At 38.1% G+C, this 288,358-nt stretch overlaps 1 protein-coding gene and 1 pseudogene across 1 annotated transcript; both read left to right on the top strand.

Annotated features, from left to right (window-relative positions):
• The first annotated feature begins 30,626 nt into the window (after positions 1 to 30,626).
• LOC145713778 (RNA-binding protein EWS pseudogene) lies at positions 30,627 to 32,546 on the top strand (annotated as a pseudogene).
• A 67,347-nt stretch (positions 32,547 to 99,893) lies between these two features.
• AR (androgen receptor) lies at positions 99,894 to 286,898 on the top strand. The gene is made up of 8 exons (XM_081793453.1): positions 99,894 to 102,901; positions 210,537 to 210,688; positions 249,290 to 249,406; positions 268,217 to 268,504; positions 274,354 to 274,498; positions 278,500 to 278,630; positions 279,411 to 279,568; positions 280,253 to 286,898. The coding sequence occupies exons 1-8, from the start codon at positions 101,328 to 101,330 to the stop codon at positions 280,406 to 280,408; spliced, it is 2,721 nt and encodes a 906-aa protein (XP_081649579.1). The 5' UTR covers positions 99,894 to 101,327; the 3' UTR covers positions 280,409 to 286,898.
• The last annotated feature ends 1,460 nt before the right edge of the window (positions 286,899 to 288,358 follow it).

The raw sequence follows: 288,358 nt of genomic DNA, 5'->3' as shown, positions 1-288,358 counted from the left end.
TGTAAAATGTACATATATATGTATATGATATTGATCATTTTTATTCTGAAATTATAACAATAGGGAAAAAATAATTTCAAGCTAATTATAAATTCTTATTTTAACATGACTTTTGAGTTTATGTCTTTTCTTTTTCTTATTTTGCCATTAGGAAAATACAGGATAAAGACATTTTCATTTGTCATACAAGCTCACTAACTACAGTCTTTCTTTTCTTACAGTTAATTCTTATAAGAGTTTGCAATTCTAATTTGCAAATATATGACATTGAAAATAGCATAAGAATTATCAAGGATATTAATATAGCTGTAGCTCAGTCATGTCTCACTATTTTAGTAAAAATTTTACTGTCTTGATCATACTTATATAATTTAGTTATGAGACAAAGTTCATGCCTGCATGAGTAAACCACAACCATTCGTTGGCAAGTTCTTTATCTTATATCATCCCTCTTTCCTCTTATTCTCACCAAGTTCTACCTAAAAATGAAAATGCAAAGTCTGTTTGGAAAAACACACACAGTTGGTGGGAATACAAACTGGTGCAATCACTCTGGAAAACAGTATGGAGGTAACTCAAAAAATTAAAAATAGAACTACCATACAATTCAGTAATTGCACTGCTAGTATTTATCCAAAGGATGTAGAAATACTGATTTGAAGGGGCACACGCACTCCATTGTTTATAGCAGTGCTATCAACAATAGCCAAATTATGGAAAGAGCCCAAATGTCCATCATTGGATGAATGGATAAAAGACATGTAATATATATGTACAATGGAATAATACGGGGTGGTCAAAAACAATGAAATCTTGTCATTTGGAACAACATGGATGAAACTAGAGTGTATTATGCCAAGTGGAATAAGTCAGGCAGAGAAAGACAAATATCATATGATTTTACTCATGTGGAATTTAAGAAACACAACAGATGAAAATAGGGGAAGGGAAAGAAAAATAAGATAAAAAGAGGGAGGTTGGCAAACCATAAGAATTGCTTAAATACAGAGAACAAACTGAGCATTGCTGAAGAGGAGGTGGGGGAGGATGAGCTATATGGGTGATGGGCATTAAGAAGGGCATTTGTTGGCATGAGCACTGCGTGTTATGTCAATAATTGGACTCTTGAAACCAATACTACACTGTATGTTAACTAACTTGAATTTAAATAAATAAATAGATGGATAGATAAATAAATAAATAAAATCTGGTATCAAGGAACTCACATTAAAAGGATAGTTACAAAGAACATTAATTCTTGATTTTCAGAAAAATCATATAAAACAGGAATACAAGCTACCATTAACAAGAAACTACAAACTGATAAGTTTATTGTCAGTAGAAACAATAAACAATAGATTCAGACTCACAGAGATGTTGGATACAGACTTATTGGAAATAAAATAAAAAGTAAGTAGATTTAATATGTTTTTAAAAAAATAGAAATATAATGATAGAAAACTATTAAAAATGAGCAGGTATTATTAAAAGAAAAAATAGAACTTTTTTAATGTTTATTTATGAGAAAGAGAGAATGCATGAGCATAGGAGGGGCAAAGAGAGAGCAGGAGAGAGGATCCCAAGCAGGTCCCACACTGTCAGCACAGAGCCCAATGTGGGGCTCAACCCCATGAACTGTGAGATCATGATCTGAGCCAAAATCCAGAGTCAGATTCTCAACAAACTGAGCCCCAAGAAAAAGAGAACTTCTAAGAAAAAAAAGCTAAAATAAGAAATCAATAGACAAAAATGAAAAGAGAATTAGTAAACTGAAAGTTACATGTGAATTATCGAAAATGCATCACAGGGAGACTAAGAGGTAAAATATAAGAAAGAGAAGTTAAAAAGCATGGTGGATAGAATAAGAGGTGCAACATATATCTAATCATTAGTCCAGGGAAAAAAGAGACAATAATTAAAATGATAAAAAGACAGTATCTGCAGAGATCATAAATGGGAATATTCTAAAAGTTTTGAAAGACATCAATACACAGATTTGGAAAACACCCTCCACACCACGAAAAAATCCCTAAAAAATAATAAACAGTCACACATAGACACAGTGTAGTGAAAATGAAAAGCCTTAAGTATAAAGAGAAAATATGGAAAACCTCCTAAGAAAAGGCAGATTACCTAAAGAGTAATTAGAATTAGACTAATAACAGTCTTCATAGGTCCAACAAAAGAAGCAAGAGGAGACATCAGGAGAAAATTGTCAAATTAACACTGTATATATTTTAAAAAAATATCCTTCAAGATGAACGACAAATAAAAGGCTTCAATAAAAGAACATATAAAAGATACTCAGAAGTAAGGAGATGATCAGAGAATGAGGTTTGAATGCATGAAGATATAGTGAGCAAAAAGAGAATGAAGAGGGACAAATATAATCATTTGGTAAGTTTAAACAAACAATAATTGTACAAAGCATTATGATATTTAATTTGGTAATAAAATCAATAAAATAGAAATAAATTTCTGGACATGAAAGGCAAATGAATCAGGAAAGAGTGACTAAAGTTGAAATATTCCAAGTAGGGGGTTATTCTCTTATTAGAATTAAGTTTATTTTTACTCAAATATGTTTGTTCAAATTTCTAAGGCAACCACTAAAATAATAGAAATGGATTTAATGATTTCCAAACACATAGAGAATAAAGCAATATGGGGAAGGGGCTATCGCAGATAAAGGTATTAATAGAAATAAAACAAGAGATAAAAGAACAAGGCACAAACAAAATAAGATGGAAGAAAAGAATTAAAAATGTAACTCTTCATAGTAAATGTACATCTAATAAGCATTCTAGTTAAAATACAACAATTTTAAGATTTTATATTTTTAAAGTCCATCTATATGATGTTTACGAAAGAAACACATAAAACATAGGGACACAAAGATTTAAGGTCAAAGTATGGGGAAAAATATATACCAGAAAAACACTATTAAAAATAAAGATAACTGTTCTGACATAAGATAAATTACACACACACACACACACATACACACATATAAATTTTTTGTTTTTTAAAAGTTTATTTAACATACAGTATAATATTTTGTTAACATACAGTATAATATTAGTTTCAGGTGTACAATTTAGTGATTCAATTAACGGGTCCATATGACACCTGGTGCTCATCACAAGAGGGCTCCTTAAAAGGGTCATAACATGTTAGAAAAAGATGAAATTTACTAAATTAAGAATTCTAGGGGCATCTTAGGTGGCTCACTTGGTTAAGCATCCACTTCTTGATTTTGGCTCAGGTCACGAACTCACTGTTCTTGAGATCAAACCCTGCATCAGGCTCTGTGCTGTCTCTCTCTACCCCTATCCTACTCAAGCACATGCTCTCTCTTTAAAAAAAAATAAATATACTTTTGAAAAAAAGAATTCTGAAGTTTTATATATGTATGAACATAGCTTCACAATATACAATACAATACTGAAACACAAAGTAAATTTAAAAATCTACCAGCACCTATTTTCCAATAATTAAAAGGTAAAAGTAACAAAAAATGAGTAAGGGTACAGGAGTTTTGATCAACATAATTAACTGGCTTGACCTACTGGACATTTTTAGAACACTGAGTCCAAGAATTGCAGAACATATATTCTTTTTAGGCGTATATGTAATATTTACAAAAGTTGAACACATACTAGACCATAAACATGTTTTAATATATATCAAATTAGTATCATGCAGGCCACATTTTCTGATAATTAATTAAATTGGTAATTAAAATAAAAATCAGTAATAAAAGGATAACTTAAAATAACCTAATTTACATTTGAAAATGTAAAAACACACTTCTAATTAAATAAAGTTATTTAAGAAATTAAATGGAAATTATAAATGTTTAATTGAACAATAATGAAAATAAAACTAATCAAAATATGTGTAATGCAGCTGAAGCTGGATTTGGGTTGAAATTTATAGCCTTAAAAATTTCTCTTAGGGAGGTTCCGGAAGATGGCGGCGTAGGAGGACGCGGGGCTCACAGCGCGTCCGGCCGATCACTTAGATTCCACCTACACCTGCCTAAAGAACCCAGAAAACCGCCAGAGGATTAGCAGAAGGGAGTCTCAGGAGTCAAGCGCAGACTAGAGGCCCACGGAAGAGGGTAGGAAGGGCGGCGAGGCGGTGCGCGCTCCACGGACTGGCGGGAGGGAGCTGGGGCGGAGGGGCGGCTCGCCGGCCAAGCAGAGCCCCCGAGTCTGGCTGGCAAAAGCGGAGGGGCCGGACAGACTGTGTTCCGACAGCAAGCGCGACTTAGCGTCTGGGAGGTCATAAGTTAACAGCTCTGCTCGGAAAGCGGGAAGGCTGGAGGACAAAGGGAGGGAGAGCTGCTGAGCCCCCGGACGGCAGAGCTCAGCTTGGCGGGGAACAAAGGCGCCAGCGCCATCTCCCCCGCCCATCCCCCAGCCAAAATCCCAAAGGGAACCGGTTCCTGCCAGGGAACTTGCTCGCTCCGCGCAAACACCCAACTCTGTGCTTCTGCGGAGCCAAACCTCCGGCAGCGGATCTGACTCCCTCCCGCTGCCACAGGGCTCCTCCTGAAGTGGATCAACTAAGGAGAAGCGAGCTAAGCCTGCCCCTCCAGCCCCCGTGCACCTTGCCTACCCACCCCAGCTAATACGCCAGATCCCCAGCAACACAAGCCTGGCAGTGTGCAAGTAGCCCAGACGGGACACGCCACCCCACAGTGAATCCCGCCCCTAGGAGAGGGGAAGAGAAGGCACACACCAGTCTGACTGTGGCCCCAGCAGTGGGCTGGGGGCAGACATCGGGTCGGACTGCGGCCCCGCCCACTAACTCCAGTTATACACCACAGCACAGGGGAAGTGCACTGCAGGTCCTCACCATGCCAGGGACTCTCCAAAATGACCAAACGGAAGAATTCCCCTCAGAAGAATCTCCAGGAAATAACAACAGCTAATGAACTGATCAAAAAGGATTTAAATAATATAACAGAAAGTGAATTTAGAATAATAGTCATAAAATTAATCGCTGGGCTTGAAAACAGTATACAGGACAGCAGAGAATCTCTTGCCACAAAGATCGAGGGACTAAGGAACAGTCACGAGGAGTTGAAAAACGCTTTAAACGAAATGCGAAACAAAATGGAAACCACAATGGCTCGGCTTGAAGAGGCAGAGGAGAGAATAGGTGAACTAGAAGATAAAGTTATGGAAAAAGAGGAAGCTGAAAGAAAGAGAGATAAAAAAATCCAGGAGTATGAGGGGAAAATTAGAGAACTAAGTGATACACTAAAAAAAAATAATATACGCATAATTGGTATCCCAGAGGAGGAAGAGAGAGGGAAAGGTGCTGAAGGGGTACTTGAACAAATTATAGCTGAGAACTTCCCTGAACTGGGGAAGGAAAAAGGCACTGAAATCCAAGAGGCACAGAGAACTCCCTTCAGATGTAACTTGAATCGATCTTCTGCACGACATATCATAGTGAAACTGGCAAAATACAAGGATAAAGAGAAAATTCTGAAAGCAGCAAGGGATAAACGTGCCCTCACATATAAAGGGAGACCTATAAGACTCGTGACTGATCTCTCCTTTGAAACTTGGCAGGCCAGAAAGGCTTGGCACGATATCTACAGTGTGCTAAACAGAAAAAATATGCAGCCGAGAATCCTTTATCCAGCAAGTCTGTCATTTAGAATAGAAGGAGAGATAAAGGTCTTCCCAAACAAACAAAAACTGAAGGAATTTGTCACCACGAAACCAGCCCTACAAGAGATCCTAAGGGGGATCCTGTGAGACAAAGTACCAGAGACATCACTACAAGCATAAAACATACAGACATCACAATGACTCTAAACCCATATCTTTCTATAATAACACTGAATGTAAATGGATTAAATGCGCCAACTAAAAGACATAGGGTATCAGAATGGATAAAAAAACAAGACCCATCTATTTGCTGTCTACAAGAGACTCATTTTAGATCTGAGGACACCTTTAGATTGAGAGTGAGGGGATGGAGAACTATTTATCATGCTCCTGGAAGCCAAAAGAAAGCTGGAGTAGCCATACTTATATCAGACAAACTAGACTTTAAATTAAAGGCTGTAACAAGAGATGAAGAAGGGCATTATATAATAATCACAGGGTCTATCCACCAGGAAGAGCTAACTATTATAAATGTCTATGCGCCAAATACCCGAGCCCCCAGATATATAAAACAATTACTCATAAATATAAGCAACCTTATTGATAAGAATGTGGTCATTGCAGGGGACTTTAACACCCCACTTACAGAAATGGATAGATCATCTAGACACACAGTCAATAAAGAAACAAGGGCCCTGAATGATACATTGGATCAGATGGACTTGACAGATATATTTAGAACTCTACATCCCAAAGCAACAGAATATACTTTCTTCTCGAGTGCACATGGAACATTCTCCAAGATAGATCATATACTGGGTCACAAAACAGCCCTTCATAAGTTTACAAGAATTGAAATTATACCATGCATACTTTCAGACCACAATGCTATGAAGCTTGAAATCAACCACAGGAAAAAGTCTGGAAAACCTCCAAAAGCATGGAGGTTAAAGAACACCCTACTAACGAATGAGTGGGTCAACCAGGCAATTAGAGAAGAAATTAAAACATATATGGAAACAAACGAAAATGAAAATACAACAATCCAAACGCTTTGGGATGCAGCGAAGGCAGTCCTGAGAGGAAAATACATTGCAATCCAGGCCTATCTCAAGAAACAAGAAAAATCCCAAATACAAAACCTAACAGCACACCTAAAGGAAATAGAAGCAGAACAGCAAAGGCAGCCTAAACCCAGCAGAAGAAGAGAAATAATAAAGATCAGAGCAGAAATAAACAATATAGAATCTAAAAAAACTGTAGAGCAGATCAACGAAACCAAGAGTTGGTTTTTTGAAAAAATAAACAAAATTGACAAACCTCTAGCCAGGCTTCTCAAAAAGAAAAGGGAGATGACCCAAATAGATAAAATCATGAGTGAAAATGGAATGATTACAACCAATCCCTCAGAGATACAAACAATTATCAGGGAATACTATGAAAAATTATATGCCAGCAAATTGGACAACCTGGAAGAAATGGACAAATTTCTAAACACCCACACTCTTCCAAAACTCAATCAGGAGGAAATAGAAAGCTTGAACAGACCCATAACCAGCGAAGAAATTGAATCGGTTATCAAAAATCTCCCAACAAATAAGAGTCCAGGACCAGATGGCTTCCCAGGGGAGTTCTACCAGACATTTAAAGCAGAGATAATACCTATCCTTCTCAAGCTATTCCAAGAAATAGAAAGGGAAGGAAAACTTCCAGACTCATTCTATGAAGCCAGTATTACTTTGATTCCTAAACCAGACAGAGACCCAGTAAAAAAAGAGAACTACAGGCCAATATCCCTGATGAATATGGATGCAAAAATTCTTAATAAGATACTAGCAAATCGAATTCAACAGCATATAAAAAGAATTATTCACCATGATCAAGTGGGATTCATTCCTGGGATGCAGGGCTGGTTCAACATTCGCAAATCGATCAACGTGATACATCACATTAACAAAAAAAAAGAGAAGAACCATATGATCCTGTCAATCGATGCAGAAAAGGCCTTTGACAAAATCCAGCACCCTTTCTTAATAAAAACCCTTGAGAAAGTCGGGATAGAAGGAACATACTTAAAGATCATAAAGGCCATTTATGAAAAGCCCACAGCTAACATCATCCTCAACGGGGAAAAACTGAGAGCTTTTTCCCTGAGATCAGGAACACGACAGGGATGCCCACTGTCACCGCTGTTGTTTAACATAGTGCTGGAAGTTCTAGCATCAGCAATCAGACAACAAAAGGAAATCAAAGGCATCAAAATTGGCAAAGATGAAGTCAAGCTTTCGCTTTTTGCAGATGACATGATATTATACATGGAAAATCCGATAGACTCCACCAAAAGTCTGCTAGAACTGATACATGAATTCAGCAAAGTTGCAGGATACAAAATCAATGTGCAGAAATCAGTTGCATTCTTATACACTAACAATGAAGCAACAGAAAGACAAATAAAGAAACTGATCCCATTCACAATTGCACCAAGAAGCATAAAATACCTAGGAATAAATCGAACCAAAGATGTAAAAGATCTGTATGCTGAAAACTATAGAAAGCTTATGCAGGTAATTGAAGAAGATATAAAGAGATGGAAAGACATTCCCTGCTCATGGATTGGAAGAATAAATATTGTCAAAATGTCAATACTACCCAAAGCTATCTACACATTCAATGCAATCCCAATCAAAATTGCACCAGCATTCTTCTTGAAACTAGAACAAGCAATCCTAAAATTCATATGGAACCACAAAAGGCCCCGAATAGCCAAAGTAATTTTGAAGAAGAAGACCAAAGCAGGAGGCATCACAATCCCAGACTTTAGCCTCTACTACAAAGCTGTCATCATCAAGACAGCATGGTATTGGCATAAAAACAGACACATAGACCAATGGAATAGAATAGAAACCCCAGAACTAGACCCACAAACGTATGGCCAACTCATCTTTGACAAAGCAGGAAAGAACATCCAATGGAAAAAAGACAGTCTCTTTAACAAATGGTGCTGGGAGAACTGGACAGCAACATGCAGAAGGTTGAAACTAGACCACTTTCTCACACCATTCACAAAAATAAACTCAAAATGGATAAAGGACCTGAATGTGAGACAGGAAACCATCAAAACCTTAGAGGAGAAAGCAGGAAAAGACCTCTCTGACCTCAGCCGTAGCAATCTCTTACTCGGCACATCCCCAAAGGCAAGGGAATTAAAAGCAAAAGTGAATTACTGGGACCTTATGAAGATAAAAAGCTTCTGCACAGCAAAGGAAACAACCAACAAAACTAAAAGGCAACCAACGGAATGGGAAAAGATATTTGCAAATGACACATCGGACAAAGGGCTAGTATCCAAAATCTATAAAGAGCTCATCAAACTCCACACCCGAAAAACAAATAACCCAGTGAAGAAATGGGCAGAAAACATGAATAGACACTTCTCTAAAGAAGACATCCGGATGGCCAACAGGCACATGAAAAGATGTTCAACGTCGCTCCTTATCAGGGAAATACAAATCAAAACCACACTCAGATACCACCTCACGCCAGTCAGAGTGGCCAAAATGAAGAAATCAGGAGACTATAGATGCTGGAGAGGATGTGGAGAAACAGGAACCCTCTTGCACTGTTGGTGGGAATGCAAATTGGTGCAGCCGCTCTGGAAAGCAGTGTGGAGGTTCCTCAGAAAATTAAAAATAGACCTACCCTATGACCCAGCAATAGCACTGCTAGGAATTTACCCAAGGGATACAGGAGTACTGATGCATAGGGGCACCTGTACCCCAATGTTTATAGCGGCACTCTCAACAATAGCCAAATTATGGAAAGAGCCTACATGTCCATCAACTGATGAATGGATAAAGAAATTGTGGTTTATATACACAATGGAATACTACGTGGCAATGAGAAAAAATGAAATATGGCCTTTTGTAGCAACATGGATGGAACTGGAGAGTGTGATGCTAAGTGAAATAAGCCATACAGAGAAAGACAGATACCATATGGTTTCACTCTTATGTGGATCCTGAGAAACATAACAGAAACCCATGGGGGAGGGGAAGGAAAAAAAAAAAAAAAAAAGAGGTTAGAGTGGGAGAGAGCCAAAGCATAAGAGACTGTTAAAAACTGAGAACAAACTGAGGGTTGATGGGGGGTGGGAGGGAGGGCAGGGTGGGTGATGGGTATTGAGGAGGGCACCTTTTGGGATGAGCACTGGGTGTTGTATGGAAACCAATTTGACAGTAAATTTCATATATTAAAAAAAAAAAAAATTTCTCTTAGAAATGAGTACAGGCTGAAAACTAGTGATTTTGTCATTAGATTTAAAATGTTAAATATAAAAAAATAAGTTGGAAAGGGGATAAATAATAAATATAAGAACATTAATGAAATAGGAAACAAAAGTACAGAAGAGTTGGTCAACCAAATCAGTTTTTTTGTTAATACAACTATTAAAATTTATAAGCCTCTGTGAATATATACATGACAGAGAGGGTAGAAATAAATAATTTTGGTAATCAAAAGGAAGCCATAACCATAGAGACAGAGGAGACTAAATCAATAAAAGAATATTATGAATAACTTTATGCTAAAAAATGAAAAACTTAAATATAGTGGACAAATCTTAGAAAAATATAAAGATCAAAACAGACTAAATTAAAATTTTGAATTCTTCTATGACACACAAATGGAATGAGCAGTTAAAGTGTTTTCCCACTAAGAAAATATCAGGTTCAAATAATTCTACAGGCAAATTTTATCAATCATTTAAAGAATAGATCATGCCAATTTTACACAAACAGAAATCATAATAAAGACATCATATTCTGCAATGCCTTTCATAAGTCTAATATAACTATTATACAAAAATACAGCAAAGACCCCAAATAGCCATCGCAATTTTGAAAAAGATAAACAAAGCTGGAGTCATCACATTTCTGTACTTCAAGTTATATTACAAAGCGATCAAGAATGTATGGTACTGGCACAAAAACAAACACATAGATCAATGGAACACAAGTGAGAACCCCAGAAATGGACCCACAAATGTATGGCCAACTAATCTGCAACAAAGCAAAAGAGACTATCCAATGGAAAGAAGACAGTCTCTTCAACAAATGGTGTTGGAGAACCTGGACAGAAACATGCAAATGAATGCAACTGGACCATTTTCTGACACCATAGAAAAAATAAATTCAAAATGGATAAAAGATCTAAATATGAGACAAGAAACCATCAAAATCCTAGAGAAAAACACACAGAGTAGCTTCTTTGACATCAGACTTAGCAATTTTTTACTAGATACGTTTTCTGAGGTAAGGGAAACAAAAGCAAAAATAAACTATTGGGACTTCATCAAAATAAAAAGCTTCTGCACAGTGAAGGAAACAATCAACAAAACTAAAAGGCAACCTATGTAATGAAAGAAAATATTTGCAAATGACACATTGTATAAAGCGTTAATATCCAAAATTTGTAAGAACTTTTAAAACTCAACAACCTAAAGAAGAATGATCCAATTAAAAACATGGGAGAAGACACGAACAGACATTTTTCCAAAGCAGACACATGTAAAAATGCTCAACATCACTCACTATCAGGGAAATACAAATCAAAACCACAATGAGATACCACCTCACACTTGTCAGAATGATTAAAATTAACAACTCAGGAAACAACAGATGTTGGTGAGGATGTGGAGAGAGGGAACCCTTTTGCACTCTTGCTAGGGATGCAAACTGGTGCAGCCACTGTGGAAAACAGTATGGAGGTTCCTCAAAAAGTTAAAAATAGAACTACCCTATGACCCAGGAATTACAAGTAGGTGTTTACCCAATGGATACAAAAATATTTATTTGCAGGGATACATGTACCCTGATTTTACAGCAGCATTATCAACAATAGCCAAATTATGGAAAGGGCCCAAATGTCCATCAACTGATGAATGGACAAAAATGTGGTGTATATATATATATATATATATATATATATATATATACACATTACTATGTGTGCATATATATATATATATATTACTCAGCCATTATAAAGAATGAAATATATATATACTTAAATATATTATATACTTATATATACTTATATACATATACATATATATGTATGAGTGTGTGTATATATATATATATATATATATATATATATATATATATATATTACTCAGCTATTATAAAGAATGAAATCTTGGGGTGCCTGGGTGTCTCAGTCAGTTAGGTGTCCTATTTCGGCTCAGGTCATGGTCTCGCAGTTCATGGGTTTGGGCCCCACATCCGGCTCTGTGCTGACAATTCAGACCCTGGAGCCTACTTCGGATTCTGTGATTCCCTCTTTCTCTTCCCCTCCCCTGCTAATGCTCTGCCTCTCTCTGTCTCTCAAAAATAAATAAATGTTAAAAAAAATTTTTAAAAAGAATGAAATCTTGCCATTTGCAATGACATGAGACTATTACGCTAAGTAAAATAAATCAGTCAGAGAAAGAAAAATACCATATGATTTCACTCATATGTGGAATTTAGGAAACAAAACAGATGAATATATGGGGAAAAAAGAGGCAAATGAGGGAACACACTCTTAACTATAAAGAACAAACTAAGGGTTACTTGAGGGGAGGTCGGTGGGGGGGATGGGTTAAATGAATGATAGGTTAAGGAGGACACTTGTAATGATGATCACTGGATGTTGTATGTAAGTGATAAATCACTAAATTCTACACCTGAAACTAATATTATACTGTGTGTTAACTAACTGATATTTAAATTAAAACTAGATATTAAAACAAGAAACAAAAATAAAAGAAATCCCAGAGATACAGCAATCTTTTTAAAAGGAAAATCACAGTCATTTTCAATTATAAACTAACTTAAAAAAACAAACAAAATCTAACAATTCATTAACAGTAAATCATATTGGAGTTATTCTAGAAATGCAAGTGGTTTCAGCATTTAGAAAATTACTCTACTTGACCATATTATCAGTTTAAGAGAGAAAACCATATGAGTACCTCACTATGTAGAAGATATACTTGGTGAAATTTAATATATTTCTGGTTGAAAACTCTTAGCAATAAAGGAGAAGTGGGGAAGTTCCTCAACCTGATAGAAAATATCTAGAAAAAAATCTACATCAATTATCATATCAACAATGAAACACTAAAATTTAAAATTAGTAACAAGACAATGCTAACTACCATTACCACTTCTTTTTTGTACTGAAAGTCATTGCCAGAACAACAGGACAAAAATAAATAAATAATACTAATAAGAATTGAAAAATATGGGAAAAAAAACTTGTACTATTTGCAGACTATATAACTGTTCACACAAAAAATCCAAGGAAACCCAATTATCAAAGTTGAGGAGAGAACTCTCCTAGGGTTCCTGATGCAATTCCAATTGCACTTAGAAAAATAGGCAATGAACAAGGAAGTGTTGTTTAAAATATATATATATATATATATATATATATATATATATATATATATATAATTTAATAAATGGCATAGAGATTGGAAGGGAAAAAAATAAAACTGTCCCTACTTGTGGATGATCTAATTTTTTATGTAGAAAATCCCAAGGAATTTTACAAAAATCCTCTGAGAACTAATAAGTGAATTTAGTAAAGTTGCATGATATATGATCAATATGCAAAAGTCAGTCACATTTCTGGTTACTGATACTGAACATAGGGAAACTGAAATTATAAACATAAAACCATTTATAACCATTCCAAAGCAAATGAAAGTGTTAAGTTTATACTTAACAAAACATGTACAGGATATATATTCTTAAAACTACAAAGCACTGATAAAAGAAATCAAAGAAGATCTAAATAAATGGAGAAATATACCCTATTCATGGATTTGAAGACTTGCCATAGTAAAGATGTCAGTTCTCTACCCAAAAAGGCTTATAGGTTTCATGAAATTCTCATGAAAATTCCAGCAAGGATATTTGGAAACATAGACAAGTTCATTCTAAAATTTACATGGCAAGACAAAAGACCTAGAATGGGTAAAACAATGTTGAAAAGAAGAATAAATGTTGGGATCACTTTAACTCACATTAAGACATATAATGTAGCGATAGTAATCGTTAGAGTACGGTATTGGTGGGTGCATAAGACACATAGATCAGTGGAATAGAATATAGAATATAGAAATAGACTCACACAAGTATGACAAACTAAAAAAAGATGCAAAAATCATTACACAAATGGTCCTGGAGCAATTGAACATCCATAGATATAATAAAAGAATCTGAACCTAAGTCTAAAAACATACATAAATATCTCAAAGAAATCATAGGTGTAAATGTAAAAAACAAAGATATAAAACTTTTAGGAAAAAAAATAGGTGAAAATCTTCAGGATTTAGGGCTATGCAAAAAGTTCTTAGTCTTGACACCAACAGCAGGATTCATAAAAGGAAAACCTGATAAAATGGACCTCATCAAAATCACAAAATTTTGATCTGTGAAATTCCTTTTGAGGATGATGAAAACAAGCTAGAAACTAGGAGAAAATATTTGCAAACCACATATTCAATAAAGAACTAGTAGGGGCGCCTGGGTGGCTCAGTCGGTTGGGCATCCGACTTCGGCTCAGGTCATGATCTCACGGTTCGTGAGTTCGAGCCCCGCGTGGGGCTCTGTGCTGACAGCTCAGAGCCTGGAGCCTGTTTCAGATTCTGTGTCTCCCTCTCTCTCTCTGCCCCTTCCCTGATCATGCTGTGTCTCTCTCTGTCTCAAAAATAAATAAACATTAAAAAATTAAAAAAAAAAGAACTAGTAGCTATAATATATAAAGACGTCTCAAAACTCAACAGTGAAAATAAAATACAAAACACTAAAACAATCATATTAGAAAATGGGCAAAAGGCAATCAATTTACTAAAAGGAATACACGAGTGGCAAATAATCAAAATGTTTCATGCCACTAGCCATTAACAAATGCAAATTAAACTCATGAGTCATCACTATACACCTATCAAAATGGCAAAATAAAAACCCATTGACAATACAAACTTCTGGTGACAATAAGGAGAAACTGGATCAAACATATATAGTTTGTGGGAATATAAAATGCTACAGTTACTCTGGAAAACAGTTTAGCAGTTTATCATAAAATAAACATTCACTTACTATATAATCTACCAATTGTACTCCTGAGTCTTTATTCCATAGAAATGAAAACTTATGTTCACATAAACATATAGATGAATGTTCATAACAACCTTATTTGTAGAGCCAAAAATTAAAAAAACAAAAACTATATATGTGCTTCAACAAGTGAATGGTTAAACAAACTGTGGTACATCCATACAGTTGAATACTCCTTGACAATAAAAACTAGTAATACATGCAATGATTTGCATGAATCTCCAGAGAATTATGCTGACTGAAAAAAGCCAATCTCAAAAGGTCACACATGATGATTACACTTATATAACATTCCTAAAATGATAAAATTATGAAAATGGAGAACTGATTGGTGATTTCCAGACATTAGGAACAGGATGGGGATGGGGGCTAGAAAGAGGAAGGTGGGTATAGTTATAAAAGGGCTACAGGAGGGATACTTGTGGTGATAGAACTATTCTGTATCTTGACTGTATTAATGCCAATATCCTGGTTGTGATAGTGTACTATAGTTTTGCAAAATGTTAACATTGGGGAACTGAGTAAATGGAATATGAGATCTCTATTATTTCTTAAAACTTAATGTTAACCTACAGTTATCTTAAAGTAAGAAATTTAATTAAAAATATAGAGTAACAACAAAAATTTAGTTACATAAAGAAAAAAATCTAACAAAAATATAAAAGACCATTATTTTAAAAATGTTCTTTATTTTATTTTAATTTTGTTAAAGTACATTGCAACTTTATTAAAAAGCATTGCAGAAAATGTCAATATTAACCATATTCATCATGACAGGTGGTCATTGCTATTAAAGTTGAAGTCAAAATTCTCATAAAGTATGTCAAATCTACACAATCTACCTATAGATTAAATGTAATTCTTATAAAACTCCACCCAGCTATTTATAGAAGTTCACAGCTGATTACAAAACTTCACATAGAGAAATAACTAACTGAGAATAACCAAGATACGCTGACAAAGTATAAACTGGAGATATTAAGACATGTTAATAGGTGATGGAAATAATCCAGTATGAAATAGCATGAAAAGGAAAGAGATTACTGCAAATGGGATTTCTTAAGAAGTTTAAAGTAGATGAAATACAGAGTGCATGTGGAGAGGTTAATTTCTATCCAATATAGTTTCAGAAGGAAAGGCAAAGTGTGTGGGTAGAAGGGCAGGCAGGTTAGTCAGTTTGGTGGTGGGATGAAGAGAGGTGAGATATGATATGAGGATGAGGTCGTTGGATGTTTGAGAACAAAGTTCTGATCACATTTGTGTGTGTGCCCTCAGTACTCAGGAATCACTATAAGAGCAGAGGCAAAGCATGATCCATCTTGGAAGCAATTTAGTATAATAGTATGAAACTTACTGGTTGTGTGACCTTCAGGAAGTCATTTACCTCTCTAGGCCTCAGTTTCTTCACTTTAAAAATGGCAATAAAATGTATGTCTCCTCACAGACTGTTTTACAGGTTACAGGAGACTATGTATGTTGTGGTGCTTAAAGTGGTGCCTGGCACATAGAAAGCACTCAATTATTAGTAACTATTTGGCACAGAGCTGGTCTTTAGAGAACAACTGAATAAATTAGATACCCTCAAGATCTCCAGCTAGAACTGCCCTTAAAGCAAGACAGGCTTGAGCTACAAGGCCCTGACTGCCAGTAAAACTGTCCACAAAAGGTGAATGAGCCTGAAGCTCACTTTCTCCTACTCTGGGGCAGTGGGTTTTGATTCCAACAGTTCCGAGAATATTGCTGAGCATGCTCAATCACAGGGTCCAGAAAACTGAAGAATTCAGGTCATGTCTCAAGCTCAGAAGGAAGTGTTAATACAAGGATGATATAAAGAAGATTGAGTCAGTTTTGTGAAGACATTATCTGAGACTTGACTAATGTCAGACAGCACTTGATCTCTCAGATACTTAGATGCATACCCTTTTGACACTCTATTCAATAGGCCAACCAGAAGATACTTCTAATCAGAAGCTCTTTTGAGAGTGACAACTACCCAACTTGGATTGACTGTAATTATTGTCACTTGATGGATGAATTGCCCTATGATTATATAGAGGGAAAGACAGGTGTATATAGAGGGAAAGACAGGTATTACCCTGGTTTAAGGGCAGAGGAGGGAGAGAAATAGATGTGTGAAAGGGAAGTAAGATTCAGATGAATGAGAAGAGAAATTTCAATGTCTGCAAAAAGTCACTCAACTCTCAGCCCCTTCAACAAGAAAGTCAATGCACTGGGCTCTGCTGATAACTGAGTACCTGGTTTGTAACTGAACTAGGTGAGTAAAGCCTATTACAGCTCAGACCAGAAATTTGGCCTGCTGAATGAACCTCAACTTTCTCTTGTTCTACATGTCACTGGTCAAATGGAAGGATTATACCATAAGTGGATACAAGGGGGAAAGAAGTAGAATAGGAACTCTGCTGTTCTTCAGCATGATGTGTAAGGTTCTCAATGTGATATAGTCCATGGGAAAGGAAAAAAAAAGAAAAAGTGGATAGGAAGATGAGATGGCTCTAAGGCAATCCAAAAGTGTGAGGGCTTACTATATACCAGGTATTTTGCCTACTTTACCTCATTTAGTCTACAATGACCATATAATGTAGGCATTATTAACCTTATTTTATAACTGAGGAAGTTGAGATTCAAAAAAGGGAAGGATCTAACCAAGATCACAGAAGAAATGACAAAGGTGGGATATGTTTCTCAGAATACCCATTGATATTTCAATAAATAAGTTACTCTGCTTTCTTGGGCATCAATTCTCTCCTCTAAAATGTATAGCATATAATGTTTTATAGGTAAAGTATGGTAATATGCCATTTCCTGGACCTATAAAAACAACCCTGGGAGATTAGTACTATTAACATACCCTTTTTACACTTAAGGAAACCAAGGATAATACAGGCTAAATAACCAATCAGTATAGCTCCTCTATAAAGCTAGTCACTGGCAGAGCCAGTGGATAGATTTTCTTGCCCATTTAAATTTAATAAGTTTTTCACAAATCCTTTAACTCTAACAATCTATGAATCTATGAGCTGTATGATTTTGAGCAAATTTCTTCCCTTTCCTGGGCCTATTTTCCCATCTGAAAGGGATAAATTGGATTAGTTTCTAAAAGGTTTGTGTACTCTGCCTTAGATTTTAAGGTCCAACCATAAATAGCTCAGGTCAAATGGAAATTATGTTCAAAATCTAGATTACCGAAGTGAGGGAGTTGAAGTATATTTTACTTGTATAAATATGGTGATATTTTTAGCCACAAGTGTCATTTAGGGCCTTAGATTCTTGGGAAGAACAAATCCCTGAATTTGAACTCTTAGATAAGTTAGTTTCAGAAAATTCTCTATTTCCTTGTAGGTCATACTGATATTACTGGTAGCACATGAGGCCATGGAAGAGGTACAGGACCAGGAGTCAGGAGGCTTTAGATGAATCAATTCCTGTCACTGTGAAATAGGTGGTTGTGTACCCGGGTATTGAGCATGCTGTCATTGAAAAAGATGGTTTTTAATGTTTTCCTAGCAAAAATGTTTCATGACTCGAAAGACTGTTGGTCCATATTCATTGAGATTTGGAGACTGGAACCAAAACTAGAATCTGATGAGAATGTCATTGATTCCACAGAATTAGGATCCTAGACACTTCCTTCTTGAGAGAAGACTGTAACTTGTATGAAACACATGGGAGACATTAAAGAGATTCTGCTCTGAATTCTTTAGACCAAGAAGAGAGTGAACACATTTGAAGGAATGACTCACTTACATTTTTATTAAAAATACCCAGAAAGACAGAAATTCAAACTATTGTAACTATTCTGGGACAATGCAGCTGCTCAGGACTTTGTGCTTATCTGTCTGAGCCAGGAGTGTTTGTTCCAGCAAGGAAGGACGCTGATACATATAAAAGCCACAGGAGATGCACTGCCATTCTTTCTGGCAAACTGTGTTGCCAAGATCAATTCCATTCCATGAGAAATTGTGTAAAGTTCAACAGGACATTATTCCATAGACCTGTCAGCATCTGAAACTACTAACAACAATTAGGATTTTTCTCTAGTCACCTAACGATCATTTAGTTACAAAGGACTAGATTTATGTTTTCTTTCTTCCATTTAGCTACCCTTCTGTTTCTTTTTCTTTTCATCACCACTGCTTCTCCTAACTTTCTCATCTCCTTTTCTTTACTTTTGTACTTTAATTTTCTTTATTATTTGTCTTTTGAAAAGTTTTTATTTAAATTCCATTTAGTTAACATACAGTATATTAGTTTCAGGTGTACAATATAGCGACTCAACACTTCCATACAACACCTGGTGCTCATCACAACAAGTGTACTCCTTAATTCCCATTACCCATTCACCCATTCCCCAACCCACCTCTTCTCTGGTAACCATCTGTTTGCTCTCTATAGTTCAGAGTCAAGTTTTTGCTTTGTCTCTTTCTTTTTTCCTTTGCTCATTTGTTTTGTTTCTTAAATTCCACATATGAGTGAAATCATATGGTATTTTTCTTTCTCTGACTGGCTTTTTCACTTAACATAATAGTCTCTAGCTCCATCCACATCATTGCAAATGTCAATATTCCTTTTTTCTATGGCTGAGTAATATTCCATTGTATTTGTATACCACATCTTTATTCATGCCTTCTTCTTCTCTTCTGTTTCCTCTCTTTCTTTCATATTTTCCTCTCTTTCTTTCATATCCTCTCTTCTCTTTATTCTATTTTCTCTTACTCCATTTTATCTTCATTTGTTCTCTTATTTCTTACCTAATTACCAGTGACGCCAAGAAAGAAACTTGCCTATGGCCATTTTCCTCTTTCCAAGAGATTGAAACTCCAACCAAACATATGTAAAAAAAAATCCACATGACAAAAAAAAGGCCCAAGAAGCCATCCCAGGTATTCCCCACCAAATTCCAGTCATTGCACACCTACTAGCCATCTCCTTACTTCCCCATGTATTTCCTTATTCTCTCATTGCTTGATATCTACTCACTACATGGTTGCTGTTATTATCAAAAACTATAATTGGGAGCTAGCTGTGTTTAACCTCTATACCAGATTAATACTCAGGTCCCTTCCACAAGGTAATTTATAGGCCATGACAGATAACACTTGATACAAATAGTTGACAGGACACAAAATGCTAAAATGTCAGAGCAGACCATGAATTATACATCTCTCAAGTTATGGTATTGGAAATTAGGACAATATCTTGCAACAATCAGAGGCCAGATCAGGTGGGGCCTGGTAGACTTTAATATATACTTAGGATGATGTTTTAACTGCAATGGGCAGCCCCTTATCTCTCACATGACCTTCAGAAAGGGGCTGGGTCTCATTTGTTTCTGTAATATTAACATCAAGTACAGGCCTCTCTCTAGTGAATAAGTATTGATTGACTTCCAGATTAGGTCACAATCCTACATTATACCTCTAGAAACTTCTCTGTTCAAATGTAAAATGGAGTTGATAACAAGTACCCCCTCATATAGTTAATGTGAGAATTAAATGAGATAATCTATATAAAGTATGGCCCACAATGTCTATAATATGTATTATCTAGCCCTTTACAGAAAAAATTTACCCACCCCTGGCCTAAAATAGTGCCTACAACATGGTGGGCCCCCAATAAATGTTTTATGTTTGACATATAAAAAAGTGTTATATATAAGGAACATAGTAATATTGTAATAACATTGTATGGTAAAAAAGAAAGTACTATGTTGTCTAGCTATTATTACTATTAGCACATATATCCCCAGAGATGGTAGCTCAACTGTAGTTTTTCTAAATAATCCAAAGATTATACACAGTATGGATGAGTGAGTGTCAGGCCTGTCTTGACTCTGGCCCTACTCCAAAATAAGGTTTCTCAGCCTCAGCACTATTGATATTTTTGGCCATATAATTCTTTGTTGTGTGTGAGAGGGTAGGAGGTGAGAAGTTTGCCTTGAGTATTGTAGGATGTTTAGTAGCATCTTTGCTCTCTATTCACTAGACAGTAGTAACACTCCCTCCCCACGTATGACAACTGAAAGTATATTCAGGCATTGATAGATATAGCCTGGCATGGCAAAATTTTCCCATTAAGAACTACTGATCTAAAGGGATTCCAAAATACAAGGCAATGTGTTAGCGAATTTGAACTCACAGGAGACACAGGGTAGCTGATATCTTCATTTAGGTCCTGGTTGCTTAATTCTGGATGAGGAGGAGGGGGAAAGGGAGATAGAGAGTTTTTAGTTTGAATCGAAATTGGAATTCAGACAGATGTAGCATATCTGGTGAACTAGTGGACAGTCCTGACAGAAAATTATGTGTAAGAGGGTCAAGAGTCAAGATGAAGTTCTCCTCAAATCAGACATTCTGAAGGAAGAAAGTGACAGGTTTGAAGAGCTTATGAAAGAGCTCTTTTGCTACAAACTGAATGATTAAGAGCTCAGTAGTGATAATTGGGGGCATCTCTGATAAAGTAGAGTGAAAGTGAAGGAAAAGTGCTTTCTTCTTTGACATAGGCCTCCGGATAGTTTTGGCATAATGAGGGCACCAGTGGTGTTGTACGTGGAGGGGAGGGGGCTGTAGGACTAGGTATAACAGAGGTAGTGAAGAGGAAGAGTCGATATAAATACATGTGAAATATGTGAGAGCCCTGGAAATATTTAAAGAATATGTGGGGTCAAGAATCAGTTAGGGGTGCCTGGGTGGCTAAGTCGGTTAAGCTCTGACTTCAGCTCAGGTCATGATCTCACATTCATGAGTTCAAGCCCTGTGTCAGGGCTCTGTGCTGACAGCTCTGAGCCTGGAGCTTGCTTCAGATTCTGTGTCTCCCTCACTCTCTGCCCCTCCCCCGCTTGCACGCATGCGCTCTTTCTCTCTCTCTCTGAAAAAATAAACATTTTTTTAAAAGAATCAGTTAAATCTATAATCCTATATTTAATTCCACATGTGCCCATATTTAATTCCACAAGTTTGTGAGGCCTAAAGAAATCCAGGACCTTGGCAGATATTGATCAGTACACATTTGTTTAATGGATTAACAAGTGGATGGGTCTCCAGATGACGAGCATCAGAACACATCAATATGAATACTTTAACGACAGGAGATCTTGCTTCCAATTCCCCTATTTAGCCTTGTGTAAATTATTTCCCTTCACTTGACTTCAGTTTCCTCATTCTAGGTTGGACTAGATAACCTTTAAGATTTCTTCTAGCTATGACATTTCTAGGCACCAATGATTTTACACACCATTGTGGGTCAGTAAAAACCATTCATTTCTCTTCTAGAACTTTCTCACTAAACCAAAGATGCTATAGTATAGAAGCATAGACAGATCCTTAGGACTCATCTAGCCCCTTGTCCACAGTCTGGAGGCAGATGAGTTTCTATAACATAACCTCACTTTTCTCTAAGCTACTTTTACAGGCAAAATAACTGCAGGTCTTCCATTTTACACATACGATCTAATTGAGCACTCTTTTCCTGCTGCTTAAAGACTTTCTCATCTTCCTTTAACCTCAGCCACAAACTCTGTATAGGATTAAAGATATTTTCCAAAGTCTTTTATAAGCTCTCTCTTCTTCAGGTCAAATACTTCAACACTTAGTCTCCCTAAAGTTCCATTTCCCAGCCTGTCAGTCATATTCATTCTTCCCTGCATGCTTTTAAGTACTGGCCTGGGAATCAGAAAATCAAGGGCTAAATTCTGGCTCTTCTACTAATTTTCTGTGCTATCATGGACAGGTTATTTAAACTTTTGGCCACAATTACCTCAACTGCAATGTGAGGCTAATAATTTCTATGCTGCATATGGATTGCAAGAGAGCTTTACCTATCTAAAGGAAATAAAATAGTGAAGCAATATTTAAATCATAACTTTGAAAGCATAATAAAGATGCAAAGAATATGTCATTTCTAAGAACTGACCATAAAAATTCCAACAACAATACAATTAATCTGAAATTTAGAAACAAACTGTGGTACGTCCATATAATGGAATGCTTTCCAAATGTTAATGAAAATTAAATGCATTTTGTTAAGTGAAAAACACTACTCCTTGGAATATTCCTTTGTAGGACATTCTGAAAAATGTAAAATTATAGAAATGGAAAATAGATCAGTGGTTATCAGAGGTCAGGAGTAGAAGGAGAGGTTGACTTCATAGGTGCAACACAAGAGGATTTTTAGAGTGATGGAAGTGTTCTGTATGGAATTGTGATAGTAGACACCCAGCTTTATGTAACTTCCAAAACCCATAGAATTGATATTTCTAATCGAGACAAGATGATGGCATAAACTTGTCTCTCCATTCCTCTTCCCACTGAGTACAGATATAAATCCTGGAAATAAGAGAAAAAAAATGTTAAAAGGTAGAAAGAGGAAGGAAAACTGATTAGAGACCTTAATATTGGAGGAAAATATATCAACAAAATATCTTACTATTTCCCACACAGTGGAAGGTCTAGCATTTCTTTACTCCAAATCTAGTAATAGAAAGTGGTTCAGGTAGGTATATCCCTCCCCCATGTTGAAGGAATTCTTGCCTAATATACTAGGCAAAAGAAATAAATTGGAAGCCCAGCTAACAATAAGGACGTATTCTCCCTGCGAGCAATGAAGGAGTATTTTTTCTACCTGCTAGGTCTGAGATATTCCTTTCCTTCCCAAAGACACATGAAGACTCTTCCTTCACACAAAGAGCACCCAGAGACTGTGGGCACCATCAGAGGTGATCTCATCACAAGTGCTAAGTCAGGAAGTGCTCTCCTTTTCTATAGGTCCTGAATTCCCCTCCTCCACCTACAGACACAAAACCAGGGGCAAAATCACAGGGTATAATGGCACAAAAATCAATCTCATCCAGGGAAATTCTCTTGTCTACCCCTATCTGACTCCTCTCACGTACCCAGAGATATGAGTGCTAGTGTGTGTGGGGGGGGGGGATGTCATCTGCAAGAGATATCATACCAAAAATAGTGGCTCTAACTCAGAAAAGCTCTCTGTTATCCAAAGGCAGGAGGTAGCTGTACAGTAAGTTTCTAGCCTAGAAAGTATGCTTTCTTCCCAAAGGAAGGAGACTCTTTCTCACACTTAGAAGCATAAGTGTGTGGAAACACTTTCTACCTTATAAAACAGCATCATTGGGGACCAGTAGAAGCCCCACAACTATGAGATTAACCAAGCAGACTAGAATATAAATATAAATATAAATATAAATATAAATATAAATATAAATAAAGTTTCAGAAAATTACAATGTCATTGGACCATAGCCCACAAAAGTAGGCCAGGATTTGTATTCTATACTATATTATACTCTACTATACTATACTATACTTGATTGCCTACTAAAATAAAAGATATATATAGGACCCAGAGTGTCCTAATATAATAAACAAATGTCCCAGATGCCAGAAAAAAATTACCCATTATAAAAAGAAGCAGGGGGGCACCTGGGTGGCTCAGTCGGTTAAGCGTCCGACTTCAGCTCAGGTCACGATCTTGCGGTCCGTGAGTTAGAGCCCCGCGTCGGGTTCTGGGCTGATGGCTCAGAGCCTGGAGCCTGCTTCTGATTCTGTGTATCCCTCTCTCTCTGCCCCTCCCCTGTTCATGTTCTGTCTCTCTCTGTCTCAAAAATAAATAAACGTTAAAAAAAATTTTTAAAAGAAGCAGAAAAATTACAATTTGAATGGCAAAGATAATCAACTGACACTAACACTGAGAGGATCAGATGTTGCAATGACTTGACAAGGATTTTAAATCAGGCATCATAAAACACTTCAGCAAGCAATTACAAATTATCTTGAAACAAATTAAAAAATAGAAAACATCAACAAGTAGATAGAAGTTCAAAAATATCCAGTTGTAAATTACAGAACTAAAATATACAGTAACTGAAAATTTTTATAAAGTCATTGCATGTACTCAATAGTGTAGTGGACACAAGAGAGAATAGAATCAATGAACTTGAGGACAGAACAATAGAATGTATAAAATCTGAACTACAGAGAAAATAATAGACTAAAAATATAATAAACAGATCTTCAATAATCAGTGGGAGAATAACAAAATATCCAGCATTCATATAATCAGAGTCTTGAAAGGAAAGGAGAAAGAGGGGGGCTGAAAGAGAATTTGGAGAAACAATTGCTGAAAAATACCCAAATTTAAAGAATATACCTACAGATTCAAGCAACTAAGCAAACTCAAAACAGGATAAACTCAAAGATACTAATGCCTAGATGTATCATAATTAAACTTCTGAAAAGGAAAGACAAAAAAAAGTAGTGAAAGGAACCAAAAAGAAAGGACAACACCTGTAAAAGAACATTATTGAATGACAGTAGCTTTCTTATTAGAAATTATGAAAGTCAAAAGAAGGTAGCACAAATACTGAAAGAAAAGAACTGACAACTGTGAATTCTGTAACCAGGAAAACTTTGCTTCAGAAATGAAGAAGAAATAAAGACGTCCTCAGATAAAGGAAAACTAAAAGAATTTGAAATTATTTTAGCAAACCTCTAAAGAAATGTTAAAATAATTTTTTAAACAGACAAACAAAAAATAAATTATAAAAGGAGAAATCTTGAAACCAAAAGAAGTAAAAAAGAACAATGGGAAGAGCAAAACTATGGGGAAGTACAAGAAACTATACTTCCCATTATAATTTTCTAAATCACTTGTTATTAAAACAAAAAAATCATAACATCATCTTAGAATCAAAATAATTATTTTAAAAATGGGTATGGTAAAATGACCTTGAGGGAAGTAAGGTTTCCACATTTTACTCAAAGTGGTGACAACTTGACTCTAGCAAACTGTGCTAAGTCATATATATTTTAATACCCAGAATAATCATTAACAAAACTATAAAAAGCAAAACACTAAAAATATTATAAATAAATGACTGGAATCTTAAAAAATGTTGAAGTAACTCATAAGAGAGTAAGAAAAGAAAAAGAGAAAACAAAGAAAAAACTGGGAGACTGAAGCCTAACATAACAATGATAACCTTAAATGTAAAAATCGTCTAAATAAACCTAGTAAAAGAGATTCGTAGTGGATTAAAAGCATGATTCAACGATATTCTGTTCATTCATGATCAGGGATAAATAAATCAAAACTACAATGAAATATCACTTCATACCTGTCAGAATAGCTAAAATCAATAACACTAGAAACAACAGATGTTGGTGAGGATTCAGAGAAAGGGGAACCCTCCTTCACTGTAGGTGGGAATAGAAACTGATACAGCCACTCCAGAAAACAGTATGGAAATTCCTTAAAAAGTTAAAAATAGAACTACCCTACAATCCAGAAATTGCACTACTAGGTATTTATTTAAAGGATACAAAAATACTAATTCAAAGGGATACATGCACCCCAATGTTTATAGCAGCATTCTCTACAATAGCCACATTACAGAAAAAGTCCAAATGTCCATCAACTGATGAATGGGTAAAGAAGATGTGGTATATATATATATATATATATATATATATATATATATATATACATATATACACAATGGAATGTTACTAAGCCATAAAACAGAATGAAAAGAAGAAAACAGAATGAAATCTTGCCATTTGCAATGACATGGATGCAGCTAGAGAGTATTATTCTAAGTGAAATAAATCAATCAGTGAAAGGCAAATACCATATGATTTCACTCACATGTGGAATTTAAGAACCAAAACAAATAGTCATGGGGGAAAAAAGGAGGCAAACCAAAAAACAGACACTTAACTATAGAGAACAAACTGATGGTTACCAGAGAGGAGGTGGGGAGGAGGGATAGGTTAAATAGGTAAGAGGTATTAAGAAGTGTACTTGTAATAAGCACTGGGTGTTGTATGTAAGTGTTCATTAAATTGTACAACTGAAACTGATATTATACTGGAGTTGACTAACTTGAATTTAAATAAAATGTTTAAAATCTTATTTTAAGTTTTTATTTATTTATTCTGAGAGAGAAAGAGAGCATGAGCAGGGTAGAGACACGGGGGGCGGGGGGAGGAGAGAGAATCCCAGTGCAGAGAGAGGGGAGAGAACAGCCAGTGCCAAGCCCAATGCAGGGCTCAAACTCATGAACCATGAGATCACGACTTGAGCAGAAATCATGACTGAGCCACGCAGGCGCCCCTTAAATAAAATCTTTTAAAAAATAAAAGAAGCTCACTCCAAATTCAACAAAATAGATATGCCATGAATGTCTAACAGCGCAATCCATAATGGAAAAATAACTTATGGATTACATCAAAAATTTTAAACTTTTGTTCTGTGAAAGCCCATGGAAAGTCGATAAAAAGATATGCTACAAGGATACATAAAAAATTGCAAACTACATATCCATAAAAGGACTAGTATATTGATTATATAGTCAACACTCAAAATTCAACAGTACAAAACAAAAACAAAAACCTTAAACAATCCAATTAGAAAATAGGAAAAAGACAGAAGCAGTCATATTACTGAAGAGGACATACAAATGGCACATAAGAAGAGGAAAAGATGTTCAACATCATTAGCCAGAAGGGAAAATTAAATTAAAACCACAATGGAATATCACTATACACTTTCTCAGAATAGTTAAAATAAAAAAGTTGTGACATCAAATGCTGATGAGGATGAAGATAAACTAGATGATTCATGCATTTCTGATGGGAATGTAAAATGTTTCAACCAAAATAGTTTAGAACTTTCTTATGAAACAAAACATCACTCTCCCAATGTGCATAGACCTTGCACTTGTACGGTGGGTTTGTGGTATCCCTGCTTGAGCAGATGTTTAGATCCCAAATCATAATTCTCAATGTCTGAGTAGTAGTTTATTGTGATGCTTTAGACCATGAGTTCAGCTAAAAATGAAGCTAGAAGATGAGTTTCCCATACACCTAGATGTCTATCCATGGCAAGAGGACACCCCAAGCCACCTAGTTATTTAAAGTGATGGTGGAGAAAACCAAGTCTTCATGATGAAGAAATGTAATATAAGATCTTCAGTTGGATACTGAAATAGAAAAGGGACATTAATAGAAAAACTAGAGAAACCTTTTAAATTTCTAATTAAGTTAGCAGTATTGGACCACTGTGAATTCTTTAGTTTTGGTTATTTACTGCAGTAATAAAAGGTTTTTTTTTTAATGTTTATTTATTTTTGACAGAGAGAGAGAGAGACAGAGCATGAGCGGGGAAGGGGCAGAGAGACAGAGGGAGACACAGAATCTGAAACAGGCTCCAGGCTCTGAGCTGTCAGCACAGAGCCCGATGCGGGGCTCGAACTCACAGATGGCGAGATCATGACCTGAGCTGGAGTCGGACACTCAGTCGACTGAGCCACCCAGGTGCCCCTAAAAGGTTTTAACATTAGGAAAAGCTAAGAGAAACACATACATGTGAACATCTTTGTAACTCTTCTATAAATTTAAATTTATTTCAAAACATAATGTTTTTAAAAGTTAACTTGGGGAGCTTGGGAAGATGGCAGAGTAGGAAGACCTTGAGCTTACCCCACTCCACGTTACAACTAGATATCATCCACATCCAAGTCAATAAAGATCTTCAGATCTGGAGAATGATCTGAAGACAGGAAGAACAAACTGCAAAACTAAAAAAAAAAAGAGAAGCTTCATCTGAAATGTTGGGAAGGTCAGAAAGGTGGAGGGAAGCTGCCCCCAGGAGGGAGGGGTTTGTGCAAGCAAAGAAGGCAGAGAAACAGGCCCTCCCACTAGGGAGCTCACACCTGCAAGACTAATCCCCCATAACATTTGGCTTTAAAAAACAAAAGGGCTGAATTCCTTGAGTTTGTAAAATCAGTGGGACTTGGAGCCTGGAGCTTTAAAAGTCAGCTGACTCAGCACTGGGCAAGCCTGGAGGGTGAATGATAGCTGGGTCACCACCCTTAAAGAGACAGCAGCCTGCTTGGAGAGGCAACATAAAAACAGCAGTTTGCACAAAGCCAGGGGGAAACAGGAGACAAATTTGTTCATACTGATTTTGGACCATGTTGGGAGACTTTTCCAAAAACAAGGGAGACAAAAGGTGTCATTTTCCTTCCCTGCCTCCAGCATTAATACAGAAACATCTGCAGGAGGTGGTGCTGCACAGACACTTGCTACCTAACCTGCTAGCAGTGTGCTATGCCTACAACTTCTCCTGAGGACTTTTCCACTCCAAGCCTGCTTGCCTTAGCTCTGGGCTCAGAGCAAATTTTGTTAAAGGTATTCATGTACTGTGCCCAGCCACAGGATGCACAGCTGCTGCAATTCAGCACACCCAACCACCATACATAGCCCAGCTGTACACCCCCAGCCACCTTCATGCACCTGGCCCAGCTATGCCCTGTCATCATTGTGCACCATGCCCAGCCTCAAACCCCAAGCCACCCAGGCACACAGCCCCCAACCACCACAGCCCTTTGGGTGATCCATCATAGGAATAGTGGCCCAGCACAAATTTTGCTAACATAGTCGCCTGCCTCACAAAATCCCCTGGTGTGCACACAACCTTAGAGTTGGCCTGCCTTGGTCCCACTAACACCACAGGTAACTAACACAGCCCACAAAAAGCACAGAGTCAGTTGTAGACAATTGCACTGAAAGGAAAAGTGACTCAGAAACAACAGCAGGACATTAGCAACACACATAGGATATATGCTACTGAAAAGCCAGGTTTTGGTGAATAGGGGACACTGCACTGCAGGGCACTCCAGGATCTTTTCTTCATAAAGTCACTACTTTCAAGAGCAAAAGACATAGATGACTTTCTTAACACAGAGAAACAGACACAGAAAGCCAGACAAAAATAAGAGACAGAGAAATTTACCCCAAATGAAAGAACAGGACAAGGCCATAGCCAGAGATCTAAGTGAAACATATATAAGTAACATGCCCAATGAAGAATTTAAAGCAACAATCATAAGGAAACTCACTAGACTTGAGAAAAAAGTGGAACACATGAAAGAGACCCTTAACACAGAGATAAGGAATAATGTAGCTTAGATAAAAGGCTCAAAAAACAGTGAAAAACACATTTGATGGAATGAACAGCAGGATGGAAGGAGCAGAGAAATGAATTAGTGAACTAGACACAGAGTAATGGAAAGTGATCAAGGTGAACAAAAGAGAGAAAAAAAGAATTATGCAAAATAAGAATGGACTTGGGGAACTCAGTGACTCACTCAGATGTAACAATATATGTATTATAGGAGTCCCAGAAGAAGAAGAGAGAAAAAGGAACTGAAAATTTAGTTTAAGAAATAATATCTGAAAACTTGCCTAACCTGGGGAAGGAAACAGACATCCAGATCCAGGAGGCACAGAGAACTCCCATCAAAATCAACAAAAGCAAATCTACACCAAGACATTTTAATTAAGGTGTCAAAATATAATGATAAAGAAAAAAAATTAAAGCATAAATACAAAAGAAGACAGTAACTTAGAAGGGAAATCTATAAGGGTAGCAGGAGATTTTTCAACAGAAACTTGCCAAGCCAGAAGGGAATGCCATGATATATTCAGAGTGCTAAATGGGAAAAAACTACAGCCGAGAATACTCTATCTAGAAAGTCTGTCATTCAGAATAGGAGAGACAAAGAATTTTCCAGAGAAATAAAACCTAAAGGAGTTCTTGACCACTAAACCAGCCCAGCAAAAAATAATAAAGAGGATACTTTGAGTTGAAAGGAGACACCAAAAGTGACAGTATGAAGTTAGATAACACAAAAACAATAAAAATGAATGTTTCTGTAAAATAAGTCAAGGAACTCACAAAATAAAAGAATGGAAAATATGACACCATAGGAAAAGCTAGAAGGAGAAGGATGTAGAGAGAACAAGAAGGAAGAACAGAAAATGACATCCACGGATTATAGTACCTACAGCCAAGCTGCAGCCCAGCAGGGCTACGGTGCTTAAACTGCCCAGCTCACCCAATATATATACTGACTGCTGAAACATATGGGCAGTAAAGTTATGGAACCTATGGACAGCTCGCTGATGTCATCTATACCCAGGCTCAGACTACTGTGACATATGCCAGACCACATATGCAACTTCTTATGGACAGTGTCCCACTGGTTATATTACTCCAACTGCCCCCCCAGGCATAGTCAGCCTGTCCAGGGTTATGGCACTGGTGTTTAGGATAACACCTCTGTTATGGTCACTACCACCCAGACCTTCTATGCAGCTCAGTCTGCATATGGCACTCAGCCTACTTACCCAGCCTATGAGCAGCAGCCAGAAACCACACTTGCAGGATTGTAGCAAACCTGCTAAAACTAGTCAACCTCAATATAGCACAACCATCCCAGCCTAGGATATGAACAGAGAAGCTACAGTTATCCCAGGTACCTGGGAGCTACCCAGGCAGCCAGTCATGGCACCACCATCTTATCCTCCTACCAGATATTCCTCTACACAGCCAACTAGTTATGAGAATAGCAGTTACTCTCAGCAGAACACGTATGGGCTGCAAGCAGATATGGACAGCAGGGTAGCTATGGTCAACAAAGCAGCTGTGGGCATCAGTCAGCCACTAGTTAACTACTGCTAAACTGGACCCTACAGTCAGTCTTAAAGTCAATATAGCCAACAGACCATCAGCTAAGGGCAGCAGAGTTCATTTCAATAGTACCACCCCAGTAGCATGGGTGTTTATAGGCAGGAGCCTGGAGAGTTTTCTGGACCAGGAGAGAACCAGACCATCAGTGGCCCTGATAGCTAGGGCAGGGTAAGAGAGTGATTTGATTATGGAGGCATGAGCAGAGGCAGACAGAGAAGAGAACATGGTGGAATGAATGTGCTGGACAGCAAGATGTCTTCAAAAAGCCTATGGACCCATGGAGGAAGGACAAGACCTTGATCTAGGCCCACTAGTAGATACAGATGTAGACTCTGATAATAGTGCAATTTTTCTGCAAGTTTTAAATGACAATGTGACTCTAGATGATCTGGCAAACTTATTTAAGTAGGTGTGGAGTTGTTAAGATGAATAAGGAAACCAGACAACCCATGATCCATATCTACTTGGACAAGGAAACAGGAAAGCCCAAAGCAATGCTACAGTATCCTACAAAGACCCACCAACTAGTGAGGAAATGTAAGGTTTCTCTTGCTCAGCAGAAACCTCCCATGAACAGCATGCAGGGTGGCATGCCTCTCTTGAGGGTAGAGGGACGCTGCTGCCACTCTGGGGAGGTCCGCAGGGCCCAGAAGGTCCTGAGGGCCCCATGGATAGCATGGGAGGCTGTGGAAGAAACAGAGGTGGCTTTCCTCCAAGAAGGCCCCAGGATTCTCAGACCCATCCAGAGGAGGAAACGTCCAGCACCATGCTGGAGACTGGCAGTTTTCCAATCTGGGTGTAAAAACCAGAACATTACCTGGAGAACAGGATTCAACCAATGTAAGGTCCTAAAGACTGAAGGCTTCCTTCTACCATCCTTTCCACTTCCAGGTAGCAACCATGGCACAGGCAGCCCTGGTGGCATGACTGGGAGGAATATGTGGCTTCATTGACCATGGTGGTCCAGGTGGAATGTTCAGAGGTGGCCAAGATGGCCAGGACATGGACTGAAGTGGGTTTGGTGCAGGAACATGAGGTGGCCCTGGTGGACCCATGGACCTTTGCTGGAACAGATGTGAAGAAGAAGAGGTGGGCATGGAGAACCTGGAAAAATGGAAAAAGGCAAGCAATATCAGAAACACAGAAACAGACCCTACAGAGACCCTGCAGAGCTGCATTGACTGTAAGACTTATTTTTTTAAACAGAAAATGTTTTAAATTTATGATGGCCACAACATTATGATTATTCCTTGTCTATACTTTAGTATTTTTCACCATTTGTGAAGAAACATTAAAGTAAGTTAAATAATAGTATGCAAAGTTTCCCCCCCTTCTTTTAAAGATAGTTGTTTAAGACTAAACAATGGGAACCCCCTGTGAGCATGCTCAGTATCATTGTGGAGAACCAAGAGGGCATCTAACTGTAACAATGTTAATGGTTGTCGTGTTTTTTTTTTACATAAAATTCCAAACGTTCATTAAAAAAAAATATGATAACATACACCTAAAACATGCAGAGAAGAAGAATAAATAATAGGTTCAAACTTAAATGACCATTAATGTAGACTGCTATGTGCAGAAGAAGCTATATACAAATCTAATGGTGCCCAGAAACCAAAGCCACTAATAAATATGCAAAGAATAAACAGAAAGAAATCCAAATATATCACTAAAGAAAACCAGGAAACAAAAACAAAGAATCCAAGAAAATCTTCAGCAGCAATTACAACACAAACAACAAAATGTAAATAAGCACATATCTATCAATACTTTAAATGTAAATGAACTAAAAGCTCCAATCAAAAGACATAGGGTGATAGATTACATGCAAAAACAAGAGCCATCTATATAGTACCTATAAGATACTCATTTTAGACCTAAAGACACTTGCAAATTGCAAGCGAGGGGATGGACAAATATCTATCATGCAAATAGATGTCAAAAGAAAGCCAGAGTAGCAATATTTATATCAGACAAAAAGATAATTTAAAACAAACAGTGTAACAAAAGACAAAGAAAAATATTATATGATAATAAGGGGGATAATCCAACAAGAAATATAACAATTATAAACATTTTTGCCCCAGTATAGGAGAATCCAAATACATAAAACATCTCATAATAAACATAATGGAACTGACTGATAATAATACAATAATGGGCTGGTCATCTAAACAAAATTAATAAGAAAACAATGGCTTTGAATTAAATAATGGAACAGATGGACATAAGAGATATATTACGAACATCACATTCTAAAACAGCAAAATTCACATACTTTTCAAACTTCTCAATTCTCCATAATTGATCACATATTAATCCATAAAGCAAGTCTTAATGAATTCAAGAAAATCAAAGTCATACCATGCATCTTTTCTGACCAAAGTGCTATGAAACTAGAAGTCAATCACAAGAAAAGATCTGGAAAGACCACAAATACGTGGAGGCTAAATAACATGCTATTAAACATTGAAATAACATACTACTAAACAAATGAAAACGAAAATATGAAAATACCATGGTCGAAGACCTTTGGGATGCATCAAAAGTGGTTCTAAGAGGGGAGTGTATAGCAATAAAGGCCTACATCAAGAAGCAAGAAAAATACCAAATAAATAACCTAACCTTACACCTAAAGAAGGTCGTAAAAAAACAACAAACAAAATGTAAAACAAGCAGAAGGAAATAGTAAATATTACAGCAGAAATAAATGATACCAAAAATAAATACAATAGAACACATCAATGAAACCAGGAGTGAGTTCTTTGAAAGTAAAATTGATAAACCTCTAGCTAGACATATCAAGAAAAGAAGAGAGAGGAATCAAATAAATAAAATCACAATGACAAAAGAGAAATAACAACTAAACCTACAGAAATACAAACAATTGTAAGTGAATATTATGAAAAACAATATGCCAACAAATTGTACAAACAGAAGAAATGTACCAATTCCTAGAAACATATCAACTACCAAAACTGAAACAGGAATAAATAGAAAATTTCAACAAACAATAACCAGCAAATAAATTGAATCAATAATCAAAAAAAAGTCCCAAAAGATAAAAGTCCAGGAACAGATGGCTTCACAGGGAAATTCAACCAAACATTTAGATAAGAGTTAATAGTTATTCTTCTCAAACTATTCCAAAAAAAAAGCAAAAAGGAAGAAAAACTTCCAAATTCATTCTAGCAGGCCACTATTTTTCTGATACCAAAACCGGATAAATACACTAGTAAAAAAGAGAACTACATGACAATACCTATGATTAACTTAGATCAATAATCCTTAATATATACTATCAAACTGAATCCAAAAATATGTTACAAAAGTCATTCACCACAATCAAATGGGATTTATTCCTGGGTTGCAAGTGTGGTTCCATATTCAAAAATCAATCAGTGTGAAACATCAAATCAACAAGAGAAAGGATAAGAACCATGCGATCATTTTAACAGATGCAAAAAAAGCATTTGACAAAGTACAACATCCATTCGTATGAAAACCCTCAACAAAGTAGATTCAGAGAGAAATTACCTCAACATAATAAAGGACATATATGAAAAACCCACAGTGAACATCAAACTCAATGGGGAAAAACTGAGAGCTGTACCCCTAAGGTCAGGAACAAGACAAGTATGTCCAATCTCATCACTTTTATTCAACACAGTACTGGACAACAGAATGAAATAAACACAGACAACAAAATGAAATAAAAAGCATCCAAATTGGTAAGGAAGAAGTAAAACTCTCACTATTTGCATATGACCTGATACTATATGTAGAAAACGTGAAAGACTGCAACAAAAAAACATTTTTGAACTGCTAAAGAAATTGGATAAATTCACTGTATAGAAAATTAATGTGCAGAAGTCTGTTGCATTTCTATACACTAATAATGAAAGAACACAAACAGAATTTAAGAAAACAATCCCATTTACACTATTCACAACAGTAAATTCAAATGGACTAAAGATCTAAATATGAGTCCTGGAACCATAAAAACCCTAGAGAAGAACCTAGGTAGTAACCTTCTTGACATCAGCAGTATAAACTTCTTTCTAGATATGCCTCCTGAGACAAGGGGAAGAATAGCAAAACAAAACAAAACAAAACAAAACAAAAAAAAACAAAAAAAAAAACTATTGGGACTTCATCAAAATAAAAAGCTTCTGCACAGTGATGGAAACAATTAACAAAACTAAAAGGTATCCTATGGAATGGGAGAAGATATGTGTAAATGGCATACCTGAAAAAGGGTTAGTATCCAAAATATAGAAAGAACTTATAAAACTCCTCACGCAAAAACTAAAAAATCCAGTTAAAGAATGGGCAGAAGACATGAATAGACATTTTTGCAAAGAAGATACACAGATAACCAACAGACACATGAAAAGATTCTCAACATCACTGATCATCAGGGAAATACAAATCAAACCTATAATATCATTTCACACCTTCCAGAATGAATAAAATTAACAAGAAACAACAGGTTTTGGTGAGCATGTGGAGAAAAGTGAACCCTCTTACACTGTTGGTGGAATGCAAACTGATACAGCCACTCTGGAAAATAGTGTGGATGTTGCCCAAAAAGTTAAATATAGTACTAACCTATGATCCAGCATTTGCACTAGTAGGTACTACCAAAAGAATACAAAAACACTAATTTGAAGGGATACATGCACATTGATGTTTATAGCACCATTATCTACAAAAGCCAAATTATGGAAATAGCCCAAATGTACATCAATTGATGAATGGATAAAGAAGTGGCATAGATATAGGTAGATATAGATATAGATATAGATATTATGAGTAATAGTATATATTACTCATGCTACATTTTCTTTATTCATTCATCAATCCATGGACACTTGAGCTGTTTCCATAATTTGGCTTCTGTATATGCATGTATATGTATATGCATATATACAATGAAATATTATTCAGCCATAAAAAGGAATGAAATTTTGAAATTTGCAAGGGCATGAATGGAGTTAGAGAGTATAATGCTAAGTAAAATAAATCAGTCAATTACCATATGAATCCACTCATTTGTGGAATTTAAGAAATGAGCAAAGGGAAAAAGAGAGAAAGAAAACAAGTAACAGACTCTTAATTATAGAGAACAAAGAAAAGGTTCATGAGAGGGCAGGTGGGTAGGGGTATTGGTCAAATAGGTGATGAGGATTAAGGAGTGCATGTGTCATGATGACCACCAGGTGATAGGGATTTATTGAATCACTATACTGAAACTAATAAAATTGAAACTAATAAAACTGCATTTTAACCAGCTGTAATTTAAATTAAAAATTTAAAAAACAAGTAGAAAAGGAGGGAATGGATGAAATAGATAATGGGTAATAAGAGTACACTTATCTTGATGAGCACTGAGTAATGTATAGAATTGCTGAATAATTATACTGTACACCTGAAAACAATATAAAACTGTATGATAATTTCCTTCAATGAAAAATAGTCCTAGGATTCTAAAAAAAATAGCAAAAGTATGAAATGACCCCATGTCCATCTATTGATGAATTGATAAAAAAGATGTGGTATATAAGCACAATGGAATGTGACATTCTAGATGGGGTCTTGTAACAGGAAAGAACATTGCATAAAATCTAAGGAAATATGAATAAACTATGGACTTTAGTCAAAAACAATGTATCAGTATTTGTTCATTAATTGTAACAAATGTACCTTCCTAATGTAAGATGTTAATACTAACAGACTATAATAGGAACAAGATATATAGTAACTCTTTATACTATCTTAACAATTTTTCAGTAAATCTAAAACAGTTTTAAAAATAAAGTCCAGGGGAATCAGGGGGTATATGGGAAATCTCGGTACCTTCTTCTCAATCTTGCTGTGAAACTAAAATGCTCTTTAAAAAGTCTATTAATTAAAAAAAAATAAAGTCTATTAAAAATTAAGTTAACCTAAACCCACAAATGAGTCCTCCTCATTGAAACATATATGATGTGCCCAGATTTTCTAAAGGACAGTAAGGTACAGTGCCTATCCTAAAGGAACTTACAATAAAATGAAATAGAAACATGATCCATATAATATAAGCAGATTATGAAAAATTCTAGGTGTCCCCATATTTGAGAGATAATACGAGAGAACTGTGAGACACAGAATTCAATAATGCCTATACTTCTCGGAACCAGAATGAGACTAGCATCTTGGACAAGGGGAAGATAAAACTAATTAACTGATACCTATTAATACAAAACGAGGTAAAGAAAAGAAAGCTAACAAAAATGTGTCTTTGGAAGAGCAAAACTCAAGTTGTAAGTTATTTTTTTTTTTTGCAAAGGGACTATAGCGTATCTCTAGAAAGTCTATTAGTACCTTTTGTCTTAGTCATCTTAATTGCCAAAGAAATACTTGTTATTTTTTAAATTATTTTATTATATTTTATTTTTATTACAGTGTAGTTAACATACAGTGTTATATTAGTTTCAGGCATACAATATAGTGATTCAACAACTTCATACATCACCTGGTGCTTATCACACCAAGTGCACTCAACCCCATCACCTATTGCAACCATCCCCATACTCCCTCACCTCTGGTAACCATCAGTTTGTCTCTATGGTTAAGAGTCTGCTTCTTGGTTTCTCTCTCTCTCTCTCTCTCTCTCTCTCTCTCTTTTTTGCTCATTTACTTTGATTCTTAAACTCCACATGTGAGTGAAATTATACAGTATTTGTCTTTCTCTGACTGATAGATTTTCTTTAGCATTATACTTCCTAGCTTCATTCATGCCATTGCAAATGGTAATTTTTCATTCTTCTTTATGACTGAATAATAATTACACACACACACACACGTGTGTGTGTGTATATATATGTGTGTGTGTGTGTGTGTGTGTGTGTAAAATTATACACACACACACATATACGTACTACTTCTTCCTTATTCGTTCATCAATCGATGGACACTTGGGCTGCTTTCACAATTTGGCTATGGTAAATAATGCTTCAATAAACATAGGGGTATGTGTATCCCTCTTAATTAGTGTTTTTGTATTTTCTGGGTAAATTCCCAGTAGTGCGATTACTGGATTGTAGGGTAGTTCCATTTTTAACTTTGTAAGGAGCCTCCATACTGTTTTCCAGAGTGGCTGCACCAGTTTTTATTCCAGCCAACAGTTCCCCTTTCTCCATTGCTTGCCAACACGTGTTCCTGTGTTGTTGAATTTACCCATCTGACAAGTGTCAGCTTATATCTCATTGTATTTTCATTTGTATTTCCAAGATGAAGAGTGATTTTGAGTATCTTTTCATGTGTCTGTTGGCCATCTGTATGTCTTCTTTGGAAAAATGTCTATTCATGTCCTCTGCCCATTTTTAATTGGATTATTCATTTTTGGGGGGAATTGAGTTTTATAAATTCTTTGTATATTTTGGAAACTAACCCTTTGTCAGAGGTCATTTGCAAATATCCTTTCCTATTCTGTAGGTAGCCTTTTAGTTTTGTTGTTTCCTTAACTGTGCAGAAGCTTTTTATTTTGATGAAGTCCCAATAGTTTATTTTTGCTTTTTCCCCTTGCCTCAGGAGACATATCTAGAAGGAAGTTGCTACTGTCAACGTCAAAGAGGTTATTGCCTGTGTTGTCCTCTATGACTTTTAAGATTTCAGGTCTCACATTTAGGTCTTTAATCCATTTTGAATTTATTTTTGTGTATGGTGTAATAAAGTGTTCCAATTTTATTCTTCTGCATGTAAATTACCAGTTTTCCCAACACCATTTTTTGAAGAGACTCTCCTTTTCCCATTGAGTATTCATTTCTGCTTTGTAGAATATTAATTGACCATATAATTGTGGGGGTATTTCTGAGCTTTCTATTTTGTTCCATTGATCATTATTTGTATTTTAGTGCTAGTACCATACTGTTTTTATTACTATAGTTTTGTGATATAGCTTAAAGTCTGGAATTGTGATATCTCCAGTTTTGATTTTCTTTTGCAAAATTATTTTGGCTATTCAGAGCATTTTGGGGTTCAAAAAAATGTTAGGATTTTTTGTTCTAGTTATTTGAAAAATCCTCTTGGTATTTTGATAGGAATTACATTAAATTGATTGATTTAGGAAGCATAGACATTATAACAATATTTGTTTTTCCAATCCATGAACATGGAATGCCTTTCATTTCTTTGTGTCATCTTCAATTTCTTTCATCAATGTTTCATAGCTTTCAGAATACAGATCTTTTACCTGTTTGATTAGGTATATTCCCAGGTATCTTATTTTGGGTATAGTTATAAATGGGATTGTTTTCTTAATTACTCTTCGTGCTTCTTCATTATTAGTGTATAGAAATGCAACAGACTTCTGCACATTGATTTTGTACCCTGTGACTTTAGAGAATTCCTTTATTCTAGCAGTTTTTTTTTGGTGGAGTATTTCAGGGTTCTTTTATATACTATCATGTCATCTGCAAACAGTGAGAGTTTTTACTCCTTCCTTACTGATTTGGATGCTTTTTTATTTCTTTTTGTTATCTAATTGCTGTGGCTAGGACTTCCAGTATTAGGTTGACTAAAAGTGGTGACATTGGACATCTTTGTCTTGTTACTCACCTTACAGGGACAGCTCTCAGTTTTCTCCCACTGAGCATGATGTTCACTGTGGATTTTTCATATATGTCCTTTATTATGTTGAGATATGTTGACTCTAAACCTACTTTGTTGAGGGCTTTCACTATGAATGGATATTGTACTTTATCAAATGCTTTTTTGCATATATTGAAATGATCATGTGGTTTTATCCTTTATTCTATTAATGTGATGTATAACATTGATTTTCAAATATTGAACCACACTTACAACACAGGAATGAATTCCACTTGATCTTGGTGAATGATTCCTTTAATGTTTCGTTGGATTTGGTTTGCTGGTATTTTATTGAGGATTTTTTGCATCTCTATTCTTCAAGGGTATTGGCCTGTAGTTCTCTCATTTTAGTGGTCTTTAGCACGTGTTGATACAGGGTAATGCTAGCCTCATAGAATGAATTTAGAAATTTTCCTTTCTTTTCTATATTTTGGAATAGTTTCAGAAGAATAGGCATTAACTCATGTTTAAATGTTGCCCTTGAAGCCATCTGTTCCTGGACTTTGTTTGTTGGGAGTGTTTTGATTACTGATGCAATTTCTTTGCTGGCTATTGATTTGTTCAAATTTTCTATTTCTTCCGCTTTCAGTTTTGGTCATTTATATGTTTTTAGGAATTGATCAATTTCTTCTTGGTTGTGCAATTTGTTGGCATATCGTTTTCCATAAAATTCTCTTAGAATTATTTGCACCTCGGAGTCAGGTGTCGAAGATGGCGGCATAGGAGGACGCTGGGCTCACCGCGCATACGGCTGATCACTTAGATTCCACCTACACCTTCCTAAATAACCCAGAAAACCACCAGAGGATTAGCAGAACGGAGTCTCTGGAGCCAAGCACAGACGAGAGGCCCACAGAAGAGGGTAGGAAGGGCGGCGAGGCGGTGCGTGCTCCACGGACTGGTGGGAGTGAGCCGGGGCGGAGGGGTAGCGTGCCGGCCAAGCAGAGCCCCCGAGTCTGGCTGGCAAAAGCGGAGGGGCCAGACGGAGTGTGTTCCAACAGCAAGCGCGACTTAGCGTCTGGGAAGTCATCAGTTAACAGCCCGGCTCAGAAAGCGGGAAGGCTGGAGGACGAAGGGAGGGAGAGCTGCTGAGCCCCCAGATGACAGAGCTCAGTTTGGTGGGGAACAAAGGCGCTCCCCAGCGCCATCTCCCTCTCCCATCCCCCAGTGAAAATCCCAAAGGGAACCAGTTCCTGCCAGGGAACTGGCTCGCTCCTTGCAAACACCCAACTCTGTGCTTCTGCGGAGCCAAACCTCTGGCAGCGGATCTCACTCCGCGGAGCTCACTCCCTCCCGCTGCCACAGGGCCCCTCCTGAAGTGGATCACCTAAGGAGAAGTGAGCTAAGCCTGCCCCACCTGCCCCCATGCACCTTGCCTACCCACCCCAGCTAATACACCGGATCCCCAGCACCACAAGCCTGGCAGTGTGCAAGTAGCCCAGACGGGCCACGCCACCCCACAGTGAATCCCGCCGCTAGGAGAGGGGAAGAGAAGGCACACACCAGTCTGTGGCCCTAGCAGTGGGCTGGGGGCAGACATCAGGTCTGACTGCGGCCCCGCCCACCAACTCCAGTTATACACCACAGCACAGGGGAAGTGCCCTGCAGGTCCTCACCACGCCAGGGACTATCCAAAATGACCAAACGGAAGAATTCCCCTCAGAAGAATCTCCAGGAAATAACAACAGCTAATGAACTGATCAAAAAGGATTTAAATAATATAACAGAAAGTGAATTTAGAATAATAGTCATAAAATTAATCGCTGGGCTTGAAAACAGTATAGGGGACAGCAGACAATCTCTTGCTACAGAGATCAAGGGACTAAGGAACAGTCACGAGGAGCTGAAAAACGCTTTAAACGAAATGCAAAACAAAATGGAAACGACGATGGCTCGGCTTGAAGAGGCAGAGGAGAGAATAGGTGAACTAGAAGATAAAGTTATGGAAAGAGAGGAAGCTGAGAAAAAGAGAGATAAAAAAATCCAGGAGTATGAGGGGAAAATTAGAGAACTAAGAGATACACTAAAAAGAAATAATATATGCATAATTGGTATCCCAGAGGAGGAAGAGAGAGGGAAATGTGCTGAAGGAGTACTTGAAGAAATAATAGCTAAGAACTTCCCTGAACTGGGGAAGGAAAAAGGCATTGAAATCCAAGAGGCACAGAGAACTCCCTTCAGACATAACTTGAATTGATCTTCTGCACGACATATCATAGTCAAACTGGCAAAATACAAGGATAAAGAGAAAATTCTGAAAGCAGCAAGGGATAAACGTGCCCTCACATATAAAGGGAGACCTATAAGACTCGTGACTGGTCTCTCTTTTGAAACTTGGCAGGCCAGAAAGGATTGGCACGAGATCTTCAGTGTGCTAAACAGAAAAAATATACAGCTGAGAATCCTTAATCCAACAAGTCTGTCATTTACAATAGAAGGAGAGATAAAGGTCTTCCCAAACAAACAAAAACTGAAGGAATTCGTCACCACGAAACCAGCCCTACAAGAGATCCTAAGGGGGATCCTGTGAGACAAAGTACCAGAGACATCGCTACAAGCATAAAACATACAGACATCACAATGACTCTAAACCGGTATCTTTCTATAATAACACTGAATGTAAATGGATTAAATGCGCCAACCAAAAGACATAGGCTATCAGAATGGATATAAAAACAAGACTCATCTATTTGCTGTCTACAAGAGACTCATTTTAGATCTGAGGACACCTTTAGATTGAGAGTGAGGGGATGGAGAACTATTTATCATGCTCCTGGAAGCCAAAAGAAAGCTGGAGTAGCCATACTTATATCAGACAAACTAGACTTTAAATTAAAGGCTGTAACAAGAGATGAAGAAGGGCATTATATAATAATTACAGGGTCTATCCATCAGGAAGAGCTAACAATTATAAATGTCTATGTGCCGAATACCGGAGCCCCCAAATATATAAAACAATTACTCATAAACATAAGCAAACTTATTGATAAGAATGTGGTAATTGCAGGGGACTTTAACACTCCACTTACAGAAATGGATAGATCATCTAGACACATGGTCAATAAAGAAACAAGGGCCCTGAATGATACATTGGATCAGATGGACTTGACAGATATATTTAGAACTCTGCATCCCAAAGCAACACAACATACTTTCTTCTCAAGTGCACATGGAACATTCTCCAAGATAGATCATATACTGGGTCACAAAACAGCCCTTCATAAGTATACAAGAATTGAAATTATACCATGCATACTTTCAGACCATAATGCTATGAAGCTTGAAATCAACCACAGGAAAAAGTCTGGAAAACCTCCAAAAGCATGGAGGTTAAAGAACACCCTACTAACGAATGAGTGGGTCAACCAGGCAATTAGAGAAGAAATTAAAAAATATATGGAAACAAACGAAAATGAAAATACAACAATCCAGATGCTTTGGGATGCAGCGAAGGCAGTCCTGAGAGGAAAATACATCGCAATCCAGGCCTATCTCAAGAAACAAGAAAAATCCCAAATACAAAATCTAACAGCACACCTAAAGGAAATAGAAGCAGAACAGCAAAGGCAGCCTAAACCCAGCAGAAGAGAAATAATAAAGATCAGAGCACAAATAAACAATATAGAATCTAAAAAAACGGTAGAGCAGATCAACGAAACCAAGAGTTGGTTTTTTGAAAAAATAAACAAAATTGACAAATCTCTAGCCAGGCTTCTCAAAAAGAAAAGGGAGATGACCCAAACAGATAAAATCATGAATGAAAATGGAATTATTACAACCAATCCCTCAGAGATACAATTATCAGGGAATACTATGAAAAACTATATGCCAACAAATTGGACAACCTGGAAGAAATGGACAAATTCCTAAACACCCACACCCTTCCAAAACTCAATCAGAAGGAAATAGAAAGCTTGAACAGACCCATAACCAGCGAAGAAATTGAATCGTTATCAAAAATCTCCCAACAAATAAGAGTCCAGGACCAGATGGCTTCCCAGGGGAGTTCTACCAGACGTTTAAAGGAGAGATGATACCTTTCCTTCTCAAGCTATTCCAAGAAATAGAAAGGGAAGGAAAACTTCCAGACTCATTCTATGAAGTCAGTATTACTTTGATTCCTAAACCAGACAAAGACCCAGTAAAAAAAGAGAACCACAGGCCAATATCCCTGATGAATATGGATGCAAAAATTCTCAATAAGATACTAGCAAATCGAATTCAACGGCATATAAAAAGAATGATTCACCATGATCAAGTGGGATTCATTCCTGGGATGCAGGGGCTGGTTCAATATTTGCAAATCAATCAACGTGATACATCACATTAACAAAAAAAAGAGAAGAACCATATGATCCTGTCAATCGATGCAGAAAAGGCCTTTGACAAAATCCAGCACCCTTTCTTAATAAAAACCCTTGAGAAAGTCGGGATAGAAGGAACATACTTAAAGATCATAAAAGCCATTTATGAAAAGCCCACAGCTAACATCATCCTCAATGGGGAAAAAGTGAGAGCTTTTTCCCTGAGATCAGGAACACGACAGGGATGCCCACTCTCACCGCTGTTGTTTAATATAGTGTTGGAAGTTCTAGCATCAGCAATCAGACAACAAAAGGAAATCAAAGGCATCAAAATTGGCAAAGATGAAGTTAAGCTTTCACTTTTTGCAGATGACATGATATTATACATGGAAAACCCGATAGACTCCACCAAAAGTCTGCTAGAAATGATACATGAATTCAGCAAAGTTGCAGGATACAAAATCAATGTACAGAAATCAGTTGCATTCTTATACGCTAATAATGAAGCAACAGAAAGACAAATAAAGAAACTGATCCCATTCACAATTGCACCAAGAAGCGTAAAATACCTAGGAATAAATCTAACCAAAGATGTAAAAGATCTGTATGCTGAAAACTATAGAAAGCTTATGAAGGTAATTGAAGAAGATATAAAGAAATGGAAAGACATTCCCTGCTCATGGATTGGAAGAATAAATATTGTCAAAATGTCAATACTACCCAAAGCTATCTACACATTCAATGCAATCCCAATCAAAATTGCACCAGCATTCTTCTTGAAACTAGAACAAGCAATCCTAAAATTCATATGGAACCACAAAAGGCCCCGAATAGCCAAAGTAATTTTGAAGAAGAAGACCAAAGCAGGAGGCATCACAATCCCAGATTTTAGCCTCTACTACAAAGCTGTCATCATCAAGACAGCATGGTATTGGCACAAAAACAGACACATAGACCAATGGAATAGAAGAGAAACCCCAGAACTAGACCCACAAACGTATGGCCAACTCATCTTTGACAAAGCAGGAAAGAACATCCAATTGAAAAAAGACAGTCTCTTTAACAAATGGTGCTGGGAGAACTAGACAGCAACATGCAGAAGGTTGAAACTAGACCACTTTCTCACACCATTAACAAAAATAAATTCAAAATGGATAAAGGACCTGAATGTGAGACAGGAAACCATCCAAACCCTAGAGAAGAAAGCAGGAAAAGACCTCTCTGACCTCAGCCGTAGCAATCTCCTACTCGACACATCCCCAAAGGCAAGGGAATTAAAAGCAAAAATGAATTACTGGGACCTTATGAGGATAAAAAGCTTCTGCACAGCAAAGGAAACAACCAACAAAACTAAAAAGCAACCAACGGAATGGGAAAAGATATTTGCAAATGACATCTCGGACAAAGGACTAGTATCCAAAATCTATAGAGCTCGCCAAACTCCACACCCGAAAAACAAATAACCCAGTGAAGAAATGGGCAGAAAACATGAATAGACACTTCTCTAAAGAAGACATCCGGATGGCCAACAGGCACATGAAAAGATGTTCAACGTCGCTCCTTATCAGGGAAATGCAAATCAAAACCACACTCAGATATCACCTCACGCCAGTCAGAGTGGCCAAAATGAACAAATCAGGAGACTATAGATGCTGGAGAGGATGTGGAGAAACGGGAACCCTATTGCACTGTTGGTGGGAATGCAAATTGTTGCAGCCGCTCTGGAAAGCAGTGTGGAGGTTCCTCAGAAAATTAAAAATAGACCTACCCTATGACCCAGCAATAGCACTGCTAGGAATTTACCCAAGGGATACAGGAGTACTGATGCATAGGGGCACTTGTACTCCAATGTTTATAGCAACACTCTCAACAATAGCCAAATTATGGAAAGAGCCTAAATGCCCATTAACTGATGAATGGATAAAGAAATTGTGGTTTATATACACAATGGAATACTACGTGGCAATGAGAAAGAATGAACTATGGCCTTTTGTAGCAACGTGGATGGAACTGGAGAGTGTGATGCTAAGTGAAATAAGCCATACAGAGAAAGACAGATACCATATGGTTTCACTCTTATGTGGATCCTGAGAAACTTAAGAGAAACCCATGGGGGAGGGGAAGGAAAAAAAAAAAGAGGTTAGAGTGGGAGAGAGCCAAAGCATAAGAGACTGTTAAAAACTGAGAACAAAGTGAGGGTTGATGGGGGGTGGGAGGGAGGGGAGGGTGGGTGATGGGTATTGAGGAGGACACCTTTTGGGATGAGCACTGGGTGTTGTATGGAAACCAATTTGACAATAAACTTCATATATTGAAAAAAAAATAAAAAAAAATAAATACGGCTTCATTAAGATAAACTAAAAAAAAAAAAAGAATTATTTGCACCTCTGTGGCATTGGTTATTTCCCCTCTTTCTCTGGTGATTTTGTTTGAGTCATTCTTGTTATGGGTTTGGCTAGAGGTTTATCAATTTTATTGATCTTTTCAAAGAACCATCTCCTGGTTTCATTAATATGTTCTACCGTTTTGTTTTTTTTTTGTATTTTTTTAGTTTCTATACCACTTATTTTTGCTCTGTTCTTTACAATTTCCTGCCTTCTGTTGGTTTTGTGTTTTGTTGGTCTTTTTCTAGCTCCTTGTGGTGTAAGATTAGGTTGTTTATTTGAGATTTTTCTTGCTTCCCATTGTAGGCCTGTATTGCTATGAAATTCCCTTTTAGAACCACTTTTTCTGCATCCCACAGGTTTGGGACCATTGTGTTTTCATTTTCATTTGTTTACATGTGCTTTTTGATTTATTTGATTTCTTGGCTGATCCATTCATTCTTTAGTAGCATGTTATTTAACTTCACCATATTTGTGGTTCCAGATTTTTTCTTGTGGTTGATTTCCAATTTCATAGTGGTGTGGGCAGAAAAGATGCATGGTATGACTTCAATCTTTCTTAATTTGTTGAGGCTTATTTTGTGGCCTAATATGTGATCTATTCTGGAGAATGTTCCATGTGTACTTGAAAAGAATGTGTATTCTGTTGGTTTAGGATGAAATGTTCTGAATATATCTGTCAAGTCCATCTGGTACAGAGTGTTATTAAAAGCCACTCTTTCCTTGTTGATTGTCTAAGTTTGGATTATTTGTCTATCTATTTAAATGGGATGTTAAAACCCCTTACTAGTATTGAATTACTATTGATTAGTTGCTTTATGTTCTTACTAATTTTTTTTTTAATTTGGGTGCTCCTATTTTGGTTTCATATATGTTTAAAATTGTTATATCTTCTTGTTGAATTTTCCAATTATTTATTTTGTAATTATTATTTTTTTTTAATTTTAGAGAAGGGGAAGAGAGAGGAAGAAGGAGAGAAAGACAATACAAGCATGCTCCATGCTCAGCATGGAATGTAATGAGGGGCTTGATCCCAGGATCATGACGTGAGCCAAAATCGAGTTGGATGCTCAGTTGACTGAGCCACCCAGGTGCCCCTGCATTTTCCTTTTTATTATTATATAGTTTTATTCTTTGTCTCTTTTTACAGTATTTGTTTTAAAGTCTATTTTGTCTCATGTAAGTATTGCTACTGTGGCCTCCTTATGAAATCCATTTGCATAAATGTTTCTCCATCACCTCACTTTCAGCCTACAGGTTTCTTTAGCTCTTTTTTTTTAATGTTAATTCATTTTTGAGAGAGAGACAGACAGAATGTGAGCAGAAGAGGAGCAGAGAGAGAGGGAGACACAGAAACTGAAGCAGGCTCCAGGCTCTGAGCTGTCAGCACAGAACCCGATGTGGGACTCAAACTCATGAACCATGAGATCATGACCTGAGCCAAAGTCAGATACTGAACCAACAGAGTCACCCAGGTGCTCCTAGGTTTCTTCAGTTCTGAAATGAGTGTCCTGGAGGCAGCATTTAGGTGAGACTTTTTTTTAATGTATTCTGTCATACTTTGTCTTTTGATTGGAGCATTTAGTCCATTTACATTCAAGGTAATTATTTATAAATATGTATTTATTGTCATTTTGTTACTTGCTTTGTGGTTACATTTTGTAGTTTTTCTCTGTTCCTTTCTTTTCTCTGTCTCTCTCTTCCTTGGTTTGCTGGTTTTCTTTAGTGATATACTTGTGTTTCTTACTTCCTTGGCATATCTCTTTCTGGTTTTTCATTTGTGGTTACCATTAAGTTTACAGATAATGTAGCAGTCTGTATTAAGCTGACGGTCGCTTAATTATGAACCCATTCTTTATTCCTGTTCCCTCCTCTTTGAATATGCTTGGTATCCTCTTTCACATCCTTTGCCTCTCTTGATTGATTTTTACAGATATACTTACTGCTTTTTGCTTTTGTGCTTCCAAAGTTTGTACTCTTAGTTATGGTTTTCCAGTCACAGAGTCCCCCTTATATTTTGTAGGGCTGGCTTAGTTGTCATGAATTCTTCTAACTTTTGTTTGTCTGGGAAACACTATCTCCCCTTCTATTCTGAATTGCAGTCTTGTTGGATAAAGTATTCTCAGGTGCAAATTTGTCCCTTTCAGCACTTTGAATACATCATCAAACTCCCTTGTGGCTTGCAAAGTTTCTGCTGAAAACTAAGCTCATAGCCTTATGGATTTTCCTTTGTATATAACTGTCTTCTTTTCTCTTACAATGTATAAAATTATTTCTTTATCACTATATTTTTTGCCATGTTAATTACTATGTGTCTTGGTGTGGACCTCCTTGTGTCCTTGAGTAAAATTTGTTGAGGGATCTCTATGCTTCCTAGATCTGGATCTCTGTTTCCTTCCCCATATTTGGGAAGTTTTCAGCTATTATTTCTTCAAATACATGTTCTGCTCCCATCTCTCTTTCTTATCATTCTAGGATCCCTATAATGAAAATGTTAATTATGCTTGATGGAGTCACAGAGTTCTGTAAGTCTACTCTCTTTTTGCATTATTTGTTTGCCTCTCACTTGTTCAGCTTGGTTCTTTTCCATTACTCTATCCTCCAGGTCACTAATATATTCTACTACTTCTTGTAGCCTACTATTTATTCCATCTATGTTATTTTTAATCTCATTTATTGAGTTCTTCATGTCTTCTATATTATTTTTTTTTATTTCCTCGTCAAAGGTATCACTGATATCATCCATCCTTTTCTGAAGATCAGTGAGTATCTTTATGATAATTTCTTTTTAAATTTTGTAGTAGGCATACTACTTATTTCTCTTTTGTTTAGATCTCCTTTTGTGATTTTGTCCTGTTCTTTCATTTGGGACATATTTCTCTGCCTCCTCACTTTGTCTACCTCCTTTGTCTGTTCTGTAGGAAAGTTAGCTATGTCCTCTGCTTTTGAAGCAGTGGCTTTATGAAGAAGTTCTATAGTGTCCTGCAGTGCAGTGTCCCCTATTCTCCAGAACTTGGCACTTTAAGGAAGTCTCTTAAGTGTGCTGCTTATGTCCTGTTATTGTGTCTGAGTTTCTTTTCCTTTCAGTCCTGAAGTCTGCACTGACTCTTTGCCTGTTGTGGGCTGTGCTTATTCTCAGTGATGTTTGTGAGAAACGGGCAAGCTGGATCTACAGCAGAAGGGCTCAGGATCAGGGAGTAGTGTTAGCAAAATTTTCACTGAGCCTCTAGTTCCAGGCCTGATCTCCCACAGCCCAGTGGCCACTAGAGGCAAGGTGCACGGCAGTGATGGTGGCAGCCAGGGACATTCAGCATCTATGCAGGCAGTGGCTGGTCAGGGTTTAAGCATGGCATTAGCAAAACTGGCACTGAGTTCATGGCCAGCAGGTTGGGGTGGGTGAGTCCTCAGAACTCCTGGGCAAGGCACCCTGCTAATGGGTTACGTAGCAAGTGTCTGCACAGAGGTGCCTCCTGCAGGTGGCTCTGTGTTTATGCTAAGGTGTGGAGTAGGAACAACTCCTTTGTTCCCAGAGAAGTCCCAGAACATGCCCTGAAACCAGTATAAAAGATCTCTCTCCCTTTTTACAGACTTTTGTTTCTATGTTGACTTTCTTTGGGGTGTTGTTTCTTTAAGGAGGGAGACCTAGCTATCACCCACTCTCTTGGCTCACCTAGTGCTGTGTCAGCTGACCTTTAAAGCTCCAGGCTCTGAGTTCCACTGGTTATAAAAACTCAAGGTATTCAGCCCCTCTGGTTTTCAAGGCCAGGTGTTATGGGGATTCATTTTTCCGATGTGGGCTCCCTAGTGCTTTCTCCTCTTCATGGTTGCAGTTCCCTTCCTCTTGAAGGCAGCTACTGACCTCAGTTTTTGCCCTTTCTAATCTGTCCCATGTGGCTTATTCTCTACATTTAGTTGTAGAGTTTGTTCTACCAGTCTTTGGATTATTCTCTGGTTTATATATTTGGATGAAAGCGGTATCTAGTTTTAAACCTGAGAGGAGGTGAGTTTAGGGTTCTCCTACTCTGCCATCTTCCCAAACTTCTCCAGAGACACATCTAAAGTAATACTCTTTAAATGGGATATTTTTGAAGGAAGGGAAGAAAAAATATACTTAAAGTGGTGAATAACAATTGGCAACCACAAATTAAGGTTTACAAAGTCATCAGCATATGTTTGGAATTCAATTGCCAAGATTTTCAGAAGAGGTGACCCTGAGAGAGTATGGTCTTGTATAAGCCAAGTATCAAGATGGAGAAGCAGCTGGCCAGAGCAGCTAGCCAAGCACCCTGGATTCTGGTTCTCTGTTCTAGCTAGAAGATTCAGTTGCCCTCTCCAACATCCAGGATAAACTGTAACAACCAAGTAAGAGAACTCCCAGTATGCCAAACCAAGCTACTTTGATTAATTATCAGGCTTGATCCTAAAGAAACTTTGGTCAAATTCACAACCCCCCTCATTCAAACTGACAATCAAATGAAGAAGAGAGAGTTACATTGTCAAAATGATACATGGTTTGCTTCAGAATTTACAGAGTGGATATGGTAACTTATGTTAAGGCTATATACAGAAACCAGACAATTTTAAAAAAACAAAACAAAAACAAGTTTAAGATTTAGAAATAAGTAAATATAATTTTTAAAAAGTTTCATATGGAGTTATCAACTGAATGCATCTTATTATCCTAAAGATCTAAAGAATTTTTAAAATAGATATAGTTCATGATACATTATTAAATACTTTATGACATAGCAATGATAATCTTATCATTCTAACAACATAAAAGGATATTTTCACCAAGAAAAAGCATAAACATAAAGCCATGATCTTATGAACACTCCCAAGCAAAATTTACCTTTTGTGTCTATACCTATTTTATACACTTGTAATCTTAATGTATATGTAATTTTGTTTAACTTAAAAAAATAATGCCATATTGGAAACATTTGTCCATAGTGTTACAGTTTTCTTAATTGAAATGGTAATTGTTGCATATTATTCCTTTGAGTTAGTATGTCAAATGGTATTTATGTTGGATATTTAGGTTATTTCTGATATTTTTATTAGTAGTAGTAAATAAGTAACCAAAAAATGAAGAAGTTCCTTTTCTGATTAAGATGGAGAATTACACTCCAATTTGTCTTTCCCACTGAATGCAACTAAAATTCCTGTACAGAAGGCAAGAAGGAAGTATCCAAGAACTCTATAGAGTAAATGGTAGCTGGTAAATTGTAAAAGGAAACAAAAACTAAAGTTCAAGCAATACACCAATTAATTTCCTAGATTTTTCCTTATATACCCTCTATCCTAAACTCAAGGGCATCATGAAGTCCAGAACTGAACAATAAGTACAGACAAAAAGAACTCCAAGAAAAGGCTTCATTTTTTTTTTTTTTTTTGGCCCAAGGACCAGAAATAACACTTATAAAGTGAAAGAAATCCCCTGTTTTTTTGTTTTTTTTTTTCTTTCTATCTCCAACCTTCAGGCAAGCTCCAACTTGCAAGGTGCAAAGTCATGGTTGGGGTAACAGTATTGATAGGCAGACGGGAAACTAAAATTCTTAAGGAGAAGACTCCTTTACTTTGAGCAAAATAATTGCAGTCAAAAGAATGTGGGAGGAAATTCTATTGCCTTTTCTCCGATTGCTTAGCTTGGAGGCAGACCCATTCATAGGAAGTGTGTGGCCTAGTGAGGACACTAAAAAGTTCTGACTTTTTAGCCAAAGGACCAGGAAAGGGTCTCTGGGATCCAGAGAGTGTTAAATTGATCACAAAGAAGAGAAAACTCATGAAATAGTCAACATAAAGATGTTTATGAATTTGTGGGCTTACTCCCAAGCTGCACATGTGAAGATTTGACCCTAAAAAGGCTGCAGAACTGAACTATACAGTAGACTACTACCTGGATCACAGACTGGCCTCTGGGCCAGTACATCCATGGACTATAGACACATGGGAGAGATCTGAATAGTATTTTAAAGGCTTTGAAAATTGAATTGATATTCAAGCCACAATCCACAGAAGGTAGATTAGAACTTGAGAACTGAAGACTTCCAATACAAGCAAAATATTAGAAACATTCTCAATAGACTCAGAACAAGACCCGGAGTCTCATACACAATATTTAAAATGCCCGGTCTATAAGAAAAATCACTCAACATACAAAAAACTAAGAACTTAACTCTCAAGGGAAAAAATTATCAAAATATGGCAATCCTGAGATGACTTGGATGTCACAGTGATCAAAAAAACACATAAAATAGCTAGTATAAACAAGAAGTAAAGAAAACACTGAAAATTAATGGAAAGATAGAAATGTCTTAGCAGAGAAATAGAGGCTATAAAAAGGAATGAAATGAAAGTTTTAGAACTGAAAAATACAATAACTAAAATAAAATATTCACTAAAAACATTCCATATCAGATTGGAGATCACAGGAAGGTGTTAGTAAACCTGAAAACAGGGTAATATAAATTATCCACTCTGAAGAAGAGTAAATGAGTAGACATTCAGGTATTATGGGACAATACCAAAAGGTCTAATAGTCGTGTTATCAGAGTGCCAGAAAGAAAAAGTATGTTAGGGGGGAAAATTGTGTGAAATAATAATGGCTGAAAACTCCCAAATTGGTGAAAGACATAAACTTACAGATTCAAGGAACTCAGCCAAATATCAAATTGATAAAGTCAAATAAATCCACATCTAGACACAGCGTACTGCTTGACACATCAAACTGTTAAAAACTGGGGCGCTTGTGTGGCTCAGTTGGTTAAGCATTCAACTTTGCTTCAGGTCATGATCTTGTGGTTTGTGAGTTTGTGCCCCACACAAAGCTCTCTGCTGTCTTCACAGAGCCTGCTTCAGACCCTCTGTCCTCTCTCTCTGCCCCTTCCCTGCTCTCCTGCACGTGCGCTCTCTCTCCCTCTCTCTTTCTCTCTCTCTCAAAAATAAACATTAAAAAAACGCTAAAAGTCAAAGGTAACAACAAAAACAACAGCAATGAAAATCCTGAAATCAGTTACAGAAAACCAATGCAGTTGATATGGGGAAACAGTCAAATGATTGGAAATTTCTCATCAGAAATCATGGGAACAAGAAGACATCTTTAAAGTACTGAGACAACCGTCAACCTGAATTTTATATACAGTAAAAATAACTTTTAGGAATGAAATTGAAATAATGACATTTTCAGATGAATGAAAAATAAAAGCAGCACCAACAGACCTGCTCTGAAAGGAATGATAAAGGGGACCTCTTTAGATGGAAATAAAATGATTTCGGGGAGTAACTTGAAATATCAGAGATGAAGAAACAGCAATAAAAAGATAAATATCTGTGTAAACGTAATAGACAATTTTTTTCTCTTTTTAATTTCTTTAAAGTAGGCATGATGGGGGGCGCCTGGGTGGCTCAGTCGGTTGAGCAGCCAACTTCGGCTCAGGTCATGATCTCGCAAGTTCGAGCCCCGCATCAGGCTCTGTGCTGAAAGCTCTGAGGCTAGAGCCTGTTTCAGATTCTGTGTCTCCTTCTCTCTGACCCTCCGCCATCCGTGCTCTGTCTCAAAAATAAATAAATGTTAAAAAAAATTTTTTTAAGTAGGCATGATGGTTGAAGGCAAAAATGATAACACTAACTAGTGGAGTTTTCAATGTATGCAGATGTAATGTATATGATAACTAACACGTAAAATGGAAGGATAAAAGGGCCTGTATGATGATAAGATTTCTACATTACACTCAAAGTGTTAAAACATTAATTCTAAATAGACTGGAAAAATTAAATATATCTATTGTCCTTCCATGTGTAAACAACTATCAAGTATAACACATCCATACAATGGAATACCACTCAGCAGTAAAAATAATGAGCTGTTGATACACACAACTTAGATGAGTCTCAAAGGCATCATATTGAGTGGAAGAAGACAATTTCAAATTGTTACACATTGTATTACCCGTTTATATAACATTTTTGAGATAACAAAATTATAGAGATGGGGAAAAGATTAGTTTTTTCAAGGAGTTAGAGATAATGGGGTGAGAAGAGACCTGGGTGTAAGTATAAAGGAGCAATACAAAGGAGATCTTTGTAGTAATGGAAAAGTTCTGTATTGTGATTGCAGTGGTGATTACACAAATCTACACATGCAATAAAATGACACAGAACTATATAATACATTTTCCCAATGTCAAATTCTTGGTTTTGATATCGATACTCTAATTATGTAAGATGTAACCATTTAAGGAAATCAGATGAAGGGTTCAGTCTTCCTTTGAAGAAACATGCCTCAGAAAATGAGACTCTCTCATTGTTTCATCACTCTGAGGTAATAACTTAATGGTACAGCATACATTTTTCTAGATCAGGCCACAGGAATTTTTTTCTGTAAAGAATCAAGTAGTGAATATTTTAGGTTTTGTGGGCATGAAAGCTGTCAGAGACAATTTATAAACAAATGGTCATGGTCCTGTTCGAATAAAAGTTTATTTACAAAAACAAGAGGTAGGTCTGAATTTGGCCCATGGGCTGTCATTTGATGAACTGCTCTAGATTAAATACAAGATATAACATATAACATATCTAATATAATAATATACACGATTAATATATGTAACTATATAATCTATTTTATGCACTTCATATATATATATATATATATATATATATGCCTATTCACATATTATTGTTGATTATACATATGTATGATCATACAACTTAATGTTTTACAATTTACTTTTTGAACCTAATACGTCCTGGACATCTTTCCTTGTTCAACAGATATAGATTGGTCTTATTCCATTTTAGTGACTACAGAGTATTCCATTGTGTGGAAATATATATTCAATCAACTTGATAGTAATAGATATGAGAATTCAAATTGTTCACAAATATAATGAATGCTACATTAAACATCTTTATGTATATGTATATATACATGCATACAAGCATATATATATATATATATATATATATATATATACACACATATGTTTTTGAACTTGTGCAAATTTTTCTTGAGATTAATTTCTTTTACCTCACAGATAATTTTTGTTTTTTTATTTTAGCGAGAGAGAGAATGAGGGACAGGGGCAGAGGGAGAGAGAGAATCTTAAGCAGGCTCCACGCTCAGTGTGGAGCCCAATCCAGGGCTCGATTCTACAACTCTGGGATCATGACCTGAGCCAAAATCAAGAGTCGGACACTCAACTGACTGAGCCATGCAGGCACCCTTAAATCACAGATTTTTAAAGTAATAAAATACTTTTAAAATATTATGGGTTTTTTTTTTTGTCTTAATTGCACTTTTCTGTTTTTGATTTTCAGGCTGGCTGCCTTATTTGCCTTATTTATACATTCATAGGGCTCTTCTGTTTACAATGTACCTGTAAAAGGTATTATTTGAACTTTATAGAAATACTATTAGCTAAATAAAATAAAATATTAATTATTATTCCATTTTGGAGTTGAAGAAAATGATACACAGAGAAGTTAATTGGCTTGTCCAAGATTGCACAGCAAGTGAGTGTCTAAATGGAGCTTACAAGCAAAATCTCTTTATATTAAATTTTTAAAGTTTATTTATTTTTAAGAGAGAGAGAGAGAGAGAACACAAATGGAGGAGGGACAGAGAGAGAAAGGGAAACACAGAATCCAAAGCAGGCTCCAGGCTTTGAGCTGACAGTGCAGAGCCGGATGCGGGGCCAAAACCCACAAACTGTGAGACCATGACCCGAGCTAAAGTCAGACACTTAACCAACTGAGCCACCCAGACACCCCAAAACCTCTTTATTTTATGTCTGGGTCACTTTTCTCTCACATGGACAGGCCCTCATTTTGGTTTTAGCATGTTTGCAACTTATATGACAAACAAGATTAACACCCTTAAAGATAAATGGACAAGGGACAGAAACAGGAACTTGACAGAATAATTGGAAATAGCCATTAAATATAGGAAAAGAGGCTCAGCTCATATATTTAATTTCAAATTAAAACAGCAATTATATTACCTATTAAATACATAGATTGAAGAATGTGTGTGGAATCCAGTTCTTCCATTGACTGACAATTGGAATATAGACAATATGCTAGTCTCTATTAGAATTTAAAATGTGCATACATTTGACCCCAAAATTGTATAAGGGTTTATCCTACAGATATATCTGGATAATTGCAGAAAGATACACACACACACACACACACACACACACACACACACACGGAGAGAGGAAGGACAAAAAGTAATCTCCAGTTGCAGAGTTATTTGAAGTCATGAAAACTTGGAAACAACCTAAATATAAATCAACAAGGGACTGATTAAGTGGAATACTATGCCATTGTTAAAAGCCAATCTTTTATACTCAAATGAAAATGTATTCAGGATCCATTAAATGAACAAAGGAAATAACAACATATGATAATGGTGTAATCCCATTCTTGTAAAAATGAAATGCTCTCTGGGCAAATATATAGACTATATGTATTTACATATGTTAGGACCAAAACATGTCTGAAGAAAATATTCCAATCTTTTAACAGTGATTATATGCAGGAAATGCTTTTTCACATATTTGCAACAAAATTTTTGGATCCCTGTGCTTCAGAATCCAAACTTTTTATGAAGACTATACAAAGACAGACTAGACTTTAGTGATCCCTCACAAACACTGGGAACACACATCTCCAGTGACTGGATACAGCCAGTGGAAAATCAAACATAGCTCCCCCCAAGTTAAGGAGGAGAAGAATGTTTATATAATTAGAAAAGCAAATCAACTACCTTCCCCCTCCCTCCTATGAAGGCACTTTAAATAACACATTCTGGGAAATGTCATAAACAACCAGATTTTACATGATACAATCAATAAAAATATCAATCACCATTTGGATAACACTTGGTATACCCATACATTATTGCATTCAGTTTTCCAAGAACTCTGTCAAGAAAACAGGACAGCTATTTTTATCCACTTTTTTCATATGAGGAAACTGAAACTCTAAGTGGGCATGTCACTTGCCCCAGTGCCACACAGCTGGTTAAGTAACAAAATCAGAACTAGAATTCAAGATTCTGGACATCAAACCCCGTGTTTGCTTTGCTATTTACCTCGGAGTCAGTGAAATCACCAAGTCATTAGTGGTTGTGGCTTTCTTCAGAGAATGAAGGGAGGTCCATGAGAAGAGTTAGAAGGAAAGACGAATAAGCCCATTGGCTTATAGTTTTTAAACAATCACCTTTATCTTCCCTCCAAGTCTGCAATTCCAGTTCAGAACTATGTAGGAGCAGACATTGGGTTAAGAGGCAGGAAAATTTAGTTCTACTCACACTACTCTCTGAGTGACCTAGGGTAAGTCTCTTTCCATAGCTTCCTATACAATTGGAGTTTTTCTGGTTCAGATATTCAGATTATAATTCCATCCAATCTATATATTGGGGAGTGGACTAAATTTCTCTGAGTTCTGTTCCAAGTCTAATAATCTGTACTTCTATAAAAACTTCTGCCAAATATTAATAACTAACAGTTATTGCATGCTCACCATATGCCAGTCATTGTACTCAACAGGTTACATGTATTATTTAATCTCATTCTCACAAAAAAGTAGATGCTATTCTGATCCTCATTTGACTCATGAGGAGAGTGAGACACAGAGATCAAATGACTTCCTCAAGTTTACACAGTTATGAAGTGGCAGAGACAAGTTATAAACCCAGGCAGTTTGACTCAAGATCCCATGGTTTGAATCACTGCGCTCACTAGAAGGGGTCATCTCTTCCATTCCAGTCATTTTCCAGAGAAGTTATAGGAGATATCTTGCTCAGACAGGACAGTCTGGCTCCATTAAATAACTTGTATCTTTTTTTTTAATTTCTGAAGGGCCTTTTCTGGGTCATTGTTTTGAAATCAAAATCAGTTCATTCATTTTACATGAAATTAATGTCTCTATAAACTTCCTTAAGATAAATCCCTCATAAAGAAACTTCTCTGGAAGCACAGATGTAATTTCAAGAAATTAAGATAGGAGCTAAATTTTGTGCCCCAACCCAACTGTTAGCAAAAATGGGTAAGTGTGAAAAGAACGACTGTAGAAGTCACACAAATCCTGGTTCACATCCTAATTCTTCCATTTACTTAAATGGTGAGATGTTAAAGAAGTTATATTAACATCTCTAAACCTCAATTTCCTAATCTGAAAAATGGCAATGTAAAATGATAATGCTTATCTCACAGGGCTACTGAATATTGAAAAAGACAATGCATATGAAGTGTATGACATAATATCTAGCACATATTAAGAACTCAAGAGGAGCACCAGGGTGGCTCAGTCAGTTGAGCATCTGACTTCCGCTCAGGTCATGATCTCCTACTTCCTGAGCTGGAGCCCTGCATCAGGCTCCTTGCCATCATTGCAGAGCCTGCTTCGGATCCTCTGTTACCTTCTCTCTCTGCCCCTCCCCTGCTCATGCTCTCTCTCAAAAAAATACATAAATGAAAGAACTCAAGAAACAGAACTTTTCATCTCTTTTCCTTATGAATTTGCTTCTCCATCACAGTTCTCTTTCCTCAGTGAGTGGCCTCACCATTCACCCAGTTACTCAAAGCAAAAAACTTGAATATCATCCTTACTTTCTTCCTTTCTCTCTTTATTCTATCACTGAGTAATACACACACATATACATACACACACTGAATTACTTAGTTCTTAAGTTCTTTATGCAATTTCTACCTATTGAATATCTTTCAGATCTATACATGTCTTTTCATTCCCATTAAAAGGACTTTAGTCCCAGACATCATCATCACTCACCTGGATCTTGACACCACCTCCAAACTGGTATTGCTACTTGTAGTTTTCTTCCACTTTAATCTATTTTTTATTTCATATAGCAGAAGTGATTTTTCCAATATCCCAAGTTTATCATATCATTCATTTATTTAAAATGTGTCAATGGCTTTCCATTTTCCTTATGGCAAAGACTAGTCTCTTTTAAACCATCTTTCAAGGACCAAATATCACAAATTCCTACTGTTTTTTCAGATTTGTCAATTTTGATGTCCTTCCTTTGAGACACTTTCCCTGATCCAGGTCTTAGTCTGATTGTCAATTCCTCATGAAGCGTTTCTTGAATCTCCAAACACGGTTGCCTCTTCTCCTTTGTTATATGTTATTAGCTACCAAGGCCACCAGTAGTCCTTCTTTGCTGCACTTTGTGCACTTATAATAACAACAAACAGTTTTATAGGACTTGCTATGTGCCAGGAACTCTTCTAAGCACTTTATATTGTTGTCCAATGTAATTCTCATACAATCCTATGTAGTGGGTGCTATTTTTATTCCCACTATTCAGATGAAGAAACTGAAACACAGGGAAATTAAATTATACAAGGCCATACATCTAGTATGTAGTGGAGCTGGAGATTTGAACCCAGGCAGTCTGCCCCAGAATCCATGCTTTTAAAGCACTATACTATGATGCCTCTCACTTTTAATAAATTAATCAATAGCTTATAATTATGTAATTACACTAGAATACAAGTTACAGGCCTGGGTGACTTACTACTATGTCTTCCAATGCCCAGGATGGTGCCAGAAATCATAGTTAATATTCAATAACTGATCAGATAAATAAGTCAATATTTATTGAATGAATATTAAAGGAATAAATAGTACCTGTTATTATCATTCTTAAATTTTCTCAAACACCATTTGCTCTATAAAATTATCTCTGATTTCATACTTCACCCTGGACAGTGCTCCCAAATTTATTATGTATAATGAGTTTTGCCTGAAAGCACAGGGAGTCTTTGAGGACAGAACATATTTAATTCATTCTTAGATCTCTAATATTCTTATCAAGAATGCCTAACATATAGTAGGTGATTCATTAATATTAACACATAGGAAGAAGAAAGGAATATAGGCAGTTAAGTAAGTGATAGATGACAGTTAAATAGATAATAGATAAATATTATATCACCAAATGAGAATCCAAACAAATTTAAATCTAATAGGATGAAATTTAATAAGAATAACTGTATGGTTTTGTAGAGGATTCCAAACAACTAATTGCATGAGATGGCTGAGAGATGATACTTTGCAGCAGTACGTATTAAAAGACTTAGTGGTTTTAGTCAATAATGGTAAACTCCTTGTTAATCAACAATGTGCTGCTGCCAGAAAACTTACATGACATTGGGTCATTTCAACAGAAATGGAGCATCCAGAAAGAAAGCTACATCTTCTGTGTTAATCTACCCATACTAGCATTACATGCTTAGTTCTGGGTCCCACTCTCTAAGAAGAAAATTGCATGATTGGGAGGGTGGTCTTGGCTATAGTTCTTCATAAAGATAGAATTATTTTTGGAAAGCAAATAATCACTCCCTAATTTGTTACTTTTACAAGTTAATATTCTCATATCTATTTTTAAATACAATAATACCACTCCTCCATAAAGTTGCTATGATGTTTAAATGAGATAATACTTGTAAAGCACATTTCCCATTGCCTGGATGTATAACTCTAAAGTTGTTAACCACTACTCTGTGTAATACAGACAAATCATAGTATTCAATTATCACACCACTTCAATTATTGCACATCTGTGAAATGCATCTTACTATTGTCATTTTACCAGTGATAAAACTGAGGATGAAAAAGCATAAGGGCTCTCTGGTGACAGTAAGTGATGGCTCTAGGATTTAAACCCAATTCCAAAGTCCCTGGCTTTTCCACTAAAAGACACTGTCCCCCTGGAAGATATAAAAATAATCATTTAGAAATCCATTAGGAAGAGGGGGAGAAGGAACACATGCATCTATACTTCATCCTTCAAATAAAATCACAGCACTTTTAAGAATCACTGCCTTTCATGAATGAACAAAATATCTGTTGAAGAGCTAGGGAGTTTCTTGTCTTCTAAGCATATGGGAAGACTATTTTTTGGTCTCCAGCCATAGTTACTCACAGAGCACATTTTCAATAGTTGGACTGCTCTAGGCCTTTGCTCCAAGAATCTCTCTCTCTCTCTCTCTTTCATTTTCCCCTCACTTGACCTGCTGTTTCTCAACAGGTTTTGGAAATGTAAGTCAGTCTTGAGGAATTCTTGGGCTAAAGGATCTTTCCCATTGATGAATTTAGATGTTATTCAAATCATTGCTAGTCCACACTTTTTAACATATAATGAATTTCTATGGACTTAATGTTAAGTCTATAAATACTAGAGACTTAATTTTTTCTATTATTTTAGCTACTTAACAAATATAAATAATATCTAATACATATAGTACCTATTATGTTCCATGAACCATTCTATGGACTTCACACATATTGCTTCATTTATTTCTTATAACAACTCTATGAAACAAGCACTATTGTTATCCTTCTTTTGAAGATAAGAAAGCTTAGGCACAAGATTGGTTATATAACTTGTGTAAGGTCACACAGTTAAACAATGAAAGTGTTAGGATGAGAGCATTTGTTGTCTGGCTTTAGTGACTGTGCTGTTGTCTAAATACTGCTTTATAAACTTCCCCAACTATGTGTCAGTAACTAAAATAGTTTGAGTATTCAATAAACTCTGAAAAAAATATTGCGAACCCACTATGTGCTTCAAACAGTACTAATCACTACATCAAGAATAAAAGAAGCATTAGACATCATCTTTGCCTTCAAAGATCATGCAGCATATTAGTGGAGAAAAGACTGACACGTAAAAAAACACATATAAAGACAGAGTATTACTAGAGTATTAGAAATTAGGTTAATCCTGACTGAAAATAGTCTATCTTAATGTCTCGGTAGACCTTTAAATATGCCAGAAATTCAAATATTTTATCATTTAAACAATATCTCCCAAATTACACATTGACTCTTTCCCCCACACCCAAAGTGGCACAGAATTTTGTTGAGACACAAATATGCTCAAATATGACAATAATCCTATTCTAATTAATTTTAGAATAAGTTCACAAGTCACTTCTGGGGTTGACCTAGGTGAACCTTTCATCAGGAAACATAAAGAGTGGTATCGCTAATTTTGCCTCAATGGGCACCAGGAAATTCCAAGGACTTTTTAAAAATGATTTTTTTCCTTTTACTTCCATTTGGCATTCTGTGTAACTCACATACGCCATGGCCTGCAATAGCTGAAGGATCATGACACACCAAGAAATACCAGGTATGGGTGTGCAAACTTTACCATAAATTACATCTTGTAGCTGTTGGGAAATTTTGTTAGAAGAGAACTCTGTTACAATGTGAAATTATCTATAAAACTATACATTTAGGATATTTTCTCTTTGAAATGTTTAAAACTCAAAGACATAGATGGTATTTAGAAATATTGATTATTTTCCTAACATATTTTGGATTTTATTAACTATTTCAGGGGTTAGAAACCTTGAGTCACTGCCTGTTTTTGTACATAAAGTTTCATTGGAACACAACCATATCCATTTTTTTACATATTGTCTCTGGCTGCTTTTGCACTACATTGGCAGAATTGAGTAGTTGAAACAGAGACTAAGTATCCACAAAGCATAAAATATTTATTATTAAGCCCTTGACTATTTAAAGTTTTATTATAAATCTAGCAGTAAAAGGGATTCAAGGTAGAAGAGGTATTAAAACCTAACAAATACACACACACACACACCCACACACACACATACATATAGTGGCAGCTCATTTTTACCCAAAGAAATATATTAGATTAAATTCTACAATATCAGAACTGGTAAACCTTTAGAAATTGTCCATAGATATTAAATTGTATTTTTTAATGTTTATTTAGTTTTTTTATTATTTTTTTAATTTTATTTTTTTATTTTTTAAAATTTACATCCAAATTAGTTAGCATATAGTGAAACAATGATTTCAGGAGTAGATTCCTTAGTGCCCCTTACCCATTTAGCCCATCCCTCCTCCCACAACCCCTCCAGCCACCCTCAGTTTGTTCTCCATATTTATGAGTCTCTTCTGTTTTGTCCCCCTCCCTGTTTTTATATTATTTTTGTTTCCCTTCCCTTATGTTCATCTCTTTTGTCTCTTAAAGTCCTCATATGAGTGAAGTCATATGATCATTGTCTGTCTCTAACTGACTAATTTTACTTAGCATAATACCCTCCAGTTCCATCCACGTAGTTGCAAATGGCAAGACTTCATTCATTTTGATTGCCAAGTAATACTCCATTGTGTGTGTGTGTGTGTGTGTGTGTGTATAACATTTTCTTTTTTTTTTTTTTTTTACTGTTATAAAACTTGTTTAATTCTCTTAACAATCTATTTTCCATTTTACAGAGGAGAAAACTGAAGGCCAGGAAGGCACAGAGTTTATCTCAAGCCCTAGCAAGTCAAAGGGGAAAACTAGAATTTGAACCGAAGCAAACTAAACCCAGAGCCTCTGCTCTCAATCATGGTGCTAAGAAATTACATTTATAATATTTACATGCTTAAATAACATTATGTTAACCAGACCTACCAAGTATATTGAATCAATTTTCTATTGTTGGAAATTCACTTATTTTTCGCAGTTTTTACTATTATTCAACATATTGCACTGATTATTCTTGATCATACATCTTTGAGCACTCATTCAAAAATTTTAAGGCAAAATTTCTCAAAATGAAATTGCTGAGTTACATGGCTTTCTATTGATACATTTTCAAATTGCCTTCCAATATACTCTGTCAACAGTTTATAAGAGTGCCCTTTACTCCTTTGAAACTATGGGATTTTTTTTTTAACTTTTGCCAATCAGGCAAAAAATGGGAACTCCATGTCTTAAACATTCTTTGATTATTGGGGCAGAGTATTTCCACAGGTTCATTGGCCATTTACCTTTCTTTTTTTTTTTTTTTTTTTTATTTTTTAATATATGAAATTTACTGTCAAATTGGTTTCCATACAACACCCAGTGCTCATCCCAAAAGGTGCCCTCCTCAATACCCATCACCCACCCTGCCCTCCCTCCCACCCCCCATCAACCCTCAGTTTGTTCTCCGTTTTTAACAGTCTCTAATGCTTTGGCTCTCTCCCACTCTAACCTCTTTTTTTTTTTTTTTTTCCTTCCCCTCCCCCATGGGTTTCTGTTATGTTTCTCAGGATCCACATAAGAGTGAAACCATCTGGTATCTGTCTTTCTCTGTATGGCTTATTTCACTTAGCATCACACTCTCCAGTTCCATCCATGTTGCTACAAAAGGCCATATTTCATTTTTTCTCATTGCCACGTAGTATTCCATTGTGTATATAAACCACAATTTCTTTATCCATTCATCAGTTGATGGACATTTAGGCTCTTTCCATAATTTGGCTATTGTTGAGAGTGCCACTATAAACATTGGAGTACAAGTGCCCCTATGCATCAGTACTCCTGTATCCCTTGGGTAAATTCCTAGCAGTGCTATTGCTGGGTCATAGGGTAGGTCTATTTTTAATTTTCTGAGGAACCTCCACACTGCTTTCCAGAGCGGCTGCACCAATTTGCATTCCCACCAACAGTGCAAGAGGGTTCCTGTTTCTCCACATCCTCTCCAGCATCTATAGTCTCCTGATTTCTTCATTTTGGCCACTCTGACTGGCGTGAGGTGGTATCTGAGTGTGGTTTTGATTTGTATTTCCCTGATAAGGAGCGACGTTGAACATCTTTTCATGTGCCTGTTGGCCATCCGGATGTCTTCTTTAGAGAAGTGTCTATTCATGTTTTCTGCCCATTTCTTCACTGGGTTATTTGTTTTTCGGGTGTGGAGTTTGATGAGCTCTTTATAGATTTTGGATACTAGCCCTTTGTCCAATGTGTCATTTGCAAATATCTTTTCCCATTCCGTTGGTTGCCTTTTAGTTTTGTTGGTTGTTTCCTTTGCTGGGCAGAAGCTTTTTATCTTCATAAGGTCCCAGTAATTCACTTTTGCTTTTAATTCCCTTGCCTTTGGGGATGTGCCGAGTAAGAGATTGCTACGGCTGAGGTCAGAGAGGTCTTTTCCTGCTTTCTCCTCTAAGGTTTTGATGGTTTCCTGTCTCACATTCAGGTCCTTTATCCATTTTGAGTTTATTTTTGTGAATGGTGTGAGAAAGTGGTCTAGTTTCAACCTTCTGCATGTTGCTGTCCAGTTCTCCCAGCACCATTTGTTAAAGAGACTGTCTTTTTTCCATTGGATGTTCTTTCCTGCTTTGTCAAAGATGAGTTGGCCATACGTTTGTGGGTCTAGTTCTGGGGTTTCGATTCTATTCCATTGGTCTATGTGTCTGTTTTTATGCCAATACCATGCTGTCTTGATGATGACAGCTTTGTAGTAGAGGCTAAAGTCTGGGATTGTGATGCCTCCTGCTTTGGTCTTCTTCTTCAAAATTACTTTGGCTATTCGGGGCCTTTTGTGGTTCCATATGAATTTTAGGATTGCTTGTTCTAGTTTCGAGAAGAATGCTGGTGCAATTTTGATAGGGATTGCATTGAATGTGTAGATAGCTTTGGGTAGTATTGACATTTTGACAATATTTCTTCTTCCAATCCATGAGCAGGGAATGTCTTTCCATTTCTTTATATCTTCTTCAATTACCTGCATAAGCTTTCTATAGTTTTCAGCATACAGATCTTTTACATCTTTGGTTAGATTTATTCCTAGGTATTTTATGCTACTTGGTGCAATTGTGAATGGGATCAGTTTCTTCATTTGTCTTTCTGTTGCTTCATTGTTAGTGTATAAGAATGCAACTGATTTCTGCACATTGATTTTGTATCCTGCGACTTTGCTGAATTCATGTATCAGTTCTAGCAGACTTTTGGTGGAGTCTATCGGATTTTCCATGTATAATATCATGTCATCTGCAAAAAGCGAAAGCTTGACTTCATCTTTGCCAATTTTGATGCCTTTGATTTCCTTTTGTTGTCTGATTGCTGATGCTAGAACTTCCAGCACTATGTTAAACAACAGCGGTGACAGTGGGCATCCCTGTCGTGTTCCTGATCTCAGGGAAAAAGCTCTCAGTTTTTCCCCGTTGAGGATGATGTTAGCTGTGGGCTTTTCATAAATGGCCTTTATGATCTTTAAGTATGTTCCTTCTATCCCGACTTTCTCAAGGGTTTTTATTAAGAAAGGGTGCTGGATTTTGTCAAAGGCCTTTTCTGCATCGATTGACAGGATCATATGGTTCTTCTCTTTTTTTTTTGTTAATGTGATGTATCACGTTGATCGATTTGCGAATGTTGAACCAGCCCTGCATCCCAGGAATGAATCCCACTTGATCATGGTGAATAATTCTTTTTATATGCTGTTGAATTCGATTAGCTAGTATCTTATTAAGAATTTTTGCATCCATATTCATCAGGGATATTGGCCTGTAGTTATCTTTTTTTACTGGGTCTCTGTCTGGTTTAGGAATCAAAGTAATACTGGCTTCATAGAATGAGTCTGGAAGTTTTCCTTCCCTTTCTATTTCTTGGAATAGCTTGAGAAGGATAGGTATTATCTCTGCTTTAAATGTCTGGTAGAACTCCCCTGGGAAGCCATCTGGTCCTGGACTCTTATTTGTTGGGAGATTTTTGATAACCGATTCAATTTCTTCGCTGGTTATGGGTCTGTTCAAGCTTTCTATTTCCTCCTGATTGAGTTTTGGAAGAGTGTGGGTGTTTAGAAATTTGTCCATTTCTTCCAGGTTGTCCAATTTGCTGGCATATAATTTTTCATAGTATTCCCTGATAATTGTTTGTATCTCTGAGGGATTGGTTGTAATCATTCCATTTTCACTCATGATTTTATCTATTTGTCTCCTCTCCCTTTTCTTTTTGAGAAGCCTGGCTAGAGGTTTGTCAATTTTGTTTATTTTTTCAAAAAACCAACTCTTGGTTTCGTTGATCTGCTCTACAGTTTTTTTAGATTCTATATTGTTTATTTCTGCTCTGATCTTTATTATTTCTCTTCTTCTGCTGGGTTTAGGCTGCCTTTGCTGTTCTGCTTCTATTTCCTTTAGGTGTGCTGTTAGGTTTTGTATTTGGGATTTTTCTTGTTTCTTGAGATAGGCCTGGATTGCAATGTATTTTCCTCTCAGGACTGCCTTCGCTGCATCCCAAAGCGTTTGGATTGTTGTATTTTCATTTTCGTTTGTTTCCATATATGTTTTAATTTCTTCTCTAATTGCCTGGTTGACCCACTCATTCGTTAGTAGGGTGTTCTTTAACCTCCATGCTTTTGGAGGTTTTCCAGACTTTTTCCTGTGGTTGATTTCAAGCTTCATAGCATTGTGGTCTGAAAGTATGCATGGTATAATTTCAATTCTTGTAAACTTATGAAGGGCTGTTTTGTGACCCAGTATATGATCTATCTTGGAGAATGTTCCATGTGCACTCGAGAAGAAAGTATATTCTGTTGCTTTGGGATGCAGAGTTCTAAATAGATCTGTCAAGTCCATCTGATCCAATGTATCATTCAGGGCCCTTGTTTCTTTATTGACTGTGTGTCTAGATGATCTATCCATTTCTGTAAGTGGGGTGTTAAAGTCCCCTGCAATGACCACATTCTTATCAATAAGGTTGCTTATGTTTATGAGTAATTGTTTTATATATCTGGGGGCTCGGGTATTTGGCACATAGACATTTATAATAGTTAGCTCTTCCTGGTGGATAGACCCTGTGATTATTATATAATGCCCTTCTTCATCTCTTGTTACAGCCTTTAATTTAAAGTCTAGTTTGTCTGATATAAGTATGGCTACTCCAGCTTTCTTTTGGCTTCCAGGAGCATGATAGATAGTTCTCCATCCCCTCACTCTCAATCTAAAGGTGTCCTCAGATCTAAAATGAGTCTCTTGTAGACAGCAAATAGATGGGTCTTGTTTTTTTATCCATTCTGATACCCTATGTCTTTTAGTTGGCGCATTTAATCCATTTACATTCAGTGTTATTATAGAAAGATATGGGTTTAGAGTCATTGTGATGTCTGTATGTTTTATGCTTGTAGTGATGTCTCTGGTACTTTGTCTCACAGGATCCCCCTTAGGATCTCTTGTAGGGCTGGTTTCGTGGTGACAAATTCCTTCAGTTTTTGTTTGTTTGGGAAGACCTTTATCTCTCCTTCTATTCTAAATGACAGACTTGCTGGATAAAGGATTCTCGGCTGCATATTTTTTCTGTTTAGCACACTGTAGATATCGTGCCAAGCCTTTCTGGCCTGCCAAGTTTCAAAGGAGAGATCAGTCACGAGTCTTATAGGTCTCCCTTTATATGTGAGGGCACGTTTATCCCTTGCTGCTTTCAGAATTTTCTCTTTATCCTTGTATTTTGCCAGTTTCACTATGATATGTCGTGCAGAAGATCGATTCAAGTTACGTCTGAAGGGAGTTCTCTGTGCCTCTTGGATTTCAATGCCTTTTTCCTTCCCCAGTTCAGGGAAGTTCTCAGCTATAATTTGTTCAAGTACCCCTTCAGCACCCTTCCCTCTCTCTTCCTCCTCTGGGATACCAATTATGCGTATATTATTTTTTTTTAGTGTATCACTTAGTTCTCTAATTTTCCCCTCATACTCCTGGATTTTTTTATCTCTCTTTCTTTCAGCTTCCTCTTTCTCCATAACTTTATCTTCTAGTTCACCTATTCTCTCCTCTGCCTCTTCAAGCCGAGCCATCGTGGATTCCATTTTGTTTTGCAATTCGTTTAAAGCGTTTTTCAACTCCTCGTGACTGTTCCTTAGTCCCTCGATCTTTGTGGCAAGAGATTCTCTGCTGTCCTGTATACTGTTTTCAAGCCCAGCGATTAATTTTATGACTATTATTCTAAATTCACTTTCTGTTATATTATTTAAATCCTTTTTGATCAGTTCATTAGCTGTTGTTATTTCCTGGAGATTCTTCTGAGGGGAATTCTTCCGTTTGGTCATTTTGGAGAGTCCCTGGCGTGGTGAGGACCTGCAGGGCACTTCCCCTGTGCTGTGGTGTATAACTGGAGTTAGTGGGCGGGGCCGCAGTCCGACCCGATGTCTGCCCCCAGCCCACTGCTGGGGCCACAGTCAGACTGGTGTGTGCCTTCTCTTCCCCTCTCCTAGGGGCGGGATTCACTGTGCGGTGGCGTGTCCCGTCTGGGCTACTTGCACACTGCCAGGCTTGTGTTGCTGGGGATCTGGCGTATTAGCTGGGGTGGGTAGGCAAGGTGCACGGGGGCTGGAGGGGCAGGCTTAGCTCGCTTCTCCTTAGGTGATCCACTTCAGGAGGAGCCCTGTGGCAGCGGGAGGGAGTCAGATCCGCTGCCGGAGGTTTGGCTCCGCAGAAGCACAGAGTTGGGTGTTTGCGCGGAGGGAGCAAGTTCCCTGGCAGGAACTGGTTCCCTTTGGGATTTTGGCTGGGGGATGGGCGGGGGAGATGGCGCTGGCGCCTTTGTTCCCCGCCAAGCTGAGCTCTGCCGTCCGGGGGCTCAGCAGCTCTCCCTCCCTTTGTCCTCCAGCCTTCCCGCTTTCCGAGCAGAGCTGTTCACTTATGACCTCCCAGACGCTAAGTCGCGCTTGCTGTCGGAACACAGTCTGTCCGGCCCCTCCGCTTTTGCCAGCCAGACTCGGGGGCTCTGCTTGGCCGGCGAGCCGCCCCTCCGCCCCGGCTCCCTCCCGCCAGTCCGTGGAGCGCGCACAGCCTCGCCGCCCTTCCTACCCTCTTCCGTGGGCCTCTAGTCTGTGCTTGACTCCGGAGACTCCCTTCTGCTAATCCTCTGGCGGTTTTCTGGGTTCTTTAGGCAGGTGTAGGTGGAATCTAAGTGATCGGCCGGACGCGCTGTGAGCCCCGCGTCCTCCTACGCCGTCATCTTCCGGAACCCCTCTAACATTTTCTTTAGAGCAGCCACTCTGGAAAACAGTATGGAGGTTCCTCAAAAACTAAAAATAATACTACCCTATGACCCAGAAATTGCACTACTAGGCATTTATCCAGGGGATACAGGTGTGCTGTTTTGAAGGGACACATGCACCCCCATGTTTATAGCAACACTATCAACAATAGCCAAAGTATGGAAAGAGGCCAAATGTCCATCGATGGTTAAATTGTATTTTTTAAGTTTATTTATTTATATTTTAGAGAGGGAGAGAGAGAGAGAGAGAGACAGAGAGACAGAGAGAGAGCGGGCACAGGCAAGGGAGGGTCAGAGAGAGAGAGGGCAACATAGAATCTGAAACAAGCTCCAGACTCCTAGCTGTCAGCATACAGCCCAACACGGGGCTCAAACCAATGAACCATGAGATCATGACCTGAGCTGAAGTTGGACACTTAACCAACTGAGCCACCCACATGCTCCAAATTGTATTGTTTTTAATATTATTGTACACTTACTAGGAAAAATGTCTCAAATACTTTTAACACAGATATTTATTTTTTTTTCAATATATGAAGTTTATTGTCAAATTGGTTTCCATACAACACCCAGTGCTCATCCCAAAAGGTGTCCTCCTCAATACCCATCACCCACCCTCCACTCCCTCCCACCCCACATCAACCCTCAGTTTGTTCTCAGTTTTTAACAGTCTCTTATGCTTTGGCTCTCATCCACTCTAACCTGTTTTTTTGTTTTCCTTCCCCTCCCCCATGGGTTTCTGTTAAGTTTGTCAGGATCCACATAAGAGTGAAACCATATGGTATTGGTCTTTCTCTGTATGGCTTATTTCACTTAGCATAACAGTCTCCAGTTCCATCCACGTTGCTACAAAAGGCCATATTTCATTCTTTCTCATTGGCACGTAGTACTCCATTGTGTATATAAACCACAATTCCTTTATCCATTCATCAGTTGATGGACATTTAGGCTCTTTCCATAATTTGGCTATTGTTGAGAGTGCTGCTATAAACATTGGGGTACAAGTGCCCCTAGGCATCAATACGCCTGTATCCCTTGGATAAATTCCTAGCAGTGCTATTGCTGGGTCATAGGCTAGGTCTATTTTTAATTTTTTGAGGAACCTCCACACTGTTTTCCAGAGCCGCTGCACCAATTTGCATTCCCACCAAGAGTGCAATAGGGTTCCCGTTTCTCCACAACCTCTCCAGCATCTATAGTCTCCTGATTTGTTCATTTTGGCCACTCAGACTGGCGTGAGATGATATTTGAGTGTGGTTTTGATTTGTATTTCCCTGATAAGGAGCGACGTTGAACACCTTTTCATGTGCCTGTTGGCCATCTGGATGTCTTCTTTAGAGAAGTGTCTATTCATGTTTTCTGCCCATTTCTACTCTGGATTATTTGTTTTTCGAGTGTGGAGTTGGGTGAGCTCTTTAAGGATTTTGGATACTAGCCCTTTATCTAATATGTCATTAGCAAATATCTTTTCCCATTCCGTTGGTAGCCTTTTAGTTTTGTTGGTTGTTTCCTTTGCTGGGCAGAAGCTTTTTATCTTCATAAGGTCCCAGTAGTTCATTTTTGCTTTTAATTCCCTTGCCTTTGGGGATGTGTCCAGGAAGAAATTGCTACAGCTGAGGTAAGAGAAGTCTTTTCTTGCTTTTTCCTCTTGGGTTTTGATGGTTTCCTGTCTCACATTCAGGTCCTTTATACATTTTGAGTTTATTTTTGTGAATGGTGTGAGAAAGTGGTCTAGTTTCAACCTTCTGCATGTTGCTGTCCAGTTCTCCCAGCACCATTTGTTAAAGAGACTGTCTTTTTTCCATTCGATATTCTTTCCTGCTTTGTCAAAGATGAGTTGGCCATACGTTTGTGGGTCTAGTTCTGGGGTTTCTATTCTATTCCATTGGTCTATGTGTCTGTTTTTGTGCCAATACCATGCTGTCTTGATGGTTTCAGCTTTGTAGTAGAGGCTAAAGTCTGGGATTGTGATGCCTCCTGCTTTGGTCTTCTTCTTCAAAATTACTTTGGCTATGCAGGGTCTTTTGTGGTTCCATATGAATTTTAGGATTGCTTGTTCTAGTTCCAAGAAGAATGCTGGTGCAATTTTGATTGGGATTGCATTAAATGTGTAGATAGCTTTGGGTAGTATTGACATTTTGACAATATTTATTCTTCCAATCCATAAGCACGGAATGTCTTTCCATTTCTTTATATCTTCTTCAATTTCCTTCATAAGCTTTCTATAGTTTTCAGCATACAGATCTTTTACATCTTTGGTTAGATTTTTCCCTAGGCATTTTATGCTTCTTGGTGCAATTGTGAATGGGATCAGTTTCTTTGTCTTTCTGTTGCTTCATTATTAGTGTATAAGAATGCAACTGATTTCTGTAGATTGATTTTGTATCCTGCAACTTTGCTCAATTCATGTATCAGTTCTAGCAGACTTTTGGTGGAGTCTATCAGATTTTCCATGTATAATATCATGTCATCTGCAAAAAGTGAAAGCTTAACTTCATCTTTCCCAATTTGGATGCCTTTGATTTCCTTTTGTTGTCTGATTGCTGATGCTAGAACTTCCAACAATATATAAACAATAGCGGTGAGAGTGGACACCCCTGTCGTGTTCCTGATCTCAGGGAAAAAGCTCTCAGTTTTTCCCCATTGAGGATGATGTTAGCTGTGGGCTTTTCATAAATGGCTTTTATGATCTTTAAGTATGTTCCTTCTATCCCGACTTTCTCAAGGGTTTTTATTAAGAAGGATTGCTGAATTTTGCCAAAGGCCATTTCTGCATCGATTGACAGGATCATATGGTTCTTATCTTTTCTTTTATTAATGTGATGTATCACATTGATTGATTTGCGAATGTTGAAAGTATGCATGGTATGATGTCAATTCTTGTATACTTATGAAGGGCTGTTTTGTGACCCAGTATGTGATCTATCTTGGAGAATGTTCCATGTGCACTCGAGAAGAAAGTATATTCTGTTGCTTTGGGATGCAGAGTTCTGAATATATCTGTCAAGTCCATCTGATCCAATGTATCATTCAGGGCCCTTGTTTCTTTATTGACCGTGTGTCTAGACGATCTATCCATTTCTGTAAGTGGAGTGTTAAAATCCCCTGCAATCACCACATTCTTATCAATAAGGTTGCTTATGTTTGTGAGTAATTGTTTTATATATTTCGGTGCTCCCGTATTTGGCGCATGGGCATTTATAATTGTTAGCTCTTCCTGATGGATAGACCCTATGATTATTATATAATTTGAATATTATATATGATTATTATATAATGCCCTTCTTCATCTCTTGTTACAGCCTTTAATTTAAAGTCTAGTTTGTCTGATAGAAGTATGGCTACTCCAGCTTACTTTTGACTTCCAGTGGCATGATAAATAGTTCTCCATCCCCTCACTCTCAATCTGAAGGTGTCCTCAGGTCTAAAATGAGTCTCTTGTAGACAGCAAATAGATGGGACTTCTTTTTTTATCCATTCTGATACCCTATGTCTTTTGGTTGGCGCATTTAGTCCATTTACATTCAGTGTCATTCTAGAAAGATATTGGTTTTGGGGCGCCTGGGTGGCTCAGTCGGTTGGGCGTCCGACTTTGGCTCAGGTCATGATCTCACGATCCGTGAGTTCGAGCCCCGCGTCGGGCTCTGTGCTGACAGCTCAGAGCCTGGAGCCTGCTTCAGATTCTGTGTCTCCCTCTCTCTCTGACTCTCCCCCGTTCATGCTCTGTCTCTCTCTGTCTCAAAAATAAATAAACATTAAAAAAAATTAAAAAAAAAAACAGAAAGATATCGGTTTAGAGTCATTGTGATGTCAGTAGGTTTCATGCTTGTAGCAATGTCTGTGGTACTTTGTCTCACAGGATCCCTCTTAGGATCTCTTGTAGGGCTGGTTTAGTGGTGACGAATTCCTTCAGTTTTTGTTTGTTTGGGAAGACCTTTATCTCTCCTTCTATTCTAAATGACAGACTTGCTGGATAAAGGATTCTCGGCTGCATATTTTTTCTGTTCATCACATTGAAGATCTCCTGCCATTCCTTTCTGGCCTGCCAAGTTTCAGTAGAGAGATAGGTCACGAGTCTTATAGGTCTCCCTTTATATGTTAGCACACGTTTATCTCTAGCTGCTTTCAGAATTTTCTCTTTATCCTTGTATTTTGCCAGTTTCACTATGATATGTTGTGCAGAAGATTGATTCAAGTTATGTCTGAAGGGAGTTCTCCATGCCTCTTGGATTTCAATGCCTTTTTCCTTCTCCAGATCCGGGAAGTTCTCAGCTATTATTTCTTCAAGTACCCCTTCAGCACCTTTCCCTCTTTCTTCCTCCTCTGGGATACCAATTATGCGTATATTATTTCTTTTTAGTGGATCACTTAGTTCTCTCATTTTCCCCTCATACTCCTGGATTTTTTTATTTCTTTTTCTCAGCTTCTTTTTCCATAATTTTATCTTCTAGTTCACGTATTCTCTCCTCTGCCTCTTCAATCCAAGCCGTGGTTGTCTCCATTTTATTTTGCAGCTCGTTGATAGCATTTTTTAGCTCCTCCTGGCTGTTCCTGAGTCCCTTGATCTCTGTAGCAATAGGTACTCTGCTGTCCTTTATACTGTTTTCAAGCCCAGCGATTAATTTTATGACTATTATTCTAAATTCACTTTCTTTTATATTGTTTAAATCCTTTTTGATCATTTCGTTAGCTGTTGTTATTCCTGGATGTTTTTCTGAGGGGAATTCTTCCGTTTTTGTCATTTTGGATAGTCCCTGGAGTGGTGGGGGACTGCGGGGCACTTCCCCTGTCCTGTCTTGAATAACTTGTTTTGGTGGGCGGGGCCGCAGTCAGACCTGATGTCTGCCCCCAGTCCACCGCTGGGGCCACAGTCAGACTGGTGTGTGCCTTCTCTTCCCCTCTCCTAGGGGCGGGATTCACTGTGGGGTGTCTTGGCCCATCTGGGCTACTTGCACACTGCCAGGCTTGTGGTGCTGGGGATCTGGCGTATTAGCTGGGGTGGATCGGCAAGGTGCACAGGGGCAGGAGGGGTAGGCTCAGCTCACTTTTCCTTTGGAGATCCGCTTCGGGAGGGGCCCTGCAGCACTGGGAGGGAGTCAGACCCACCGGAGGGATGGATCCGCAGAAGCACAGCATTGGGTGTTTGGGCATTGCAAGCAAGTCCCCTGGCAGGAACTGGTTCCCTTTGGGATTTTGGCTGGGGCGTGGGCGAGGGAGATGGCACTGGCGAGTGCCTTTCTTCCCCACCAAGCTGAGCTCTGTCATCCGGGCCTCAACAACACTCCCTCCTGTTGTCCTTCAGCCCTCCAGTTCTCTGAGCAGAGCTGTTAGCTTATAACCTTCTAGATGTCAAGAACTGCTTGCTGTCAGAACACACTCCGTCAGGCCCCTCCACTTTTGCAAGCCACACTGGGGGGCTCTGCTTGTCAGGTGGGCCGCCTCTCTGCCCAAGCTCCCTCCCGCTAGTCCATGTAGTGCGCACTGCCTAGCCACCCTTCCTACCCTCTTCCGTGGGCCTCTGGTCTGTGCTTGTCTCCGGAGACTCCGTTCCGCTAGTCTTCTGGCAGTTCTCTGGGTTATTTAGGCAGGTGTAGGTGGAATCTAAGTGATCAGCAGTACGTGCGGTGAGCCCAGGGTCCTCCTAGGCCTCCATCTTCCCAGGATCCTTAACACAGTTATTTAAATCAGTCTGGGATTTCCTGATCCTAGGTAGTGTCCACACATACACCTTTACAGAATTATTCATGTACATGAATTTTATGACCTGCTTCCTTCTTTTAATAGCAGTGCACAAATTTACAGGATGTAAGTGCTTAGAGGTACATAGAGATTCTGTAGTTCAACCGCACGCCACCGCCACTTCAATGTTACAAAAGGGATAGTGAGGCTCAGAGTAGGGAAAGGACTTGCCCAACAGTAATAGACTAAACTGAACTCCATGTTTCTACTGCTGTTGCCTCAACTGTTTTGTTTTACATTCTTGTATACTGACAAATTCTTTGCATTTGGATGTCAATGGAATTCCTTGCTTAACCATTCTATTACTTTTGTAACATACAAAAGTGCTAACATCTGCAGAGAATGGCAAAAGGTGACATTTTTCCCAAGAACTATGAGAGGAAACCAGGGCCTCTCTGGGACCCATCATGTTCACAATTAAATGTCCACTTTTCACTTGATGCCAAGAAACTATAGATCTTACTACCCAACGTGGCTTTGTGTCTCCTTGCGGACTCTGTAGCCAGGAACAGGTGGTTCCCAGGCAGCTGCTTCTGCCAGGCCTGAGTAAAACAGACAAGAGAAAAGCCTGAAGAAAATATGAATCATGGGATTGTAGAAACTACTCTTGCTTCATGTTTTCCCCTAAAGTGAGAGATCCAGACAGTAAGACAGAAAAAAAAACTGGGCACTCTGACATATTTGCCTTGGGAATTTGAACAAGTATGAGCCTTTACTTTGTACTTTATTCAATCTGAAATGCTCTCTCTCTCTCTCCCGTCTCTGTCACATGCACACACACATCCATGCATGTGCACACACACACATACACACACACACAGACACACACACACACACACACAATCTGTGTTTTCTTGAAGTCTTTGCCTTTGTTGATATTAGACCTGTTCTTCCCACAACCCCCACTTGATCCAGTCTCCTTATGGGTAAATTTGAACATTCTTCAATGTCATAATGTTAGCTTACATGCCCCTGCTTATGAAACCTTCCAAGACTCCTGCAAGTGGAAGTAAGCTCTACTTCTTGAGAAGCCTCATAGTTCTTTCTTGTATAATTCTTTAGCCTTTGCCCCTTTATTTACAAAATAGTATCTTGTACAACCAGGTATAAATATTTATTGAAAATTTTATGATAGTATTTTATCTTACAACAACTGATATGGTAGATAGAACAAGGATAAACATTCCCATTTGACAGATAGTAAAGTTGAGGTTTTGAGAGGTAAAATGTCACATGTTCACTATGGGACAAAAACCAGACTGAAACCTGGTCATCTGTTTTTCCCTTTTATTTTTAAGGTTTATTTATTTTGAGAAAGAGAGAGGGAGAGAGAGTATCCCAAGCAGGCTCTGCACTGTCAGCATAGAACCTGACACAGGGCTTGATCTCATTAACCATGATATCATGACCTGAGCCAAAATCAAGTTTGATGCTTAACCAGCTGAGCCACTTAGGTGCCCCTGTTTTTCTCCTTTTTACTCTATTTGGAAGATGAACAGAAATAAGGTTTCTCTCTTCAACATAACCTTTGTCAAGATTATCCCAAAGCCCTGAACATACACCAGATCTTGTTATTTTTAAAAATATTTATTTTTAGAGACAGAGAGTGTGAGCAGGGTAGAAGCAGAGAGAGAGGGAGAGAGAGAGAATCTCTAGCAGGCTCCATGCTATCAGTGAGGAGCCTGTTCCAGGGCTTAATTCTGTGAACCATGAGATCATGACCTGAGCCAAAATCAAGATGGACATTTAACGGACTGAGCCACCCAGGCGACTGATAGATCTCCTTAAATGTTGGAGATATAGCTTGGAACTCAAGCATAAAACCATGGGTGTAGACTCAGGAACTTTTCAAGCCAGGTTGTGTTTTCTCAGAATTATTTTTTACAGTTATATCAGGATTTCATGGCCAGAAAAGACTCTCAAGGTTATCTAGGACAAGTCTGTAAATAGAAAAATTGTAAATTAAAAGTGATTAAAAAATGCAAGTTGTGCAAGTGCTGGCTGACTCTCCTCCCCTTTTCTTCTATATGGACTAAAGCCTAGATATAAACTCTAATGGGAAAAAATGACTTCACACTTCCACAAGAGTCAATTGTGGAAAAAAAAACAAAAACAGTCAATTGTGTCTTGCCCCTAGCCTCTCAGTTTGCTACTTTGTTACCCTAGGGAACAAGCCAAGCAGTACTAGTTTAATTGTCAAGTTTAGAATGAACATTCTCTGATGAAGAACTATGAACCTTCAAGAAGCTTTGTGGTCAGGAACTAAACACTATGCAATTGGCTTCACAGGACCCTGTTTCTTCTGGGGCCTGTTTGGAGTCAGAGCTTCATACTTCACAAAAACTAACTTTTGAAGCTGTCAGGAAAGAGCCAGGACAGCTGTGAAAAGAGTGAGTTGGATTTTGTTCTGCCTCCTGCACCACTCCAAAGCTTTGCCAACACGAGTTTTCTATAACTGTTCCCACCAATTAAAGTACAAAGGGGAAAGAGCCATGTGTGCTTTTCACAGGCCTGGAAGAGTCTGGAAGCTTGGCACTTAGGTACTTCTCCTTGTTTCAACAAGTACCCTGAATAGATTCAAAATGAGAATGGCTAGAGGTTAAATATGAGGCACCAGAGTACTTTTTGATTGTTTGTTTTGTTTGTTTGTTTGTTTGTTTGTTTTAAATGATCTTCATTTCTGGACATAAGTTCCATAAGTTATGCCTAAATGGAAATTACCAACACCTGTTCTCTCTGAAGCATACACTCAGGGAGAGGAGTTTCAGATTTGCAATATCCTCATACATGTCTTTAAAATTTCGTAATGCCACCTCCTATATTTCCAATGCTAGATGGGCTCAGAATTGGTAGTGTATGTTTCAGAAATACAGACATGCATAGGGTCAGGGAGGATGTGAAACTGTCAGGGTTGGCTATGTAATTTGCAATTTAAAATTGTTAAAATATTTTGAGAGGGATGGAAAATCATTAAACCAAACCTCCAGTTCTGTCTAGTTATGGGGCTCTGTGAGACTGCATAGATTGTATGCTCATGAAGCCATGTCTGTTCCCTGTTTACACAGAGACCAGAACACACTAGTGATTCTCAAATTCAAACTGTCCTTTGTTAGAAAACTGATAAATTTAATGGTTATTAAACTATAATCCCGTATGTGATGATCACATTGTGGAATGCTGTAGAAAGAGAAAATAGAAGTCTCCTAATAATGCTAAAGAACCAGAGACTTTACTAGTTTACATGATAACTTCCTAGAGACAGAGGAATTGACTAGATGGACTTTTATCAATATGTTAAAAGGATACTATTTCTGTGACTCTCACCGGCCTTCCCTAAAAAAGTCCAGGATCTCTCTTAACGAAAATTAACAACCCATATTTGGCTTCTTGCCACTTCACATTTATTCACTGGACCAGTGCATGACTGCTGCTTACATCCCACACAGTTGGGACAGAGCCTTCACTGGTTAATATTTATAAAAATATATACTTTGAAGATGAAATCCTTGGTAGGTAGAGAAAACACTGGACTTGGATAGAATAGGTAGTTGTGGGGTCTGGGTCTTTTCTCAGAACTGCCACTACCACATAATGTGATCTTTGACACATCTGTGGTAGCTGAGTGGCTGTACTTTCCTTTTGGTAAAATAGCAAAAGCCAAATAAAGAGGCCATAAAATCTGGTGGGATTTTGCCCAGATCCAATACTGAATGCACTAGGAGAGAAGTATTGGCTGTTTCATCTCTGGCCCTCATACACACACCTTACTCTGAAGATGGTGCTTAGCAGGGGAGCATTTCATATTATTAGGAAAAGCATGCTCAGCAATACCTTGTCTGTGGGCTGGCATTTAGACTTTGTCTGTACACAGAAACCGGTTTGACTGAAATCTGGAATAAATAAACAAACACAGGTGGAAAATAATAATCACAGTAGTTTCACATATACACTTTGTTTCTAGGGCTGAATAACTAATTTAACTAATTTTCTAGAATTGTATATTCTGTTTTTTTTTTTTTCTGGTGCTGTGGAGGCCTCAACTGGAAATGGGAGTTGTGGACAAATAAGTTCATTCTGAGCTTATTTTCCCCAGGGCTTCTGAGGGGACTTTGCCCTCTCCCCTAAAAGGGAGTTGGAAGGGGTATATGCTTTTAATTACACATAAGGTATAACTGTGGACTACTTAGAATGTCCCTTTTTGCAGTAGCATTATGACAATGAGGAGCTGCAGCAGTGTAAGCCAGCTAGGGTTTGGCCTGGGGCTCTAGCCTTAGCCCAAGCCTGGGACTGGGAACATTTCCAGTCAATCCTTTGGCTGGTTCCACCTCCCTGACCTGCCTCCTGAGTGGACTGTGTGCCAGGCTAAACCACACCACCTCAACACTTTTGTCAGAGAGCAAAGGTGAGGGAGGATGTTTCTTCAACTCCTGGCCTTTAGCTGTGTCTGATTGTCTGCATACTGTTGAAATTTAGCTTTCACCCTTACCTTAACCAAAACCAGTTGACTCTCTTAAAATAATCTGATTTCAGAAGCCCCTCAGGCATGGCTTAAAGTTCTATGTTGACTTTGGCCCTTGGCTCTGGGGCATAGGAAACCTGAATTGATTTTACAGTCATGAGAACCTAGGTAGGCTACCAAAAGCTTCTAACTGGCCAACTCAGTTCAGTTCAACACGCACTTACAGAGCCAATAACTCTGTGCCAGGCCAGCACTAAAAAATAGGGAAATAAAGTGGACTGAAGTCCGTGCCCTTCAGGAGTTCACAGCCTGTTTACAAAGCCAGAGGAGTAAACACATGATTTCAATATAATGTGATTAATGATAGGCAAAGGATGAGAACTTGATGTCTTGAAAGCATTGCGGAGAAGCACCCAAGCCACCCTAGGGGCATTTAGGGAAAACTTCCTGGAGGAGAAGTCAACAGGTAGTGTTCAAAAGAGTTAGTTGGGGGAAAACAATGAAAAATTAGTGCCAAAGAATGAAAAAGAGCAAATGGAAAGGAGTGTCTAACAGCACTCCCTGTTCAGGGAACTATGAAGAGTCAGGACAATTAATATTTTAAGCACAAGGATTGTGATGGTGATAAATGAGAGTGGAGAGGGACATAGATAGAGTAGTAGTCATTGGAGTCTTAGATGTCACATTAAGGAGGTTATCTTTCTCAGGATCCACATAAAAGTGAAAACATATGGTATCTGTCTTTCTCTGTATGACTTATTTCACTCAGCATAACACTCTCCAGTTCTATCCACGTTGCTACAAAGGGCCATATTTCATTCTTTCTCATTGCACTGTAGTATTCCATTGTATATATAAACCACAATTTCTTTATCCATTCGTCAGTTGATGGACATTTAGGATCCTTCCATAATTTGGCTATTGTTGAAAGTGCTGCTAGAAACTTTGGGGTACAAGTGCCCCTATGCATCAGCACTCTTGAATCCCTTGGGTAAATTCTTAGCAGTGCTATTGCTGGGTCATAGGGTAGATCTATTTTTAATTTTTTGAGGAACCTCCACACTGTTTTCCAGAGTGGCTGCACCAGTTTGCATTCCCACCAACAGAGCAAGAGGATTCCTGTTTCTCCACATCCTCTCCAGCATCTATAGTCTCCTGATTTGTTCACTTTAGCCACTCTGACTGGCATGAGGTGGTATATCAGTGTGGTTTTGATTTGTATTTCCCTGATGAGGAGTGACGTTGAGCATCTTTTCTTGTGCCTATTGGCCATCTGGATGCCTTCTTTAGAGAAGTGTCTATTCATGGTTTCTGCCCATTTCTTCACTGGATTATTTGTTTTTTGGGTGTGGAGTTTGGTGAGTTCTTTATAGATTTAAGATACTAGCCCTTTGTCTGATATGTCATTTGTAAATATCTTTTCCCATTCCATTGGTTGCCTTTTAGTTTTGTTGATTGTTCCCTTTGCAGTGCAGAAGCTTTTTACTGAGGGTTGATGGGGGGTGGGAGGGAGGGGAAAGTGGGTGATGGGCACTGAGGAGGGCACCTGTTGGGATGGGCACTGGGTGTTATATAGAGACCAATTTGACAGTAAATTTCATACTTAAAAAAAAAAAACAATAGCCAAATTATGGAAAGAGCCTAAATGTCCATCAACTGACGAATGGATAAAGAAGTTGTGGTTTACATATACAATGGAATACTTGGCAATGAGAAAGAATGAAATCTGGCCATTTGTAGCAATGTGGATGGAACTGGAGAGTGTTATGCTAATTGAAATAAGTCAAGCAGAGAAATACAGATACCATATGTTTTCACTCTTATGTGGATCCTGAGAAACTCAACAGAAGACCAGGGTGGGAGAAGAAGGGAGGGGGAAGTTACAGAGAGGGCAAACCATAAGAGACTCTTAAATACTGAGAATAAACTAACGGTTGATGGGGGTGGGGGTGAGGAGAAAGTGGGTGATGGGCATTGAGGAGGACATCTGTTGGGATGAGCACTGGGTGTTGTATGGAAACCAATTTGACAATAAATTTCATATATATATATATATATATATATATTTAAAAAGTAGTTTATCTTATATCCTAAAGCCAATGAGGAGCCAGTTAGGAGTTTTAAGCAGAGATTTATCAGTTTGAAAGATCACTTGGAGTGCAGTAAATATATAAATGAATAAACAAATCTATGTCACACCTTTTTAAAAATGTGTAATATTTTTCCAGAAGCCTACAAAATAAAACAAGAATTCATTGGTTTTATTCTATTTAAGCTGCTCTAACCTAAATTTATATTCTAAACTCACTATATTCTCTAACCACATAAAAATTATAATTCCCCACTCATTTAAAGCTCATGCTATTCCTTATTCCTAATTAGTCCCTTTCTCCTTCCCTTCTTTGGTGAATTCATAACAATTATTTGAGAACAAGGTCAATTATCATTTTTTCTGAGAAGCCTTCCCTTACCCCTAATTACTCTATTCTTCCTGTCTTCTCATAGCACACTGTTCATGCCTTATAGCTTTTATCACACAGTGTTGTAACATTTTTGATTTCCAGAGTATTCCACATTTGTCATCAGCTGCTTGAAACAAAGAAGACATCTTATTTATTTCTACATTACCAACACTTCACATAGTCAGCACTCAACAAATGTTGTTTGAAATAATCTAAGAATCAACTGATTTAAGTAGGTTAAAAAAGAGACCATTCTAGTCATTTTGGCTCTGGAAGAGTTTAATTGTGGAGTGTAGTAGAAAGAGCACAAATCAGACTGAAGAGTTGGGTGTGAGATAGGACTTGAGACTCTAGCTCATGTCCTGTCATTGATTTACTGCAGTCAGTACTGCAGTACCTCTGTGCATTACTGTCTCAAGCAATATATTAGCCCAACTGATCTCCTAAAAGGTTACCAATCTCTTTCTCATCCCAGATCCAATTTGTTAGGATTATATTATTCATATTTCCCACATTCATATCTCCTCAAGGTGTATAGATGATATGGCAAGGGGATGATAAAGTACTTGGGTCTAGAAGAAAAAAATGCCAAGTCCCTGTGATAGAATATGGGACAAGTTCTTTAAGAGACATTTAACAGACAGAATGCCTCATTCAGAATTGAAATATCTCTCCATCTCTCTCTCTCTCTCTCTCTCTCTCTCTCTCTCTCATTCTTATTTATTTATTTATTTATTTAATGTTTTATTTAATGTTTTATTTTTCAGAGAGACAGCGCGAGCAGGGGAGCAGCGGAAAGAGAGTGGGACAGAGGATCCAAAGCGGGCTCTGTGCTGACAGCAGTGAGCCCTGACAGCAGTGAGCCCTGACAGCAGTGAGCCCAATTCAGGGTTAGAAATCAGAGATCATGGCCTGAGCCAAAGTAGGCCACTCAACCACTTGAACCACCCAGGAACCCCTCTGTCATATTTAAAGAATGGGGAATAGTGGCATTTAAAGTTGCATTGCCCTGACTCTGTCTAGTCCTAGTAGGCAATTAGAGCCCGTACAAATATTTCACAAAGTGAGCCTCTCAAGTTAAATTCCGTGGAGTATATACTCATTCATTTTAGCCTTTTTAAATTTTTTTAACTTTTATTTATTTTTGAGAGACAGAGAGAGAGAGAGCAAGAGCAGAGGAAGGGGAGAGAGAGAGAGAGAGAGAGAGAGAGAGAGAGAGAGAATCTGAAGCAGGCTCCAGGCTGTGAGCTATCAGCACAGAGCCCAATGTAGGGCTGGAACCCACCAACTGTGAGATCATGACCTGAGCCTAAGACGGACGCTCAATCGACTGAACCACCCAGGCGCCCCTCATTGCACTTTTATATCCCAAGAGATCTGCTGTCACATATTAAATTGGTGGTGGGTATTAAGGAGGACCCTTGTTGTGATGAGCACTGGGTGTTGTATGTAAGTGATGAATCAGTAGATTCTATATCTTAAAGTGACGTTACACTATATGTTAACTAACTGGAATTTAAATAAAAACTTAGGGGGAAAAAGATGTTTTCCTGGATTTTGCTGTAAAACCAAAGCCGCAATAGCACAAGCCAGGTAAGAAAAATAAAGTAATTAAACATATTAACAGGATGCTTTCCTTTTGCTGGGCAGCAAAGGGGAAAAACTTTACAACATCTACAAAATGATGGCTAATAGAATGTGTCAGTCAGTGAGTATTTAATTTCCATTTTTTTAATATAATATGAAAATAAAACCCATGTTCTTTTCTGACACCGTTATCACTATTTCCAAAGTTATATACCTTGGCTCATTTGTTCTTCCAAGGTTGAATGATGTTGGGTTGGTTGAACCCAGAGAAGAGAAATAAGTGTCAGGGTTCCAGGACAGTGTGTGAAAATAAATAATAATGACATTTAAAATGATAGCATTTGCATAGTGTTTTATTTATTCATTCATTTTATTTTAGAGAGAGAGTGTGTGTGAGTGGGATAGAGGGGCAGGGAGAGAGGGGGAGAGAGAGAGAGAAAGAGAAAGAGAGAGAGAGAGAATCCTAAAAGAAGCTCCAAACTCAGTGTGGAACCCAGTGCAGGGTTCTATCCCAAGACCCTGGGATCATGACCTCAGCCAATATCAAGAGTTTGACACTCAAATGGGCCACACAGGCACCCCTACATAGTGCTGTATTTTTATAGTCCTCTTTTGCAAAAACCATCTTAACTGATTCTTGTAGTAACCATGGTCTAGTGAGTCTCAGGGCCTTCACTTGTGCTTTTCTCTTTGTTTGGAAATTTCTTCCCACTTATCTTTGCCTAGTTCTACTAATGCTTTAGATCTCCACTCACTGATCACTTTAATCAAGGTACACTTCCCTGACTTCAGTACCCATGTCAAGTCTCTCTGTTACATACTCATGGCATGGATACCTTTCTTTCTCTTATCATAATTGTAAGTTTACATGTGTTGGCATGACTATTTAATTATGATATGTTTATAATATAAAGTTATTGCTGAAAAATGACTGCCAAGATAGAGGCTATATTTCTCAGCCCTCCTAATATGTCGGGGAAAGGTGACATATGACCAGTTCTTACACAGAAGCAATGTGTGTCATTTCTGGGCCACCACATTTAAAAGGCAGGTGTTCCTTCTTTGTCTTTATACTTCTCCTGCCTGGAATCAGAGGCTTCGGAGGCTCTAGGACAGTGGTTCCCAAACTTGACTGCATGTTAGAAACTCCTAGGAACTTAAAAAAAATTCTGATACCTTTGCTGCATAACAGGTCAATTAAATCTCTTTGTAGACATCCAGGCATCAGTTTTTTTTTAAAGCTTCTTAGAATATTCTAATGGATAGGCAAAGATAAAGACCATTGCCTAGGGATGACTTTTGGATCTCTGAAATACTATGGAGAAATGCTGTCTGTTGAGCAGAAATATCTGTATTGGGCTCTCACACAAACAAGAAATAAACTTATATTAAGCCACAGAAATTTGGGAGGTTTATTATATCAGCCATTTTACCCTAATATATTACCCATTCTATTTTCAACACCTAGGCGAGACTCGGGCACATATTAAGTATATAATTACTATTTATTAAAGAAAGTTATTATCTTCCCCATCCTTACAGAGGAAGTTCAAAGTGGTTAAATAATTTACCCAAGTCTGCACAGATAGAAAGCAGCAGTCTTAATTTGAGCGCAGGTCTCCTAGATTACAAAATGGTTAGTCTTCCCACTGTAATATTACGATGCCCCCTTCTGCAGATGAAAAAACCATAGGATTTCAGAAACACCAACACTCACTTTAATATTCCTCATAGGTGACGATTACTTGGTTGTTATGGCCTCAGGATCCTGGCTATTGGGGGTTATTGGCACCTGATTAGTGACAAATGAAGGAACAGAAATCCACTGGCAGGAGTTGGTAGAAGTTAATGCTCCTTTCCTGGGTCTTAGGTTGCCAGTTTCAGGACCAAGTCCAATACCTGAAATTTTTGTCAAACTTTTCATGAGACCAGAAAACTAACAGTTGTAATATATTGTCATATTGTAGAAATACAAAGACCTTAGCCATGGACCAAGTCAAGATCTGACTAAATGGTCTTGTTGATTCCAGTTTTCCTGTATCTTCCAATTTTTTCTAACCTTTCTAAAGATGACCTGTAACATATCACTCCATGGTTCAAAAAACATAACAGCTTCCTGTCCTTCCCCATATCAGTTCCACATAATTCTTTCCAAAACACTACAAGACCCTCTATAATCTGTTCTTATCATATCCAGCCAATTTTTTTCTCTCAGACTTCCTTTACACATTTTTTTTTTCTTTAGCCAGGGTATCCTCTTCACACTCTGTACCCCATCCATACCATCTTCAGCTTTCCTTCAAACGTTTCTTTATATTGAATCTGTTCTTCACCCTACTCTGCTCATGTTTCACAACTTCATGAAATCTTTTTATATTACTCTGATCCATCTAGTATTTTTCTAGTTGTTATGTTTTGTGTGTTGATTTCATGTCCCTAGAGGAGTTTGTCAGCAACTTGGTTGGCCGGCTCCCAGACCAAACCATCTTCATTTGTGTGATTATGATTACTGATTATTTTCTTTGCAGAGATAGTTGGAAAAACACTCCTGAACACATGATCTCATTTGACAGTCACCCTCACCCTAGGAAATAAATATTGATTCCCTATTTTACAAAATATTTATTATCTGCTAGCAGGTACCATACAAGGAAGGCATTTCTCACCTCTTTTTGCATATGAGAAAACTGAAAGTTTTGAGATGTATAGGGACTTATTCAAACTCACACAGCTGAAAAAATGACTAATCTAGAGCTCCAACTCAGGCTTATAATTCTACATCCAAGTTTCTTTCTATTACATGTTATATCATCCTAGAGTAAGCATTCAATATTTCTTAACTGAAACAAAATGAATTTTATTTGTATATATTTAGGAGAATTCTTGGTATGTTATTGGAACATTAGCAGTATTATCAAGAAACATTTATTGGACATCAATTATTTCCTGGGTAAGTAGGATGTATACATCAAAATAACATTAGACATGTTCTGTTAAATGCAAAGTTAATGGAAGAAGTATCCAAGGCCTTCTGAGGAAGACAAGAGCACTGTGACTTGGGGTGGACCCAACTTTGAAGGAAAGGTAAGCTTCGAGTTGAGCATTGGAATATAAGTAAGCTTTTGATAAAGAGAGAAGGGAGAGGAAGAAGGGAAATTCAAGGAGAGGAAATAATGTGAGCAAAGGCTTACCAGGATGTTTCAGGACCAGGTTGGACATCACTGTTTTATTAAAAACAGTAAGAAATAAACTTTTGAGCAAAATGTGGTAAGTGAAAACCCAGTTGATTTTGAAGATTGAATGAAAGTGATAAAAAGTATGACAGTAGGAGACCAAAGCCCCAAAGTGAGTTACTGGAAGCTACAGAACTTTTCAAACTGTAAATTACAATGCACACAGAAACAAAAGTATTATTGTCGTTTTTATTATTGTTACTCTGCTGCACAGTAAATGGCTTTATTTAATCATTACTGAGTTTCCTCATTAGATGGTGGCCATTTCTATAAACCAATAAAGGACATAAACTTTGCCAAGAAAGACAGGGAAGATAATATACAAATGGGAAGCTTTCTTTCTTGCATTGTATTGAACTCATTCAAAGTTCATAAGGATGAGTCAACAAGTGAATGGCTTCAGGCTCTGTTAGTCCTTCTCACACCACGTGAGCTTCTTAGAGGAAAAGAGTTATGGGGAAAGTGATTTTTTATTAAGAAAAAAATAAGTGCAGTTTGACTGTACCAGCAACACTAATTATCATATCTCACTTTTCCCAGGACTTTTATCTCTTTAGTGACTTATGTGGACTCCTTCCTTTCACTCTGACTCCGGGAAATGAAGAGAATTGGTATTACACTTTGAAGGCTGTGGAGCCAAGATGACTGGTTTCAAATCTCAGTTCTGTCACTTCCTAGCTGTGAGAATGTGTACTTCTCTGAGTCTCAGAGAGAAAGGATAACTCTTACATTTCAGAATTCTCATGAGGATTAAATAAAATTTGTATATGTGGGACCCTATGTATTCCTCATATATCACTTCTTGTTTGGTTTCCTGGCATTATTTAGAGCATAGGTTTAAGAGTCAGAAAATATATGGACCCAAGTGAAGTAAACTTACTCAACAAAATGCAATTGAGTTTCTCTTAAGTGTCAGGCTCGGTGCTAGGGCCCAGGGACAGAGCACTGAACAAAGCAAACAAGAACTTGGGGTGCCTGGGTGGCTCAGTTGGCTAAGCATCCGACTTCAGCTCAGGTCATGATCTCACAGGTTGCGAGTTCGAGCCCCGCGTGGGGCTCTGTGCTGACAGCTCGGAGCCCGGAGCCTGCTTCTGATTCTGTGTCTCCGCTCTCTCTGCCCCTCCCCTGTTCATGCTCTGTCTCTCTCTGTCTCTCAATAATAAATAAACGTTAAAAGTTTTTTTAAAAAAAGCAAACAATAACTTTATTCTTGTAGACTGTACAGGCCAAGGCTTTTCTGACATATGATAGCTGTGTGCCTGTAATACTTAATACCACTGAGCCTCAGTTTCTCAATGGAATGATAGTCGCTGCCCAAAAATACCTTATTAGGCAGTTGCAAGAATCAGATTATGTAATGCACATAGAAGCATTCTTGTGAACTGCAAATTACTTTACCAATGAAATTATTAGTAGCCGTGTTCTTATCTGATTGCAAGTGGGGTTAAAATAATGAGCTGTAAATACCAAAGAGCATATTATCACAGAATTCTGGTCAGGAGCCTTGCCAGACTAGAGTGAATATAAGAATATTGTCAACATCAAGGTCCAACTGCTGGAGGTATCAAGGCACTTTGTACAGCCAGGGACATCTGGCTATCTATACTGAGAGAGAAAGCCTTTATCTTTCGACTTCTAGACTTCTAGTCATTCCGTCTTGTACTCAACTTTCCACTTCCCTTACAGGAAGCCCATATTCCCATTGCCTTTTTAACTTTTTCCCTTCTTCCTCCTCTAAGTAAATCTGCTCTAAGAAAATGATCTCGTCAACTCATTCATATTAATGTGTCAATGATTGAAAAAACTTCATGAATGACCACTCCCAAGGAAAGGGGCATTGAATTGGGGGCTTTGTCTTAAGACAAAGAAATAGAGCACTAATGATAGAATTCTGGGGAGTATTAATAAAGCTCCGGTTACTCTGAAATTATACCAAGTGGATGAAGACTGGTCCAACTATAGGAGATCTGACAATAATAGAACCATAAAATGTCAGAGCTAAAAGACTTCTCAAAGTATGTACACTAGAAAATTATTCATCTACTCTTCTAGAAAAGAAGGGTATGAATTGATGGTCAATATCCCTGGACATTTTTTGCAGTAGCCTCAAAGCACAGATCTTTTATGAAACATTGTTAGGGTTGGGAAAGAGCACAGACCTGTTGGTACATGCAGGGAAACTCATCTCCAAATCTCACTCGTATAATATACATTCTTTGCCTCTGTAGAACAAACCTATTTATTTCATTGTCTTCACAGAAACCCCCTTTGAAGAGAACTGTCCTTCAATTTTTTCAGAGGAATCCCCTTATTAACATGGTTACTGAGAACTACTATATTCCTACAATGTTATCTTTTCCTGGCAATAATCCATTAGCCAAAGAATGGGCATGTGACCCAACCTTGTACCATCAGATTCCTTATCTGGTCTTTTGAATTAAGAGATTCCAGCCTATTCTGTCTTCTAACTTGAACTGTATAGATGTTATCAGTGGCCATTTTCTGACTTAGAATGGAGAAAGTGGTCTGTAAAAAAAGAGAAGCAGGAGACATTCCAAAGAAGCAGAGACAACAGAGGGAGGGACAGAGAGTCCTGATGGCATTGAGTAACTTGTTGTATTTTTTTCTGAGGCTGAGCAGAATTCTGGTTCTGTGAGACATCCCTATAAGCTTAATTATAAATAGCTGTGTAGGTTAAATAATTCAATTTCTCTTTTTGGTGGAGTGAGCTCGACTGGATTCCATTACTTGAAACCATAACTCCTTCCTACCTAGTAAAAGCCCCATACTTATCAAAACCAAAGACAATTCATTAGTGACCTTTTATATTCGCACAATCCTATCATTGTAGGAGTATTTTTTGCTTTTATTTATATTATTACTTGATCACATATGATTTTTTTAATGACAGAATTTGTAGGCCATGCACTATTAACGTGGTTAAGAGACCTATAGAAACTGAGGCACAGGGGCATCTGGGTGGCTCAGTCAGTTAAGCATCCGACTTTGGCTCAGGTCATGATCTCACAGTCCCTGGGTTCAAGCCCTGTGTTGGGCTCTGTGCTGACAGCTCAGAGACTAGAGCCTGCTTCAGATTCTGTGTCTCCCTCTCTCTGTTCCTTCCCTGCTCATGTTCTGTCTCTCTCAAGAATAAATACAAACATTAAAAAATTTAAAAATAAGAAACAGGAATAAAACAAGGCAAAGACTTATCAAGGGTAAATATCAGAGCTAGAAAAAAAGATCATGGTGTTATGATTTTGGATTATTCATAAACTTTGTTGTCTCAGCCCAAGATGGGTCCCTTAGCTTTATACTAGTGATTGTCAATGATAGAGATGGCAGGTTTAAAAAGCAAAAATACTTCCTCTAATCACTTGAGTGGCAACACCTATAAACTTAAAGCCACTGTTATAGCATTTGACTATAGTGATTCTGAGTCCAAGGTGGTTGATATGTTCCCTTCATGAAGTATGGCATATAATCATTAAGAAAGCACAGTTTCTAGTGTCAGAAGATGATTGAATCTTGCTTCTATAATTTCAAACTGTGTGGTCTTGAGCAAGTAATTTAATCTCTCTGAGCTTCAGTTTTCTCATTTGTAAAATGAAGATATAAATACCTTCTTAGCTGAACTGAGAGTTGTTTTTAGGGTTAGATGAGAAAAAAGGCTTTGAAAACTCTAAAGTTATAAACATGTTCTAATTGTTCTGATTTCTTAACAAAAGAATGGACTTTGTTTTTTTTCTAATGTGCTGTTTTTGAGGGTATGCCTAGAACATAGATGCTGAAAAAAAGTCAAATTACTCATTGAGAGTTTCTGGCACTTTGGCAATGAGAAAAAGAACATTCAGATGATATGCAAGTATCATCTAGTAGTCAGGATAGCATAAATTACAGAGCCGGGTTTCAGGGGTTCCAAATCTGACTCTATCACTTACTATTTCTATATTCTTGGACAAGTTGCTGTATTTCTCTGAATTTCTCTTTCCTCATCTGTAAAATATGAGTATAATAGTATTTTTCTCATAAGATTTTTGTGAAGATTAAATAAGTTAATTTGCATAACGCTGTTAGAAGAATGGCTGAGCACAGAGTAAGCACTCTTCGTATTAAATAAGTTGGCTTACATGTGGCTCTTAAAAGGATGGCAAGTACATAATAAGTTTGTAACAAATACCAGCTGTTATTATAGTCCGTTGCATAGATTCTGGTGATAAGACAATCAGAACCTAGTTATTTCTATGTGAGGCCTTTTCGTTTCAATCTGATGATACAATACAAATGCTCTTGCAATACTGTATTACTTTTGTGTTCATGTCCCTGTCCTGGTTTGCTGTGACAGGAGCTGCTTCTAACAGCTTTGCAACAAGTTTTCTGGGCACTGCCATGACACATGTAATTGCAGTTTGGCCAGAACTGGAAGGCAGGTGACTAAGGAACGGTAATGTTAGATAGGAGACAAAGGGGTTATTGGTGCTAAGCTAGTATTTGATCATTGTGTTTGAGTCTGCTTTAATCTCAGGTTTAAGCTGATTCAGGAAGAAAAACAACCAGAATCAGTATCCTTTACAGTTCTCTGAGAATGTAATCAGTTTTCATCTGTTTGAAAATACTGTTTGCTTTTCTCTATGGCTTTGATCATAATAATTCACAATTCCAGTATACATAAACTTGAATCATTTACTTAAATAAAGTAACATATTTTCAACTGACAAATACCAGAACATTATTTGTGATTCATTAGGTAAAGTATAAGAATTTCTACTGATAACTCCAGTTTCTAAGGTATGACAGTGATGCCTCATCCTTCCATTAATGCAAGAAATTAAAGAAATTTTTGACGTTTACGGATTGATTCATGATATTCTAAGGAGTTAGCTGCCGTGGGTCAGGGTGGAACCTAAGGTGTGGGGGCATTTTCTCAGAGACTTGTGATATACTTCTTTGAGGGGAAGTCATGTAGAGGAAGGCAGTAGTAAGGGAGTGTATGTCTCCATCTATAACATATCCTCGGCTCTACCCCTTTGTGACTTCACTGTCACCCAAGCCCAAAAGCAGCTGTCAGGAAATAACTCTAGAGAATTTATCCCAATTTTCAGACAGAGCTAGTCCAAACTTAACCAAAGTTTTCAGTTAGCTACACATAATCTGTGTCTCTTGTTGAGAGGGACTAATCACTGAAAATTCTGGTATGGGGCACCTGGGTGGCTCAGTAGGTTAAGCGTCTGACTTCAACTCAGGTCATGATCTCAGCCTGTGAGTTCGAGCCCTGTGTCAGGCTCTGTGCTGATAGCTCAGAGCCTGGAGCCTGCTTTGGATTCTGTGTCTCCCTCTTTCTCTGCCCCTCCCCTGCTCATGCTCTGTCTCTCTCTGTCTCAAATATAAATAAAAACATTAAAAAATGAAAAAAAAAGAAAATTCTGGTATGGAAAAAAGAACCCTAACAAAGGAGAATGCTGGACCCATATCTCTTTGCATCTTAATAGCTGAATGACCTTGGGCAAGTCACATCAAGTTCAGAGGGCAGGTTCCTCTTCTGTGTAACAGAGCTAATCATGCACACTCTGCTTAATTCCAAAAGTTGCTATGAAAACTGACTGAGGTATTATATGCAAATATTCCTTTTGAACCACATTGTCCTATGCAAAGGTCACTGCTGTCACAGCCTGAAGCTGTAAAGACATCACAGAGATAGGGTGAAGGCATCCCCCCTTTTGGTTAATCCAAAGAAATACACGGATATGATGACAGTTGTTCAGTGGTTCGCTTCTTCTAGATTTGAACTCTACAGGGAGGCTCTGCCTCTATGGATGATAACAGTGATCTCAAGTACGTCTTTTGGCCTAACTCTGATTTCCCCAGAACACTGCATTCTTAAAGGTCCATAAGTGACATATGTACTCTGATGGTCATTTTCCCTTTTGGAAGCTCTTAATTCCCTCCTCAGTATGTAGTAAAGCTGAAACAAATATGAGCCAAGATTCCATGTACATTGCCATCTACAAATGTGTTTTTCAGCAAAAAATGCTGCCAAGGACATTTCTACAGTAGGATGGGATAGGGCCTTTCCACTGGGGAAACATAAGATGTGGGTGGGGACAGAAAGGGGTCTTGCTGAAATGAATTCCAACCATTGACCTCTGCTTCATATATTTTGAAACCTTTTAAATGTGGAGTTTAAACTTTGAATTCCAAATGTTATCCCTGGCACCTGAATTTGGGGTCAAATATCCTTAGGCATTTTGAAAAGTAAATAGCACTATACAAATGATACCAGTAATTAACTGTTACCTACCATCTGAGAGGCAATATCACATTCTGTTTTGTATCAAACAGAGCAAGCTTCAAGTTCTAGTTCTATGTCAATATTGCCATTTTTAAAATGGAAATACTGACAAACAAGAATACATTTTCCTTGAGAACCGTTGTAAGCATTACAAATAATATACATTTTGGAACATAATGGACAAATTTTTATCATAGTCCTTATTACACACTTTCTTTGCATTTTTTGCTTTGTGATTTTCACAAAAAATTGTCAAGAAGGAAATTATTATTGGGGCACCTGGTTGGCTCAATTGGTTAAGCGTCCGACTTTGGCTCAAGTCATGACCTCACCATTGGTGGGTTCGAGTCCTGTGTTGGGCTCTGTGCTGACAGCTCAGAGCCTGCATCCTGCTTCAGGTTCTGTGTCTCCCCCTCTCTCTAGCCTTCCCCCCGCTCACACGCTGTCTCTCTCTCTTTCTCAAAAATAAATATCAGAACTGGATATATTCTTGTATCCAGAATATATAAATAACTAAAAACTCCAAATGAAATACAAGCAGTTCAATTTTGAAAATCGGCAAAATATTGAGCAGAGTCCTCATCAAAGAAAAGATACAAATGGCAAAAAAAGCACATAAAAAATTCTCTACATCATTATTCATTGGATAAATGTAAACTAAATGAGAAACACCTACAAATTGAATTAAAAGTACTGACTATGCCAAGTATTGGCGAGGATATGGAGGAACTGGTGGTAAGAATGTAAAATGGTACATCACTTTGGAAGACAGGCAGTTTCTTAAAAGGTTAACTATACACCTACTCTGTGACCCACTCAATCCACTATTAAATACATAGTCAAGAGAAATGAAAGCATATGTCAATACAAAGACATCTATAAATGTTCATAGCAACTTTCTCTGTAATAGCCAAAAATTATAAAAAGCCCAAATGCCATCAACAAGTAAAGGGATGAACAAAGTGTGCTACATTTGTACAATGAAATACTACTTAGCAATAAAGTATAAAAATTACTGATATATATATAAGAGCTTGGATGGCTATCAAGAGTATTATGCTGAATGAAAGATTTCAGGCCAAAAAAAAAAAAAAAAGATGATTCTATTGACATGAATTTTGAAAAATAAAGACTAATTTATAGTGACAAAGAACAGATCATTGGTTGCCAGAAGAGGAGTGTGAGGAAGGGTAGAGAGAGAAAGTAAAAAAGGACACAACAGAAACTTTTGGGATGATGCATATTTTCATTATCTTGATTAGGTGATGGTTCCATGAGTGTATGCATATGCCCCAAATTATGAATTTGTAAAACTTTAAATATGTGTATTTTACTGTATGTCATTAATGTCTTAATTATGCTGTTTTTAAAATCCCTCTGGAATATAAACTTCAGAAATAGACCTACATAAATATAATCAACTGATTATTGACAAGGGAGCAATGTCAGTATAATGGAGCAAAGATAGGTTTTTCAACAAATAGTGCTGGAACAACTGGATATCCACATGCAAAAAAAAAATCTAGATAAACCTTACACCTTCACAAAAACTGACTCAAATGGATGACAGGACTAAATGTAATATACAAAACTGGAGAATAAACTGAGGGTTACTGGAGGGGTTGTGGGAGGAGGGATGGGCTAAATGGGTAAGGGGCACTAAGGAATCTACTCCTGAAATCATTGTTACACTATATGCTAACTAATTTGGATGTAAATTTTTAAAAAATAAAAAATAAAACAAGTTAAAAAAAAACTACCCTACAGGATAACATAGGAGAAAGCATAGATAACATTGGGTGTGGTGATGACTTTTTAAATACGACACCAAAGGCAAAGTCCATGAAAAAAGGAATTGATAAACTGTACGTCACTAAAATTAAAAACGTCTGCTCTGTGAAATACGATGAATGTTAAGAGAATGAGAAAACAAGTACAGACTGGGACAATACATTTGCAATAAAGGACTGTAATCCAAAATATAAAAGAACCCTTAAAACTCAACAATTTACCATATTAAAAAAATGGGCCAAAGACTTTAACGGACACCTCACCAATGTTAATACTCAATAGCAAATAAGTATATGAAAGCATATACTTCACAGCATATGTCATCAGGGAAATTCAGAGTAAAACAGCAATGAGATACCACTACCAAAATGACCAAAATCTGGACAAAATCTGGACTGACAACACCAAATGCTGGCAAGGATGTGGAGCAACAGGAACTCTCATTCATTTTTGGTGGGGATATAAAATGGTACTGCTACTTTGGAAGCTAGTTTGGTGGTTTATTACAAAAATAAACATACTTTTACTATATGGTCCATCAATCATGCTCCTTGGTATTTACCAAGGGAGTTGAAAACATGTCCACAAAAAGCCTATATACAATACTTATAGCAACTTTATTCATAACTACCAAAACTTGGAAGTAACCAATTCATATTGTAGTAGAGGACTGGATAAATAAACTGTAGTGTGTCCAGACAATGGAATATCACTTAATACTAAAAACAAATGAGCTATCAAGCTATGAAAAGACATGGAGGAAATGTAAATGCATATTACCAAGTGAAAGAAGCCAATCGGAAAGGTCACATATTACATGATTCCAGCTAAATGACATTCTGGAAAATGTAAAACTATGGAGACAGTATAAAGATCAGTGGTTGCCAGGGAGGGTTAGAGGGGATAAATATTTGGAGAAAATATTTTTAGGGCAATGAAAATACTCTGTATGATACTATAAGAATGGATATATGCCAATGTACAATTGTTCAAACCCATAGAATGTACAAAACCAAGAATGAACCCTAATGTAAACTATGGACTTCAGATGATTATGATTTATCAATGTAAGTTCATCAGTTCTTACAAATGTACTGCTCTGGTTGAGGATGTTAATTGTGGGGAAGGCTTTCATGTGTGGGTGGAGGAGGTGTATATATAGGGAACCTTAACATACTCTAAAAACTTAAGTCTTAATTTTAAACATCCCGCTGGCTGCTCAAAGCAGAACTGACTTCTAAGAAAGTAAGAGTGAAAAGAGAGAGACCATTTACAGTGGTCCAGGTAGGAAAGGAAAGTGCCTTGAACTAGGTTGGCAGTAGCAGAGATGAAGAAAAGTGAAGAGATTTGTGAGATATTTAGGAAATAAAATAAGAGTTGGAGAATGTCCACTATTTCCAAAGGTCATTTCATCCTGGCTTTCCAAAGCAAGGAGGTAGGAAAAATTACATTAACAAAACTCCCTTGAAATTGCAGAGGAAGCCCATGGCAAAAAGTTAACCTCACCTCCAATGTCTTGAAAGGACGCCACAGGTTGCTAATTTGGTTGTTAAGAAATTGCAAAGAAGAAAGAGAAGGAGAAGGAGGAAAAGAGGAAGAAAAAGAGGAAGAAGAAGGAAAGGAAAGAGAAAAGGAAAAGAAGAAAAAAGATGGTACAAGCACATTATTTGTGTAATATTCAACAGTGTCTCTTGATCTTTTTTAAATGATGGAAGGAAAACGAGATGGGAGATCAGAGTTTAAAATTTAGAGTAAAGTGGATGCTGTACTATGTTCACAGTAGTTAGCTTTTCCTGACAATAATATAAATGTCGATAGCACCCCTTTAAAAATAAAACATAACAATGTGATTCTTCAGATTTGTAGAGTACTTTTCTGTTTACAAAGTTGTTCCATCATCATCTTCAACTACCACTTCAGTCTTCTAAGGGTAGGTATTATTGGCCACAATTTTCTGATGAAAAAACTGTGAAGACGATTTTGGCCTTTGTGGAAGCAACGTGAACTTTGGAATCCTTCAGACCTGGGTTTAAATGTCTGTTAGACTGCCATTTATTTAATGGGCAACTTCAGAGAATTATGTCACAACTTAATTTTTCAAGGCTTCTTTGCCTATAACTACCTTCTTTACCCCTATCCATTGTTCATTGCACTATCATTAGTACCTCCTCCATACTCACCCTCTATTGGGTATAAATAAGAAGGAAACTCAAGTCTGTCACAGCACTTTAAATTGTCAGTGTCAGAAAGACCATCTGGCCCAGCCTCTCTACCTTCTCTTTTCCCCATTTCACAGAGCAAGAAACTGAACCTGACGAATAGGAAGAGATTCACTGCCAGTCTGTAGACAGTTCTCTTGGCTCTGAGACCTATGTTATTTCCATTCTACTTTCTCGTTTGCCCCACTGATTCAATTCCCTTTAAGCAACCTTACTTAAAAGCTTTGGTGGAACTAGAGGTTGTGATGACTATTCAAATAAGATTTTCAAAGTATCGGTGCATTTCAATTGCATATTCCTCTTCCCTATTATAACAGAGAATTGAAAATTAGCCCTGTTACAATTTGACATCTCTAAGAATAAGGCTGTTTCCTTACCATAAGGGGTGATTTGTGAGATTCCTCACTAACAAAGGGTGGGGGTATATTTGGGATGTATTGAGGCAGGGCTGAAGCCATTAACATACCAGGGGATAATTTTCACCACCTCAGGTAAAAAGCTCCTTAGGACTTTGTGTTCTGGAAGGTTCATTTATGGCTCTTGCCCAAATGCCCTTGGCATTGATTAATCTAGCCAAAATAGCAATGAGATGGAAGACTAGTTTAGGTTCTACTAAGGTGAAACATAGAACAATTACATCCTTGCTTCAATGTCTTCATCTGGAAAACAGAGCTTATCATGTCCACTGTTCCCTGCCATTAGGATTAAATTACTTCCTTTGGTAAGGGTAAGTAAATGCCCATGATGCTTGGCTGTGAACAAGATAAGACTCTGTAGAAGCCTGTAAAAAGTAGAAGAGACCCAGGCAAAAATCTCCACCAGCATTCTGGGAGAGACAGAACCTGCCCAAGGGAGGCCCAGGGCCCCTGCTAACAGAAAGGGAAACCTCCTTTCCCATGGATCTGTCCTTTCATTTCTACTCTTCCATCCCTATCTGCCGCTCCATCTTTACGGAGAGACTATGGTACCTCCTCCATAAAGGAGCAATTACAATATCCCACTTCACCCTCTACTCCTGGCTGTCCACCAAGAGGAAGAAAAACGGTCCTATGTAATTTCCATTCCTTGATTAAGTGCAGTTTGCAAACTTAAAATATGCAAAAGCAACTTGGAAAAGCAAGTGTCTGTATATAAGCAAACGTCTGCAAAACCCTGGACAAAATCCCTGTGTACATGACCAGGGTTTCTGGTGCTTGTGTGTTTGCCTGCTTCTCTGGGTGATTTTACCTTTGCAAGTCTGGATAGATGAGAAATGTATCTTTAGAAATAATTAGGCAGGAAAACAGGAAGAGAATAGGGTAGAGATGACTTCTGGTTATTAGGCAGAAGGTTCCTAGAGCAACTGGCATCATTCCACAAGGCCCAATCTACCCCTAAGGAGAAATTTGAAAGGTTTCAGCAACTATCAGCTGGCTTGTCCATAGCTCCTTCAGTTTTTAGGAGACCCTACTGCCCCTCTGTGCTTCTCTGTCTGCTCTGAACAAAGTCCCTCGCCTGAAGCCTTGGTACTCTTATTGCCCTCTACCTACTCCCTTCCCCCTCCCACACAAACAGAGTCTGTTTCGAGATTGGACTTCGGAACCAAATCTGTAAGTGCTGGCCTCCGGGAGATCGGGTTAGTCCTGTCCGCAAGATAAAGCTCCGGGTTAAAGCTTCAGCTCCTGCACCTAAATCTTGGTCACTGAAAGTAGGAGTATTCAAAGAGCTAAGATCCTCCCGAGCTAAAACAATCCTCTCCTGCCTTCACCCACACTGAGCCAACATTCATTTCTCCAAAGTCATTCGGCATTACAGCGCGGAGAGGGGAGGGGAAAAAAGAAAGGGGAGGGGAGGGAGAAAGGAGGTGGGAAGGCAAGGAGGCCGGCCCGGCGGGGGCGGGACCCGACTAGCAAACTGTTGCATTTGCTCACCACCTCCCAGCGCCCCTTCCGAGATCCCAGGGAGCCAGCGTGCCCGGAGAGCTGGAGGGTCCCGAGCTAGCCGGGAGGCAGAAGAGGCAAAAGAGGAAAGAGACCGAGCTCCAGCTCCAGTGTGGGACAGGAGCTGAAGGGACATACCGCGTCAACCCCAGCTGGGCTCCGGCGACCGCCAAGGCTTCTTGCAGCGCGGCGGCTAACGCCGCTGCTTCAGAGCTGCCCTTTACTCTTCGGTGAAGTTTTTAAAAGCAGCTAGAGACTCGGAGAAGCGAGGAAAGTGCCGGGTAGGACTGACAGTTGCCTTTGTCCTCCACCCCTCCACCCCGCCCCACCCCCTCCTGGGTCTCCTCTCCTGTTGCCGCTTGGCCCGCTCCTCTCTTCCTGTCCCCCTAACCCCCCCTCCAGTTGGCCCTGCGTGGCCAGCCCGAGTTTGCAGAGAGGTAACTCCCTTTGGCTTCGAGCAGGCAAGCTAGCTGCACGTTACAAAGACGGCTCTGGGGAGCCAGGCGACTGGTGAACCGCTTCAGCAAAGCACTGCAGCTGGGACCTGGCTAGTTAGGCTGTACACGGGGCGGGCCTCCAGGTTCCCTTCATTCCCTTTCCAGCTCCTTCTGCACGCAGCAGCCACCCCCACCCCCTCCAGTTTGCAGGGCCTGAGATCAAACAATGAAAGGGCAGTCAGGGCTTCAGTAGACCATTAAAAAGAAAAAGAAAAATCCCAAACAAAACAAACCTCCAAACCCAAAATAAAACAAAAAGAAAATAACCCGGTTCTTAATTGCACCTGCTTCAGTGGATACTGAATTTGGAAGGCAGAGGGTTTCCTTGTTTTTGTTTTGTTTCCTTCAAGAGTTGGGCATCTTTTGAATCTGCCGTCCCAAGATTTCAGTAACAGACTGTGAGACTAGCAGGGCAGATCGTGCACAACGTGTGTTTTCCTGTGCAGGAGATTTTGAGGCCGTCAGAGTGCTTTTGCGTGGTTATTCCTGCAAGTTTCCTTCCCAAGAGCTTCCCGCAGGTGGGCAGCTAACTGCAGCGACTACCGCATCGCAGCCTGTTGAACTTCTCAGCTAGACAAGGGGAAACAGGATAAAGGAATTAGGTGGAAGAGTCAGGCAAACTCAAGGATGGAGGTGCAGTTAGGGTTAGGGAGGGTCTACCCCAGGCCACCGTCCAAAACCTATCGAGGAGCTTTCCAGAACCTATTCCAGAGCGTGCGCGAAGTGATCCAGAACCCGGGCCCCAGGCACCCTGAGGACACGAGCGCAGCACCTCCCGGCGCCCGTTTGCAGCAGCAGCAGCAGCAGCAGCAGCAACAACAACAACAACAACAACAACAGCATCAGGAGCAGACCAGTCCTCAGCAGCAGCAGCAGCAGCCTGAGGATGGCTCTCCCCAAGCCCAGAGCAGAGGCCCTACAGGCTACCTGGCCCTGGACGAGGAACAGCAGCCTTCACAACAGCACTCCGCCCCCAAGGGCCATCTGGAGAGAGGCTGCGTTCCAGACCCTGGAGCTGCTTCGGCCACCGGCAAGGGGCTGCAGCAGCAGCAACCAGCACCACCGGACGAGGATGACTCAGCTGCCCCATCCACGTTGTCCCTGCTGGGCCCCAGTTTCCCGTGCTTAAGTAGCTGTTCCACCGATCTTAAAGACATCCTGAGCGAGGCCGGCACCATGCAACTCCTGCAGCAGCAGCAGCAGCAGCAGCAGCAGCAGCAGCAGCAGCAGGAGGTGGTATCCGAAGGCGGCAGCAGCGGGAGAACTAGGGAGGCCGCTGGTGCTCCCACCTCCTCCAAGGACAGTTACCTAGGGGGCAGTTCAACCATCTCGGACAGCGCTAAGGAGTTGTGTAAGGCAGTGTCAGTGTCAATGGGCTTGGGTGTGGAGGCACTGGAACATCTGAGTCCTGGGGAGCAGCTTCGGGGGGATTGCATGTATGCCCCGCTCCTGGGAGTTCCACCCGCTGTGCGTCCTTGCGCCCCACTGGCGGAATGCAAAGGTTCTGTGCTGAATGATGGTCCTGGCAAGGGCACCCAAGAAACTGCTGAGTATTCCCCTTTCAAGTCAGGTTATGCCAAAGGGTTGGAGGGCGACAGCCTGGGTTGTTCTGGCAGCAGTGAAGCAGGGGGCTCCGGAACACTTGAGATGCCCTCCACCCTGTCTGTCTACAAGTCTGGAGCACTAGATGAAGCGGCAGCTTATCAGAGTCGCGACTACTACAACTTTCAGCTCGCCCTGGCTGGGCCGCCTCCCCCTCTTCCCCCTCCCCATCCTCATGCCCGCATCAAGCTGGAAAACCCGCTGGACTATGGCAGCGCCTGGGCGGCAGCAGCGGCACAATGCCGCTATGGGGACCTGGCTAGCCTGCATGGCGGAGGTGCAGTGGGACCCAGCTCAGGCTCACCCTCAGCCACCGCCTCTTCTTCCTGGCATACTCTATTCACAGCAGAAGAAGGTCAGCTGTATGGGCCCTGTGGCGGGAGTGGAGGCCGCAGCACTGGCGAGTCAGGGTCTGTGACCCCCTATGGCTACACTCGGCCACCACAGGGGTTGACGGGCCAAGAAGGTGACTTCCCTCCACCTGATATGTGGTATCCTGGTGGTGTGATGAGCAGAGTGCCCTATCCAAGTCCCAGTTGTGTCAAAAGCGAGATGGGCCCCTGGATGGAGAGCTACTCCGGACCCTATGGGGACATGCGGTAAGTTTCTCCTAGAAATGTCTTTTAATCTGTAGTTAGTCGGGATATGGGGGTATCTATCCTCTCCTACTTGAAGGGAACACTCTGCCCCTGTGAGCTCAACAGTGTTCCATAAAAAGGGCCGCCCTGAATCTGCAGCCTCCTGGGTACTCCTAGCCTGCCAAAGATATGACCTTTGTGCTCTGAACCCCCACTGTGTGCCCCAGTCCCCTGAGAGCCCAGGGTGCTGGTGTGTGCCCTTTCAGATAACAACACTCTCCCTCCCTCAGTCTCTTAAAATCCTTTATACCTCATGGTGCTTCATGTCCCAAAGGCTCCAAACTTAAATCCAAGAGCAAGGGCTACCTTCAGAAATAAAGCTCTTAAGTCCTCCAGTACTTTTTCTCCTCCCTCTTCCTAAATCTGAGAACCTGGACTGGAAATATGGGCAGTTTCACCTCTTAGAGTGTGTTAGGGTTTGCCCTCCAGCTTGTGGCAGGTCTTGGCAGGTTAAAGGCAAAAAGACAGGCCCAAACTTTTCTCAGTCTGCCTTCTCAAAAGAGATAAAATGGAAGTGCCAGATTAGGGGAAGAAGGTCTCAGTTCTCTGGGTTCTTAGGGCTGCTGTGTGAAGATGGGGTGAAGTCCCTTCCCTGGCAATAACTGAGGACTTGCTCCAGAGCTAGACATCAGCAGAGAGAATACAACCAGGCACAATTAGAGCAGGGAAAAGTAGAGGAAAACCAAAGGACAACTTTCTTGGTAAACACTGGGCAGTATTTGCTCTCACAGGTTGACCATGTTGGAAGTAGCTTCTTGGGTCGATTTTCTCTTGTAAAGTTTTTATTTTTCTATATGGACTATGGCAGGTATACAGTCCCCTATTTCAAGTTTGCATCAGATCCATAAAAAGAACGCTCTTTTAATGAATAATATAGCCAGACTTGAGTCTGACTTATAAAGTGTTGGAAAAAAATTTTTAAGAATTTCTTGATATATCAGTGTGCATAGAAATTGCTTTTGGGAGGGAAGAGTGGGGCTCTTCAATATGTTCCTTCATTTTAAGAACATGGTTGCATTTTTTAAATTATAATTGACATACAATGTTACATTAGACATGCTTACATTTTAAAACATGAGCTGTTACCTCTAACAAATTTGGTAAGAACTGTGAGGGATCTATGGGCCATAACCTTGCCCATGAGTTTTAATTAGGACATGAGAAAAGTGATTAATCTCACCTTGTTTATTAAAAATTCTTCCCACATTTATTGAGCTTCTTGGAGATCATGTTGAAGACTTTTTCCCCAGCAAACAGAGATATTAGTTTATCTCAATGAGGGAGGGAATACTGACTAAGGAACTAACTCCTCAGGTACGCTGGGTGCTGATGTCCCCTTGGACTTGTATCTTGTTCTGTTTTTCTTTTTCTTTAGCTGTTTTTTTTTTTTATCTGTGACTTTTCCAAAATTACTTGTTAGCTTTAGCATCTTTGACAGCTTAAATCCAACAATTTGCCTCCATTCACTGATGCTTGTGTTCTTGGAAGTTTGATAGCACAGTATTAGGAAAGAAAGAAGAGGTTAGGATTTCATACAATATACTATTTTCTGGGCTATTGAAGAAACAGCTTCTTACCAGGCTTTACATCCTACTATTAGATTTTTAATGTTTGGCTTGCAATATTTTCAAAGTTATTATTTGTATAATCAAAACTTTTTCCAGTTAGTTTGGATTTTTTAAAATTATTTTTGCAATGTAGTTATACCATGGTATAAAAGGTTTTCTTCATTTTATAAAAACGGATTTACTTGGTAGGGTTAATTTATTTTCCCTAGGGCTGTTGCTAGTTAGTTCTACTGTGCACTTTTTTTGAGGGATGTGGATGTCTAAGGTGCTTCTTGACATACCATGATGCTAACCTGAAACCTTCTCTCTTCTGCTTCCCCCCCAACCCACCTAACAACTAACTTAGTTAATAGGGAGGAAAGGAAGCATTCAACATATTTGTTAAGGGATGTATTTTTTTTTTGTGAACATAGCCTGAGATTTCAGTAAGTAAGTATAGAAAGCAAAAAGTTCTTCCCATCATGTGTGCAGTAAGGTTATTTTATCCTAGCTCTTAGTGGAAACACTTCTCTGTTACAAAGACATGCTTATATTAATGGCCTTAACTAGTGAGAATCTAGCAGTATCCAAAGAAAGTAAAAGACTATCAATCTTTCCTGGTTTGTGGTTGCAGCACTTTTTATAAGAGCTAGTGAAAGAGAAAACTGACTTGACAAAGAATTTTCATCTCTAGGATATAGAAAATTGTTGAGTAAGTTTTTTGAAAATGCATCAATTTAATCAGAATACAACTAATCCCAATCTAAAAGTTGACATTTTATTACTTTTTCTTTCTTTCCCTCACTTTGTTGCGGTAAAATTTGGTGAAAGGCAAGTGATGTTTTAAGCCAAAGCCAGAACTTCCACACTGTTTTGCATGCATTATATGCCAAATTTGAGTTAAAAATCTAAAAATTCTAGAGGCTTCAATTTGTTGGATTCCTCCCTTTTCAAATTGTGTGTGTGTGTGTGTGTGTGTGTGCGTGTGTGCGTGTGTGCATGTGTGAACACGTGCGCGTTCATTCATACACATTAGTTAGTTGGGGATAACTTTAGTAACTTTTGGAAAAACTCTATGTTCTTATACATCTACAATATTTCTGCTGAAATGAGAGAGGTGGAAGGAGAGAAGCTTGAAGGTGGTCCTTTAAAAAAAACAAACTTAATTTAGCATGTGATTTGAACAGAAGGAATAATAAAAAGTAATGGGGCTAGTGTGCAACCCTGATGATATTTAAAGGAGCTGTCTTCTTTCAGAGATCAAACAAGAGTACAAATTTGTTAATTGACCACCTGCCCACTTGAAAGAAGTAGGACCCTTTTTATTCCAGCAAGCAGCACAATAATATGAAAAACATTTATTCTTGGGAGTTGAGGCCCAGGGAAGCATGTGCTGGAATTAAAGTTGGGATTTAAATTAATTATTCAGATGCAAAAAGAACATTTTAATTTTTCTATTGGTAATTTGTTCTTTTTTATATTAAATATAATTTATTGTCAGATTGGTTTCCATACAATACCCAGTGCTCATCCCAATAGGTGCCCTCCTCACTGTCCATCACCCACTTTCCCCTCTCCCCCACCCCCCATCAACTCTCAGTTTGTTCTCAGTATTTAAGAGTATAATAGTGTTTTAGTAGTGCTTTGATACCAGCAAATCTCGCTTTCCTCTATTAACTACTTAAAAAGGAGACAATTTATTAATCCCCCTTTTCATCTCCTCTCCCTTCTTCAGTTATCAAACAGACTTTTATGACTATTTTGCAAGGAGCAGTTTGTTTTGTAAAGCCGAATTTTGTTTTGGGACCAAAATAGTCTGAGGCTTTCTGTCCATAGGCCTTGAGAGTCCATTGTCAGTAAATAACTAGTGAGTTCTATCTGGGCACCAGTGATCAGAACCAGAGGACCAAATAGCCACCCTGGGTGGTACCCCATTTGGAAATATGTGCAAGATGTACTGATGGAAGTTTTCTCTTTGTTGTCCATAGTGTATCTCTTTTAGCTCAGCCAAAGGTTAACATCAGTGAGAGATATTTTCCAAGAAGCTTGTAGCCTTCCAATTGCAGGGTCACTTTGGGGCACTTTCTTGCCAGTGCTAACTTTACCTCATCAGATTTCCATTTTTCGAGTTGTAAATTTCGATATAATATATTGAATTTGCTGGCGCATTTAATTTTCTTTTTAAGGTGTTTGTCTTCCCTGTAATAATTTTCTCATCTGGTGTGCATATATGCATTTAAAACAAGGAATCCTTAGGTCTCTGACCCTTACTTGTACTGTAGCTACTTTTGGTGGGATTATGAGTTGGAGTTAGGGACATGGACAATTTTATTATTTTTTTCCATAGTGATATCAAGACCACCAGTTTCATTTGGAAGTCTGCTTAAACAGGGAGCAGAATGTAGGCTGAGTGTGAGAAGCAAGGGACTTGTTTTATAACCAAACCTCAAATTATTATTCTGAAAAATGAAAAGGAAACAAAAATCAAGTTTTGTGAGGTTGGTCAGAGAGGGAAAAGGAAACCTCTCCCCACCCCCTACCTCTACCATTTTCTCTTTGTCTGCAGCTTCCTCAAGTGCTGCCTGTCCCGGATTTTCTTTCATTTTTCTCCTTTCATGCTTTTAACTAAATGGAAACATAGACACTTCTTTCTACTTTTGAGGACATTTTCCTCATTACACCTGAGGTATACTCCTACAGATTATTTTTTAATCTGGAGAGTAACTGATCAGATCAACCCTAGCACCTCTCTTTTAAGGCTAGATAACTTGAGGGAATTGCAAAATTAACAGCTGGGCTTTTTTAGCTTGAGGTTAGAGTCTGATTCAACAGTTGCTGAGGAAGCTGAACTAGAAGGCTTGAGGACTTGGTGATTTAATGAAGTATTTTTCCAGTTGCTGTCCCTCTCTCTTGATCTCTGTCTCTGTTTACTGGCCATTTTGGCAACCTTTTCTCAAAGCCTGAAAATAACTGGACCCTCTCCTGTGAGACAGTGCTGGGTCAGACATCGACAACACTTTCACAAGAAATACCTAATCTGTGTGTGAGGGTGCTTGCTAGCTGGGCCAATAAATATGGTGATGCTATGTGTAAATTAATCATTTGAAAACAAAAATAGATATTGAAGAAACTCTTCTACCTCAGACTTCCTTTACCAGCATCCCATCAAGTTATGAAATGTTGAATTCAGAGTTAAGTTATCCTCATCCTTAAACACAACACTGACTTTTTTTTTCATTGTTCGTAAAATTCTCTATAGTTATCAGTATTGGTTGACATTTGTCATATTGAAAAGAATTATGAAATCTCATATTCATAGCACCCTTTTCAAAGAAAATACCCGGTGTCTTATCGTTTATTGAGTAGCACTCATGGAAGTTTGAGTAGGCTCGGAGGATGCTTAGTGAACACCTCTTTGCTAGTTGAGGGTATAGAAATAGTTTTTTTATAACCTTTGTTTACCATGTGGAGAAACCTCTCTAAAGCAGCACTTCTTAGCTTTATTTCTCCAAGCTTCCCACCTGTTAGATGATGTGTTATTTTACTTTATTTTTTATTTAATTTTTTTAATGTTTATTTGTTTTTGAGAGAGAGAGAGAGACAGAGTGTGAGCAGGGGAGGGGCAGAGAGAGAGGGAGACACAGAATCAGAAGCAGGCTCCAGGCTCTGAGCTGTCAGCAGAGCCCGATGCGGGGCTCAAACTCACAAACCATGAGATCATGACCTGAGCTGAAGTCTGACATTTAACTGAGCCACCCAGTCACCCCTATTTGATTTGATTTGATTTGATTTTAATTTACTTCTAGAGAGAAAGAGACAGAGACAGAGACAGAGAGAGACAGGCAGAGGGAGACAGAGAGAGAATCCCAAGCAAGCTTCAGTCTTAGCACAGAGCCTGATGCAAGGCTTGACCTCACCACCCCGGGATCATGACCTGAGCTAAAATCAAGAGTTGGATGCTCAATTGACTGAGCCACCCAGGTGCCCCACTGATTGAGGATATCTTAGATTGTTGCTCTGTAACGGCTACTTTCAGTGGCTGTTGCGCAGAAATGATAGGACTGTGAGTTATGCACAATTCCTTGCACACTTATGGCTGCTGCCACCCTTTCTCTCTTAAACCATTTCCTGCTGCCAACCTACAGGCCATGTTAAGGTTGAGAGTGGCTCATCCAGATAAGCTTAAAGCTCTAAAGTGTTGGTTACTTGAGAATGCTGCCAATATAGATCAGGTAGTACCTGAGTTTTATTTTACATTTTAATAGCAGCTTTACTAAAGCATATATATATATATATATATATATATATATATATATATATATCACCCATTAAAAGTTTACAATTGATGGTTTTTAGAATATTCAGAGTTGGGCAACCATCACCACTATTTTAGAATATTTTAATGACTTAGTATTCACCATACCCCCCAAACACTGAGCAACTATCAACCAATTTACTTTTGTTCTCTATGGGTTTGCTTACTTTAACATTTCATAAAAATGGAGTCATGCAATATGTGATCTTTTATGACTAGCTTCATTCATATAGAATAATATTTTCAGGGCACCTGGGTGGCTGAGTCAGTTAAGCATCTGACTCTTGGTTTCAGGTCAGATCATTATCTCACAGGTTCATGAGTTTGAACACTGTATCAGGCTCTGCCCTGGCATCATGGAGCCTACTTGGTATTCTCTCTCCCTGTCTCTCTGCCCCTTCCCTGCTTGTGCTGTCTCTGTTTCTCTCAAAATAATAAAAAAAGAATAATATTTTCAGTGTTCATCCATGTTGAAGCACATATCAGTACTTCATTCTTTTTTTATAACCAAATAATGCTCCATTGAATGTATATATGTCATATTTTATCTATCCATTAGTTGATGGACATTACATTTATTTTCACTTTGTGACTCTTATGACCAATACTGCTATAAACATTCATGAAAATCCATACAAAATTTTTTTGTGGATGTGTGAACATAATGTTTTTAATTCTTTTGGGTACATACCTCAGAATGGAGTTTCAGGATCATATCTAACTCTGTGTTTAACTTTTTGAGGAACTCCCAAACTGTTTTCAAAATTATCTGCATCATTTTACAATCTGACCAGCAATATATGAGGGTTCCAGTTTTTCCACATCCTGCAAATATGTGTTGTCTTTTTAACCATAGCTGTTCTTAGTGTATGTGAAGTGATATTTCAAAATGGTTTTGATTTGCATTTCTTTAATGACTAATAATATTAACATATTTTCATGTCCTTATTGGCTGTTTGTATATCTTCTTTGAACAAAATATCTATACAGAACTTTTGCTTATTTTTGATTGGATTACTTGTCTTTTTATTATGAGTTTTAAGAGTTTTTTCAATGTATTCTGGATACAGACCTGTAACAAATTATGATTTGTGGATATTTTATCACATAACATGAGTTGTCTTTTCATTTCCTTGATGGTATCTACTGAAGCACAAACATTTTGAATTTTGATGAAGTCTACTCTATTTTTTTCTTAGGTGTCTTGTGATTTTGGTGTCATATACAAGAAAGCTTTGCCTAATCCAAGGTCACAAAGATTCACACCTAGGCTTCCTTCCTAACTGTTAAATTTAGGTTTTTGATCAATTTTGAATTAATTTTTATATAACTCATAAAATGTGATCAGGGGTTCAACCACATTCTTTTGCATGTAGATATCAACAAATGGTATAGTCATCATGGCATGTTTGTTGAATCTTTCCTCATTTAACTGTCTTGGAACCCTTCTTGTAAAATCAGTTGACTATAAATGTGAGGTTTCATATCTAGTCTTTGAACTTTATTGCACTGATCTTACCTGTACCACACTGTCTTAATTACTGTAGATGTTTAGTAATTTTTGAAATGAAGTGTGAGTCTTCCAACTTTGCTCTTTTTTAATATTTTTTTTTGGTTACTCTGGGTCTCTTGAATTTCTATATTAATTTTTTAGTGAATTAATTTTAATTAAACTTTTTATGAATTTCTGTACTAGTTTTTCAGTTTCTACAAAGAAGCCAGTTGGGATTCTGAGAGAGATTGCAGTGAATCTGTAGATCATTTTGGGGAGTGTTGCTATCTTAACAATATTGAATCTTCTGATACATGACCATGGAATGTTTTTTCACTTATTTAGCTCTTCTTCAACAATGTTTTGTAGTTTTTTAAGAGTGTAAATTTTACACTTTTGTTAGATTTATTCCTAAATATTTAATTTTTAATGCTATTATAAATTAAATCCTTTTCTTTATATTCTTTTTAAATTGTTCATTGCCAATGCATAGCAATAGAATTGATTTTTTGTATATTGACCTTGTATCATGCAACCTTGCTGAAAGTACCTGAGTTCTGAACACCTCTGGGACTTAAGAGGCAGAAGGTTTCTGTTGCCATACTAAAGTTAAAGCATACTTTGTCTCATTATATATGAAGGCCACATAGGGACACTGTTCTCACTTTTCCTCAGCTATAAATTGAAATTGGTAATGCCAGCCTTTTTTCTAGATGAATAGAAGATTATCTCTAAAACTATTAGGTCTTTAGAGAACCTAATAAGGTTTATGCAGTTAATAATCTTCTTTGTAGTATTTGGATTTGGAAACTATTAGCAAGGATATGAAGAATAATAATAATTTCTACACACAAAACTAACATGAAGAGGTAACAAATGCAAACTAGGCCAAAGAAATAAATAGCTATATTTGACTTATGTTTAGGTTTATGTAAACACCTGGAGTCATAATTTTATATTTTTATGTGTTGTCCTTTGGATAAAATAAATGCCACCCCACATTCTGGTGTGTATTTCTAGATGAGGAAATGGTTCATTTATTCTCCTACAATTTGGGCTTCTTTTCAGGGAGGTACTCTATAAACATGAAGCAGAGATACAATTTACCTATAAAGGGACTGAACTTTGGCCTCACTAACACTCTAAGCTAAGGGTCATATCTAGTCAGCTACAGCTGTGGTGTTCTGATAATGGTGTGCAAACTGCAGGCCACTGAACAAAATGTCCTATCATGACCTAGCTGTCTTTAGAGATGATGCTACTAAAGTGATTTTTTAAAAGTAAGCATCAATCAACCACTTTTCATTAAGAATCTGCTATATGCTTGCCTGTGTGCTTCAGGGAAAAGGGAACACAATTCAGGAAGAATCTTGAGGTCACTTCCCTCAAGGAGCTTATACCCATTAAAAAACAACAACAAAAACAAAACAGAATGGCAACACTGTGATGTCAGTATGATGAGATGCTGGATTGTATGGTACATATTTTTAAAATTTAAGCACTGGTTGTTGTATGGAAACCAATTTGACAATAAATTACATTTAATATAAAAAAGTTAGTGGACAGGGATTTATTTTTTTCTTTTTCCTAAATGTATTTAGGTATGATGACAAATAAAAAAGTGTACATATTAGGTTGTACAATAAAAAAATAAAAAAATAAAAAGAAATGGATTAATGTAGGTTGCCTCTTATCCTTTATGAATTAGGTGGGGACTAGCAATAGATTATAGGTCTTGATGGATATTTCAAACACCAGGAAGTGGTACCGCTGTAAAGATAATAATGAGTGAACTCAAGTAAGGGGTTGAAATATATTTCTGCTTTTTCAGCAGTACCACCCCAGTCAAGTTAGTTACAAGTTTCTTCCTTAGTGCCTTTGGTTATATTATTGCACATGCTAGGAACACATTTTATATCTTTGACTATACAGGTTTTAATAATATGAGGAATTAATTAAAATTGAGGGTGATTTATGGGTCTAATTTTGGCGTGAGAGCCAATGAAGATATCTAGTGTGGTGGTTAGATTAAGAATTATTATTCTACTTTCAAGGTTTCCATTTATCATGGTGGCTTTCTTCGAGTTCCTGTATAAATGGGATTTCAGGGTGTTGGCTAAGAGGGGGGAAGTGAGAAGTACAAATCAAACAATTCTGGGAGTAAGAGGTTCATGAAAACTTTTTCTATAAGGGCTTTGTTGAATTATATGATGTAGTGTTTTAAAATGGCCCACCTTTTTAATAATGGATTCTGTTTTCTCTGGTTGAGTAGATTCTTTGCTTGTGGAAGTGTAGTCCCACTATCTGGCTGCTAGGGTGACTGCAAGTGTCCTGTGGCAGAATTTCCCTGGGAATGGTTGGCGTCCTTTTGTGGATTCAACACATTACAGGATAACTTGGGCCAGAGTCACCTACTACCAAATAATAAAGAAGTTACTGTGGCACTTAGTATTTTATCTGGCATGTCCCTTCTCAAAGGGCAAAACATTTTTAGTAACACTGATTCCTTAACACCTATTTATGAATGTGGAGCTGGGAGCAACGACATTGGATATATTCCAGTAGCACTTTACAGTTTACAGATCAGTTTCATATCTCACTCTTGCATTTCATCCTCTTTTCTACTCTGTACATGTAACCAGATTTTAGGTGTAATACTCTTCATACTCTTATTCTGTTGTTACTCCCACTGTAAGTATTATGTTCGGAGACATTAGGTAATATGTCTGAAGTCAAACAACTTCAAAGTGGCAGAGCTAGGATCTCAGTCTTACTCTTTCTTCTTTCAATCAAGTGTTCCTTTTTTTATTATATGTCTCTCTCATGTCACATATAGGAAATAAGAGATTTAGAGAGGCAAAATAACCTTAATTGGTATCAGCAATAGAAACTGGTAAAGCTTATAAGGCTTTTGGGTCTCTTATTCACTCACCAGACTGAGTTTGGTGGATTGGTTTGTATAAGAGTTTTGGGTGAGAATAATCTCACCATCCTACTTTATAATCTGCATGTACCTATGGAACATTTATTATATGCCAAAGTCTATATTAGACACTGATGTTACAACAATGAACAAGGCAGACAAAAATTCCTCCCTTTGTGGAGTTTACTTTGTAGTGAGGGGAGACATAATAAGTGTCATGAGGAATAACTTAACAGATTGTGGGAGATAGAGATTCATAGTGGGAAAGACCATTTTATATTTGTTGGTCAGAGAAGGCCTTCCTGAGCAGGTGATATTTGAGCAGAGACATTAAGGAAAGGAAAAAGTAACCCACAGAGATATCTGGAGTTAGAATATTCCAGGCACAAGCAACCACAAATACAAAGGGCCTGAAATAAGAATGTACTTGGTGTGATGGAAGACAGCAGGGAGGCCTGTGTTGGTGGTTTAAGTAAGTTGAGGGTCATATGAGATTAGAGTTAATTAGGGGAATCATGGGTCTTAATTAGGACTTTGGTTTTTACTCTGATATGGGGATTCATTGGAGGAGTTTGAGCAGAGAAATAATGCAATCTTTTATTTTAACAGAATCCTTCTTCATAACATCAACCACTTTTTGATAGAATGTACATTTGTTGCTTACTTATCGTCTGTACGAAGAAGAGACTGTGGGAGCAAGGGAGCATCAGGGAGATGAGTCCACTGCAGTTATCCAGGTTAGAGGTGATGGTGACTTAGACCAAGGTGGTATTGGTGGAGGAGATGAGAAGTGGCTGGATTCTGGATGTATCTTGATGGGAGGGACAATAGCATTTAATGACAGATTATATATTCGTTGTGAGAAAAAGAGGAGTCAAGGCTGGTTGACAAACTTTTGAGCTGAGCAATTTGAAAACTATGATTACCATTTACTGAGATGATGAAGAATGTAAGTGGAGCAGGTATTATGTGAGGGGGGTAGGAATTAAGAACTTGATTTTGGATGTATAAAGTTTAAGTTATATGGCAAGCATCCTGATGGCTTCTTTTCAGTGTTCACACAGTGCCCTCAAATTTCCTGCTCTTCAAGATCAATTAGGATTTTAAAGATCACCTAGGCCTTTGGTGCCCCCACCTCCCTCCCCTTTCACTTTACGGAAGCCTAGAAAAAGGTAGAGTCTTATCTAGAGTGAAACAACAAGCTGACAACAGTTAGAGCACAAACTCAGTTCTCCTGTATTCCAACTAGGTGCTTTTATTCTCAGTGTTATTGTGAGCCTCATTTGGGGCAGAGAGTGTCTCTTCTTCCTACCCAAACCTTAAACCAGGTAATTAAACTAAGTAGTGAACACAAAACCAGAACATATAAATTGTCTGCTGCCTCCAATCAAACCAAAATATTATAATTATGTTTTCACTGAACTATATAACAAAATACTTTATCTGTGAAAAACACAGTAAGCAGACTTTTAAAGACTACTGAGCCACATTTGGAACGTACAGAGAATATGAGCAGAAATGGCCTGAGATCATAGAATATTAGAGTTCATGGAACCTATCTTGTCCAGCTAGATCATTCTGTGGATGAAGTCTTTGAGGCACAGAGATGGGAAGGAACTTGACCATAGTCACATACAAAGCTGGTGCCTTTTAGTCATAGTCTGTTCTGAGGGTTAACTGTTGCTTCATTGGAAAAGTCTATACTGGAAATGTGATTCCCCACTCAAAACAAAGAATTATAATAATAGCAATAATAATGATAGCATTTATCGTGTGCCAAAGTTTGATGCCTTAAACAGATTAACTCATTTAATTCTCACAACGAATTTGGTAAATAGTCCTAGAGAGGTTAAGTAACTTGCCCCAAAGTCACACAGCTAGGAAGTAGAGTTTATGTGCACACCCAAGAAATCTGGCTTACAACCACAAGGTTCTAACCCCTTTGTAATACCAGTAGCTTCTAGGATTGGGCAGTCATTCACTGCTACCATCCCAAAAGACCGGTGACCTAATTATGTATTCCCTCTATTATAGTCTACTGATCCTCACCAAATAGCTGAGTGCCTGGGGATTAAAGTGGAGGTGGAGGGATGCAAAGGGGGTCAGGGGAAGAAGTTGATCATTTATAATGGGAATTTGAAATTATTGAAAAAGGCCTTGAGATACTAAGGTGGTTGAAAATCTCAAAGCCCAGTACAAACCTGGACAATTCAATGCCTGCTTAAATAGGAGGGCTGCCAAGTTAAGAAAAAAAAAAATAGCTGAATTTTTGGAGTTAGGAACTGTTTTTCAGTGCTGCACATGTTAATTCATTTAATCCTCAAAGTAACTCCCTGGGGTAGGTACTTTTATCATTCCAATGTTACTGAAAAGGAAATAGACACAGAACAATTAAGTAACATATATGACCAAGGTTATAGAACAACTAAGTGGAAGAGCCTATATTAGAACCTAGGCAGTTTAGCTCTACAGAGCTTATATTCTTTTCCAATATATTTAGGGAAAAGGGTACTAGTCATACTACATTTTTTAATATAAAACATAGTGCCTGAACTTCAAACATTGTGCAACTTTTATCCTTACAAAACACCAGCTTCTTTTAAGGGTTCTTAGGAGAAAAGGTACTTACCAAAGGTCATATGGTGAGTAAGTAGCAGAACCAGAGCTTGAACTTGAGAATCCAGACTGCCAGACTTCTTTGCATTGTATCACTCTGGCTGTCTTCTCACACTGACATTTGTATCCTTCTATTTCTCTTTCTGTATCACCCTACCCCTTACCTTAAAAAAAAAAAAAAACTTTATGCATCAGCAACATTGGACAGAGAATGGGGAAAATGATCAGACTCCATCTGTTTCCACACATTGGACAAAACGAACACAAAAATGTCAGGAAAAAATGTCAACCCATAGCATTTTCCCTAAATAAAAAGAACTTCAGTACGACAAGATGCTGCTTCTGTCATTCTAGGCTCAAATGAGTAGTGCAGGATTTCTGGGAAGTCTTGAATATTGTTGTCAGATAACATTTTTGTTACTGTCAGATAACATTTTTGTTACTGTGAAAACAGAAGCAGGCTACTACAAAAATCTGCTTCTCCCCAGATTTTTTTTAAAAGAAGATGCAATCTTACCAGTCATATAAGTGATAACTACTTAGGCATTTCTTTTTAAGGTTGTCAGTACATGAGAGAAAGCATTTTTCCAAGACTTCCACATTGTGCCACCTCTCTGAAAGCATTGCCTAATTTCTTTTTTTTTTTTGTCATTTTTTAACATTTATTTTTTGAGAGACAGAGCATGAGCTGGGAATGGGACAGATAAAGAGGGGGAGTCACAGATTCCAAAGCAGGCTCCAGGCTCCGAGCTGTCAGCACAGAGCCCGATATGGGGCTCGAACCCATGAACCATGAGATCATGACCTGAGCCGAAGTCGGCTGCCTAACCAACTGAGCCACCCAGATGCCCCACATTGCCTAATTTCTAATAGGATGAAGAGGTTGCATAAACCGAGATTTGGAAGTAAAGATGATATTTGATGTTTGGGTGCAGAAAGGACTCCAAATGTTTTGGGTCTGTTTATTCTGCCCACTCCTCTCTTTCATGTTTGTTTAAAAATACAAAGGTTAACAAATGTGTAGTCTGTGGGAGTTTCCAATTGTTCATTTGAAAAATCTGTTTGATCAGCCTTTTAAAGAAAAAAGACCAAATTAGACTCATTCATTTCAGTCATCAACTACCTAGTTTTAGACCAAAAATTATAACTAGGTTCATATTTTCAGATGGTATGTAGTTTGCTTTGAACACTTGCTGGACCTTGCTGAGGTGCTGGATTAACTCAAAATATGCCTGGTCAGATGTGGAATTAAATACCATGAGCTCTTCTCTGGGGACATCTCTACTCTTCCAAGTACAAAGTTCCCCATCAGAGATGATCCCACAGTGTCCGGGGAAATCTGCATTAGAGTCTTTGGGAATTAGTGTACGGAAATGGCATATTATTGTTTCCCAAAGCCTTCTCAGTCATTCCTTGTATCTGAGTTCAGATCCTCACCACCTCTTACCTGGATTAGTGCAGTGACGTCTTCCCTGCTCCTTCTAGTCTTCTCTGCTACTCTCTGATTCATATTGTATTCATCCCATCAGGTTAACCTTCTCAAAGTTCAGCTATAGTATTATAAGTATTCTTTTATCCATTAGTCTGTAAGCTCCTTGAGGGTTGAAATTCTATGGAGTTTAATTTATCTCTTTATTCCCAATGCTTAGCACAGAGAAAGCCTTGCTACACAGTTAGGTAATGCATGTTTGAAATTGTATCTCCTTGTAATTTGCTTATAGGTTAAAGTCCAAATTCTTTAAGTCTGATGTTTAAAGCTTTTCATGATCTGGCTTATTGTTCCAGCCTCAATTTCTATAATTCCTTTATAAAAATCTTCAACTCCAGCCAAATGGATCTAGTCACCGTCCTCTTAAACCATCCTTATTCCTTTATTTTTTGAACTTGATGTTTTCCCATCATTCCTTTGGCCTTGAGGCTATCCCAATTTTAATATCATCCATTCTTTTAAGCTTAGCTCAAATACAGTCTCCTAAAAGATAAAATTTATCATCCCCTAACCCATTAAGAATTGATCTGTATGACATAATATGGTTGAAAGAATGTAGGCTTTACTTTCCTCATCTGTAAACTCACTCTAGAATTCTCTAGTTTATAAGTTTTGGGATAGGAAAGGATCAAATGACATGATGGGTGTTAGGTACAAGTCAAGAGTCAGTGCTTATATCTTTTATATTTATCTCTTTTTTCCTTATCCATAGATATGGTGCTTAGCTCCTTAAATTATAATTATTTGTGTGCATGTACATATATATATATATATATGTGTGTATACACACACACACACACACACACACACACACACACACACACATATCTTCCTAAATTGTCCCCGTATTTATTTATTTATTTTTAAAGTTTATTTATTTATTTATTTTAATTTTTTTTAATGTTTATTTATTTTTGAGACAGAGAGAGACAGAGCATGAACGGGGGAGGGTCAGAGAGAGAGGGAGACACAGAATCTGAAGCAGGCTCCAGGCTCTGAGCTGTCAGCACAGAGCCTGACGTGGGGCTCGAACTCACAGACCGTGAGATCATGACCTGAGCCAAAGTCGGACGCTCAACCGACTGAGCCACCCAGGCGCCCCTAAAGTTTATTTATTTTGAGAGAGAGTGTGTGTAAGTGAGTGGGGGAGGGACAGAGAGAGAAGGAGAGAGAGAATCCCAAGCAGGCCCCACGTTCAGCAAGGAGTCTAATGGGGGTTCGAACTCACAAATGGTGAGATCATAGCAAATGCCAAAATCAAAAGCTGGACACTTAACTGACTGAGCCACCTAGACACCCCTAAATTGTACCCTCTTTTAGAATAAAAATTATTTCATGGATATCTTTGTGTAAAATATACAAAACACATAGCTTAGCACTTAGTACGTAGTAAGTATTCCATAAGTACTTTTTTATTAAGTGATTTTGGATCAGTAGTATTAAGTGACTGCCAGAAACAACTGATAGATCATAATTTCCATTAATAGAAATATGATATTCAGAGTAAAGGAAGTGATAGTCTTGCTCAGTTAAAATTCTGGTTAGGCTATATTTGCAGTAAACCCCAGTATTCATGGGGCATCTCTCATAAAGCATGAAGAAACTGAGATGATGGTCGGATGTGGGAAGGGAGGCAGGGAGCAGTAAATATAAATATTGCCTCAATGTATATGAAGGACTGTTATGGAATAAATAAGGTAGACATTCTTCTGTAGTACCCCAAAAGACAAAGCCAATGAGGATAGATTGAAAATTAATATAAAGAAAACATTCTTTGGGAGAGCTTGGGTGGCTCAGTTGGTTAAGTTTCCGACTTCCGCTTAGGTCATGATCTCACATTTTGTGAGTTCAGGCCCCTCTTCGGGCTCTGTGCTGACGGCTCAGAGCCTGGAGCCTGCTTAGAATTCTGTGTCTCCCTCTCTCCCTGCCCCTCCCTTGCTCACACTCTGCCTCTCTGACTCTCTCAAAAATAAACATTAAAAAAATTAAACACAGGGGCTCCTGGGTGGCTCACTCGGTTGAGCCTCGACTTCGGCGCGGTCTGTGAGTTCGAGCCCTGCATCTGGCTCTGTCCTGATAGCTCAGAGCCTAGAGCCTGCTTCGGATTCTATGTCGCCCTCTCTCTCTGCCCCTCCCCCGCTCATGCTCTGTCTCTCTCTCTCTCTCTCTCTCTCTCTCTCTGTCAAAAATATATAAACATTTAAAAAAATTAAACACAAAAAACTACACTAAAAAAAGAAAACATTTCTCAGAACAGTTTCATCCTGCCTCAGAAGTTGCAAAGATGGGCCAGATGAGTTTTCTTTGTGCCTGTGTGTGTGTGTGTGTGTGTGTGTGTATGTGTTTATCAAATTAGTTGATGACATTTCACATAAAAAATTATATTTCCAGGTTTAGGAATGAATATCTGGCATTAATGGGCCTATATTCCTGCATGGCGATAACCAGGCAGAAGCAAGGAGCAACTGCTCCTCCAGATAGGTGTGCACTTTCCAGTTTGCCCACACACCAACAATCTGCTTTATTCACTTAAGTTACTTGCTCAACTCTTCCAAGCATATGAATTTGCTATCCCTGTCAGGTCAGGGACTTAGGCAAATCATGAGAGCCTTCCTTACCTCCAAAGGCTTTTGTTCCTCAGAGAGGACAGACTAAGGAAAAACACAAAGAACGTTTCAGTCAGAACTAAAACTGGCTTTCAGTTCTGGCACAGCCATTTACCAACTGTATGACCTTGGGTAAGTAACTTAAACTCTCTGAGTCTCAACTTCTTTATCTATAGAATGCTCTCCTCATGGTGTTATTGTGTTTATTAAATAAAACAACTTAGGGGCAACTGGGTGGCTCAGCGGTTCAGCCTCCGACTTCAGCTCAGGTCATGAACTTGCAGTTCATGAGTTCAAGCCCAGCATCAAGCTCTGTGCTGACAGCTCAGAGCTAGAAGCCTGTTTGGGATTCTGTGTCTCCCTCTCTCTCTGCCCCTCCCCTGCTTGTGCTCTGTCTTTCTATATCTCTCAAAACTAAATAAATGTTAAAAAATTAAAAAGCCAAGTTATATAAAGGGCATGCCACTTAGTAGATGCTGAAGTATTAGTTCCCTCCTTATTCATCACACCCTTTCTGTCCACTGATAGTATGACACAAGTAGTAAATTAACCCTCATTTAATGCATTCAAACATAAGGTAGACTTGTTGGGAACTACGTATATAGGGCACAGGTTTGGACTCACAATAAGTGATTTACACAGCTGGTTCTTAATAATTTAAAGTCTATGAATGAATCCAAAATTCTCATCTTGATGATTTTAGACATCTTGTAGAGTTAGGGATTTTTAATAAACAACAGAAAGGCTGAGGCCTCTTGGAAGAGAGTTTGGAGTCAGGGCTAAAGTATAATATGTTGGGGTTCAGGCATAGGCTTTGGGATCTGACAGACTTTGGTTTAAATCCTGTCTGACAATTATTAACTGTGTGTTCTGGGCCACTTAATCTTTCCTAGTTTCAGTTTCCTCATTTCTAAAATGAAGATACTAATACTTCCTTTGTTGGGTTCTTGTGAGGATGAGTGACATAATGAAGGTAAAACATTTTGACCAGTGCGTGGCCCAGAATAAAATCTTGATAAATAATACCTATTATTATTGTTGTTGTTTTTGTTAGGATTATTATACCAGACAAGCAGAGCTTCAGAAAATGCACAGCTAGACTCTAACTGAAGTACATAGGCCTTTCCCCAGTCCACTGCTGCCCATTCCTCCCCTCAACTAAAGATCCAAGTCTCCAAAATGCTTTGGCTGGAATGTAAGCATGAGGTCATTGCAGATAACAGAGTGTGATTTGCTTTGGTAATGCAAGTTATTAAGTTACTTCCCTCAGTTCAGCTGAAACCTTTCACTAGTTGATGCTTGTTTCAAAGTGCAAGACTGAGCTTGTCTGAGAAGAGGAGAGTGAGAAGACCTCTCCTCTCAGCCAGAGGTCATGGTCCTCCACCGGGAACAAAATGACTCAGTGCAGTGTCTGGGCCTTTGGTGAGTTTGAGGCCCTTACATTTAAACCAGTCACTCCATCGCATACATTGCTCCCCCTCCCCCACAAAATCACTGGGCAGGAATTTTCTTGACTTCTTCCATGGCCTGGAACATCCCCCCTTCTCATCCTTGAGCTCCACACATCTGGCAAACGGGAGTCAGCAGAATAAAAACAAGCCTCTTATCACACACACCCAGAGAAAGAGAGAGAGAGCCAGAGAGAGGGAGCTTCATAGCAGTGTGAAATTTGCTTGGGAGCCTCATGTTTACAAAGGACCTTCCTCACCCACTCTCAATACCCCAAACAGTTTAAAACTTTTTTTAAAACTATGTCTCAGAGCAGCTCCTTGCCTGGGTATATTTAAAGATCTGCTGAGTCATTGAAGAGCCAACTGGCCAATCACAAGAGACAAGGACTATACCCCAGTCTATGGTGGAGTAAGTTGATAGGTGAAGTCTATTTGGCTTCCTCCCATGGGGAAGGACAAGGTGACCCACTTCTGGCCCCCACGATTCTAGAGAGCATCTATTAAGACTTCTTGTTCTATCACTTTTGGTTTCCTTCTCAGTTTATAAAAGAGTAAGAGAGAAAGGGAAGGAACTCTGGCACCAGTGGGTCAGCTGTCTAGAATTGTAATGCTTCTGCTATTGGTAGCTGAGGGTAGCATGAAAGTGTCAGTTTGATATATTCATTTCCCTCTTTCCTTTTTAGTTTCTGGTCACATGCATTGTTACCATGGCGCATGCCAGTTGCTGGAAAGTGATACATATTTTTTCTACTTTATTCTCCATTGCAATTCTGAATTTATTAGTGGAGAGATTAGCAGTTAGTATGTATTCATTGTAAGTACAGGATGGGGCTTCCTTAGAGACAGTTGTCCTCTCATTTTCATCCTGTAAATCTGTAGTCCCCAAATTTGACAAAGCCTTGAGCTTCTCCTTCATCCTGGCCTCTTTGAACGCTCTTCCACAGACTCCAAGCCCCTTTCTTTTTCAAGGCAACTGCCCTTTTCTTTGTCTGTCTGTTGCTGCCTTCCTTCATCTACAGTTTGCCATTTCTAGTTCCTCAGCCTGTCTCACATGACTGGCACAATCTCCCACTCCACTTCTTACCATGCCATCTCCCTCCCATGAAAATCTTCCTCACAGCCCCTCACTTGGCTGAAACCAAAAAAGGCCAGACTGAATCCAAAAAGGATACTTCTTGGATGACTTTAAAGGTATTATAAAATCTTTTTATCAGTGGCAGCAGTGACTTGTTTGGGCAACCATATCCAGGATGTAGAAGAAGTCAGGTAAGCAAAAAGTTGCTTAAAGCTGACAAAAGATCTAGTCCTCTGCCTTCTTTCATCCTCCCATTTTTTTTTTATTGAGGTATAATTGACATATAACATTATATTAGTTTCAGTGTACAACATAATGATTTGATATTTGTATATCCTTTCCATTTTGCATTCTGTTTTAGGTGGTTTTCAGAAGGTATGGTGGCTGGCTTTGTTATAGCCAATTGATATAAAAAATGGTAGAGCATTGGACAATGGGAGTGGAGCCATTGGACCTGTTTAAGACTAAATGATTCAAATTCCTAGGAAGTATAAAGTGCTTGAAAGTTCACCAAGTACTTTCAGGCACATTGTCTACTTTGCTTCTCAAAACCAATTTGGAGTTAGGCTCAGCATAGATCAACATCCCCATTTCACAGATGAGGAAACTTAGACTGGAGGCTATTAAGGGACATTCCATAGTAATTTAGACAGTAAATGGGGGAACCAGGACTTGAACCATAAATTTTTGATTGTAGGTCTAATTTTTTTCAAGCTCACTACACGATTTGCTATTGAATAAATGAACGAATGAATGAGTACCTATTTGATTTTGGAACATTTTCAACTTCAAATTAAGAATTTGATCTGCTTTTTGTGGAACATTTTAATTCTCAGCAATATCAGTCTGGTTAGGTTGTAAACACATCATTCATTAATTGACTAATTCATTCTTTTATTCACTGATACATTTCCTGAGTGCCAACTTTATACCAGACTTTGTACTGGATTCTGAGGATACAAAGAGAAATAAGACATCATCTCAGGTCTCAAAGATCTCACAGACTGCGGACTAACCATCTCAATAGTATACATGAAAGCAGCTGCTTATGAAATGCCGTTACCAAAATCTTAAGTCATATCCCTCTAGCACAGTGAGTATGCCCCCCCTCCTAAAAATGGGGATGTCTTTTATTTTGAGTAAATGATTGTGAAGCTTTATGAATAACTGCCCTTCAACCTAACCCTGTGTTCCTAAGAACAGAAGTGAAATGTTTCAGCCTCTGTGTGTGTGTGTGGGGGGGGGGGGGTAGGGTTAGGTGTATGATAGATGGGGGCAGAGGGATTGCTAAATTGGAGCTATGGGAGACTTAAGTGGTCCTTGTAAGGTCCAACCCTGTATATATGTATTGTATAGAGGATCAGGATGACAAGGATTATTATATAAGAGCCGATGTAAGATTTTTCCAAATAAATGGTCAGCAGATCTAGAGCATTACTATTCTACTTGCTTTGAAACCCTGACACCCAAGCCTCTTTCATAGCATGGGTAAACTAATTCTGATCAAATATTATATTTTTTGAGCATCTACCCTTCAATGATACATGCTGTGTTAGATGCTGTCAAGGTATTTTCTTGTTTAATTTAATCCTAGGCAGTTTTTAAAAATGTATTTATTTATTTGTTTTGATAGAAAGAGACAGTATGTGCATGAGTGGAGGAAAGGCAGAGAGAGAGGGGGAGAGAATCCCAAGAAGGCCCGGTGCCATCAGTGCAGACCTTGACATGGGGCTCAGTCTCTCGAACCATGAGATCATGAGCTGAGCTAAAATCAAGAGACACTTGACTGAGCCACCCAGTCGCCCCTAAATCTTAGGTAGTTCTTACTAGTTTCATTTTATAGATGAGGAACTGAACTTAAGAGAGGATAATGATTTGTTCACAGCCACACAGTGAGTAATTTGGTGGATTTGGGATTTAATTTTTATTTTTGACTTTTTGTTCTCTGGCTTCACTGCTATTTTCACTATTCTATGCCACTTGAGCTTTGTTTTTCATACAGGCCATTAAATATGCCCTCCATTAGCCAAAGCCTGTTGCCTCACTTCAACATTGTTCTTCTCTAGCATGTTCTTAAGTAATCCTCAGAAAATGTTTTACAACTTTCATGGGTACTGTGGCCCAGAGCCTTAATCCAGGCTCTTAAGTGCCTTGGTTAACTGTAAAAATGGAAAATCAAAGTCATAGCTAATTTAGGAAAAATGAGTTTGGGATGTGAATTTCCTGGGCAACCTGTCATCTTTATTTTACTTCCTTCACTTCATAAACTTACCCACAATGTTCTCTGAGAGCTAGGAGTAATGAGGAAATTCTTCCTTTCCTTCCTTTCCAAGAGCCCTTCAGCCAACTGCCACACCCCCTCCTGCATCACTATTTTCTCTGCAGACATGGAGGTGGGAGTTAGACATGAGTTCTTTTTGGCCCTGAGTTCATGCCAGGGTTTTCTTTTCCTCTGGCTGGATAAAGTGGGAGGACAAGTTGAATGACCACCAGGAGGATCATGAGTGAAGAAGACTGGGGTATAGGAAGGAGCAGTGAATGTATGCTTAAAATACCAGTTGTGTCCAGACTCTTAGCTACTATCTGTGAACCTTGAGCAGGTTAACATTTGTGAGTCAGAATTTCCTCATTTGTAAATTAGAACATAAATTCTAATTTACGGATGAAAGGATAAGTCTAAAAGTGTTTTGTGAACTCAGACAGGGCTTATAGATTAAAAGTATTGCTTTTTTATGATCACAGAGTAAATTCTATGATTCAGGGATGAAACCTTGTCTTCTTTTTCAAAAAACCTGAACGTGTGTAGCATAAAGGGTAGGGTTTTGCCTCTGTATTGGCCTCATTACAATGGTAGCAACTATGGGCTGAGGGCAATGGACTGCTTATGCATTGAGCAAGTGTGAATAGAAGGTTACATATTCAGGGGTCAGCAGATGGCAGACAGAGCAGACCCTCAAAGTCCCAGGTCAGACTCTAACTCTCTCAAAGCCCCTCTTATTTATTCAGACTTAACATTTGAGGCTTATTTCAGGTACCATATCTATATCTGGGCTTTTTCCCTTCTTTGTATATTTGTTGACTTGATTAAAAACACTACTCTCTTTCCATTTCCAAGGACTGATTGTAATTCTCTAGACATGAATTCCAAACAGCAAGTTGAAAGGAAACAAGCTTATACCAAAGAATCTGAGATGGTCAGAATTTAGAAGGGACCCTGGAGGTCAGTCCTCTTTTGTATAGATTGCACAATTGAAATACAGGAAGGAAAAAGGGATTAGACCAAGTTCACAAAAGCTGTCAAGGCACATTCAGATTGAACATCAAGGGCTTCTACTCCAAGGTCAGTACTAGATGCTCTTTAAGGGCCTTCCACTTCAGATGTTCTGTGATAGCCATGATTTTGACCCTTTTTACTATACACGGTGACAATGGGATATGAGATCCCAGCTCTGGCTAAAGTGGGAATATGTACCCTCCCCTCCTTTATTTTTTAGGGGCCTGGTGGATGAAGGGAGTGTGATTATCACTTATAATAGTTTCATATTACTGTTCTCATTAAAATCACTTGTGAATTCTGCTAATAACAAAGAAATGATTAGAATGGGGAGAGCATGTTTGCTGATCTGACTGCCCCTTCTCGCCCTTGTTGTACACAGCGATAAGGTTTATCAGCTCTGATTTCCCAAGCTGCTCTCTTCTACTATAGGTGCTGAGAGCAGAGAGGAATTCCTTCAAGTCATTACTTCACCTTCTGCCTATGTGAAAGCCTGCCCCCAGATGCTGGAGGCCTGTTTTGAACAGGACTTTGTACTGCCTACCAGGGAAATGAATGCATAGTTCTCCTGACATTCTTTGTCTTTTCCCCATGATACTCTGGCCTCACAAGGGGCAGGTTCTTTGGTTTAAAACTTAGAACTTAGTGGTGAGTGTTGTAAGGTTTGGACTGTGGTGTATAGGATGTAGCCGCAGCACTAGCTGTTAGGTATGTAAATCATCTTGCTTGTTAAGCTGTTTTAGTGTTCAGTGCTTTGGGGCAGACTGTAGTGGAGTGGGAGATTGTGTTGGGGGGCTTGAGCAACTCGTTACTATTAACATGAACAAAGCACTTAATCCACTAAACCAAGGCTGCTTTTCTCAAGCACATTAGCCTGCCTGCAAGACCTCTGGTGACATTAAGCAACATATCTGCTGTCTTCCGGTTTTCAACCCTTTTGCACAGGACAGCTGTGTGTTTCTTTACATATGTCTTGGCTTGATGTTTCCATGTAATTGTATACTAGAATATGTGTGTCAGTTTATATGAATCCATTTCTGAACAGTGTCTAACTCTGTGTGCTTTGCTAAAGGGATCATGGCCCTTCTTTTGTACCTGTGTTTGTATATAATCATGCGTCCTACCAAGTCACCGTGCTCATTTCATTTTATCCATTTTTCTGTCCTTGTGTCTCTGTGTTTTCATGTATTTTTTCCTTTGGGTTTGGGCATGTTTCTATGTTTGTTAACATTTCTCACTCCAAGCCGATGTGTCCCTGTGTCTATGTATACAGCTCTTTGTTTCTGTTGGTGTATGAATTTCTATGTCTGGTTGGATCTTTATTTGTGTTCTTATGCAGACCTGTTTTGGGATGACTGTTGTTGTTTGTGCATTAATCACTCTTTTTGTGTCTGCTTCTCTGTCTCTCTTTTTCTTTGCCCCTAGTGTCTCTGTTCTATGTGTTTCTCTGGGTACATATTTGGATGCATCTGCCTACTTACCTTAGTTTGTATTTCTCTGATTGTGTATCCTTGTGTGTTGCTTTTCTGTGCCTTGTAATTTTTAGCTTATTTATGTTTCTGTATACATCCACTGGAATTGGCCTCTTCATCTTTATTGTGCATATGTCTTCCTTTTAATTTGTGTGCATCAGGTTTGAGAAGAATGGTCTGTATTTGTAATCAGTTGTGTTGGTTGTCTGTGTGTGTGTGTATCTGACTGTATGTATACTGGTCCATGTATCTTTCTATTTCTCTGTAACAAGATATTCCCAGGTAGGTATCTCTGTGTCAGCTTCTGTCTGTTTTTGTGTTGTTGGCTGTATGTCTGTGCATATGTGCCCATGGATCTAACAAGAACCTGCTTTCTGAAGGATCCATTGGATTCTTTTATAAAAACCCTCAGATGTCTTGAGCTTCCTGCTTATTTTCTGGTACTTAGGTGTGTGTTGATACTTAGGTGTTGCCCAACTGTTTGGGTATGACATCAAAAGAGTCAAATGTTGTGTCTTTATTAACAAGATAGTTGTGTATGTCCATTGATAGATGAATGGATAAAGATGTGATACACACACACACACACACACACACACACATTGGAATATTGCTCAGCCATAAGAATGAATGAAATCTTGCCATTTGCAATGACTTGGATGGAGCTAGAATATAATGCTAAGTGAAATAAGTTAGTCAGAGGGGTGCCTGAGTGGCTCAGTCAATTAAACATCTGACTTCGGCTCAAGTCATGATCTCACAACTTGTGAGTTCGAGCCCTGTGTGGGCCTCTGTGCTGACAGCTCAGAGCCTGGAACCTGCTTTGGATTCTGTATCTCCCTCTTCTCCCTCTGCCCTTCCCTCACTTGTGCTCGCTCTCTCTCTCTTTCTCTCTCTCAAAAATAAATAAACATTTAAAAATTTTAATTTTTTTAAGTGTTTATTTTTGAGACAATGCGAGAAACAGAGTGCAAGCAGGGGAGGGGCAGACAGAGAGAGACACAGAATCTGAAAATGGGCTCCAGGCTCTGAGCTGTCAGCACAGAGCGCAATGCGGGGCCCAAACTCACGAACCGTGAGATCATGTCCAGATCCGAAGTCGAACACTTAACCGACTGGGCCACTCAGGCTCCCCTACCCCTAAACATTAAAAAATTTTAAAAAAGAAATGTTAGAGAAAGACAAATACCATATAATTTCACTCGTGTGAAATTTAAGAAATAGACTCTCTTAATTTAAATTACTGAATGTAAAATACTACAAATAACAAAAGTAATGGGTAAATTCTATCATATTTTGTAATTCAGACAGTTGAGCTGAGATTTTCTTTTGTTACATTGATTTGAATACAGAGGAGTCTGTAGTGCTGGATTTCAGTTAGAAGATGGAAGTTTCTATGTGGGTTTCACATTCTAGCCACCCTTGGTAACTTCGAACCTTGATTTCCTTATCTGTATAATGGTCATAATAAAGTCTATCTCAGCTGCCAAATGATTAGATATGACAAGCTTTTCACTTATTTAGGGAAAATTTAAAAAAAATAAGGACAACGGAGTAGAAATTTTATAAAACAAAGTTTATTAATTTAGGGAAATATTCTGAGATTGTCTTTTGCAGCAAACACTCACCATTCTGTTTTGTTTGGAAAATTAGTGATTAGGTTTGATTCTGCCTTTTCTGGGGAGGGAGAGTGATTATTGGGTTGGGGGGGAGTCATGACTTTTCTGAGGTGATACTTCTATGGTAAAAATAATGTTTTATATGTGTAGAATAAAGTGTCCAATTATGTTAGTCAAGAAATATTTGAGTGCCACAATTATGACCTTAAGTATGTAGAGACTTTGTTATTTTCTTTTTAATATTTTATTTTAAAAAAGAAATCCAAACCAGAATATTGGGTAAAATCTCATTAAAACAAGTATTATTATAAAGATACTTTTTATATCCTCTAAAAGAAAGGACATCCTAGATGTTGGCCTATTTATGGATGGAGTATTAGATTAAAATATTCTAGTATGTAAGAGAAAAAGGACTGCTTTATGGAGTTTATTGTGATTTTTTTCTATGAAACATCGATTCAAATTTATTTTCTCTGTTTTAGTAGTTTGATGGAACCTGGATTTCAAGTTGTAGGTAGATCATGAGGCTGCAAGGTAAGCCTTGAGTTTTGAGGAACAAAAGTGATCAAACCAGTCTATCCAATCACTTTTCAAGTGGCAAACTCTGATAATTAGTTGGCTAGTTTAATATATCACGGGTACTCAAAAATAGTTTAAATACCCAAATCAACATTCTAAAATTTGTTCCATTGTGCTTAAATGTTTTTCCGGACCAACCTGCCATATTTATTGCAAAGTTAATATGTATATGTTAAATGCTCTGACATTTTAAAACTCAAAACAGCCCAGTGAGGTGAATAGGAATATTAATGCCTATTTTATAAAAGAATAAATTCAGACTCAGAGACATAAATTAACTGGGTTAATGAGAAAATAATTGCTTTTTTATTCCCTAAGAATTGTAGGGAGTCTGCTCACCAACCATGGCCTCTGCTGTCTGAGGTTAACCATTCTACAAAGAAGAGACTGGAAGGCCATTCAGTGAACTATCTACACTTTCAGAAGGCCATTAACAATGCTTAAGTTTAGGAAAAGCAAATAGAGGCAACTGAAATACTGAATCCTTCAGAAAGTACTTATGAAACATTTAGCCATAGATAATTTGACTTTGATTAACAAAGGTGGAACAGGATGAGGAAACCATTCTCCCTTGGATCAGTATTTATTTATCTTGCTCCTCTAAAGTCTTGGCCAACAGTTCTATTTGTTCTGAATAGCTCCATAATGTTTCTCCATTTGAGGACAGCAGATTTGGCAAGAGTGGATTGGGTTACTGAAGTATCACATAGAGGGCTCTACTGGCTGACTTAAAAAATTCCCTCCCCACTGTTCAAATCTGTGACATTTTCTCAGGATCATTTGATCCCAAGCCTTCCTTTGTGATACCATCTCTATTGCCATTGTAACTAACAGCACAAGGCTGCAAGCTGACCCACTTGTGTGATTTAGGCTCCTGCCCCACCACGCTTTGACCTACAGTTCCAAGATGTTATTAACACCCTCTCATTGTATACAAGTAACATTGAGGCTGGGAGTGGCAAAAGGACTTTTCAAGGGTCAAACATCTAGTTATTGTCTGAATAAATATCAATTTGGAATTTGTAGAATGGGTGATTCTATACCTGGCATTTTAGTTTATTGTGAAAGTTTTGGAATGGACAACTAGAAATAACACTAAAATAAGAGAGACAAACCAAGAAATAGACTCTTAACTATAGAGAACAAATGGATAATTACCAGGGAAGTGATTGGGGGGGGGGGGCATGGGTAAAATAGGTGATAGGGATTACGGAATGCACTTGTCCTGATGAGCACTGGGTGATATATGAAATTGTTGAATAACTGTATACGTGAAACACTGTATATTAACTATACTGGAATTAAAATAAAATATACATTTTAAAAAAGAAGTAGCAGTTAAAATGTAATTGCTCTAATTAGTGACTGAAGATCTAGTTAAAGTCAGTTATTGTCATCTAGGAGCACTTTGAGGAATACTTGTCAAGTATTTCCATAGTACTTGTCAGTAATACTTTTCTGCCTCATAATTCTCTTAGGACTATTGATTTAGGGCAGTGTTTCCTGAACTTCTACTCATTCCCAATGAATTTCACCTTCACAATATTTTACTCTTACATACCACCTTTACTGCCCTGTACTTAATATTTGTCTTTATATTGATGTTCCTTTTACACTTAATAAATTTATTTTACAAAGAAACTTTAACATCAGTATTATACATAAGAAACCAAGATTTCTTTTCCTATTTAAAAAAATGATTATGGAAAATTCCAGAAATGCACAAAATTAGAACAACCATGTGCCCATTTCTAGCTTCAAAAATTATCAACATTTTGTAATTCTTTCTTTATCTGTTCTCTACTCATTTTTTTCTTGCTGCAGTGTTTTAAATCAATTGCAGACATATTTCACCTGTAAATACTTCAGTGTATGTCTCTAACAAGTAAGGATTTTCTCTTTTTAACATAATCATAAATCACCATTACACCCCACCAAAATAATCTCCAAATGTTATCTGACACTCTGTGAGAATGTGTACTTTTAGCATGTTGACTAAAATAAACGCATAACTGTTAAAAAATTTACTACGGTGTTGCCTTAATTCATTATCTCACTGACAATATACATTTCACAGTAAGGGAGACATTGCTTTGAGTCTTACAGCTATTGAAAAGGATAACATTCCTTTCCATTCTCTGGGTCCTATTTTCTTTATCTGTAAGGAAAGAATAGAAGTGTAGGAAAGATAAGAGTAGATGATCTCTAAGGCTCTTGCCAATGTATTAAGACATATGATTCTTCTAAGTCATGATTTGCTTCACTTTAGCTATGGAAGGTATTGGACACCACCTTAGAAAGTAGTTTGGAAAAATTACCAGTGACTAAGTGTGTTCCTTCCTGACATGTCCTCTAGAAGGTAATGAGTTCCAGCTTTTTCTCAGAGTTGGATTTGGCTTTTATTCTCCTTTCCCACCCACCCTCTCAAACAACAGAGGCAGCACCCATTTGTATGCTTTCCCGTAAGACTGTGCTTCTGAAAACACATCTTGTCAAAATGGAAATATATTCAAGTGCCCTAATGACCCATTGGGCTAGTTTGGACATATATGTGCTCTGGGCTCTCAGTTTTTGCTTAGACCCAATCCATAACCTGCTGGGGACTTTTATGTCACCCAGCCCTGAAACCTGAGGAATGATTGTCGTCATAGTTCACTCTATTGCCTCTCAGCTTTCCTTCACTGGCTTTGCAGCAGAGGCTCACCTCTCCAGAACTTTGACAGTACTGCTGAGTTTAAAAAGCTCAATCAAATGTAGTATTTCTGGGTATATCTCAAACGCTTCTCAGACTTATAAGATAAACTGTCTTAGAGAAGAAGTTCTATAATTCAGGTAGAAGAAGAGATATCAATAGGGCTTTCCTTCTTGTAGAGGTGTGGCAACTGCTGGGGTGGAAATAATTAGCCCGAGGCCATTTGATTACAAGAAAAACTCACAGCTGATTTTTTTTTTTTTTTTTACTTCTCAATACTGTGTAAAGACTGCAAGCTTAAGTTTCTGACTTTCTGATGGCACCAAACAATATTAAGCAGAGTAAGGAAACCATAAAGATAACTCCAAATAGTAGAGCCAATTTTCTTTCTTTGGGGATGATTTCTGGCTAATGACATTAGTAACGGTAAAGGAAATACATTTTTTAATCTAAAAAGTGTGAACAGCACATGTGATCTCTGCTCCTTGTACTCACAGGGTCCTAATGAGATTTGAGTCTACCTTCCAGTGCATTGGATGTATGTAAAAGAGAAATACAGGTCTGCTGAGGGTATGAGAATTGGGCCAAGAGTTAACACATTTTCAAAACTCCATAAAGTAATGTACTTGACAGTGGAGGGGGCAGGGTAAGGATAGTGAGGAAATATTTGCAATTATTTTTTAAAAGGAGGGTGAGTGAAAAGGAGAAACTGGGCTATCCATCCACTGAAAAGAAACCTTGAAAGAGATCCCAAAAACCTTAGAAATCCTTGACTTCTTAAAAGTGATGTGTTTGGATTTCCCCCCCTGACAATTGTAGAGGTCAGAGATTTCTCTTTTCTATTGCAAAACGTTGAGAAGTTATAGAAATAATTGTCGGTATCTTAGCTCTGGCTGTGGTCAGAACTTTTGCACTGTGCCTTTAGGATCTGTTTGAAGTTATAATATGTAACTACACCAAATTGTCCATGGGTTATCAAAATAGAACAGCTTCATAAGTAATATTGCTTTTGTTTAAAAGAAGAAATAAAATACTTGTGGGAGTACCAAAATCAGGTACCTAAAGAAGGCAATAAAGACTTTCAGAAACTCAAACTTTAAGTGCTATACTGATATATTGAGAAGGGCTTATTGGAAGAGTCACCATCTCTCCCCTCCCTGTAAGTCAGACTAAAAATAATACAGAAATTACCATTAACATCTCAGAAAAGTAATTTCTAATATCTTAGCTTGTTAGTAACTTCAAATATTTTCTCCTTTGCCCATTGCATTTTGGGTCTCTACTTGGGGTGGACTGTGGTACTAATTATTCTGTTTATTATGGTTTTGTTTTGCATAGGACACTGGTACATTTTATTTTGGTAAATATCAGCTCATTTTTCAACTAAAACTTTATTTCAGTTTCATATGAAGAGACAAAAGAAAGGAAAACCACCTTGTCAGAAACAGCATTAAAAAATATAACCAAAGAAATATATTTGAAATGTCCAAGAAACTGTGGGGTTTTATGCATGTTGTACAGGAAAGATTTTGTCATCTAGTTGCTAAACCATAGAGGCCAGGAGACTTAGAATACATATAAAAAAAAGTGCTCTTTCTTCATAAAAAATGATTGTGTTCCCATGTTAGCAGCATGGCGGCAGACTGTGAAGTCCTCATGGCCGGCAAGTTGGAATATGGGCATCTTGTAATCACTGGTTACAACAGATTTTTAATTCAGGCTGTCAGTAGTACTCCTCTAAATTTTCTTTTTAATTATTGGTGCTAAGAGCAGTGACAGCCATGCCCCTGTTTGTTTCCATTGTATAGTTGATAGAGTTCCCTGTTAGTTTAACTCTGCACTAACTTCCTTGGCATTATACTCATCTTCTGCTGTGCCTATGGATGAGTTACCATATTGAATGTGTATGTGTACAACAAGGCCAGGGAATTGTGTTCTTATATTAATGAGCTGGTGCCTCAGGAGCTACCATTTAAATATTTGCTGTTTCCCTCACTTAATGAAATTTCTCTTTGAAAAGAAAAAGATATAAAGGTAGGAAACCAGGCTGGCAAGCACCTCCCTCTCTATACATATCCAAGTTGGTATACTCAGGTTTTAGTCTCAGAGGTCATGTTTTCAGCAAAATGGCTTCATGCAGTGAAAGATTTTATTTTACAGGGTTTGGCTTTTGGAGATGGTGTGCTAACAACCAGTAGAGAGTGCTCTTCTCAGGTATATATGTTAAAGGGAATCCTTGCTGGTGGAGATGGCAGAGTCCTCCTTCTATAATTCACTCTTGACACCTAGCTGCATAATTCATCTTTTCTTTTCCATTTTTCTTCTCTATCTGTGAAAAATTAAGATTTTCATATGAGGCATATTGTCTTTTTAGAGCTTTACTAATATAAAATTTACATATGCTGAAGTGCACCTGTTTAAAGTGTACAATTCAGTATTTATTGGTATATTAAGTTGTGCAACTATTATCAAAAATAAATTTTAGAATATTTTCATCACCCTAAAAAGAAACTCTTTATCCTCTAGAAGTCATTTCCCATTTCCCCCCATCCCTTCCACCCCTAAGCAACCTCTATAGATTTGTCTATTCTGGACATTTCATGTATAAATTGAATCACGCAATATGTGGCCATTTGCATCTGGCTTCTTTCACATAGCATATTTTTTTATATTTATTCACATTGTAGCATTTAGAGCTTCTTATGACTGAATAATGTTTTTATATATGAATTCACATTTGTTAATCTGTTCATCAATTGACGAACATCTGAGTTGTTCCCACTTTTTTTGCTCTTATAAATAATGCTGTTAGGAGCATTCATGTACCAGTATTTGTGTAGACATATGTTTTCATTTTTCTTAGTTACATACCTAAGAACGGAATTGCTGGGTCATATGGTAACTCTGTGTCTAATGGTTTGAAGAACTGCCAGACCTTTCCAAAGCAACTGCACCATTTTATATTCTCACCAGCAGTATATGAGCATTTCACTTTCTCCACATTCTAGGCATCACTTGTTACTGTCTTATTTATTTATTTATTTATTTATTTATTTATTTATTTAATAATAACTATCCTAGTGGGTTTGAAGTAGTACTTCATTGTGCTTTTGATCTGCATTTCCCTTGGCTAATGATTTGAGCATCTTTTCATTTATTGAAATGTCTGTTGAAGAAACATGTCATTTAGGGGTGCCTGGGTGGCTCAGTTGGTTAAGCTTCCAGCTTCAGCTCAGGTCATGATCTCAGGGTTCGTGGGTTCGAGCCCCATGTTGGGCTCTGTGCTGACAGCTCAGAGCCTGGAGCCTGCTTCAGTTTCTGTGTCTCCTCCTTTCTCTGCCCCTCCCCCATTCATGTTCTGTCTTTCTCTCTCTCAAGAATAAACATTAAAAAAATTAAAACATTAAAAAAAACAAGAAACATATCATTTGAAGAAATGTATATTCAGATCCTATGCTAAGTTTTAATTGGATTATTTGTATTTTTACTATTGAGTTGTCAGATTGTTAAATATATTTTGGATATGTTTGTCTTTTAAGGATGACACTTGATAGTTATATGATGTTTTCTAGTGAGGATTTGTTTAGTTCTACTAGCATTACATATTTCAGCTGCATTCGCGGCTTTGCTGGGTAAGAATGCCAACAGAATCTGAGTGACCTTGGCTTCTCTGCTGAGAATGTAGCCCAGGAACAAAAATTTATCAGAAATGTATCAGAAATTTACTATTTAAGCCCCCCCATCCCCACTCTTATCTGGGACAAGGAGAATCTACATTTAAAGGTCTGTATTGTTGTTGTCGTTGTTGTTGTTTCTACTTTAGATTTTTTGGGTTTGGGACATTTTCTTTTTGTTCTGCCTTATGCAGATTTCAGTAGGGGCAGGAGAGGATGAGCACATAAAACTGTGATAGAAAAGTTAGTAAGTTTTATTCAAATCAGCCTGTACTTGTTGGCCTGTGATGGGTCACTTGGCTGAATAAAAGCTCTGGGATTCTTAGAAGTATTTATAAGACTTACTCAAAAGTGTATTTGCTTTCTTTATGGGCTGTATGAACTATGTATGAAACAGTGGATATGAAAAATGCCCCCACTTTGTTTTAACAATTTACATTAATGATTTAAAAGCAAAATAACACAAAGTGGAAAGTCATGGAACTCAATGTAAGAAGAACAAGTTTTAAAATCCCACTTGAGGCCTGAGTTTCAAATATATATTTTTTCTGTTTCTTAGTTGTGTGTCTTTGCTTCTCTGAATATTTTTCTTTATTGGTGAGGTATATAAAAATCTACCTTCTCAAATTGTTGTGAGGACTAAATAAGATGATGTACATAAAGTGTCTGGCACATAACTGCTCAATAAGTGAACTACTATTTTTGAATTTGAGGAGAGAGACAAGTGGGTTTATTAATGGGAAACTGTATACTAATGGTACAGTTTAATCTGGGTTGGTATCAGAAAGTACACAGAATTGGCTGGGATAATGAAAAGACTTTGACTTTTTATTTTCTTCTTTATCTAGCCATAGTGCTTGGTAGCTATTCATAGTTTCTTCTCCTTGTTATCTGAATTTTTTGAAGAGACTGTTACCCAACAGAAACTTCTTGTAATAATCTCTTATAAACTGTTTTGTTTCTTTAGAAGTACTTAATGCCCTTTATTTCACTGATTTCACGGTCTACTCATAACCTTTGGAGCAAGTATGCCAGTCAGTATCAATTTCAGTTTTTTAGATGAGATACCTGAGGCCCAGAGACATTTAGTGCGTTGTCTAGACTTACACAGCAGTTCAATGACAGAGTCTGAGTCACAGCCCAGTTCTTATTACCCAAGGTAGCTCTTTTTCTTCCCATTATGTCATGCATGGTGGAAATGTATTCTTTTGTTAGTTATTTTGAAGGTCCTTTCAGTAGCTTATCTTGGGCATAATTTTTCAGGGTTCTATGTCTGTCAGTGTGCCTATAGCATTGTCATTGAATATCTTGCTACTCCAGGTGGTCTTGGTGAATAGCTTTGCCTTTAGAAGGACACTGAAAATTATGGAAGGGACTGCAGAAGATGGGGTGCACAGGTAACTTTTAGGCTGGTAGACTTTCTACCGAAGCTATTTGCAAGGCTACTTTGTATTATCTAAAAGTACTGTGTCAGAAGAGTGTTGTGAGATCAGAAAAGATAACTTTGAATGAAGGAAGGACTTTGATTATGCATGAAACATGTGGTAGATGATTCTTTAATGTCCAGCAAGCAGTCTTTGGAATGTTATTTCAACAAACCTTGTATAATGTAGAAGATACTGTTACAGATTTCCAACACAAAGCTCATAAATCTGCAATTCTCTGTCTTCCTAGGCACATGAAGGAAAATTTATGGGCTTCAGGCTTTTACATAGCTATTAAACAAAACATATTTAATCTGGCTAGAGCTCGCACTTGCTCTTGCTTTTGTGCTAGTGCTCGCTCTCTCTCTCTCTCTCTCTCTCTCTTTATTTTTGGTTAAAGCAATAAATAGACTTGTTTTCCTTCAGATGTCATCAGTGAAAATATTTGTAACTTTTCTTGTCACTTTAGCCCCTTGCAAAACAAAATGGCAGCACCCAGGAGATTGAAAATGTTAGATTAGTTCCTATTGTGAGTGGCGCCATATGCATCAGTTTGCTCTTCTTTTTTCCAGTTGGCACATGACTCTGACACTAAAGGCAGCATGGCCATTTTTTTTTGGTAATTTGTGACTTTCCTCAGCTACCACTTAGCAGTTATCACACATGTTGTCAGAGTCTGCTTCCGTAACTCCACAGGAATTCTTAATTCATGTTAAGCAAATAGCTATCTATGTTTTTCCTAAAGATCCCCAAAGGAAAAAATAAAAGACATCTTCAGGGAAAATTTAGTGCCACACAGTCCTGACAGAAATTTTTCCCCAAATGCTAACCAAAAAGACATTTCCTTCCATTTGCCATTCATTGTGTTTATAGTGATTATATTGCATACAATAAAAACTTTAACAAGAAGTTATATTTTTTGTCAAAATCTATGGATCTTTGGATTTCTTTATTATAAACCTCTCAACTATGGTTTAAGAAAGCTAAGGAGATTGACTTTATAATAAATTTTTCCCTATAATTTTTAAACTTACTAAATTTCCTTTAAGTGTTACTATTATTCTGGCCAAGGGATGGAGGATTGTTTCCTAATTACTAATCTATAACCTGAATGTTCAGTGTATTTTTTTGCTGAATCTAAAGATAGCATATTTGCCTAGCTATTCCCTTGGTTTATCTTTTTGACTCTATTCTCAGCTTAAAAGCCTCCTCTTCAGAGGGGCCTTCCCTGACCACTCTACTATAAGTGGGCTCTCTCATTAATACCTATCATAGCATCCTGTTTTTTTTTTTTTGGAGCATCTATTACAATTTCTTGTTATAAATTTGTTTGTTCAATGGCTCATTATCTATCTTCTTCACTAGACTGTTAGTTCTATGAGGGCAGAGACAATGACCTTTTGTTCACTGCTGTATACATTCACAGTACTATCAGAGTGCTTGACACATAGGAGATGCTCAGTAAATATTTGTTAAATGAGTAAATCATAAGGAAGAGTTCATATTTTTTTAAGTTTTAAATGTTTATTTATTTAGTTTTGAGAGACAGAGACAGAGCCCTAGTGGGGGAGGGGGCAGAAAGAGGGAGACACAGAATCTGAAGCAGGCTCCAGGTTCTGAGCTATCAGCACAGAGCCAAATGCGGGGCTCAAACTCACAAAAGGTGAGATCATGAGCTGAGCTGAAGTCAGATGCTCAACGGACTGAGCCACCCAGGTGCCCCAGGAGGAGTTCATATTCTAATTCTTAGTATGTCTAAGCCAGGAATTCTCTCCCTTGGTTGCATGTGAGAATCATTAAGGGAACTTTAAAGACAATGCCAAGGGCACCCCAATCTACCATTTATAACCTCCAGCTCTAAACTTGAGCATGTATATTTTTAAAAAGGATCATCTGGATGAGCACTGAGAAATGTGTATAATTGTTGAATCATTATATTGTACACCTGAAACTAATATAACACTGTATGTTAATTGTACTTAAGTAAAAAAAATAAAATAAACCTTAAAAAAAGATCATAAATTATTTTAGTGTATAAAGGCAAAGAATCACTTGTTAAACAGTGCAAAATCAACTTACTGGCTGGATGACTTTAGATAAATCACTGTATCTTTGCCTCCAGTTTTCTCATCTGTAAAATGAAAATGATAATAGCTCACAGTGTTGTTTTTCTTTGCACATAGCAGGTATTTGCTATTAGTGTCAAACAATGAAAATCCTATTCTCACAGTCAGTCAATCTTCAAGGTAGTTAATATTATCCCTATTTTGTAAATGAGGAGACTGATCTCAGAGAGGTTAGTTTATGTAGCCAGTAAGTAACTAAGCCTAGATTAACGGCAGGGTCAAAGTGAAAGTGTGTAAATAAAAAAGCACCCTCCATGACGTTTTCCCTTTTCCTACCCTGTGCACTAGAGGTAATGGAAATGATTTGGTAAAGACATAATCCATTTTTCCAAGACTTCTGGAAGGGAAAATGTGAAGGTTACAGTTTCCAGCTACTGAAGTGAAGGCCAGAGTAGCAGTACTAGGTTTGCCTTGGAGGTTAACCTATGCATCTTAACCCTTTTGCTACCCTAAATGTTGATATCATTTGTTTGATATCTTAACATGGGAATGTATTTACAATTTTTAAATTTAAGTCAATATCAGATTCAGTTAAAATTTACTTTCCTTTCAACTTTTTAATTTCACATCTATTTTGTAAAAGTGTAGTGATAAATGTGTGTACATTTACATATGTGGGATCTCTTCTTATTCTGATTATAATGTATTGGTTGTGCAAATGTGAGGTGCTCTTTGAAGTAAAGGTACAATATGCTTACCAATCCAAGGGCTGTTTCCTCATTTTTGTCCCTGACTCTTAGCTGATGACCAGAGCTTTTGTCTCTAATATTATCTCTGCATTGCATTGATCATGAAACCTGGTATCTCCAGAGCCCTGGGAGGAGGACTTTCTCCTGGTTATCAGGAAGTAGTAGGTGATATTTTCTACATAGGAAAAAAAGCACTTGTTGATATGTGGACTTTGACAAAGGAAAACTTGTGGGCTCAACTCTAAGTAGACAGAGTAATATTAGACCTTGTCTGTTTCTATTATTGTTCATGCCTAGGTCCTCCTGAAGGAATGGACACTTTAGGCCTTTCCATTTACTCTGTGGTCAGTTACACAAAACTGAAGATGCTGGTTCTCAGTCATGACTGATTCAAAATCTCCTAGGGAATCAAAAGTAATTATACTGGTTTCTGTCCCTGGAAATTCTGATTCTTTTGGTCTGACATGAAGGCCAGGATCTATATCTTTTAAATTTACTTAGAGATTTTGATATATAGCTGTAGTTGAATACCTGTAGTTGAACTTGTCCACTCCCCTACTTCCTGTTATACTTCCTCAATGTGGAATTTAAGTTTGACCTTGAGGAATAGATAAAGATTTGAATATGCAAAGATGAGTAGAAAGTGAAGACTTTCCACATAGACTTCCACATTTTGGGAGAAAAATTTGCAAAAATGGTAAGATCAGCTAGAATTTAGATTTTTTCCTCCAAGGATATAAATGGAAGCTTTATCTTATGACATAGCAAATAGCAGTGTCCCTTTATGGATAAAGGAAAAGAGATGGTGCTCATCAACTTTGAATTCCTTTGTATTGACATTTTGATACCTCTCTGCTGATAAAGAATGTCATAACTATAAAGGTGAGTTAATTATGAGCCATAGACCACTGTGGAATATCTGTCCTCAGCTGGAGGCCTTGAAGAGTAAGAGAATTACTCACTTTTCAATAAAGACACTTATTATTTTTTTTTTCTATTATTCAATAGAGACACTTATTATTTTTTCTATTATAGATACCTCCAGAAGAAACATATTCTTTTTAAATGATCCATTTAAGTTTGATTTATATAAAAATACCCAAATTTCTCAAGTGGTGTTCCTTTATAAGGCAGTGATCTCCAGTTCTGTTGTAGTCAGGAGTCATAGAATGAAAATTGTACATTTTCTACAACAATGAGCTATAAAAAGTCTTCAGTATTTGTACAGCCATTACATTGCCATGGAAATCCAAGACTGTGTGGGTCCTTGGTCTTTTGCTTGTTGATGAGTCTGAGAGTTTGGTTTTGAATGTTTGCCAGTGGCCACTCTGCTAACCTATCTGGTTCTACTTTATACAGATATCTACTTAGATTCAAGTGTTTATGAAATTTGTGGCATGATCATCATCTGCACCAGATATATTGAATGACCACAAAGAAAACAATTAAAGCTCAAGTAGTGTGTCAAATTGTAATCATTCGTGGTATATCACTCCCCAGTATCAAGGAAGAATGGGGAAATAGTACATTGTTCAGCACTTGCATCCTATATCTGGCAGGTGGAATTTAGGAATGCACATGTGACCTGTACATTTTGTGGTATTTACTGACCACTAGGCAATTCTGGTGGAATTTTTCTGGCATTAGTTTTGTTTTAAAGTTTATCATATACCTTCAGATTATTGCTAATTTCTGCCTATTTGTATAGCAACCAAAAGGCATAGGATTAGTATGTCTCCATGATCAAGGAAGAGTAAATTAATAGATACAACACAAATGGAAAAGGAGCCAGTTCTCTTGTCTATTCACTCCATGAATATTACCTGGGTGTTCAATAATTCTATAGCAGATGCTGCTTATTGGGGATCCTGGAAAATAATACATAGTGTCTGTATCCACTGTTCATGCAGACCTCATCCCCCCTCAAAAACTCCTATCTGTATCAATCTCCACAGTCATAGACCCAGGGAACAATTCATGAATGAGACAGAGCTTGAGCTAGATCTTAAAGGATGGAGTTGGATTTTGAGGCAAGACTGGCTATGGTCTTTATAGAGGAAAATGAATTAGGTATGCTCTGGAGGAGACTTTAAAGACTTCTGGAGGTAACATTTTAGAAAAGTAGGTTGGAATCTTGAACCACAGGGATCTCCTGTTGACTCTGTTAAAAGAATGCCTGACTTGAATTCAGACGGGTCGCATTGACTCCTGACTTTGCCACTTAACAGATCTTGGGTAAGATGCATAGAATTTTGAGGAGTCTCCATACTGTTTTCCACAGTGGTTGCACCAGCTTACATTCCCCCCAACAGTGTATGAGGTTTCTTCTTTCTCCACATCATCACCAACATTGTTGTTTCTTGTCTTTTTTATTAATCATTCTGACAAGTATAAGACGCTATCTCGTTATGGTTTCAAATTGCATTTCCCTCATGATTAGTGATGTTGAGCATCTTTTCATGTACCTGTTGGCCATTCGTATGTCTTCTTTGGAAAAATATCTTTCCAGGTCCTCTGCTCATTTATATATGACCGTTTATTTTATTTTATTTTTCGGTGTTGAGTTCTAAAAGTTCTTTATGAATAAGAATATGTGGTATATACATGCAGTGGAATATTATGCATCCATAAAAAGATGAGAATCTGACATTTATGACAACATGGATGGACCTAGAGGGTATTAGGCTAAGTGAAAGAAGTCATACTGAGAAATACAAATACCATATGACTTTACTCATGTGGAATCTAAAAAAAAATGAATAAACAAAAAGCAGAATCAGACCTATAAATACAGAGAACAAAGTGATGGTTTCCAGAGGGGAGGGAATGGACGGGTGGGCAAAATGAGTGAAGGGGACTAGGAGATACAAGTTTCCAGTTATGGGATGAATAAGGGAATAAAAGGCACAGAATAGGAAATATAGTCAATGATATTGTAATATCACTGTATGGTAACAGATGGTAGCTATGCTTGTGGTGAGCATATCATAATGTATGAAGAAGTTGAATCAATATGTCCTATACCTGAAACTAATGTAACATTGTGTGTCAACTATAGTCAAACAACACAATAAAAAAAAAAAACTTGGGTAAGGATATTTTAAAAAATCAGATCATTTATGGGGCAAACATTCAATAAATGATTGAATGTAGGAAAAATAACTGCTCTACTTGTCTGTTGTCAGATGGTCACCCCTCATGGAATAACTTGGAAACTTTTGATAATTTTTTCTCAGGAATCAGGTTGTGGAGAGGATGGGGAAAATGTAAGAAACAAAAAGGAATGGATATTCCTATTTTCTCACATTATCTTCCAATGCTCTCAGGATTCTGTGTTTTTAACACTGGCTTATGTAAGTCTTTTTGGATAGAGTAAGTTCTTCTTTCTTTGTCATACCCATTTCTGAGTTAGATTGTGAGCAGCTATTATTTTTTTAGTTCCCATCCACCTTTTGAGGGCATGAACTCAAAGTAGTCTCACTGGGGTAACCTTAAGAGTGAGAAATTTTCTCTCTTATGAAAAAGACCAGGAGTTGAGATAAAAATACTTCTTCATATCACAGCTTTTAAATTCTTTATTATTTAATATCAGCATTATTAGCAACAGCAATAAGCAGTATGACTTGAGTTCCTGTTGAGTGGAACAGCAAAATGGATCATGGTGTGATAAAACTAGACATTTGGCTTCTTTTATAAATATTATCAATTACCTTTATCAATTACCTTAACTCTAATAGTCACTTGGCAATCCATGGTATACATTAATATAACTCAAATGGCTGCCCTGGTCTGTTCATTATCCACTGAAAGGCATATCCCTGAAATGAGAAGACTGGGGTTACTTAACACTGATGTTACAGTACAATGGATAATCAGGCAAGGGTCATTCAAAGCTTTAAGCCCTGCTTGAGACACATCACTCCTCTTTTGCTCCATGACCACAGTCTGCTCCTCCCACCAGTAAGAAGCTTTGGAAATTACATTCCAGTATTGGTCCCAAGTGTTTAGAGATGAGGAGAGGGTGTGAATGGATCAAGGCACCCCATGGACAGTGATTAGCCTACAGTACAGCATGTATGTGAGGGTAGATATTTTGGGAGATGAGAATCTTCCATATATCTCTCAAATTGTGGCTGGAGGTGATAGCCTTTCCCACTTTCATATAAGAGCATTTCATTTCCTGCCAATTACTCCTCCCTCCCCACAAACACAAACATAACATACTCTATGCTGTAGCCACACAGAACTTCTTTTTCCTTTCCCTTCTGTGTGACTTTGTATGTTATGTTTCTTCTCCTAGATGGCTCTTTCTATTCTTTCACCTGGCAAAATCCCAGTTCAATGTAACTATTTATGTACACCACTTTTGTCCATACTTCATCATACCCTTCATCATACCTTCTTTTGTGTTGAGTATATTCACTTACCTTTTATACTTTTCGCAGGCACTCTGTAAATGTTTGAAAGTTGAGTGAATAAATTAATACATGACCTTCACTCTCTCAGGCTCCCAATTTTCCCTCTGAAAAGGAGAGCCAAATGAAAGCTCCTACTTTTGGAGGATGAAATTAGATGATTAATATGTGCTTTCAGAAACCATATTTTATTAAGACATTATGGCGTTACATAATTTTTGTGTTGTTGAGTGTGGAGTAAGACTAATCCCAGACATAGTAAAGCCCACTCCAGACCCAGTTGTTATAGAGTTGACCCCAGCTGTATTCCTTCTCTTTAAGGCTGGTCTAAGAAATGACACTGCCCTATTTTATGCCTTGTTAAAAGGATGGGAATTCACTACTGTCAATTTCAGTTCCTTTGTTGATTTTCTCAGCTTGCCTAGTGAGAATATTAACACACACCCCCACCCCACTCCCTGCACTTCTCTGTAGCTCTGTCACTTACAAGATCCTTCCTTACCCATTATATATTTAATACTGAGAACAACCCTACAAAATAGATATTTGAATTTTATATATGAGTAAATTGAGGCTCAGCTAGGTGAAGTTACTTGTTTCAGATAATGCAGGTTGGAAGTGGAGGATGTAGGAGTTTAACTCAGGTCTTCCTAGCTCCTAGTCCATTGCTCTTTGTACTGGGCCACATTGAATCAGCCAGTAGGCAGTAAAATCAGGTGTGGAATGGAGTGCCATGTGTGATGTTGGCCTAAATTATTGCCAGAAGGCAGTCATGATTTATTCAGTAATGTTTGTTTCATTTAGTTGGCTACCCATATGCTTCCCAGGGGGAAGGCAAGCCAGGGCAAGTGCAGACAAACAGCCATAAAGTTTGGATGATTCCTTCAAAATGGGGCTACTTATTTGAAAAACACACTTCTTGGTGACAGAAGGTGGCTCTAGTATAGATTCTCTCCATGACTACATCTACATGGGTGAGTAGTTTCCAAAATGTCTTTGAAAATATTTGTAGGTCCCAGAATATTTTCTGATTTAGACACACTCCTGAGCATCATTATATTTGGCATAATAGGGAATTCTAATAGAATGCTTCTGGGAAGGCTGCCTGGTACAATAGGAGAAAAGAATGTACTTTGGAACTGTTTAGATTTGGGTTATAGTCACTCACAGTGTGACCCTAGACAAATTATTTAACTTCTCTGAACTTCAGTTTTCCTATCCTTTGAAATGGAATTTGAAAATCCCATCTTGCCTGGTTGGTGTGATAATAAAAATGAGATCTAGCACCAGGCACATAGAAGCCCCTCAGTAAATATTCCTTCTCTCCATCCTTGAACCCCAGCCCTGTCCTCCAAGCCATTAGTTACCCACAGGCATGAATTTAGAAGTCTTCCTACTTCTCCATGCTGAAATCCACAGCTCTTGCAAGAACTAGTTATCGTTTTTTCTTTCTTCCAAGCCCCACTATGTTTTGTTCCCCCCTAATTCTGGGGGCTTCCAAAGTGGACAGGTATGGGATGTTCTGTAGGGTATCAGAGGCTGTTACTCAATCTCCTGGCCAGAACTCCCAATTGCTCTTTGTATGCTTCATAAAAGGCACATTCCAGGTCTTGAAGCCTACATATGTATCATGCATTGCACTGCCTCTTGTACCTAAATCCATCTCAAGCGTGAAAAGACTGTGCTCAGACTTGTCCAGGGAATAAATTGCCCAAGCTGCCCTTGTCACCACACCATTTTATTAAAAGGGGGGTGCAATTTAAACTTATGGGCTTTATTTATATAGACTAGAATTGGACTGAGTGGTGGTGTCTTCTGTCCTCAAGATATCCCAAAGCACTTTGCAAGGCAATGTGACAAGCACTGATGCCACACAGGCCAGTGCAGCAGCCACCACCCAACACTTCACAATTAGTCATGCCCAGCCTGGAATCATCAAGCCTGTTTTTATTGGAAAAGCCAAGAGGGAGGGAATGTTAGTTGGCAGTTTCCCTATGTACCTTTTATGAAAGTGCCTTTGGCTCTTCAAATTTCACCTGAATAACCAGCTCAGACAAATTTTCCTCTATCAAAAAAGCAGAATGAGATGGTGCCACGCCAGGGTGATGCCTCAGGACATTGACCAAATTGGCATAGCCTCACAATTGGTTTTTGTCTTCCACCTCTTTTCCCCACTTCTGTTCTTTTTCCCCTTTTCTTTCTTTTTCTTCACCTTTCTTATCCCCAGCCTATTCTCAGGAAGAGGTCAGCCAAAGTGTGGATAATGTGTAAATTCAGGGCCGTCCTTATTATGTCCACCTTTCTTATTCTTCACCATTTCTTTTACAGCAAGGAAAGTTTTAGAAATTAAACTGAAATAGCACCCTGGGCTTCTTTCCCTTTAGTGACACTCAATACACTTGTACCTACTTGTTCAAATTTTCTTATTCCACCAAGGCTCATGAAGGCAAGGACTGTGTCTGTCTTGCTCACCTCTCTATCTTTGCTTGGCAGGCACACACAGTAAACCCTCAAAAAATGTTTAACTATAAGTTAATAAGTATTTGAAAACTCCATTGTTAGTGTCTTATCTCCTGGCTTGGTTGTAAGCACCACCCCCCCATTTGTAGGTTGCCTTGTTCATTTCTTTATCCACCCCCCCCAGAACAAAATTTAGCTCAAGGCCTTGTAAACACTGTGTGTGTTAAAATTAAATGAATTCTTCTCGCCTAGGCCTTCTAATATGGTTTCAGTTTGAGACTAGACTTGAGTGGCTTTTGTTCTGACTGCCCATAGAGCCCTCTTTTCCTGTTGTAGTCACTTATGTGTTCCTTGGGAGTCCCACAGGGGGAAGTTTGTCACTGATAACATTTTGAGGGCAGACTCAATCTGAGTACATTGCACCCTTCCCCTCTGCCTCTTAGAGTTCACTGCCTGTGACTTTCTGAAAAGAGAATTATAGGAGTGCTCTCAAGGTAGAGAAGCCTAAAATTAGACATGGCAGTTGTGTTTTTGGTATTCAGGTGGTGGGATACAAGCAGCCAGTTTCTCCTCTTTTTCCTTTCTTGCTTACACAGCTGAGTGGTGGAGCTGAGATTCTGGGGGAGGAGCTTGATCCTAGAGCTTGTGGTTCCTTGCCTGGGATCATTAACTATGATAGTCCCATAGAGAAGTTTAAAATACATTGGAGTTGGCACCCTCATTTGCAATTTCATATTTTAAAAAGAGGAACCTTTGTTCCCCCCTTAAGTTTATTTTTGAGCTTTTTAAAACTACAGCTGCTGATGCTAAGTGGAATAAGTCATACAGAGAAAGACAGGTACCATATGTTTTCACTCTTATGTGGATCCTGAGAAACTTAACAGAAGACCATGGGGGATGGGAAAGGAAAAAAAGTTAGAGAGGGAGGGAGACAAACCATAAGAGACTCTTAAAAACTGAGAAAAAACTGGGGGTTGATGGGGGGGGTGGGAGGGAGGGGAGGGTGGGTGATGGGCATTGAGGAGGGCACCTGTTGGGATGAGCACTGGGTGTTGTATGGAAACCAATTTGACAAAAAATTTCATATTAAAATAAATAATAAATAAATAAATAAATAGATAGATACTACAGCTGCTGAACTGCCAAAACTCTGATGCTTTTCTTGTTTGTTTTCTTCCTCTTCGCCAGTATTTGATGATCAGCAAGAGCCGTATAATTGCTCCCCTTCACCAGGTATGGAGCCAGGTGTTTGGTTTAGGTCATAAAAAATATGGAAATTCAAGCACTAGGTTGAGGTGGGGGAGGTGAAAGCTTTCTTTTTCCTTTCAGGATTAAACAGAAAAGAACTTAGGACTCAGAGCAAAAGCCTTGAATTGTCACATATATCATTGGCAAAGAATAATTTTGCAATAATAGTAATTGCTCATATCTCATCATCCGAAGATCTGGGTTCAAGGCCTGGATACACGATTTAATGATATCAGACATGCAATTTAACCTCTTTTGAGTTTCGATTTTCTTATTGTGTGACATGGAAATGATGACAATAATAATTCCCTCACAGGGTTTGATGATAATATCTACCTCAATAGGAAGAAAATTCAGATAAAGAATGGGGAAGCATTTTGTAAATGGTACAATGAAACTATGACATAAAAAGCTATTCTTAGTTTCCTTTCATACTCTGTTCTCCCAACACTTCCATGTTCTTGCCTTTTGTGCAGCATGATTTAGATGTGATTCTGTACAGAGGAATATACATACTTCTTAAGCTCTCTTCCAGTTTAGGAGGTTGTGAACTATGTTTCTTCTCACCCTTCCAGATTATCCCAAGTAGGAAAATTGTCTTTTAAGGCAGAGTAGAAATCTGGAACTCATCAGTCTTGATAATGTCTTTTAAAGTGTAATTGGATTCCATACAACACCCAGTGCTCATCCCAAAAGGTGCCCTCCTCAATACCCATCACCCACCCTGCCCTCCCTCCCACCCTGCCCTCCCTCCCACCCCCCACCAACCCTCAGTTTGTTCTCAGTTTTTAACAGTCTCTTATGCTTTGGCTCTCTCCCACTCTAGCCTCTTTTTTTTTTTTTTTCCTTCCCCTCCCCCATGGGTTTCTGTTATGTTTCTCAGGAAACCAATTTGACAGTAAATTTCATATATTAAAAAAAAAAAAAAAAAAAAAAAAAAAGACCAATGCAGAAGGTGTAAGAGAAAACCAAGGCATATAAAGGTGTTACAAAACTAAAAATGCCAGTAAAATATTAATTGTTACTAAAAAAAAAACAAAACATATTTCCTTAAAAGAGGTTGTACTAAATTTATATTACCAATAAAAATGTGTATAAAAATAAAAAATAAAAAAAAAATAAAGTGTAATTGGAGATAGTGTTCCTCCATTAAGTTCTGGTATCTGACCATTGTTCAAATAAATAGTAAAATGCAAATGACAGGAAACTGGCTGGATTCTGAATGTTATTTTTGCTTGGGGTAACAGTAACCCTGTAATGGTCATAGTGACCTTTGATTTTCTGTTTCTGCAACCTTGCACTTATCCCAGAATTCTTCTGCTTCTACATTTTATGTTGGAGTACCTTCCAGATATCAGATTAAATTTAGGTCAGCCATGTGTATCTGCATGGGCAGTGGGCCCAAAGGAGATTAATACTCGAAGGAAAAAAAGTCAGAGCTGTGGGCAAAAGGCAAGTATGCTACTAAAAACACAATTTGGGACCACAGCTCTGGGCCTGAAAAAGTGACCTATCAGCTTGTCACAGTTTAGACCAATAAGCGTGGGATGGTTTGGTGGAAATTTTTGCTGCTTGGCTGGGTGGAAAAGAATAGACAGAATAAGATCAGAATACATGTCTCTGTAAAGCTGAGAAAAAGAAAAGAAAGTAAAGTAAAAGAAAACACATAGAAATGAGTTTAGAGGTAACAGAATTATCACATGCTAGAATGTGAGACGTAAATTGGAGAATTTGATTTGTCCTGAACATATTTTGAATAAGTACTCCTTTTTGATGACAAATGCAACAGGCTTAGTTCCCCTCTCCAGCTCCCATGGCAGATGAAAGTTAATCCTTATGGTGGGATTGGCTGGGTAGTTTGTGCTCCTTGGTGAACACTGTGCCTCTCTGCAACCCTAGTAAGGCTTAACAGGGCTCTCTTAGGAGGTGAGTTCCTGAGGATACATGTCTATTACATGAAGATGAGTAAGGAAAATCATGTCTTGGAATTGAGTAACTAAACATAAAATCCTCCAAGGGGCCTGACAGAATACCTCTGGAAGAACCATGAGATGAAACCCCAGGCTGGAAAGGGAACTTCACAGCAATGCCACTCTCCAATTTTCCCCTGAATTTTCATTGCCCCCTCCTATGTTTCCACTGTTGACATCACTTGAAAAATAATTTCTTCTTTTAAATAAGTAAGACATAGAATCCTGTAAATGACAAAAAAAAATCTCTCTAGAAGAACTCTCAGTGGGAGTATTTTTTTCATTTAAGTGGTGATTCTTTTTTACAGAGGTAGGGTAGAATATTTGGGAAGAGGTATAATTAAGCTATGCTATATATGCTGAATTTAAAACACAATATTATATCTAAATATGAAGCTAAGGTGATGGGTTCAAGAGTGACTCTTTGCTGATATAAGGCCCACTAGAAACCCTACTGTTCCGTTTGTCAGGCTACGGATAGGTTTATTAATAAAGAACTTGTGGTTTGGGTGTTCATTGAAATCAGCCACTTTAGGCTTATGTGGAGCTGTGAGGATCTTTGTCCACTAACTGCAGCTATAAGTGCAGGTTGGAGCTGGCAGAGACATGGGTAAACAATAGGTAAGATGTAAACTTTACAAATATTTCTCACACTAAGCAAACACAATATAGGAAAATCCAGACTTACACAAAGATTAATTAGGGGGACATTATTCTCATTTTCATTTCCTTAAAATATTTTGAGTAAGATTTATTTTAGATAGGAAGCTCCCCGGATACATTTCAAATACAGTGGGAATTATATACACTTACTTTCTAGCAACTGTATAAAAACCCCACAATTCTAATAGAGGAAATGTGCTGCCCTTCATACAGTTGGCATTCTTTAGTGATTATAAAATACATTGATTGCATATCACATCATGGTTTCTATTGACTTCTTGTTTTAGCAATATTCTTAGAGAAAACTTTTTTTTTAATCTACTAGGTATAATGGGTAAGGCTGAAGATGAATATATTTAAATGATGCCCGTATCAACTACTTATAAAGATTTTTGTGATATTTTTTATCACAGTAGAGCTTTCAGCATATCCTAAAGAGAATAGTTAGTTACCTGTACAAACTGTGTTGCGTTGAGTCAATACTAACAACTGATGCTTCTTGTCTTGATAGCATAGAAATGTGAAGAAGTAGAAAACTAAGAAAACCCAATGAAATGCCACCCTAGCATTTCTATTAAACAACAACAACATCATCAACAACAAAGTAGTGCCAAGGAAAAATAATGTAACTACCAAAAAAGTCTACGATATAACTCTTATTTTGAAAATGCTCTTCTAACTCCATCTGCTTCAGTCCATTCCCAGCTGATTTAGGAATCAAAGTTCTAATGTTTCATCACTGTTAAGACTATTGTTTTACTTCTCACTTTAGTTCTTAAAAGGCAGTGTACCTTAAATTCCCCTAAACAGTAAACTTCATATATGATTTATTTTGAACTGTGCATCTGTTTTTGAAGCCCAAATCATCTTTCTGAAATAGACCTTTATCTTTACCTTATTCTCTAGATTCTTTACCTTACCTGAATTTCTGAACTTCTGAACTTCTGATACGGTAGCTTTGGGTCTTCCATAAATGGTTCTGGTAGTAACTTTTCTTTAAGTGATTTTTTAGTAATCTGACTTTTTTTTTAAAGATCCAGACTATTTGGTTATGCAACAGAATGTTGAGCTATTTCATAAAGCCATGGCATATTCACATGGATTTTTCCTTAGCTATACATGTTTTTTCCTCAAAAAGTGAACTAATGTCTTCATAACATTGAACATATTTTTGGAACTCATAGGTAGGTGATTTTAATTTTAGGAGGCACATGATACATTTAAAGCAGTAGTTGATTTTTTCATATAAATTTCTTGGAATGGTGATTGTTTCTGCCTATTCACTTAACTCCAGGCATTTAAAGCCTTTAATCAGAGAGAACTGAGGAATGATTTATTTTAGATCTTTGTTGAGCTTTTGGAAGACAACTATTTCCAATGTAATGGACAAAATACAGATAATTGGAACTGTTTTGCCATAATATATGTGATAAACAACAGCTCCCACCAATAACCAGGTCATTATAATACTTTTACTTAATGAAAATGAAAAAAATTATATTGAACAAATATTACCTGGTTTTAACCAAGTAAAGATCTGTAGCTTAACATTAACAAATCAAACTAAACAAAAACTGTACAGTAGTGTTTTTTAAATTTTATTTACTTTTTTACAGTAGTGTTTTTTTTTTTTTTTTGAGAGAGAGAGAGAGAGAAAGAGCAAGAGGAAGTGGGGGAGGGTCAGAGAAAGGAGACAGAATCCCAAACAGGCTCCATGCTGTCAGCACACAGCCCCATGTGGGGCTGGACCTCACCAAGAGTGAGATCATTACATAAGCCAAAATCAAGTCTGAGCCACCCAGCCACCCTGTACAGTAGTGTTTTTTTTTTTTAAAACAACAACAAGAAATCACTACATAAACTTTCATCCAAATCAATGTGAAAACCTTAGAATGTTGGCTTATGACCTGATTTCAGTCTCCAGCTTCCTCTTCCTATTACCTCCTAATGATTAGGAGATGAAAATCTTCCCTACTTTTTCAACTCCTACATAGTTTCCCAATATAGAATGCAGTAGATTCCAAAAGAAAACAGTTACCATTTCAAATCTTTACAAGTTGTGGTTTGATTTAGATTACAATATCTGCTAAATTAAAGTGAGCCTTACCAGTGCTTAAATTAGCTTACCTCAAAACAGTCTGAGCAAACAGATTACCTAAAAGGTCTTAGCTTGAACATTTAAGAAAGTATTGTGAAAGGATTGTTAATGAATGCTGTGTCACAGCTAGCTTTTCTTTAATAATTAAAGATTTAGAAACCACTCATACTGAATATTGAAAAAATTAGCAATAAAATAATCTTGAAAAAAAGAATCATGGTATGCCATAGCCAGCTTTTAAAAAATTATAGATGAGTTATGGGGTCATAGTATCTGTAAATAATATATGATGGAAGGTATAAACTTAGTTTTGTAAAGCTATCTTCATACTTCATTCTAAATCAAATGAAGATTATTTTACATCTAAATTATCTTTTTTTCTTTTTCATTTTATTATATGTTTCTCATGGAATTCATAAAATTCACAAGGGCTCTTGACTTCATTAAGTCATGAAATTTCTGATTTGGTGATGGATTTCAGAGAGAATTTGGTGATTGTTTCATCATTCATTTGAGTTCAAACAGTGAAAGATTTTGCTTTTTTAATTACTGTATTAAAAATCTTGTATTTTCTTGTGCTTTACTAATCCTAGGGATCTGGAGAACCTTCACATTTTTCCTTGTTTTTCTCTGAGTACTCTTTTTTAAATGTCTCTTCTTTTTCTTCAAAACATAAAAGTGAGGAATAAAACACATTAAGTTACTACCAGCATAAGTGAAATAAGTCACACAGAGAAAGACAAATACTGTATGATCTCAACTATATGTGGAATCTAAAAGGGCTGAATTCATAGATAGAGAGTAGAATGGTGATTACCAGTGGGTAGGAGCAATGGGCAGATGTTGCACAGAGGGTACAAACTTTTAGTTATAAATTAAATAAGTTCTGGGGATCTAATGTACAGCATGATGACTATAGTTAACAATACTGTATCATATACTTGAAAGTTGCTAAGAGAGTAGATCCTAAATGTCACCACAAAATATATATGTATACAGTTAGGTGACAGAGGTGTTAACTCATCCTATTGTAGTAATCATTTCACAATATGTGCAGTGTATCAAAACAATCAGTTGTAGACTTTAAGCATATGGGATGTTATATGTCAGTTATATCTAAATAAACCTGCAGAAAAATTACTACTAGCATGATGTAGCTCAACGGTTCTCATTGAGGTCAATTTTGCACCCCCTCCTCTCTGGACTTTTGGGTATGTTTAGAGACGTTTTTGTTACAACTTGAGGTAGGGAAAGTGCTTCTGACATCTAGGATAGAAGTCAAAGATGCTGCTAATAAACATTTTATAATACAAAAAAATAGGCACCCACAACAAAGTAGTGTGAAGATTGAGAAACCCTGGGATAATGGAATCCAGGAAACTTGGAATCTAGTCTTAATGTTACCACTAACCACAAAGTCATTTAACATTTCTTTGGGTCTCAGTCTCCTTATTGCAAAATGAGAGATTGAATTGCATAATTTTTAGAGAACCATGCATCATTGTAGGATTCTCACACAGAGTCGTGACATTGAGGCTTTTCTTTCCAGGAAGCAACTTTATTCATGCCAGCAAGGCTCAGTTGGGTTCATACCCAAAAAACAGAGTCCCAAACACCACGTGGAGTAGTTTTTTATATATTTTCTATTTCTCTGTCTCCCTTATATGGTAACACTCAAACATGCAGTCTAATTAAGTGGCCTCATGTTACAAGGTCATGAGGGATGTTGTCACATATGAATATGTGTATAGCCAGGTTGCCTTGAGGGTTTTTTTTTTTCATTCCTTAGACAGGGGACCCTACCACATCACCAAAAGCTTACAGACCTATGAAACCTAATGATGGTCTCTTTCCTATCAGAGAGAGATAGTGCCCTTGGTGACTCTACTTGTGTGTGTGTGTGTGTGTGTGTGTGTGGCATTCTAGATAATGTATTTATTTACTTTCCTTTTGTTTCAATTAATTTTTTAAAATTTTTTAAAATTAAGTTTTCTACTGTTAGTTCCAGTAACATAGTATTCTATTCGTTTGTCACTTTTTTTGAATTAAAAAAATATATATACATATGTATACATGTGTGTATGTGTATATCTATCGTAAAAACATTTAAAAATCTATTTTACAGAAAGCAGTTGAAATTAAAAGTTTTATTTTAGATTATTTTGAATATCTGATTTTTTTCTCTTTATTTATTTATTTTTTTGAAAAGCACTTGTTAGTATTTAATGAACCACCCTCCACATGACTTCAAGCTACCAGAACACGCCCCCACCCCCACACATACATCCTTAATCTTCTCCTCAGCTTTTCTCCTCAAGAATTTGGCTTTCACAATAATAGGCCATTTTGGGGGCTTTCCCTTTCTGAAAACTTTGTGGTAGCCTGATCGCACCACATCAATGATGGGATGCAGCTCCAGTCTTGTTTTTGGCAGCATTTACCAGTGTCTATTCACTGATTGAAGTCCACAGTTTATCAAGGTTGACAGTTGGGCAGAAGCTCTGGTTCCTCTTTAAGTGGTAATGCCTCACAAGAACTTTTCCAAAGTTACCTGGGTGATATTTGTTGAAGTTGATCCTGTGGTGATGCAAGCCACCAACATTACCTTAGCAGCCCGGGTGCTTGCCCATGGGGCTCTTGCTGTGGCTTATGTGCCCCAGAAGTATCTGGGTTTTCTTCAGTCTGGATGGCCTGTTGACAGCCTGGAAAAAAGAGCTTGAATATCAGATTTTTAAAAAATGGTTTAAAAATCTACCTTGGCCTCCATATGTAATTTTAAGCAAAAAACACACTTTATACATGTTGTTTACTTTGAACATTCTGTTTATGTGTATTCAGTTCTTCCATACAACCTTGTAAGAAGCTAGTCAGATGGATGATTGGATTATCATGACACGTAATCCTCACACACTTATTTTAAACATACATAGATTAGTGAGCACCACACGTTATATGCTGTTTTTTTTTTAGAGGAACTGGTTGTGTCATCCCTGCAGTAATCTCACTTGAAAAGCCTTATGTTAAGATGTTTTTTCAAGCAGTTCAAACAATAAAGTGGTCCTTAATTTGTACTGAAAAGTAATGATTACTTTAAAAGGAGTAGTTCTGGTTCTGTCTTCTCTCTCTCTCTCTCTCTCTCTCTGTCTCTCTCTCTCTCTCTGTCTCTCTCTCTCCCTCTCCCTCTGTCTCTGTCTCTCTCTGTCTCTCTCGTACCATATGCCAAGCCTTGTTCTATGAATTGAAACAATAGCTAGGCTTTATACTATGCCATACAGCCCCATCATACCCATCTTGCAGGGAGAGAAACAGAGAGGTAAGTGACTGTCCCTAAATTACACAGCTAGGAAGTAGTTTGCACAGTGTGGAAACTTCTTCAAAAAGTCATTTCATTGAAGTGCAGGAAAAAATCTCTGTAACCTCTCTTAAGCAGGGATCAGCAACTTTTTCTGTAGTAGCCCAAATAGTAAATATTTTAGGCTTTGTGAGCCATGTGGTCTGTCACAACTGCCCAACTTACACAAAAACAGCTATAGACAGTACATAATTAAGTGGGTATGGCTATGTCCCAATACAACTTTATATAAGAAGGTAGCAGGCTGGATGTGGCATGCAGGCAATAGTTTGCCAATCCCTGCCTTTCAACATTCCTTAAGGTCCCGTGTCCCTGCTTGGTATATCCATTAGCCCTCCTTTTCATCCTTTGGGAGCATAACTCAATGAAAAATTGCATTATATACTTGTAGTAAGAGCACACTGAAATCCTTAGATCACCAGACACTAACCTCATGAACTCTTCTACAACAGCCTAGACACTGCTCTAATTTATTCTATTCTATCTCCACCTTTAGCACCTTCACAAAAGCTGACACTCAGGCTTTCCAGATTTCCTATTTGATACTGAATACAACTATCTGCTCACTGTCCTGGTAAATGTTTTCCAGGTGAGTGAGTGCCCTATCCTTTCTACAGAGGGTTTTTTTGGAAGTTATGGCATAGACACTGTAGGTATCCCTCACTTTAAAGATAGATGTATTTCAGAAGGGCTGGCTGGAAGAGGAGAAATAGAACTATCCACCTACCATTTTGTAATTGGACATGAATTCCTTCTGGATAAAAATAATTGTAGACCAAATACACTTTTGGTAAATACATGGCACAGAAAGCTTAGACAAGATTTTGAAGTCGTAGTGGCCTTTACTACCATAGTGTTTATGCCCTTGGGCAAGTCAGTTACCCTCTGTGAGGCTTAGGTTATTCACATTTAAGATGAGGATAATAATCGTAATTATCTCTCATGGTTTTGAGAACTAAAAGAGATAATGGATGTGAAAGTGCCCTGTTGTGCCACATATAAAAATGAGGAAAGAACTGATATAAGTGGGCCACTGAGGGAGCAATGCTGAAAATCCACAGCTGAAAGATGCACCTCTTACTGCTTTCTTGCAACACTTTGTAGCAATTAATTTTTATTCTGATTAGAAAAGTAATCTTTAGCTCTTCCCTGAGTTTACCTATAATAAGGGTACGAGTTTATGATAGAACATTAGTTCAATATTATTTTAGTAATATGGAATTATTTGGCTTTAATGGAACCACCACCCTGTTCTTAGTTGCCCCCTATCCCTTCTTTCACCTCAGTTTTTTCCACTTCTTTTGCTCAAGGCATAGTTTGAAGCAAAGAATGTTCTCTCATGATCCTAAGACAAGCGTGATGGTAATTTACTTACCAACCATTTCCTGAGTGTCTCACTTTGGAATGAATGAAGTAGAATCCTTGGTCTCAGAGAGCTCAGTCTAGATCCATGCTGTCCAATATTGTAGATACTAACCACATGTGACTGTGGAACACATGAAATGTCTGTAGTTCAAATATAAATGTGAGAGAGGAAGTGAGAAGTGGAGGAAATTATCCAAAGAAAGGTACTCAAATAGACCAGAAATGGGTTTTCATTAGAGAAAAGGGAGAAGAGGACTACTTATAGTTAAACAGGAAAGTAGTGTGTGTGGCATTACTTCCTCCTATATTCTCTACTTTTTACCTATTTGTGGCATTGGTGGATATAGCCCAAGTTCTAAGGATTCTACTCTGATCATTACACAGTGAGACACTCAGGAAATGGTTGGTAAGTAAATTACCATCATGCTTGAGTTAGGATCACTAGAAGATATTCTTTGCTGCAAACTGCCCTGGGAGAAAAAGGGGGGGGGGGTGATTGAGGTGAGAGGGGGAGGCTAAGAACAGGGTGGTTACAGCCAAATAATTTCATATTACTAAAATAATAAACTAATGTTCTATGGTTAAACTGGAATAGGTAATGTTGCTATGTACATACTGTATTTTGGCAATGTAGACTATGTACTCATCCATAAGCGTACAGGATAGTGGGGGATAATTTGCTTCTTTTGCTACATAAAAAAGTATAAGATTCTCAGTGAATAGATTGAGGGCATAATGAGCTCATGACTGGAAAATAACCCTGAGAATGGGTTTGATTTAAATGATTGTTTAGAAAACTGGATTCCAGTGAAGAAATGGGCAGAAGACATGAATAGACACTTCTCTAAAGAAGACATCCAAATGGCCAACAGGCACATGAAAAGATGCTCAACGTCACTCCTCATCAGAGAAATACAAATCAAAACCAAACTTAGATACCACCTCACGCCGGTCAGAGTGGCTAAAATGAACAAATCAGGAGACTATAGATGCTGGCGAGGATGTGGAGAAATGGGAACCCTCTTGCACTGTTGGTGGGAATGCAAATTGGTGCAGCCACTCTGGAAAATAGTGTGGACGTTCCTCAAAAAATTAAGAATAGATCTACCCTATGACCCAGCAAAAGCACTGCTAGGAATTTACCCAAGTGATACAGGAGTGCTGATGCATAGGGGCACTTGTACCCCAATGTTTATAGCAGCACTTTCAACAATAGCCAAATTATGGAAAAAGCCTAAATGTCCATCAACTGATGAATGGATAAAGAAAGTGTGGTTTATATACACAATGGAATACTACGTGGCAATGAGAAAGAATGAACTATGGCCTTTTGTAGCAACGTGGATGGAACTGGAGAGTGTTATGCTAAATGAAATAAGTGATACATTATTGAAAGACAGATGTGAAAGACATTATGAAAGACATTATATGATACATTATATGAAAGACAGATACCATATGTTTTCACTCTTATGTGGATCCTGAGAAACTTAACAGAAGACCATGGGGGAGGGGAAGGAAAAAGAAAAGTTAGAGAGGGAGGGAGCCAAAGCATAAGAGACTCTTAAAAACTGAGAATAAACTGAGGTTTTATGGGGTTGGGAGGGAGGGGAAAGTGGGTGATGGGCATTGAGGAGGGCACCTGTTGGGATGAGCACTGGGTGTTGTATGGAAACCAATTTGACAATAAATTTCATATTTAAAAAAAAGAAAGAAATTCTCTTGCAACGGGAAATAATAAGTACACGGTAGGCACTCAACAATGTAGTTATATAATAGTTCAGAAAGGATGCATTCCTGAGTCTCACTATATAGTAGACACTTTTAGATTTATTATTTTATTATTTATAGCCCTGGAGAAAACTATAGAAACAAAAGTCCCTTTCAGATTCAGATTTTATGGGATTGAGTCCTATGTTGTTTTCACTTTTTCAGCTCCTGTCAGCAAATATAGATTGTTGAAAGATTTATCTTTAACCCACCAGGATAGTATAGAGAGATGAATGAGAAGTAGAACCATAGACTGTTTCAAACGAATGGGAGCTTGTAGATAATTCAGTCAAACCCTCTCATTTTATAGATGGGTGAACACAGACCCACAGAGTGGAAGAAACTTGCTCTGAGTCACACAGCAAGTCAGTAGAAGACCAAATTCCATCTCTTGCCTTCCATTTTAGTGAGCTACCTGTGCTAATATTCATACCAGAGTCAAATCCCCTTTTGCAGTTATGGCTTAACTATAATAATGTGTCTTGAAAAATAGGGCAGTATGTTAAGTTGGAGACAGGGCCATGATCTCTTTAAAATTTATTCTAGACCTTTTACATGACCATAAATAATATATAATTAGAAAGGATTATCCTTATTTCATATTTATCTTTCAGTTTTAGAATAATGAGCTAAACTATATCCAGTCCATTTTAATTTTTTTTGTCTATTTATTTATTTTTGGAAGAGAGTGAGTGAGCAAGGGAGGGGCAGAGAGAGAAAAAGACAGAGTATCCCATGCAAGTTCCGCACTGTCAGCACAGAGCCTGACACAGGGCCCAAACTCATGAACTGCGAGATCATGACCTGAGCTGAAATCAAGAGTCAGGTGCTTAATCACCCAGGCGCCCCATATACCCAGTCCATTTTACTATAACAGTATACTACCCAGATTGAAGTTTTACATTTTTCCAGAATGTTTAAAGTCTTCCCCACATAGTTAAAATCCTAGCTTCAGTAATAACTTACTGTAGTAGGTATAATTCTAAAATTACCCCAGTGACCCTTTTCTTTGTATGATAACCTATCTTTGAGTATGGGTAGACCTGTGAATATGATATCATTCCCATGATTATGTTATATGACATGGTTAACTTTAAAATGTGTTTAATCACACAAAGCTTGTTAAAAGCAGACATTTTATCACCTGATAACAGAATAGAAAATTTGAAGCTTAAGAGAGATTTGATGTGTCAATACTGACTTGAAGTTGGAGAGAGCCACATAGAGTCATCCTTATGAGTGTGATCCCCACCTGACAGTCAGCAAGAAAATGGGGACCTCAGGCCTAGAGCTACAAAGAAATGAATTCTGTTAAGAACCATGAACCTGGAAGTGGATTCTTCTACCCAGTACCTCCATGTAAGAGATTAATCTGGTTGACACCTTGATTTTGGCCTTGTGTGACATTTAGCAGAGAACCTAATTGAAGCCACAAGGACTTATGAATTACAGAACTGTGAGATAATAAATGAGTGTTATTTTAAGCTACTAAGTTTGTGATAGTTTGTTATGTAGCAGTAAACATACTAATACACTTACCATGTGCTCTAAGATAAGCACTTTATCAAATCTCTCTCTTACGACTGACTTTCCTTTTGCATGGCATAATGGAAGTAACCTACACTGATATGAAATTATAGTTGTAAAATGTGGCTTCCACAGTAATAGGACACATATATTACTAATTTGGGTGGTATTACTAATGATTATTTTGATTCTCCAAAACCTATAAAAATCATTTTCACAATGAAATAATAAAGTAAAGGAATATAATTTGGCCCTAGGTAGACTTTCCCACCATGTGATCTTAGAATACCAAGGCCATAAGCCTGCCATTCTACTATAACAGAAAAAATATGGAGGTTGGTAAACTGTCCATTTGTATTGCATACTTATTGAGAAATCACTCTGTACCTAGTGCTATGGTATCTTTGTAGACTGTACAAAGGGAAAAAAATCACACATGATCTTTGGCTTCAAGTAACTGTTACACATAATGTAGTAAAAGAGAGAAAATATGGGGTGACACTCACTGTACTTCAACATAGGAAGTGCTTGATGTCTTGAGATGAATAAATAAAGCTTGGAAGAGATCAGAGGAGGTTTCCTGTAAAGTGGGCCCTGACAAATAGTTAGGATTTCAATAACAGGAGACAGAGAAGGAAAAACATTCCAGTTAGAAGGAAGAGCACAAACAGGTGTTAATAATATAGAAGGTCACAGGGAAAATAAGAAGTAGTTCAGTATACCTGAAGTGTAGGATGCATAAGTGTAATAGGAAATGAGTTTGAAATAATAGATTGGGGCCAGATAATAGGAGACTTTGAGTTCTAGGTTAAGGAGTTTGAACATTATCATTTTTTTAAATTTTTTAACGTTTACTTATTATTAAGAGACAGAGACAAAGCATTAGCATGGGAGGGGCAGAGAGAGGAGGAGACACATTTTTGAAGCAGGCTCCAGGGTCTGAGCTGTCAGCACAGAGCCCGACGCAGGGCTCGAATTCACAAACTGCAAGATCATGACCTGAGCTGAAGTCAAATGCTGAACCGACTGAGCCACCCAGGCGCCTCTCATTTGTTTTTTAACAGAAGGGTGAACTTATCAGGTTTGTAATTTAGAAGGAAAATTCTGGCAGCAATATGGATAAGGGTTGATGGTGAAGTGTGAAGAGTGATGAGGAAGAGACTGGAGACAGGGAAATCGTTTAGGAATGAAAGAAAGTGAAAGATGTCAAAGCCATGACTTTAGGAGAGTGATTTTGGGAAAGGACAAGATGTTTTAGGGGAGTCACAGAAAAATGGACATAGTGTGGCAAGGAGGTAAGACTCATGATGTTTGTAAGGTGCTGAAATCAATAGAAGTCACACAGGTAGGAAGTATCCGAGTCAGGATTAGTACCTAGATAGCCTGGCTATCTGTAGGTCCCTCTTTCTGGTCCTTGGTGTATATAACATGATCCACTGGGGAAAATGTAGCACTTACAGAGTAGGGATTTGGGAGGCTTCCCAGATAGTCTGTGGCAGACAGACCTGTGATCCCAGGACCACCTATATAGAGTCCTTTTGGGTGCCTGTTGCAAATGCAGATTCATTGGCCACTTCAGATTTATTGAGTCTCAGGAATTGATATTCCTAATAAGCATGGGTCCTTTTTCAATAAACATAAAAAGTATTTGTTTTACTTTTTTGTATGTGGTGTTTGAAATCCTCAAGTATACAACACCCAGTGCTCATACCAAAAGGTGCCCTCCTCAATACCCATCACCCACCCTGCCCAAACCAATTTGACAGTAAATTTCATATATTAAAAAAAAAAAAAAATGAAATCCTCAAGTAGATTAGTTATGCCAGAATAATCAAAAAAATATGGTAATAATCAAAAAAATATGTTTCTCTAAATGACACCCTCTCCCAGAAATTCTGATATATCCCCACATCCCCCCTGTTTCATATTTACCAGTCTTACCTGAAGAATGAAACTAGAGTTCCCTACTGTTGTTAAAAATTATCTCCTGACTCTTAACAACTTGTGTGTGACTCTGACAAGATCACACTAAGTCAACTTTAATACTAGCATATTCAACCACTGCCTAAAGAAATTTGTTACTCATAAAGGAAATTGAAAAAAAAATTGCATTTCTTTTTCTTCTTTGAATATTTTATTCTGGTAGTAGAGTAGTTTTCACTACAAGCCACCATTGTGTGCCCCCAGAGGAGGGGGCTTGACCTGGTGATGGTGACCTTAGAATGTTTATTGAACCTTTGCAAAGTTGGTTGGTTGTCATGGCTTCCTTGGAACAGTCCCCTTCACTTTGATCTTTAAGTGACCAATGTGAGAAAGGAAATTTTATGGTCTGGAGCTGGTTAAGTGAAATCCAAAAATAATTAGGATAGCACTTCCTTTTCTGGGAATGCATTCAGTAGGAATCTCAGTACATCAGAAAGCACCAAAGTCACAGCCTCAGACATTCCCAAAGATTCTCCCAGTGGCCTGTATCACAGAGGACACTGTTGGAATTGCCTGGTAGTTTTAAGAGGAGGTATGTGCATGGTTGTGGGATGACTCACCCTTTTTGCTTGAATGGTCCCACTTTCATTATGGACAGTTTCTCTGGAGGGCCAGCTTGGCGTACACATGTGTTCACTCCATCCTGGAGGTTCTTTATGAGAAAGCATTTGTTCAGTGGCTTTCCCATTTTGTTTTATAGCCACTCTACAGCCTATGAAATGGTTATCTGGACTTTTTACTTGTTTGAGAAAAGCAGTTTTTCCCTTCATATCTTCATGGCTGCCAATCAGCAGAGGGGTAACTCAGGGAAACTATATGATTTCCTTCCATCTATATGTTCAGGAACTGTACAAGAACATCAAATCTAAGGTTTACTGATTTGTATTTGCCCCAAATTGGACATGTGATAATTATGTTTTTCAGGTAACATAATATATAATGGGTACCCCTTCATTGAAGTGAATTAATCTAATAAGCATGTATTAATGTTTGCTATGTGCCAGACATTGTGCTAGGCATTCTGTTAACAGGGGAGACACAAATTTCTGTGCTCTCAGTGTTTGTAGTCTAACAGGGAACACAAACATAAAAGCAAATTGCTATTTTAAAAAATGTCATAGTATAGTCAATATAAAGTTGTGAAAGTGTGATTAATTCTGAGGAAAAAGAATGACAATGGAATGTTCTCAGAGGAGGTCAAGTTGAGGGAAGAAAGGCACTCTAGACAAAGGGACTAGCACAGAAGCATGCTAGTACATTGGGTTTGAGGGAATGGCAAATAGTCCAGTGTTTCTTAGGTAGAATGCAAGTAGTTGGTAATATAGGAGTTAGGTTATGAAGAACTTTAAATGTCATCCTGAAGGTTTTGAACTTTATCCTGTGGACAGTCTTAGAAGACTGTAGGACTGACAGAACACCCATTTTACATGAGCTGTCACCAGACTTATGCTCACATCCAGTTATTTTACCCCTATGCATGCTGAGTTTGGGCACAGGCCTCCATACCCAACAGGAAACACAAGTTTCCCCTTAATGAAATTGGCCAGTCTTTATGTTCTATGCCCAGCAGGGCCACAGCTTTTTCAAAGGTCAGCTATCATCATGCAACTAGGTATGATATGTAAATCTAGTTTCATATTGATTGTGGTCAGTGGAAATAACCTAGTAACCAGACTCCACCACACACAGTTTGCTTCTTCCAGTGGAGTTAGCAGTCATACAAAAATTTTGCTTTCAGTGTCTAAGAAATGGAGGTTAGAAGTGAGAAATTAGAGCAGCTCTTACCCTTACCCTCAAAATTCTAAGATTAAGAGGCCTTCAGACCCTTTTATCCTGTTTGTTTTATCAACAGAAGTATGTTCCGAGCTACATAGTCATTCTCTCTCCACTCTTTTAATTTCAGTGGAGCCAGTTTAAGATGCTCTGGCTTTCAGTTTTCATGGACCTTGTCATGTTTTTAAAGTGTTGTTTTTGCAGACAAGATGATTATAAGGAGCCTGGTTCTTTATCTCTTTGCTCTTGGCAAAGAAGATTAAAATCATTTAAAGAAATGCTTTATTGATTGAGTTGGTGAATTGGTATTAGTGAATCTAATGGATATTTGAGAAACTTGTACCATAAAAGATTAAATTCAAACCTGTAATGTAACCTTTAAAAAGGCTTAATATTGAACAAAGAATTAAAAAAATATTAAACACAAGTAAAAAGTACAGTTAGTTACTATCAAAATTCATTTTCAGGTTTGTATATTTAACCATTTTTATTTTTTATATTTATCTATATTCCTGGTTTTTTACATTTTGTTATATGTCATGGTTTATTTCTTTTATATTTAGTCTTTTTTCTCTTGACATACATTATTTTTCATTTTAATTGCTTCATGACATATCATAGATCTGTGCTTATATATGTGGGTATTTGATTTAAGGTAAATTAACTAAAATTAAAGTAAGCAATAATTTAATTTCTCAATATCATTAGTCACAAGTCAAGGATTCAATAGCCACATGTATCTAGTGACTACTGTTTTATACAGTGCAGATCTAGAGCATTTCCATCCACACAGAAAGTTCTATTTTGGAGAGCACAGCCATAGAGTAAATGTGCCCTAATGTGCTAAACCATTTTGTTATTGTCGTTGGGCATCAAATTGTTTTTCATTTTTAAATATTATGGATAACTTGACAGTGAATATACCTGTGTGTGTAGCTAATTGGCTTGGTTGAATTATTTTTTGGGATCCATTTCAAAAGCTGAGTTATTGGGTCAAAGAGTATGAACATATTTTTTTAAACCTGTAGCATATTCAAAAAAGATAACTACAAGCCAATATCTCTGATGAACATAGATGCAAAAATCCTCAACAAAATACTAGCAAACCAAATGAAACAGTGCATTAAACAAATCATCCACCATTGTAAGTAGGATTTATTCCCAGGTTGCCAGGGTGGTTTGCAAATCAATCAATGTGATACATCATATCAATAAAAGATAGGATAAAAACCATGTGACCATTTTGGTAGACACAGAAAGAGCATTTGACAAAATACAGCATCCATTCATGATAAAATCCCTCAACAGGTAGGTTTGGAAAGAACATACCTCAACAATATAAAGGTCATATGTGAAAAAACCACAGAAAACATCATCCTCTATAGGGAAAACTGAGAGCTTTTCCCCTAAGGTCAGGAAAAAAGCAAGGAGGTCCATTCTTACCACTTTTATTCAACATCGTACTGGAGGTCCTAGCCACAGAAGTCAGACAACAAAAAGAAATAAATTTGTAAGGAAGAAGTAAAACTTTCACTATTTGTAGATGGCATAATACTATATATAGAAAACCCTGAAGACTCCACCAAAAAACTAGTCTTAAATACAAAATCAATGTACAGAAACCCGTTGCATTTCTATATACTAATAATGAAGCAGCAGAAATAGAAATTAGGAGAACAATCCTAACTGCAATTACACCAAAAATAATTAGGTACTTAGGAGTAAAATTAACCAAAGAGGTGAAAGAAACACTGATGAAAGAAAATGAAGATGACACAAAGAAATGGAAGACTTTCCATGCTCATGGATTTTAAGAACAAATATTGTTAAAATGTCTATACCAACCAAAGCAATCTACACATTTAATGCAATCCCTATCAAAATACCAACAGCATTTTTCACAGAAGCAGAACAAACAATCCTTAAATTTATATGGAACCACAAAAGACCCCTAATAGCCAAAGCAACCTTGAAATAAAAAGCAAATCTGGAAGCATCACAATTCCAGACATAAGTTATACTACAAAGCTGTAGTAATCAAAACATTATGGTACTGGTGCAAAAATAGACACATAGATCAATAGAACAGAAAACCCACAAATAAACGCACAATTATATGGTTAATTAATCCTCAAAAAAGTACGCAAGAATATCCAGTAGGAAAAAGTTTCTTCAAAAATGATGTTGGGAAAACTAATCAGCTACATACAAAAAAATGGCAATGGACCATTTCTTACATCATACACAAAAATAAACTCCAAGTAGATTAAAGACCTAAAGACCTGAGACCTGAAGACATAAAAATTCTAGAAGAGTACTCAGGCAATAATGTCTCTGATATTAACTGTAGTAACATTTTTTTCTAGATTATGTCAGCTGAGGCAAGGGAAACAAAAGCAAAAATAAACCATTGGGAGTACACTGAAATAAAAAACTTCTGCACAGTGAAGGAAACAATAACACTAAAAGGCAACCTACAGAATGGGAGAAAAATATTTGTAAATAATAAATGATAAAGGGTTAGTATCCAAAATATATAAAGAATTTACACAACTCAACACCCAGGAAACAAATAATCCAATTAAAAATTTGCAGAAGACATGAACAAACATTTCTCCAAAGAAGATATCCACATGGGCAACAGACACATTGAAAAGATGCTCAACATTGTTCATCATCAGGGAATGAAAATCAAAACTACAATAAGATATCACTTCACACTTGGCAGAATGGCTAAAAATAACAAACACAAGAAACAACAGGTGTTGGTGAGGATGTAGAGACAGGGGGACCCTCTTGCACTGTTGGTGGGAATGCAAACTGGTACAGACACTCTGGAAAACAGTATGGACATTTCTCAGAAAGTTAAAAATAAAACTACCCTATGACCCAGTAATTTGACTACTGGGTATTTACCCCCCAAATACAAAAGTACTAATTCAAAGAGATACATGCACCCTGATGTTTATAGAAGCATTACCTACAATAACCAAATTACGGAAATAGCCCAAGTGTTCACTGATAAGTGAATGGATAAATTAGATAGTGTGTGTACACACACACACACACACACACACACACACACACACGTATATAATTCAGCCATAAAAGAATGAAATCTTGCCATTTGCAAGGGCATGAATGGAGCTACAGAGAGTATAATGCTAAGTGAAATAAGTCAGAGAAAGACAATTGCCATATGATTTCACTCATTTGTGGAAGTTAAGAAACAAAACAAATGATCAAACAGGGAAAAGAGAAAGAGAAAGAGAGAGGCAGACAAAGAAAGAAACTCTTAACTATAGAGAACAAAATGATAGTTACCAGAGGGGAGGAAGTGGGGGGATGGGTTAAATAGGTGATGGGGATTAAGGAGTGCACTTGTTGTGATGAACACCAGGTGATGTGTGGAAGTGTTGAATCACTATATTGTACACCTGAAACTAATATAACAATGTATGTTAAGTAAATGGAATTAAAATGCAAACAATAAAATCCCTGTAGTGTATTGTCATAGTCATTTCAGAAAGGTTTATATCAACTTTAAGTGTTTTGAGCAGCATATAAATATACTAGTTTTACTGCATTCTCAACAACATTTACCTTATCAATTTTAGTTTTTTTATTATACTCTGGTTTTCATTAAAAGATAGTTTATGTTAAAAACAGATAGGTCATGTTTGAATTTGCATTTCCTTTTATTATTGGTGATGATGTGGTTTCCTACCTAGTTTTAGTTTTCTTGCATAGAACTGTATATTTACATCTTTACTCATTTCTATTTTGATTCATAATGTTTTCCTTATCAGTATGAAAAAGATATTTATAAGTAACATATATCAAACTTTCCACCAACATAATCTTTAAGAATTTTAGGATAAATTTAATTTTAACTGGTTTTAAATTTAAAGGAGTAACATAATGTATGACATGTCGTATATTCCTTTACATTTCAAGAAACATAAGTAGTACTATATTAGTATACAAGATTATTTTTGAGAAGGCACCTCAATATATAAGAAAATGCTAACTACTATTTCTTGAACATTAGTATTTAGAATTTATATTTTCCCCAAATCATTGAGTGATGTTGAAGAAGAAAATAACTTACCAAATTATTTTGTATAAAACTTAATGTTCCCTCCAGAGTTTAAAGTATTATATTTCTGCCTTTAGTGGTGACGTATAATATTTTGGTATGTGGCCAATACATGGTCCATTACTTTAACATTTTCATTGAGATTTAATTGACATATTATATTTGTTTTAAGTGTACAATGTAAAATGATTTAAAATTTCTATACGTTGGTAAATGATCACCACAACAAGTCTAGTTAACATTTGTCACCATACAAAGTTACAGGTTTTTTTTTTCCCTGTGATGAAAACTTTTAAGACTTGGAGGTATTATGCTAAGTGAAATAATACACAGAGAAAGTACCATATGATCTCACTTATATGGAATCTAAACAAAACAAATGAAGAAACAAAACAAAATAAAACTCATAGATACAGAGAACAGAATGGTGGCTGCCAAGGGAAAGGGGGGTTGGGGAGTGGGTGAAATGGATGAAAGGAATCAAGAGGAACAAACTTCCAGTTATAAAAGAAGTAAAGTCATGGGTACATAATATATAGCATGGTAACTATAGTCAATAATATTGTAGTGCATTCTTGAAAATGCCAAGAAATAAATCTTAAAATTTCTCATCACAAGAACAAAAGTTTGTTTTTTTACACAATATATCCTAATGTATCCTCCAAAATGCTAACAAAAATTTAAATAGGCACCAGTGTTTGAAGTTTTTTTAAGACTGCTTTTATATCACTTTTTCTCATGATTTTTTAAAATTGAAGTTTAGTTAACATGCAGTGTTCTATTAGTTTCAGGTATACAACATAGTGATTTCACAATTCTATACATTATGCAGTGCTTACCATGGTAATTATAGTTACTATATATCATCATACAATGTTATTAAAATATTATTGATTATATTTCCTATGCTGTACTTTTTATCCCTATGACTTAATTTATTTTATGATTTCAGGTTTGTGCATTTTAATTACCTTTACCAATTTGTCCATCCTCGCCCCCCTACAACAAACAACCATCAGTTTGTTCCCTTTATTTATGAGTCTGGTTTTTTTGTTTGTTTTCTTCTGTTTGTTCATGTGTTTTATTTTTTAGATTCTACCTATGAGTGAAATCATATGGTTCTTGTCTTTCTCTGATTTATTTCACTTAGCATAATATCCTTGATGTCCATCCATGTTGTCATAAATGGCAAGGTTTCATTTTTTATGGCCAAGTAGTATTCCTGTGTGTGTGTGTGTATGTGTGTGTGTGTGTGTGTGTGTGTATGTGTGTGTATGCACACACGCCACATCTTCTTTATACATTCATCTATTAATGGATACTTGAGTTGCTTCCATAGCTTGGCTATTGTAAATAATGCTACAATAAATATAAGGGTGCATATATCTTTTTGAATTAGTATTTTTATTTTCTTTGGATAAATACCCAGCAATGAAATTACTGGATTGTATGGTATTTCTATTTTTAATTTTCTTTGGAACCTCCATACTATTTTCTATGGTGGCTTCACCAGTACACATTCCCACCAACATTGCATGAGGGTTCCCTTTTCTTCACATCTTCATCAATGCTTATTTGTCTTTTTGATAGTAGCTATTCTGACAGGTGTGAGGTAACATCTCATTGTAGTTTGATTTACATTTTCCTGATGATTAGTGATGATGTGCATCTTTTCATGTGGCTGTTGGCCATCTGGATGTCTTCTTTGGAAAAAAATCTATTCAGACCACTTTTAAATGTTAATTTAAGGGCTATAGACAATGGTAATTAAATTATTTCCAGTAAAGGAGCATTTTAACTTATGGGACATACAGAAGATAGGTAAATTTCTATAGACTATACTTTTCAAAATGCAAATTCTAAAAAAAAAGAATGTAAGTTCTTAGATAAATAGTTGGATAAAACAGTGCATGCATTTTAAATCTGGTAGATATTTCTTCTTACCTTGCCAAAAAAAAAATTATCATTTTGTGTGTTCCCCCAAATACCTAACCTGTAATGAGACTTAGCAGCTTTGGGTTTTTAAATATTTTTACGCTTATCTGGTTGCTCCCTCCATCTAAGGCCTATCTGAAAACACTGAGGCACCCACCTAAAAAATGTGTTTGTGTTAATTTACAGAGGCCAGTTCTGAGAGCATCCTAAATTCTCTGAGGTCATGGACCTGGTGTCTCTGAGACCCAAAGGGGAATTCAGTGGAATTGTAGCTAAGTATTAGAGCATTTCATACATCACACTATCTAGTTTATCAAAGATCTCTCTCCTAAATAGGAGGGAAAAATAGCAAATAAGAACTTCTGGTAGAGTGCTTAAAGTTGGCTTCATGTTTTTTATTAGCTTTTTTTTTTTTTTTAATTTTTTTTTTTCAACGTTTATTTACTTTTGGGACAGAGAGAGACAGAGCATGAACGGGGGAGGGACAGAGAGAGAGGGAGACACAGAATCGGAAACAGGCTCCAGGCTCCGAGCCATCAGCCCAGAGCCTGACGCGGGGCTCGAACTCACGGACCGTGAGATCGTGACCTGGCTGAAGTCGGACGCTTAACCGACTGCGCCACCCAGGCGCCCCCTATTAGCTTTTTTTAACTAAATAAAAGTAATACATTCTCACGGTAAAATAATCAAACCATACAAAGAGTACGAAATGATAAAAGTCCTGCTCTTCACCTTGCCCATTCTCTGCACTCCCCCCACCCTTTACACTCATCAGAAATAAGCATGGTAACCAGTTTTTGTAATAATATTTTGTAAATTTTCTGTGCATATGAAACATGTTATATAGTTAAATACATGCATATTATTTTTCACAAATGCTATCTATCACACTACAATTACTATTCTACAAATTGATTTCTTCACTTTATTAATAGATCTTATATATTTTTCCATACACTTTTCTGTATCGGTATTATATATATTTTTTTCTTAAAAGCTTCACAGTATTTAACTGCATAGATAAGTTATAATTTATTTTGTAATCTCCCAATATTAATGGATATTTTGTTATTCTCTCTGACTTACCTTTGGAATTAAAAGTAGTGCTTCAATTAACATCCTCAAGAAGCAGTATATAGGGTGTTTAAGGGGAATAGTTCTAAAGCCAGACTATTTTGATCTATTTGTGCCTCTATCTTCTTACCGTATGGCTTAGGGCAAGGTATTTAATTTCTCTGTGCCTCAATGTTTTCTTATAAATAAATTGAGATAATAACAGTCTTTATCCCATAAGACCATTATGAGGATTTACTACACATTAAGAACTTAAGTATTTAGGGGCTCCTGGGTGGCTCATTCGATTAAGAGTACAACTACAGCTCAGGTCATGATCTCATAGTTTGTGACTTCGAGCCCCGCATCAGCACTAACAGTGTGGAGCCTGCTTGGGATTCTCTCTCTCCCTCTCTCTCTGTCCCTGTCCTGCTCACACTCTATCTCTCTCTCAAAATAAATAAATAAAATAAAGAACTTAAGTATTTATACATTAAGTGGCAGACACATAGAAAATAAAACAATTGCTAGTTAATATTGTTATATACATTCATTAGCATACTTTTCAAAATGTAAATTCTAAAAAAAAGAAAATGTAAGTTCTTAGATAAATAGTTGGATAAAACAGTGCATGCATTTTAAATCTGGTAGATATTTCTTCTTACCTTGCCAAAAAAAAAAACAAAACTGTAACATTAGATACTATCAATCTTTTAAATCTTTGTAAACCTTACAGGTTAAAATAAAACTTATTATTTTAAGTTTTTTCTCCTTAATTATGAGTGAGCATGAGCATCTTTTCACATTTTTATTGGCCATTTATATTTCTTTCCATGTGAACTGGCTGTTCTTGGCTTGGGCCCATATGTTTTTGTTTTTGTTTGGCTTTTCATCTCTTTCTTATTGATTTATGGAGCTCTTTGTATATAAAGGAATTTGGCTCCTTGTCATATGTGTTACAAATAATTTTCCCAATTTAACTTTCAACTGTGTTTATATGTTTTCTGTCCAGGAGTCTTAAATTATATAGTTAAAGTAATCATTCTTTTCCTTTATGGCTTTTGAGTTTGGAGGTCCATGCTTCAAAGGTTTTTCTAGATGGGTTTGATTTAAATTATATACTAGAAGTCTTGTTGCCAAAAAGACTCAATTATGGATGTAAGAGCTAAAAGGGATCTTAGGTATTGCATAACTCAACTTTCTTCTCCTCATATCTTTTTAATTGTTTTCTTGCAGAGGAAAAGAAATTTAGTCCCTGTGAAGGGAATGGACTATAAAAGTTCCACAGCAAGCTAGTGGCAAAAATTTAGACTGGAACTCTGTGCTCCTGATGCCTATTCCAGTGATCATCCAGTTTAACAGATTGTGTTATAAAAAGAGCTTTCTTGCTTTAAAAAAATACATATTTAAACAAATCAGAGATAGTTTATTTCTGAGGAAGTACAAAACACATTTTAAAACAAATATTTATTTTTATTTTTCAGGTTAATTTTTACATAGAGAAATATCAGCATATGTTCTGTTAAACATAAATCATTTATGTGTTTAAGCATTTAGTGGAATAAATGTGCAAATATTCTAACCAAATAAGCATAACTGTTCTTTTAATTTCTTAATTATTTTAGTTGTGAGTGTGAAATGTTGATTTATTTTAATGGAAATTAAGTAGACTTTTGGTCTGATAAATATGAGAACTGACAAACATTGGTTTGGATGCTAACTTTATTTGCTTTTGCAAATCCTGGGATTAAATCTAATTCCTTTTAAATTGTTTGGAACCTTCGCCAGCATGACTTTTCTGAATGTAGATCTGCCCAGATCATTCCCCAATTTTAAAGCTCTCTCGTGGCTCCTCATTGCCTGTAGGATAAGGTCCAAGCTCCTTAGTCTAACTTACTCACTGCCATCACTTGACCTCTAGCTCTTCAGTCTTCCAGCCTTATTTATACTCCCATTTGTACATGCTGTTTCTCTGTTTGGGGCAACTGTCTTCTTGCCCATTTGCCTGCCTGACAAAACCAATTTAAATAAACATTATTTCTGCTACTTCTATGAAGCCCTTGCTAATCTTTCCAATCCAAACTAAGTGTTCCTATGGGAAGGACCTCTGGAGTGGAAATTCAAGGATCAAGGTGGATACTCATCCCAACAAAACAGCCACTTGTAAAAATTATAAAAACAACCATTTAAAATCTCTGGGAATTGTCCTAAAGGCATACAGCAAATAGGGAAACATTTGTTCAAGAAAACCTAAAATTAAATCTCAGTAAGAATAGCAGGAATCTATGGAATTTGAACCATAATCTCTCATCCTCACCCCTTGCTCTAATGTGATGGAAACTGTTCCCCAGTCAAGTGAGGCCAAGAAGTGCTCCTTTTCCTCCCAACTCTTACTCTAGGGCTATGGCTTCACTTCCACTGGGACAGAACATCAGCATCTCTTATGCCCCTTGGCCCTGTATTGCAGAAGCACTATTCTAGGAAGACACAACTGAGAGGACTGGCGATCCCTTCTGTTATCTAGTTTCTACTCAGGAAGGCTCTGTCTCAGGGCTTATTCTATAAGCCAAGAATATTGGGGAACTGATTCTGCTGACCTAACTCATATATAGGGTGAAGGTTCCATACCAGGAAATGCAAGCCAAGAGATCTAGGGGCTACCATCAATCCCCAGGGTCCACTCCCTGAGCCGAGAAGACACTTTGGGACAAGTAGATCACTATCCCTGACCCCCAACTCTACTGCAGAGGCACAGAGGTTCTGACAAGAGTGGCAAGCAAGCAATTAGGATGGAGAGCTCTTCAGGTCTAACTGATTTTATTTGGAACAGAGCAAGCTAAAGTTCATACCTATAGACATTGTCAAAAACAGTGGAGATCTCAGAGGTTAGCAATTAAGAGGGGATTGGTAGCTCCATCATACTAGCAGCAACAAGCTAACTACTAGACCAGCTGGAAGGTTAACAAGGAGAACAAGGAAAATAGATGGCCAAGAATATCTGGACTTGTGGGATTTCACTCATTTCTGAGTCTGTGGAGTGCTATGCACATGTGTAAGGCTGTACCCACTAAGGAGAAATGAGATTAAGATGAAGGGCAGACTCTAAAGCATTCCTCAAGCCACACAAAGATGCATCAATAAAATGTAGAAGGCTTAAGACTGAATATATTTGAGCACAATCTCTGATCAAACATTGCCTGAACAATATGCTACTCTGATCCCGGGGCAACTCATATTATGCCAGGCTTAATAATAAAATCCTACTTGTCTCTAGAAGAATGTAAGACTGTGCCCAGAGCCACACCCTTTGAAGAGTAACCAGGGAGAGAACCTCTGGGAGACTTGTCCCTGGCTGAATGTGGGGCAAAATTCTAAACTCCCAGAACCATGAATTAGCCTTCAAACCACATGCATACCCAGTGGTAAAGGGTAAAAATCTAACTGGCTAAGGGGGTTTAAAGTGCAACCTTTAATCAAAAAGTGGTTTATGTAAATCTGGGGTTGACCTATGGAAATGACATATAGAAAAACCTATGACCTATGGGAAGCCAGTCTAAAAGATTAAAAACAAGGAAACATATCTGAGCAGAGACATCAGAGGCTTCTCAATGTGGGGGAAACAGACTTCTCAGAATGAATTCAGCAGTCACTAAATAAACACAAGACCAAACAAATTAAGAACAAGCTCCAGGGGCACCTATGTGGCTCAGTTGGTTAAGCATCTGACTTCATCTCAGGTCCTGGTCTGATGGTTTCATGACTTCAAGCCCTGTGTCAGGCTCTGGGCAGTCACTGCACTGCTTGGGATTCTCTCTATCTCTCTCTTTCTCTCTCTCTCTCTCTCTCCCTCTCTCTGTCCCTCCCCCACCTATACTCTCAAAATAAATAAATAATTTTAAAAAATTAAAAAAAAATAAGAACAAGCTCCAGAAAAAGGCAGGTCAGCATCCAGAGTTGTTATAATATAGTATCTGAAATATCCAGTTTTCAACTAAAAATTATGACATCTGCTTTTTGGTTTGCCTCTGTGGAAGTGCTGAATCACTATATTATACACCTGAAACTAATATTATGATGTACATTAACTAAATGAAATTTAAATAAAAACTTAAAAAAAATAAAAATAAACATAAAAACATAAAAAATATGAGATGTACAAACAAAAGAGAAATTATGACCTATACATAGGAAAAAAATAGTCAATAAAAATTGTCCATAGGGAAGCCCAGATGTTGGTCTTACTAGACAAAGTAATATATTTATAGCTACTTTAAATATATTCAGTGAACTAGAGGAAGTAATTTCTAAAATACTAAAAGAAAGCATGAGAACAATTTCTTATCAAATAAAGAAGATCAGTCAAGTGATAGAAATTTTGGAGAAAAGCCATATGGAAAACCTGGAGTTGAAAAGTATAGTCATTGAAATGAAAAATTCCCTAGAGTGTCTCAAGAATAAATTTGAGTTGGCAGACCTAAGAATCAGAAAATCTGAACGTGGGAGGTTCCGGAAGATGGCTGCGTAGGAGGACGCGGGGCTCACAGCGAGTCCTGCCGATCACTTAGATTCCACCTACACCTGCCTAAAGAACCCAGAAAACCGCCAGAGGATTAGCAGAAGGGAGTCTCCGGAGTCAAGCGTAGACGAGAGGCCCACGGAAGAGGGTAGGAAGGGCTGCGAGGCGGTGCGCGCTCCACGGACTGGCGGGAGGGAGCCGGGGCGGAGGGGCGGCTCGCCGGCCAAGCAGAGCCCCCGAGTCTGGCTGGCAAAAGCGGAGGGGCCGGACAGACTGTGTTCCGACAGCAAGCGCGACTTAGCCTCTGGGAGGTCATAAGTGAACAGCTCTGCTCGGAAAGCGGGAAGGCTGGAGGACAAAGGGAGGGAGAGCTGCTGAGCCCCCGGACAGCAGAGCTCAGCTTGGCGGGGAACAAAGGCGCCAGCGCCATCTCCCCCGCCCATCCCCCAGCCAAAATCCCAAAGGGAACCAGTTCCTGCCAGGGAACTTGCTCCCTCCGCGCAAACACCCAACTCTGTGCTTCTGCGGAGCCAAACCTCCGGCAGCGGATCTGACTCCCTCCCGCTGCCACAGGGCTCCTCCTGAAGTGGATCACCTAAGGAGAAGCGAGCTAAGCCTGCCCCTCCAGCCCCCGTGCACCTTGCCTACCCACCCCAGCTAATATACCAGATCCCCAGCACCACAAGCCTGGCAGTGTGCAAGTAGCCCAGACGGGACACGCCACCCCACAGTGAATCCCGCCCCTAGGAGAGGGGAAGAGAAGGCACACACCAGTCTGACTGTGGCCCCAGCAGTGGGCTGGGGGCAGACATCGGGTCGGACTGCGGCCCCGCCCACTAACTCCACTTATACACCACAGCACAGGGGAAGTGCCCTGCAGGTCCTCACCACGCCAGGGACTCTCCAAAATGACCAAACGGAAGAATTCCCCTCAGAAGAATCTCCAGGAAATAACAACAGCTAATGAACTGATCAAAAAGGATTTAAATAATATAACAGAAAGTGAATTTAGAATAATAGTCATAAAATTAATCGCTGGGCTTGAAAACAGTATAGAGGACAGCAGAGAATCTCTTGCCACAAAGATCGAGGGACTAAGGAACAGTCACGAGGAGCTGAAAAACGCTTTAAACGAAATGCAAAACAAAATGGAAACCACGATAGCTCGGCTTGAAGAGGCAGAGGAGAGAATAGGTGAACTAGAAGATAAAGTTATGGAGAAAGAGGAAGCTGAAAGAAAGAGAGATAAAAAAAATCCAGGAGTATAAGGGGAAAATTAGAGAACTAAGTGATACACTAAAAAGAAATAATATACGCATAATTGGTATCCCAGAGGAGGAAGAGAGAGGGAAAGGTGCTGAAGGGGTACTTGAACAAATTATAGCTGAGAACTTCCCTGAACTGGGGAAGGAAAAAGGCATTGAAATCCAAGAGGCACAGAGAACTCCCTTCAGACGTAACTTGAATCGATCTTCTGCACGACATATCATAGTGAAACTGGCAAAATACAAGGATAAAGAGAAAATTCTGAAAGCAGCAAGGGATAAACGTGCCCTCACATATAAAGGGAGACCTATAAGACTCGTGACTGATCTCTCCTTTGAAACTTGGCAGGCCAGAAAGGCTTGGCACGATATCTACAGTGTGCTAAACAGAAAAAATATGCAGCCGAGAATCCTTTATCCAGCAAGTCTGTCATTTAGAATAGAAGGAGAGATAAAGGTCTTCCCAAACAAACAAAAACTGAAGGAATTTGTCACCACGAAACCAGCCCTACAAGAGATCCTAAGGGGGATCCTGTGAGACAAAGTACCAGAGACATCACTACAAGCATAAAACATACAGACATCACAATGACTCTAAACCCATATCTTTCTATAATAACACTGAATGTAAATGGATTAAATGCGCCAACTAAAAGACATAGGGTATCAGAATGGATAAAAAAACAAGACCCATCTATTTGCTGTCTACAAGAGACTCATTTTAGATCTGAGGACACCTTTAGATTGAGAGTGAGGGGATGGAGAACTATCTATCATGCTCCTGGAAGCCAAAAGAAAGCTGGAGTAGCCATACTTATATCAGACAAACTAGACTTTAAATTAAAGGCTGTAACAAGAGATGAAGAAGGGCATTATATAATAATCACAGGGTCTATCCACCAGGAAGAGCTAACTATTATAAATGTCTATGTGCCAAATACCCGAGCCCCCAGATATATAAAACAATTACTCATAAACATAAGCAACCTTATTGATAAGAATGTGGTAATTGCAGGGGACTTTAACACCCCACTTACAGAAATGGATAGATCATCTAGACACACAGTCAATAAAGAAACAAGGGCCCTGAATGATACATTGGATCAGATGGACTTGACAGATATATTTAGAACTCTGCATCCCAAAGCAACAGAATATACTTTCTTCTCGAGTGCACATGGAACATTCTCCAAGATAGATCATATACTGGGTCACAAAACAGCCCTTCATAAGTTTACAAGAATTGAAATTATACCATGCATACTTTCAGACCACAATGCTATGAAGCTTGAAATCAACCACAGGAAAAAGTCTGGAAAACCTCCAAAAGCATGGAGGTTAAAGAACACCCTACTAACGAATGAGTGGGTCAACCAGGCAATTAGAGAAGAAATTAAAATATATATGGAAACAAACGAAAATGAAAATACAACAATCCAAACGCTTTGGGATGCAGCGAAGGCAGTCCTGAGAGGAAAATACATTGCAACCCAGGCCTATCTCAAGAAACAAGAAAAATCCCAAATACAAAATCTAACAGCACACCTAAAGGAAATAGAAGCAGAACAGCAAAGGCAGCCTAAACCCAGCAGAAGAAGAGAAATAATAAAGATCAGAGCAGAAATAAACAATATAGAATCTAAAAAAACTGTAGAGCAGATCAACGAAACCAAGAGTTGGTTTTTTGAAAAAATAAACAAAATTGACAAACCTCTAGCCAGGCTTCTCAAAAAGAAAAGGGAGATGACCCAAATAGATAAAATCATGAGTGAAAATGGAATGATTACAACCAATCCCTCAGAGATACAAACAATTATCAGGGAATACTATGAAAAATTATATGCCAGCAAATTGGACAACCTGGAAGAAATGGACAAATTTCTAAACACCCACACTCTTCCAAAACTCAATCAGGAGGAAATAGAAAGCTTGAACAGACCCATAACCAGCGAAGAAATTGAATCGGTTATCAAAAATCTCCCAACAAATAAGAGTCCAGGACCAGATGGCTTCCCAGGGGAGTTCTACCAGACATTTAAAGCAGAGATAATACCTATCCTTCTCAAGCTATTCCAAGAAATAGAAAGGGAAGGAAAACTTCCAGACTCATTCTATGAAGCCAGTATTACTTTGATTCCTAAACAAGACAGAGACCCAGTAAAAAAAGAGAACTACAGGCCAATATCCCTGATGAATATGGATGCAAAAATTCTTAATAAGATACTAGCAAATCGAATTCAACAGCATATAAAAAGAATTATTCACCATGATCAAGTGGGATTCATCCCTGGGATGCAGGGCTGGTTCAACATTCGCAAATCGATCAACGTGATACATCACATTAACAAAAAAAAAGAGAAGAACCATATGATCCTGTCAATCGATGCAGAAAAGGCCTTTGACAAAATCCAGCACCCTTTCTTAATAAAAACCCTTGAGAAAGTCGGGATAGAAGGAACATACTTAAAGATCATAAAGGCCATTTATGAAAAGCCCACAGCTAACATCATCCTCAACGGGGAAAAACTGAGAGCTTTTTCCCTGAGATCAGGAACACGACAGGGATGCCCACTGTCACCGCTGCTGTTTAATATAGTGCTGGAAGTGCTAGCATCAGCAATCAGACAACAAAAGGAAATCAAAGGCATCAAAATTGGCAAAGATGAAGTCAAGCTTTCGCTTTTTGCAGATGACATGATATTATACATGGAAAATCCGATAGACTCCACCAAAAGTCTGCTAGAACTGATACATGAATTCAGCAAAGTTGCAGGATACAAAATCAATGTGCAGAAATCAGTTGCATTCTTATACACTAACAATGAAGCAACAGAAAGACAAATGAAGAAACTGATCCCATTCACAATTGCACCAAGAAGCATAAAATACCTAGGAATAAATCGAACCAAAGATGTAAAAGATCTGTATGCTGAAAACTATAGAAAGCTTATGCAGGTAATTGAAGAAGCTATAAAGAAATGGAAAGACATTCCCTGCTCATGGATTGGAAGAATAAATATTGTCAAAATGTCAATACTACCCAAAGCTATCTACACATTCAATGCAATCCCAATCAAAATTGCACCAGCATTCTTCTCGAAACTAGAACAAGCAATCCTCAAATTCATATGGAACCACAAAAGGCCCCGAATAGCCAAAGTAATTTTGAAGAAGAAGACCAAAGCAGGAGGCATCACAATCCCAGACTTTAGCCTCTACTACAAAGCTGTCATCATCAAGACAGCATGGTATTGGCATAAAAACAGACACATAGACCAATGGAATAGAATAGAAACCCCAGAACTAGACCCACAAACGTATGGCCAACTCATCTTTGACAAAGCAGGAAAGAACATCCAATGGAAAAAAGACAGTCTATTTAACAAATGGTGCTGGGAGAACTGGACAGCAACATGCAGAAGGTTGAAACTAGACCACTTTCTCACACCATTCACAAAAATAAACTCAAAATGGATAAAGGACCTGAATGTGAGACAGGAAACCATCAAAACCTTAGAGGAGAAAGCAGGAAAAGACCTCTCTGACCTCAGCCGTAGCAATCTCTTACTCGGCACATCCCCAAAGGCAAGGGAATTAAAAGCAAAAGTGAATTACTGGGACCTTATGAAGATAAAAAGCTTCTGCACAGCAAAGGAAACAACCAACAAAACTAAAAGGCAACCAACGGAATGGGAAAAGATATTTGCAAATGACACATCGGACAAAGGGCTAGTATCCAAAATCTATAAAGAGCTCATCAAACTCCACACCCGAAAAACAAATAACCCAGTGAAGAAATGGGCAGAAAACATGAATAGACACTTCTCTAAAGAAGACATCCGGATGGCCAACAGGCACATGAAAAGATGTTCAACGTCGCTCCTTATCAGGGAAATACAAATCAAAACCACACTCAGATACCACCTCACGCCAGTCAGAGTGGCCAAAATGAACAAATCAGGAGACTATAGATGCTGGAGAGGATGTGGAGAAACAGGAACCCTCTTGCACTGTTGGTGGGGATGCAAATTGGTGCAGCCGCTCTGGAAAGCAGTGTGGAGGTTCCTCAGAAAATTAAAAATAGACCTACCCTATGACCCAGCAATAGCACTGCTAGGAATTTACCCAAGGGATACAGGAGTACTGATGCATAGGGGCACCTGTACCCCAATGTTTATAGCGGCACTCTCAACAATAGCCAAATTATGGAAAGAGCCTAAATGTCCATCAACTGATGAATGGATAAAGAAATTGTGGTTTATATACACAATGGAATACTACGTGGCAATGAGAAAAAATGAAATATGGCCTTTTGTAGCAACATGGATGGAACTGGAGAGTGTGATGCTAAGTGAAATAAGCCATACAGAGAAAGACAGATACCATATGGTTTCACTCTTATGTGGATCCTGAGAAACATAACAGAAACCCATGGGGGAGGGGAAGGGAAAAAAAAAAAAAAAAAAAAAAGAGGTTAGAGTGGGAGAGAGCCAAAGCATAAGAGACTGTTAAAAACTGAGAACAAACTGAGGGTTGATGGGGGGTGGGAGGGAGGGCAGGGTGAGTGATGGGTATCGAGGAGGGAACCTTTTGGGATGAGCACTGGGTGTTGTATGGAAACCAATTTGACAGTAAATTTCATATATTAAAAAATAAAAAAAAATAAAAAAATAAAAAAATAAAAAAAAAGAAAAAAAAAGAAAATCTGAACGTAGATCAATAGAAAGTATGAAGTTTGATGAACAGAAAGGATAAAAAAGGAATGAAGAAAAATGAATAACCTAAGAGTGAGACACCTTAGTGGTGCACCAACATACATGTAACCAAAGAAGAGAAAGAAAGAGAAGAAAGAATGTTTCAAGAAATAATGGGTAATACATTCCCAAATTTGATCCAAAACATTAATCTACATATCAAAGAAGTTCAAAAACCTCCAAGCAGGAAAATTGCAAAGAGATTGACACCCAGACATCATAATCATAATGTTGAGGCTAAATATAAAGAAAAAATCTTGAAATTAGCAAGAGAGAAATGACAAGGAAACCACAATAAGATTAACATCTGCCTTCTCATCAAAAATAATGGAGGGCAGAAGATGGTGTTAAACCTGTGAACCCATAATCTAATATTCAGTAAAACTCTCTTTTAACAGTGGAAGTGAAATAAAAACATTTCCAGATAATTAGAAACTGGGAGAACTTGTTGGTAGCTGACCTGCCTTGTGAGAAATACTGAAAGGAAATGACACAGGACAATACTTTCAATCCACATGAAGAATCAAAGAGCCACAGTAATGGGAATTATGTAGATAATGATAAAAAGTAGAATTACAGGGGCACCTGGGTGGCTCGGTCAGTTAAGCACCCAACTTCAGCTCAGGTCATGATCTTGTGGTTTGTGAGTTCAAGCCCTGCATTGGGCTCTGTGCTGACAGCTCAGAGCCTGAAGCCTGCTTTAGATTCTGTGTCTCCCTCTTTCTGCCCTCCCACTCATGCTCTGTCTCTCTCTGTCTCTCAAAAATAAATAAACGTTAAAAATTTTTTTAAAGTAGATGTACATATTTCTTTTCATTTTTTCTCAATAAAAATTAATTGCATGAAACAATATCAGTAAAATTTTATTGTTGGGTCTGTGACATATAGAAATATGTTTGTAAAAATATATGTAAATATAATAAAATGCAAAGGAGAAGAGTGGGAATTAAGTTAAACTAGAGTACAGAACTGGTATCAGATAGTAAACAAACTCCACAGAAATAAATGAAAAAATGTGGTTAATATGATGATTAAAATAAAAATCTCTATAAACTGTGCTCTTCTTTATTAGCCTATTTAATAAACCTATGCTTATATAAGGCAAAAAGTATAAACAAGCATTGTTTGGTTGGTCACACATTGTCTATCAGTTACTATAGCAAGAGGAGAATGTGGATCTGTAGAAGAATAAAGTTTTTATCTCTTGGAATTTAGTATAAACCTGATGTGGATTCTGATCATGTAAGATGCATGTTAGAAACCCCAGAGTAACCATGAGAAAAAATTATACTCTACAAAAATTAAAAACATAGTTGAAATTATTCACTAGAAAATATCTATTTTAGCAAAAGAAGTGGCAAAGGAGTAATGGAGGAACAAAGTGGTAATGAGAAATATAGAAAACAAAAAAGCAAAATAGAAGAGGTCATTTAACTACAGCAACAATAACATTAAATGAGAATAAGTTAAATCTAAAAGTGACATTGTCAGATAAATAAAACATGATATATACATATATATTTGTTGCATTTTATACACCAATAATGAAGCAGCAGAAAGAGAAATTAAGAAAACTTTCCAATTTACAATTGTACCAAAAAGTATAAGATACCTAGGGATAAACTTAGCCAAAGAGGTGAAAGACCTGCCTGTACTCTGAAAACTATTAAACACTGATGAAAGAAATTGAAGATGACACAAAGAAATAGACATTAAATGCTCGTGGATTGGCAAAACAAATATTATTAAAATGTCTGTACTCCCTAGAGTGGTTTTCACATGTAAAGCAATCCCGATCACTATATCAGCATTTTTCACAGAACTAGAATAAGCAATCCTAAAATTTGGATAGTTCCACAAAAGACTCTGAATAGACAAAGCAACCTTGATAAAGAAAAGCAAAGGTGGAAGCATCACAATTCCAGACTTCAAGTTATATTACAAAGCTGTAGTAATCAAAACAGTCTGGTACTGGCACAAAAATGGACCCATAGAACATTGGAACAGGATAGAAAACCCAGAAATGAACCCACAACTATATGGTCAATTAATCTTCAACAAAGCAGGAAAGAATATCTCATGGGAAAAATAGCATCTCTTCAACAAACGGTGTTGGAAAACTGGACCACTTTCTTACACTAATCACAAAAATGAATTCAAAATGGATTAAAGACTTAAATGAGAGACTTGAAACCATAAAAGTCCTATAGGAGAACACAGGCAGTAACCTCTTTGACATCAGCCATAGCAACTTTCTAGATATGTCTCCTGTGGCAAGGGGAACAAAAACAAAAATAAACTGTTGTGACTTTATCAAAAGAAAAAGCTTCTGCACAGTGAAGGAAACAATAAAAAAAAAAAAAAAAACTAAAAGCAGCCTGTGGAATGGGAGAGGATATTTGCAAATGACATATCAAATAAAGGGTTAGTATCCAAAACATAGAAATGACTTATCAAACTCCACACCCAAAAAACAAATAATCCAGTTAAAAATGGGCAGAAGACATGAATAGACATTTTTCTAAAGAAGGCATACAGATGACTAACAGACATATGAAAAGATGCTCAATATTGCTGATCATTAGGGGAATACAAATCAAAACTACAATGAGATAACCACTCAGAATGACTGAAATGAACAAGACAAGAAACAATAGGTGTTGGTGAGGATGTGGAGAAAGGAAAACCCTTTTGCCCTGTTGGTGGGAATGCAAACTGGTGCAGCCACTCTGGAAGACAGTATGGATGTTCCTGAAAAAGTTAAAAATGGAACTACCCTATGATCCAGCAATTGCACTACTAGGTATTTACCCAAAGAATACAAAAGTACTAATTCAAAGGGATATATGCACCCTTATTTTTATAGCAGTATTATCTACAAGAGCCAAATTATGGAAAAAGTCCAAATGTTCATGGACTGATAAATGGATGAAGAGGAGGCTGTACATATCTACAATGGAATATTACTCAGCCAATGAAAAGAATGAAATCTTGCCATTTGCAACAACGTGGATGGAGCTAGAGAGTATTACAGTACACCTAATAGATATCTGTTGAGCACTCCACTCAACCATAGCAAAACACAGTCTTCTCAAGTGAATATTAAATATTTTCCAGAGTAGACCATATAATAGGACACAAAATAAGCTTTTTGTATTGCAGAGTTTACAATCAAGAAAGTGAGAGTATGTTTGAAAATCATATCTAATAAGGACCTTGTATGCAGAATATATAAAGAGCTCTTACACACAAATAATAAAAAGACAACCCAATATAAAAATGGACTAATCGTTTTAATAGACATTTCTCTAAATGTGGGGCACTTGGGTGACCCAGTCAGTTGAGTATCCGACTTTGGCTCAGGGCATGATCTCACGGTTTGTGAGTTTGAGCCCCACGTTGGGCTCTGTGCTGACAGCTTGGAGCCTGAAGTCTGTTTCGGATTCTGGGTCTCCCTCTGTCTCTGTTCCTCCTCTTCTCACATTCTGTCTCTCCTTCTCTCTCTCAAAAATAAATATTTTTTTAAATATTTTATATTTATTTATATTTATATTTTATATTTATGTAAATATTTTAGATATTTTTTAAATTAAAAAATATATATATATGAATGAAAAGATGATTGATATCACTATCCATCAAGGAAATAAAAACCAATGAGATAAAATTTGACACCCACTATAATGGTTAATAATAACAACAGCAATAATAATAATAATAATGATAAACAAGTGTTGGCATAACGTAGGTAAACTGGAACACTCATATACTGCTGATGGGAGTGTAAACTGTTGCAGCTGGTTTGGAAAACACTTTGTGAGTTCTTCAAACTTCATGGTATATAAATTATATCTCAATGAAGCTTTTAAAATGCTGTGGTTTTCCCCAGTACCATGTCTTTACATCTCTCTGTATTATTCTCACTTATGAATTTTTTTCAAATTATATTTTAATAGCAGTTTGCCTGTGATGGTTTCAAGAAACTGGGTCTGCGGCCGGTTTCTTTCTGTGTCCTTGGTCTATAGAAGGATTCAGTTGCCACCTTTTGAATGAGTGTGAAGGCTTTGGTAAATATAATGAGCTGTAGCAAATACAGAATATGGCAATTTTTTACCTATATGCAAATCTTTAAGAGACTAGTTCCATGGTTAGAGTGCTATTATAGAAAATGTGCTTCTTCTTTTAGCATATCTTTTATTACAACTTCCAAGTTTTATTTATACTTTTATAAAAGTATGTTTTTATCTTCCAAATCCCAAACAATATACTTGATAGGTTGTTTTCAGCTTTATCCACAACCATTTGCTTATCTAGGAATAAAAATGGGGTTTTAACATATAATTACATTTGCTTCCAACACTGGCATGCAAATGGAATTAGTGTAAATCACTCAGGATCTCTTTTTTTTTTAACATTATTGATTTATTGGGGGGAGGGGCAGAGAATGAGAGGGAGAGAGAGAATCCCAAGCAAACTCTGAACTGTAAGGGCAGAACCTGATGTGGGGCTCCAATTCAGTTGTCAGACACTTAGCCAACTCACCCACCCAGATGCCCCTAAGAATTTCTGAACATCTGTGACTAATTTTTAGTTGTCAGAAAGGTTTACTTTGGCCTTGGAGGAATGGTCAAATTGTTGTAGCTGTTAGTTCTTGATGTGTTTCTTCCCAGTTGCAGAACCTTAGACAAGTTACTATGTCTCACTGTGCTTTCATTTCCTCATCTATCATTTCTACCATGCAAGGTTGTGGAGAGAATACATTATGATAATTGGTATGAGAGCACCTAAAATATACATTGCACATAGATGATGGTGATGATGACAATGATAATGATTATGATGGCGGTGGCGTGCTGCAGCAGCTTATTCTGTTACTCAATGCATATTATATACCACAAACTTGCAGAACACCTAACATGAATTAGCTCACTTAATCCAGATAACAAACAGATGGGTAGATACTGTGACTAACTCCACTTCATAGAAGGGAACTGTAATTGCTAGGTAAGTGTGACTGTAGGTATCACAGTGCTGGCATCTGCGGTTAAGTAAATACTAGCTTTCTTCCTTTACATGGGATTTTTTCTTGTCTCCATCCAAGTCAGATGTAAATGTCCACAGAGACCATTGTTTTGTTTTGTTTTGTTTTGTTTTGTTTTGTTTTGTTAATATAGAACACTTCATGAATTTGCATATCATCCTTGCATCCTGTAACATTCTAATTTTAGTATATGTGCTGCTGAAGTGAGCATGAGACCATTGTGTTTTCATATGTGGGTAACACAAGTATTTAGGCAAATTGTTTAGGATATTTAAGTGGAGCACAGGACCCAAGGCTGCCCAGTATTACTTGGCCCAGTGAAAGGGCCCTAGACCACTCTAATCCGCATTAGATAGAATACTGCCCTTTTCAGCTTCCAAACTGTGCAGAAAGCAAGACCCACATTTCAGATCCTCTATTTCCTCATTGTCTAAGAAGTATGGAGAACAAAGTATAGCTTTCCAGAGCTGACAGAGGAATAAAATTATATCACTGTCCTCTCCTAACTACTTCCTAGAAGGGACATTTCATTTTCAACTTACCTGATTATGCTTCTTGTAGTATGATGTTCCCTTTTTTTCACCCTCAGTTGCTAGCTCCCACCTGTCTTTTTGTTTTTTTGTTTGCTCCTGGAAGAAAGCAGCTGAAGCTTGCTTTTGGGAGAAAGTTGAGGGTAGTTTAACTCCCCTTGCCAGGAACACACCAACCTAGTTTTCTGTAATCTGTGTTAATTTGCTTTCCCATTCATTCATTCATTCATCCACAGGTTCAGTAAATACTTAACAAACACTTAGGAGCCAAGCCATGTGCTAGGCACTGGGGGTAGAGCAATTTAAAAAAATCTGCTATTCTCAAGGAATTGATACAGATAAACAAGTGAACCAACAAATAACCCGATTCTGCTTTGAAAGCTCTAGTGTTCCTGATCTCATGATCACAGAGCATTTAGCCTAAGTCACACCCTCCTTCAGGGATAGGGCATTATGGAACCAAATACACAATAGTCAGTCATTTGGAGACTAACGCATGGAATCCTAGAAAACTAGTACCAGGAGCAAGGCAGCAGAATGGAAGGAACACGGAACATAAGGTCAGCAGTTAGTCGAGGCTCAGCTCTGTTGCTCACTGGCTTAAACACTTAGCTTCTTTGCCGCATTTTGCTCAGTGAAAATCTCTATATGGCAGGGTTGTTGGGGAGATTAAATAAGATACTTTTCAGCCACCTGTGTAACTCTTTACCCTGCTGAACTTCTCAATAGCTGAAATTATGTATTGAGTCTTTATATGCTTGTTTCATGCACCTTCCCCAAAGTGGAAGTCTCCTAAAGGCAATGACTTTGTCTGATTTGTTCATCACTGTATCCCTAATGTAATGTTGCCTGGGTTATTGTAGGTACTGGATACATTTTTATTGACAGAATGGATGATAATGAGTGTGAAGGTACTTTTAAATTTATGAGATGCTATATATACAATTATTGTTAAATTAAATATTTCTAATCCAGCACCTTTGTTTTATAGATATAAGAAGGCAATTTTGGTATATTATAATGAGTTCTAGATTAGGAATTAAAACCAGAGTTCAAATTACAACCCTGCTACTTTCTAGCTGTTCCACTTTAGACAAGTTACTTAACCTCCCCAAACTTCCCGTCTCATTTGTTTGCATCATAGAGTGGTTATGCAGACCTTATGAGATAAATATATACCAGTATGCTTTATGTACTTGAAGTGCTCTGCAAATACAAGTTTTGTAAGGTGAGAAAACTGAGGGTCAGGAAAAGTGGTGACTGGTCCAAAGTCACAGCAGCAAGTTAGTATCACAATTTATAATGGAATCTCAGGCTTCCAGGTCCTAGTCTGGTATACCGAAGCAGATTCAAGAGCAGAAACTGTGGAGGAAGGTAAGCAATAGCCATGGATAAGGGAAAGCAGGTTCTGTCTGACTGCAATTAATTTGTTCATAATAATGCCATAGAGTAACTAGGAAGGTGCTGTGTCAGAGACCACATGATCCCTTTATGGAATGGAAAGAGCTTGTTCAAGTTGAACAATTTATCTATGTTTATCTAACAATGACAGTTCCACCAGCTCTTTACCACTTCACTTTCACCTAGTTTAAAAAGATGCCAATTATGACACATTTTTCTTCTCAGGTTATATCCTAGATTACATTTTGTTCAACTCTGTGTTTAACTGTAATATAGAAACAAAGTAAGGCAAAGTAAGAGTATGTAAAGGAGTTGTTCCCTATTTCTGTTGAGGACAGAAGGAAAAATAATATCAGGGATTTGAGTTAGATATGAGGAAGAATGTATAGTCAGGAAGTGAGAATTATTATTATCAAAGAGATATTGTTAAATATTTGATTTTTAATTTTTTTCATTTAAATTCAAGTTAGTTAACATACAGGGTAGTCTTGGCTTTAGGATTAGAACCCAGTGATTCATCTCTACTGTATGACACCCAGTGTTCATCCTGAAAACTGCCCTCCTTAATGCCTATCACCCATTTAATCCACCCCCCTACATACCTCCTCTCTAGCAACTCTAAGTTTGTTTTCTGTATTTAAGAGTCTTATGGTTTGCCTCCCTCTCTGTTTTTATCTTATTTTTTCTTCCCTTCCCCTGTGTTCATCTGTTGAGTTCTTCAAATTCCACAAATGAGTGAAATCGTATAATATGTGTTTTTCTCTGACTTATTTCGCTTAGCATAATACCCTCTAGCTCCATCCATGTTACTACAAATGGCAAGATTTCATTCTTTTGCATTGCCGAGTAGTATTACATTGTATGTATATACCACATCTTCTTTACCCATTCATCAGTAGGTGGACATTTGGGATTTTTCTGTAATTTGGCCATTGTTGATTGGAGTGCTATAAACATTGGAGTGTATGTGCCCCTTCGAATCACCATTTTTGTATCTTTTAGATAAATTCCTAGTAGTGCAATTGCTGGATCATAGGTAGTTCTATTTGTCATTTTTTGAGGAACCTCCATACTGTTTTCCAGAGTGACTGTGCCAGTTTGCATTCCCACCAACAATGCAAAAGGGTTCCCCTTTCTCCCTATCCTCACCAACATCTGTTGTTTCCTGAGTTGTTAATTGTAGCCATTTGACAGTTATGAGGCAGTATCTCATTTGGGTTTTGATTTGTATTTCCCTGATGATGAGTGATGTTGAGCATATTTTTATGTGTCTGTTAGCCATCTGGATGTCTTCTTTGAAAAAGTGTCTATTCATGCCTTCTGCCCATTTCTTCACTGGATTATTTGTTTTTTGGGTGTTGAGTTTGGTAAGTTCTTCATAGAGTTTCGATACTAACCCTTTATCTGATAAGTCATTTGCAGATATCTTCTTCCATTTCATCAGTTGCCTTTTAGTTTTATTGATTGTTTCCTTTGCCTTGCAGAAGCATTTTATCTTGATGATTTCTCAATAGTTCATTTTTTATTTTATTTCCCTTGCCTCTGGAGACATGTCAAGTAAAAAGTTGCTGTGGCCTATTTCAAAGAGGTTGCTCTCTGTTGTCTCCTGTAGGATTTTGATGGTTTCCTGTCTCATATTTAGGTCTTTCATCCATTTTGAATTTATTTTTGTGTATGGTGTAAGAAAGTGGTGTAGGTTCATTCTTCTGCAGGTCACTGTCCAGTTCTCCCAGCACTGTTTGCTAAAGAGACAGTCTTTTTTCCATTGGATACTCTTTTCTGCTCTTTCAAAGATTAATTGGCCATATATTTGTGGGTTTATTTCTGGATGCTGTATTTTATTACATCAATCTATGTGTGTGTGTTTGTTCCAGTACCATCCTGTCCTGATGAGTACAGCTTTGTAATACAGCTTAAACTCCAGAATTGTGATGCCTCCAGCTTTGGTTTTCTTTTTCAACATTACTCTGGCTATTCAGGGTCTTTTGTGGTTCCATACAAATTTTAGGATTGTTTGTTCTAGCTATGTGAAGAATCCTGATGTTATTTTGATAGGGATTTCATTGAATGTGTAGATTGCTTTGGGTAGTATCGCCATATTAACAGTATTTGTTCTTCCAATCCATGAGCATTGAATATTTTTCCATTTCTTCATGTCTTCAATTTCTTTCATAAGCTTTCTATAGTTTTCAGCATACAGATCTTTTACCTCTTTGGTTAGGTTTATTCCTAGGTATGTTATGGGTTTTGGTGCAATTGTAAATGGGATCGATTCTTTGATATCTCTTTCTGCTTCATTATTGGTGTGTAGAAATGCAACTGATTTCTGTACATTGAATTGTATTCTGTGACTTTGCTGAATTTGTGTATCAGCTCTAGCAGTTTTTTGGTGGAACATTTTCCAGAATATATCACGTATTGGGTCACAAAAGAACCCTCAACAGGCACAAAAAGATTGAAATCATACCATGCATATTTTCCAGTCACAACGCTATGAAACTTCAAATCAGCCACAAGAAAAAATTTGGAAAGCCCTCAAATACATGGAGGTTAGGGGCGCCTGGGTGGCTCAGTCGGTTAAGCATCCAACTTCAGCTCAGGTCACGATCTCGCAGTCCATGAGTTCGAGCCCCGCGTCAGGCTCTGGGCTTGATGGCTCAGAGCCTGGAGCCTGCTTCCGATTCTGTGTCTCCCTCTCTCTCTGACCCTCCCCCATTCATGCTCTGTCTCTCTCTGTCTCAAAAATAAATAAACTTAAAAAAAATTTTTTTAAAAATACATGGAGGTTAAAGAACATCCTACCAAGGAATGATGGGTTAACCAGGAAATTAAAGAAGAAATTAAAAAATACATGGAAGCAAATGAAAATGAGAACGTGACAGTTTAAACCCTTTGAGAGACAGTCCTAAGAGGAAAATATATTATAATTCAGGCCTATCTGAAGAAGCTAGAAAGGTCCCAAACACACAACATACCTTGCAACTAACACCTAACCTTACACCTAAAGGAGCTAGATAAGGAGCAGCAAACAAAGTCCAAAGCCAGCAGAAGAAGGGAAATAATAAAGATTAGAGAAGAAATAAATGATGTATAATCCAAAAAAAAGGTAGAACATATCATTGAATCTAAGAGCTAGTTTTTTGAATGAATAAGCAAAATTTATAACGCCCTTGCCAGACTTCTTAACAAGAAAAGAAGACCCAAGTAAATAAAATCATGAATGAAGGAGGAGATATCACAACCAACACCACAGAAAACAAATGATAATAAAAGAATACTATAAAATATTATATGCCATCAAACTGGACTATCTGGAAGAAATGGACAAATTCCTGCACACCCACACACTACCAAAACTCAAAAGGGAGGAAATAGAAAATTTGAACAGGCACATAACCAGCAAAGAAACTGAATTTGTTATCAAAAATGTCCCAAAAAATAAGAGTCCTGGGCCAGAAGGCTTCCCAGGGGAATTCTACCAGACATTTAAAGAGTTAATACCTGGGGCGCCTGGGTGGCTCAGTTGGTTAAGCGTCCAACTTCAGCTCAGGTCACGATCTCGCGTTCTGTGAGTTTGACCCCTGTGTCGGGCTCTGGGCTGATGGCTCAGAGCCTGGAGCCTGCTTCTGATTCTGTGTCTCCCTCTCTCTCTGCCCCTCCCCCGTTCATGCTCTGTCTCTCTCTGTCTCAAAAATAAATAAACTTAAAAAAAATAGAAAAATAAATAAAATAAAGAGTTAATACCTATTCTCAAACTTTTCCAAAAAATAGAAATGGAAGGAAACCTTCCAAACTCATTCTACAAAGCCAGAATTACATTGATTCTCAACCAGACAAAGACCCCACTAAAAAGGAGAATTACAGGTCAATATCCCTGATGAATCTCTATGAAGAAATTCTCAGCAACATACTAGCAAATCAAATTAAACAGTACTATAAACGTACATAAAATCCACCATGATCAAGTGGGATTCATTTCACGGCTGCAGGGCTGGTTCAATACTCACAAATCAATCAATATGATACATCACATTAATAAAAGAAAGGATAAGAACCATATGATCCTTTCAATAGATGCAGAAAAAAAACATTTGACAAAATACAGCATCCATTCTTGATAAAAACCCTCAAGAGTGTAGCGATAGAAGGACCATAACTTAACATCATAAAAGCCATATTTGAAAGGCCCACAGCTATTATCATTCTCAATGGGGCAAACAGAGGTTTCCTCCTAAGGTCAGGGACAAGACAAGGATGTCCACTCTCACCACTGTTGTTGAACATAGCACTGGAAGTCCTAGCCTCAGCAATTGGACAACAAAAATAAAAGGCATACAAATTGGCAAGGTATTTTTTAAGAAAAGTTTTCATTTATATGATATAGTTTAGCAGTGTCCTAATTAGGACTGATAAGTTGTTCAGGACCTATCTTGGCCTCCAGATTGAGATGTTATTTAAAAGGCAACATGGCTGTTTTCAAACTTTTTTGTTTGGCGAAAGGCAAGGAGGAAAGAAAGAGGCAAATGAGTTGAGTGGGAAGTACTTAGGCAGTATCTGGACTGAACGCTGGAAATTCATCACTGAAGGCCACATGATGGATGGCAAGCAGACACATACATAGATTATTTGTGATATGAAACATTATATGTGCTCTGAAAGCAGACTATACAAGTTGGCGAAGTGATCATATTATACCTAAGGGATACAGAGTCAAGAAGGGCTTCATGGAGTAGGTGATGGCCTCTTGTGCTGAGTCTTGAATTATGAGATAATGTGGCAAAGGAGACAAATGGTTGGGAGCAGTGAAAGGTATTCCAGTTTGAGGAATGGCCATGTAAGCAAAGAGACAGAGGGGTGAAATAGGGTTAAGACTGAAGAACTGAAACAGAATGGTACTACTGGAAGGTCATATGGGAAAGGTTTTGGAAGAAATAAAGAGCTAGAGATAGGCCTTGAATGCCAAGCTAATGCTTTGAATTTGTATACTGTAGGCCAAGTGGTTTTCAATGCCTGCCTAAGATCACTTAGACATTTAATAAAATTACAGATCTTCAGGTCCCACCTGTAACTTCAGATTCAGAAGATTTGGAGCTAAATTAGAATGGGATCAGAGCTCTGTAGCTCCTCAGGTGATTCTGATGTATCAGTGAATTAGGACACTGCTGTAGACCATAGGGAGTTATTAAATGGTATTAAGAGGAAGAGTTACAGAAGCAGATGTTTTAGATGGAATTTATGTGAGGTCCTGTGTAATTTCTGGGTTGGAGAGGATACGACACAAAGCATAAAGACTTCAATAAGAGAGTTGCAGTTATTCTGAAGGTGAGGTTGCATGAGTGTGTTTGGGCAGGAGGATGCAAGTTGGGCAGTACATTAACACATAATAGTCACTGATTGACTGAAAAGTGATGGTAGGTGAAACACATTGACAAAATGTATTACAGTATGTCCAGAATGACTCATGGCTTTCTGGATTGAGTCACTTGGGACTGCTATCCACAGTGAGAAACTTATCAAAAAGTTGATTGTGGAGTCAGAGAGACTTGAGTTCAAATCTTGAAGCCATCATTTACTGTCTATGGATCTTGGACAGAATGCTTAAGGTTTCTGGACTTAAGTGCTCTCTTCTACAAAATGAAAATAATGGTTCACACTTCATTAATTTGTCATAAAGATTAAATGAGTTTAAGGTATGTAGAATGTAATGTAGCAGCTGAGACATATACATGCCCAGTAAATATCAGTTATTATTGGCCCATATGTTATGATGTGAATTGCAGTGACATGGGGTAGGGGATTTGTATTCTCTGCCAATTACCTCTATCCCCACAACCAAAATCCATATCTTATGCTGGGGAGCAGGACAGTTTTCCAAGTATCAAGTTAGTAGCTGATCTTGGGTCAGGCTTTACTGTTTGTGTGTTTAAGAAAGCAGGGTATGGGAATGCAAGCTGGTGCAGCACTCTGGAAAACAGTATGGAGGTTCCTCAAAACACTAAAAATAGAACTACCCTACAACCCAGCAATTGCACTACTAGGCATTTATCCAAGGGATACAGGTGTGCTGTTTCAAAGGGACACATGTACCCCCATGTTTATAGCAGCACTATCAACAACAGCCAAAGTATGGAAAGAGCCCAGATGTCCATCAATAGATGAATGGATAAAGAAGATGTGGTATATATATACAATGGAATATTACTCAGCAATCAAAAAGAATGAAATCTTGCCATTTGCAACCACATGGATGGAACTGGAGGGTATTATGCTAAGTGAAATTAGTCAGAGAAAGACAAAAATCATATGACTTCACTCATATGAGGACTTTGAGACAAAAAAGATGAACATAAGGGAAGGGAAACAAAAATAATATAAAAATAGGGAGGGGGACAAAACAGAAGAGACTCATAAATATGGAGAAAAAACTGAGGGTTGCTGGAGGGGTTGTGGGAAGGGGGGATGGGATAAATGGGTAAGGGACACCAAGGAATCTACTCCTGAAATCATTGTTGCACTATATGCTAACTAATTTGGATGTAAACTAAAAAAAAATTAAAAATTAAAAATTAAATTAAAAAAAAAGAAAGCAGGGTAAGCCTTATTGCTGGTATCAGTGAGACTGTTTTCCTAGCTTTTGTAGGTCCTTCGGGCCAACATAAAATGTCTAATTTTGGATTTCCAGATTGTGAACTGAACTTGGAATCTCATCAGCATTTCATTGCTACCTGAGTTATATCTGCTCATATGGTACTCTCTTTCTTCTCTTGGTTTCTGAAGCCCTTAGACACTTGGCAAAACACTAGTAACATTTCTTAAACTAAATTGTGTTTTCCTTGCCTCAAAGTCACAAAGAGACTTTAAAGTTAGAATTGTGAGGTTTTTTTTCAGTGCTTTCACAAGTTTTGCATAAGGGATGGTAGTGGCTGCTGCTTTTCTGCCTTAATTTGCAGTACTTGAAAGAGAAGGAAGCAGGGTCCCCTGTGTGGCTCAGTTGGTTAAGCATCTAACTCTTGATTTCAGCTCAGGTCATTGGCTCACAGTTGTGAGATGTAAGGAACCCCACGTTAGGCTCCATACTGTTAGCATGGAAACTGCTGTGGATTATCTTTCTCCCTCTCTCATTGCTCCTCCCCTGCTCTCTTTCTCTCTTTCTCTCAAAATAAACAAATTAGAAAATAATTTATAAGAAAGGAAAGAGGAGGAGGCAGTATTGTATATTGCAGAGCTCACTGGATTGGGAGTCAGATGCCCTGGACTTTAGTCGTAATGGGAAGTTGGAGTGGAACGAGGAAAATGGGGAGAAATGACCATTTGTTTTGAGTGTGTTAGACTCTTTTTCATGTATTTTCTGATGCATTTGTCACAAAACCCCTTTGAGGCTGGTACATTATTTTCTTCGTGTTGTAGATAAGAAAACTGATGGTAGTGAGGTTAGGTTCATCTTGTGCCCAACATTACATAACTGGTGATCAGTAGTAGTGGGGTTCAAACCTGAGTATATCTTCCCCCAAAGCCTTTGCTTTTTACAATAGTGATGATGCAACTTACTAGAAAATACCTTTAACTCTGAGCTTCATTTGTTTCATCTGTAAAATGGGGCTCTGTAACATTTGCTCTGTATGGAAATAAATCTCCTCAGACAAGACTTTGGATAGAGGACAATGATATTTGTGTCTTTAGATTCTTAATGTATTCTATGTGCCTCTCACAGTGCCTACCACATAGTAAGGCACTCAGTAAATTTTTTTCCAGCAAGAGGGTAGTTCCATAATGGATGAGATCCATTTTTATAGTTCCTACTTAATGCTATTACTGTCTTTTCAAAGGTAACTGGGCTATAGATGAATGACTGTTTGATGTTGGTCACTATATATATTTTCCAGAGGTTGACTATTGCATATTCTAGACCCTGGGAAAAGTTAGTATACTCAATGTGACTAAAAATATTGCTCTACAACAGAACTCTGGCATAGGAATTATAACACCTGGCTTCTAGCCTCAGGACTATCTCTAGAAAACTACTTCTTCTGGTCAATTTTCTCTCATTTTGTTGGCCCCCAATTTTCCCCTGGACAATAAGACAGTGTAAGTCAGTGGATTTAATTCCTGATTGGACATTATCACTAACATCAAACTTTTAAGAAATTTAATGTCTGGACCCCATCTTAATTTAATAAATCATAATGGGGGGTGGGAAGTTCCCCTAGTGATTTTACCATGCACCCAAGGGTGAAAAACACTCAGCCATATGATCTCTGAGAGTCATCTAGCCCTGACAGTCAATGAGAAGCAATGCCATATAGCATGGTAGACAAAGCATAGGTTTTGGAGTTAGCCAGACATGCATTCAAACCCTTGCTCTTATAGTTTAACTACCTCTGTGATCTTGAAAAAAATATTCAGTGGCTCTGAACCTCTGGCGCTTTGTTGTAAAATGGAGATAATCTATGTATCCTGCAGTAGTAGTTGTAAGGATAAAGCACCTTTGACGGAGCTTAACACATACTAAGCCCTCAGTCTCTTTAGTATCAGAAGTTCAAATGGAGGATGTGAAGAAAATACTGGTCCAGTAAGGTTTAACATGTAAATCAAAAACAAGTTGTTTTCTCATTTCCTTTTTTTTTTTTTTTTTTTTTTTTTGGTAATGGATTCTGGAAACACATAATGTGGAAACCTCTCTCAGCCCTCAGATTTGATGACAATTCAGAAAGGAATCTGACTAGTTCTTCCATGGATGATTGGCTGAGATGACTAGGAAACCATTGGAAAGATTTTGGCTCACAGAATACAGCAGATGTGGCTTGGGAGATGTAAGGACATGACTATAATAAGGATTCATCAGTTCAGCCCCATTTCTGAAAGTGATTCCAGAAGAAAAGGACAGCTTGGTCATTTGGTGGGACACACTGATAAAAACAGTCTTGCTGCCACACTTCCAGCTGTCTTGGCATGTTTGTTAGTTGGTATAAACTACAGGAAAATGTAAATCACCAGTAGGCCTATAACTACTTGTCTCAACATGTCAGGTTTGCAGGTTGAGTATACATTAGAACTGTGGGCATCCTCATCTGATCTATCCCAGAGTAAATGCTTGACAAGTTATGTAAAACACCTTGCTAGGTTAGTAATAGGATTCTAGTACATGGTGGCCATTATTTTCTAGTACCTCCAGATAAAACACATAAGTTTCTCTTCCTTTAGTAACCACTGATCTTGTACCATTTAATAGTATTTTTCTTGCTATACATTGCATTAACCATTTGCACAGTTGTCATAGCTCAAAACAATCCCATGAAAACTCCTCTGCAAAGAGAGGCTGTCTTTCTCATCTTTATGTTCCCATCATTTGGCAGAGCTTTTCCTTTATAATGTATGAATGATGAATTTTTGAATTAATAATTGAATGGTATGAGTGATATCTCTTCCTCCTCCCTTTATGACCCATGATAAGGATTACGCTGTGTGTGTGTGTGTGTGTGTGTGTGTGTGTGTGTGTGTGTTGGGGGAGGGAGTGATTTTTGTAGCATGTGAAATATAACCTGGCTTGGAATATAAGGAAGGCTTCCACTATGGTAGAGTGAAGACTACCATAAAGCTACCCTTTCATAAAAGCAACAAACACACTAGCAAAAATTGTGAAAATCAACTTCTCCAGAACTCTAGAAAGGAAAGAAAACTAGCAAAAATCTGAGGTCCACTTATTCAAGAAAAATGTATGTATGTTCTCTGATCACATGGAAGTAATTAGAAATCAATAGCAGAAGGAAATATGTGAAACTCACAAATGTGGAGAATTAATAACACATGCCTAAATAAACAGTGGATCAAAGAAGAAATCAAAAAGAGAAATGAGAAAATCCTTGACATGAATAATAGAAAAAATGTAACATACCAGAACCTGTGGGATACAGATATAGCTAAAGCAGTCTTTGAAAGAAAATTTAGAACTATAAATGCTTATTGCTGTAGTCTGAATGTCTGTGTTCCCCTTGAAAATTCATATGTATAGATGCTGGAGAGGATGTGGAGAAATGGGAACCCTCTTGCACTGTTGGTGGGAATGCAGATTGGTGCAGCCGCTCTGGAAAGCAGTGTGGAGGTTCCTCAGAAAATTAAAAATAGACCTAGCCTATGACCCAGCAATAACACTGCTAGGAATTTACCCAAGGGATACAGGAGTACTGATGCATAGGGGCACTTGTACCCCAATGTTTGTAGCAGCACTCTCAACAATAGCCAAATTATGGAAAGAGCCTAAATGTCCATCAACTGATGAATGGATAAAGAAATTGTGGTTTATATACACAATGGAATACTACGTGGCAATGAGAAAGAATGAAATATGGCCTTTTGTAGCAACGTGGATGGACCTGGAGAGTGTGATGCTAGGTGAAATAAGCCATACAGAGAAAGACAGATACCATATGGTTTCACTCTTATGTGGATCCTGAGAAACTTAAGAGAAACCCATAGGGGAGGGGAAGGAAAAAAAAAAAAGAGGTTAGAGTGGGAGAGAGCCAAAGCATAAGAGACTGTTAAAAACTGAGAACAAACTGAGGGTTGATGGGGGGTGGGAGGGAGGGGAGGGTGGGTGATGGGTTTTGAGGAGGGCACCTTTTGGGATGAGCACTGGGTGTTGTATGGAAACCAGTTTGACAATAAATTTCATATGTTAATAAAAAAAATAAAAATAAATAAATAAATAAATATAAACACACACACAAAAAAAGAAAAGAAAATTCATATGTTGAAATCCTAGTGCCCAATATAATGGGCAAATGAGGCCTTTGGGAGGTAGTTAGATATGAAGTGACACGTTCATGAATGCAATTAGTGCTTTTATGAAAGAATGCAATTAGAGCTTGCTTACCTTTCTACCATGTGAGGATACAAGAAATCTGCAATTGGAAGAGGGCCCTCACACAACAATTCTGGCACCTTGATTTAAGACTTCCTGCATCTAGAGCTGTGACAGATAAATTTGTCTTGTTTATAAGCCATCCAGTCTATAGTATTTTGTTATACTAGCCAGAACAAATTAAACACCTATATTAACAAAGAAGAAAATTCTCACATCAATAACTTAACTTTCCAGTTTAGGAAACTAGAAGAAAAGCAAAATATTAATAAAGATTAAAGTGGAAATACATTAAATAGAGAATAAGAATAATCAATAGAATCATTGAAGTCAAAAGTTACTTTGAAAAGATCAACAAAATTGACAAACCATTAGATTTACTAAGAGAAAACGATAGAAGACTCAAATCACAAAATCAACAATGCAAGTGAGGACATCACTACCTACCTTAAAACAATAAAACAGGATTAAAGGGGAACACTATGAACAACCATATGCCAACAAATTATATAACCTAGATGAAATGGGAAATAGTCAAGAAGACACAAACTGCATAAACTGACTCAAGCAGAAATAGAAAATCTGAATGGCTCTATAACAAGTAAAGAGAATAAATATAATATTACTTCATTGTATTAGCAATATAATAAACTTCCCATGCCATCTGCCACCATATAACCCTATTACAATATCAATATTTGGCAAAAAATATATTGACTATATCCTTATGCTATGCCTTTTATTCCCATGACTTATTCATTCCATAATTGAAAGCCTGTGGGTAGCTACAGTTGTGGTGAACATAGCATAATGTATAAACTTGCAGAATCACTATATTGTACATTTAAAGTGAATGTGACATTGTGTCAGCTATACTCAAAAAAAAATTTTTAAACCAAAGAAAACAAACAAAACCACAGGGACATAGAGAGCCAGTACAGTATGAAGAATTCAGACTCTGGAGGGGGAATACCAGGACACTATGTACCTCCACCTTCATCTATTGAATGGAAACAATTATAAGTACCTACTTCTATCCGAGCACCAGAACTTATACACACTAACAAACATTGCTTTTCAATTAAACAAAAAGAAGAAGAAGAAGAAGAAAGAAAGAAAGTAAAAGAAACTCACCATTTTGGGAAGCCCAAATCTAGATGTCTTCATTGGTGAATTCCATCAAACATTTACAGAAGAATTAGTATCAATCCTTTACAAATTCTTCCAAAAAATAAAACAGGTGGAAACACTTCCCAACTAATTCTGTTAACCAATGTTACCCAATAACAAAACCAAAAAGAAAACTACAGACCAATATAACTTTTGAATATTAATAAATAAAAAAAAATCCCCAATGAAATAGCAAACCAAATCTAGCAACAAATAAAAAAGATTATAATTACAAGATAGATTTATGTCAATAATTTAAAATTGGGATTTATCTCAGGAAGGTAAGATTGGTTTAACTTCTGAAAATCAGTTAATTAATATAATGTACCATATTTAAGAGAATAAAGGCCCCATGATCATCTTAATAGATGTAGAAAATATTGGCAAAAAAATCTAACATTAGTTCACAATTAAAACATTCAACAGGAATAGGAGGGAACATATTCAAACTGAAAATAGATATCTATGAAGAACCCACAACTAATATCATACTTAAGTGACTGAAAACTTTCCCAGTAAGATTGGGAACAAGACAATGATATCTGCTCTCACCATTTCTGTTCACCATTGTACTGGAGGTTTTATCCAGGCCAATTGGACCAAACAGCAAAAACAAACAAACAAACAAACAAAGATCTAAAAGGCATCTGTATTGGAAAGGAAAATGTAAAAGTATCTTTATTCACAGATGATATAATCTTGTATATAGAAATTCCTAAAGAATCCATAATAAACTATTAGAACTAATAATGTAGTTCAGCAAAGTTGCTGAATACAAGATTGGTGTGCAGAAATCAATTGTATTTCTGTATGTTAGCAAAGAATAATTTAAAAGTGATAGAACACAGTTCATAATATTATCAAATAGAATATTTACAAATAAATTTAGTGAAAGGTGCAAGACTTCTACATTTAAAACTATGAAACACTGTGGAAAGATAAGATGTAAACAAATGGAAAAGCATTCCATTTTCATTGATCATGAACTTTAATATTGTTAAAATGACAGTATTCCTCATAGATTCAAGGCAATGCCTCCGAAAATCCAGCTGGATTCTTAGCAGAAATGGAAATGTCAATTGTAAAATTCGTATTGAAATACAAAAAACCTAGAATAGCCAAAATAAATCAAAAGATGTTCAACATCACTCATCATCAGGGAAATTCAAGTGAAAACCACAATGAGATATCAATTTACACTTGTCAGAATGGCTAAAATCAATAACACAAGAAACAAAAAATAATGTGGAAGATAGTATGGAGGTTCCTCAAAAAGTTAAAAATAGAACTACCCTACAATCCAGCAATTGCACTACTGGGTATTAACCCAAAGAATACAAAAGCACTAATTCAAAGGGATACATGCACCCCTATGCTTATTGAAGTATTATTTACAATAGTCAAGATATTCTAATTAGCAAGTAGCCCAACTGTCCATCCACAGATAAATAGGTAAAGAAGATGTGGTATATATACTACTCAGCCATAAAAAAGATTGAAATCTTGCCATTTGCAACAACATGGATGGACCTAGAAGGTATAATGCTAAGTAAAATAAGTCAGTCAGAGAAGGACAAATACCATATGATTTTACTCATATGTGGAATTTAAGAAACAAAACAAATGGTCAAAGAAAAAAAGAAGAGACAAACAAACAAAACAGATTCTTAACTGTAGAGAACAAAGATTACCAGAGAGGAGGTGGGGGGGTGGGGAAATGGTGAAATAGGTGATGGGGATTAAGAGCACACTTATTGTGATGAGCACAGAGTAATGTATGCAATTATTGAATTGCTGTATTGTACACCTGAAACTAATATTACACTGTATGTTAATTATGCTGGAATTTAAAACACAAATAATCAACAAACAAAAAAAAAAAACCCAAAACAATCTTGAGATAGAAGAACAAAGTTGGAGGATTCACACTTCCTGATTCCGAACCTTACTAAAAGCTACAGCAATCAAGACTGTGTGGTCCTGGCATAAGTATGACACATAGAGACCAATGAAATACAATTGAGACCTCCCCCTAAATAAACCCTTACATTATGGTTAAATGATTTTCAACAATGATAGCATGCCCATTCAATGGGAGAAAGAATAGTATTGTCAACAAATAAGACAACGGTATATTCACATGCAAATAAATGAAGTTATTTTTTTTAAATAGGAATGTCTTTTTTTAATGTTTATTTATTTATTTTTGAGAGAGAGAGAGAGAAAGAGAGAGAGAGCACAAGTGGGAAGGGTCAGAGTGAGAAGGAGACATAGAATCTGAAGCAAGCTCCAAGCTGTCAGCACAGAGCCCCATGTGGGGCTCGAACTCACAAACTGTGAGCTCATGACCTGAGCTGAAGTTGGATGTTTGACTGAGCCACCCAGTCGCCCCCACTTTTTTATACCAAAAGTTATCTCAAAATGTATCATGGACCTAAATGTTGGAGCTAAGTCATTAAACCTCAAAGAAAATGTAGGAGTAAATCTTTGTGACCTTGTGTTAAGCAATGTTTTTTTTTAGCTTATAACACCAAATGCATAGAAACAACAGGAAAAAAAATGATACATTGGACTTCATCAAATTTTAAAACATTTATACTGCAATCAATACCATCAAAAAAGTAAAACTCCAACCCATGGAGTGAGAGAAAACATTTGCAAGTCGTGGATATAAGAGTATTGAATCTAGAATATACAAAGAACTCTTACCATTCAATGATTAAAAGGCTAATAGCCAGCCCAGTTTTAAAATGTGCAAACACTGGGGCACCTGGGTGACTCAGTTGGTTAAGCATCTGACCGGCTCAGGTCATGATCTCGCGGTTCACGAGTTCGAACCCCCCATCGAGCTCTGACAGCTCAGAGCCTAGAGCCTGTTTCAGATTCAGTTTCTCCCTCTTTCTCTGCCCCTCCCCTGCTTATACTCTGGCGCACGCTCACTCTCTTGCTTGCGCTCTCTCTCTCAAATAAATAAAACATTTAAAAATTAAAAAAAATAAAATGTGCAAAGACTTTGAATAGACCTTTCTCCAAAGAACATGTACAAATGAAAAATGTTCAACACCATTACTCAATAGAGAAATGCAAATCAAGACCAAAATATGACATCACTTCACACTCACTAAGGTGACTATAGTAAAAAAGACAAATAGCTTGGATGTGGAAAAATTAGAGCCAGTATACATTATTGGTAAAAATATAAAATGGTGCAGTCACTTTGGAAACTAGCCTGGAGGTTTCTGAAAGTGTCACCATTTGACTTTTGAAATAGTAATTTCACATCATATATATATATATATATATATATATATATATATATATATATACTGCTGCAATGAATATAAAAGCCAGAGTGAAAGCAACTCAAATGTCCAGCTGATGAATGGATAAACAATGTGGTATATCCATGTAATGGAATATTACACAGAAATAACAAATGAAGCAATGATACATGCTACGATGTGGATGAATCTTAAAAACAGTATGCTAAATGAAAGAAGCAAGTCACAAAAGATTGTGTTGTATAATTCCACTTATATTAAATGCCCATAAAGGGCAAATCTTTAGAGACAGAAATTGAATTAAGATCTGAAAGAAGGAAGAAATGGGGAGTGACTGCTAATGGGTACTGGATTTCTTTTTGGAGTCATGAAAATATTATAAAATTAGTTTATGGTAATAATTTGTAGTAAAATTAGTTTGTGGATATGCCAAAATAGGTGAATTTTATGGTATGTGAATCATATATCAATAAATTTGTTAAAAACCAAATTAAATTAAACCTAGGTTATAACACAAGTATTATACGTCCTTGGCAATTTAGAATAGCAGGAGAATATGGATTTGGGGGGAAATGATGCCCAGTTTGAATCCTGGCTTTGCCACTTAGTAGCCATATGAACTCAAACAGGTAATTTACCTTATCTAAGTCCCAGTTTGCATTATTTTCAAAGGAATGGTCATCATATTTACCTCAGAGCTGGGTTTTTAGAACCTAGTTCTCCAATCTCTCCTTCCTTCCACTTTCTCATGAGATTATTATAGTAATGGCCATCTGTGAAAAAGTGTGCCAGCAACAGAGTGGAATGTTTAACTTCCCAAAATCTCATTGAATCTTCATAGCAATTTTGTGAACTCTATATTTTTATTCCCATTTTACATGTGAATAAAATGAATTGTTCAAGGTTTTTCTGTTAGAAAGTGGTAAAGATGGTCATGAAAACCAGATCGTCTACCTATTATATCTTTCCACTTCAACAAGGCCTTACTAAATTGGAGAAGTGGAGAGCTGTGATGTAAAGTCAGGTAGTACTTTTAAAAAGAAAACATGACTATTCTCTTGGACAGTCATCAAATTTCAAATCTCAGACTTAGAGGGGAAAAGAAAGCTACCAGACTTACCTCGTTACTTTGTCAATTTCTCCACTGAAATAACCCTTGTGCCCCTAAAGAAGTAGGCACAAGAGACCTATGAGGAGAAATTAACTTTGAACTCTTGAATCTTATTATAAAAATTCATGTAGAGTTGTCATTATATCCCACAATGTGGTTAACAAACAATATATTTTAGATTACTAAACATCAGGAAAAATATGATGCTTTTATAAAGATGTTTGGTGGTTTTCTAAATTTCTTCTTGTTTGAAAAGTGCAGTGATATTTATCAAAAAGCTACACTTTTAACACATCTATCCTTTTTTCCCCTTATCTATACACTTGTATTTACCTTTCCCTAAATGTGCTGGATAGCCAAGAAGGATGGTCTTTTTTATTTTAAGGATATTAGACATCTCCCCTATTTTTATGGTAAAGCAAAAGGTGCAGGCAACCTAAACTTACAATGCAGCTATCATGTGGCAGGCACAAGGGGAAGGGCTTAACATGTACTATTTAATGTAATTCTCGCAAAAGCCTCTAGATAGAAAGTATCCCCACTCTCCACATGAGACAAATGGAGTTCAGAGAGCCTTAATGACTGGGACCAGGGTTCAGTGGTGGATGCAGGATTCCAGCCCACCTCTGCCTGGCTCCAAAGCCCTGCTGAGTTGACATTCATCCTTCAAACAAGGAACACTAGTCTGTGACTTCTGCATTTCACATTGGTTCCACAGTTCTTGGAGAATTTGCTTAAAGTAGTCAGACCTTTTAAAGTATTTTCAGCTCAGACAGACAAACAGACAGACAGACAGACAGACAGACTGAGATTATAGATAGGTGCTGAACATTTATGAGCCCAACTTCTCCATAGTTGAGCTGGCATTTGTAGACCTACAGCTTCTAGTAATCCACTTTTATTTAATTAATTGTGAAACTGTTGAAGTGGTATTCTGGTTTAGGAAACTTCCATTTTATATGGCAGCATTTTTCCTTCAGACCCATAAAACTGGGTGCACTGCATAGGGATAATAAGTGAGCATGTACCCCAGGGGAAGCAGGAAGAAATATAAACGTTCCATGCAAATTCTGAACTTGCTCGTTCCATGCAAATTCTGAACTTGCTTGTTCTCAAAGCAAACCTTTGCTACATTTGCACTTAAGATGTTATTTAGGAGAATGTTAGAAACTCTCAGTTTTTTTTTTTTCTTTCACTATGTGCTGTTGTAGCCATACAAAGCATTCATGTAACATATCAGTTAGTTATGCAGCATAGTAATAAAATGAACACTCATGAGCCCTGGTTAAAGAATAAGAACATTTACACCATTTTTTTTTTTTTGTTTACTGCTGTAACTGCAGGACTTACAATGGTGCTTGGATTGTAGTAGACAATAAATATTTTTAAATGAATACATAAATACATAAACTTGTATCCTCCTTCCTTATATCATTAACCACAGTCTCTCCTTAGAAGTAACCATAATCCTATATTTGGGGTTTATTATTCACTTGAATGTTTATGATTTTTCAAATATGTATTACCAAATTATATTTTGTTTACTTTTGCCTTTTTTGGGATATGTATGTAATGGAATCATAATATATAGGCTATTGTGATTTATGTCTTTTATGTAATATTAGATTGTAAGATTTACCTATGTGTACCTGTATTCTGTTCCTCATTATTGGTGAATTGTATTTTATTGAATGAATGTGCTGTAATTTATTTATCCTTTCTCCTTTCAGTGGATGTTTATCATTTCTGTTTTTAAAAATATAGCTGCTATGACACCATTCCTGACTTGCTTGCTGGTAAAAATGTGCATGAGTTTCTGTAGGATATAAACCTGGGATTGGAACTCTTATTACATTTTCATTTACAATGTCCAATGGTCAGCCCATAAGGCAGAACTGAAATGTTCCTTTTGTCTACACTACACTAGGGTCAGTGGAAGTGCTGTCCAAAATATTTTTCCAGAAAGAGGAAGGGTAGGTAGGTAAGCAGAGACCAGCCTGGTGAGGTTAGCAGATATCTCAGGCCTTTAGTCAAAGTGGGCTGTAATTAGGAAAGTTCACATTCTAAAATTGCCTTTATTATTTCTCTTCTTCTTCTCTTCTTTTACCGTTATTTTTCTAAGTGGTGTGTTTTATTGAACTCATATCTAATGAACTAAATATTGATGACTTTCTTCAGTCTTAAACATTGATTATAAATTTTATTAATTAGATTATTTTGAACAATTTAAACTGCATTTTAAATTGTAATATGGATGAAAATTTCTGTTTCATAAAGTCTCTTTTCAAGAATACCTCTTATTTATTCAGGTTTTCATGTTGTATATCTAATATTTATTTTCCAATCACATGATAAAATTACTATAATTATAATTGTCATCTCATTTATCCAAATATACCTTTATGCCTTTCAAAAATCATTCCTGTCTTTGAGGTGCTTCCTTATCTGTAGCAATCTGCACTCTGCCTTACTATACCATCTACTATGTTGTGTTACAGTTCCTTGCTTCCTGTATTTCTTCTGTACTAGATAGTAAATTTCTTAGAGGCAAGAATAATATATTGATTATCACAATGTCCCCAGAACCTAATCCTTTGCGAGGTTTGTAAGGCTAAGTGCTAGGAGTTGAGTTGAATACATCTATCTAATCTCAACCTTCAATTTTATAACGTGATTAGTCATGGATTATGAACCAGCACTTTGGAGGCAGACTTACCTAGGATGGAATCTGGCATTCCCATTTATGACATGAGTGGTCTTGAACAAGTTTAATTTTCCTGAACATCAGTTTCCTCTACTATGATATACAGATGATACAGAGCTACTTGGCAGGGTTTGGAGGAAGATTAAATGAGATGATATATATGAAATGGCCTTGCACATGAAGTGCCTAAATACATGTCCTTCTGATTTTATTTGAATGGCTTGCATTAGTTTCAGAAGTCAAAAAAAGAGAGAAAAGGATGAAGACACTTGTAAAAACAAACAAACAAAAAAAAAACTGCTGCTGCTTCTCCTTATTTTATGAATGAGGATAGGGACACATTCTTTACCCAAGGAAATGAAAATTTTAGCCAAAGGGATGATGTTCTTAGCATTTGGCCCATTTATATATGGGAAGTGAGCTATTTTCCTGTGGAACTGGCGGTCCGGCTAATCCTGGTTTGATAGGCAGACTCCTGCTGGCTTTCCAGTCAAGGTAGAAAAGCAAGATCTTTTGGGGGAGAAAAGATAGCCAGCTGCTGGGTTTACATATAAGCCGAATTTTTTTAGTGATTTCTGCAGTACTTGGGACATGAATAAAGGCTAATATTTGTGTCTTAGAGGTAAAGTGCTTGTCAAGTATAGCCTAAGCAAAAATATTCTTTGCTCTTGCCCTTGCCAGGGCTGATCCCTGGTTATTGATGGGAAGATAACATTTCATGCTTTTTTGGATTCTGATAACTATGCTGAGCTTGATAGAGCCATGTATGTAGAAAGTAAGAGAGTAGCAGAAAGATAATAGTGTAATGGAAACTATGTTGGATTTGGAGCCAGATAGTCCTGGACTTGTTGTCAAATCACTTTGGACTTTACCTCTCTGAATGTGAGTTTCTTCATTTGATGTAATAATGACCAAAAAAAAAATGTTTCTCAGAGTTGTTTTGACGTGTAGAAATCACCCAACACAACAAACAGGCTGCCATTAAGACTTATTTTCCTTCCTTCCTTAGTAAGGGAGAAGTGCTCAGAAAAAAAAAAAATATATGGCTACATTCCTGTGGATGAGAATATGGGGAATTATCATCTACCTGAGGCAGATTAACCCAGGACATCATTTTTTTTAATGCTTAGACATAGGGTATAGGAGAGAAAAATAATTTGACTTTTGATTAGTAAGAACCATATTTTATTTGTTTAAACTTGAATTAATTACTACAGGAGACTCAGAATTTCACTTCTATTAAGGTTTTAGGATTGGCTTTCTGACCCTCTCCTTCATATCCATCTGAAAGGACTCAGATACAGATCTTCTTAGAGATAAGAAGTTTAGACTAGATGACTCCTAAAGCTGCATCCTATCCTAAAGACCCTATGGGTATTTTAATGGCCAAGTGTTGAGATGGTAGCCTGAGAAATTTCCAGCATCACTGTGTGTCATTTCCCAACAAGAACCTCAGGTGTAAGGATTTTGCTACTTTATATTGCAGAATGGAGGTGAGGGGATGTCTACATGACCTAGAGAGATGACTAAGGAAAGTGAGGGAATGGCGGGGGAGAAGACCAAAGAAGGCTGGTATGATAACACTAATCATGATCCCTCACTTGTGTATTCGTTTTAAAGGCTTTTTATCTTTTTATATAATTTATACTGCCACTCACAATAGAGTTCAGTAGGATGGGCAATACTATTCCTATTTACAGGTGAAAGTGAGGCTTAGAGAACTAGGGCAAAGGATACCAAACTGCTTTCTTGCTTAGTCTCTTTTGGCCATAGATCTCCCTTTGGATAAGGTAAGGCCATATAGCTGGGTTGATACTATTTAATTGATCTAAAATTGTTGCCTGACCACCATTTTAAGTTATATACCTTAACCTCAGCACTCAGGTTTCTGTCTTCATCTATCCCTCATGTAAATATAGCCCATGAGACTGGCTGACCCCAGAGAACTTCTTGAATTCCTTAGCAGGATCTAAAAAGTCTTGTCCACATGACAGGAAACCCCACAGACATCATCACTAGAAGTAGCAGAAAAATCAGCTTCATGCTGACTCAATGAAGCAAGAAATAATCTTGTTTTCTAAGTAATAATAATTTACACAGGTAAATTTGCTCCTAAAGACCTCAGACTTCTATCCTTTTATTTCTGCTAGGCACTGACATGTGTTGCATTGTTTCTTCTGTGTCTTTCCAGTTTGGAGACTTCCAGGGACCATGTCCTACCCATTGACTATTACTTTCCGCCCCAGAAGACCTGCCTGATCTGCGGTGATGAAGCTTCTGGCTGTCACTATGGAGCTCTCACTTGTGGAAGCTGCAAAGTGTTCTTTAAAAGAGCCGCTGAAGGTAAGGGGTCTTGCACACTCACTTCTACCTCCCTTTCTTCTTTATCTTATATAGAGATACACCAATCTTCCAGAGCCCAGGATTTTATCATTTCAAAGTTAAGGTCACTGGTGGGACCCTCTCAAAGAACCTAAGAGCCTAAAGAAAGAAGTTTTCATACTTTCTGGTCCCCTGGCTTCAGCAGCCTTGGTAGTACAGGCAATGTATTCAGTGAAGGTGGTCCCATCTGGTGCTTACAGCTTGGAAGGGTCCTACAAATAAAAGAAAATTAATTATTTGAAAAGATTTAATTTCTTCCCTGTTTGTGTTCCACTTTGTTGCATAGTGATGGAAAAATTGTCTTTATTAGAGAAGTCAGAAGTGGAGAAACCCCAACTGAGTCCTTAACCCATTCTCTGTAGTGAATATGGGAATGTTCCTTCAAAAAGTCTCCCTGGCCTCAGCCCCAGAAACAAGCAGACCATCAGTCTGTGCACGTGCTCCCTTCTGCTGCTGCCTTTTTGAGACCTCTTTGAATTAATAGCCCCTAGATAAGTAGGGATCCAGAGTGATGAAACACTTTTGTTCTTTCCATAGACTTGCCTTCAGGATCTGTCCATTGGTCCAGCACCCCAAGCTAAGTTTCATCTTATATTTGGCTCAAGCCCTGACTTCTTAGTCTTATTTAGCTTAGAACAGTTCATGTCTGATCCGCTACCAGAGGTGCTCAGCCTACATCCTACAGCAAGAACTCCCATTTCCAGACCTCCTATATATGCTAGTGACTCCTTCCTTCCCAATCAACCTGGGCTTAAACCTCCTATTCATCCACTGCCTTCCCCATCCTGTCCTAAGAGCTTGTTTTCACAAAGGGACACTGATAAACAGCCCACAGACAGACATAGTCTGCTCTGGGGGCAGACCCAGTTGCCAAACACCAGTATCTACTCCTGCCTTCACTTTCCACAAAGGAAATACTTCCTTCCAAGACCTATCCTTCTCTTTCTTTAGCCTAGAAATATTGAGTTCCAAGTCAGAACCCAAACAGGCAGCCTTTCCTTATGTAAGGGCTATAAACCCTGAGGACTCTTAAAAGTGGCAGGTATATAAGCCATACCTTTCACCAGAAATGTTATAGAACCCACCAGAGGACAACAGAAGCATCAGAGAGCTTTTGGCATCTAGACAAAAGGTGCAAAGCAGGTGCCTTTTACTAGTTTTTGCATTGGTAGCCATTTGGAATGATTATTGTCTTCTCATCATTTTAGCCAGGTGGCAGGAATACTTATAAAACAGAAAGTCATTATTTTGTTTTCTTCCAGTCCCCAAAGCAACAACGAGACAGCTAGAATTTAGTATTACTGAAAACATGCTGCATGTTCCTTCCATACCCCCAAGTGGCCTATTGCTACTGCTTGTACTGGGATAGTTTGATGTGCAGGGCCCCAGTACCTAGACCTAGGCAGTTTGGAAAGAAACACAGAGAGCAGTACCTGCCTTTCTTAAGAGTACTTACACAAGGATAGCTGTAAGATAAGAAAGCAAGGAATAGCCCCCAACGACTTCGGATCATCTCACCCCAACTTCCCCAGTGGATTCTGCTTCCTCCCTCTACCCCATCATCCAGTAGGCCTTGTCTGTAAAGCAGAGAATAAACCAGGGCACCTATCTAGAGACTGTGTGTCAGAAAGCCCAGACAGCACAGTAATAGCAGTCGTATCAGATGGGGAAAGAGTTCAAATAAGCAACTGAACAAGCAAATACAAGTCAAATAGATTAGATTGTATTTGATGCTGCCTCTGGTTTTACAGATCTGGGTCACAATACTGTTATTTTTGGAAAACAGGGAAAGTAATCAAACATTGTAAAAGGGAATATTTTGCTGTCATAACATATTCCACATGGAAGCTTTGTTCAGAAGTTAGAGCTGAAGGAGGAAGGAAGGCAGAATGGCAGCTGGCAGGGATTCCTGGGAGGAGCTGTGCTATGATGTGTATCTTGGACTATTTGAGAACAAGGAAGCAGAGAGGGGTAATCACTCAACTTGCAGAACACTTGGAAATCCAGCAAGGTCTTAAAATGCTCTAGACCTTAGAATAATTTAAGTTATGGAAACTTGGTAATATTTTCTTTGAGAAAATGAGCCTCTGTGGGCTCATGGGGCCAAATACTCTTGACTCTTTGGCATACAAAAAAATCACAAATGGATTTCTTACAAAGCTGTGGAGCCCCTTGGTTCCTTTGGAATATGAACCCCAGGTTCCAGTCCTGAGCCCTTTGAGGGATAGGAGAAGATGGTATAAACACACACACACACAGAAAAGAAAGCAAAAAATGGCATTTTCTTTCTTCCTCCCATCTGGAAAACTTGGTGACTTGAGTTTACTACTGTCATTATCTCTGTTTGAAGGCGGGGGGCTGTCTTATTATCCACAGGAAACATTTATTGATTCCGATTTTTCCCCACTTTTACAATGTGTCCTTATTGCCCAAATGGCCTTTATGAAAGTGATTCTGAATCTGCTTTATTAAAACTTGGAATTCCACCTGTCTTGGAGAAAGTGGAGCACAAATCTTTCTTTTCCTCATTTGTTTGTTGTTGTCAGTTAAGTCAGACTGAGTGTTCAGAGTGTTGTACCACTCTATTCATGGTTTCAGAAATCTCTGGACTGGGCACAGGTACAAGACTTAAAAGCCTGGCATGTCAGACAGAAATCCATTTCTAGCTTTGGTAGATCATAAAGCATGAGGCTTTAATGCTGTCGTTGGTGCAAGGCTCAGCACAGAGTCAGTTGTAATCTACCCAGGTTTTCCTATTGAGGAGGAAGAGAGAGCCTCATATTTTCTCATTGTCAGTAATTCTGGGAGTTTGGGGTGAGGATTAGGCTAGTCAGGGAAGCATCTTCATATTTTGAGATTAAAAAAAAATAATGGTGGTAGTCCATGGGGCTAAAATCACTAAAAGATTTTTGGTTGTTGAAAGCTCAGTGAAAGTGTGTGTGTGTGTGTGTGTGTGTGTGTGTGTGTGTGTGTGCACATGTACATATACACACACACATGCAGTTGGGGGAAGATCTGTGGACTAGAAACAGGTATAAGGAGTGGGGTGGTGTGATGAACAGCGAGGTTACAGGGGAAGGCATACTGAATGCTATCTAGAAGGCCAGGAAGTCAAAGGAAGGTGATGCCCATATACAGGAGTAGAAGCTCAGAGGAGTTTTAGTTGTCTGGCTTTGGATAATTAATTTTCCTCTTTGGACTTCAATTTTCTCTGTAAAATAAGGGACTTAAACTAGATATTTTTAATATACCCTTCCAGCGTAGATGTTTATGACGATTCTACAAATTCAAAGCATCGTCACTATCAAAACTATTATTGGACCAAACAAACATGCATTTATACCTATATGCACTTTTGGTTTTGCCTTCCTAACAGATAGTGAACCCTATCTCCCATTCTTTTAAAAATCAATTTTTAGATGATAGAGCCATCTGGGAAAGTGCACTATGGATGGGCTAGGTTAAAATTCAGGACTCTGAGAGTCCTCCTTCCTCCAGCATTGTGACCATAGTTGGTTAACTTCCTTTCTTTTCCATTTTCTCATCTGGAAAATCAGGATATAAATCCCCATCTTTACCACATCATGTTTCAAAGAGGGTTAATTAGTTCATTATGTACACTGTGTGCTCAAGAATTTACTATTTTTCAGACATTTTCTAGTAAAACATTGGAGATTGTACATCCATTTGTTTTGTACACATGGAGTGCTCTTTGGTACACATCATAAAATTGAAACTGTAGTTTACATTCTGGACTCAAAGAATTACACCATCCTCGGTGATGTTTACAATATGTCTCCATTTAGTATTCCTGGCAAATTTTATATAAGTGTGGCTTTGATTCCGTCTCTCACCCCAGGTTTTTGTGAGGGAAGAAATGTAAGTGAACCCTCATTGAACTCTTTCTGTCCTTTAAATCCACTCTTTCCCACCTCAACTCATGTGGAATTGAAAGTTAACTTCTTGTTTGGAGACTTGCAGAGAGTTTTTTTGTGCTTTTCAGTGTCCTCTTGACTCCCTCGCTTTTTCAGTAACATTTCCCCGGGGCAAATTAGCTATGTTAGAAGGATCTGCTTGCAGCGTCACCAGAGCCTTGATCAGGTATCTTTGGCCAAGGAGTTGACTGATCCTGATTGCACTGATCCTGGATATCTTCTCACAAAGTTCCTCTTATCTTTTATCTGTCTCTGGTTTTTCTAAATGTCAAAGCCAGGCTTTAGATCTGAGGTCAGCTTTTTCTATAAAGGACCAGGTAGTAAATATTTTGGGCTTTGTAGGCCATTTGACCTGTGACTGGACTATTCAACTCTGCATTTGTAGCCTGAAAGCAGTCCTAGACAATACGTAAGCTAATGGGTGTGGCTGTATTACAATAAAATTTTATGGGCACTGAAATTGAAATTCATTTAATTTTCACATGCCATTCAGTACTATTTTTGTTTTGATTTTTTTCAGGCATTTAAAATCTAAAAATGATCCTCAGCTCTTAAGCCACACAGAAACAAGTGGCACAGTGGATTTGGCTTGTGGACTGTAATTTTTGACTCTTGCTTTAGATGGTCACTTATGTGCTTGCAAATCTGCATACTAAATTTAACTCTTTCCAATGTTCTAGTATTTTATTAACTCTCTAGTTCATCTAATTTTAAACATTCTTCTGAGTGGCCAGAGTTTGCACATCTTGGTTTTCCAAAATGCCAGATCTGGTGGCCTCTAGGTATTGAGCATTTTTACGAAACAGGAAAAAAGTAAGTTAATCTAGGAATGCTAGAAGAGAATACATTTTTTTCTAATGATCTAGTAGATCACTCTCCTTTGCAATACCCAGAGAAATTGAAAATATTTCATGTTTTCTAGACTTTGGCACCATAAACATGTGGATGACTATGAAATCTACATGAATGAGTTTTGCTGGATGCCACATATACCACAGATGGTAAAGAGGAAGGACTTTGGAGACTTTCTGGTACTAAGTGTTATGGAAAAACTTTCTGTCTGATAGAAAACAGGGCCAAGGTGGTCAGCTGAGTTATGGATCTGCCATATATTTCCCCATGATTCTTTGTCTTTACACATTTGCTGGCATAATTCTTGCTGTCCCCACAAGACTAGACCACAGGCCTTCAGAATAAATAATTTAGCTCTATAACCCATTGCAGTTGATACCCACTTGCATCTCTCATTAATGCCCAATTTAGGAGGCAGGTCAAGAATTTGCCATTGCTGCTATACAGTGCCCTGTGCCTGCTTATTTATAGCATGTACATTTTATGAAAGCAATGATTAACAGGAAGTTATGTCACTTCCAAAATCTTCCTAGTCCATTGCATGCTTCCACTTTGTGTTACTATTTCCCAATCTGTTACATTTTTAAAGCCCATGTATTGAAGCTAGAACATTTTTTCAGTCCTCCACAGAATCTCTTGGTAATTGTGAAACTATGTGTAGTAGATTTTTGCATTTGGCTGCTATTGCAAAGGCAAACGTTAGAACCACTTTTTCTTCAAAGGTAGGAGTTATTTATTACTTCTATGGGCTGTAGTCCCATAGCAAGAAACACACTATCCTTCAAAATGACCAAAATCTGTGATGAGCCATTATTTCAGAAAACAGTCTCTTCAGTTATAATAGCTATGTGTGCATACTTCTGGAACCTATCGTTCAGGTGTTTTCATGCTCCTTTTCATGGCTAGGCAGCTGCTTTCAGCATTCCAAGTAGGCAGGTGTGCAGAAGAGGGTACAGAAGAGGAAACTTCCTCCTATACAAAAGAGAAAACTGAGGGGCACCTGGGTGGCTCAGTCAGCTGAGCTTCTGACTTTGGCTCAGGTCATGATCTCATGGTTCCTGAATTTGCACCCGAGATTAGGCTCTCTTCTGTCAGCACAGAGCCCACATTGGATGCTCTGTCCTCCTCTCTCTCTGCCTCTCCCCTGTTTGCACTCTCTCTCAAAAATGAATTTAAAAAAGAATAAACTGATATTTAGAGGTAAATGTCTCTTTATAAAGGGAATAAAGATTAGAATTCTCAGTCCCTTTGCTTCCAGTCTTTGTTGCTATTCCTGAGGCACCCCAGTGGAATCACCATAGCCTCCTGACAGACCAGTGCCTAGAACGGGCCTGGTAGTAATCTGCTCATTCATTCAGCCAGTAAACATTTACAGGGTGCTTACTACATGTGGGGTGTTGGGATCACATACTCAAGGTACAGAGCTTGCCTCAAGGAGCTTGGTGATCATAATCCTGGACATCTTTAAATCTCTTCAGTGAATGCAGGGCCACTATATCCACTGCCCATTTGAACTTCAAAACCATCTGAGACAGAAGGCAAAGTTATCCTTCTCATTTTCCACATAAGCAAACTGAGGCTTTGACAGTTAATCAACATGTAGTAAATGGAATAGCTGGAATTTGAACCCAGGTGTTCTGAGTTCAAAGGTAACAGTCACTCTGCTATAGTATAGCTTCCCCTCAAATATATAAACATACTAACCCCAAGTAGAAAGAAAGGGTTGTTATGTCTAGGAAAATAAGAAAGCCAACAGTGAAGAGATGACAGAAGTTAAGAAAGGCATAAGTACTGTGGGGAGAAACCAAGGAGACACTGAGTAACACTAATTTGAGGGAGCTTGTCTTCCTAAGAAAGCCCCAAATATTTAAAAGAGTTGGTGGTGAAAAGAGCAGTTTCTTCATTAGGTAGAGCTGGGGACATGTGAGCCATAGTCCTTCCACCACCTCCTACTCTTCATAGGGAAAATTCTGATTCTGATAAAACCAGCATTAATAGCTCTTCATTCACTCTCATCACACATACACAGTACAGAAAGCATAATTTAACACCTTTTATCAAGAGAATTTTGCTCATTACCAAGCTAACGGAAAAGCTCAGAGACAAAGCATATACGTACAAATGGTAGATCCCTGGTTCCTTGACCCTTGGCTTTGAGCCTTCTCAAAGTGTACCACAGAATGTTTTCCATGGGGCCAGGAGCAAGAGAAATTTATTTTCCTCCTCTTTGATGTCAAAAGCAGAAAATACTGTATTTTAGGACAGAGGTTAAAAGCCACAAAGTCTTATCCTCTATCAGTGTTTTAAAATTTTGATCTTCCTTTTTCTCCTGGGATGCATCATAACATGGATGGACCTTGATTTCATTGTGGTATCTGCTTGTGTGCCCTGGAGAATGGGCCTCTCACAGTTCTATAAGTTAGATATAAATACATTCCTACAGCTCCATGGTACAAGCTCTTTCACTTTCTGGACAGCTAACTCAGCCATGAGCTGTTTAATAAAAAGACTTAAAAGATTTGCAGTGCTTGGAATCACAGGTTCTGAAAATGCTAATCTGTTGAACCTTGAAGAAAAGAAACTTAGAAACCTAAAAATCTGGCCAAGATATTTTATGGATAAGGAAACTGAGGCTCAGAGAGAGGAAATGACTCTTCCAGGTTCACAGAACCTATAACTGGCAGATATTAGGGCTTCCTAGAGATTTCTTGTTTCTTGCCTGAGGGGCTCCTCCAGCCTCAAAGCCAATTAGCTGAGCCACAGAGATTGTTACCTTGAAACACTCAAGAATTATGTGAGGCAGAATAATAAACATTTAGAACAGCCCTTGGCTTGCAGAAAGTACTTGGCTTTTGTGAGTCCCTTCTACTTCTGTAACTTTATGTTTTTCCCTTTAGCAGGGGAATGATTAATGTTAGTCTATGATAGAAGGGCTCTATGAGACATTTTATGGTATGAAAACTCTTGCAAGGTTTTGTGTGTATAAATGTGTATGGATTTTTTAGGGAGTGTTTCATAACTTTCATGTGATTTTGAGAGGTCATATAACACAGAAAAGACTATGGACCACTAGTCTAGTCTAGTGTTTGATAAGGAATTTATGGACCCTCAGAGGAGTATCCTAACTACAGAGATACCCAAAATGGCTGACGACTGACACTTTCCCCACATGGTGTCCATTTATTCATAGGTACTTACTTAATGTGTACGCCAGACCTCTACCAGGGACTTGGATAAGAGATAGTAAAAAAAGTTATTTATTGGGCACTCAGTATACCCAATATTGCTTTACAGACATTTTCTCATTCAATCCTCACAACAACCCTATGATATAGGTATTATTATTGCCCCCACTTTGCAAGAGGAACCAAGGCACAGAAGAGTTAAAGTGACTTGCCCAAAGTCATGCAACTAGTTAGTGGCTGTGGAGTGAATATGACAGCGTTCTCAACATAACAGAGTGAGGTAAGTGCTGTACTAGAAGTAAGTACTCAATCCTCTGTGCATACGGAATAAGAGAATGAGTTATTTTTACCTGGAAAGTTTGAGAAAGCTTCACAGAAAAGTTAAGGGTTGATTTAGGTCTTGAGAGATGCATAATAATTTGCTAGATGCAAAAAAGGTAGGAAGGGAACTTCAGGAAGAGGGAAAAGAGAAACGAAAGGCAAGGCTGCATGAAAGCTAGGGGCTTGTTTGAGGAATATTATGGAGTGCAGAGGGGGGTGAGTTCCCCTTATCACATGCAGCAGGTCCCTTGACCAGCCTTCAGTCAGCCTTTTGTGCCTTCCCCACCCCATGCCGAACTGTGCATTCCTGTCCTACTCTAATCTCTTGGCTTTTTGGAAGCAGGCTGTTGTCTAGGTGGTGAAACAAGAGCACCAAAAGGGTTCTGGTTCTGTCATTGTCTCACCATGTGGCCTTAGGCATGTCTCATTCTGTCTTTGCCCCTAGAAATTTCCATCTGAATAATAAAGTGGTTGGACTATATGGTTTTGAAGAATTCAGCAGTAAATCTGTAACAGTCTAAATATCAATAAATCTCTGAAATTTTATGGATACTCCAGATGTATCTATTTGCCAGTGGTTCACTTTATATGCATCAGCCATGGGAAATAGGCAGACCCAAGTTCAGTCCCAAGTCTTCTCTGTGCTTCTGTGAGGAGAGTAATAGCTCAAATGGCTATTGTAAGAACTAAATGATGTGTAACACAGCTCCTGGTGCCCAGTAAGTTTTGGTTCCTTGGTTCCTTCTGGAGTGAAGCCTTAATCATTGGCACACATATACTTATGGTGTCCCCAGGGTCAGCAGAAAGGGAAGATGGGAAATGGTATTTGTGTTAGTCCCTGATTAATGTAAGGTTCTCAGACACACACACACACACACACACACACACACACACACACACACATCTTTTCAGTGTTAATTAAGGGTCAGTAGTATTTGTATAAGAATATATCAAAAGTCAGCCTCTTCCTTTTCCTTCTTTGCCTCTCTGGGCACTGTGTGTAACACTCCCCAGACAGCACAATAAACACATGTTTTATTGCTTTTCCTGGATTCCAGGCTTTGGACTTGAAGGTGTTAGAGCTATCTGTGTGTCTTCATCCTCAAGACTTGTCTGACCTCCCTGGTAAATTCAGGTCCATAGCCACAGGCCAGGGGGGGAAAAGGTCATAAATCTGAGCCAGCACCTGTGTAAATACATTTTAAGGCTTCTTTTCCTGAATACAGATGGATGTTTTTTGAAACCAAACCAGGTTATCTTTTATATAGAGTTTTGCTTTGTATATCATTGGTGTTTTGGACTTCTTGTAGGAGTGTGGTTTGGTTGTAGTGTTACTGTTTGTTCATTTGTTTTGGGGGGTAAGAGGCATTTCTTTCAAAAACAGGATAATGTCTTGGTATGAGCTATGACTCCACTGTGTTTAAAATAGAACACTAGTGATATACTGGAATTCATTCTGCTTCCCATAGATTGGCTGTACATCCCTCTACCCCCATTCACTCTCCAATGTAGATCCTTTTAAAAATGAGCCAGCCAAATCTAATGTGTAGCATACTGCTTATCTCTGACTCCTACCTGAATCACCTTCATATATTGTCCAAAATTCTATGTGTGGGGGAGATGGTTAATACCCTGCCGAGGGCCCCTAGGACCCATTAGTAGGTGGGTATCCAGTTATTTAGGTCCCTTAGTTCTGCTAGGCTTCTGAATACAGACGGGGTTGGTCCTTTATCTGCATTTGACAGGGCTCCTGCTTCCCACTGTCCTACAAGGGCCTCTTCGTCCACACTATCTGTGTAGCCTCCATGACTCCCCAGAAACTCCTCTGTAGCCCATGTTACTTAGAAAACATTCTTCTTTGTTGTTTTTGCAACTTGATGAGGACTAGCCAGCAAATTTAGGTTCATATTATGGTTACATTGGAGCAGAAATAGATGTAGAAAACAAAAAATATATGGAATTATTTCTCATCTACCTAAGAGCTCTACAAAGATACTAGAATGCTCTCTACCTAGAATCCCTATTGATATAGGGGTAAAATACTTGATTTACATACATTTGTTAACTGTGTACCCATGGGAAAATGACATCTCCTCCCTGAAATTTAATTTTCTCACCTATAAAATGGAGATAATGATGACCACTCCCAGAGAAGTTATAAGAATTACATGACATAAGGCAACTGGAAGTTTCCTTGCATAGTGCCAGACTTTCAAAAATAAAGTGATCTAGACAATGTGGACAATGCCTCCTGTTGCATGAATGAGAAATCAGCCCTATATCAAATTATAGAATATTTCCAGGGGTCCCATGATTTCACTGTTAGAAATGCTAGTGTGAATTAAATAATTCACCTGTTGCTATTTACATATATAATTTGATAGTAATTATTTTCATACAGATAGCGTATTTCACACGATTCAAAATATGACAGTTTTGTAGATGTGTAAACTCCTCAGTACCAAAAACCCAAAAGGAATTAGCTAGAGCAATGGTAAGCAGCACAGAGCTCCCTGGACCCTGTCTCCTAGTTACAGGGAACTAGATTTTAGCATTTGTATTCTCATAGTCTAGTGGCAAGGAAGAAGGTATGGAGGTGAATAGCTTTTATTCATTCATTTTTTTCAACAAGTATTATTTCAGGCCCTGTGTAGACCCAGAGATGAGTGTGAGTTGACCCTGTTGTCAGGGAGCTTCTAGCCTGGTGGACATGCCCTCCGAAGTCAGCTATGTTTTTAATACTGCACAGAATATCTAAGTACAGCAGAAGCAGTGTGATGGACAGGTGAGAAAAAAGTCTACAGGGATAGCACCCCTGCTCTGTGCCCAAAGACAACCCTGATCAAGGCCAGCACAGTTTGAGGGGCCTACCCCCATAAGCAGTTCTGGAAGCCTTATCAACAACAGAAAACAATAATAATGATGATAATCATAGCAGTTCATATTTACTGAACATTTTCTCTGTGTTAAGCACTACACCACTAAGTGCTTACGTAATCTTTACAATACCCCTATGAGGTAGTAGATACTTGCAAATAAAGAAACTGAGGCACAGAGGACTAAGAAAGCAGTAAGGTAACTAATTCATCTCAGTTCAACATACATTCAGTTTCTATTATATGTCAGGCCTTGTGCTAAGAGCTGGGGAGAGAGTGATGAGTAAAACATCTGAGTCCAGCAGAAGCAGCAAATCAGCACACAGTGAGGCAAGCATATTCCAGGCATTCTGCTTGATACTGGAAACTCAGTGATGAATGAGACACAGTCCTTTTCAAAGATCTCAAAGTTTAGTGGGGGATAACAATGCAGAAACAAACATTAAATACTGCTCTAATAAGTGTCCTAAAAGAGGTAAGTAAAACATGGAACAGATTATGCAACTGATTGGTTTAAATCAAAGGCCAGAAGAAACAATGTTATTAAGACTTATGGAGAAACTAATTGATTTAAATCAAAGCCCCCCCAAAAAATGTTAATGTAATTTTATTTTAGCTTGGTCATTTGTGTTCAGTTTTTCATTCTATTCCTAAAATGGATGATCAGCATTTGTTTTGCACCCAAAGATATTAAAACACTGAAGGAGGCTGTGCTTGCAATATAGTTAAACTATTCTGTTATCCTATTGCATGCCCACACTTTCTTCTTCCTCACCTTTACTCAGGCTACTCCCTCTGCTACAAGTGCTTTTTCTCCACATCTCAGTATCCTTCAAGGTCTCATTTAAATGCCTCCTCCATGAGGCTTCCACTCCATCAAAAGACATCCCACCCTTCTGTGTTCCCACAGCACTTCATGACTCCCTCTCTTGTGGTTCTTTTCATTTCTTGCTTTACCTCAGCAATGTACTTACCCATATTTTTCCCTCTGCTGAACTGATTTCCTTAGTGGAAGGTTCACTTTGATGAAACCATGATTTTATTGTAGATGCATTGGAAACCTCTTTTGGATTAAATTGTGCCTCATGGATGTCACCCTACAATGTTGAACATGTGAAATTACATCATCTGTCTGGAGATTTATATTTTCTACTAATGGCTTTTTAAATGCCCACCACCTTCACACAACAACTGACCAAAATATTTGTCATTATTTTAGGTCTTGCCTTCATGCTTGCATAATTGGTAGTTTTTTTTTTTCTTATGCATCTATTGTTAGATATTTAGATTGCTTACATGTACTTAGGTTGTATTCATGCACATTATTTTTTTTCTTTTTAAAATTTCCTTAGGATCCATTTCTACCAGTGGTGTGGTAGACACATTTATCTGAGTCAAAAGCAGGCATTGGGGGTGGGAGCATATAATGGGAAGGTATTTAGGAACGGTAGACACATTGAAGGAATTGGAAGGAGGTAGGTGGCTATATATACATCCAAAATCATGTGTTATGTATTAGGAATTTATTAAAGTCCCCTCTGTTTGAAAGTATCTTGCCATGTATGATCTGTCACAGTGTCTGATACCCCCCACCATATGTGGAATTGTTTTGGAAGACTTGACTTTCTGGGACACATTCAACCATTCTCAGAAAATACTATTGGGAATTAGGTTGTCAGTATATCCATTGGCAGGACTCTGAAGGCACAAAACACCAGTCTCATAAATTTTGAAAGGCATAGGGGATTCAGAACAGGTTCTGTTATGTTACCTGAAATAAGAAGGCTTAGATTAAACATCAAAGTGGCAAGCTCTGAGAAGCCAAGAGTCAAATGAAAGAATTGAGCATTTGGCAGGATGAAAGGGCAGAAGGGGAAGAGGGAAGCAGAGGAAGAGTTGTAGAGAGAGATAAACATGTTTCACTTAACAGGACTTGGAATTGTGTTAGGTTTGTGCGTAAAACAGTAGCAATGAGATCACTTTATATGAGGGATAAATGAATGAGTTCTGAGAAAACCCAACAGCTGACTTCATATAAAATTGTAGGGGTGGGGCGCCTGGGTGGCTCAGTCGGTTAAGCGGCCGACTTCGGCTCAGGTCATGATCTCGCGGTCCGTGAGTTCGAGCCCCGCGTCGGGCTCTGTGCTGACGGCTCAGAGCCTGGAGCCTGCTTCCGATTCTGTGTCTCCCTCTCTCTGACCTTCCCCCGTTCATATTCTGTCCTCTCTCTGTCTCAAAAATAAATAAACGTTAAAAAAAATTTTTTTTTAAATTGTAGGGGTGATGGCATGAGGGGACATCCAAGTCAAAATTAGTGTCAATGAACATTAGAAAACCATGAGGACTTTGGACATGAGAAAACCAGCAGGGCAGAACTCAGGACAGCATGGCAGACTGAGCACATAGAAGTAAATTCACACCAACCATCACACAGGATTACAACTACTAATGTGTGATAGAGGCCAGCTTGGTACATTTGAGGAATTAGAGTGAGGCAGGTGGCTGTATTAACTTATTGGTTGACTTCACTGGCATGCTTTGGGGGTTGCGGCTTCCAGATACTCCAGTTTTCTTGTTTAGGTGGAGACTGCAAAATCTAATGAAGAGCTGTAAATTCCACATGGAAAAAGGCTCCCCAAGTTACAGTAGAACATGGAACCCTCTGTATTTTGAGGATAGAGGGGCTCTGTAAGAATTAAAACTGCATTTTCTAGTTCTATCCCCCAGGCTTTTTTTTTTCATTTTTTTGTCCACATTGAGACTCATTTTCTCTTACTGAGTGCTACCTAGTGCTACCACCCACTGTCCTTGCCCTCTTTACCCGGAGTGTAAGTTTAGATCACATTCTTTGGGTTCCCAAAAAAAACAAAAGAGATGAGTTATTATTCATCAAAATGGATATTAGTAAATACTGAAGAAGAACAAACTGGATGTACACTATACAAAATAAAGAATCTGTTCCTTGGAACCAGAGATCAAACAATAAAGAGCTTTCTTTGGGCATTAGATCTTCCCATAAGGTGATTCTCCTTTAGCCATGTCAACTTGGCCAAATCTTTACTTATAACCATTCTTCATGTTTATTAACCCACTCACTATGCTCCCAAGGGGCCCTAGGGTAATGCCAAAAACTTAACACACATATCCAATAAGAGGAAAGTCACTTTCTACAGCAAGCCCTTATGTGATGCTGTGAGCATTTGACACCTATGATGCTAGGAACACTAGTAACTAATCTGATCCCTTTTTGGAGCAGAATGTGATTGATGTATTGCCTCAAAGAGACTCTAACTATTCTAAAAAATATAATCCAGAGTTTGGTGACTCACATCAGGGAATATGTACAGACCATAGGTCCTGCAGATAAGCCTTCCTCTGATTAGCTTCAGAGATTTTAAAGCAGCTAGGATGTGGTTGAGTAGGCCTTAGGAAATTCATTTGATTTCTCTAAGCCTTAATTTCTTCATCTATAAATTGTAGATAATACAGTGGCTGAAAAACCAAAGGAACTACTGCTTATAATATCACTGTATAAATTTCAAAGCATCAAATGAGTATTAGTTTCTATTTTCTAGGGGATCGCATTACCATTGTTCTGGAAAATCATGGCTGTTGTTAAATAAATACTTGCCTCTGACCACCCTGGAACCTTTTGTAAAGAGTTGCCTATATGGGAAACAGCCTTACTTGAAAATCACTTCATGGCTTGCATCTCCCCTTCCTTCCTCCCTTCCTCCCTTCCTTCCTCCCTTCCTTCCTTCCTTCCTTCCTTCCTTCCTTCCTTCCTTCTTCTTTCTTCTTCTTATTCGTCTTCACTTGCATGTTTTCTATGTACAAGATCATCAAGCATATCTCCACCAATGTGCAGTTACATCACAATGATTACCTCTGATTCAGGGTTTCTCAAAGTGAAATTACCACCCTCCAATAGTTTATTACAAAGATAGCTTACAAATTGACAATATGTCCAACCACTTTTGCATGATACAGGGATAAGCAGATATATAATTTTATTTATGGATATACTGTCTCTCAGCAAGTGAGCAGTAGCCAGAAAATGCCCAAGAAAGGCCATGAAGAGTGCCTTCCCATTAGAGCTCAGCTTTCAGCCTCAGTTTCAAGGTTGCTAAAATCCTGTGCAGATACGTTGCAGGGTTTATAGAAAAAACAAAACTTGCTCTAAGACAAATCTCTTGATTCTTTGCCTAGTGTTTTTAATTAACAGCAGACATAGATTTTATCTGGCATTTGGCAACAGGGAAGTTTCCTAAGCTGTATGCACATTGTAGAAGTGATATTATGGGAATGAATTTATTTGTTGTAATGTATAAATACATGGGCTTTTTCAATTCCATCACCCTCAAAATTTTATGTTTTCCCCAATAGAGCAGTTTCTCTGCCTTTAATATATTTGCTTTGTGCTGAGCATTCTTGCCTAACAAATGAACCTTGTGAAACTGATTCCAAGGTCCTTTTCTTTTCTTTTTTCTCCTTATGCCCAAACTGCCAGGGTCAGTAGTGGCTGTGGTGGGCTGGCAATGAGGTGGCAGTAAGGTAAGCTTTGTCCTCTGACCTCCCGTGACCTATTCTATCCATTATTTTGGGGCTCTAAGCCAGTATTCCACAGAGCAGCCTCACCAAACTCATTGAGACTGAAGGGGAACCAAGATTTTAAACAGCCATTATGGAGGGAAGGAATGAGACTTAAAGTTTGTAAAATGATGGTGCTGTCTTTGTTGATTCTTTTCATTCCTGAAAGATATTACTCTTCATTAGGAAACTATCAAAACCTTATGATTGTCTAGGACCTGGGCTGGTTCCTTAAGAAGCACATTACAGGGAGCTCTCTTGGCCAACAAAAAAATTTAAAAATTAATCATTTATTCATTTATGCATTCAACTAATGTATATTAAGATTTTTTTTCCATTCATTCCAGTCTGGAATGACAAAAAGGAATAAGCTTCATCCTTGTCTTTTTCACAATGTAATGAGGAAGATATCTATTTTTTTTTATTTTTTATTTTTTTGATGTTTATTTATTTCTGAGACAGAGAGAGACAGAGCATGAGTGGGGGAGGGGCAGAGAAAGAGGGAGACACAGAATCAGAAGCAGGCTCCAGGCTCTGAGCTGTCAGCACAGAGCCCAATGCAGGGCTCCAACTCACAAACCATGAGATCATGACCTGAGCCAAAGTCAGTCACTCAACGGACTGAGCCACTCAGGCGCCCCTATCTATTAATTTTTTTTAAGTTTATTTACTTATTTTGAGAGAGAAGGAGAGAGAGCATGAGAGGGGGAAGGGCAGAGAGAGGGAAAGAATCCCAAGCAGGCTCCATGCTGTCAGTGCAGAGCCCTATGCCAGGCTTGATCTCATGAACTGTGAGATCATGACCTGAGCCAAGATCAAGAGTCTGACGCTTAACTGACTGAGCCACCCAGGTGCCCCCTATTCTTTCACTTTATAATGATCTATTACATTTTATGCACTGCTGGATGTTTTAATATGGTAATGACACAATGGAGTGATAGAAAAGTGAAGAGAGGGTGGGGAAGAACTGAGTGTGGATTTGCCTACTCTCAAGGTTCCATTTTGAAATACTGGGAATGCAGTTTCAAAGGTCTATTTTGCAATCTCACTCCATGGCACTGCAGATAATAGAATCTTGCTGTCACATGCGAAAAGAAAATGGGTGACAGAATACAATGAATAAGATTAGAAATTGGGAAGAGTTAGAGTTCATTTCCTTTTAGAAAAGAGTCTTCTTTCTACATGCATCATGGCAAAAGTAAAACCACCACTGAAAAAAAGAAAGCTAGCATGTGACCCCAGAGACGTCACTGAAGCTCTCTAGAATTCTGCTTCCGCAAAGATGTTAATGTTATTTGTCCTTGCTACTTCATGGGTATGTTGTGAGACCACGTATGGGAAGGGATTTACTAATGTTAACATACCTTACAAATGTATGAGATTGTTATTAGGACGTAATGTAGGTAGACCTGCCTTCATCAGTGACTTGGAGTCTTTAAAGACCGTTTCTTTTTTTTCTAATTTTGTTTAATGTTTATTTATTTTTGAGAGAGAGACAGCGCAAGCAGGGGAAGGAGAGAAGATAGAGGGAAATACATAATCCAAAGCAGGCTTCAGTCTCCAAGCTATCAGAACAGAGCCTGACGCAGGGCTCAAACCCATGAACCAGAAGATCATGGCCTGAGCTGAAGTCAAATGCTTAACCAACTGAGCCACCCAGGCACCCCTAAAGACCTTTCCATGCTTTTAAATTAAGTCATTTGTGCTACAACTTACAGTGCACTCTTGATTTCCTTTTCTGACTCCTCTCCCGTAGACTAAGAATTATTGGCAACAAAAGGCAAGCTAAGACTTTCTTTTTTTTTTTCTTTCCTTCCTTCCTTCCTTCCTTCCTTCCTTCCTTCCTTCCTTCCTTTCATAGATGTAGATATATCTGTATATCTCTGTCTATATAAATTTCATGTACCATAATATTCATCCTTTGTAAGCGTGCAATTCAGTTGATTTTAGTATCTTTATTTAAAAAGTCATGCAAACATCACTAATCCCAGAGAATTTTCATCACCTCGAAAAGATACCTTGTACCCATTAGCACTTACTCCCAATTCTCCCTCTTCTCAGACCCAGGCAACCACTAAAATACTTTCTGTCTCTATGGATTTATCAATTCTGAACATTTTATATAAATGGAACAACTTTATGTGGCCTTTTTATCTGGATCCTCTCTCATTTAGCATCATGTGTTCAAGGTTAAATCCATGTTTTAGTATGTATCAGTACTTCATTCAATTTTCTAGATAAATCATAATTGCTGGGTTATATGGTAATTCCATGTTTAACTTCCTGTGGGAATGATAAAGTGTTTCTATAGATACTGCATTGTTTTACATTCTCATCAGCAGTATATGAGAGCTCAAATTTCTCCACATCCTTGCCAACACATTATCTGTTACTTTATTATCAATTATTGTTATTATTATTATTATTGTTAGCCTCATCCTAGTTGGTATGAAATGGTATTTCATTGTGGTTTTACTTAGCATTTTGCTAATGGCTGACAATGTCGTGCATTTTTTCATGTGGTACATCTTCTATACATGTACATCTTCTATAGATAAATGACTATTCATAATATTTGTCCATGTTTTAATTGGATTATTCCTGTTTTTATTTTTGACTTGTATGTGTTCTTTATGACTTCTGGATACAAGTCTCTTATCAGATATATGATTTGCAAACATCTTAACCCATTATATAAGATATCTTTTTATTTTTTGGTGGTGTCCATTAAAGCACAAAATCTTTAATTTTGATGAAGTCCATTGTTATCTTTTCTTCCCCTCTTATTGCTAGCTCTGGTGTCCTATCTAAAAATCCTAATCCAAGGTTACAAAGATTTGCACCTATGGTTTCTTCTAAGAATTTTGTAGGTATAGCTGTTATATTTGGGTCTGTAATCCATTTTGAGTTGATTTTTGTGTATGATGTGAGGCGGGGCCCCAATTTCATTCTTTTACATGCAGGTATCCTGCTGTCCTAGCACCATTTGTGAAAGAATGTCTTTCTCCATAGAGTTGTCTTATTATCCTTATATATCCTTATATGAATTTCTATCTGGACTCTTAGTTACATTCTACTGAACTATATGTCTATCCTTATGCAACTACCACAGTATCTTGATTAATATATCTTTGTAGTAAGGTTAGAAATTGAGAAGTGTGAGTCCTCCAAATGTGTCCTTCATTTTCAAGATAGTTTTGGCTATTCAATGGCACTTGCAGTTCCATATAAATTTTTGAGTCACTTTGTCAATTTCAGGAAGAGTGCTAGCTGGGTATTTTGATATGTTGAATCTGTAGATCAATGTGGGTACCATTGTATGTTAACAATATTAAGTCTTTAAATTCATCAACACAAGATGTCTCTACATTTATTTAGTTGTCCTTTAGTTTCCTTCAGTTCTGTTTTATAGTTTTCAACATATAAGGCATACAGTTCTTTTGTTAAATTTACCCCTTAAATATTTGATCTTTTTGATGCTTTTGCAGATTGAGTTTTTTTTTCTTAAATTCATTTTGGAGTATTCATTGCTATTCTTATAGAAATACAATTAATATTTATATGTTGATCTATTTACTACATTCTTGATGAATTCATTTATTAGCTCTAATAGTTATTTTGTGTATTTTTTGGAATTTTCTTTATACAAGATAATATTATCTGAGAAAAGCAAACATCTTCCTTTCAATCTGAATGCCTTTTATTTCTTTTTCTTGTCTAATTGCCCCAACTAGAACATCCACTACAATGTTGACTAGTAGTGGTGACAGCTGACGTTGTTCCTGATCTTAGGGAGGAAGCTTTCAGTCTCTCACCACCAGCTGTGGGTTTTTCATAAATATCTATTATCAGGTTGAGGAAGTTTCTATCTAGTCCTGGTATTTTTATCATGGAAGCTTGTTGGATTTTGTCAAATGCAGATCACCATCTGTTTTTTTTTTCTTTTATTCATTAATCTGCTATATTACATTGATTGATTGTTGTTTGTTGAACCAACCTTACATTCCTGGGATAAATCTCACTTGATTATGGGGTATAATCCTTTTTATATATTGCTGGATTTGATTTGCAAGTATTTTGTTCAGATTTTACCTTTATATTCATAAGAGATATTGGTCTTTAGTTTTCTTTTTGTACTATCTTATTCTTCTTTTATTATCAGGGCAATAATATTTTCATAAAATGAATTGGAAAGTATTCACTTTTTTTTTTTTTGGAGGTGTTTGTAAATAATTGGCATTAGTTCTTCTTTAAACATTTAGTAAAATTCCCTAGTAAAGCCATGTGTTCCTGGAACTTTCTTTGTAGGAAATTATTATTATTATTATTATTATTATTATTATTATTATACTGATTCAATCTCTTTACTTGTTATAGGTCTATTCAGATTTTCTACTTACTTTCTGAATTAGTTCTGGAGGTTTGTGTCTTTCTAGTAATATCTTCATTTCATCTGTGTTAGTCAATTTGTTGGCATACAATTTTTTGTAGTATTCTCTAATAATCTTTATTTCAATAAAATTAATTTCAGTTAAGATGATTCCATAAATTGTCTTTATTTCAATAGAATTGTCTCTCCTTTCATTCTTGATTTTCATAATTTTAGCCCTCTTTCTTTTTTATCTTGGTTAGTTTATTAAAGGGTTTATTGATTTGTTGATCTTTCCAGGGGACCAAGATTTGGTTTTGTTCATTTTGTTTTGTTTTGTTTTCTATTTTCTACTTCATTTATTTAAGTAATCTCTATACCCAGTGTGGGGCACGAACTCATAACCCTGAGATCAAGAGTTGCATGTTCCTCTGACTGAGCCAGCCAGGTGCCCCTACTTCATTTATTTTTGTTCTAATCTTTATCATTTTTTTCCTGCTTTCTTTGCTTTTAGTTTGCTCTCTCTTTTTTTGCATTTTAAGTTGAGTTACACTATTTATTTGAGATCTTGTTTTTAACATAGCATTTACAGTAGTAAACTTCCCTCTAAGCACTGCTTTCATTGAATTTCATAAATTTTGGCATGTTATCTTTTCATTTCAATTCATTTTATATATTGTCATTTCCCTTATGTTTTCTTCTTCAGCCCATTATTTACACTACATTGTTTAATTTTCATATATTTGTGAATTTCTGAAACTCTCTTTTGTTATTGGTTTATAATTTTATTTTATTTTTTATCAGAAAACATTCTTGGTATGACTTAATAAATTTAAATTTATTGAGACTTGTTTTATGGCCTTAAATGTGCTCTTTTTTCTGGAGGATATTTCTTGTGCACTTAAGAAGAATACGTATGTGGTGTTTTGGGGTGGAGTGTTGTGTATATGCCTGTTAGGTCTAATTTGGTTATGTTGTTCATGACTTTCCATTTCTTATCTTCTTACTTATTCTATTCTTTATTTAAAATGTGGTATTTAAGTCTCCAGATTTTATGATTGAATATTCTATTTTTCCATTCAGTTCTGACAGTTTTTATGTTGTAGGGGAAGCTCTGTTATTAGATATGTATGTTCACAATTGTATGTCTTCCCGGTAGATTGAACATGTTACCATTATAATATCTCCATCTTTGTTTCTAGTCATATTTTTTGTCTTAATTTCTTCATCTAATATTAGTATAGCCCTCCAGCTCTCCCTTGGTTACTGTTTGCATGGAATATCTTTTTCAGTCCCTTTGCTTTCAATCTATTTTTGTCTCTGAATTTAAAATTTCCTCCTATAAACAGCATAGTTGCAGTTTGTTTTTTCAATCCATCCTGAAAATCTCTGTCTTTAATACCAGTGTTAACTCCAATTACATTTAACATAATTAACTTATAAGGTAGAATTTATACCTGTCAAACCTCATGGCTGTTCGTTGTTGCTATTAGTTGTTTGTTTGTTTGTTTTTGTTGTTGTTTGCTTGTTTAGTGACTTTTTGGAACTGATTCTAGATGCCTGGGAATATAGTGAAGGTTTTCAAAGCCTCCTATGAACATCTCATTTCTCCACCTTTAAAAAAATTTATTTTATGTTATTTTAATTTATTATTTTATTTTTAACAAGCTTTAATGCACTTTATTTTTCTTGTATAAAACTATGTGGTGGCCATAGCTAGAGCCTGGATCCTCTACACAGAGACTCATGTGGGTCTTTACAAGATGGTCAGTGAATTCCTGATGGGGAGACTTGATGAACACAGACTCTTTCCAAAGGTCAGGGGTGAGACAGGTGTAGGTCTTGGAAATAGCTAAAGATTTTATTTTTAAGTAATCTCTACAGCCAAGGTGGGGCTTGAACCCACAACCCCGAGATCATTAGTCACATGCTTCTCTGACTAAGTCATCCAGGTGCCCCATCATTTCCCCACTTTTTAAAAGCTTTTTGGTTAGCTCCTTGTTTGCCACAATTGTTATCTACCAACTTAGCCAAGCTGATGTCTCTTATTATTTTCTAGAAACTTACACAGGGAAAAAGCTGTTTACACTGAGCAGGCTATAAATCAGGTTAAATAAACATAGTCTTTAGGGTAGAATCTTTCAGGGAACCCCCAGACAGGTTAAATAATGACAATTCTCTAAGAAAGAGTCTTTGAAGAAATCCCAACACCATTCTGTTTCCTCCAGTGGTTAACAGGCTACTGTTTTTCACCATCAATACAGGCTGTTTTTCATGCATATTATGGGACTGGAGAAGGAGTGATTGGGAATAGTGTAAATTTAAACACCACAGAGTTTTGAATAAATGCTCCCTGGCTACAACTGTTTGGTTAATTTTTACCCTTTTTTCCCCCAATTTTCTAATTTCCTTTATGGAGTAGAGAATTTGAAGTATTCATCCCTCCATCATTTCCTCTGACATTACTCCAGTCTAAGATGTTTTGATTGAGCAGTTCCCAACCTTTAAAAAGTGCGCATCTAAAGTGTCAAGGAAAAATGACTCTGAAAGTTAATTGAATTTTCAGGATCCCCAGTGTTGTTTTTTGTTTGGCAAGCAAGAAGAAAGATGTTGTTCTTCACATGTGATTCATATAAAAATGTACTCCAGGCCATATTCTCCCCCTCTATTCAGAGTCCTCTAGTTCTCCCCCGTACTCAGAATAAAGTCTTTGACCTAAAAGTTAATGACCTATAGGATCACAAATGATCTGTACTGCTGTTGTACCTCAGACCTCATATTCTACCACTTTTTATCCTCCTGTAGCTGCACTGGCTTCTTTGTCAGTCCCAGAACATGTTAGGCAGTCTCCTACATCAGGGCCTTTATATCAACTATTCCCTCTGCCTTGTATGCTTTTCCCTGAGATATCTGTGCAACTCACTCCCTCACTTTGTTCAAGTTTTTTCCTAGGTGGCATCTCAATGACGTTTGCTTCTGTCACTCAATTTAAAATCAATCTGTCCCAGCACTCTCCATCCCCCTTACCATGCTTTTTGTCCATAGCACTTGTTGCTTTCTAACATATTACTTAATATTTTAATTAATCAAGTCTATTGCTTATTGGCTATTTTCTTCCCTCTGCACCTCCTCATGCACATTAAAATAATAGTCATGGTAATGATTTTTTTATTATTTGTTCACTTACATATTGTATGCACCCAGAACACTGCCTGGCAGATAGTAGATATTTAATATATACTTATTGAATTAATTAATTAATTTCTTAATTCTGCCCAAATTTCTCTTAATATTTTCTCTGTTTTATGGAATAGAAACCATGTGCCTAGTATAGATTCTGGCACTTAATAGGTGTTTAATAATTTCTCATTGAGTTACATAATGAATATTATCCCCATTTCCAGCCCTTATTGATAGGTAAATGAAATGTTCCACCTAAATAAACTTTCCCAGATAACTGATTTCCAGAAAGTCTAGGTTTTAAAATTTTTATATATCTCTTAATGTAATAGGTAAAATGGTTTTCATGCCTTTCAAAACATAGCAGAGTGACTATAATTTAACATTTTTTGTTGCTGTTGGGAAAACTGTGGGAAAAAGAATAGGAGTAAGAGATAAAATACCTGGCTGTGGCAATGATTTCATCTCTTAACTGCATGAGCTTGGACAATTCTGTTAACCATTCTGAACCTCAGATTCATCATTTTTAAAATGATAATAACTTCCCTGAATACCTCATGTATTGTTGTGTGAGGTTCAGAGAAGACAGTGCATGGGAACACTATCTGTAAATTGTAAAGCTACCTAAAAATGCAAGGTGGAGGTGTTTATGATTTGGGAAGATGCTGAATATATATGAACTGATTGCTACTGGTTGGTGTTTATTAGGGAACAAAGAAGGGGTACACTCAATGTGAGAATGCCTAAGCCTGAATAACATCAGCATTGCCTGTCATTAGTTGAAGATAATTTTACATTCCTGATGTTTAAGAGTAGGTCTCTTTCAAAGCTGGAATTTTGCAGGTCTCCTTGTCCTGGATTACTAAGCATGACTCTTGTTTTTTGAGAAAACTTTCTTGTGCCCTTAGTACTGAAAAATGTACTCCAAAATTCATAGACACTCAAATACCTAGGGACCTTTGGGACAGTGAAAAACCAGCAGATGAAGTTAGACCTGTTTGTCAGCTGATGTTCCTCCAGTTGGCCTGGATGTTTTATTGGTTTTGTTTGTTTTTCATTAAAGAAAGCGTAGAAACGTGTGCTTTTGAGTTATCTTGACTTTCCTAATCACCAGTGGAAAGGAGTAATTTATTAAACATATTTTGGGGGTTCTACATTATAAAGGAATTTTAAGATTAATGAGAGACTTCTCATTTTTGTCAGTGACCATTATTTTAGTTCATAATTCAGTTGATTTAAATATTTTTGGTGAGAATTCTTTTGGGGAACTCAAATGTATAACAGGAAAATACATTATATTTATGGAAAATGGATGGATAGTATGGGTGGACCTTTTTTTTCAATGGATCCAGTTTCCCTGCCTCATTCTCTGATGGTTGGAAGGTAAATCATTCCAAAGTGCTTTAACTGAGCAGTCAGCATGCCAGCAGTTCATTCTACCATCCCACTAGCCTCCAGATGTCATTTTCCCAGTCATGCTTGATGGTCAGTTACTGGTCTTTCAGATAGTAATCACCAAATGCAGTCCTCAGCAGAGGTTGGAGGAAGGAACAGTCAAACCTGTTTGGTCATCTTAAGGTAGTGGTAAAAAGAAAAGCGTTTGTTTTTGGTACAAAGGGAGAGAAAAATGGATGGAGTCAATGTGTTTGTGACGTTATAGAGTTTTTGATGACCAACAAATCATCAGTTTTACAGTCTGTTAAATTCATCAATCTTGGCTCTTTCCAACCTCTGTGCCTTTTCAAATATATCACATCCTCTGGAATGCTCTACCTGTGCTTTGTTCACTTAGTAAAATTCCATGTTGTCCATCAAGATTACTCCTTTTGTAAAATGCAACTTTCCTGACTTCTTTTACCTTTGGAGTTGATTTAACATTTACAGGGTGATAGCATTTCTCTTACTATACAAATTATTATCATCCTATTATTTTGTCTTCTGATGACATTATCTTTTGCTAAATTCTTTGTATATCTTTTCCTGGGTCCTATATTTAAAAACCCACCCATTTATTCCTCTCTGTTTCTATTTCTCTTTCTTTTTCAATATTTAGTGACTGTCTACAAGGGCCAGACCTTGTGTTAGTTGTTTTACACACATTATTTCATTTACATGTCCTAGCAGGCCTATGAGTAATTATTTCTATATTACAGTAAACTAAATTGAGGTCCAGAGAAGTCAAAGTGACTTGCTCCAAGTTCCAGTTAGTAAGAGGCAGAGCAAATATTTGAATGCAATCTGTGGAACTACAATGCCCCATTTTTTACTACTGTACTACACTGGCTCCTTTCTTTAATAGTTTCCACTAATTCCTCCATGAGTGCCCCATCCCAAACTATCAGAACCTTTGTGGGGCTTTCCTAGAGTCAGGAAGAAATTTTGGCTTCTTAGTTCTATAAATCCATCACAATGTGACTGCCTAAGGGGAAGTCATTCAAAATAGTCCTTGGGAGAGACTTAAAGAAGATGGCTATGAAATAATTGGGATGCAGGCTCACATTTCCCCTCCTCCAATCAGTAATGCTTCAGCCCTCAGTAGGTATGGCAGTGACACCACAGGCAGTGTTGACCTCAGTGAGGCAGCATTTAGGGGAGGCACTAAAAGCTTCTCCAGCTTTTCTTGAAGCTGTCACACAGTTCAGTGGATCTTTAATGGGGCCCAGGTTTGGTTTTTTCTTTCCACATACCTTTTCGTTTCCTTTTTCCTTTTTCTTTCTGTTTTATTTTCCTCTCAACTTCCTCTTCCTCCCCTTTTCCCCTCCTCCTCCTCCTCTCTGATCTTTAATCTTGTCAAGAAACATGTATTTTGGTAAAATCTACACTATAATCATCTTGATATGTAGCTTTTGAATTTTCAGCACAGGGTTGAACAATTGAGTTTTCAGTAGGCATTTTTTAACTGACCAAGTTTGTTGTTGTTGTTAATAACAGAAATATTTCTTTGACTCTGTTAGAGGATCAGCTTCCCAAATTACACAGTATGGTGAATAGACAACACACCTGTTATGAATAGTGACTCTAAAATTGGGAATTAGAATGTGCTGCGAACCCTTTTTGGCTTCCTGTCTGAAGTATTATGGAATATAATCCCCTTGTGTAGATAGGGATACTGAAGCCCAAATAGGGAATAGGATTTGTATCAAAGTCATAGGGAAATTTATAACAGAGCTTTGCTTATTTTAAATGTGTATTTGGAATGGGAAATACATGTACATGATACAAAATTTTAAAATTACAAAAGGTTAAAGAGTGAAAGATAATTCTGAATCCCCATCCCTCAGGCATGCAGTTCTCTTTCTCAGGAGTAGCCACTATTTATTAGTTTCTTGTATACCCTTGTAGACATAGTATGAGTATTTGTAAACATATAATATATATGTTAAACATTTTAATATATCAATATTCCTCACAGAACTAGTGTTCTTTATTGTTTTTGCATCTTCATTTTTTTCACTTTACAATATATCTTGGAGATTGTTCCATTAATGGCTGTATTGTATGACTGTATTAATGGCCTCTTATGTTGTTTCCAGTCTTCTGCTATTACAAATAATGTTGTAGTGAATGTTCCTGTATAAATGCCATGTCACACATGTGTTGGGTCAAAGCATATGTATATTTTAATTTTGAAGGCTTTTGCCAAATTGTCCTTCACAAATATTGTAAGATCATTATTATTTAAAATTTGGATCTGATAAAATTTATAAATGAAATAGTGACTGTTAATTTTACAAGAGTTATTGCATTGACCTTATAGAAGTGTTCAGTACAGAGTTTCTTTAAATGTTCCATATTTACATTCATATGTGAATTCAGTTTAAAGAAATGTTATTTATACACTACTGCTCAGGAAAACATCTGTTGGGTAATGCATGTGAAGACAGCAAGATTCTTCTGAAATGCAATTGAATCTACACAAGCTGTGATTCCAATTATATTACCAAACCTCATAGGTGTGGTTGGGTGAAAGTATAGGGAGAAAAGAACAAGAGGGTCAGACCCAACTAGGAGAAAGTAAAGCTACCACTAGGGCAGAACCAGTGGTGTGTCAGTAAACTGGATTTCTGCCTAGAATGGGGCAAGGGTGAATGAGGAGCCCTGCTACTGTAGTGTTTGCTAATTTCCATGATGTAGATACTGCTATCAGGACTGATATAAAGCTACCAATATTATAGGACTGAATGTGAAATTGGGAAGAGATGCTCAGAATTGTTTTTTATGAGTCACTACAAGCCACCTCTAGCACAACACTGGACAGAGCTCAAGGGAAGACAGCTTGAAAACATAAAACTTGGGTCTGACCAAATGTCAAATGACCTTGGCAGAAGTGAGCTGGCTATTTCTTGTGGTGTTTTCCTTGGTGAGTTTGGAGCCTGTGCTTCTCCAAGATGGTCTTTCCAAATCTCATCTGAAGAACATCATCTCTTTGGTGCTCCCTGAACTACTTATCTGAGTGGCCTGAACCTCACTAGTCTCCGGAGGAGCAAAAACAGCAAGGAACTTTGTAAACTGTCAAATGTTATTCCAGTGTCAAGCATTTGTCCTGTTATTAATATGGTGTCAGCTGTAAAAAGTCCATAAGCCATTAACTCACTTGCAAGGTCCAATATCAGCAGTTCCCTCCCCTAGCTGAACGTTAGAAGCAATGGGGGGTGGGGAATATACTAAACAATCACAGCAGCCACCCTTACCTCCCCTCTATCAATTGAATCAGAACTACTGGGAGTAAAACCAGACATCAATACTTTGTAAAATCTCTGCAGGTGTTTCTGACTTGTAGCCACAGTTGAGAATTACTGCCATGTACAACCTGCTTTTGCCACCCAGTCAACTTTCCCTACCATATCCTCTCCCTTTATCATATGTCAGCCCCACTAGCCAACTTGCTATTCCAAGAATGCACCAAATTCATTTGTGACATTAAGACTTTGAATTTTCTATTCCTTCTGCTGGGAATGTTCCTCCTTTGGCTCTTTGCATGTCTGGCTCCTTCAATCATTCAGGTGTCAGCTCAAATGCCATATCCTCATAGATTTTTCCCTACTCTACCTCAATTAATTTCCCCATTCTATCATAGTACCTTGTTGTATTTCCTTCATTGTATCTATCACCATATGAAAATATTTATTATTTACCACTTATATATTACTTGCCAGTTTTCACCAAAAGATCATCCAACTTGCGGGCAGAGCCTTTGACTGTATTATGCACTGTTGTTTCCCTGGCTACCTAGAATAGTGCCTGGAACATAGTAGGTGTACTCTCAAAGATTATTCATTATTCATCAGAAGATAGTTATTAAACACCTTCTATGGAAGAACTCAGAGGATAGATTCAAATAATTCTGTATGTTAAAATTTAAACTGCATAGCATGGAATTCAGGCTATTCATGATTTAGCCACCATCTAACTTGTCAGTTCTACCTTCTTCTACTTCCTGTCCTCTTGAAGCAGGAGGCCCATGTGAATGGCAGTGGCTAGGGAAGATGGATTGGAACTGAACACTGAAGTGTCTGTTTTAGCAGAGAAGTGTGTGTGTGTGTGTGTGTGTGTGTGTGTGTGTGTGTGTTTATTAGGAGCAGGAAGAAGATGGAATGTTTATTGAGGAGAGCAGCATGGTCAGAAGATGGTCATTGATGGAGGGAAATAGAAGACAAAATAAGCTCAGTAACATTACCTATAACTCTTCTAACGTGTCTAACATTATCCCTTTCACAAAACACACATGCATTCTGTACCATTTGTTTTGTATAACTTTATGAAGTAGACAATGCCATTATGTTTATCCTCATTTTTTATATGAGGAATCAAAGTCCAGAGATGCTGAGGGCAATTGGAGCTGGGACTTGACACCTGCTCTTCTGACTGCCAGTCCAGCCAGTGGTCTTTACACTTCCATTTTATGGAACTTGGGCCAGATTGTGGAAGGTATTGAAAGCAAAGAAGAGGAATATGGGCTCAATTCCTGTCCCTTCTCATTAAAGTTAACCATTAGGTCAAAATAAATAAGAATTATCATAGTTTTATAAACACTCCTAAGGAGGTTCCCTGTAAAGCATTAGCTGAGGGCCCATCCGTGGTACTGGGTTAACTGACACCTGTGTTTCTGGGTGGGTAGGACAGGTGGGGAAATGGTCACATTCTTGGAATCACAGGGACTCTGCTACTGTTTAAGTCGTTTTCACAGAAGACTTTCTTTTTGGCAGGGAACAAACTATGTGCCTGGTATCATCTAGCCTTTTCCACAGGCCCAAAAGCAGTATCTTGGGGAAAAATTCTAGGAATCAACAGTGCTTGGAATTCTTTTCATAGAATCACTCCTTGGGTGATTATCCCTGAGGTTCTAGGCTGTCTTAGCTCCAGAAAAAGTTTTATCTTTAGGATGCATGACCCTAAACAAGCCTTGGGTTTGTTCCAGTCTATGTAGGTCACTCAAAGGAGAGGCACTTAGCTCCTTTTTTCTGTAGTGTTTTAAATTTTCAGGGGAAGCCCTTAGAGTAAAGAGAGTTGAAGTTGGAAAAACAAGATAAGAATGCAGACTGGCTTCAGTCCTCCTTGAGTCACACTCAGGAGAACTCTGAGACTCCCATCAGAAATTCCAATATGAATAGAAGAATTCTTTTTTTTAATTTTAGTTGGTTAATATACAGTGCAATATTGGTTTTAGGAGCAGAATTCAGTGATTCGTCACTTATAAATAGACCCCAGTGCCTGCCCAACTTTATACTCATCACCCATCTAATCTATCTCCCACCAACCTCCCTCCACAACCATCAGTTTGTTCACTATCATTAAGAGTCCCTTGTGGTTTGTTTCACTCTTGTATCTTCCCCTCCTTCCCATATGTTCATCTGCTTTGTTTCCTAATTTACACATGTGAGTGAAATCATGATATTTGTCTTTCTCTGGCCCATGTCGCTTATTACATTCTGGCCTCAAGTTTTTTTGTGTGTGTTTGTTTGTTTTTCAGGATTGCTTTGGCTATTCGGGGTCTTTTGTGGTTCCTTACAAATTTTAGGATTGAAGACTTCTGAATCCACCTTCCTTAGGTTGTTCCTATTTTCTTAGTGTCTGCCACATTCCCTCCTAAGATAGGAGAACCAAGGTCAAGAAAGAAATAGAGATAACACACCAGGTCACATAATGATTCAGTGAAACAGAAGGGCTGGTCCTTCAGTCTTCTTTCCTCCTCTGTGCTTTTTTACTGTTCTACAATGCCTCTGTCTTTGAAGCATAGTGTTAGGGCCCATATGAGAAGAGATATCACATTGACAAAGTCAAGCATCAACATCGAAGTTCATAGACTTGATTTCTGATCCTGCTTCTGCCACTTACTAGCTGGTGACTGCAGGTGAGTCATTCAGTGCCTCGGAGCCTTATTTTCCTCAATTCCAAATGAGGAATAGTAGCTACCTGAAAGGGTTTTGACAAGAATTAAAATAAGTAACATCTTTGAAGGCACCTTGAATAGTACCCAAAGTACAGTGGGATTCCCCTCCCTGTTTTTTTCTCTTTGCTCTCCCTCAGGAAGTCAAGTGTTACTCCTCTTTCACACTTTGAAGAAGCAGTATGGGTAGATGTAGAACATTCATGGCACATAAGTCAGGATAGTGGCAAATAAGATATTTCCTTGGTTATAGTGGTTAAATAGAAAGCATATGCACTCTGTATTGAAACTGAGCTATATTTTTTGGTATCAGTAATCACTCTGTATTTCAGATTTCCTCATATATAAATTGAGGATAGTGTTCTAAACCCTCCCTCCATTGACAAAAGGCTCAGCAAGATAATGAATATGAAAATTATTTTGAAATAATAAAGCAAATGTGCAGAGAACATAATAGGCAAGACTTCAGTTTTAATCCCATCACTAATTGACTGATTGTTTAATCTTGGTCTTATCCATTCTGCTTTCTGGATCTCTGTAAAATGAGAGTGTTGGACTAGATGATCTCTGCAGAGGTCCTTGCCTCTTCTGACATTCAAGGAGTTTATTATTTAAATAATAATAATAGATAAGATCTGTATATGTTTATGTTTTTATGTTATTTTCACATTTATTGTCTCATATGAAAGTAGCACTAAACTGCTGGACTAAGAATAGGAAGGAGAGGATCCTTGTCCCTATTTTGACGTTGACTCATGCTATAACCTTAAGTTTTTCCCCCATTCTCCAAGTTTCAATTTCTTAATCTGTAAAATAGGAGCATGGGGGTTGGACTAAATCAGTAGGTCTCAACTTTTCCACATAGCCCTGGGGACTTCTAGAGTTTCTCTAAAGTGTACTACTACAATGCTAAGGCTGCAGAGAATGGGAGAAAAGGAGAGGTGTAGCAGGATTAGTTCTAAGTTTCCTATGCCCACTTCAGGCAGATTTGGTTTAATTTTGTTTTCTATATCAGGGCCTCCATGTGCTATTTCACTTGTAAAAAAGTTTCATTGCAATATAAAAAAAAAACTTGAATAGATGTGCTATAAAGCCTCAATTATTAAAGGCAGGATTCAATGAAATATGTTGTTTGGTAACCATTTTTGTTGTTTTAACAAAACACAATATTGTGAACATAGTTCCAAGTAAAAAAAAAAGAGGACTGTACAGCATTCTCCTGCATAAATATGGAATAATTTTGTCATCTCCCTAATGTTAGATATTTAAATTTTTCCAATATTCTCTGTTTACATAATGCTATATTGTATTTCTTTTTTTGTACTTACATAATTGTTTTCTTATTAAACATTCCAAGAAGTGGAATTACTGGTTAAAGCTTATGTGTACTTAACTTTTTTGGATATTTTGTAAAATGCTCTCAAAAAGTTTATATTCCTACCAGCAATACCTCTCTTCCAATACTAGTATTTAATCATTATCAATCTGACTTATGAAAATGATATCTTCTTTAATTTGTATTTCTATGATTTCTAGTGAAGTTGAATTCAACAATTTTCATTTTTTGTTGATCATTTATATTTCTTCTTTTAATTGACTTTTCATGTTTGTTGTGCATTTTTCTACTGCACTGTTCATCTCTGTATATCAAGGAAATCGACCACTGTTTTTCCATAGTTGATGCCAATATGTTTTCATTAGTTTGTGGTTGTCTTTGAGCTTGATTAAAAAGTTTAAATGTTTTCTAGTCAACTAAGTCTATCAAAATGTTCACTTATTTTTCTTTATTGTCATTCTTTAAAAAGCCCTTTCTACCTTAAAAAAAAATATCACCTATACTTCCTAACAATACTTTAATGATTTCCTTTTATTTTTGTTTTTGTTTTTTTTCATTGACATCTTTGATCATTATGGAGTTTACTTTGGTTTCAACTAGTAATTTAACTTTATTCTCTTTTTCAAGTGTTTAGCCAGTTATGACACCAGTTAGTGAATAAATCATCCTTTCTCCACAGATTTAGAATTACATAGTACATATATGGAGTCTGTTTTTGGCTTTTCTGATCTCTTCAACTGATCAATCCATACTGGAGTCACTATCAAACTGCTCTAATTATTGCGGCATTATAATACTTTAAATGTCTGATAGGAAAAGTCTTATTACTCTTTTTTTTTCAAAAATATCTTGGAAATATCATAAATTTTACTACTTCAGGTGAGCTTTGATATTATTTTGTCAAGATTTTGTTTGGATTGTTTTAAATTTATAGATTTCATTGGGGGAAGGGGACCAATCAATAACTTTACAATATTGCATTATCTCACCCAGGAATACTGTACATCTTTCCACTTAATTCAGGTCTTTTACATACCTCAATATTTTTTTGTTTTGTTTTGTTCATCTAGGTCCTTTATTCACACTCTAGTTATAAAGGATAAGTAGTCCTGAGGTGCCTGGGTGGCTCAGTCGGTTAAGTGTCTAACTTTGGCTCAGGTCATGATCTCATGGTTTATGGGTTTGAGCCTTGCATCGGGCTCTGTGCTGACAGCTCAGAGCCTGGAGACTGCTACAGATTCTGTCTCCCTATCTCTGCCTCTCCCCTGCTCATTCTCTCTCTCTCTCTCTCTCTCCTGTCAAAAATAAATAAAACAGTAAAAAATAAATAAATAAAGGATAAGTAGTCCTGTGTTCTTAAGTCTTTTCTGTAGCTTCATAATAAACATGACAATTCAATCCTCTCATTTGCATGATACCTCAGGTGATGGATAATCCCCCCTGCTTTAACTGATATGATTTAAGTAGGATTTTTCAGAATGAACAAATTGAAAGAGGCCTAATCAAACATTGACCTCAACTCACACTGCATGGCAACACCTATGAGGATGACAAAAAACAATAGAAATGGGAATTCTATGGAGACAATATCTGAAGGCGGTCTCATGACTTCTGTTCTTGCTGGAGTTTTGGATCATACTTAAGCTTTATGATGGAACAAAAGGACCATGAAGAAACATGTAGAACATCATCAGCCAGTCAAGGGTTTCAGAGCCAGCTGGCAAGCAGAGACCTCATGCTATCCCATTATGTGACCATTCATAGTAGTCAAGTGTTTGCAGCTGTTCTAATAGGAGATTTATCAAGTACTTAAATATGCAACTGGTTTGCAATTCCAGAGTGTGAACTTAACCTCCTTCAACATGAGAGAGGATTTTTTGTATTTTGCCAAAAATTTCACAATGGCATTTTTTTGTGAGACTCATTATTAGTTGTTGATATACCCTTGGTGTTCGGAGAGCTAGGTGTAATATTTGTAGAATCTGAGGAGGAGGAGATGGATAGGAGTTTGTGTTGTCTGTGTTTATTATTCAGTCATCTAGGCTACTGCATGGTAATAGAGGACTTTCTAGGACCACCTTGGAGCATACCCAGATCACACTTACACTTCTGTCAACTGAATACCAAGAAGGCATTCATAGGGCCATATACTTACTAAACAATGAACAAGGATACCTAAAACCCAGGTGCTCTGTCTTGAGGCTACACCCACCCACACTACATCTCCATTGGATGCAGTTGCCAGATTTTTCTCTGGCTCTACCACCAATTTCCTGTGGCTTGGGGCATGAGATTTCAATACTTTGTGTCCGTTTTCATAACTGAAGAGTCAGGCATCACATAGGGACATTTTGTTATAAGGCTTCCAATATTCTTTACAGCCCAAAGATGAGTTCGTTCCAATTAGACCCAATGGGTCAGAACTACAAGGAGATAAATCATGAGTGTCCTGGAAGGAAAAGTCTTATAACAGAGTCCAGAAATGGAATGGGCTTCAATTCAGGAAACATTGGGGCAATCTTTACGGGGATATTACAGAGGGAATTCAAGCCTTGTACAGAGGAGTGGGTGTGTTGTGACCAAATACTATTTAAAATTGTCTCCAATCTGTAAGATTCATAGCCTCATGGTCTGTGATTTAGAGCAAACTAACTGTGATGCCAAGCAGGTCAGTTTCATCTTAGTGAGCATCATTTTATTCATCTATAGAACGATGTATACAATAATCCCTATTATACTCCTTTGTACAAGATTGTTACTAACTTTTGTAAGCTAATCGAATGGTAGACATTTTTAATCTTATGTTACTATATTTTATATTATGCTTTAATTTATTGTCACTTTATGTTATTATATGTTTTATATTTATTATATATAAATAAATATGTATAATACACATGTTATTGCATACTGTATTTTAATTCACTGTTATTATTAAGAACCCTGAAAAATTCAGCCATATTGGAAAAGTAAGATAAATAGGAAAGAAGTAATAGCAACCCAGTGATTATACATTGGTTCTGCTATCATTTGAGGAAGTTGGTAATTCAGGCAGGAGAAGTAGATTGGAAACAACTTTGAGAGGTTTTTCCATCCCATTTTTGTTCCTAATCCAAACTGTACAGATGAGTTACAGTTCCATTTTTAGGAGAATCCTTCCATATCCATATTTTGGAACCTTCACCACTTGTGTTACCATTAAGTATCATTTAAAACTTTAGAGTCACTATTCTGCTTCAAAGAAACACATATTTCATATGTATGCATTTATATGATTTAATATGTTGTATACTTTATATGTTCACACACACATATACACAAAGATTACACCTTATTGTGGGTTTACACACACACATTCATTCACACATGCATGAGTACACACATATGTGTAAGAATGTTGTTTATACATATGTTGCATATGGCTTGCAATAGCAGTGCCTAATACTGTGTTAATTGCCTTGATTTTTTGAAGGGCTGTAGAAAACAAAGAGAAAAGATCAAATGACTGTAGATATAAAAGGTAATGTTACAGCAAGTTACTATCCTAAAAGGAGGGAGTTGAGGGTGAAGAGGTAATTATTTTGGTTAATTTCTTGCTTATTGTTAATACTTGTAACGTTTATATAAAAGACTCTACAAATATGTTATGGATAAAATCCAGATATCTTTTAAGACTCCTTGAGCTGGATATGGAATTCTTGAATTACTGTATTATTGTACACCTGAAACTAATGTAACACTGTATGTGAACTATACTTGAATTAAAATAAAATAAAGTAATAAAATAAAATAAAATAAAATAAAATAAAATAAAATAAAAAAGACTCCTTGAGCTGGAAGAGATTTTAGTGATTTTCCAGTTCAACTTATCACATTATGAATGGAGCTGAGAGGCTAAAGGACTTGTGCAAGGTCATATAGTTAGTTAGTAATAAAACTGAACAAGGATTCAAATCTCATGACTTCCAGCCTAGTGCTTTCTCTGTTATCTGGGACTTAAACATTTTTGTTCAGCAGAGATTTTCCTCTGTAACCTCAAAAGTGAGTACAGTGTCTGGCTCATAATAAATGCTCAATATATGTTAAATTAATACACAATTGCATTGGTTGTACTGGGCTTTGCACTTATTCCCAGGTAAATTATAAAGGATATCTGTGTTTTAGGCCAGGAGACATTCTGGGACAAAATATGAACCATAGCTAGGGAGATGATCTGAGTTTCAAATTGAAAAAAAAAAATTCATACTTTTTCCACTGTAATCTTCCTCATTCACATGATGGTTTACTTTTAGCAGCAGAATCTAGAACTCCTCTGGGAGCCCTAATCCTTTGGCTCTGTAACCATTCCTTTGCAAACTTGGGTTCAGGAGCTAGTAGTTTCCTGTGGAAGAAGAGATTCCTCAAAGAAGTATTCATAACTTGACCCTATTTTTACTAATTAATGTGACAAACTAGTACCGGGATTGCAGCTGCACCAAAAACTGGGGATGTCCCCATTCTAGAACATCCATGGCACTGGAAGTGAACCCACTGGAATTGGATACAGGGCCTCCCCTCTAGGAGTTGATACTCAATGACTGAATGGCACTCACAGCAACATCCTTTCTGTGCACAAATAAGAATCTGCAGTTTGCAGCAGAAAAAAGCTGTTAGTAAATTATGTGTTCTGTTAATACAAATGGTAGAAAGAGTACTTGTTTAGAGGCCTTAGTTTTCTCATCTGTTAAGTAAAAGTAATGATAGTACCTATGTCAAAGAACTGCTGAGATTATTCATTTAAATGGGATATGTAGGGTCACCTGGGTAGCTCAGTGGGTTAAGCGCCCAACTTCGGCTCAGGTCATGATCTTGCAGTTTGTGGGTTCAAGGCCTGCATTGGGCTCTGTGCTGACAGCTCAGAGCCTGGAGTCTGCTTTGGATTCTATGTCTCTCTCTCTCTCTCTCTCTCTCTCTCTCTCTCTCTCTCCTGTTCACACTCTGCCTTTCTCTCTCTCAAAAATAAAACATTTAAAAAATAAATGACATATGCAAACTTGCCAGCATAAGCTTGGTTCATAGCAGGTGCCTATTAAGTAGTAATATTCTTCCTTCATAGGTCTCCAGTTGAGTATTCTTCAGGCAAGTCACATTCCCAGAACTCATCCTTGGAATGAAAGGGTTATACTGGAGTAGTTTTTAATAGTGCCTTCGAGCCCAACATTTGGAGTCCTTTAACAAGGGGAAGGGAATGAGAGAGTAATAGGGTGGAGAGGAAGGAAGGAAAGAAGGAAGGAAGGAAGGAAGGAAGGAAGGAACAGGCAGATTTTGCTGACCTGGCTACTAGTGAGTCTCCTACATAAAATAACCTACTATAATACAGTGTTTTCTGTGCCTGATATATACATTTTATGCTGAAAAGGAAGGGAAAAGCCAAGGTATAGCTAAATTTATGTGTTTTTCTCCCGCTATCAAATAGCAATTGCTCTTCAATTTTTCTTCTTTTTCCCTACCACAAATATGCCTCCTCTGCTAAAAGAAGCCTCCCTAACATCACAGTCTCTCACATAAACTAAAGCACAGCAGTAAATGAGAAGGACTTGCATAAAGAAGTCTTGCATGTTTCAGAGCAGCAGGATATGTATGTCTGTCTGTTTATGCTGGCTACTCTGTATACCTGTGGATCACCATTTGTGTATTCATTCAGTCAGTATTTATTTGAGGGCCTACTGTATGCCAGGCCTATGTTAGGAGCAAGGAGGCAAAATGTTGAGTAAAATATGTATTTTTTAATGGACCTCCATGTCTTTATCTGAGTGGCTGTGATCCTGAAGATCTCTGAGTCTGAACACATGTATATGTTTCTGTGTATCTGTGACAGCTCCAGGTGTACATGACAGCAATCCTCCCCCCCCCCCCCCCACTGGCTTCAGAAGACTTCCCTTCGCCTGGTGTGATTCACTTCACAGGCAGTGAGCTTTATCTCTGTTTGGTTTTTATAACCTGCAGGATTGGGGATATGATAGCTAGCAATTTAAAAACAAGTAGAAATATCATGGAGTTCTTTCTCATAGAAGTTTTACCTGTTTTTTTTAATTATGAAAAATAAGCATTCTGTTAGCTTGAGTATGATCCTTTGCATGAATACAGGGGTCAGGAGGAAGAAACATTGCCTAAGCCCAAGTCTCTGCTGTGCCATGCTAAAGGAGTGGTAATTTCTGCCATTGATCATTTTCCCATGGGTGTTCGTGGCTTTCAGTAAAGGAATAATGTCTTATTTTAAAAAAATGTTACGTAGTTCTTATCATGAAGGGAAGTATCAACAGGACCTCAATTGTTCATATTGATTAAAAACTCCTATGAAAACCAAACAATATAGCATATAATTAAACTAGCCTGTGTAATTCTGTGTGATCAAATTCTTTAGGGCCATTCTCTGTCCACCTCTCTTATCTGGCAGGGTTATCTTTATGTCTTTTCTGCCTAGAAATACCAAAGGAGAGAGACTCTGGAAATGCATTAATAGGGTGTCTACTCTTCTGTTTGTTCTCCTAGGGAAACAGAAGTACCTGTGTGCCAGCAGAAATGATTGCACCATCGATAAATTCCGAAGGAAAAATTGTCCATCTTGTCGCCTACGGAAATGCTATGAGGCAGGAATGACTCTGGGAGGTATGATACTTTTCTCTCTTTGTCTTTCTCCCTTTCCTTCCCTCATTCTCTTGTTCTCGCTTTGAACCAGATTTTCCTCTTTGGTGCTTCCTAGGTGGCCAGCCATACTCTAGATACAGGCTGACCCCTTCATATCCAATGTGGCTATCAGCCAGCTAGTGCCTTTCTTTATCCTTAATGATGTCACACCCCACTCTAGGGCTTAGCATAGGAGCAGAAGATGTGAAGCAGGGATCAAGACCCATCAGGGAACGAGTGAGTGTGGAGTCAGAAGACACAGTGATACTGGCCTTGTGTTATTGAATGATGGCTAGGATGAGAGAACTATGGAATTGAGAATAGTCACAGGTGCAGGATGACCCAGGCACAGGCTGGCCCTGAACAACCAGGAATATCCTCAACTAACTACTCCTATATTGTAGGGCTGGCCATCTGGAATGAGAAGCTGCTTCTCTTTGGAGCCTATGACTAGACTGCCAAGCAGAGCCAGTTTTCTATCCCATATGTCCAAGGGTTGAGCAGGCCTTTTAATCATTTCCTTTTCTTTGCAAATCTATTGATAATTTCCAAAATAATTTTTTCAATAGCACTGTAGCTTTACAGAAGGAAGATGCAGCTTTTTCAAGGGCAGCCCTTCATCATAAGGCTCTCTGTCCCCTAGTCTGTGTCTACTGTGAGCACTGTCACCATTCCAGAAAGTCTTGGCTTACACTTATATTTCCCCCTCCAAATTCATCATTTCTTCATGTATATACCCGCACCGTGGCATGGTACTCTCTGTTGCCTGCTGCTTCCAAAATGAAGCACCTTTCATGAGAAAAGCAAGCTCATTAGTCTACTTTGATTTGGAAATGGGACTTGAAGAAAAGCAAGCTCATTTCTGAATGCCTGCAACTGTAGCCTCCTACCTGATTACTCATTATCAGCTTGGAAAATCCAAGATCCTAGAATCCTGCCATTTCCCCTCCCCCTCTCAAAGCTAATTTAGTGCACTTGTCCATCTCTGGCTTTCTGTGAGGTGCTCAATACTTCTATCCATGTACGTTTTTATATAAACCAACTTGTTCTCTATGTGTGGGTCTTCATATTGATAGCTGTATCCTCCCCTCCTTTACAGGCCAATAATAGTCTTTACACAGACAAAAGTCCTACAAATAACTCAGGTTCCATTTGAAATAGTTGTAACAGAACCATTTCAAATAGTGACTAGTGCTCCCAGACATGGCAAGCAGATGCTCTGTGAGTAATTTTCCAGGCAGCCACATCAAATGAGACTCAAATATCTGAGAAAGACCAACCTTGTTCTTGTTTGCTTATTATACTCCAGAGAAATCCTACAATTGTGTCTATGGTGGGGAAGAAGAGGCAGGACTGGGGTGGAGAAATGCAGAAGGAAAGCCAGGAAAGATGACAAAGGGACTGATAAGGGGAATTTTTCTTCATATGAATGTTACAACCCCTAATGCAGTCATCTCTCAGTATTTAGCCCTCTGCGCATTGTGTGTAAGAGATAGGGACTCCCAGGTAGAGAACCTCTTGTTTTTCAATCTGATAATATGAATTGCAAGCCTGCTTTGATGCAGGTGAAGTTAATGGTAACAAAAGTTCTCATAAAATTTGGGTCCAAATCTTAAAATTAGTTTCATGTTTCAGCCAACATCCTCCATTATAAAGTAGTCTGTGACATGATTATAGTGAACCCTTTTTGAAAAGGAGTCTGTGCATCTGATAAACTCCTATATTTAAAGTGTACAATTTGATAAGTTTGACATATCTGTACACCTTCCAGTCAAGATAATGAACATATCTATCACCCTCCAAAATGGTTTTACGCCTCTTTTTAACTCGTTTCTCTCTCTTCCTTCCCTGCTTCCCAACCCCACCTCTAGACAACTGATCTGATTTCTGTCACTGGAGTTCTGTTTGTTTTTTTTCTACAATTTTATATAAATACAAACACACAGTATGACTTCTGCTGTCTAGTTTATTTAATCAGCATAACTATTTTGAGGTAAATTCACATTGTTGTATATATCAATAATTTATTCCTTGATACTGCTGAGTAGTATATCCATAGTATGGATATACTGTAAATTATTCGTTCACATATTGATGGATATGTTACTTGTTTCCATTGTTTTTTCTCCCCATTACAAATAAAAATGCTATGGACATACACGTACAAAAAAAAAAAAAAAGAAAAGGAGTCTTTGTATACCAGATAATTTCACTTCTTCATATATCAGTCAGGCATAAATCTGTAAATTTCATGGAGAGAGTGGTACAGTAAGTTTTCAAATTGATTTATTGGATAGTGTGCTCAAATTTGTATGGGCTTGGTCAGCACAATGAAAAGAAAATGAGAGGTACTGTGAATGACTTTCATTTCAGTTCAATTTCTATGATATTTAGAAGCACCATACTAAGCAACAGAGTGCAGGCTGGCAAACTTGAAGAAATGTCTACAAGATACAAGGATTCTTGATATTGTGTAAATGGTCTTACCTTTGGAGTCAGGCAGACCTAAATTAAAGGCCCAGCTCCATTATTTACAGTGCTTCCTTTAGGCCTCAGTTTCTTCATCTGTAATTTAGAGATACCACTCACAGAGTCATGATGACTGTGAACATCTTTGGTAAATGACAACATGCTAGACAAATGTGAGGGCTTACTATGACAGTGAGGTCACTAGTAATTTAGATGGTAAGCTGTTTAAAGCAATTACCAGTTGGCTTTTACCCTGAATTACTTGTCATGCCCTATAATATGTAACAATTACAACAGGCAGAACATCACCAGAAATAACTTCTTACCATCTCAAACTAAAAGTACCATCAAAATCCTGTTTGGAAGCCAATCCTAGTAAATAAGGAATCATATATTCAAATACCATGCCAGTAACATCCCAAGTGTTCACCCACTTAAACACCATTGTTTGAAAAACAAACCTTTCCATTTTGCTAAAGTTATTTCCATGTTCCCTGATTCTCTGCTGCAAACCCTTCTCAAGTTTATGGTTAACTTGCAAATTCAGTGTACAGTACATCTTTACTCAAAACAATGGAAAAACTATAGAAAGCATAAATGCAGAGTGGCTCTTTAAATACTTTAGCAATAGACTTCCCTTCTCATAAGATTTGGCTTTGGCATAGACATTCTTATCACATTGAAGGAAAATTCATATAACTTTGTTTTATTCTTCCCATCAGTAAACTCAAAATGGTAGCCAGAAATGGGAACTAGGAGTATGGCCTTGGGCAGTCCCTTCTCCCCTCTGAGACTCAATTTTCCTATCATAAAATTGAGATAATGAGATTTACCAAAGACCTGTATGGCACTACCATTTTGTGATTCTATGTCTAAAGTCATAGAGAAAGCTTATTAGCCTTTTTGTGGATTATGTATCCATTGCCCTTAGAAGTATAGATAGTTTAAACTTGAGTATTTTGACTTGAATAGTAATTTTAGCTACCTCAGATTACACCTAAGTAAGGTATATTATGTGTCCAAAAATATACTGGATATACAGATTATTGAACGAGTGGAGGGCAGAAGGGTTATCCTTGTATCTTAGAGAAGCTGGCACACTACAGCTGATGCTTGCTTGGTCTTGAGGCCTCAAGATCACTAACTGACTTTCTCTGTAGTGTTCATCTACTGTTTGGTGATGGGATCTCCATAACTCAGAGATACTTAAAGCACATAGTTTTTTCCTTTTTGCTTCTAGGCCTATCTACATGTTCACTGCTCCTTTTTTTTTAGCAGCTTTTGGTATTTCTTGGTGTTTCCAAGGGTGGTTGGATTCTCAGGGTGGATCTCTTAAAGACTGCCTTCAGGCTATTAACTAACTGCCCATTAACAACTAGAATAGGCCTTTCTTTGAACCTGGTTCATTTATTGCTGCTTTTGGAAAAGTGCACTTTGCTAACTGCTTCAAGAATCTAAACCTCTTGCCTACTTTTAGCCTAAGAAAATATTTATAAATATAACTTTCCAGAAAAGGACCTTCTCTCTGATGAATTAGCTGTGGGTTTTTCACAGCCCATAATTAGAGTAAGTGCACAGCCATCTCTCACTTTTGTCTATACTTCCCAAGGATATACTTAGAGTTTCCAAGGTGTAATGAGAAAGAAAGAATTGCCCTGACTTGCCATCTTATCTCCTAACCCTCCCCTCCTTCTCACTGAAACCTCCTATTCCTCCCCAAACATTTTTCTTTTTGCATTTTGCAACTCTTGAGTCCTCAGTTTTTAATAAATGACATTGGCACCTGCTTACTCCCTCTTTTCCTGGACCATAGAAGATGGTGGGCCTTTCAGGAATATCATGTAGCAGCCAAACCCAGAAGAGGAAAATAAACCTGGAACATGTGAGAATCTAAAGTGTTCAACATTTTCTTCAGAGGTTACTTTAGCATATTTGAGAAGTCTCTTTCCTACTAGAAGACTGAACTTTACATCTGAGACTCAAAACTGTTAGCATTTCTGCAGGTTTTAAACAACCTCCAGGATTCTCTAGTTGAAAAAATGGCTCAGGGAGCCCATGGCTATGATCTGATGTCATCATGTACACTATGAACATCTTTGTGGTTTCCAGTGTTGAAGACAGTCTTGATGACAGCTCTTTTGTCATTCTCTATGCTCAAGAGCAGCCCTGAATTGCTGCTTCTGGATCACATGTTCTGGATGCAAGAGAGTGATTCCAGTGATGAAACACTATTCATGGCATGGGTCTTTGGAAGACAAGTTTCACAGCATTTATTCATCCATCTATTTATCTGTTCATCCTTCCAAATAGCCAACTAGCTAGTCCTTTCATCTTTCCATCAATTCACTCATCTATTTATCCATTTGGAAACTATTTTTTAAGATTATTTATTTATTGTTGAGAGAGAGAGAAACAGTGAGAGTGACCATGTACATGAGCATGCATGAGTGGGGGAGAGGGACAGAGAGAGGGAGAGAGAGAGAATTCCAAGCAGGTTCCTCACAGTGCAGGGCCAGACATGGGGCTTGAGCTCACGAACCGAGAGATCATTACCTGAGCCAAAATCAAGAGTCAGATGCTTAACCGACTGTGCCACCCAGGTGCCCCCATTTGGCAAATACTTATTGAGTGCCCACTCTGTGCCAGACACTATGGTAGATATTTTGAGGAGCAAATCTCTGACCTCAAAAATTTAAATAAAGGGAGACAAACGGTGATAATACATCCTAAAGGATAAGAAGAAATTACTAGGAAGAAGTTGGATGAGACAGAAGGGAAGGGGAATTCAAGGCAAAGCACACAGTTTGAATAAAGGCACAGAGACATAAGAAAAGCACATTGAGAGTTTGAGGAATAGTAAGTAGTTTAAAATGGCCAGATCTGGGGAAATGGGGATGGTAAACTAAAACCACATCGAAAATGGGCTCCATTATTATGCTAAAAGATTTGAAGTTTAGGAAGCTGAAGATCTATGACATGGGATAGACCTACTCATGTATCATTTTGTGTGTCTGTATGGGTTTTTTTTCCTTCCAAGATTTTATTTAATTGAAGTTAGTTAACATAGTGTAGTATTGGTTTCAGGAGTAGAATTTAGTGATTCATCACTTACATATAACACCCAGTGCTCATCCCAACACGTGCCCTCCTTAATGTCCATCACCCATTTAACCCCTCCCCCACCCACCTCCCCTCCAGCAACCCTCAGTTTGTTTTCTATAGTTAGGATTCTCTTATGATTTGCCTCCTTCTCTGTTTGTTTGTTTGTTTGTTTGTTTTTTAACGTTTATTTATTTTTGAGACCGAGAGAGACAGAGCATGAACAGGGGAGGGGCAGAGAGAGAGGGAGACACAGAATCTGAAACAGGCTCCAGGCTCTGAGCTGTCAGCACAGAGCCCGATGCGGGGCTCGAACTCACGGACCGTGAGATCATGACCTGAGCCGAAGTCAGACGCTTAACCGACCAAGCCACCCAGGCGCCCCCCTCCTTCTCTGTTTTTAACTTATTTCATTTTTCCTTCCCTTCCCCTATGTTCATCTGCTTTGTTTCTTAAATTCCACATATGAGTGAAATCATATGGCATTTGTCTTTCTCTGACTGACTTTGTATGTTTGCTTTTTAAAGACAATTAGTGGATTGGAAGTGTGGTATATAGGTCATGACTTAAACTTTATAGAAATACACAGTAGACCAGGTAGAGAAAGAAAAAAAAAAGTCTAGCAGCAAATTTTGCTAAACAGCTAGGATTGCAGCCTTGGTTCCTGGGTTAGTTGCCTCCATTTGGTTTGATACCTGCAAGTACTGACCATGTACATAAGTCCTTCCCTTATACAAACTTCTTGCCTTGGTCTAGGCAAGTGTTTCCTGGCATGGGTTCAATGACATGGTCCATGAAAAATGATTTTTAAGGTCAAATAATTTATACAAACCTACATATTATGGTCCTGCTCAGGAAAATTTATAGTATATTTTAGCATAACACAGACCTTGGCAAGTACTGCAATAAAGTAACCTGAGGAGCTTGGTAATTCAGGATTCCTAGTTTAATTCAACCACAGAAACACTTTTTTTTTTCTCATATAACACCTGTTAATATCCTACAAAACCACTGTTTAATGGAATACACTTTGGAAAACTTGGGTATAGATAAATAATTTATCCTATAGGCAGACAACACCCTTAGCCCAAGTCTTCTATTTTGTAGATATGTATGCCATTGTTCACCAGGAGAATCAATCAAGAATGGCTTCATGACCAAGAGTAGACCATCCTCACCACATCTCAAGAGTATTACCAGAGGCCACTAAAACCACTAAAGTAAACCATGTTGGGTCTGCAATATTCTTTTCATGCATAAAACATTATTATACATAAAGCATACATACATAAAGCATACATTGTTATACATTATTATACATATACATACATACAGCATTATTGTTGAATTCATCTAATGGCCACAAGTACAGCTTCCTGACTCAAGAAACATGCTAGACCAGTTATTTCTTTTTTTTTTTTTTTTAATTTTTTTTTTTAACGTTTATTTATTTTTGAGACAGAGAGAGACAGAGCATGAACGGGGGAGGGTCAGAGAGAGGGAGACACAGAATCCGAAGCAGGCTCCAGGCTCTGAGCTGTCAGCACAGAGCCTGACGCGGGGCTCGAACTCACGGACCGCGAGATCATGACCTGAGCCGAAGTCGGCCGCTCAACCGACTGAGCCACCCAGGCGCCCCTAGACCAGTTATTTCTGAGAAATATAATTACTTCCAACATCATATAGAATAATCAAGTAAATATTTTGGATATCCAAATATTCTTCCCTAAAAAGGTTACTAATCCTTTTGTGCACTTTTTAACCAGCCTTTCAACATCTATCCAGAACCTCATTGAGGTGCTACCATATAACCTTTTTGCTAAAGTAAGAAGCCTATAAATCACAGATTTGTAGAATTTGGGTCCCACTTCCCACCCAGTGATTGAATGCCCTCTACCTCTTTTTCATCAGGCAACAGAGTATCATAAAAAATCAATAATTTGTAACTCAGTTACTGGGATTTTCTCCCTTCTCCTTTGACTCTAATTAAAGCCCTAAAAATCTTCAGCTTGGAGATGCAAGTGGTAAGTCTCAATGCTACTCCTACACACGATTCTCAGATACCTGAGTGCTCCTACAGATCTGCATAACTGAGGAGCAGAATTGCCCCATGAACTTTGATATCAGTGTGCACATGTGACTCAGCACTTACAACCTCTTTTTCTTTCTTTTATGTTTTTGGATTTAAGAAGTCCTGTGGTATAGTGGAAATAGTGTAATGAACTCAGTACAGACAGGCCTCATTTCTAGTCCTGGCTCTTCCACCTACTATCTTAATGACCTTTGAGAAATCATTAGATATCTGAGCCTAAGTTCCCCAGCTGTAGTATGGGAATAATACAATCTTCCTTACATAAATGTTGTAAGTTTATAAAGAAACATTGTAGGCACACAACATATATCACTGTACCTTCCACCCCTATTTTGGATAATAATTGGCCTGTGTGCTCCCAGTCACCACTGGGGCCTACTCTTTACTATTACAATGTAGCCTTTGGTACTGGTTCCTTGGTTCTCTGGTCTCTGTATTACCTTTGAATCAACTCTTGAAATCTGTTCTCCATGGTCTAGATTGCCATCCTCTGGTTGATTACATAAATACTTGGTGACACATTGGAGGAAAAATGTTATACTTCTCTCTAATTATAGCTCTCAAGCAAACTTGTATGTGGAGAAACCAGAAACTGTATCTCATAATTCCTTCCAACTGAATTATCTGGGACATCACATACATGTTGTAGTCTGTCTTGGTAAATAATTTTTTTCTAGTCATCAAAATTGATGATTACCCATATCTGGTACTTCAATGAGTATCTTACTTGTAAATTTTCTATTTAAAATCCTTGAGTTTTTAAAGTGTAATAGGAGCAGAAAGATTTTATTGTTGTTTACTTTTGCTGTAAGTGCTCTAAAATCCATCAGTTGCTCTTGAGAGAGTAAAATGATGTCATAATTATTTTCTGAAGGCCGTAGGCAGAAAGCTAAGAGTACACAGCTCACAATAGGTCGTATATACAAAGGCAAGTATTTTCTAAATAAAACAATTCAGAAAAAAAATATTTGAAATAAAATAACTGCTTGTTTGAAAACATTTTACTTTTGATTTAAAAAGATAGCCAACTGCTCAGTTGGTTGAGCATCTGACTTCGGCTCAGATCATGATCTCACAGTTTGTGACTTTGAGCCCTGCGTTGGGCTCTCTGGGGACAGCACAGAGCCTGCTTCAGATCCTCTGTCACCCTCTCTCTCTCTCTGCCCTTCCCCAGCTCATGCTTTTTCTCCCTCTCTCTTTTCCTCTCTCAAAAATAAACATGAAAAAATTTTAAAAGATAGCCACCTGTTTTCACAAATTGTATAATGTGGTCCATAAGATCACAAAAGCGTTTAAGATATTTTCTTATTGAACCAAACTTATACATAGACAATTTACTTGAACAAGATGCTTTTTTAGAGAATTTTGCACATCCTTTGGGATCATGTTTATATGATGTAGAACTAAGGGAAAAAAGTACACAGCCACTCTGAAATCAGTAGAGCCTTCAGATTGTCTATTATTGATAATATTACCATGACAACAGGTATCTAGGAAGTAAACCAGAAACAGCATCACTACCCTGGATCACACGTTTTCTAGAATCAAGTTCCGTTTTCCTCAGTCTAGTTAATCCTGACTGCCCTTTTTAGATCTATTAAGAAATGTGTTTCTTTCCCCTGCTTAAAACCCCATTGGACCAATGGTTCTGTGGCAGAAGTAAAAATTGACATTTCAGCCTTCTAGCAGTCAGCAATATAAAAAACGTAAGCACAAATCCTGAGGAAATCACCTGCAGAAAATTTGGACGGGCATTTGGAGCTAAGAAGAAAATCTGGATCTTGACCAAGATAAAAGGTCACCCCAGGCTTGCAAGGGGTGGTGTGTCATGCTGGCCACGATGAAACTAAAAGAGACTGAAGACTCTCCCCAGGGTGCAAAATGAGGCATGAAAGCTTTGATTAGTGAGCTGTTAGGCACAGAGACAATAATTTCGAAGCATTCGCATCTCCAGGCTGAATAATAATGCTTTTAATATTATGGGATTGTTTGGCTGCTGCAAGAAATTCAGAAGACCAAATAGGGAGTCTTTGTTGGGCTCTGAGTAGCTGTAATGAGGCTGTTAAATTCTACCTCCCTTCTCTTCCTTCATATCCTCCACCCTCACCAACTAATTCTTGCCTGCTGTGTACAAAGAGGCACACACAAACATATACACACACACACACACACACACACACACACACACATATATATATATATATGCACTTTAGCATATTTGTCAATAAAGCATCAAAGAGAGGGGGTAAAACAACTTTAAGTAGGAATTTTCCATTTTTTCCATCTTGCCTATCTTACAGGTAGGTAAGAAAAGAAAAAAAAAACCCAGTCTAAAATTGCAGCCACCCCCTCTCTAAAAATTTTGCATGCTGCCTCTTACATCAGAGGACCTCACTCAGGCATCTGATTATGGGGACTGCTAGATGCAAGCCCATCCTTTAAGTTGCTACATTCAACGGTGTCTCTATTTCATATTAGAAAAATTTCCGGTTGGCAATTGCAAGCGTCTCAAAACAACCAGACACCGAAGAAAGGCTGACCAACTTCATTCAGAATGAGGGCTCTAGAAGGTTCTAATGGATACCTTGGAAGTACCTGGAATCTGAATCTTAGGGCCTCTTACCCTTGCTCCTCAACACAGACTCCACCATTGGGGCTAGGGGCTACTCTCTTGGTTAATGACTCCCTTCAATGGAACTTATCATTTCCCTACTTCACAGGGATGTTGTGAGGACTAGCTCTAGAAGTAATATCAGTTATCTTTCATGTAGTAGTATCATGATTGTTGATTTATATAATATGACTTGGCATTAGCATAGTGCTTTTTAGTTATTTTGGCTTATATGTGATGGCACTCAGGTGGATGGATGCAGTGAAGCTCTGGCTTGGTTGCTCACTTTCCACAGTGTGCTGCCAGGAAGAAGCTTTGCTGATGGGACTCAAGGTGCTTCCTAGCTGAGGCTCCTATGGCCATTTTTACTTGGTCATTATTCAGCTCATGAGTTTCCCCTTACTTCCATTCTGCTGGACCACTGCCAAGGACTTAGATTTTAACCTCAGTCTCTATCACTGAGATGAAGGCAGAAGCTGATCCATATAAGTTCAGTAAACAAGGACCAGATTTCTGCTTCTCCTGAAGGAGCAGCTCTAAGAAGCCAGCTGGCCCCTCTCTCCAAACAGACCAGGAGACTAGAGTCAGTTATTTTCTCCTTATTCCCAAAGTCAAGGCGATTCTGTTTTCAGAAGCACATACTCTTAATCCTTTCATAAAGAGGGAGGAAGGCAAAATCTAAAAACCAGTGTCTACTTCTCTTATTTCCTATTGAAGTTATGATGAAGGAGGAAAGTGGATCAGACTGTACCTTTTACTTCTAGCCTTAGTACCCCATAATCCCCCACTACTCATTCACATCATTCACTTGCCTCTCCATCAGGTGTGAGGTCTTATTCTTTTCTCAAGCCAGCCTCCAACTTTGCATTATTCTAAGTGGAGAGACACTTAGAGTTTGTAATATCTTGATATTATCTGTCTCTGCCCTAAAGACTCCATATTGAAACCAGTTTCCTTCTTGTGGATGTGGAGTCTGTGAGACCAAGGGCAGACAAATATGAGAGTCAGAACTCTTTCTGCCTTGCCTGGGGCCTGCATTTCCCACTCTCATCCTTCTCCAGTCTCTCCACCTTCTCTCTCTCTCTCTCTCTCTCTTTCAATCTCTTCTCTCTCTCTCTCTCTCCCCCCCCCCCCACCTTGCTCCCTCCCCTGAGTCAGCAACATTCTGGAAAAATGCCAAGGAAAGACTTCAGGAGGGAGGGGAGTTTGCCACTCCTTGAACAGAATTTGAATCTCTAAGCCAACAAGAGGTTCCCTAATGTGGATTGAAAGGCTAATGTAGTTTATTTTTAACTGCTTTCTGTTTGTTTGAACGTTGCATATTTTTGCTAGCAAATTTCCTTAATAAAGCCATTAATACAGCAATGGTATTTTCTTATTTACAACAGACTGACAGAATTAATGCTGTTAACTTTGAGCCTTTTTTTACTTTTCTCTCTCTCTTTTTTTTCTCTCCTTTGCTTTCCAGGTCATGCTGACCTGTTCAGCTTGGGCTGTTTCACATTTGTTTTTAATGTCAGTTTAAATGTAATTGTAAAAGCATGTATGCTCTAAATTCATGTAGTTACTTTTTCCAGTGGAAAAGCCTGGTATGTGAAAGCATTTCCAGGCTTTGCAATTTCACATGAGCAGATTTTTGATAATGACTTTGTGCCCCTCACCCAGGATAGCATCTGGACAGTGACCCCCTTTATTCTGGCTCACTAGTCGGAGAGAGACTTGGGAATAGTTTCTGCCAGATCCTGTGCTTTGGCAAGGATATGCAGCATTGCATATCATTCTATTATTAATTACGTTTACTCCTCCATGAACTAAAAACCACTAGACTAAATAATCCAACATAAACCTTGAAAGATAAAATTTGATATTCTTTTTGCAAGCTATTTCTCTGACTCAAAATTGGGTCTTGGAGGAGAATGGAGGCATGGGGGATAGGACCAGGGAGGCTTCTTGCCTTAGAAAATTTGGTATGCAATTATTAGTGTACACTTATAGTTGGATGCACCCCTTACTAATCTTTCATTCCATGCCTGCCAAGGACTGGCTCTGTTCCCTGTCTCTTGTCCCTGTCCTACTTATTCCCCAATCACCACTCATCTCCCAACTGCCTCTTCTCCCTATTCACATGCTATTCAGCCTAATAAAATGGAAAGGGTACCACCCTAGAAGTCAGTGTACCTGAGTCTTTTGTGATCTGCTACTATCTAGCTGTGTGACCTGGGGCAAAACTTGGCCTTCATTCTTCTCATATTTTAAACAGGGATAGGTTTGGATGGGAGAGGAAGGGATAGACAAGATCTGGGGCCTTCAAACATTTTCTTGGCAATGAAACCTTTTCTTCAAACAAAATCTGACGAAGAGTCCCAAATGTAGTTACAAACTAAAGCACTGCTATTCTGGTTTGAAAGAAGGAACCATGTGTTCAGACCCACTTTGCCTCTTCTCAGAGTCAAGGGATATGTTCAAGGTCATACATCCCATTAGACTCTGAATACCACCACAATAATAATAAAAAAAAACCCTTTATTGTAAATAACATTTTGGAACTTTGATATCATCATTGCATTGTGCCTCCTTAAGGTTAGTGCATTTTTTTCATCATGTTTCAGTCTTGAAGAGTCCTTCTGGTGGTGTAGAATCATCCCTCTACTCACAGGCACCACCACAGTGTCTGTATATTCTTAATTAAAAACCTTATTAATTAGGTATTAATACTCCACCTTACAGATGAGGAAATTGAAGTACAGAAAGGCTAGGTCTTTTCCAAAGTCACACAGCTAGTAAGCAGTACAGCCAGGCTTACAATGGATAGTATGGCTCCAAATTCTTTGCTCATAACTATTGCTTTTTATACATATATGAGAAAACTAAGTACAAAAGAAGGAAAAAGATGTCCCCAAGGTCATACAGTGAGATCCTCTGACTACAGTCCCAGTAGATGAAAAGATGGCTGGCATGATTTAAGTCAGAGGCCACAAACTGGCTTTCCTCAGGCCAATATTCACTTACAAAATTGTGTTTGCCAAGCACAGTCTTTGTTTAGAAAATTAACATAGATTGCCCCTAGGCAGGGCATCAATTACTTTTCACTGTCCCCAGCCCTGTTTATGTTCACTAGACTATTTTCCTCATTTACATATCTGCCTGACTAGTGAAGATATTTGAGATCATGACCCCTGTATTTAAGCACTGTAATACACAAGCACCTGCATGCACACATACTCAAATACATTCATATAAGTATAGCCTAGTCCGGTTTCACAAATAATTTGCAGCCCTGCACCAAACATATCTTTATGTTTACTTAGCACTTAGAATTACACGTAAGATCTGAATTCAGTGTTATAGCAAGTTATATGCAGAAAAAACTCAGTTACTTTTTTTCATCTAATAAATGTGTCATACTCTTCCCTTCTCTGCTGTATTTGGTTACCTTAATCCTTCTGTTCCTTCTTCCCCATGCCCGAGTTAGGTCACCTGCAAGCCATTCACTCCCTACTCTTTAGAAATGAATGGAGAGTAAAGGAGGGCTCACTCATTATGTGCCAAACAGTCTCTCTCATTTGGTTCTCATAAGTGTCCTAAGAATGAGGAAACTGAATCTCAGAAAATCTGAGAGAGCAAAGAGTTCAAAGTTATTAAGCTAGTAATTTACAGAGCTGGGATTTGAACTCAAAATTGTCTGACTCTGAAGCCTCTTATCTTGCCATATACCACACTCCTATAAGGAAAGTGTATTAGCTTTCTATTGCTTCATAAAAAAATCATCACAAATTTAACAACTTCAGTTCACAGTTCTGTAAGCCAGAAGTCTGACACCGGTTTCTCAGCTCACTGTTTCACAAATATGAAATCAAAGTATTGTCCAGCCTGCACTGTATTCTGGGGCTCTTGACCAAGTTCAGGGCTCTTGACCAAGTTCATTTGATTATGGCAGGATTCAGTTCCTTGCAGTTGTAGAATTAAGGTTCCCCTTTCCTTTCTGGCCATCAGCCAGAGAGAGGCTGCTCTGAGCTCCTAGAATCTGTTCTTATTCCTTGGCATGTTGATCCCTCCACCTTAAAAGCCAGCAACAGAGACTCTTCCTTATGTTGAACCCCCCTGACTCCATGAAGAACCCAGTCTCTTTTAAGAGTTCATCTGAGTAGGTCAAGCCATCAAGGATAACCAAACTTCAAATTCAGTTCAATTTTGAGCTTAATTACATCTACCCAATCCTTTTACAACAACAAGTAGATTAGTGTTTGACTAAATAACTGGAAAAAGATGTGTATACAACCAGGTATTGAGTCTGTTGGGTGCTATCTCAGAAGTCCATCTACCACAGAAAGTGATTTTTTATGCTCCAGATTTTATGGTGAGATATGAAGAAAAGAAACATCTTTGACCTTAGGGAGAGTGATTCCAGTTTTCTAAAACTTTGGGAACTTAACTTCACTTGCCTTGTCCCTGCCCATGGATAAGAAAGCCTCATTCTTGAGGTGGCAAGGAATTAGGCTGGAACAGCACCTAATGGTCACAGTGGCTATGGAAGCTACACACTAATAACATCTACCTCCCCTTGGGGATACACTGTGGAACCTGAATTGAAAAATCTTTTTCTGGTGCTATTAGAGACAGCCCTCATAGGGGTCTAATACCACCAGTATGAAAAGTGAGTTCTCCATAGGATCCAGACAGCAGGATCCAGACATCATGTCAGGTGCTCCAATCCCCCACAGAGCAAGTTGGGACAGGGAAGTGACTTGCCAGTGGCCCTTTGTTGTCACTGATCTGACCTGAGACTGAAAGACAGGGAAGAGATGCAAAACAGCAAACACCATTAAGACTATCCACCTTTACTATTCCTTTTCTCCTGAATTCACCCTCAATTTAAGTAAACCAGTGGGTCTCTGCCATAATAGGAGTTGGCAGGCCTGTACCTCACATGAAAGAGTTAGATCTGACACTGGGGCTCAGGTGCAGGAGGAAGGAGGGGTGTGGGGGTGGCCTTCATGGAAGAAAACAAGGCCTTGAGCATTGGGTAACAGCTGAGACTATCAAGCCTCATTGTCCAGCATTCCAAGTCGTCTAGCAACATGCTGGTCTCTGCTGCAGAAAGAGAACAGAGGATCCCCTGGCAGAATGAATGGAATCTGATTTCAATTACGTTCAGTACAGTCACCCTCTTCAGGCAGAGAGGCCAGAACACCTGGTGCAGCTTGGGCCAGTGTGGATGCAAGGACAGCACATTACCCAGGTCTTAGAAGCCAGTGGGAATGCAGCTTCTTTTCCTCAAGCAGATGCCATATAGATCTAGAGGAGGAGGATGTGAAAATACCAGCCAAGTTCTCATTAGCACTATGTAGAGAAGGGGAATTATTTCATGTTGATGGATTCTCCCCAAAGTATCTGCACATACTGCTCTTGCTTGTAATCAGTTTACTTAGGTCCACGAGTCATCACCCCACTGAGATCTCTGGTGAGAGAGTTGAGGTGACAGAGCATACTTCACTGATTGCATCAGCACCAATTGCTTTGTCCCTGTACCTTTCAGAAAAGCTCATAGATTCATCGGTATAAAATTTATTTAAATTCTTTTCTTCTTTATCAATAGCATGAATAGGGCATGACGAATGAGACAGCTGCCCCAGAAAACAGTCTAGATTCACAGCATTATTCCATAGAACTTTCTGGGATGATGGAAATATTCTATGTCTGTATTGTTGAGCACTTGAAATGTAGCTAGTGAGAATAAGGAGTTATATTTTTAATTTTCTTTAATTCTAATTAATTTAAATGTAAATCACCACATGTGGATAGTTACTGTGTTGGACAGTGCATATCTAGAAGAGATTCAGAGAGGCAAGAACTGTGACAAAGTAGAAACAAGTTAGTCAAAAAGAGAGCTGATGTGGCACATAGAACTCTGGATCAGGAATAAAAGCCCTGGTTGCCAGTAGGTGATCACTCTTTCTGGACTCAGCCTCCCCATCTTTGACTTGAAAGTTTGGATTAATGTCAGAAGTCTCAAAATGGTAGCTAAGTACTAATTTACCTTTAGAATACAGAGGAGCTCCAGGAAGATTTTTCAATGTTACACTAATGCCTTCTAGGGTTGTGTGTATGTGTGCACGTGCATGTGCATGGTAGGGGCAGGAAGGCCAGTAGCCATTTACTCTTGTTCACCGAAGTTCCTACCATTCTCCTGTGCACACCACACACACACACAGACAAGCACACACCACTCTATTGCCTATGTAGACCCTGAAGGTATTTTGAAGCTGTGGCTCCTGGGTGAGAAGATTTCTGTAGACCTTTCCTACTTTGTCATTGTATGTGAATTTTAAGGCCATTATAGTGTCCCAAACCTGTTTCTACTTTGGGCACATGGCTGGAATATTTTCATAGTTTCCTGCCCCTTCCCTTCTGGATTTGATACTAGTTACTGAAGTTTGAAGTCAAGGGTGAGGATGGAAGTCAGAGGGAATATAAGCCCAGCCCCTCTCCTCAACTCTGCTGTTTGGCTAGAAGTAGGGTTCAGGCTTCAGAGACCTTGAGGAAGCAGCATGATACAGTAGAAAGAGCATAAGCTTCATAGTCAGCAAACCAGGTTCAGATTATTGGGTTCCCTTTCTTGATATCTATGTTTCCTAAGTTTACTCACTTATAAAACAGGGATAGAAAATACTCCTAACTTCCTAGGATCATGTGTAAATAAATTATACAATGTGTTCATGAAGTGAGGCACATAGAAGACCCTGAAAAAATAGTTATCTTTAAACTTAGCAGAAGACCATGGTGGGGGAGGGGGAAAAAGTTACAGAGAGGGAAGGAGGCAAACCATAAGAGACTCTTAAATACTGAGGGTATTTAAAAACTGAGGGTTGATGGGGCATGGGGGAGAGGTGAAAGTGGGTGATAGGCATTGAGGAGGGCATCTGTTAGGATGAGCACTGGGTGTTGTATGGAAACCAATCTGACAATAAATTATATTTAATATTAAAAATAAATGAATAAAAACTTAAAAAATTAAAAAAATAGTTATCTTCATTTTTCTTAGTTACCTCAGGCATAGAGCTAATAACATCTCTGTCCTCTTTCAGATTGGAATGGGGAAGACATGGTCTGGCAGTTCCTGAGCTCAAAGCTAGGAACTGCTAGTGATGGGAAAGATGGGGTCTACCTTTAGAAACTGTACCAAGGGAACAGATCCAGGAGGCACTACCAAACTGTGCAGATGCCTACAAAAATCCATGTCAGCAATTGGTTCGCCACATGACAAGATATTTTGGGTGCCAGGCCTCTAGATCCGGGAGAAGATGGGCCCATACCTTCTATCCTGTGCCCTTGGTGGAGGTGGGGCATGGGATTTGACAGTGTGTGTGCATATCTCCTTAATACTGACTGTGCAAGCCCTGCAGAAATGATTGCTGGACGATGTCATCTTGTACTCTGGGTTGATTTTCTAGTCTCACCTGTTATTTTACCCTGAGTTCTCTGTGTTCCTCTTACACCACTAACCCTACCATTTTCTCCTCCTGTATCCTAGTTGTTGATCCAAATGTTTGATCCATCCTTGCATTGACTTACTGAGTTGCACTATGATTGGAGTTTCCAAGACTTATTTTTCTAATTAGAACTGAAAGTCAGTTCCAGAAGTCAGTTCCAGATCTTTTTCTATAGGATCCAGAAACATATGAACAACAGGTTTAGTTCTATTTATCCATTTAAATTGAGCAATCAAATTCTCTCTTTTATTTTTTACCTATTATTATTGTTATTTTAAAGGGATTAAACATAAAGTAGCTTATGGTTCTCCCCAGTACAACTGCCTATGCTAGGCCTCAAAGTTATAATCTTTTCAATTACTTATATTCCTGCCAATATAAATGCCAGGGAAAATAAAACAAAATAAACATCAGGATGCCCAAAAACCTCTATCTAAATTGTGTGTGTGCAGGCACAGGGGGAGGTTGGCTGTTCAGATTTGAGTTTGAGATTATTGTTGTTTTAAATAATGCTATTTCTATCATTCTTTCTGATGTCTGCCTCTTAGTATGGCTCCTATTTTACAGAGTATAGAGTCAGGGACATTCTGTTAGTTCTTTGATAATATTGGGGATTTCAGCCCTTTAGCTTCTTAATCTCCCCTTTGGTAAAGATGAAAATCAATATGTGTGTTATAGTGTATGTTCAACTATGGGTGTAAACATTTGACAATATCTGAGGCTGTTATAGTGTTCAGTAGGAAATGCTGTAACACGAAAAAATTCCCGTTTATTAAATCCAGAGTGGGCCTGAGGAGAAAGCAAAATATGAAACTTTGGGTTTAGTAGGGATTTGGAATGATGAATCATTCATTCATTCATTCATTCAACCAGTGTTTAAACTGAGCACTTGTCCTTACGGAGTTTAGATTCTGTAACCAGGGAGAATGAGCATCCTTATTTTCATAGCTTAGTCAACTTTTCTAACCGGGTAGTTGAGTTGTGTGTTTGGCCATTGATAATAAATCCAAGTTTCCTTTCCTTCCCAATAGCCCGGAAGCTGAAGAAACTTGGTAATCTGAAACTACAGGAGGAAGGGGAGGCTTCCAATGCCACCAGCCCCACTGAGGAGCCAACCCAGAAGCTGACAGTGTCACACATTGAAGGCTATGAGTGTCAGCCCATCTTTCTGAATGTCCTGGAAGCCATTGAGCCAGGCGTGGTATGTGCTGGACACGACAACAACCAGCCCGACTCCTTTGCAGCCTTGCTCTCTAGCCTTAATGAATTGGGCGAAAGACAACTTGTACATGTGGTCAAGTGGGCCAAGGCCTTGCCTGGTAAGGAAATGGAAACTAGGGGCATGGGATAAGGTAGATCATATTTAGTGAATTGTTCCTATGGGCCAGCGCCATGTCTGATCCTTCCCTGCCAATTAACTCATGCAGTCCTCACTATAACCCTGTGGAGGGAAGAGAATGGTATAATTTCCATTTTAAAAATAAGGAAAATTAATAAATCAAGAAGAGCAGCATTATGGAATATTCCATATTCCTCACATCAGCATACAGCAATCACGTTTGCATGTTCACCCCACATATACAGTCAGCGAATGACCCCATAATCACAGACCATGTGGACACCATAACCTTATATACCTTAAAATACTCTTCTACATGTGCACATACAGGCTCACCTGCAAAGATAGTTTTGAGCCTGACTGATATTCTGTCATCAATACTACTTTTAGGAACTCTTCTAATATAATATGGTAGAAAGAAGGGATTGAGAGTCAGAACACTTATGTTCTAGTTCTAGGTTCAGAACAGTTAGGTTCTTCTAACTCATTGTGTGACCCCTTCCCTTTCTGGGTCTCAATTTCTTCATCTATATTGTGAGAGGAGTAGTTTGGACTAAATTGATGGTTTTCAAATTTTGCTTCAAGGAACTCTTAGTGCTCTTTAAACTGCCTTAGGAATTATAGTGGGAGGAAATATTAGGTGATAGTGAAAGAAATACAAAATGTGTCTACCTTCTGCTTGGTTACCTCCAATGGTGGGGAACTCACTTTCTACCTAGGCCATCTGAGGTTTGAACTGGTCTGATTATTAGAATATTAGAGCTTGAAGAAACCTCAGAGTTCCTCTATCCAAGGATAAACTTTCCTTTAGCAGCCAAACTCTTTATTTCTTAAAAACCTTGTATACAGATCCAAGTAGAGCTGGTTGATTTAAAGCCAGTGCCTCTCATTCACTACCGTGAAATAAGCCTCAGGTCAATCTTACAGAATCTTAGGGCTCCAAGGAACATAGTTTGGAAACCAATGAAGAATAAATTCTTTGATGGTTGTCTTCATCCCAAAATTCTATAACTCAAAGATTCGTTTGAAACATGGACAACCTAAACTTGTTATGGAGTCAAAGATTAACATGTGTTCTAAGAATAACTGCCATTCATATGGAAATTTATGGTGAACAGAGCAGCTTCATTTGTATTACCTGATTTGATCTTCATAACAATCCTATAAAGTAGGGATTCTTTTTCCTATTTTATAGATAGAAGCATTAAAGCTCTAAGAAGTGGCATGCTTGGCCTACAGCTACATGGTCAGAAAGTAGTAGGACCAGAACTTGAGCCCAGGTCCCCTCCTAATTCCAAATCTTCTCCTCATCCCACTCTACCCATAGTCTGTGTAGTGCTCCTATAGTTCTGAAGCCCTGGGATTTATTGTGAGGGGTCAAAGCCTTATCCAAGCCCACTTGGATGCCCACTTCAAAGCTGCCTTTGAAGACCTTGCATGTTGGCTATCAAACCTCTATTTTTAACTCACAAGGCCCAGTCATATACCTTCCCTGCTTGAGAAGCTGAGGTCGACTAGCCAATACGATCACTGGGAAGAAGACCCAAGGACTCTGGTTGTGTATGCACTGTGCCAAAACAGAGAGTTCACAAAGGAAGGAAAAAATACAAAAATGAATAAAATAGAAAATTTCTTTAATTCTTATTACTTATTCAGCTGGATGTCTTAATATCCCATGTGTAACAGAGAATCAGTTTAGTCTTTCCTAGCTCTTGCCAACCACCTAAATTACCCTATTATATAGGAGAGAGAAACTTTTCATAGATGTGATTCCATTTAATCCTCAGAGCAGTCCTGTTAATCATAGAAGCTACTATTTCCATTTCAAATGACAAGGCTCAAAGAGGTTAACTAACTTATTCCATTTTGTTACTTAACAAATTAGAACCAGAATTTGGGCTCACATTCCCTGATTTCTAATTTGATGATGTTTACAATAAACTAGTGCAAATCATTATGGCAGAATTTGTATGATTCAGAGTCATTGGCTTTCCTTAGCCCAACCCCCAGAATCAGAAGCCCTCTCTTTAACATTAACAAGTCTGCAAGTCAGTATCAGTTCACCATAGCTCATCCAAGGAAATGATCTCTGACCCTGGGTTTTTTAAAATAGTAGTTCCAAAAGAAGCCAGTTACCACATTTATAAGAACTGTTATTATCTATATGATTGATAATTACCTTCTAGTTCTAGTTATTTGCTCATTCAACAGATTGCATTACTGTCCTGTGCGAGCCACCATGCTAGGCATCTACTTGAATAAATTTTCTTCTTTTAAGTTTTCTGTGATGGTGATCATATAAGTAAATTGCCTAGTATAGTACCTGGACTTTAATAAATAATAACTATCAATTGGCGGGGGGGTGAGTAGATGGTTTTCAGTACATTTGTGATCAGATACTTCTGATTTGGAATCTTCACTATATACTAGTTGTGTGACCCTGAGCTAATCACATGTCAACATGTGCTTTTGTTTTTTTTCATTTGTAGTGATAGTAGAACAATCACTAACTTGCAAATTGTTAGCAGCATTCAGATTAAGTATAAAGAGGACCTAGTACAGTAGCTGAAACCATAGTAGATGCTGTGTAAATGAGGTCATTATTATGAGGCTTGAATACTAAAGACACTGCTTTAACTAAAATCAATTTAAGCTGCCACCAGCCTCGCTTAGAAGCTCCTGCATGGGTCCCAGGGATGAATTATCTTATTTGAAGACCTTAGTTATTGAATGCATTAGCACACCAAAGATTTCCTACCTGGCTTTTTCTTTGGACATGTTCTCCAAGAGTAGATGTGGGACTATAGGTTTCCACTTCAGATTGCTAAGAAATTATAGTTGCCTAAATTTTATCAAGAAAACAGAATCTCAGTGAAACTACTTCTGCTCCCTAACCTGTTTGGTGTGTTTCAAAACTTGAGAATAACTGCTCTTCATTTATCCAGAATAGCCTAATACAATACCAAATAGGTGTTAAGTGAAGGTGTACTGAAGGAAACCTATAGGCTGGAGCTACTGTTTCCTCAAGTCACCCCTTACTTAATAATCATGCTATCTGAGCAGGCAACTTCAAAGCCTAAGCATTAGAAAACAGAGTTAGGTATTGTAATCATATTAGACCTATAGGAAAATTAGCCTGCTATGCTGCTTATGTATACACAGTAATTAGGATTGAGTTCTAAGCAGGTCTCACTAGGACCATTAGTATTATTAGTTAGTTAGTATTACAGTCAAACTAAGCTTTCCCTTTTTTCTCCTCTTTGTTAGCTCTCTGGCATTTCAAGGAGTGAAAAAAGCATCAGTATTGACAGCTTCCTTAGTACTTGTACAGTTTAATCCTCATTTTCCCTACACATCCTCTTATTCACACACTCAGCAGCCAAGTCTTTGCTTGCTTCCACTCCAGAGGCTCAGGTTTCAAGCTCCTGGGCCCTTTCCCCAAGGTATGTTCCATGCTCGATCCCTGCTTTTTGTGTCCTACTAGGAAGAGTCAGTATCAAGAGTTCTGTGCTACAGAATGACTTCTGTCAGGAAACACTCTGGGGTCTCAGACTTCAGCTAGTCTGTCAGCATATCACTACAGTGAAGATAGGATGCTAAGGCCTGGGAGCTAAGATTGCAGTCACTCAATTGAACTGCAATGGTGGTGATATGAGGACTCTAGAATCCCTGATGTCTGGTAGGGTTGGAACAGAGAAGAGAGAAGATAAGAGAAGAGAAGAGAAGAGAAGAGAAGAAGAGAAGAGAAGAGAAGAGAAGAGAAGAGAAGAAGAGAGAAGAGAGAAGAGAGAAGAGAGAAGAGAGAAGAGAAGAAGGAGAGGAGAGGAGAGGAGAGGAGAGGAGAGGAGGGGAGAGGAGAGGAGGGGAGAGGAGAGGAGAGGAGAAGGGAAATGGGGTTTTGGGGCGGACAAGGACCAACTAAGCAGAACGACATGTCTACATAGTGTGCACATCAGACCTCGGTCTATGGCTACCAAAAGCTCATGAACTTGGTAGTTCTTGAGTTGTGCCCTTCAGCAGTAGAGTGGAAAAGGCCCTGAAGAGAATTAGTTTTAGTCCCAATTCACCCACACATAGACTATATGGCCTTGGGTAAGTCCATTAACTTTTCTAGCCCTCAAATTCTTTGTTAGAAAAATGAGTGTCATATTTTCTGCTCTCTAGGGTTATTGTGAGAGTTAAATGAGGTCATCAACAGGAAACTTAGAAACTTTATCTAAATTAATGGAAGCATTCCTAATGAGGTATAGCAAAACAAAATTTCTGAAAATTCTGGATATTTGGGGGGAAAGAGAATTGAGATACTGGTAGAAGACAAGCTCTGAGGTGATTCTCTAAGCATCTAACTGTCTGGAAACCTCCAGAAGAATATAGCTACATCGGATCTATCTGTGTGGTATTGTGGAAGTAGCATCTAGGAGCTTCTGCTCTCTGAGATTAAGGTAGATAATTTGGAGATCATTGGATTCCCATTTTATAAAATGAAAAAAATTGGGAATCCTTAGTCCTCTTAATTACTATTAAATTAAATAATAAATGTTAAATGAATATTTCAAAAATGTGTACTCAACTATCTGAACTATGCTATGTACTAAGGAGAAAACATGAAATAGGGATGGTTCTTGTTTTCAGGAATCTACAAGTCTTGTGGAGGAGATAGATGTGTACATAAGTAAATTCCAATACTGTGTAATAAGTGTTGTAATTGGGTGGGGCTACACAAAGCTCAGTAAGAAGGTGAAACAAGAATCATTGTCTGCTTAGATGAGTTGGAAAAGGCTTCACAGAGGAAGTAGATTTTCAGTGAAAATTTTAAAGATGAGTAGGTATTTATCATATGGAAAGCCTAGGGAGGGAGGAATACATTCTAGACAAAGGCAACTGACTATGTAGAGATAGCAGAGATACGGAGGCATGAGAAAGTATGATGTGTTCAGCAAACTAAGTTTTTCAGAATAATTAGAAGCTAAATTATGAAAAGATAAGTGGCAAGAAATTAGTCTAAGGAGGCAGGTCATAAAGAACTTATTTGTGTATAATAATGGTAGTAGGGCAGAAATGGTAGAGTAGGGAACTAGCAAAGTCAGATTACTTGTTGAGTACAAAATAATGGACAGGAAGTGAGTCCTAAAGAGGATCAGAGAAAAGATAAAGAGCCTGAAGGTGGTATAGAGAAGGCAGTGGCTGTCAAATGCATTCCAACATATGCTGATATGTAATAATATTCATTTCCCAGGATTGTTAGAAGGGAAAAATAAGTATATATCTGGAAAAGATCTTTGTAAATTGAAAAATGCTGTTCATGTAGGAGAAATGATTATTACACTTCATCTTCAGAAAGGCATAGTAATCAAGAGCACAGGCTTTGGAGTCAGACTGCTTGGCTTTGAAATGTAGTCTGCCAGTCACTAACCTTACAATCTTGGACAAGTTTCTTAACCTTTCTGTGATTCACTTTTACTAATTCACAAGATGGGGCTACTCATAGAACCTAATTTATTGGACTGTTGTGAAGAATAAATGAGTTAATATAAGTAACATACTTATAAAAGAGTTCACTCATTGTAAACAGTGTTAGATTATTATTCTCTGCCAACTGACATATTTTGCCTCCATTATCATCTCATTTGAATAGCCTAGTGAGGTAGAGAGAGCAAGGAATATTATCCCCACCATATAGTTTATTCTCCCCCTGTTCCTCAGTATTGATGGTCCCTGGGACTCCTCAGAAGCTGCTAGAGTTTCAGCAATTCTCAGCCCAGCAGATGGCTGGGACTTCACTCAGCCCATCATTGCCCAGTCTGACCACTGCCTCTGCCCCATCTTCAGGCTTCCGCAACTTGCACGTGGACGACCAGATGGCAGTTATTCAGTACTCCTGGATGGGGCTTATGGTGTTTGCCATGGGCTGGCGGTCCTTCACCAATGTCAACTCCAGGATGCTCTACTTTGCCCCTGACCTGGTTTTCAATGAGTAAGTGCTCATGGGCCCAGAACTCACATAAATATAACATCCTGGCCAGATCTTTTGGTGGTGATGATGGTAATGGGGGTAATGGTGGGGGTGGCCCATTTGTCCTATAGGTGAGGCAGTAGAGGCTCCAGCCAACCTGCCCAATCTGAGGTGGCTTTGCCTTGCTGAAAAGCCACCTAGTAGGAAGCAATGGGGGGGGGGGGGGCTGGTGCTGAGCCATTCCTTTCCTATCCAAAACCAAGTATCTTGGCCATGGTTATGACCTGCTTTGTAGATTATCTCAACCTCATGTCAAGGCCCCTCTCCTTCACTGTAAAACAACTAGGGAATGGACAAAGGACTCTAGCTGTGAAAGCTGAAGTTCCTGTGGTCCCTTTCCTACCACTGAGGGCTACTGCCAGTCACCATTTGTTGAGCAACTCCTCTGTGCCAGAACTATACTACGCACTTTCAAAATCCTTCCCCATTAAGTCCTCGTGATAACCTGATTTCCCCTTTTTACAGATAGTATTTTTTTAATGGATGGGGAAAATTAGGCTTAACAAAATAAAGCGACTCACCGAAGGCATGTTGGTGGCAGAATTCAAAGTATGTCTGTATAACTCACAGCTCCTATACTGCCTCATGGTGGTAGATGACAAGGAGGAACAGCTCCACCATTCTCTAGATATGCAACATTGGCTTAGCTACTTCCCTTCTCTTTAAAACAGGTTTAATTAATGCTTGCCCTGCCACTAGCTCTATTTATCTTTCATGAATTAGGCCAAGGGCTCAAATTTTGGAATTATACTTTTCTCAGCTAAAATCTCTGCTCTATAACATCCTGCATCACAGTCTTTGGGTAAGACGTAACTTCTCTGATCTTCAGTTTCCTTGTCTGTTAACAAAATATAACTTTCTTAAGTGGCTTGTTATGATGACTAAAATTGGATGTAAAATGCCTGGCCAATAATAGGCAAGAAATAAGAGAAATACCTTGCGAATACTCTTTCCCTAATTGTGATAATCTTCTCTATGTCTGCTGTTTGAGGTCCCTTGATAGCATTGTGCATGGAGCTGACAAAAAAAAAAAAAAAAAAAAAAAAAAAAAAAAAAAAAAAAGCAAGCCTTCCCAAGTACCTTGAGCTAGTTTCACCACAGAGAATCCTTTTGGTCAGGGTAGGAGTTGACCTTCCTTCCTCTCCAGCCCTCTAACCCAGAAGAGCCTTAAAATAAAATGTACAGACTACTGGTTCCTTCCAGTACAGCAGGGCCTTATGGGGCAAAATGAGTATCCCCAGCTGCCCTCTTCCAACCCAGCCAAGCCTGGTAGCCAGAAGCTAAGAATAACCATTGGGCTTTTGGCACAACCTGTTTAGAGGTTTCCAGATCTCGAAAGAGTTACCTATGATGCCATCTTCAGGGGCAGGCCTTTAAAAGCTCTCTTCCTGTTTAACTCTAACCCCTACCCTCCTGCTGCCCTCTAGTGATTGAATTAATACCCTGGGCTCCTGCACCACCCACCTCATCTAGAGCCCTTAAACCTTTGCGAAGTGATAATTGTTGTTTTCTAAATCTTCACTTCCTTTTCTGCCTCTGTGTAAGTAATGTGGCACCCCTTCTCAGCTCTCTGGCCCACTCCCATGTATTTCTTCAGAAGGCACCACAGGGGCAGAGTCCTAGGCCCATCAAGCCCCAGGGGTCCTGAAACAACAGAGCCCCCATTCCTCATGTGGGAAGCGCTATGTTAGAGCTCTTAGAGTCTCTTTAAACATCTAAACCAATGTTTCTCAACAGGGATACTGTTGACATTTTCAGAGGAATAATTTTTCGTTGTGTAGGATGTTCTTGCATGTTTGAACATGTTTATGTTTAACATCCCTCATACCTGCCTACCAAATACCAAAGAAGATGTCAATAACAACCCAAATTTACCACATATACATCTAGCACCCAGTAGGGAGGCAGCACCCTCCAGTTTAAAGCCACTAATTATTGCTAGCCTCTTCAAGATACTAATATGGAGAATGAAGCCCATAAAGAAAGACAGGAACTCTGAGCCAACCCATTTCTGATCTCTCTGACACCAAAACCTGTCATAAGCCCTGCTTTCTTCTTTCTTCCTCTCCTATTTGTGGAGAACACATGTTGTGAGGGTGATGGGCTTGAACCCTAGCTGTGTGATCTTGAATAAATTACTTAACTTCTCTAAACCTTAGTCTTCTCATCTGTAGAATGGTGAATACTATGATAATGGCACCTTCTTACATGTCATTTATTGAACACTGACTATTTGCCAAGCACTGTGCTCAGTGTTTTCCAATTTTCATCTCTTCTTTTCTTCACTGTTGTTTATTCTCCTCTACCTCTGCCCTCTTCCTGAATATTCCATTCCTGCCCCTTTTGTGCCTTCCACACTCTTCTCCCTTTCTTCCCATTAACTCTTTCCCTACTCATTTTGTCCTTTATCCTTCTTGCTACCTTCCCCTCTGAATTCCTTCCCTTGCCTTTCCCCTTTTCTTCTCTATTTTCCCCACATTTCTCTGTCCTTGGGGTTTGCAGCAGTGTTGCATCAATCCTCCACATTAGGACCATAATTTTAGTGGTAAAAAGACTGTAGTGTTATCGTCAACAGAGGCTTGGAAGTACAGTAAAGACTGGAGCAAGGTTAGGTCCCAGTGTCAACAGATCTCCTTAAAAAATTCTCTATGGTGTGAAAGGCCTTGGAGCAACACTGCTTTGGTCAGTTTACTTGAAATACTATCTAAACATTTCCTCTTTGTAGCTGGTATCCATCCTGAATTGAATACACCATCTGCCCCCTTCCCTTTTTCTCTAGGCCAGCCCAGATCTCTCTGAGATAGAGTGTTGGGCTTTTACCTAAACAGTTCTAGGGCTGTTTATCCTGTGGACAAGGCTAGTGTTTTGGGGACCAAAATGTCAAACCACAGCCTTCAAGCCCAATCCAGGGTCTTTTTCCTCACTACTTAAGTGGGTGTTGGACTTCCATTTCCTTTCTTTACAAGATACAAAATCAGTTTCTCTCTCTCTCTCTCTCTCTCTCTCTCTCTCTCTCTCTCTCTCTCTTTCACACACACACACACACACACACACACACACACACACACATGATTTCTGATATGTTGAAAATCAGGAAGACCAACTAGCAGAAAGATGCTGTATCTTCTTAGAGGCTTGCCATGGCCAGTCATAAAACAGAGAGGTTGCCTGCCCCCCTGCCCTGAGAAACTGTTCAAGCCTTGGCCACTTCCCTATATAATTTATAAGTGATAATGTGATGATCTGTTGACAAGCCACTATAATAAAGGCAGCTCACATGTGTTTATAACTCCCAAACTGTGATAAGGAATAACCATTATATGAGGGAATAGGCTCCCCTTCAGGGGACATTTAGATTGGACATTCAGAAGCACTTCATTGCTGATTTGATAAGCATTGGAACTCATTGTGAAGGGATATGGGGAATCTTTTCTGTTTTATTTTAAGTGATAAAATTTCTATAAAGGGAAATGTCATTTACACCAAGAGACAGGGAAATTGACAGGATAAACTACTATGGTCACTTGGGAATCCTGGTGTCCTCACGTTAGGAGTTGATTCCTAAAGCTTATCTCCTAGAAATTCTCCAAGTTGGGATGCCTGGGAGGCAAGTTCTGGCTCTGGCTGTAGCTGGAATATTAGAACTGTAGTCAGGGAGACCATGTGCTTGGCCCATTGTGTTCATTTGGTTAGGCTTTCCTGTCTCTGTCTCAGGAAACAGGAGGGGCACAGGGACCTGGAAATTCCATGTGCTAACCCATATCCTGGGCAGGGAAGATGAGTAGTTATCAGGATGTCAGGATTTTGGAAGAAAAAAAAGAACAAGCTTGTTCCTTATCAATAAAGCACCAGGAAGAGAAACAGTGAGCTCTTTTTAGAGAACCTGGGTTGGGGAGGGCAACCAAAGCTTATTGTTAAGCCCTCCCTTAGTCCCTTCCTTTCTCTGTATGTCTTCTCCCCAGGTACCGCATGCACAAGTCCCGGATGTACAGCCAGTGTGTACGAATGAGGCACCTCTCTCAAGAATTTGGATGGCTCCAAATCACCCCCCAGGAATTTTTGTGCATGAAGGCACTGCTGCTATTCAGCATTAGTAAGTGCCCGGAGAGACAAAAAATGCTCCTGGTGCCATAGGGACTAAAAAGGGAGCTACTTTTCCCACTAAAGATTTATCAGAGAGAAGCCAGCTCCTAGGCATTTTCCTTCTTTATTCACCCTCCCTCTTCCACTCTCCCTTAGCAAAGAAAGTCATCTTTGCTAGAACTCAACCTCTATTAGATCCCCACCTATCTCCAGTCTTTCTCTGGAACAAGGCTTTTGGAGCTGGCTGTAGCAGGTCTCTGAACTTTGCCATAGCTTCTACCATAGAAACAGGCAAGAACCACCTAATATTTATTGCAGAGCAATAGTAGGAGATCTATGTAAGCAACTAAGATAGGATTTATTAGGCAGCCAATAATCTTTCTTTAATGTCTCTTCAGAATGCTGTCTTGGCACCTGTGAGAGGAAAAGGAGGCAAATTTTGATATTAAAAGCTATATATTTTAATTGTCTAAGTCAGGGCTGGACTTTGACAACATAAAAACCACAGGTCATAAGAAGTGTGTAGATGAGAAGACCAGAAAAATGAAAGGCTTAGTAAATTGTATTTACTTGATGCCTTTCAGATTGGGTCCAGCTAGGTTTTTCTCTGTGAACTTGCTGGCAGCCTGAAGGGCCCAGGCATACAGACTTCAACTGACAGGAAACCAAGTAGATGGTTCCCTCCCTGTGCCGGTGGGGGTCAAGTTTGTTGTCAGAAAACTTGGTGCTTTGTCTAATGCTCCTTTGTGGGCATGCCTTCCCTCCCCATTCTGTTTTCATCCCACATCAGTTCCAGTGGATGGGCTGAAAAATCAAAAATTCTTTGATGAACTTCGAATGAATTACATCAAGGAACTTGATCGTATCATTGCTTGCAAGAGAAAAAATCCCACATCCTGCTCAAGGCGCTTCTACCAACTCACCAAGCTCCTGGACTCTGTGCAACCTGTAAGCAAACAATAGAGGGTGCTTTGTCAGGGAGAAATAACTTGATAGAGCCAAGTGATAATATGCTCTTTTAGGATCTGGCACCACCTGTTAGGAGGTGCTTCCATTCTCCTCTGGCTTTGAGTTTAGTCCAGGAAGAAAATGCAATGGAGAGGAAAGGAACACAGGTCACAGTGCCCCTGGAAATTGTTAAAGAGGTGGAGGAGTTGAGAACAGAGCAGTTGGGACTCAGGGAAAGGGCTTAGAGAAGATAAGTTCTCTAGGCAGACAAAACAGGCCTGAATGTTTTTCCCCTCTTCCTTGAATCATGTTTGTGTGTTTGTGCATGTGTGTGTGTTTGTGTGTGTGTGTGTGTGTGTGTGTGTGTGTGTGTGTGTGAGAGAGAGAGAGAGAGAGAGAGAGAGAGAGATTGTGTATGTGCATTCGAGTGCATGTGCTGAGGAAAAGGAACATGCAGTCCTGAGTTGGAGAGCTTGCAATGGTGTAGGAGATCTCTTGCAAGCCCTCAGTAACTCCATGGAGACCATTTAGTGTACATGTGTGTGAACACACACACACACACACACACACACACACACACACACACGGAGGGCCAAGGACAGTGAAGGAGGATGGGGTGAAGAGCCTGATACAAACCAACTCCTTGTCAAGCCTGTTTTCTCCCTCTTATTGTTCCCCCTACAGATTGCACGAGAGCTGCATCAGTTCACTTTTGACCTGCTAATCAAGTCCCACATGGTAAGCGTGGACTTTCCAGAAATGATGGCAGAAATCATCTCTGTGCAAGTGCCCAAGATTCTTTCTGGGAAAGTCAAGCCCATCTATTTCCACACACAGTGAAGCTTTGGAGGCCCCCATTTTCTCACCCTACCCCACTCCCCTTTTCACATATCTTTTGCCTGTTACAACTCTGCACTACTTCTTTGCAGTGCCTTGGGGAATTTCCTCTTTTGATGTACAATCTGTCATGAAAATGTTCCTGAGTTCTATTTGCTAAACTTTTTTTTCCTCTTTTCCTCCTTTCTTTTTTTCCCTTCCTATCTGACCCTCCCATGGCTCTTTCAGACTCTGCTCCCTGCCATGGCTCTTATCTGTGTTTTGAATGGTGTTGTATTTCTTTAAATCTGTGATGATCCTCCTGTGGCCCAGTTTATAGCACTGCACTGTGTGCCAGCCATGCAAACGTTTACTCACTTAATGCCACGGGAAGTTTAGAGAGCTAAGAGTATCTGGGAAAACAAAAACAAAAACATACAATGCCCCTAAAACCAAAAATCCTTGTAGGGTTTTTTTCCCCTCTTAAAAAATATAAAAACAAGCACAATTCCTCAAAGAGACCAACAGTGACTACAGTAAGGTGAAAATTGCAAGCGCATGGGGAGTCACTGATTTTTTTTTTTTTTCCCAAACTCAGCCTCCCTGGGAAACTTTCTTTTCTGACAATGGCTATTGCCATTAGAGGGCAGAATGACCACAAAGATTAGTTAGAAGTGGGGCGAGGGGAGGAGACAGATTTAAGAGATGATGGGAGGAAGAAGACAGATGGATCACCAGTACCTGCCCACAACCTTGGCCCCTGATGGCTAGACTGCATTAACTGCAGTGCAATTCATGGTACTGAAAATGTGCTTCTTGTTTGAAAACGTGTCTGCATGTGAATACCTCCTTTACAACCAATACTTTTTCTCTCTCACTGTCTGCCTCCACCCTCGAATTGACTTTCAGTAAGCCTAAGAGCTTTAAACTGAATGTTCTCTTTAGCCAAAACTTTGTCACTTCCACTAAAGACTCAAACCAGTAAAAAAGAAGGGAGAGATCTGACCCTTTGGAAGACCCTATCCAGATTGAGGCCTGCTTTCCCATTTATGCATCAGGGAAGAGGTTGGGGCTGGAGTCAGAGGAAAAGGAATTGATGGCTTGGTGGTTTTCCTGCTTAGGGCACTGAAGTTTTGATCACTCTTTGCCCTTACCTTTAAAAGATCTGAATGTTTTCTGCCTGATGCCATGCAGCTGAAAGCTCCCTCTTACCCTCCCTTCAGTGTTTTGTGGGCCTGGACTTCACTAGACTGTGTTACAGCCATGGTGGTGATGTTTGTCCATTATTTGGGCATGTTCACAGACTCTTTGCTAAGAGCTCCTACCACCAAGAAGACTAGCAAGCCAAGAGTCTTGACATCTGTCTCTAGACACCTGTAGACTCAAAGACTTCTTACCAAATGTCTTTCATCAACTATCTGATCTCTGGAGCCCTTAGACAAACTGAAAAGAAGGCATCAATGGGATTGGACAAGCTGGGCATCTTGCCCTTGTCCCTTAGAGATGATACCTTCCCACCAAGTGGAAAAATACCTACTTCTTCCTCCAGAGCAGCCAAAGGGGCTATGAAGGTCAGGGTTAAAGAGAAAACTCAATTACCAGAATGAGAAGAATGAAGGCACTAGAACCACAAACCCTGTAAATGTTCTCCTTGCCACCCAGCATATCCACCTACAGAAGTCATGGGAAGAAGAGAGAAGAAACTAAGAGGAGACTGACTACTAAATTAAAGTCTTCAGAGGCAAAATCTAAAGCCAGATGAGCACCATCTGGTCAGTTTACTCATCATCATCCTCTGCTGCTGATTCTGGGTTCTGATATCGGCCCTACTCACTCAGACTCCCCACCTTTGTTGCTGCCTCTCAGTCAGAGGAAGACTGAAACATTTATACTATAGAACCATCACCTCTTTTGGAAAGTTCTGGTTGGTGTGGCTCCAATGGGCTAACATCCATGAACTCAGGGTGTGCTCCTGGGAAACTGGTTTCATATAGTCCTTTGGCACACCTCTATTTTGTTGACTTTGTTCCCCAATCCTGAGTTCAGGAGGAATGTCCACCTACTTTCTCATCTTGGCAACTGCCTCCTCGCTTAGCTCTTAAAGTCATCTGTTAAACTCAAGAAATGAGGGGCGTGTTACCAAACTACCCATTTCAGTTGGTTCACTCTACTTATTGAGAAGATAGTGTCTGAGTGACATGTTATTATCTACATGGGTTTCCTCCTCTGATTTCTGTGTTGATATTAATAGCCAAATGAACTTGCAAAACAGCTTCTTTAAATAACAAGGGAAAGGGGAACCTAAGATGGGTGATATACCAGTCCAAGACTGCTGACAAAATTAAAGCTGACAGGTTCTCTTTCTGAGGTAGGATAGACAAATTATGTTTTTCTTTGTTATGACATCATTTGGCTTGTATAGGCTCACAAGATTACTTCTAGCTGTTTTAAAGAAAAAAAAAATCCACTCTTGTCAGTTAAACTAGGTTATAGATTAATAGTTCCTTTACATCTGTTTTGAAATGATTTTCACCTTTTGTGGTACATGGATTTGATTATATCATTATAATACCTTTACTTGTAAATACTAGATGCTCTCCTTTTTATTTCTCTGACTACAAAATTTTTCATCTTTATGGATTTCCCAATTGTGACTCTTGTCTTTATGAATATATATGTTTTGCATTTGTGAAAGCCAAAAATCAGTGAAACAGCAGTGTAATTAAAAGCAGCAACAACTGAATTACTCTGAATTTCTGAATGGCAAGACTAGGGAAAATGACCTAAACAAGGCCTTAGGCCTAGTGTTTTTGCACTGAGGTTTCAGTGAGTGAAGGAGATTTTAGCTTAGCTTTGTTCTCCCACAGATAAAAGGGGGATTTTTTTTTCTTTTGGCCATTGATGTTCCAGCCAGTGTAATTGACAAAAGTCTCATTTTGCATGTAATCTGCTGTACAGACTTGATGTGGTTGGCACACTCTGCTCACCCATGAAGGATGGGCCATCCAGATCCACTCACCTGGTAAGCTGAAAGATGAGAATAACTCACCAGACAAGTAATGGTAGCTGTCTCCAAAGAGGTTTGCAGTGCACAATGAGGATGGAGTGAGGAAGAGAAAAAGAACATCAGAGAGAAGGCCCCATCTGTGCTAGGCAGCAGACAGCTGCCAGAGTCACAAACTCTGTGGTCAAAGAGTCATGTGGCAGTTTCAGCTTTTGTTCATTGTGTAGTGATCCCAAGCCTGGCCTCTGAGTTGAAATGTGGGTTGAGTTCTTTGTTTCACAACTTTTCTGTTCCACAGACAGTATCATTGTTCTTGGAGAGTTCATTATTTTTTTAATGAGAATGGAAGTTTTTGAAGGATTCTGTAACATATCTTTGAAAAAGAAATTCCATAACACATATATTTTTATATATGTTCACTGGAACTAAAAAAGAAGAAAAAAAGCTTCACTCTGTCCTTTGGGTAGTTGCTGAGGTGATTCCAGGTTAAGAAATAACGTGCTGATGCTAGAGTTCCTCTCTGTCCATACTATACTTCTAAATACATATATTCATATATATCAAGAAGTATTCTATTTGCACTTTAAGAGAAATAGTTTCATCATCCACATGATACACTACACAAATGACCTAACTTTGAGCTTCAAGTGCTTTCTGTTTGTTTCATTAGCCACAGCACAGATATGGCCTTGCCCTCTTTTCTCCCTTGATATTTGGCAGGGTTCAAAAGCCCAAGCCACTCCCTTTTACCCCTTTCCAGCCCTGTGCCAGGGTTGTACTTCATGAGACTCTCTCAAGACATCCCTGTAACTATCCCTGCATGGCCCTGGGAAAACAAGAAACTGACTACTAATCATCTTGTGCCATTTGCCCAGGTGAGTGGGCACTGGGCCAAAGGAGTGACCTTTGTGCTCAACCCCTGTAAAGGGTCATGGGAACCAGGAATGCTAAAGCACAGGCTCAAATCCCAAACTTAAAGTCAATAAGCCATTTAGCATGCGCATTTTCTTATAAAAGGAAGTTTCTACCCCTGCTGCCTTTTATAGGCAGGTCTGTTTCTTACCAATAATCTCTTTGAAAATCTTTGAAAGTAGTTTTTTTAAAAAATACAAAGAAATGAAAGCATCACATTATGTAACCAAAGATTACACTGTATCTGCTAAGAGACCAAAATTTTAAGAGCAGGGAGGGAGCAAGCATTAGTGCCTCTTTGGAAAACTATCCAAAGACAGACTAAAGGACTTTTGTTGTTGACTGACCTATATAAGAGTTTTGTGGGTTTCCCCCAACAATATACATGTTTATAAAAGTGAAAATAATTTCAAAAAATAAAAAGGATTATAAGTCCTTCACTAAGTGATTTTATAAGCAAAACTAGCTTTCTTTTTCTCTAGTAGTTGTTGAGCAAGTTCTTAAAGCTCCGTTATTGCATGGATGGAAATGGAGCTGTCTTGGCCACTGTGTTTGCTAGTGCCCATGTTATCTGAAGATGTGAAGCCCTTGCCGAGAAGGGGAGCATTTAAAGGACTAGATTTTGCACTAAAGGGACAGCAGGCAGAATTCCTCATTTCTGCCCACTTTGGACAGCACAAAAAGTTCTCCTGGGTTTATGGCAGAAGGTTGAAATATATTGTAAATGAGTATTTGTATCCATGTTTCAGATTGAATTGTATATGTATAGATATAATGTGTTCTGATAGCTTTATCTTTCTCTGCACCTTTATATTTGGTTCCAGGTCATAATTGATACCATGTACTTATGAGAGAGGCCACAGTTACATTTTGGAAGCTCTCCTCAGAATGGAAAAGATACCTGGGTTAATCACATAACTAAGAGATCTCTGCCTCTACTGGGGCCTTACCTATAGGCCTAACAAAGGAGCAGAGGGGAAAAAGGATAGGGTACATGATGTATTGCACTTTACTAGCCCAAGACAGATGAATGTGTAAAGGGTGGTGAAGACTCATTGGAATCAACTGGGATTTACCACAAGGGAGGCCCAGACTTGGGGCCAAAGGCCCACCCAAATGATTAAACAGTGGCCTCCTAATAGGACTTGAGCTTTGGAAGGAGGGGCATTCTTTGTTCTTCACCATCCTTGAGAGAAAAGGGCAGTTTCCTGCACTTGGGAACCTGGAGCAAGCGCTCCATATTTCACACAATTCACTCACCTATGATTGAGGTGCTCTTGCTACTGGGTGTCTGTGTGCTCTAATTTTGGTTTTGGGTGTGTTCTGTAAAGATTTTGACAATGAAAATGTGTTTTTATCTGTTAAAAAATTGTCAGTGTACTAGAAGTTGTACCTCTGTAAATGCAGGTTCATCTCTGCCCATGGGTAGGGATGTTTTTCTTCAGTTAAGAAATTGACACTGGGGTCTGCTGTCCAGAGCCTCCCAACCTTCAACCATTTCTAGGAGAAGGCAGAAAAATCCACTTTAGTCACTCTTTCTCTTCAGATTATTAGGCTGAGGTAACAAACCATTTTGACTGTTTCTTCCCCAAGAAATGAGTGTTGAGTATTTAGATTTAGCATGTAGACTTTTAAAGGGAAAAACAGCCTTTGATGCATTTTTGATTCATCCCCATTTGATTTGACCAGAAAGTAGGTAATGTGCATTGATTGCTCAGCAACCCCAATTCAATATAGCAGGGGTGCTGATTCTGTTCCTTATCTCACTTGTCTCTTAGCCTTTTATAGAATTAAATGAGATGCTATGGATTGAGTAGCCCTTGTAGCCCAAAACAGTCCCCATATCCCCATTAACAGCCACACTAATTAATGAGGCTGTCTATCATATGGCTGCAGATTCCACTGGCCACTGAAAATTGAAACATACACATACCCCAAAGGAAAGAAAATCCTAAAATGTTGCTGCTTCTCTGGTGGTGCCCTCCCTGGCTGATGCTTTACATTTTGGGACTCTGTTCCCTGCACCACAGTCAGGCTAGGCCTGCAGTCTTTCCCAACCTTAGCCCTTGGTGCTAACTGTCCTGCAGTGAAGTGCCTGTGGGATTGTCCTATCCCATAAGCTATTCAGGTGCTGAGAGTAGCCACCACTGGGATAACCCAAGCTAAAAAAAAAGAGTCCCCTAACCACTCAGTGACATCTTTCTGCTTTTCCCTAGACTGGAACATTGATTAGGGAGTGCCTCAGACATGACATTCTTGTGCTGTCCTTGAGATTAATTTGGCAGCAGGAGGGAGCACACAATGTAACCAAATGTAAGAATTAATTTTCAACGTTGAGGGGAAAAGTAAAGAAAAGAAGAAAGAACACATCATATAAAGATTTTTTTAAAAAAAGAAACATTAATTTTGCTTGAAAGTTCTTTTGATGGGGCTTCATTACTTAAAACGACACTTGGCCTCCACTGGGCAGCAGGACCAGCCCCAAGCGCTAGTGCTCTGTTCTTTTTTTTTTTTTTTTTTTTTTTTTTTTTTTTGTAATCTTGGAATCTTTTGTTGCTCTAAATATAATTAAAAATGGCAGAAACTTGTTTGTTGGAATCCATGTGTGACTCTGAGTTTGTCTCTGTCTCTGCTTTCAGAAATGTCATCCATTGTGTAAAGTACTGGCTTGCTGGTCTTCCAGCTAAAACTTGGCTACAGCCCCTGTTGTGGTTGCAGGCTCAAGTTATTGTTAACAAAAAGACTCAAGAAAAGTTGCTAATGTTCTCTTATCACCATTGTTAATTTGTTAAAACATAAAACCATCTAAAATTTTAGGAGAATGTCATTAGAGTTTTTTAATTAGCTCTTTTTTATTGGCTTTCTTTATTGAAGTCAAGAGTTGGTATCATGCCCAGTGACCTTTTATGCTATGTTGATTTTCACATATTTAAAAAAAAATCTTTGCACAGGGGCTATAAATTTGCCTTGTGTTGGCCCTAGCATAGGTTGAGCTGGGACCACCAAAATATCAAAGAGCCTGGGCTAGAAAATACAGATGGACTTTGATAACCCATTACAACCTCCCATCAAAAACTCTCAGCTTGTCAACCAGGAGAAAGTCACACAAAACCCAGCTGTTCACCCTCATCCTCATCCTTATGGGAGCATAAAATTATTAGGAGCTTCACTGCCCAGTTCTTGCCAAGCTTCACATAAGGAATGGGCATGTTCACATTCTCACTGTTTTTCAAAAGCCTTATCACCCTTGACCACCCAGGTAAAATCTGAACCCACCTTCTTTGGGATTTTTAAAGGTTTAGACAAGGTAGCCTCCTGTCTCCTCCTAGTTTGGATATTTAAATGAGATCCAAATTTGAATATATAAGCCTAAGATACAGACCATCAATGAGGTGTGACAAATGCAGGTGAGGTGACAGATGAAGTATGCAGAAGCTTTCTTTGCCTCAGTGTCCTCACCTGTAATAGAGGTTGCACAATGTCTCTCTACTGGGCCAGGCTGAGGACTCAATAACAATGTATGTTACCCAGCCAGTGAGGCTATTGCTCTTGCTTTGTTCCCTGTTAAAATGCAAGAAACCCTGAGAAGGATCCCACATTGAGCTGTATTTGTCATTGACCGCCTCAGGAGTCATTGACCTTCCAAGGAGTAGCAAAACACAGAGGTCAGAGGGACAAGGGCATCTAGTGGGTTAAAAGGAACCTGGAGGCCAGATCCCAATATGTGAGTTGCTCATAGTCATATAGCTACGGTATAGCTAGAATTCTGACCTGCTGATTCACTATATGGTACTGGGTAATGCTCTTCCCTTTTCTGGATCTAGTTTTCTCATCTAAGACATGATTATATGTGAAGATGTGCAGTAAGCCTAGATGAAATGGGAAGCACCTTCCAATATGGAAACCATGGTTATTGCAAATTACTGTTACACCTTTCTTAATCATGACATAAAGGGGAAAGGAATGGGCTTTTTATTATCCCTAGAACACAGTTTTGGAACTAAAATCTTATTTGTACTCAACAAAAATTTACTGAACACTTGGGAGAGCAGGGGATC

Source organism: Panthera onca, chromosome X, assembly GCF_046562875.1.
Source record: "Panthera onca isolate mPanOnc1 chromosome X, mPanOnc1 haplotype 2, whole genome shotgun sequence".
NCBI lineage: Eukaryota > Metazoa > Chordata > Mammalia > Carnivora > Felidae > Panthera > Panthera onca.
This window is presented reverse-complemented; position numbering and strand designations above follow the sequence as displayed.

Coding starts and splice junctions, on each gene's coding strand:
- AR (XM_081793453.1), top strand. CDS start 101,328: ATGGAGGTGCAGTTAGGGTTAGGGAGGGTCTACCCCAGGCCACCGTCC. Junction 249,407..268,216: donor GGCAGGAATGACTCTGGGAG/GTATGATACTTT, acceptor CCTTCCCAATAG/CCCGGAAGCTGAAGAAACTT. Junction 268,505..274,353: donor GTGGGCCAAGGCCTTGCCTG/GTAAGGAAATGG, acceptor CCCCATCTTCAG/GCTTCCGCAACTTGCACGTG.